Here is a 288,358-nt window from a genome sequence, read left to right on the forward strand (position 1 = left end):
GCGCTCATAGTAGGAATTGAACCCGGGTCTTTGGTGCTGTGAGGCAGCAGCTCTACCACTGCACCACTGTGTGTCGTTCCTTCTCCAGAGATGGGTGGATAGAATGCAAACAGGCCCTTTGGCCCATCTAGTCCATGCTGACTGTCAACCTACCCATTTACAGTAATCTATTCCAACTTCATTATTTCCATATTGTTATCAATCTCTCCCTCCTCCAGATTCTCCCGCTCGCTTACACAGAAGTGGCAATTTACAAAGACGTGCAGGTTTGTAGGTTAATTGGCTTGGTAAATGTAAAAATTGTTCCTAGTGGGTGTAGGATAGTGTTAATGTGCGGGGATCGCTGGTCGGCGCGGACCCGGTGGGACGAAGGGCCTGTTTCTGCGCTGTATCTCTAAAACGAAAAAAACTAAAAAAATAAAAAAAAATACAGCAACTAATTAACTTAACAACCCAGCATGTTTTGGGAATGTGGAGGGAAAATGGAGCATCGTGTGGTCAGAGAGAGAAAGCGTGCAAACTCCGCGCAGGCAGCACTGGTGGCAGGATTGAAGCCGGGTTTCTGGCACTGAGGGTCAGCAGCTCTCTGACTCTATGTCACTCTGCCACCACATGAAAGGAGGCCTTTTGGCCCATCGTGTCCTTGTAGACTCGTGGCAGAATCCCATTTCCCCACTAACGTTTCCATGTAATTTATCCTCTCTGCATTCTTATCAACTATATGTAATATGTCTTTGTGGTGGTGCAGCTGTCAGAGCTGTAGATTCATAGCATCAGAGACCCAAGTTCAATCTGGTTCTCGGGTGCTTTGCCCATTCTACCTGTGACTGCATAGGTTTCTCCGGGTGCTCTGATTTATAGACAATAGACAATAGGTGCAGGAGGAGGCCATTCGGCTCTTCGAGCCAGCACCACCATTCAATGTGATCATGGCTGATCATTCTCAATTAGTAGCCCGTTCCTGCCTTCTCCCCATTCCCCCTGACTCCGCTATCCTTAAGAGCTTTATCCAGCTCTCTCTGGAATGCATTCAGAGAATTGGCCTCCACTGCCTTCTGAGGCAGTGAATTCCACAGATTTACAACTCTCTGACTGAAAAAGTTTTTCCACATCTCCGTTCTAAATGGCCTACCCCTTATTCTTAAATTGTGGCCCCTGGTTCTTTACTCCCCCAACATTGGGAACATGTTTCCTGCCTCTAACGTGTCCAACCCCTTAATAATTTTATATGTTTCGATAAGATCCCCTCTCATCCTTCTAAATTCCAGTGTAAACAACCGTAGCCGCTCCAGTCTTTCAACATATGACAGTCCCGCCATCCCGGGGATTAACCTGGTGAACCTACGCTGCACGCCCTCAATAGCAAGAATATCCTTCCTCAAATTTGGAGACCAAAACTGCACACAGTACTCCAGGTGCGATCTCACTAGGGCCCTGCACAACTGCAGAAGGACCTCTTTGCTCCTATACTCAACTCCTCTTGTTATGAAGGCCAACATTCCATTGGCTTTCTTCACTGCCTGCTGTACCTGCATGCTTCCTTTCAGTGACCGATGCACTAGGACACCAAGATCTCGTTGTACGTCCCCTGTTCCTAACTTGACACCATTCAGATAATAATCTGATTTCCTCCTACATCGCAAAGATAGACAGGTTTGTAGCTTAATTGGCCTCTTTAAATTGCACCTAGCAGGAAGGGAGTGGTTGCAATGCCACGATACGACAAAATTTTATTCATCTCCGAAGGGAAATTGTTCTGCCGACAATCACAACACACAAGGTACATGAATACTTGAATTTAAAAGTGAAAACAAAAAGAAAAAGACGAGCGACTTTGGCTGGCTGCCATGGGCACAGCGCCTTCACTGGAACAAACGAATAAACAAAGCAGGCTTATCCCCTGGGCAGAGGATTCTAAACTAGAGTGCCCCCCAGTCCCCCACAGCGGGTCCCCCTGTCGCTCACGGCGGTCCCCCCATGCCAGTTCCCCATTGTCTGCCCCTTCCCCTCCCCCCCCCCCACGCTCATCGATCGCGAGGCCCCACTGCTGCCGATGAGGCTCCCGCTGCGGCGTGTCCCGCTGCCGAGGCTGCCATCGCCACCACCGCTGAGGCTCCTTCGGCCCAGACAGGCCTCGCCGCCCGGCTTCTCCGCAGTCCCCTGGAAGGCCTGTGGGGGTGAGTCGGGCCTACCGGGGCGCGTTCTGGTCTTCAGTCGTCGATCGGTGGGTGGATCGGGCAAATGCGGGACAACATAGAACTAGTGCGAACGGCTGAGCGATGGTCGGCGTGGACTTGGTGGGCCGCGGGGCCTGTTTCCACACTGTATCTCCAAACTAAACTCTTTCACAGATAGTGCCACTCGCCTACATACCAGGGTATTCACCTATCCACAGGCACGTCTTCCACCGGAGGAAACTCACTTGGTCAGAGGGGGAATAAATAGATAGCTCCTGAGATCAAGATTGAACCTGGGTTTCTGGCACACCGTAAAGTCATACAATCGGAATATGTGGACACAAAATGCTGGAGTAACTCAGCGGGCCAGGCAGCATCTCAGGAGAGAAAGAATGGGTGACGTTTCGGATCAGATGAAGAAGGGTCTCGACCCAAAACGTCGCCCATTCCTTCTCTCCCGAGATGCTGCCTGGCCCGCTGAGTTACTACAGCATTTTGTGTCTACCTTCAATTTGAACCAGCATCTGCAGTTATTTTCCTACACAATCGGAATATGATGTTCTGAAGGGTGTGTGATCTGGTCTTGCATGGATGCCAGCAAGCTCACAGGCTATTTTCCTGTCTGCCTTTGAAGCCAGTAGTTTGTTGCATTACTTGTGAGCACCTTGACAATGCTGGAGGAACTCAGCAGGTCAGACAGCTTCTGTGGAGGGAATGGCCAGGTGGTTCTTCAGGTCGAGACCCTTCTTCAGGCTTCCATCGCTTGTCCATACCCTCCACAGATGCTGTAGATCCTTGTGTCTCTTGAAGATGTGCACTGTGATGTTGTGGCCATCCTCATTTAGTCTTTAGAGACACAATACCGAAACACACTCGGGACAATTTACAAAATGTACCGAAGCCAATTAAACCTGCGTGTCTTTGGAGTGTTGGAGGAAACCGGAGATCCTGGAGAAAATCCACGCTGGTCACGGGGAGAACGTACAAACTCTGTACAGACAACACCCATGGTCAATAGACAATAGACAATAGATGCAGGAGTAGGCTATTCGGCCCTTCAAGCCTGCAATGCCATTCACCGTAGATCATCCACACTCAATACCCCGTTCCTGCCTTCTCCCCATATCCCTCGACTCCACTATCATTAAGAGCTCTTTCTAACTCTTCCTAGTCCTAGTCAGGATGGAACCTGGGTCTCTGGTGCTGTAAGGCAGCAACTCTACCGCTGCGCCACCGTGCCATTCCTCCCTCGTTGTCCCTGTACTTTCCCGAGAACAAAGATTAACTTTGACAGTCTAACCCAGGAAACGAATATCAGTGATAGGAAAAAAAACCTTTGACCAAGGATAGACCATTTGCTTTATAATGGTCGGGGAGGTGACAAGCTGTCAATATGCAGTTAATTATTGGCAGGAGAAATTTATGAGCAAATGTTTAAAGTATTCTTGTGACAAAAATGTTTTTTTCTTATCCTGGATAAGTTCAAAATTGGCCCCTTTACTGTTGTTTTTTAAAAAAAGTGATAAACCTTTATGACATTTGGGTTCTTTATCGTTAAAAACATCATGTGAAAGATTAACACTCCAGAGTTACACTACGCTGCCAAAATGAAGTTCTTTTCTTGAGAAAATGGAAAATATTTATTTAAAATGTAACCTGGACCATATCCATTGCAAAATCTGAAAACTGCAATGCATTGGGTGATGTCTTGGAGTTTGTCTTCATATGGTGAAGTGAAGTTTGTCTTCATATGGCCAGTGGACTGAACATTGAATTCTCTGGTTTTAAGTGACATCTTGGGCGGTCACAGTGGCGCAGCGGTTGAGTTGCTGCCTTACAGCGAATGCAGCGCCGGAGACCCCAGGTTCGATCCCGACTACGGGTGCTGTCTGTACGGAGTTTGTACGTTCTCCCCGTGACCTGCGTGGGTTTTCTCCGAGATCTTCGGTTTCCTCCCACACTCCAAAGACGTGCAGGTTTGTAGGTTAATTGGCTCAGTAAATGTAAAAATTGTCCCTAGTGTGTGTAGGATAGTGTTGGTTTGCGGGGATCGCTGGTCGGCGCGGACCTGGTGGGCCGAAGGGCCTGTTTCCGCGCTGTATCTCTAATCTAAACTAAGTGATATCTCTCCCTACCCACTCTCTCTTTCATGTGTCTCTGACCCCGCCCACCCCAATGTGCACCCATTTCTCCCACCAAGCCCCCCCTCCCCCCCCGTGACCCTTTAATCAAAATCCCTCCTTCTGGCTTTACATTTCACTCCTCTTCTCCCCTTATCTGACACCCTTTTGTCCACTTTTTACCTCTAACCTTTGTCACTTATTGCCCCCAACTGCAAATCAAACCCTCCTTGCCCATCTCCACCTAGAGCAGGAAGGATCTCCAGATGCTGGTTTACGTCAAAGATGGACACAAATTGCTGGAGTATCTCGGCGGGTCAGGCAGCATCTCTGGCGAGAAGGAAGTGGTGATGTTTCAGGTCGAGACTCTTCTTCAGACTGGGAGTCAAGATAGAGGGGAAACTACCCTCGAACTGAGACATCACCCATTCCTTCTCACCAGAGATGCTGCCTGTCCTGCCAGCATTTTGTGTCTATCTTCCACCTTTCGCTTGCCAAGCTCTGTCCTGTCCCAACCTCTCTTTCCCCGCTTTCTCCTCCCTACTACAATCAATCTGAAGAAGGGTCTGTAGAATCTGAGGGCGGCACGGTGGCGCAGCGGTAGAGTTGCTGCCTCACAGCGCCAGAGACCTGTGTTCAATCCTGACTACGGGCGCTGAGTTTGTACGTTCTCCCCGTGACCTGCGTGGGTTTTCTCCGGGATCTCCGGTTTCCTCCCACACTCCAAAGACGCACAGGCTTGTAGGTTGGTTGGCTTGATAAAGATTGTAAATGATCCTTAGTGTGTAGGATAGTGTTAGTGTGAGGGGCGATCGCTGGTGGGAGCGTACTCGAAGGGCCTGTTTCCGCGCTGTATCTGTAAACCGACCTAAAATATCAGTGGTTGGTGCTGCTCAACTCCATGAGAGAGATGTGACTCTCAATGATGTAGAAAGTAAGTCTCACAGATCATCTAAAGCCAGAATTGTCTACCTGTCACCACCGCCCCCTTGTTTTGTCTCTGTTGCACTTAATTGGCACAGTGTGGTCTTTTTAGGAAAAGGCTGCGTGACATCTCTCTAGATATTTTGAACTGGAATTTGCATTTGGGTGAACAAACATCCCAAGTGATTGTTCATCTGGGCGTGGGTCTTAATCTAAAGTAATTACAAGTGACAGACTTGCCTCAGCTTTTACGTCAGTATAAGTTGTGTGTTTAGTATTGCGCATAGACTGAAGGAACTGGAGATGCTGGTTTACCAAAAAAAAAAGATACAAAGTTCTGGAGTAACGTTGCGGGTCAGGCATTATCTCTGGAGAACATGGATAGGCAACGTTTCAGGTCGGGGTGAGACTCGTCCTTGATTATGATGCTGGCCTTGCTGAGGCAGCGTGAGGTGTAGATGGAGTCAATGGAAGGCAGGTTGGTTGGTGACGGTCTGGGCTGCGTCCACAATTCTCTGCAATTTCTTGCGGCCTTGGATGGAGCTGTTTCCAAACCGTGCTGCGATGCATCCCGATAAAATACTTTTCACGGCGAATCTGTAGAAGCACATCTGTGGAATGTGCATCATAAACCCTGTCCATAGAACATCCACCTGGAGTGAGTCTGGGGTGCACTGTAGGCCCGGACGCTGTAGGCCCGGACGCTGTAGGCCAGGGGGCATTGTAGGCCCGGACGCTGTAGGCCCGGATGCTGTCGGCCCGGGGGACATTGTAGGCCCGGACGCTGTAGGCCCGGACACTGTAGGCCCAGAAGCTGTAGGCCCGGGGGGCATTGTAGGCCCGGACACTGTAGGCCCCGGGGGCATTGTAGGCCCGGACACTATAGGCCCGGACGCTGTAGGCCCGGGGGACATTGTAGGCCCGGATGCTGTAGGCCCGGACGCTATAGGCCCGGAGGGCAGTGTAGGCCCGGAGGGCATTGTAGGCCCGGACACTGTAGGCCCGGACGCTGTAGGCCCGGGGGGCATTGTAGGCCCGGACACTGTAGGCCCAGGGGGCATTGTAGGCCCGGACACTGTAGGTCCCATCCACTGTCTCTACTGTGAGTGCACCAGCTGCAAAGGGTCACAATCCCTTAAGATCCCTCTGACAGCATCTCATAAACCAGCAAACTCTGGAGGTGACAGATGAATAACGTATGTGAACATCATCAGGCTTTAGCCCTTCTTCAAGTAAGTCACTGCCCCGAATTGAATAATTATCTCTGCTTTCAGTTTAGTTTATTGTCATATTTACCGAGGTACAGTGAAAGTTTTTGTTGCGTGCTCACCAGTCAGTGGAAAGACGATACATGATTACAATCAAGCCATCCACAGTGTACAGATACGTGATAAGGGAATAAGGTTTAGTGCAAGGGAAAGCCAGTAAAGTCTGATCAAAGATAGACCGAGGGTCTCCAGTGAGGTAGATAGTAGTTCAGCACTGCTCTCTGGTTGTGGTACAATGGTTCAGTTGCCTGATAACAGCTGGGAAGAAACTGTCCCTGAATCTGAGGTGTGCGTTTTCACATCTCTGTACCTTTTACCCGATGGGAGAGGGGAGGAGAAGGAGTGGCCAGGGTGCGACTGGTCCTTGATGATGCTGCTGGCCTTGCCGAGGCAGCGCGAGGTATAAATGGAGTCAATGGTAGGGAGGTTGGTTTGTGTGATGGTCTGGGCTGCTCTATTGCTTGACTGTTGGATCAAAAGCCACATGAGGTGGTGAGAAGGGCAAGAGTGACTAAAGAAGGTGGTGTTACTGAGGTAAGATCGTAAGGAGCTTCATAGGATAGACGTTGAGGTGTTTTCACTTGTGGGAGAGCCACAAGCAAGGGAACGTAGCGGCTGAATTGGTATTAGTTTATTATTGTCACGTGTACTGAGATACAAAGGGGAAAAGGTATCACAAATGCTGGAGTAACTCAGCGGGTCAGGCAGCATCTCTGGAGAGAAGGAATGGGTGACGTCTCGACCCGAAATGTCACCCATTCCTTCTCTCCAGAGATGCTGCCTGACCCGCTGAGTTACCCAGCATTTTGTGATACCTTCGATTTGTACCAGCATCTGCAGTTATTTTCCTACAAAGGGGAAAAGATTGTTTTGCCTGCCATCCAGGCAAATCATACTATACTATATGTGCCAGAGCTACTACACTCCAAACTCTCCCAGCTGACTGTGCCTGAACCCCTCTGTCAGTGGATCATCAACTTCCTGACAGACAGGAAGCAGCATGTGATGCTGGGAAAGCACATCTCGGACCCGCAGACCCTCAGCATAGGAGCACCGCAAGGCTGCGTACTCTCCCCTCTCCTTTACTCTCTCTACACCAACGACTGCACCTCCACAGACTCCTCTGTCGAGCTCCTCAAGTTTGCGGATGACACAACCCTGATTGGACTGATCCAGGATGGGTAGGAATCTGCCTACAGACAGGAAGTGACACAGCTGGCATCCTGGTGCCATCGCAACAACCTGGAGCTCAATGCTCTCAAGACAGTGGAACTAATTGTAGACTTTAGAAGAGCTCCCTCTCCCCTCCCCCCACTCACCATCAACAACAACACAGTCACATCTGTGGAGTCATTTAAGTTCCTTGGAACCATCATCTCCAGGGACATTAAATGGGCGGCCACCATCGACTCCACAGTCACAAAGGCCCAACAGAGGATGTACTTCCTGTGGCAACTGAGGAAACACAATCTGCCACAGGCAATGATGGTCCAATTCTATACTGCTATCATTGAGTCCGTCCTCACCTTCTCCATCATGGTCTGGTTTGGCTCAGCCACCAAGCACGACATCCGGAGGCTGTTGCAAATCATTCGATCAGCTGAGAAGGATGTTGGCTGCAACTTTCCCACCATTGCCGAACTGTGCACTGCAAGGGCCAGGAAGTGAGCGGGCAAGATCATCTCTGACCCCTCTCACCCTGGCCACAAACTCTTTGAAGCACTTCCCTCTGGAAGGCAACTCCGGACTGTCAAAGCAGCCACAGCCAGACATAAAAACAGCTTTTTTTCCACGAGCAGTAGCTCTACTCAACAACCAAAAGTCAGTAGCCTCCTTTTGCTCTGGTTTATTTCACTCACCGTAATGTTGTATTCTTAATGTTTTAATGTTTTATGCTTATTCTTAATTGTTGACTGTATGTTCGTGTTGTTACTTGTGAGCGGAGCACCAAGGCACATTCCTTGTATGTGCACATACTTGGCCAAAAAACTCATTCATCCATTCATTCATTCATTCATTCATTCATTCATCCATTCATTCATTCATTCATTCATTCATTCATTCATTCATTCATTCATTCATTCATTCAATCATTGGTCTGTGGGGCAGAAGCAGACTGAAACAATGGGTCTTCCAGGGCAGTCCTGTTTGTGGATTTTGGGAAGGAGATGGGAGTGGGCAGTACAGGGCTTGGGGACGGTAATGTTGGAGGCTGTGGAGAGAGATCGACAGAGGTTTGGAGATCAGTAATGGTCTGGCAGATGATGGCCTGGTGTTCAACTGTGAGGGTCATGGACACGGGGTTGGTATGAGATGGTGTCTGAGAGTGGGCGCCTGGCCTCGGCACGGAAGAGGCCAGCCCGCTAGACTACATCAGCATCTCTCTCCCTTGTCGATAGTTTCGTTTAGACATACAGCGTGGAATTGCTGTCAAGAATTTTTATCGTTCTTGTCAAGAATTCCAGCAACATAGAAAATAGGTGCAGGAGGAGGCCATTCGGCCCTTCGAGCCAGCACCGCCATTCATTGTGATCATGGCTGATCATCCACAATCGATAACCCGTGCCTGCCTTCACCCCATATCCCTTGATTCCACTTGCCCCTGGAGCTCTATCTAACTCTCTCTTAAATCCATCCAGTGATTTGGCCTCCACTGCCCTCTGTGGCAGAGAATTCCACAAATTCACAACTCTCTGGGTGAAAAAGTTCCTTCTCACCTCAGTTTTAAATGGCCTCCCCTTTATTCGAAGACTGTGGCCCCTGGTTCTGGACTCGCCCAACATTGGGAACACTTTTCCTGCATCTAGCTTGTCCAGTCCTTTTATAATTTTATATGTCTCTATAAGATCCCCTCTCATCCTTCTAAACTCCAGTGAATACAAGCCTAGTCTTTTCAATCTTTCCTCGTATGACAGTCCCGCCATCCCATGGACCAATCTCGTGAACCTATGCTGCACTACATGGATGAAGTTACCTTTTCATTTCAAATACTGATGTCCACACACGTTTCACAGACAAGCACAGATAGCATACTCCTATCATTTATCCATGATACCACTCCACCATGCCCCATATCCTCCCTGACCTGGTGTGTCCAGATATAATCTGAGTGCTCCACTTAAGGCTCTTAAACGTTGAATAGCTGCTGTTCCCCTCAGCTATTGCCTGATATTGAGGGTGTTTAGTTCAGTTTAGAGATACAGCGCGGAAACAGGCCCGGCCAGCGATCCCCGCACATTGACACTAAGTTACGCAATTTATTATTATACCACGCCAATTAACCTGTACATCTTGAGTGTGGGAGGAAGCCGGAGAAAACCCACGCAGGTCACGGGGAGAACATACAGGATGGAACCCGGGTCTCTGGCGTTGTAAGGCAGCAACTCTACCGCTGCGCCACCATGCCTCAATGTATAATAACAATGTTGGAATTGTTACTGAGTGTGTGTTCAGAGGAGGTGAGATTGGACTGGGCAAGGGGAGTGGAGAAGTCGAGACAGTTAATGTTGTTCCGGCAGTTGGAAATAAAAGTATCCGGAGAGGAGTGTGGGCCAGCAGGGGGAGTCCATGAGGAGGAGGAGGTGGAATGGTGGAGATGGGAGGAGGGGGCTTCACTGGGAGGTGAGGACGCCTTGCTAGAGAAGTAAGCCTGGAGTCGGAGGTGATGGATATAGAACACAATACCACGATGGGCACGGAACCTGTCGAGGCGCAGCTATAGGGGTACCAAGGTGAGGCCTCTACTGAGGACGGGCTGCTCTGCATTGGGCTGTGGGAGGTTGGGGCTGGATGGTGGGAACTTGACAGGGGCTTAGGGCTGCGGTCAGACCCAGAGTCTGAGGTGGGGGGAGGGAGGATGGGGGCTCAGAGGGGAGGGGGTGTGAGGGGGAGTTCAGGGATGAGGGGGAGGTATGAGAAGTGGCATGGTTGGCACAGGGGGAAGGGCAGCAGGGCATGATGGTGTCAGTGTTGGGGAGCCCCATTGTGTGGGGGTAGACCTCTGACTCACTGGGAGCTTCGTGCCCATGAAGGTTAATGCAGTCACAGGGCAGGTGGGTGGAGGAGGAAGGGTAGTGGGGGACTCTCGGAGTGATGAAGTGATGATCCACTCATTTCACTGAACTCGGTGGAAAACCGGCCTTGCCTGTGAACCGGTCGACATCCAGACAAAATGCATAATGGCTTGGTGCAGCAGAGGTGCGGCATGCTGGCACAGCGGTGGAGTCGCTGCCTCACAGCGCCAGAGACCCGCGTTCGATCCTGACCACGGGTGCTGTCTGTACGGAGTTTGTACATTCCCCCCGTGACCACGTTGGTTTTCTCCGGGTGCTCCGGTTTCCTCCCACACTCCAAAGACGTACAGGTTTGTTGGTTAATTGGCTTCTGTAAACATTGTAAATTGTCCCTGGTGTGTGTAGGATAGTGTTAGTGTGCGGGGATCGCTGGGCGATGCAGGCTCAGTGGGCCGAAGGGCCTGTTTCCCCGCTGTATCTCTAGAAACGAAAACTAAACATAAAATCAGTGTACAGTACATTTGTAAAAGACCAAAGCTTAATTAAATATTGATCTACAAATAAGGTTAACCAAAAAAGCTTTCAATGATCTCACCGGGATATCTCAAAACACTTCGCAGTCAGTGGATTTAGTTCAGCTTTAGTTTAGTTTGTAGATACAGCTCAGAGACGGGCCCTTCAGCCCACCGAGTCCGCACCATCCACCAATCCCCGTACACTAACACTATCCTACACACGAGGGACAATTGACAATCTTTACCGAAGACAATTAACGTACAAACCTGCACGTCTTTGGAGTGTGGGAGGAAACCAGAGCACCCGAGGAAAACCCACGCGGTCACGGGGAGAACGTACAAACTCTGTACAGACAGCACCCGTAGTCAGGATCCAACCCGAGTCTCTGGCGCTGTAGGGCAGCAACTCTGCTGCTACACCACCGTGTATTCACCGTGGGAATCATGGTGCCCACTTTACAGCCAGCAGGTTTGGACAGTCCAATGAAGACCTTGGATCGGTTTGGGGCTACTATGGAGCGATCCCCTGCTATTCTTCAACGGGCATCACGAGTCCCTTTACTTTGTCGTAGATACACAGGCAAAAGCACAGTTCCAATTCATCTGAAACTTCAGTTCTCCACTGACAGGTTGCCTAGGCTGCAACTCTTGCGTGTTATGGAAGGACTTTAACCTTCCAACTCGGCTCTGAGTCAGCAAGTGATAATGAGTTATTGCACACTACAAGCATCTACCTCTCACCTCGCAACTTGCCAACAAAGATTGAAGATAGAACTTGAGTATAAAGTGGTGAGACAAAGGCAACACAGTGGCACAGTGGTAGAGTTGTTGCCTTACAGCGCCCGAGACCCGGATTCCATCCTGACTACGGGGGCTGTCTGTACGGAGTTTGTACGTTCTCCCTGTGACCGCGTGGGTTTCCTCCGGGCGTTCCGGTTTCCTTCCACTCTCAAAAGGCGTACAGGTTTGTAGGTTAATTGGCTTCAGTAAAATTGTAAATTGTCCCTCGTGTGCAGGATAGGTCTAGTGTACGGGCGATCGCTGGTCGGCACGGACTCAGCGGGTAGAAGGGCCTGTTTCCACACTGTATCTCTGAAGTCTAAACTTTCCATTGCATGTGCACAGAAACATAATTAAATTTACAAATCTGAGTTTTGGATTAATTCTTTGCATGGCACCGTACAAAAATGGCAATTTTGGTCCTGGGTGTTTGGAACTATACAAGCAGTCCACGTGTTTGGTTCAGATTTGTGCCAGCCTATTCTGACCATTGTACCTAGTATTTTAAGATTGTCTTTGGAATCCTAATTTAACATATGTACTCAGGACTGTGATCAGCAACTGTTTCTATTTGAACTTAAGTTTATTTCAACAACAGGCTTCCTAAGAGAGTTAGATAGAGCTCTAGGGGCTAGCGGAATCAAGGGGTATGGGGAGAAGGCAGGCACAGGTTATTGATTGTGGATGATCACAATGAATGTGATCCAAGGGCCAGATGGCCTCCTCCTGCACCTATTTTCTATGTTTCTATGACAGTGCTAGTGTACAGGGTGATTGTCGGTCAGTGCGGACAAAGGGCCTATTTCCACGCTGTATCATGTCTAAAGTCTAACTCGGTGGGTCGGGCAGTATCTCTGGAGAAAAGGAATAGGTGACAATTTGGGTCAGGACATCGTGTCTCTCTAGTAGACTTCTATTATTCAGTTTTATCTTGGACAAGAGCAATAACCACTCTGTCCAGAATAATATTTGTCAACAAATTTAAAAGGTTAGTTCTTTGTGAGGAAAAATATGGACTGATGTATGATATAATTTTGTTAACCCGTTGTTAAACTGCAGCTCCTGTGGTCGGTGTTATTCCATTTGAACATTTTGGTTCCACATTTATTATGGAAACAGGAACAAGGATTTACATCTTGCTTCCCAATAATGTTGGTGGTGTATCTCGAACTTAGTCCTTCTGGCTCTTCAGCCTAGTTTCCTTTCCTCCAAACACCTTGTGGTTGCTTAAAGGCACAAAGTGGCTTTTCCAAACACCAGGTGATCAAAACGCCTGACACAGAGCAACACTACAAAGTCTGACCTGACTTGAGGGAAGCCACATCGCACCTATGTGTAAGGTCACAGTCATATAGCGTGGAAACAGACACCCTTCGTCCCAGCTTGCTCTCCACCTTGGTCTTCCTGAAGCCTAATTAATTACAATACAATAAGTTTACTCAAACATACCAAGCCTCTTTTAATAGAAATTGCGTACCATTTGCTGTCCCAGGTGTTTGCTGTCTCTCCATGTTCTTAAAGTCATGCAGCAGGAAAACAGGCCCTTCGGCCCAACTTGCCCACACCGACCAACACCAGTCCCACTTGCTTGCGTTTGGCCCGTTTCCCTCTAAACCTGTCCCATACATGTACCTGTCTAAATGTTCTGTAAACGCTACAAAAGTACTTGCCCAGTTGCTGTGTACCTGCCCAGCAAACATGTTTGGGCTGAAAGCTATTCTTGGTCTTAACCTCTTGCCTGATGCAACGCGAAGCATTCTATGATTTAAAGTGTACATTTTTGTTTCCTAGGTGAGGCTTCACAAGTAATGCATCATGGAAGTCAGTGTGTCAAATCTGCCTTGTGGGACCTATCTGGAAACGTGGGAGCAAGAACGTGAAGAGATGAATTTAGTGGGCGATGACAATCCTTTTGAAGGAAAGAATGGTTTGGAGGAGAGTCCAGATGCCTGGAAGCACGATGCTGAGGTACCAACGAGTCCCACTCAAGCAGAGAGCCAGCACAGTGGGAAATTGGTAAACGCTCAATCGTTGCCCACGTTGAAGATTTCTTTCAGCCCAGAACTGGAGGTTTCCCAAAGTCGTTGCTTCCAGTTTGACAGGCTGGCTCATGCCAGGGTCTCCTTGTCTCCCTCCCTCGGGAGAATGAGGAAAAAGATGTTGATGCATCAGTCGCTGCAGGGATTCAGTGAGTCGAGGAGCCCACTCGAGGACGATGAAGACCCCGCGCTCTGCCGTAACCCACCGGGTTCCAGACCAGCGAGTCCACTATCCAGTGGCCAAGGGCCGTCATGCAAGGAGACTGTCCCACAGCGGCAACAAGACTGCGCACAGAGCGTCAAAGGCCTTTTACCTCCAAGCCAGATAAACAGTGACTGTACACAGAGCACCCCTCAGACTGATGCAGGCAATCCTCTGTGGGCTCGGCGTCGAGGGGACTGTCACTTCCTGTTACTGGACAATCTCCAGCAGGTAAAACACACCGTTACCTTATGTTGTCAAACTTTGTTCCTCCAACTCCTTTAGTTTAGTTTAGGGTTGCCTCATGGAAACGGTCCCATCAGCCCACCGAGTCCATGCTGACCGTCGATCACCTGTTCACACTAGTTCTATATAAATATTGCCCCCTGACGTGTAGGGAGTGGATGAGAAAGTGGGACAACAAAGGCCAATTAACCTACAAACCCACACCTTCTAAGGGGCACTTCCTTCTGTTAAAAAAATTTTTATCAAAAAATTTATTCAATTATTAAAAATAATATTTACGATACCGTAAAACAAAACAGAACCCACCCACCATAATACAAGACAAACAAATATACTAAATAAACCACTATACAACTATGTTACACTCCTTGTCGAGGATGCATTCAACCCCCCCGCGGTGCCCAGCGGTCCCGGAAATCCTCCAGGGTGCCCGTGGACAGCGCGTGTAGTCCCTCTCTAACCCCACCCGGGCGCGGATGTAACCCCGGAAAAGGGGCAGGCAGCTGGCTCGGGCACGGGGGGGGCACTTCCCTTAGGGGTTGTTGGGAAATGTTCAGGGCTGTATGCTAGACTTACTTAAGGGCCTGTCCCGCTTAGGTGGTTTTAAGGCGACTGCCGGTGACTAGGCTGTCGCCGACAGTTCACCGGGGTGTCGCGGGCATGATCGTGAGGAGTCTCCAAAGAATCGTAGTGGATCTCAGCGCGTCGCTGAGAAATCAACCGGAGTGAAATTTCTCGGCGACAGCTGGCTTTCCCTCCAGGTATCGTAGCTTATTGCGGCCGCTGTCTGTCGCACGCTGTCCCCAGGTTTGCTGGGTTGTGGCAGATGCATTTAGAAGCACGTAATATTAAATTAAGTAAAGTCATTTGAAGATACCATAAAATACTTGTGTTTACCCAATGTATTTACCGTCAGGACATTTGACAGGTAGATTGGAGGTGACAGTTTGACGGTCAGGTAAGCGTGGGAATTTACGCGATGTTTACGGCCATCAGCGATTACTTTTAAAGTAAGCTCTCGACCCAGATATGCAACCCAGAAACCAGATATGCATCTCCCGTACATTTTCAAAGAATGCCCACACTCTGCACAAAAATCCATTTAACCATGTTTAAAATTAAATTTCTTAATACTGCTATTAGTAAACTGGAAGTCAATAATTCAAAGTTCAAAACTCTCAAGTAATTACAGACTTGTCAGTGATTTCAGCAAAAATTAGGACGTCGGAGAACCATTGATAAGCAAGGGAATTTCGCGATGTTTCCGAAGACGGTGTAATCTCTTAGCCAGGTGTTAATTTCACAAAAAAAGTAACTTGTATCGACCTGACTCGGCATTGTCATGGTCATTGTCGTGGGGTAAAAGAAAATTTCGGCGGTCTGCTACGACTTTGACAGTCCCCTAAAACATTGCCTAAGTGGGACAGGCCCTTAAACAAAATGCCTAAATCACTTGCAACAAAGCACAGATTTATTAATGCTGCACAGACCAGAGCTGTGGTGGGACCTTCCTAAAGATGTTGGTGGTACAGGAAAGTCGCCATTTTGTCTTGAGCAAGGATTACTGCCGTCACCACCTATTCAGGCACGGATGGAAACTGATCATCCAGAGTTATGTGTTCCCGGTACATATCTCTTCGCATTCATTCAGCAGTGGGAGATTGTAAACCCTTTATACAAGAGGATTTTAGCACAACTGTATGGAAGTCTTGCAGCAATAAAATCAAATGCAGGTGAGACCACATGTGGAAAATTGCATTCCAATCTGGTCTCCCTTGCAAAGGATGGGTGTACCTGTTACGTAGGGAGTGCAGTGGAAGCTCCCTCCATTGATTCCTGAGATGCAGGGATTGTCATCTGAGGATAGATTAGGGTACCTCACAGCACCAGAGATCCGGGTTCAATTCTGACCAGGGGTGCTGTCTGTACAGAATTTGTACGTTCTCCCCGCGACCTGCGTGGGTTTTCTCCGGGTGCTCCGGTTTCCTCCCATATTCCAAAGACGTGCTGGTTTGTAGGTTAATTGGCTTCGGTAAAATTGTAAATTGTCCCTGGTGGGCAGTATGTAGTGTGTGGGGATTGCTGGTCGGCACTGACTCGGTGGGCCGAAGGGCCTGTTTCCACGCTGTATCTCCAAACGTAACTCTACTCCCTAGTGAGAGGAGTGAGAGGGATCCCATTAAGATGTACCAAGTTCTTGTGTGGCTTGATAGGGCAGTTGCACGCAAGGGCAGGCTAAAGTTTTGTTAATTAAATTCTGAAAATGTAATTAACAACTAAAAGGTCACACAAATACAATTAATATATTCAATTAACAGTTAAACGTTCCATCAGTTTGAACTAATTTGATAATGTGGGCAGGGTAAATTGATAATATAGGTAGAGCTCTAGGGGCTAGTGGAATTAAGGGGTATGGGGAGAAGGCAGGCACGGGTTATTAATTGTGGACGATCAGCCATGATCACAATGAATGGCGTTGCTGGCTCGAAGGGCCGAATGGCCCCCTCCTGCATCTATTTTCTATGTTTCTATGTAAATGGCACAGCATAGATAGGGTAGACAGTCAGAACGTTTTTCCAGGCAGAATTGTCAAAGACGAGGGTGCATAACGTTAAGGTGAGAGGGGCAAGGTTTGAAGGAGATGTGTGGGATAAGGTTATTTTACACAGTGAGGTGAGTGCCTGGGGTGGTGGTGGAGGCAGATACTGGGGTTTAAGAGGCTTTTAGATAGGCACGTGGATGTACGGGGAATGGAGGGGAATCCGGATCACATGCAGGCCGAGGAGATTAGTTTAACATGGCATGCTTAGCACGGGCATTGTGGGCCAAAGGGCCTGTCGCCGTGCTGTTCTAACCCCTATGTTGAACATTGTCAATTTCTGGGAACCTGCCTATTTCTCTCGGAGACGTACGTCCCTGTCTGGGAATGAATGGAATGACTACGTCACACCTGCCTGAGCTTCAGTGAGCAGTTATCCCAGTGTGACTTCTGAGAAACTTTGTTAGCAGGAATTCCAACATCAGATTCAGGGCTATGATCCAACATTCAGCATGGCATGTTGGCACAGGGCCAGAGACCAGGGTGCGATCCCGACTACGGGTGCTGTCTGTACGGAGTTAGTACGTTCTCACCGTGACCTGCGTGGGTTTTCTCCGGGTGCTCCGGTTTCTTTCCACACTCCAAAGACGTGCAGGTTTGTGGGTTAATTGGCGTTGATAAAATTGTAAACCGTCCCTATTGTGTAGGATAGTGTTAGTGTGCGGGATGATCGCTGGTTGGCGTGGACTCGGTGAGATGAAGGGCCTGTTTCTGCGCTGGATCTCTAAAGTCTAAAGATCACAGATCAAGTGCTGCTTACCGGCTCTCAGTGACAACCGAGGCTGTTTGTCTTTCTCAGAGCAAAGAAACACAAAGTGCTGGAGGACTGCGACGGGTCAGGCAGCATCTGTGGAGGGAGTGGACGGACGGATCGCTCTCTGTTCATCTGTCCGTTCCCTCCCCAGATGCTGCCTGACCCGCTGAGTTCCTCCAGCACTTTGTGTTTTGCTCGGGATTCCAACATCTGCAGTTCCCAACCAAGGAAGTTGTGCTGCAGGGCTGTTGATGGTTTAGTTTAGAGATACTGCGCGGAAACAGGCCCTTCGGCCCACCGGGTCCACGCCGACCAGCGATTCCCCACACATTAACACTATCCTACACCACTAGGATTAGGGACAATTTTTACATTTACTAAGCTAATTAACCTACAAACCTGTACGTCTTTGGAGTGTGGGAGGAAACTGAAGATATCGGAGAAAACCCACGCAGGTCACGGGAAGAGAACGCACAAACTCCGTTACAAACAGACAGCGCCCGTAGTCGGGATGGAACCCTGGTCTCCGGCGCTGCATTCGCTGTAAGGCAGCAACTCTACCGCTGCGAATCCTAACACTTAGAATGGAGACGACGGTGGAAGGTTGCTGGGTGAATTCTCACAGCATGGGTCATTCACTAAACCACCTCCTGATAAACACTGTCATCCTGCTGACGTTGACTGTTTGTATCCGCTCCCCATCACCTTTCCCACGGCTAACAATGGACCCCATTGTGGGCTCCACTTGCCCTCGATCATCGTTGCTGGCTTTGATTTGTCCCTTTGTTCTTTGTACCTTTTCGTATCTCTCCTTTCCCTCTGCCCTGGCTCTCAGCCTGAAGGTGGGTCTCGACCTGAAACCTCACCCATTCCTTCTCTCCAGAGATGCTGCCTGACCCGCTGAGTTACTCCAGCATTTTGTGTGTCTCTTTGGTGTAAACCAACATCTGCAGATCCTTCCTACACAAGCTTACAAACAAGATGGTATTGCCTGAAACAGAACCTTCAGTTTTACTTTCCACAGCTTTGTATTTTCAGACTGCAGGGGTAATATTTACACAGTCTCTCCTCAACCAACGGTTATAATTTCCTAGAAGCTGGATAATCTTCTTGTGTGCTTATTTTAATCAGAGAGTGGGATCGATTTATACATCAGAGAGTGCCTCTCTGTGAAGTACCGAGTGAATGATGAAATGTATTTGTGCATCGGGATAATGTTTAACAAACTGTTGTTAACTGTAAGCCTAATTATGCAATGATTCTGGAATTGCGATCCCGAGTCATTGTAGACGGTGCGGGTTTTCAGTCTACACTCAATTAAACAAAAACAGGTCAACGAAGGGATTATATCCTCTTAACAGTCTTAACAGACTCTTAACATGTACATTGAAGAAAATAGAATCATAGAGTGTGGAATCAGGCCCTTCGGCCCAACCTGTCAACACCGGCAGCTACACTAGTCCCACCAGCCCGCGTTTGGCCCACATCCCTCCAAGCCTGTCCTATCCATGTAACTGTTTCTTAAATGTCCCTGCCTCAACTACCTCCTTTAGCATTTATTCACAAAATGCTGGAGTAACTCAGCAGGTCAGGCAGCATCTCGGGAGAGAAGGAATGGGTGACGTTTCGGGTCGAGACCCTTCCTCAGGCTCGACCCGAAACGTCACCCATTCCTTCTCTCCCGAGATGCTGCCTGACCTGCTGAGTTACTCCAGCATTTTGTGAATAAATACCTTCGATTTGTACCAGCATCTGCAGTTATTTTCTTATACCTCCTCTGGCAGCTCGTTCCATACACCCGCCACCCTTTGTGTGAAAAGGTTACCCCTCAGATTCCTATTAAATCCTTTCCCCGTCACCCTAAACCTATGCCCTTGGTCCTTGATTCACCAACTCTGAGCAAGAGACTCTTGTGTATCTACCCGTTCTATTCCTCTTGTGATTTTATATATGATTGGGGTACCTCCACAGATCACACCTCTGTCTCTTCGATCTAAACCTCCACTGATCCACCAGTGCGGACTCTGTCTGGAGAGGGAAACGGAGTTAATTGTTCAGATTGATGTTATTAAACAAGCATACTTAAGTTCAACTCAAAGTGCCTGAGGGACTCGGTGGGTCAGGCAGCATCTGTGGTGCGAACGGACAGACCGCGTTTCAGGTCAGGACACAAAACATCGCCTATCCATTCCCTCCACAGATGCTGCGTGACCCCTGAGTTCCTCCAGCACGTTTGTGTTTTGCTCAGGATTTCAGCATCTGCAGTTCCGTGAAGTGTGTCTCCAAGCACACTTGGGTTGCAGGGATGGATGAGGGGTGGAGAGAACAAAGCTGAAAGCCCATAAATAAATGGAAATCTAAGCCTGACGAGCAGCAGGTCATATTGCCTTTCAGCTTTTCTCTCTCCTCAGATGCTGCCCAACTTGCTGAGTATTTCCAGTACAGGTGGTCCTTTGTGTTATGGGGTGTGGGGGTGAGGAGAACTTTGTTTAGTTTAGAGATACAGTGCGGAACCGGGCCGTTCGGCCCACCAAGTCCGCGCTGACCAGCGATCTCCACACACTAACACTATCCTACACACACACTCGGGACAATTTACAATTATACCAAGCCAATTAACCTATAAACCTGTACCACCGTGGAGTGTGAGAGGAACCCAGAGAACCTGGAGAAAACCCACGCAGGTCACGGGGAGAACCTATGAACTCCGTACGGACAGCACCCTTAGTCAGGATGGAACCCGGGTCCCTGGCGCTGTGAGGCAGCAACTCTACCGCTGCACCACCGTGCCACACGGGTGTGGGATCATTGGCAAGACACAAGAAGCACTGGCCCACCACAGCAGAATAACCCAGGTGATCTACAAAATGTCCACTGCTCCAGTGTTCCTTGCTCAGGACTGACTTTGAGCCCCACCGTGGGGCTGTGGACTTACCATCGGAGCCTGTGATCCCTTGCCTGGGATCGACGCTCCAACCGCGGCCTGCGGACTCCAACATCGAGGAGCTCGCAGTCTCGGGTAGAGGCTGATGTCGGGAAGCTCCAAAGACGCAGAAGGTTCGACCAGCCCCGACTCGGGGTCCGATCACCCGACGTGGGGGAGCTGATATACCTCCCGATGTGGGAGCTTGATCGCCCCGATGCGGAGGGCCCGACTGCCGGCTATGGGAGCCAAGAGGACAAGGAAGGGAAGAGATTGATCTTTTTTTTTCATCTTCCATCACAGTGAGGAATGTGGAGGAGTCACTGTGGTGGATGTTCATGTTAAAATGTATTTTGTGTGTCCTGTTGCTTTTTATTGGTATGACTGTACGGCAAAACAAATTCCTCGTATGTTGCAAAACATACTGGGCTAATAAAGTATGATTATGAATATGAAATGGATGGAATGTGGTTAAGGGCTGTAATCTGTGGTGGAAGGGTAGTCACAGTCCAAGAAGAACTGTGTTGGTTTCTCTAACGTAGAGGAGACCACAATGCAAACATTGAATGCAGATTGGAAGAAGTGCAAGTGGATCGCTGCTTCACCCAGCAAGATTATCTGAGTTCATGTTTCATCGCAATGTAATGTGCGGCACACCAGAGTTGCTGCCTGAGGCCTGGTTCCATTCTGCCTGCAGGTGCAGCCTGTACGGAGTTTGTATGTTCTCCCTGTAACCGCATGGGTTTTCTCTCACACTCCAAAGACGCGCAGGTTTGTTGGTTAATTGGCTTTGGAAAAAATTGTCCCCAGTGTGTTAGTAGGATAGAGTTGGTGAACGGGGTGATCACTGGTCGGCCTGGGCTCGGTGGGCCGAAGGAACTGTTTCTGTGCTGTATCTCTAAACTAAACTAACAAAAACAATCACCTACAGGTTAAATGTTTCATCTCCTGCAGCTGGAAAGGAGACTGCAGTGAGGAGTAGTGGACAAAAATAAAAGCAGACCAAGGAGTCATAAAGGGAACAGTCCCTGCAAAATGGTGAAAGGGGAAGGAAGGGAAAAGTGTGTCCTGATGTGGAATTTCATTGACGTTGGTGGAAATGACGATGGATGATCCATTGAATATAAGAGGCTGGTGGGATGGAAGGTAATGACCCGAGGACTTCATCTGCAGAAGGGCCCAGACCCGAAACGCCATCTATCCACGTTCTCCAGTCATGCTGCCCTGACCCGCTGAGTTATTCCAACACTTCGTGTCTCCTTTGTTAACCAGCATCTGCAGTTCCTTGTCTCTAACCTTTCCTTGTCGAGGTAGAGAAAGGGTGAGTGCAGAGGCGTGGGAAATGCTTGAGATGCAGTCAAAGACTGTTAACTGTAGCAGTAGCTTTGGTTCAGTAAGAAGGAAGACATTTCAATGGGTGGCACGGTGGCGCAGCGGTAGAGTTGCTGCCTCACAGCGCCAGAGACCCCGGGTTCAATCCTGACCTCGGGTGCTGTCTGTACGGAGTTTGTACCTTCTCCCCGTGACCTGCGTGGGTTTTCTCTGAGTGCTCCGGTTTCCTCCCACACTCAAGACATGCAGGTCAGTAGGCTAATTGTAAATCATCCCCAGTGTGTAGGATAGCGCAAGTGTAACAAAGGCAGCCACTCTACTGCTGCACCACCATGCCGCCACTTTGTACCCTGACCATCTTTAATCAGACTTTAATGCACTTTATCTTGATCCTTATCTTGCATGAAACATTATTCCTTTTGTGCCGTATCTGTACACCATGGACGGCTCGATTGTAATTCTGTACGGTCTCCCGCTGACTCGTTAGCATGCAACAAAACAGATTTTCACCGTGACAATAATAAACAAATCTAAATCATGTTCTCCAGAGATGTTGCCTGACCCGTGAGGTTACTCCAGCACCTCGTGTCTTTTTTTCCGTATTTGGTCATTTCTCTGCTGCCGTTTGTTTGGGAAACAATCAGGTTACTTCAAAGTTTTACACGAGTTGGAACTGGAAATTCAAGAACTGCTTTGTAGGAAGGAACTGCAGATGCTGGTTTACACTGAAGATAGACACAAAATGCTGGAGTAACTCAGCGGGTCAGGCAGCATCTCTGGAGAAAAGGAATTGGTATTTATTCACAAAATGCTGGAGTAACTCAGCAGGTCAGGCAGCATTTCGGGAGAGAAGGAATGGGTGACGTTTCGGGTCGAGACCCTTCTTCAGACTGATGTCAGGGGGGCGGGACAAAGGAAGGATATAGGTGGAGACAGGAAGATAGAGGGAGATCTGGGAAGGAGGAGGGGAAGAGAGGGACAGAGGAACTATCTAAAGTAGGGTCAAGATGTGGTCGTAGAGTAGGAGGGCAGGAGAAATCACAGAGGGGGAGCAACGAGAGAGCAAAGGAATTGGTGATGTTTCGGGTCAAGACCCTTCTTCAGACGGGAACTGGAACAGTTGTCATGAGGTAATAACCAATATTAGCGTTTAATTGGCAATATTACTACATTATATACATTTATAAATTGGGAGAGAGGCCAAATATATTCTGAAGCAAGAAGATGGGGCGTAGGTGAAACAAGGCCGAGGCCTTCATGGGCAACCACGCCTTTGTCACTCAGTTCACCTTGACCTACTGTACATGAACTCCCGGTTGCCAAACACTTGACCTACTGTACATGAACTCCCGGTTGCCAAACACTTTAAGTCTCTTTCCCACTGATCTTTCTGTCCTGGGCCTCCTCCATTGTCAGAGTGAGGCCCAATGCAAATTGGATGAACAGCTCCTCGTATTTCGCTTGGGCAGCTTACAACCCAGCGGTATGATCCTGATTTCTCTAACTTCAAGTGACCCCTGCAGCCCCTCTCTCTCCGTCCCTCCCGCACCCCAGTCATCGTACTAGTTTCACTGTCGTCCTGTTGAGTTGTCACTCGTCATCACCCAGCCCACAGCCAACAACGGACCATTGTGGGCTCCACGTTTCCTTTATCATCGTTGCTTTTTACACATCTTTCATTCATTTGTTCCATGTACCTTCTATATCTCTCGTTCCCCACTCCCCTGACTCTCGGTCTGAAGCAGGGCCTCGACCCGAACCATCACCTATTCCTGTTGATCCTTGCTGCCTGACCCTCTGAGTTTCTGTGTCTGTCTTCGTAAACCAGGAGACGGTCTCTACATTCCTCTCGTAACCTGGCAGGACATGTTGCAAGAATAAAAAGCCACAGTTACTCATCATTGAGCTGCCACAGGACTGTGCAGGTGCTTTCCCGAGAGATTGACAACAGGATTGGAAACTCATCCCGTGCTGACTTGGTAAAGAGGAAGCAGTAACCAGGCAGCAAGTGGTCAGACATGGAACCTGCCTGTGGTCAATGAGTGAGCCACTGTGGAATGTCCCTTCACTGGCACAGTGTTGTGACCCCCTCAGGCTCCATGTCCCCCCAGGTGCTGGTGAGTAATCACTGCCGGGCTCCAGATAAGGCACCCAGCACGTCTTATTGACAATGATCTCAGTAGCTCCCTCTCTCCCCAATAACCGGCACGGTGGCGCAGCGGTAGAGTTGCTGTCTTACAGCGCTACAGACCCGGGTTCGATCCCGACCTGTGAAACACTCCCAGTGTAATCAAGCTGGGTACCTCAGTTCATTTCCTACTACTGAAGCAACAATGCTGTTTTCATGTTGATGATGTTGGGCCGCACTGTGGCGCAGCGGTAGAGTTGCTGCCTTACAGCACCAGAGACATAGAAACTAGGTGCAGGAGTAGGCCATTCGGCCCTTCGAGCCTGCACCGCCATTTTATATGATCATGGCTGATCATCCAGCTCAGTAACCTGTACCTGCCTTCTCTCCATACCCACTGATCCCTTTAGCCATAAGGGCCACATCTAACTCCCTCTTAAATATAGCCAATGAACTGGCCTCAACTACCTTCTGTGGCAGAGAATTCCACAGATTCACCACTCTCTGTGTGAAGAAATGTTTTCTCATCTCGGTCCTAAAAGACTTCCCCCTTATCCTTAAGCTGTCACCCCTGGTTCTGGACTTCCCAACATCGGGAACAATCTTCCCGCATCTAGCCTCTCCAACCCCTTAAGCATTTTATATGTTTCAATATGATCCCCCCTCAATCTTCTAAATTCCAGCGAGTATAAGCCTAGTCTATCCAGTCTTTCTTCATATGAAAGTCCTGCCATCCCAGGGATCAATCTGGTGAACCTTCTCTGTACTCCCTCTAAGGCAAGAACGTCTTTCCTCAGATTAGGAGACCAAAACTGTACACAATACCTGGGTTCGATCCTGACTTCGGGTGCTGTCTGTATAGAGTTTGTACATTCTCCCTGTGACCACGTGGGTTTTCACCGGGTCCCCCGGTTTCCTCCACATTTCAAAGACCTACAGGTTTGTAGGCTAATTAGTTTAGTTTAGAGATAAAGCACAGAAACAGGCCCTTCAGCCCACCGAGTCGTCGCCGACCAGCGAGCCCCGCACACTTACACTATCCTACACGCACGAGGGACTATTTACAATTTAACCCACAAACCTGTACATCTTTTGAATATGAATGTTGGCTTCGGTAAAATTGTAAATTGTCCCTAGTGTGTGGGATGATGTTAGTGTGCGGGGATCACTGGTCGGCACGACTCGGTGGGCCGAAGGGCCTGTTCCTGTGTTGTATCTCTAAAGTACTGAAGTCTAATTTTGGTATTTGCTGCACCCAAGGAACTGCAGATGTTGATTTACAAGAGAAATGACACAAAGTGCTGGAGTAACCCAGCGGGTCAGGCAGCATCTCTGGGGAGAAGTAATGGGAGATGTTTCGGGTCAAGACCTTTCTTCAGACTGATGTCAGGGGAGAGGGACGTACATAGATGAGGATGTGTACAGATAAGGAAGTGTTAGGTGTGAAAACAGGATAAAGGGGATGGAGATCAAGGAAAATGTTGAATAGATCATTGTTAGTTGGGAGAAGGTAACAGCAAAGCAAACAGAGATAAAATGTAGTCGGAGACAGTAAGACTGGTCGGAGAACTGGGAAGAGGGAGGAATGGGGAGAGAGAGAGGGAAAGCAAGGGTTACTTGAAGTTAGAGAAGTCAATGTTCATACCGCTGGGGTGTAAGCTGTCCAGGCAAAATATGAGGTGTTCCTCCAATTTGCACTGGGCCTCACTCTGACAATGGAGGAGGCCCAGGACAGAGAGGTCAGTGTGGGAATGGGGGGGGGAAGATAGTGCTTAGCAACTGTTTGTAAAACAGGAGATAGACTCCGCATTCCTTTTGTACCCTGACTTTCGTTTATCGGACTTTATTGCACTTTATCTTGCACTCACCATTATTCACTTTATCCAATATCTGTACACTGGATGGCTTGATTGTAATCACGTGTAGTCTTCCACTGACTGGACGGCACGCGACAAAATAGCTTTTCACTCTATCCTCGGCACGTGACAATAATAAGCTAAATTAAACATGTCATTTCATCGTTTATCTGTAGTTTGTTGGGTAACAATCAGGTGACTCCAAAGTTTTACACAAGTTGCAACAGGAAATTCGAGAACAGGAACAGTTGGCATGAACTTATAAACAATATTAGGGATAATTGACAATATTACAACATTATGTACATTTATAAAGTGGGAGAGAGGCCAAATATATTCTGAAGCAATTAAATAGGGCATAGGTGGAGTGAACAAGGTGTCTGAATATAACCTAAGTTCTAATTGAATCCCATTCTTTCTGCAACTCTTCTTTCTTTATTTCTAATATAATTTCTTGCATTCAATGTTATAGTAGAGATTGCTATGTAATCTGTCACACTGTAATGGCGACCTCCCACCAGTAGTAATGCTCTATTTCCTGCACGGATGGAAACAGTCTGAGCGAGCATGTCAAATTGGTTCTATTATAAGGGCGGTCACGGTGGCGCAGCAGTAGAGTAACTCAGCGGGTCAGGCAGTATCTCCGGAGGAAAAGGATAGGTGACGTTTCGGCTCGAGACCCTTTGGATTTTAAGTTTGGGGGGGGGGGGGGGGAAGCAGGTGAAGAGCTGGAGGAGTGAGGATTCTGTATTGCAGCTTTTGGGGCAGTGAGATGCAAATTCGTTGAAGATTGATTTCTGTTAACGGTAGGGTTGACAACTGTCCCATATTAGCCGGGGCATCCTGTATATTGGGCTAAATTAGTTTAAGGGACTGCCCTTGTCCTGTATTAGGCCCGGGGGGCACTGTAGGCCGAGACACTGTAGGCCCGGGGGCTGCTGTAGGCCCGGACACTGTAGGCCCAGGGGCTGCTGTAGGCCCGGACACTGTAGGCCCGGGGGCCGCTGTAGGCCCGGACAGTGTAGTCCCGGGGGCTGCTGTAGGCCCGGACAGTGTAGGCCCGGGGGCTACTGTAGGCCCGGACAGTGTATGCCCGGAGGCCCGGGCGCCGCGTAACGGAGGTTGCGTCGCAACCCGCCTCCTGGCCCAGGCGGCCGCCATTGGTGGAGCGGGAACTCATGACCGCTGGCTGGGTGAGGTCACCTTTTGTCCCTTATTTGGGAGTGAGAAAGTTGGCGACCCTAGTAACCGGAACGGCCTGAATGCAGGGGTCATTATTATGCGGTGACCGAGTCTCCACAGCTCTGGATGCTCAGACAGAACAGCTCATAGACCATAGAAGAGTACAGCACAGGAACAGGCCCTTCGGCCCACAATGTCTGTGCCAAACATAATGCCAAGTTTAAATAACTTCCTCTTCGTGCACATGTCTCTATCCCTCCATTCCCAGCATGTCCTCCTGAATGCCACTATCATGTCTACTTCCATCACCACCCCTGGCAGCGCGTTCCAAGCCCCCAGCACTTTGTGTAAAAAAAACTTTCCATTAGGACCATTGCCCCCTTTACCTGAACATTATGCTCTCTAGTCTTTGACATTTCCAACCCGGGAAAAAGTTTCTGACTGTCTCCCCTCTCTATAGCTAATATCCTCTAACTCTGGTAAAACACAAAATGCTCTCCAAAGCCTTGACATCACTTTAGGGCAGCACGGTGGCGCAGCGGTAGAGTTGCTGTCTTATAGCACTTTCAGCGCTCACACCCGGTTCGATCCCGACTACGGGTGCTGTCTGTATGGAGTTTGTACGTTCTCCCCGTGACCTGCGTGGGTTTTCTCTGAGATCTTCAGTTTCCTCCTACATTCCAAAGACGTACAGGTTTGTAGGTTAATTGGCTTGGTACAAATGTAAAAAATATCCCAAGTGCAGGATAGTGTTAGTGTGCAGGGATCGCTAGTCAGTGCGGACTCGGTGGGCCGAAGGGCCTATTTCCGCACTGTATCTCTAAACTAAACTTTCCTTCCTGTAATGGGGAAACCAGAACTACATACAATATCCCAAAATGTGGCCTAACCAAAGCCCTATAAAGCTGCATCTTGTCTTTGTGATGCTTGTACTCAATGCCCCGACTGATGAAGGCAAGCTTAACATATGCCGTCTCTACCACTCTATCTACATGTGTTGGGCTTAGAGCTAGGGTTGCCAACTATCTCACTCCTAAATAAGGGACAAGGTGATGTCACTGCCCCACGTGACCTCACCCAGCCAACGGCCACGTGCTCCTGCTCCACCAATGGCGGCCGCCCGGGCCGGGAGGCGGGTTGCTACGCAACCTCCGTTAGGCGGTGCCTGGGCCTCCGGACCTACCGCATCCGGGCCTACAGCATCCGGGCCTACAGTGTCCGGGCCTACAGTGTCTGGGCCTACAGCGTCTGGGCCTACAGCGTCCGGGCCTACAGCGCCCCCCCGGGCCTAATACAGGACAAGGGGGTCCAGTATGGGACAAACCAATTTAACCCAAAATACAGGATGTCCCGGCTAATGCGGGACAGTTGGCAACCCTACTTGGAGCCCAAGTTCAAATACATCCCATACAGTACGATATCATCAACATGCAAGAAAAACATTAAACCTGGTCTGAGATTTTGGGAGGAGCCAAAAATCAGAAAGTATTGTTGTGAGGGTTTTCAAATTGCACAATCTCAGTGACGAGGTTGCATTAATGTTTCCAATCAAGATGTGTACAACGCAATTCATAAAGTGTGGCATAAACAGGGAAACAATCAATGAATATGCCTCCCAAAAAACTGCAGGTGCTGGAAACCTGAAATAAAGTGCTGGAAACACTCAACAAGGCAGGCAGCATCTGCGGAATGAAAGAAAAGCTGGTGTTGCGTGTCTGGGATTCAGAAATGAGAAGGAAATGAGTCGGCTGAGGGAGTTGATAAAGTGGAGGAGGGGAATGGGTGGAATTAAGTTTCGTCTGATTTTAACAGCCGCCCTGCCAGACACAATCCCTTTGTTCCACCCTCCGTCCTCCCTCACATTCTCTGCTACCTGGACTAACTTGTTTCTCTTGTGCATGCTTTCTCTTCCTCTTGCCACATTTCTTGCCTGGCCCAATGCATGGGTCCAGCATTTACTGTTGTTTGAAACGTATGAAGCTCTTTGAGGCTGATCTATAGATCCCACTGTATATACACTGATCAGCCAAAACATTATGACCACATCAATCAGCCAAAACATTATGACCACCTGCCTAATGTGCTGGTATGTGTGCTCAGCACATACGCAGCAGGGTGCAATGCACTGTGTATTGTGACACATTCCTCCCGTAACCACCATTAACATTTTCTGTGACTTGTGCCACAGTCGACTTTCTGTCGGTTCGGACCAGACGGGATAGCCTTCGTTGCCCTCGCACATCGATGAGCCTTGGGCGCCCAACACCCTGTTTGTGGTTTGTCCCTCCTCGGACCACTGTCGGTCGGTACTCACCACTGCTGACCGGGAGCACCCTACAGCCTTGCCGTTTCAGAGATGCTCTGACCCAGTCGTCTGGCCATAACAATTTGGCCCTTGTCAAAGTCGCTCAGGTCTTTACTCCTGCCCATTTCTCCTGCATCCAACACATCAACTTCAAGAACTGACTGTTCACTTGCTGCCTAATATATCCCACCCCTTAACAGGTGCCATTGCAACAAGATAATTAATGTTATTCACTTCGCCTGTCAGTGGTCATAATGTTTTGGCTGATCGATGTAGACACAAAATGCTGGAGTAACTCGGCAAGACAGGCAGCATCTCTGGAGAGAAGGAGTGGGTGACGTTTCAGGTTAAGACCCTTCTTCAGACAAAATATATTTTGACGACCACCTTCATAGTCAAGGTTAGGCTTCAGTGGTGCAATGAAATGCTTTGGGAGATGCGGATGGTGACCTCTTGTGAGGGAGGACCTTTTAGTAGGCCAGTGAGGATCCAGTGATTTGGGCATTGCCCATTGCCTTTCAGGCAAGACTGGGAAGTGCAACAGTGTCATGGAAAATTGGAGAGTGAGGAAGAGTCATCATCTTGTTTAGTTTGGAGATACAGCGCGGAAACAGGCCTTTTCGGCCCACCGGGTCCGCGCCGCCCAGCGATCCCTGCACATTAACACTATCCTACACCCACTAGGGACAATTTTTACATTTACCAAGCCAATTAACCTACAAACCTGTACGTCTTTGGAGTGTGGGAGGAAACGGAGAAAACCCACGCAGGTCACGGGGAGAACGTACAAACTCCGCACAGACAGCACCCGTAGTTGGGATCTAACCCGGGTCTCCGGCGCTGCATTCGCTGTAAGGCAGCAACTCTACCGCTGCGCCACCGTGCCGCCCTTGATATGCGGAGGGTGGTGGGTGTATGGAGCGAGCTGCCCGGGGAGGTAGTGGAGGCAGGTACTCACTTTTAGTGAGTTTAAATGCTCACTTCCTACTCAGGAATGTGTAGGAAGGAACTGCGGATGCTGGTTTAAACTGAAGATAGACACAGAATGCTGGAGTAACTCAGCGGGGCGGGTAGCATCTCTGGAGAGAAGGAATGGGTGAAGTATCAGGTCGAGGAAGAAGGGTCTCGACCCGAAACGTCACCCATTCCTTCTCTCCTGAGATGCTGCCTGACCTGCTGAGTTACCCCTGCATTTTGTGTTTAAAACTCACTTAGAAAGGTAGATGGATTGGATAGGTAAGGCTTCACAGAGTGATACAGCGTGGAAACAGGCCTTTCGTCCTAACTTGCCCATGCCAAACAACATGCCCCACCTATACCAGTCCCACCTGCCCATTGGCCCATACCCCCCTAAACCTATCCTATCCATGTACCTATCCAAATGTTTCCTAAACGTTGTGATAGTACCTGTCTCAACTATTGTCTCTGGCAGCTCGTTCCATACACTCACCACCTTTGTGTAAAAATGCTTCTTATTAAATCTTTCCCCCCAACATAGTCCTCTGGTTTTCGATTTCCCCACTCTGGGTAAAAGACTCTGTGCATTTACCCAATCTATTCCCCTCATGATCTTGTACACCTCTATAAGAGGATTTTTCATCCTCCTGCACTCCAAGGAATAGAGTCCCAGCCTGCTCAACCTCACCCTCTAGTTCAGGCCCTCGAGTCCTGGCAACATCCTCATAACTCCTTTCTGTACCCTCAACAGCTGAGCGACATCTTTGCCATAACAGGGTGACCAAAACTGAACATAATACTCTAAGTGTGGCCACACCAATGTCTTGTACAACTGTAACATGACCACCACGTTTAGAAGGATGTGTGCCAAATGCAGGCAAATGAGACTAGCATAGATAGAGCGGCACAGTGGCACAGCGGTAGAGTTGCTGCCTTACAGCGAATGCAGCGCCGGAGACCCGGGTTCCATCCCGACTACGGGCGCCGTCTGTACGGAGTTTGTACGTTCTCCCCGTGACCTGCGTGGGTTTTCTCCGAGATCTTCGGTTTCCTCCCACATTCCAAAGACGTACAGGTATGTAGGTTAATTGACTGGGTAAATGTAAAAATTGTCCCAAGTGTGTGTAGGATAGTGTTAACGTGCAGGAATCGCTGGGCGGTGTGGACTCGGTGGGCCGAAGGGCCTGTTTCCGTGCTGTATCTCTAAATCTAAAAAAAAATCTAGATGGGGATATCTTAGGATGGATTGGGCAGAAGGGCCTGTTTCCATGCTGTGTGGCGATGAAACTAAAACTATTGACAAATGGTCAGTGGGAAACATTCTCCTGCAAACATGAGTAGGTTTGATCAACAGCATAAGGACCAGGTAGACCATCAGATTACTATGGGCATCTCCATATCTTAGTAATATATCGAAGATGAAATGCTGGAGTAACTCAGCGGGGCAGGCAGCATCTCTGGAGAGAAGGAATGGGTGATGATTAGTGGGAGACCCTTCTCCTCCTTTTGTTTACATACGATGCACCACAGCACGGTGGCACAGCGGTAGAGTTGCTGCCTGACAGCGCCAGAGACTCAGATTTGATCCCGACTATGCAATCTTTCACAGAAAACAGCAAACTGAGCGAGCTGTACGGAGTTTGTACGTTCTCCCCGTGACCTGCGTGGGTTTTCTCCAGGTGCTCTGTTCTCCCACACTCCGAAGACCTACAGGTTTGTAGGCTGATTGGCTTGATATAATTGTAAATTGTTCCGAGCGTGTAGGATAGTGTTAGTTTGTGAGGATCGCTGGTCGGCACGGACGCGGCGGGCCGAAGGGCCTGTTTCTGAGTTGTATCGCTAAACCTAAACTAAACTAAACTGGATTTGAAGATGTAATTATTTATCACAGCTCACTCAGTTTGCTGTTTTCTGTTCTCATCTGCTTGCTGCATCTCATGATTCTTTTTCTGTTCTTCCCCCCAGAACACCCAAGACTCAAAGCCTGAAAGGTAAGGACCACTAAAAGCAGCTGATCCAAGTCTGGTTTTTGTCCTGTGTAGGAAGGAACTGCAGGTGCTGGTTTAAACTGAAGATAGACACAAAATGCTGGAGTAACTCAGCGGGTCAGGCAGCATCTCTGGAGAGAAGGAATGGGTGATGTTTCGGTTCGAGACCCTTCTTCAGTCTGAGAGTCAGGGGAAATGGGAACGAGAGATATAGACGTGATGTAGAGAGATATAGAACAAATGAATGGGAGATTTGCAAAAAAGTAACGATAATAAAGAAAGCAGGCTGTTGTAATCTATGAGCTAGGTCATGGCAACTTATGTAGCTGTTAATTAGTAATCAGGAGTTAATTACAAATTGGGCTTTTACTCAAAGGAACAATCTGGTTATGAGATGGTATGATAGGGCGGCTTAACACAATGAAAGGGTCAGATAAGACACTATTGATGATATTGGCAAAATGCAGGCAATCTTGGGGGGTGGGGGGGAGAAGAGAGGGGGAAAGGGAGAGGGAGAGAGGGAGAGAGGGAGAGAGGGAGAGAGGGAGGGAGGGAGGGAGGGAGGGAGGGAGGGAGGGAGGGAGGGAGGGAGGGAGGGAGGGAGGGAGGGAGGGAGGGAGGGAGGGAGGGAGGGAGGGAGGGAGGGAGGGAGGGAGGGAGGGAGGGAGGGAGGGAGGGAGGGAGGGAGGGAGAGAGAGAGAGAGAGAGAGAGAGAGAGAGAGAGAGGAGAGAGCTAGCTAAACTTCTAAGCTAAAGTAAACTTTTAAGAAGGTTGGCACCATCCTGGGCACAGCAAAACATTATCATCCCATCCATACTGTGAACATTAATACCCTCCACCACTGACAGCGAGTTCCTATAGTCTGTACTATCCATAAAGTTACTTATCCAAGCACCTCCAAAACTCACCGTTGTTGCCATCAAGAAGAAGAGCAGAGGAATGTTGAGTGGGCCAAAGAATGGCGAATGGAGTTATAGTTCAGTTTTTAGTTTAGAGATACAGCACGGAAACAGGCCCTTTGACCCACTGAGTCCGCACCGGCCAACGATCCCCGTACATTAACACTATCCTGTTTGTCTTTGGAGCGTGGGAAGATCCCGGAGAAACGTGCAAACTCCGTACAGACAGCACTCGTAGTCGGGATGGGACCCCGGTCTCTGGCGCTGTAAGGCAGCAACTCTACCGCCGCGCCACCCAATTCTGACAAATCAAGGTGTTTCATTTTGAAAAGTTAAACCAGTGTAGGACTTTCACCGTGAACAGTGGGCTCCTGAACAGTGTTACAGAGCAGATGAACCTATGGTACCAGTGCACAGTTTGCTGAACGTGATGTGACAAGTGAGCAGAATGGTGAAGAGGATTTTTGGAACATTGGTCTTAATCGTTCGGCCTTTGAGTCTGGAGGTTGGAATGTTATGTTCCCAAGTTATAGGAGTAGAATTAGGCCATTTGGCCCATCAAGTCCACTCCGCCATCCAATAATGGCTGATCTCTGCCTCCTAATACCATTTTCCTACCTTCTCCCCATATTATCTCAATGGTGTCAGATTAGGTAAGGGGGAAGTGCAATACGACCTGGGTGTCCTTGTACACCAGTCACTGAAAGTAAGTGTGCAGGTGCAGCAGGCAGTGAAGAAAGCTAATGGCATGTTGGCCTTCATAACAAGAAGATTTGAGTACAGGAGTAAAGCGGTCCTTCTGTAGTTGTACAGGGACTTGGTGAGACCACATCTGGAGTATTGTGCGCAGTTTTGGTCTCCTAATTTGAGGAAGGGCATCCTTACTATTGAGGCAGTGCAGCGTAGGTTCACGAGGTTATTCCCCAGGATGGCGGGACTGTCATATGAGGAAAGATTGGAAAGACTGGGCTTGTATTCACTGAGTGAGACGTATAAAATTATAAAGGGAGTGGACAAGCTAGATGCAGGAAAAAATGTTCCCAATGTTGGGGGAGTCCAGAACCAGGGGCCACAGTCTAAGAATAAGGGGTAGGCCATTTAGAATGGAGATGGGGAAAAACTTTTTCAGTCAGAGAGTTGTAAATCTGTGGAATTCTCTGCCTCAGAAGGCAGTGGAGGCCAATTCTCTGGATGCTTTCAAGAGAGAGCTAGATAGAGCTCTTAATGATAGCGGAGTCAGGGGGTATGGGGAGAAGGCAGGAACGGGGTACTGATTGTGGATGATTAGCCATGATCACGGTGAATGGTGGTGCTGGCGCGATGGGCCGAATGGCCTACTCCTGCACCTATTGTCTATTGTCTATTGTAGTGGAGGTCAATTCTCTGTATGCATTTAAGGGAGAACTAGATAGAGCTCTTAAGGATAGCGGAGTCAGGTGGTATGGGAAGAAGGCAGGAATGGGGTACTGATTGAGAATGATCAGCCATGATCACATTGAATGGTGGTACTGGCTCGAAGGGCCGAATGGCCTACTCCTGCACCTATTGTCTATTGTCCATTTTCTACCGCTGTGCCTCCGTGCTGCCCTGTGTGTTGAGCTTTAGCACGTAGGAACGTCATTGTTCCGGTTCATATCTGGTGCCCCTGAGAAATAATCTCTCTTCACACACTAGATGTAATGTGATCATTGTGCCTGCAAGGGCTGTGTTTTGCTCTGTTTAGACAACGGAGTGAATGTCCAATTTAACACGTGTACTGCTTACAATTTCTAAAGCAAAGTACACTAAGGCAACAATCTCAAACAAGTGGAAGCATACCAAACATTTGATATCAGCTGACAGCCTATTATTTCTGAGCAATGATTGATTCGTGCCAACCTTGAGATAAAATATTCAAGGGACTGATTATTTCTACAACATCGTAGAAAACCCTTCTGTCAACATTAATTGGCCATGAGGCACCCCAGCAATTAATTGACTGACAAATAATTATCAAGTGGAGTTTGTAACCATTACAGTCACATGGCAACAGTAACAAAGGGCAGTGTTTACATATTCCCTCTGATTACATCTCAGCATTCCTTTTCCCCGCTTAAAAGGGCAACTATGTGGCACGGTGGCGCAGCGGTAACATATATAACATATAACAACTACAGCATGGAAACAGGCCTGTCCGGCCCTACCAGTCCACGCCGACCATTCTCCCTGACCTAGTCTCATCTACCTGCACTCAGACCATAACCCTCTAATCCCCTCCTATCCATATACCTATCCAATTTACTCTTAAATAATAAAATCGAGCCAGCCTCCACCACTTCCACCGGAAGCCCATTCCATACAGCCACAACCCTCTGAGTAAAGAAGTTCCCCCTCATGTTACCCCTAAACCTTTGTCCCTCAATTCTGAAGCTATGTCCCCTTGTTGGAATCTTCCCCACTCTCAAAGGGAAAAGCCTACCCACGTCAACTCTGTCCGTCCCTCTCATAATTTTAAAAACCTCTATCAAGTCCCCCCTCAACCTTCTACGCTCCAAAGAATAAAGACCCAACCTGTTCAACCTCTCTCTGTAGCCTAAGTGCTGAAACCCAGGCAACATTCTAGTAAATCTCCTCTGTACCCTCTCCATTTTGTCGACATCCTTCCTATAATTTGGCGACCAGAACTGCACACCATACTCCAGATTCGGCCTCACCAATGCCCTGTACAATTTCAACATTACATCCCAACTTCCATACTCGATGCTCTGATTTATAAAGGCAAGCATACCAAACGCCTTCTTCACCACCCTATCCACATGAGATTCCACCTTCAGGGAACAATGCACAGTTATTCCCAGATCCCTCTGTTCCACTGCATTCCTCAATTCCCTACCATTTACCCTGTACGTCCTATTTTGATTTGTCCTACCAAAATGCAGCACCTCACACTTATCAGCATTAAACTCCATCTGCCATCTTTCAGCCCACCCTTCCAAAAGGCCCAAGTCTCTCTGTAGACTTTGAAAATCTACCTCACTATCAACTACTCCACCTATCTTAGTATCATCTGCATATTTACTAATCCAATTTGCCACACCATCATCCAGATCATTAATGTAAATGACAAACAACAGTGGACCCAACACAGATCCTTGGGGCACTCCACTAGACACTGGCCTCCAACCTGACATACAATTGTCAACCGTTACCCTCTGGTATCTCCCATTCAGCCATTGTTGAATCCATCTTGCAACCTCACTATTAATACCCAACGATTTAACCTTCTTAATCAACCTTCCATGTGGAACCTTGTCAAATGCCTTACTGAAGTCCATATAGACAACATCCACAGCCTTGCCCTTATCAATTTCCCTGGTAACCTCTTCAAAAAATTCAAGAAGATTAGTCAAACATGACCTTCCAGGCACAAATCCATGTTGACTGTTTCTAATCAGGCCTTGATTATCCAAATAATTATATATATTGTCCCTAAGTATCTTTTCCATTAATTTTCCCACCACAGACGTCAAACTAATAGGTCTATAATTGCTAGGTTTACTTTTAGAACCTTTTTTAAACAAAGGCACAACATGCGCAATGCGCCAATCTTCCGGCACCATCCCTGTTTCTAATGACGTTTGAAATATTTCCGTCATAGCCCCTGCTATTTCTGCACTAACTTCCCTCAATGTCCTAGGGAATATCCTATCAGGACCTGGAGACTTATCCACTTTTATATTCTTCAAAAGTGTCCGTACCTCCTCTTCTTTAATCATCCTAATTTCCATCACTACTCTACTTGTTTCGCTTACCTCACATAATTCAATATCCTTCTCCTCGGTAAATACCGAAGAAAAGAAATTGTTTAATATCTCCCCCATTTCTTCCGGCTCAGCACATAGCTGTCCACTCTGACTCTCTAATGGACCAATTTACAGCGCCAGAGCTCCGGTTTCCTCCCACACTCCAAATTTCTAGGTTAATTGGCTTGGTATAATTTGTAAATTGTCCCTAGTGTGTGTAGGATGGTGCTAGTGTACGGGGATCGCTGGTCGGCAAGGACTCGGTGGGTCGAAGGGCTAGTTTCTGCGCTGTATCTCTATATTAAAACTAAAGCCGAAATACCTCCCAGATACTCCCCCCAACAACTAGAGACCAGTCCTGAGCTAATATCCACCTCAATGGAGACCCTCGCACTATCTTTAATTGGACTATACTGGACTTTGTCCCGCACTAAACATTATTCCCCTTATCGTGTATCTGTACACTGTGAATGGCTCAATTGTAATCGTGCATTGTCTTTCTGGTGACTGGTTAGTACGCAACAAAATCTTCTCACTGAACCTCGGTACACGTGACCATAAACTAAGCTCTAAATTCTAGTTTAGTTTAGTTTATTTTAGTTTAGATTAGTCTGGTGTGGTTTAGAGATACAAAGAATATTAGTGTACCTTGGTACTTGTAATAATAATAAAGACCATTGGAGCCTTGATTTCCAATAATGTGTGTTAATGCAGCTTTGGTGTGGTTCAGTTAGATCCTTCCTGTTCTGCCAAGAAGGGTCTCGACCCGAAACGTCGCCCATTCCTTCTCTCTCGTGATGCTGCCTGTCCCGCTGAGTTACTCCAGCATTTTGTGTCTACCTTTGATTTAAACCAGCATCTGCAGTTTTTGTTCGTACACACGCTGCCTGAGTTGCTGGGTTACTCCGGCTCGTTGGCGTATCTCCTCTACTGTAGTTGGCATGGCATTGGGTGGTAATACGCCATGTGGTGTGTGTTTGTCCACTGCAGGCACCCCTCCATCCGCAGAGACCGCTCCATGGTGGTTTGTTTACCCGGACTTGAGATCTTTCCAGGGGATTTACTCATCTCTAATGAAGCCGAACATCTTTACCGCACAGCATCCGCTCCCACTCTCAATACAGGTGAGCTGAGGGGCCAGGTGTCAACCATGGACCCGCACGCAGCAAAGCTCCGCGACCCTTCCCTTTTGAGGTGCGTCCTGTTTCAGAAACCTAGTGGTTGGATTATTCCATGGACCGAACACGGTGTCTGTTAGAAGATGCAAGTCACATTCATAAGTTGTCGAAGCAGAATTAGGCCATTTTGCCCATCAAGTCTACTCACCAATTCAATCATGGTTGATCTATCTTTCCCCCTAAACTACATTCTCCTGCCTTCTATATATATATATGTGTGTGTGTGTGCGTGTGTATATATATATATATATGTGTGTGTGTGTATATATATATATATATGTGTGTGTATATATATATGTGTGTGTGTGTGTGTATATATATATATGTGTGTGTGTATATATATATATATATGTGTGTGCATATATATACATGTGTGTGTGTGTGTATATATATGTATATATATATATACACACACACCGATCAGCCAAAACATTATGACCACCTGCCTAATATGTTGTTGGGCCTCCGTGTGCCGCCAAAAGTGAGCCGACCTGCCAAAGCATGGACTCTACAAGACCCCTGAAGGTGTCCTGTGGTATCTGGCATCAAAACATTAGCAGCAGATCCTTCAAGTCCTGTAACTTACAGGTGAGGTGGAGCCGCCGTGGATCGGACTTGTCGATCCAGCACATCCCACAGATGCTCAATCGGATTGAGATTTGGAGAATTTGGAGGCCAGGGCAACACTGAACACTTCGTGTTCCTCAAACCATTCCCCAACAATGTGTGCAGTGTGGCAGGGCGCATTATTCTGCTGAAAGAGGCCACTGCCATCAGGGAATACCATTGCCATGAAGGGGTGTACCTGGTCTACAACGATGTTTAGGTAGGTGACACGTGTCAAATTGACATCCACATGAATGGCCGGACCCAGGGTTTCCCAGCAGAACATTGCCCAGAGCATCACACTCCCCCCACCGGCTTGTCGTCTTCCCACAGTCGGTTTGGACCAGACGGGATAGCCTTCGTTGCCCTCGCGCATCGATGAGCCTTGGGCGTCCAACACCCTGTCGCCGGTTTGTGGTTTGTCCCTCCTCGGACCACTGTTGGTAGGTACTCACCACTGCTGACCGGGAGCACCCCACAAGCCTTGCCGTTTCAGAGATGCTCTGACCCAGTCGTCTGGCCATAACAATTTGGCCCTTGTCAAAGTCGCTCAGGTCTTTACTCCTGCCCATTTCTCCTGCATCCAACACATCAACTTCAAGAACAGACTGTTCACTTGCTGCCTAATATATCCCACCCCTTGACAGGTGCCATTGTAACATGATAATCAATGTTATTCACTTCGCCTGTCGGTGGTCATAATGTTTTGGCTGATCGGTGTATGTACACATGCACACTGAACTTTATCTGGGACAAGTGACAATAACTCCTGACTCTTAACCTGACTCTCCCCTAACAGGAATCTATCAATCTCCATCTGAAACATATCCATTGACTTGGCCTCCACAGCCTCCAACTATCAGATGAGGTTTCCAAATTCTAACACCATCCCATTTTTCTCTTTCAGAATCCAAAAGGTTGAAATGGCCCTTCACAAAGCGAGGACAGGTAATGGTTTATGCCTTCATTCTCTGGAGATTTCATGCGTAGGGAAAGTCAAGTCAAGTCAAGTCAAGTCAATTTTATTTGTATAGCACAGTTCAAAACAACCCACGTTGACCAAAGTGCTGTACATCAGTTCAGGTACTAAGAAACGAACATACAGTAGCACACAAACATAACAGCACATACATAAACAGTTCACAGCGCCCCCTCAGAGGGCCTCAAATGCTAGGGAGTAGAAATAGGTTTTGAGCCTGGACTTAAAGGAGTCGATGGAGGGGGCAGTTCTGATGGGGAGAGGGATGCTGTTCCACAGTCTAGGAGCTGCAACCGCAAAAGCGCGGTCACCCCTGAGCTCAAGCCTAGACCGCGGGATAGTCAGTAGCCCCAAGTCGGCCGACCTGAGGGACCTGGAGATAGAGTGGTGGGTTAGAAAATTTTTGATATGGGGGGGGGGGGGGGGGGGGCAAGCCCATTTAGGACTTTGTATGTGAATAGGAGGAGCTTGAAGTTGATTCTGTACTGTACTGGGAGCCAGTGGAGAGAGGCCAGAATCGGGGTGATGTGGTCCCTTTTACGGGCACCTGTCAGGAGTCTCGCTGTGGCGTTTTGGACCAATTGCAGGCGGGACAGGGATGATTGGCTGATCCCAGTGTATAGGGAGTTGCAGTAGTCTAGGCGGGAGGAGATGAATGTGTGGATGATTTTTTCAATGTCGTCAAATTGGAGGAATGGTTTGATTTTAGCTACGGTACGAAGCTGGAAGAAGCTGGCTTTTACCACAGCGTTGACTTGCTTGTCAAACTTTAATGCAGAGTCAAATATCGCGCCAAGGTTTTTGACATGCGGTTTGGCTAGGGAGGATAGGCTTCCAAGGCTGCCTGTTGTCGTTTTGACAAGGCTGCTTGTTGTCCTCAAGGCAGTGCATGAGGCTGATTAAAATTGACCGGTTGTTGGGTTTCAGGGGGAGATAAAGCTGTGTCATCCGCATAGCAGTGGAAAGAAAGGCCGTGCCTTTGAATGATTTGGCCGAGGGGGAGCATGTACAGAGAGAAGAGAATGGGGCCTAGGATGGAGCCTTGTAGAACTCCGCAGGAGAGGCTAGCTGGGGAAGAGGAATAATTGCCTCTGTTGATGGAGAAACTCCTATCTTTGAGGTACGAAGCGAACCAGCTCAGGACAGTGCCATCAATGCCAACCGCGTACCGGAAACGGTCAATAAGGATGGTGTGGTCCACTGTATCGAACGCTGCGCTGAGGTCGAGAAGGAGCAAGATTGCACAGTCGTCGGTGTCGGTGTCGATGGCGAGAAGCAGGTCGTTGTGTACCTTCAACAAGGCAGACTCTGTGCTGTGGTGGGCCCTGAAACCTGACTGGAAACTTTCCAGGATGGTATTTTGGTGTAGGTAAGGCAGTAGTTGATTTAGAATTGCCTTTTCAAGGACTTTTGACAGGAATGGCAGTTTGGAAATGGGTCTGTAGTTGCTAGGCAAGGTGGGGTCTAGGTTAGGTTTTTTCAGTAGGGGCTGGACCACCGCGTGCTTGAAACAGGTTGGAACAGTGCCAGTGGCCAGAGAACTGTTGATAATAGAGAGGATGCTGGGACCGGCTATTGCAATGACATCCTTCAGAAGGGCAGTGGGGACAGGATCAAGGGGGCAGGTTGCAGGTTTCATAGTGGAGACAAGCTTTGCAAGGGAGGATAGAGTGACGGGTTGGAAACAGTCCAATTTAGATGAACAGACCAGTGAGACAGCTAGGTCACGGGTGGGAGGGGAAATGTTCATTCTAATGTTCTCAACTTTGCTAGTGAAAAATGTAGAGAATTCTTCGCACTTAGCAGGGGACCCAACTAAGCTGGTACTGGGGGCGGGACATATGACAGAGGTAATAGTGTCCTTGGAATTATGAGAGTTTTTGGAGATAAGGTCAGAAAAGTATTGTTCCCTCGCAGACTTTACTGCTTCCTGGTATTTGAGAAGATTGTTTCTCAGAATTTCGAAGGAAATTTGAAGTGTATCACATTTCCACCTCCGTTCTGATTTTCTGCACTCCCTTCTTAGGGCTCTGGTGGTGTCGTTGAGTCAAGGCCGACCTTTGGGCTTAGGCTTTTTCACTTTAAGAGGAGCAACAGAATCCAGGATGGAAGTGCAAGTGATATTAAATAAAGAGATGAGATCCTCAGTGCTGAGATGGGGGGGGAGAAGCCTCAATAGTGCAGATGTTGGGGGCAGCTGTGAGAGCCTCGGAGAACTTACTGGCAGTGAGTGAGTTTATGTCGCGGGAGTAACGAACAGGGAGATGAGATTTGGCGGGAGAGAAAGGCAGAGATGCATCAAATATAATAGCACTGTGATCCGACAGACAAGCCTCAATAATATCAATATTGCAGATTGGGAAACCGGACGATAACACTAGGCCGAGTGTATGGCCTAGCTTGTGAGTGGGTCCAGTGGTAAGTAGAGTCAGATTGAAGGACTCAACCAGGTGCATACATTCACTCACAAGAGACTCAGTAGGACAGCAAACATGAATGTTAAAATCACCAAGAATCATGACCCGGTCAAATTTGGGCAAAATGTTAAAAGGTTAAAGTAGTGCAGATTGTACTGTGGAATGTGATACAGAGTGTGGTACAGGATGCGGATTGGATGATGGTGACAAACCTGACACAGACTGTGGTACATGTTGAACTAACAATGCTTGCACCCTAAAATGCTTGTGTCAAACGTCCCCAGAGAGCAATCATATGTACACCATCTTTCACGTGGGCAGGGACTGTTTTGTGTAGACGGGTTAGTACCTGTGTCAGGGGTTATGGGGAGAAGGCAGGAGAATGGGGTTAGGAGGGAGAGATAGATCAGCCATGACTGAATGGCGGAGTGGACTTGATGGACCGAATGGCCTAATTCTACTCCAGTCACATATGAATTTATGAAAACATGTGCAATCTAATCTGAATTTTATTCCTGTAATGATGAACTCCTGATGTAACTGTCTAGGAAGGAACTGCAGATGCTGGTTTTTACTGAAGTTGGACAAAAAGTTCTCGGGTAACTCAGCGGGGACAGACAGCATCTCCGGCGCAAAAGGATGGGTGACGTTTCGGGTCAGACCTTCTTCAGGTCTGAAGGAAGGTCCCGACCCGAAACATCACCCATCCTTTTACTCCAGAGATGCTGCCTTACCTGCTGAGTTACCCCAGAACCTTGTGTCTAACCCTGATGTTACTGGCTGTCTACTTGCATGCCAACACTCGGTTGCTGTGGACAAATGTTTCTTTCTTGCGATAAATACTAATATACAATTAATAGATATTTTCCTGTGGAACCAGTAATAATTAACATCACGGGTTATAGAAACATAGAAACATAGAAAATAGGTGCAGGAGTAGGCCATTCGGCCCTTCGAGCCTGCACCACCATTCAATATGATCATGGCTGATCATCCAACTCAGTATCCTGTACCTGCCTTCTCTCCATACCCCCTGATCCCTTTAGCCACAAGGGCCACATCTAACTCCCTCTTAAATATAGCCAATGAACTGGCCTCAACTACCTTCTGCGGCAGAGAATTCCACAGATTCACCACTCTGTGTGAAAAAAAACTTTCTCATCTCGGTCCTAAAAGTCTTCCCCCTTATCCTTAAACTGTGACCCCTTGTTCTGGACTTCCCCAACATCGGGAACAATCTTCCTGCATCTAGCCTGTCCAACCCCTTAAGAATTTTGTAAGTTTCTATAAGATCCCCCCTCAATCTTCCAAATTCCAGCGAGTACAAGCCGAGTCTATCCAGTCTTTCTTCATATTAACTGATGCTGGGGATTATCTGACCTTCCAATAGTGCTCTTCCTTCGATTTTTTCCACACTTTTGCACTAGCTTGATAGATATCATCGGGTTCTTTGGACATCTTTAGTCTAGTTTAGTTTAGAGATTCAGAGCGGAAACAGGCCCTTCGGCCCACCGGGTCCGCGCCGACCTGCGATCCCCGCACACTAACACTATCCTGCACACACTAGGGACATTTTACACTTATACCGAGCCAATTAACCAACAAACCTGTACGTCTTTGGAGTGTGGGAGGAAACTGAAGATCTTGGAGAAAATCCACGCAGGTCACGGGGAGAACGTACAAACTCCGTACAGACAGCACCCATAGTCGGGATCGAACCTGGGTCTCCGGCGCTGCATTCGCTGTAAGGCAGCAACTCTACCGCTGCGCCACCGTGCCGCCCTCTTTGTATGACCCAAGATGGGTGCTCCTAAACCTCTGGGACCATGATGGTTGAAGTATTTCTAGAGTCCTAGAGTCACACAGCATGGAAAACGGCCCTTCAGCCCAACTTGCCCGTGCTGACCAATGTGCCCCATCCTCATCAGTCCCACCTGTCCATGTTTGGCCCACGTGTCTCCAAACTTTTCCTGTCCATGTACCTGTCCAAATATTCTTTAATTGTTGCAATAATCCCTGCCTCAACTACCTCTTCTGGCAGCTTGTTCCATACACCCACCACCCTGTGTGTGTTTCCTGTTTCTGTTCCTTCTGACCCCTGATGACTTTCCACCCCCTTGCTTATCACAGTTCATGACCCAATGACTCTAAGCAGCGTAAAAGTCACAGTCCAGCCAATTCAACCCTTCACTCAGATGGAGTCAAACCACTTGCTCTGGGCACCATGTTTTAGGATAGATGTTGTCAAGCTGAAAGGGTGCAGAGAACATTTACGAGGATGTTGCCAGGACACAATGGCGCAGCGGTAGAGTTGCTGCCTTACAGCGAATGCAGCGCCGGAGACCCGGGTTCCATCCCGACTACGGGCGCTGTCTGTACGGAGTTTGTACGTTCTCCCCGTGATCTGCGTGGGTTTTCTCCGAGACCTTCGGTTTCCTCCCACACTCTTGAAGGTTCGTAGGTTAATTGGCTTGGTAAATGTAAAAAAAATTGTCTCTAGTGTGTGTAGGATAGGGTTAATGTGCGGGGCTCGCTGGTCGACTCGGACCCGGTGGGCCGAAGGGCCTGTTTCCGTGCTGTATCTCTAAACTAAACTAAGACACGAGGGCCTGAGCTATCGGGAGAGGTTGAGCAGACTGGGTCTCTATTCCCTCGAGCGCAGGAGGATGAGGGGTGATCGTATAGAGGTGTACAAAATCATGAGAGGAATAAATCGGGTAGACGCACACAGTCTCTTGTCCAGTGATGCTGCCTGACCCGCTGAGTTACTCCAGCATTTTGTGTCTACCTTCATTTTATGTTCTTGACTCCAGACTAAAGTGAAGCAAAAGCCATTAACCGAGCTGGAAAACCTTCTGGCATCGTTTGAGATCATGGAGCATGACGATCACGGCCTGCAACAGTACAAGGTACTTGTTCCATTGCCCAGTCGGTCTGAAGAAGGGTCTCGACCCGAAACGCCACCCATTCCTTCTCTCCCGAGATGCTGCCTGACCTGCTGAGTTACTCCTGCATTTTGTGTCTGCCTTCGATTTAAACCAGCATCTGCAGTGTTTTTTTTTCCTGCCCAGTCGGTCTCCTCTGATAAACCTCCTCTGCACCCTCTCCAAAGCCTACACGCTCTTCCTGCAAGGACTGCACGCGATGCTCCAACTGTGGCCTCCCCAAAGAGAGGATGGAGTGGTTAGCAGTTCATCTCTCCATCGTCAATCAATCAATCAATGCTTAATTGTCACATGTAACGAATCACACTGAAATCCCTTGCTTTGCATACCCAAGGTATGCAAAGAGTCTCCACATACAGAGCGGTCACGGTGGCGCAGCGGTAGAGTTGCTGCCTTGCAACGAATGCAGCGCCTGAGACCCGGGTTCGATCCTGACCACGGGTGCTGTCTGTACGGAGTTTGTACGTTCTCCCCGTGACCTGCGTGGGTTTTCTCCGAGATCTTCGGTTTCCTCCCACACTCCATAGACAATAGACAATAGGTGCAGGAGGAGGCCATTCGGCCCTTCGAGCCAGCACCGCCATTCAATGTGATCATGGCTGATCATTCTCAATCAGTACCCCGTTCCTGCCTTCTCCCCATACCCCCGGACTCTGCTGTCCTTAAGAGCTCTATCTAGCTCTCTCTTGAATGCATTCAGAGAATTGGCCTCCACTGCCTTTCTGAGGCAGAGAATTCCACAGATTTCCAACTCTCTGACTGAAAAGGTTTTTCCTCATCTCCGTTCTAAATGGCCTACCCCTTATTCTTAAACTGTGTCCCCTGGTTCTGGACTCCCCCAACATTGGGAACATGTTTCCTGCCTCTAACGTGTCCAACCCCTTAATAATCGTATATGTTTCGATAAGATCCCCTCTCATCCTTCTAAATTCCAGTGTATACAAGCCTAGTCGCTCCAGTCTTTCAACATATGACAGTCCCGCCATTCCGGGAATTAACCTAGTAAACCTACGCTGCACGCCCAACATAATGTTAGTGCGCGGGGATCGTTGGTCAGTGCGGAATCGGTGGGCCGAAGCACCCATGCGATCAAGGGGAGAACATGCAAACTCCATGCAGACAGCTTCCGTGGTCAGGATGGAACCCGGGTCTGTGGCGCTGTGGGGCAGCAACTCTACCGCTGCACCACCGTGCCGCCCTAAGTGTGAAATAGTGTATTTCACTCTTGATGCTTACAGTCACTGATTATAGGATTATAATCTACAGCAAGCTCTGCCTCAAACGGTCAGCCAGCATAGTCACGGACTCACACCACCCTGATCACACTTTCATTTCACAAGAAGGTAAAGGAGTCCATAACCCGCGACCTCCAGGTTCAGGAACAGCTTCCTCCCGACAACTATCCGGCTCTTGGACATTAGGGCGGTCACGGTGGCGCAGCGGTAGAGTTGCTGCCTTACAGCAAATGCAGCGCCGGAGTCCCGGGTTCGATCCCGACTACGGGTGCTGTCTGTGCGGAGTTTGTACGTTCTCCCCGTAACTTGCGTGGGTTTCCTCCGAGTTCTTTGGTTTCCCCCCACACTCAAAAGACGTAATTGGCTTGGTTAATTAATCAGGTTAATTAGCTTGGTAAATGTAAAGATCGTCCCTAGTTTGTGTAGGATGGTGTTAATGTGCGGGGATCGCTGGTCGGCGCGGACCCAGTGGGCCGAAGGGCCTGTTTCCGCGCTGTATGTTTAAACTAAACTAAACTAAATTACACAGTACTAACTAAACAATAAAGTGTGGACTGTCTTTGGTTGCACTTCGGGCTATCTTGCACTAGTATTGGGGTTAGTAATTGATTGATGTTTTTGTTTATTATGTTATCTATGAGTACTGTGTTTACAGGTCTGTTGTGAGGCTGCAAGTAAGAATCTCATTATTCCACAGCTCGTATATATAACAATTAAACCCTTTCAACTCTCAACTCTTGATCTTTAAAACCTTCTAGAGAAGTGAGTGCCATCACTCCCCTTTGCTCTCTGCAAAGATAAGTCTCCTTGATTTCTCTTCCGGAAGCTCTCCTTTACGGTCTTAACTCTTTTTTTTAGTTTTTAGTTTTAGTTTTAGAGACACAGCGCGGAAACTGGCCGTTCGGCCCACCGAGTCCGTGCCGCCCAGCGATTCCCGCACACTAACACTGTCCTACACACACTAGGGCCAATTTACAATTATACCGAGCCAATTAACCTTCAAACCTGTACGTCTTTGGAGTGTGGGAGGAAACCGGAGCACCTGGACAAAACCCACGCAGGTCACGGGGAGAGCATGCAAACTCCGTATAGACAGCACCCGTAGGCAGGATTGAACCCGGGTCTCTTGCCCTGTAAGGCAGCAACTCTACTGCTGCGCCACCGTGCCGCCCTGTTGATCAGCCTTGACCTGTAACCATCTCCCTTATGCCAGGGCAGAGGTCTTTCATTAACAGTATCTTTAACTGTATAGTTCATTCATTCATTCATTCATTCATAATCCTCCTTTTGCCCTTTCAGGACAAGAGCTGGCAAGAGGTCCTGAAGCATCAGAACCCAGAGAGCGGGTGTGGGCAGAAGGACAAGAAGCTGCAGGAGGCCATGTGGGAGATCTTCACCACGGAATGCACCTACTGCAGGGACCAGCTCCTGGTGATGGAGGAGGTGAGACCATCCATTGACTATCAGAAAACCTTTGATAAGGCCCCACGCAGGAGATTAGTGGGCAGAATTACAGCACATGGTATTGGGGGTAGGGTATTGACATGGATAGAGAATTGGTTGGCAGACAGGAAACAAAGAGTAGGAATTAACGGAATGGCAGGCAGTGGCGAGTGGAGTGCCGCAAGGCTCAGTGCTGGGGCCGCAACTATTTACAATATATATTAATGATTTGGATGATGGAATTAAAATTACACTAGCAAATTTGCAGATGGCACAAAGCTGGGTGGTAGTGTGAACTACGAAGAGGATGCTTGGAGGTTGCAGGGTGACTTGGACAGGTTGAGTGAGTGGGCAGATGCAGTATAATGTAGATAAATGTGAGGTTACCCACTTTAGTGGCAAGAACAAGGAGGCAGATTATTATCTCAATGGTGTCAGATTAGGAGAAAGGGAAGTGCAACGAGACCTGGGTGTCCTTGTACAACAGTCACTGAAAGTAAACATGCAGGTACAGCAGGCAGTGAAGAATGATAGTGGCATGTTGGCCTTCATAACAAGAGGATTTGAGTATAGGAGAAAATAAGTCCTTCTGCAGTTTTACAGGGCCCTAGTGAGACCACATTTGGAGTATTGTGTGTAGTTTTGGTCTTCTAATTTGAGGAAGGACTTCCTTGCTATTGAGGCAGTACAGCATAGGTTCACAAGGTTAATCCCCGGGATGGCGGGACTGTCATATGAGGAAAGATTGGAAAGACTGGGCTTGTATTCACTGGAATTTAGAAGGATAAGAGGGGATCTTATAGAAACATATATAATTATAAAAGGAGTGGACAAGCTAGATGCAGGAAAAATGTTCCCAATGTTGGGGGAGTCCAGAACTAGGGTCTGAGAATAAAGGTGAGGCCATTTAAAACTGAGATGAGAAAAAACTTTTTCACCCAGAGTTGTGAATTTGTGGAATTCTCTGCCACAGAGGGCAGTGGAGACCAATTCACTGGATAAATTCAAAGAGAGTTAGATAGAGCTCTAGGGGCTAGTGGAATCTAGGGATATTGGGAGAAGGCAGGCACGGGTTACTGATTGTGGATGATCAGCCATGAACACAATGAATGGCGGAGCTGGTTCGAAGGATCAAAGGGCCTCCTCCTGCACCTATTTTCTCTGTTTCCGCGTAACCTGTTGGGGGTATGAAGGTCACCAGTGCTTGCAGGAGGTCTCCTGCACTGAATCTGGGGGACATCAGTAATATTGGTACGTAGCCTTCATCAGTCAGGGTACTGAGTATTGGATCAGAGTGAGGCCCAACGCAAATTGGAGGAACAGCATCTCATATTTTGCTGGGTCAGCTTACAGCCCAGCGGTATGAATACTGACGTCTGTAACCTCAAGTAACCCTTGTTTTCCCTCTCTACAAACCTCCCTCATTGTAGTTCCACTGTCCTCCTGATTCAATGTTACTGATTATATGCCTCGTTGTCACCTTCCCCTCAGAAAACAATGATCCATTCTGCATTTTCCTTGAACTACGTCCCTTTTGATCTATTGTTTTCACGCCTTACCCTTCCATATCTCTAGACTCCCTCTCCCCCTGACTTTCAGTCTGAAGAAGGGTCAGGCAGCATCTCTGGCGAACATGGACAGGTGACGTTTAGGGTGGGGAACCTTCTTCAGACTCTGACAGAAAATCCCGGCCTCGCTGAGTTCCTCCAAGTGTTTGCTTTGTGTTTTGCTCGAGTGGAGAGTTGTCTGTGTCTGCTGCCATCCCATTTTCCCTTTTCCCTGTCGGAGGTTGAAATGGGACAAGCCCTTGTTTGGGCAGAGGAGGCAGTGAGGCTTCTTGACTGTTTCAACACCCCAACTTTCAGTGCCAATTATTCCAAGATGCCTGAGGTTGCCCCAGTCCTGTTCGTTTTGATCCCTGTGAGCTCCTTGGCTTGGGGACGTTCCATAATTCCACACTCATACAATGATTCAACAATACTTTATTGTCACGAGTACCTCGGTACAGGGAGATTCGAGGAATGGGTGGGTTAGCACATGATGAGCGTTTGACAGCACTGGGCCTGTACTCACTGGAGTTTAGAAGGCCTGGATAGAGTGGATGTGGAGAGGATGTTTAAACTGGTGGGAGTATCTCGGACCAGAGGTCATAGCTTCAGAATTAAAGGGCGCACTTTTTGAAAGGAGGTGAGGAGGAACTTCTTTAGTCAGAGGGTAGTTAATCTGTGGAACTCATTGCCACAGAAGTTTGTGGAGGCCAAGTAAATGGCCAAAGTAAATTTCTAAGGCAGAAATTGATAGATTTTTGATTAGTGCGGGTGTCAGGGGTTATGGGGAGAAGGCAGGAGAATGGGGTTGAGAGGGAAAGATAGATCAGCCATAATTGAATGGCAGAGTAGGCTTGATGGGCCGAATGGTCTAATTCTGCTTCTATCACTGATGAACATGCATTCCATCCTGGCTTTTATAAGTCACTCAAAATCTGTTTGTCTTTTCTAGGTTTTCCTGAACACTTTGATATTTCTGAAGAACGGGGGATGGCTTCTAGACGTTGACCCGTGGAGACTGTTTGCAAACTTAAACGAATTGTCCAAGGTAACGTGGACGTTTGGAATATAATAATAATCATGCAGAGAACGGTTCCATCAGCCCACTGAGACCCCACCAACCATCAGGCAGCCATTTATACTAATCCTGCACCAGTGCGATTATTATTCTCCCCTCATTTCTCGAGTCAGTGCAGAGACAAGAGGCTAAATGGACTCCTAGTAGGTAACAAATAGGGTGGCGCAGCGGTAGAGTTGCTGCCTCACAGCGCCAGAGACCCGGGTTCGATCTCGACTACGGGTGCTGTCTGTCGGGAGTTTGTACGTTCTCCCCGCAATCGCGTGGCTTTTCTCCGGGTGCTCCTGTTTCCTCCCACAGTCCAAAGACGTGCGGGTTTGTAGGTTAATTGGCTTTGGTAAAAATTGTAAATTGTCCCTAGTTTATAGGATAGTGTTAATGAACTGGGATCGCTGGTCGGCACGGACTCGGTGGGCCGAGGGTCCTGTTTCCGCGCTGTATCTCCAAACTAAAACTCGTCCTGCCCCCGGATGTGATTCCACACCGGCACATTTTAAGGGTCAATTACTGTAATGTGGGAGGAAATCAGTGCCCCGTCAGCGAGAAATGTGCAAACTCCGCACCTCAGGGTTGAATCTGGGCTAATGAAGCTGTGCTGCTTGATGGGGAGAACGTCTCGTAGAGGGATATACCTGTTACTAGCCAAGATTTATGTTGAAAGACTGGAGCGACTAGGCTTGTATACACTGGAATTTAGAAGGATGAGAGGGGATCTTATCGAAACGTATAAGATTATTAAGGGGTTGGACACGTTAGAGGCAGGAAGCATGTTCCCAATGTTGGGGGAGTCCAGAACAAGGGGCCACAGTTTAAGAATAAGGGGTAGGGCATTTAGAATGGAGATGAGGAAAAACTTTTTCAGTCAGAGAGTTGTGAATCTGTGGAATTCTCTGCCTCAGAAGGCAGTGGAGGCCAATTCTCTGAATGCATTCAAGAGAGAGCTAGATAGAGCTCTTAAGGATAGCGGAGTCAAGGGGTATGGGGAGAAGGCAGGAACGGGGTACTGATTGAGAATGATCAGCCATGATCACATTGAATGGTGTTGCTGGCTAGAAGTGCCGAATGGCCTCCTCCTGCACCTATTGTCTATTGTCTATTTGGCCGAATATCAATATGCCTGGTGGCTAGAATGGGTAGATGTTTCCATAGCAGTGCACCCGAGCACCCTACTCTGCAACATGTGTAGAGACCCACTACCTAGGTCACTTGGCCTCCTGCCTCTGTACCGACTCTTGGTTAGAACTACCCCAGGTAGGTTTGGTGGTAGGAATGAAGGCGTAGACTACTTTCTAAATGGGGAGAGGATTCGGAAATTGGAGCTGGATAGGTACTCGGGAGTGCTGGTGCAAGATTCCCAAAAGGTTCATCTGCAAGTCGAATCTGTAGTAAGGAAGGCCAATGCAATGCTAGCCTTTATTTTGAGAGGACTAGAATACAAAAACAGGGATGTAATGCTGAGGCTCTATAAGGCACTGGTCAGAATGCATTTGGAGTATTGTGAGCAGTTTTGGGTCCCATATCTGAGGAAGGATGTGCTGTCTCTGGAGAGGGTCCAGAGGAGGTTTACGAGAATGGTCCCAGGAATGAGTGGGTTAACTCATGATGAGTCTAGAGTTTAGAAGGATGAGGGGGGGGGGGGGGGGGGACCTCATTGAAACTTACCGAATAGTGAAAGGCCTGGATAGAGTGGATGTGGAGAGGATGTTTCCACTGGTGGGAGAGTCTAGGACCAGAGTCACAGAGTGATACAGTGTGGAAACAGGCCCTTCGGCCCAACTTGCCCACACCGGCCAACATGTCCCAGCTACACTAGTCCCACCTGCCTGCACTTGGTCCATATCCCGCCAAACCTGTCCTATCCATGTACCTGTCTGTTCTTAAACGTTGGGATTGTCCCAGCCTCAACTACCTCCTCTGGCAGCTTGTTCCATACACCCACCACCCTTTGTGTGAAAAAGTTACCCCACAGATTCCTATTAAATCTTTTCCCCTTCACCTTAAACTTATGTCCTCTGGTCCTCGATTCCTCTACTCTAGGCAAGAGACTCTGTGCATCTACCCGATCTATTCCTCTAATGATCTTATATACCTCTATAAGATCACCCTTCATCCTCCTGCACTCCAATGAATAGAGATCCAGCCTACTCAACCTCTCCCTGTAGTTCAGTCCTGACAACATCCTCATAAATCTTCTCTGAACCCTTTCAAGCTTGACAATATCTTTCCCATAACATGGTGCCCAGAACTGAACACAATACTCTAAATGCGGTCTCACCAACGTCTTATACAACTGCAACATGACCTCCTGACTTCTACACTCAATACCCTGACTGATGAAGGCCAATGTGCCATAAGCCTTTTTGACCACCTTACAACTCGACCTTCAAGGTACCATGCACCTGTACTCCTAGATCCCTCTGCTCTACAACACTACCCAGAGGCTACCATTTGCTGTGTAGGTCCTGCCCTTGTTCGACGTCCCAAAATGCAACACCTCACACTTCTCTGTATTAAATTCCATCAACCATTCCTCCGCCCACCTGGCCAATTGATCCAGATCCTGCTGTAATTGTTCACAACCATCTTCACTATCTGCAAAACCACTCACTTTTGTATCATCAGCAAACTTGCTAATCTTGCCCTGTATGTTCTCATCCAAATCATTGATGTAGATGACAAACAGTAACGGGCCCAGCACCGAACCCTGACGCACACCACTAGTCACAGGCCTCCAGTCCGAGAAGCAACCTTCCATCATCACCCTCTGCTTCCTTCCATGGAGCCGATTTGCTATCCATTCAGCTATCTCTCCTTGGATCCCATGCGATCTAGCCTTCTAGAGCAGCCGACCATGCGGAACCCTGTCGAATGCCTTACTGAAATCCATGTACACAACATCTACAGCTCTGCCCTCATCGACCTTTTTGGTTACGACTTTTAAAAATTCAATCAGATGTGTGAGACACAACCTCCCACGTACAAAACCATGCTGACTGTCCCTAATCAGCCCTTGCCCATCCAAATGCCTGTATAACCTACCCCTCAGAATACTCTCCAGTAACTTACCAACTACAGATGTTAAGCTCACCAGCCTATAATTCCCAGCATTTTCCCTGCAGCCCTTCTTGAAAAAAGGCACAACATTTGCTCCCCTCCAGTATTCCGGCACCTCTCCTGTATTTAAAGACGACTCGTAAATTTCAACCAGGACTCCCGCAATTTCCTCCCAATTTCCCACAATGTCCTCGGATATATCTGATATGACTAGAGGCCATAGTCTCAAAATTAAAGGGCATACCTTTAGGAAGGAGATTAAGGAGGAATCTCTTTAGCCAGAGGGTGGTGAATCTGTGGAATTCATTGCCACAGAAGGCTGTGGAGGCCAAGTCAGTGGATATTTTTGAGGCAGAGATTGACAGATTCTCGGTGTGTGAGAGGTTGTGGGGAGAAGGCAGGCAAAGGGGGTTGAGAGGGAAAGATAGATCGGCCATGATTGAATGGCGGAGTAGACCTGATGGGCCGAATGGCCTAATTCAGCTCCTATAACTTTGTAATTTATGAACCCGAACTTAACAACAACCTCGGAACAACAACTTCATCTCATGGATATTTGATGTAAGTTGTGCTAAAATGCTTTTGCCCTTCAACCCTAATCCAAAGAAGTGAGAATTGTCTCCATAAAGTTAATTATAGAGACATAAAGTCCATATAAATTATATAACTTACAAATGTGGAAACAAGCCCATCGACCCAACTTGCCCACACCGGCCAACATGTTCCACCTGCCTAAGTTTGGCCCATATCCCTCTGAACCTCCTCTATCCATGTACTTATCTACATGTTTCTTAAACGTTGCCATAGATCCTGCCTCAACTACCTCCTCCAACAGTTCGTTCCATACACCCAGCATCCTTTGTGTGAAAAAGTTACCCCTCAGGTTCCTATTAAATCTTTCCCACCTCACCTTAAACCTATGTCCTCTGGTTCTCGATTCTGGGCAAGAGTCTCTGTGTGTCTACCCGATCTATCTGTTCTCCAGAGATACTCCCAGAACTGCTGAGTTACTCCAGCACTTTGTGTCTTTTTTTGTAAACCAGTATCTGGTTCTTCCTTGTTTCTACTTCGAAGTGTGCATCTACCCGATCTATTCCTCTCATGATTTTATACACCTCTACAAGATCATCCCTCATCCTCCTGCGCTCCAAGGAATGGAGTCCAAGCCTGCCCAACCTCTCCCTGTAGCTCAGACCATCGAGTCCTGGCAACATCCTCGCAAATCTTCTCTGCGCCCTTTCCAGCTTGACAACATCTTTCCCACAACATGGTGCCCAGAACTGAACACAATACTCTAAATGCGGCCTCACCAACGTCTTATACAACTGCAACATGACCTCCTGACTTCTACACTCAATACTCTGACTGATGAAGGCCAATGTGCCAAAAGCCTTTTTGACCTCCATAAAAGAAACGTCAAGTTTAGTTGCCGCACCATCCCAGCTGCCAACAGCAGGACTCTACAGCCTGCAGGGTAATGACGTCTCTGTGCCCTTTCCAGCTTGCCGACATCTTTCCTATAACATTACTTGGAGAATGTGTTGTGTGCATCTAAAGTCTGCGCGTTATACTGGACATCTGGCGTTTCTGTGGCCTAATCCTCGGCATTGTTGTATCCCTCTAGGTGAGCTTGGACTTCCTGACCAATCTGCTGGACGCAGTTAAGAGCTCTTGGGACCTGCCGTCTCTAATTGCCGTGCTGTCAAAGGTACCTGATGCCAAATGTTGATCATCTCCGACCGTTAATGTTCAGGTGTGGCGGTCCCTGGTGGTGAGCCACGCGTGGTGCGAGCCCTCGACTCGGGGGGGGGGTCACGGGACGTGGAATGGGGAGGAGTGGTAGACCTGGAGTGGTTCCAGGGGGAGTTGGATTGGTTGGGGGTTTGGGGAGCTGTAAGGTGCTTGAGGAATAAAGAAGCTTCGCTCGCCCCGTGTCCCACTTCATTGGCTTTGCTTGGCACTCGTGTCCCGCATCACAGTGATGTCTAAATGCGCAACATTCAAAAAATAGATGTTGCTGAAGAGAGACGACCAGTTATTTGAGGGGTTTATTCACAAAATGCTGGAGTAACTCAGCAGGTCAGGCAGCATCCCAGGAAGGAACGGGCGACGTTTCGGGTCGAGACCCTTCTTCAGACTGATGTCAGGGGGGCGGGACAAAGGAAGGATACAGGTGGAGACAGGAAGACAGTGGGAGATCTAAAGCTCTTTTTAAAATAGTTAAATCAACCACCGAGGGTGGCACGGCTGGTAGAGTTGCTGCCTCATCGTGCAGCGGTAGAGTTGCTGCCTTACAGCGCCAGAGACCTGGGTTCCATCCTGACTACGGGAGCTGTCGGTGTGGACTTTGTACGTTCTCCCCGTGAGTTTTCTCCGGGTGCTCCGGTTTCCTCCCACACTCCAAAGATGTAAAGGTTTGTCGGCTAATTGACTTTGGTAAAAATTGTAAATTGTGCGTGCGCGTGTGTGTGTGTGTGTGTCTCTCTCTCTCTCTCTCTCTCTCTCACTGGTCAGCATGCATTCGGTGAGACAAAGGGCACTGTATCTCTAAACTAAACCAAACGTGCTTCTATGTGGAGTTTGCACGTTCTCCCTGCGACTGCATTGCTTTTCTCTGGGTGCTCAGGTCTCCTCCCACGTAATCAATGGTCAGCATGAACTCGATGGGCCAAAGGGCCAATTTCCATACTGTATCTTTCAATCATTCAATCACTCAATAACTTACTCCTGAGCAACATTTCTAATGTACCTGTCATGAGTCAGACAACAGCTGACACCATTTGTTCTTTAATGACCCTTTACATCGAGAGTAGAGTGCGTTCCACCACTTAAAGCTATCACTTGGAGTGCCGACTGAACACAGCATAGAGTCAGGGGCTTATGAACTGACAGCCTGTTCAGCCACAGCCCCGGGCTAAGCTGGAAGTAAAACGCTGGCTTTCACGAACAATTGAAATGCCAAACAAATGAGAGGCCTGGATAGAGTGGATGTGAAGACGATGTTTCCACTAGTGGGACGATTTAGTTTAGTTTAGTTTAGAGATACAGTGCGGAAACAGGCCCTTCGGCCCATCGGGTCCGCGCCGACCAGCGATCCCCGCACATTAACACCATCCTACACCCACTAGGGACAATTTTTACATTTACCAAGCCAATTAACCTACAAATTACACGTCTTTGGAGTGTGGGAAGAAACCGAAGATCTCGGAGAAAACCCACGCAGGTCACGGGGAGAACGTACAAACTCCGTACAGACGGCACCCTTAGTCGGGATCGAACCCGGGTCTCTGGCGCTGCATTCGCTGTAAGGCAGCAACTCTACCGCTGTGCCGCCCAATCTTGGACCAGAGGGTACAGCCTCAGAATAAAAGGACGTACCTTTAGAAAGATGATGAGGAGGAATTTGAATTTCTTGAGCCAGAGGGTGGTGAATCTGTGGAATTTATTGGCCAGGTCAATAGACAATAGACAATAGGTGCAGGAGTAGGCCATTCAGCCCTTCGAGCCAGCACCGCCATTCAATGCGATCATGGCTGATCACTCTCAATCAGTACCCCGTTCCTGCCTTCTCCCCATACCCCCTCACTCCGCTATCCTTAAGAGCTCTATCCAGCTCTCTCTTGAAAGCATCCAACGAACTGGCCTCCACTGCCTTCTGAGGCAGAGAATTCCACACCTTCACCACCCTCTGACTGAAAAAGTTCTTCCTCATCTCCGTTCTAAATGGCCTACCCCTTATTCTTAAACTGTGGCCCCTTGTTCTGGACTCCCCCAACATTGGGAACATGTTATCTGCCTCTAATGTGTCCAATCCCCTAATTATCTTATATGTTTCAATAAGATCCCCCCTCATCCTTCTAAATTCCAGTGTATACAAGCCCAATCGCTCCAGCCTTTCAACATACGACAGTCCCGCCATTCCGGGAATTAACCTAGTGAACCTACGCTGCACGCCCTCCTTAGCAAGAATATCCTTCCTCAAATTTGGAGACCAAAACTGCACACAGTACTCCAGGTGCGGTCTCACCAGGGCCCGGTACAACTGTAGAAGGACCTCTTTGCTCCTATACTCAACTCCTCTTGTTACGAAGGCTTCACTGCCTGCTGTACCTGCATGCTTCCTTTCATTGACTGATGCACTAGGACACCCAGATCTCGTTGAACTCCCCCTCCTCCTAACTTGACACCATTCAGATAATAATCTGCCTTTCTATTCTTACTTCCAAAGTGAATAACCTCACACTTATCTACATTAAACTGCATCTGCCATGTATCCGCCCACTCACACAACCTGTCCAAGTCACCCTGCAGCCTTATTGCATCTTCCTCACAATTCACACTTCCCCCCAACTTAGTATCATCTGCAAATTTGCTAATGGTACTTTTAATCCCTTCGTCTAAGTCATTAATGTATATCGTAAATAGCTGGGGTCCCAGCAGCGAACCTTGCGGTACCCCACTGGTCACTGCCTGCCATTCCGAAAGGTCAATGGATATTTTTAAAGCGGGGATTGACAGGGTCTTGATTAGTACGGGTGTCAAAGCTTACGGGGAGAAGGTAGGAAGAATAGGTCAGTCAGAGCTTACTTGATGGGCCGAATGGCCTAATTCTACTCTGTTTCATGATCTTATGATTTAAAAACCATTAATTTTTTTACTTTTTTTGAAACAAGTAAAAACATTAAAAAATATCTCAAACCAGAACATTTAAAAACATTTGAAGAAATTGACAATGAGACCTGAAGAGTTAGGTTTAGAGAGAGTGCAAACAGGTCCTTTGGCCCACTGAGTGGGCGATTGAACACTAGTTCTATCCTACACACTAGGGACAATTTACAGAAGCCAATTAACCTACAGGCTTACACGTCTTTGGAGTGTGGGAGGAAACCGGAGCACCCGGGGAAAACCCACACGGTCACGGGGAGAACGTACAAACTCCATAAAGACAGCACCCGTAGTCAGGATCAAACCCGGGTCTCTGGCACTGTAAAGGCATCTGTGCCACCACTGGTGATTGTGATTGATCGTGCTTCTACTGGTGAGCACTGAAGGTATTGAGGTCATCCATTAAGATGAGTCACTGCCAGAGATTGCCCCCAACGTCCACTTGTACCTGGACAGTAGCAGGTACAACATAACAAACATTTAGACAGGTTCATGAATAGGACAGGTTTGGAGGGATATGGACCAAACATAGACAGGTGGGACTAATGTAGATGGGACATGTTGGTCGGTGTGGGCAAGTTGGGCTGAAGGGCCTGTTTCCACACTCTGTGACTCAGCAGCCTGCAATGCTGTACAAGTCCTGACATAATCACTGGCTTCCACTTAATTGAACCGAGCCTCCAGCTTGTTTAGTTTAGTTTAGAGATACAGCGCGGAAACAGGCCCTTTCGGCCCACCGGGTCCGCGCCGACCAGCAATCCCCGCACATTAACCTACAAACCTGTACGTCTTTGGAGTGTGGGAGGAAACCGAAGATCTCGGAGATCACGGGAGTCTTTGGAGTGTGGGAGGAAACCGAAGATCACGGGGAGAACGTACAAACTCCATATAGACAGCACCCGTAGTCGGGATCGAACCCGGGTCTCCGGCGCTGCATTCGCTGTAAGGCAGCAACTCTACCGCTGCGCCACGGTGACGCCCTGTTGTGGAAGTTCATTACCAGCATCCTTGTGTAAAACCTTGCTTCCTTGTTTTGGTGGTGCTCACTCACAACTACGTGGGTCTAACCAGACCGATAATTCTGAGAATTCCTTTGAAACTGTGATGATTCACAGAACACCTTCCGCACTGGAACGCATGAATCTCTAGATTGATTGATAGACACAGCATGGAAATAGGCCCTTCGGCCCACCAGTTCTATGTTATCCCACCTCCGCATCCACTCCCACAATTTACCCACTCCCAGTTTACACAGGGCCAATTAACCTGCACACCCCCACGTCTTTGGGATGTGGGAGGAAACCGGAGCACCCGGTGGCAACCCACTTGGTCACGGGGAGAACGTGCGAACTCCACGCAGACAGCACCCGTGGTCGGGATCGAACCCGGGTCTCTGTCGCAGTGAGGCAGTGCCTCTAGCGGCACCATTGTGCTGATAATTAGGCAGCTCCATGAAGATTAGATTCATATGTTTGTATCAATGATTCTGTGGCAAGGGAGAGATTGTGTGATGTGATTTTTAAATTATTGTTGCCTTCAGTTTCAGGACTGCGTGTGCTATAGTCACCAGAAGTATTGCCTGAACTATTCTTCGACTTATCTCTACCTCAATAATCTGAAGACAAGAGACGACTTTGGAATCTTCCTTAAAGTACAGTATCTATTCCCACCCTCTAATGTGTCTATAGGGAGACCCAGTATTACCAAGTTTAAAATCTGCTATTAGATCACCTGCAATCAGATTTACTTTAGACTTAAGAGATACTAGCGTAAACCCACCGACTTCCGCCCGCACAGACCAGTGATCACCCTGAACACTAATATCTATCCCACACACACTGGGGACAATTTACAATCATTACCGAAGACAATTAACCTTCTAACCTGTATGTCTTTGGAGTGTGGGTGGAAACCGGAGCACCCGGAGAAAACCCACGCAGGTTTGGTTTCGTTTAGAGACACAGCGGGGAAACAGGCCCTTCGGCCCACCTTGTCCGCGCCGACCAGCGATCCCCGCACATTAACACTATCCTACACCCACTAGGGATAATTTTTACATTTACTCCAAGACAATTTACCTAGAAACCTTGTACGTCTTTGGAGTGTGGGAGGAAACCAGAGCACCCGGAGAAAACCCAAGCAGGTCATGGGGAGAACGTACAAACTCCGTACAGACAGCAGCCGTAGTGGGGACGGGGAGACCGTGAAACCTCCAGACAGACAGCACCCATAGTCAGGATGGAAACCCGGGTCTCTGGCACTGCGCCACCCGTGCTGTTGATGCACCTGTCCCCACTGTTCCCACAGCGCTCTCTCTCTCTCTCTCTCTCTCTCTCTCTCTCTCTCTCTCTCTCTCTCTCTCTCTCTCTCGCTCTCTCTCTGTGTTCTCTTTGCACGCAGCAGTGGTGCGAACAGAAGGGGCAGTGCAAGCGGCTGCAGCTGTCCGACCTGCTGATCTCGCCACTGCAGAGGCTGACCAGATACCCGCTCCTGCTGAGGAATCTCTGCAACAGATGCACGCAGGCGGATGTGAAGCAGGAGATCGAGGCCATCATAGAACGGGTGGACAACTCCATCTGTGAGTAGGACAAGAAACTGCAGGCGCCGGTTTAAACCGAAGGTGGACACAAGATGCTGGAGTAACTCAGCGGGTCAGGCGGCATCTCTGGGGAGAGAAGGAATGGGTGATGTTTCGGGACGAGACCCTTCTTCAGACCGATGTCAGGGGAGGGGGTGGGATCTCCCCCATTCCTTCTCTCCCGAGATGCTGCCTGACCTTCTGAGTTACTCCAGCATTTCGTGTCTTAGTACACAGTCCTATCCTATGCACAGTGCTCTAACTGAGTAGAAACATACCAGTTTAGTTTAGAGATACAGCACGGAAATACGAGTCGGCACGCCGACACAGCGATCCCCGCACGCCAGCACGACCCCACACACACACACACACACACACTGGGGACAATTAACAAATACACCACAGTCACTTGTATGATCAGCCACGATCGAGGTGAATGGCGGTGCTGGCTCGAAGGGCCGAGTGGCCTCCACCTGCACCTATTGTCTATTGTCTAATTAACCTACAAACCTGTACGTCTTTGGAGTGTGGGAGGATACAAGATCCCAGAGAAAACCCACGTGGGTCACGGGGAGAAGGTACAAACTCCGCACTTACAACGCCTCTGGTCAGGATGGAACCCGGGTCCCTGGCGCTGTAAGGCAGCAACTCTACCGCTGGGCCACCGTGATGCCAACTCCTCCCTTCCAATACACAATGGCCGTAGACAAAGTCTAACCTATTGGAAGTTTCTTCACTCCAGCCATACAGATATTTGCCATCCCTTTAGTTGTATTTTGCTTGGGCAGCTGACAACCCAGCGTATGAATTTGATTTCTCTAATTTCAAGTTACCCTTGCATTCCCTCCCTCCCCCTCCCCCTCCCCCTCCCCTCCCCCCCCCCCCTCCCCCCCCCCTCCCCCCCCTCCCCCCCAGGCATCCTACTAGTTCCACTGTTCGCATCCTTGTATCCCTTCGTTATCACCTCTTCCCCAGCCAGCAATGGACCGTTGTGGGCTCCACCCTTCCTTGGTCATCTGTTGCCGGCCCTGCTTTGTTCTGGCCTTTTCCTACATTTTCCAGTTCCCTCCCCTTCTACTTTCAGTCCTAAGAAGGGTCTCGACCCGAAACGTCACCCATCCTTTTCCTTCAGAGATGCTGCCTGACCCGCTGAGTTGCTCCTGCACTTTGTGTCTACCTTTACACTCATAGTCATGGTCATACAGTATGGAAACAGGCCCTTCAGCCCAACTTGCCCACACCGACCAACATGTCCCATCTACACGCGTCCCACCGGCCTGCACTTGGTCCAAATCCCTCTAAAACCTGTCTTATCCAAGTAACTGTCTAAATGTTTCATCAACACTGCGATAGTCCCTGCCTCAACTATTTCCTCTGGCAGCTCGTTCCACACACCCACCACCCTTTGTGTGAAAAGGTTAACCCTAGGGTTCCTCTTAACATGGTGCCCAATACTGAACACAATACTCTAAATGCGGTCTCACCAATGTCTTATACAAGTGCAGTACGATCTCAAAACTTCTATACTCAATACTCTGTCTGATGAAGGCCAATGTGCCAAAAGCCATTTTGACCGCTGTACCAAGCCTTTTTGACTACCTGTGATGCTGCTTTCAACAAACTATGTACTTGCACTCCTAGATCTCTCTGCTCTACAACACTCCCCAGAGTCCTGTGTAGGTCCTGCCCTTGTTAGACTTTCCAAACTGCAACGCCTCACATTTCTCTGTATTAAATTCGGTCAAACATTCGTTTTATTTTCGTGGCTGATAAACCACCATATTGCCACAAGGAACAGCAGGTGCCGTCTGATCTAGAATGGGTTAAAATTCAGTCGCTATGAGTAGCTTAAGCAACTCTCCTGCGCCCTGTGTTCAATGTGAACAATCACGTTTTCGTTTAGTTTAGAGACACAGCACAGAAGCCGGCCCTCCTACCCCCTGAGTCTGCACCGCCCAGCGATCCCCGCACACTACCACTATCCTGTACGCACTGGGGGCAGTTTACATTTACACCAAACCAATTAACCTATAAATTACACGCCTTTGGAGTGTGGGAAGAAACCGAAGATCTCACATCTCCGCGCGGTCACGGGGAGAAGGTACAAACTCCGTACTGACAGCACCCGTAGTCGGGATGGAACCTGAGTCTCCGGTGCTGCAAGCGCTGTAAGGCAGCAACTCTACCGCCGCGCCACCGTGCCACCACTCCTGCTGATCGATTATTTTTGTATGACATCAGGTGATCTGGAAGGGAAGGTGAAATGTCTGGAGCGGATTCAGAAGTTTCAGCAGCTCCAGGAGATCATCGTTTGGCCCCCAGTCTGGGAGAGAAACAAGAAAGCCTTTGTACCTGAGGTGGGTCTACTGCTTAGGAACAAACTGCAGATGCTGGTATAAATCAAAGGTGGACACAAAATGCTGGAGTAACTCAGCAGGTCAGGCAGCGTCTCAGGGGGAGAAGGAGTGGGTGACTTTTCGGGACGAGACCCTTCTTCAGACTGATGTCAGGGGAGGGGGCGGGACAAGTCCCTCTGGCGCTGTGACGCAGCAACCCTACCACTGTGCGGACACGTGGGGGACCGAGGAGAGGGAGGGGGAGCTGTGGAGAGATGATCGTGGAGAGGGAGGGGGCGTGCTTCGGCCCACCGATTCCGCGCTGACCAACGATCCCCGCACACTAACATTATGTTGGGCGTGCAGCGTAGGTTCACTAGGTTAATTTCCGGAATGGCGGGACTGTCATATGTTGAAAGACTGGAGCGACTAGGCTTGTATACACTGGAATTTAGAAGGATGAGAGGGGATCTTATTGAAACATATAAGATTATTAAGGGGTTGGACACGCTAGAGGCAGGAAACATGTTCCCAATGTTGGGGGAGTCCAGAACCAGGGGCCACCGTTTAAGAATAAGGGGTAGGCCATTTAGAACGGAGATGAAGAAAAACTTTTTCAGTCAGAGAGTTGCAAATCTGTGGAATTCTCTGCCTCAGAAGGCAGTGGAGGCCAATTCTCTGGATGCTTTCAAGAGAGAGCTAGATAGAGCTCTTAAAGATAGCGGAGTCAGGGGGTATGGGGAGAAGGCAGGAACGGGGTACTGATTATAAATGATCAGCCATGATCACATTAAATGGCGGCGCTGGCTCGAAGGGCCGAATGGCCTCCTCCTGCACCTATTGTCTATTATCTTCAGTTTCTTCCCACACACCAAAGACGTACAGGTTTGTAGGTTAATTGGCTTGGTCAATGTAACAATTGTCCCTAGCGGGTGTAGGATAGTGTTAATGTGCGGGGATCACTGGTTGGCACGGACCCGGTGGGCCGAAGGGCCTGTTTCTCTAAACTAAATCTATACTATCCATTAACACCCATTTTTTAAAGCAAGAAGGGATAAAGAATGGGTGTGAATGGAAAAACATCAGAGATGTATGTGAGGCTGGAAGATATCACCATGTCGGTAAAGCCAGTGTCCGTCCACAGGCCTTTGAACAAAGGCCGATAGGTAACGATCGAGTAAAATGTGTGTGCAGTGTGGATTATAGTACGGCTAATATCAATAGACTGGGTCACTGGCCGAAGATGCAATGGGCAATTCTCTGCATCATAACAAGATGTGGGGGGGAGAGCTGAAAGCAATGTCCTGCATCAGTGAAGCACAGTCCACGCCCTTCTGAAAGGGCGGTGTGACTTGGGCCAAGGATCCCACTTGTGCTGGAGTTGCCCTGTGCTGTGAGCTGCAAAGATCACTCTGCCCTTGGCTCCAACACTGAAGCTCAGTGTGACCTCAGGGGGCACGTGGTACCTCTGCGGGTCGGTGACGCAGCGGCAGAGTGGACGATCAATGGTCAGCGTGGACTCGGTTTCCCCCTCCCCCCGGTGTAGTTTTGAAAAGTATCATTTGATCCCATTCATCGTTTCAGTGAAAGTAGAGTTGCTGCCTCACAGCGCCAGAGACCCGGGTTCCATCCTGACTACGCGCGCGGTCTGTACGGAGTTTACACGTTCTCCCTGTGACCTGTGTGGGTTTTGCCCTGGAAAGAAACATAGAAACATAGACAATAGGTGCAGGAGGAGGCCATTCGGCCCATCGAGCCAGTACCGCCATTCAATGTGATCATGGCTGATCATCCACAATCAGTACCCCGTTCCTGCCTTCTCTCCGTATCCCCTGATTCCGCTAGCCCTAAGAGCTCTATCTGGTTTCTCCGGTTTCCTCCCACAATCCAAAGATGTGCAGGTTTGCAGGTTAATTGGCTTTGGATTAAAAAAAATGTGAATTGTCCCTCGTGTAGAGGATAGTGTTGGTGTACGGGGAGACCACTGGCCTCTCATGGTCTCACGTGGTGATCGGTGTCAGGATCCCTCTCCCTGTAACACAGCTCGATGAAAGAGCTTGTGGAGTCGGAGACTAAGAGGGACTATCTAGAGTGGCGCTGGGGTAGAGCTGCCGCCTCACAGTGCTGGAGACCCGGGTTCCATCCTGACCACTGGTGCTGTCTGTGTGGAGTTTGCACGTTCGCCTTGTTTTTTCTCGAGCGTTCCGGTTTATTCCCACATCCCAGAGACGTGCGGGTTTGTAGGTTAATTCGCCTCTAAATTGTCCCCTCGTATACAAGGTAGATTCAAAAGCTCAGCTTATGCGGCATGGTGGCGCAGTGGTAAAGTTGCTGCCTGACAGCACCAGAGGCTCTGGTTCGATCCCGACTACGGGTGCTGTCTGTGCGGAGTTTGTACGTTCTCCCCGTGACCTGCTTGGGTTTTCTCCAGGTGCTCTGGTTTTCTCCAACATTCCAAAGACGTACAGGTTTGTAGATTGGTTGGCTTCAGTAAAAATGGTAAATTGTCCCTGGTACGTGTGGGATAGTGCGAGTGTACGGGAATCGCTGATCGTCACGAAATCGGTGGACCGAAGAGTCTGTTTCCACGTTGTATCTCTCAACTAAAGTAAATAACACGTAAGAAGGAACTGCAGATGTCGGTTGAGACCGAAGATAGACACAAAACGCTGGAGTAACTCAGCGGGTCAGACAACATCTCTGGAGAAAAGGATGTGGGTGGCAGGGGATGTGGGGAGAAGGCAGGAGAATGGGGTTTGGAGGGAGTGATAGATCAATGGTGGGGTAGACTTGATGGGCCGAATGGGATGAATTCTGCTCCTATCACTTATGACCTTATGACCTTAGGAATAGGTGACATTTCGGGTCGAGACCCTTCAGGTCTGAAGAAGGATCTCGACTCGAAGCGTCACCTATTCCTTTCACTCCAGAGCTGCTGTTTAAAGTAGATAACAGTCTGATTTTAATGCAGAGTCTTCGCCACCTGCTGAAAGATAACAGTGCTGATAATCTGCTCTCGCCTGCCAACAGACAGCTCTTATATGAAGGAAGGCTCACTCTGGTGGGTAAGTGGCTCTTATTCCAGCTTGGAAATATCGTCATGTTCGTGTCAAAGATGTGAATTAAACTGCTTCTAATTAATACTTTTTTTTTACACAGGGGCCACAAAATTACTGGACGTACATTTGTTTCTTTTTGACGATTTACTCCTTATCACCAAGATTAAACATGTTAAAAAGGTAATGTACTACTCGCATGTAAAAACAGGAAATTGATTCAACGTTTTCAGTTTTAGTTTTGGAGATATAGTTTGGAAACAGGCCCTTCGGCCCACCGAGTCCGTGCCAACCAGCCATCACCCGTACACACTTTGTTGGCTCCACCCGCCCACTGTTTAGTTTAAACCCACCCGTGTAGCACTAGCAAACCTGCCTGCCAGAATGTCGGTCCCACTCCAATTAAGGTGCAACCCGTCCCTTTTGTACAGGTCACCCCTGCCCCAGAAGAGATTCCAGTGATCTAGAAATCTAAATCCCTGCCCCCTGCACCAACTCCTCAGCCACACATTCACATCCCCTATCTCCCTGTTCCTGCCCTCATTAGCACGAGGTACTGGCAACAACCCAGAGATAACCACCCTAGAAGTGCTGTTTTTCATCCTCCTGCCTAGTTCTCTACACTCACGTTGCAGATTCTCCTTCCTCTTACCCACGTCGTTTGTGCCCACGTGCACAACTGCTCCCCTTCCCTCTCGAGGATGTTCTGAGGTCGGTCTGAGACGTCTTGGACCTTGGCACCAGGGAGGCAACACACTATCCTCGAGTCTCGCCCGCTGCCACAGAATCTCCTGCCCGCACCTCGGACAATGGAGTCACCCACCACTGTGGCTCTGCCCTACGTCGGTCTCACCGGTCGAGTTCTCAGCGCCGGGATTCAGGGACAATTTCTTCTCAGCCGTTACCAGGCAACTGAACCGTCCTCTCATCAGCTAGAATGCGGCCCTGACCTCAAAGAGGCCTTTGAACTGTCTCTAGTCAGACTTTATCGCACTTCAATGTTACATCGTTGACCTCTATGTTGTATGCTTTGCCCTTCACCTTGGCACTGTGGGCCGCTTGATTGTATTTGTGTATAGACTTTTTGTTGACTGGATAGCATGCAGTATCATGAGAGGAATAGATCGGGTAGATGCACAGAGTCTTTTATCCAGAGTAGGGGAATCGAGGACCAGAGGACAAAGGTTCAAGGTGAAGGGGAAAAGATTTAATAGGAATCCGAGGGGTAACTTTATCACACAGAGGGTGGTGGGTGTGTGGAACAAGCTGCCAGAGGAGGTAATGGCGGCTGGGACTATCCCATCGTTTAAGAAACAGTTGGATAGGTAAACATAGAAACATAGAAAATAGGTGCAGGAGTAGGCCAATCGGCCCTTCGAGCCTGCACCGCCATTCAATATGATCATGGCTGATCATCCAACTCAGTATCCTGTACCTGCCTTCTCTCCATACCCCCTGATCCCTTTAGCCACAAGGGCCACATCTAACTCCCTCTTAAATATAGCTAATGAACTGGCCTCAACTACCCTCTGTGGCAGAGAATTCCACAAATTCACCACTCTCTGTGTGAAAAAAAACTTTCTCATCTCGGTCCTAAAAGACTTCCCCCTTATCCTTAAACTGTGACCCCTTGTTCTGGACTTCCCCAACATCGGGAACAATCTTCCTGCATCTAGCCTGTCCAAAGCAAAGAGTGGGGATAAATGGGTCCCTTTCGGAATGGCAGGCAGTGACCAGTGGGGTACCGCAAGGTTCGGTGCTGGGACCCCAGCTATTTACGATATACATTAATGACTTAGACGAAGGGATTAAAAGTACCATTAGCAAATTTGCAGATGATACTAAGCTGGGGGGTAGTGTGAATTGTGAGGAAGATGCAATAAGGCTGCAGGGTGAATTGGACAGGTTGTGTGAGTGGGCGGATACATGGTAGATGCAGTTTAATGTAGATAAGTGTGAGGTTATTCACTTTGGAAGTAAGAATAGAAAGGCAGGTTATTATCTGAATGGTGTCAAGTTAGGAGGAGGGGGAGTTCAACGAGATCTGGGTGTCCTAGTGCATCAGTCAATGAAAGGAAGCATGCAGGTACAGCAGGCAGTGAAGAAAACCAATGGAATGTTGGCCTTCATAACAAGAGGAGTTGAGTATAGGAGCAAAGAGGTCCTTCTACAGTTGTACCGGGCCCTGGTGAGACCGCATCTGGAGTACTGTGTGTAGTTTTGCTCTCCAAATTTGAGGAAGGATATTCTTGCTATGGAGGGCGTGCAGCGTAGGTTCACTAGGTTAATTCCCGGAATGGCGGGACTGTCGTATGTTGAAAGGCTGGAGCGATTGGGCTTGTATACACTGAAACATATAAGATAATTAGGGGATTGGACACATTAGAGGCAGGAAACATGTTCCCAATGTTGGGGGAGTCCAGAACAAGGGGCCACAGTTTAAGAATAAGGGGTAGGCCATTTAGAACGGAGATGAGGAAGAACCTTTTCAGTCAGAGAGTGGTGAAGGTGTGGAATTCTCTGCCTCAGAAGGCAGTGGAGGCCAGTTCGTTGGATGCTTTCAAGAGAGAGCTGGATAGAGCTCTTAAGGATAGCGGAGTGAGGGGGTATGGGGAGAAGGCAGGAACGGGGTACTGATTGAGAGTGATCAGCCATGATCGCATTGAATGGCGGTGCTGGCTCGAAGGGCTGAATGGCCTACTCCTGCACCTATTGTCTATTGTCTATTGTCAACCCCTTAAGAATTTTGTAAGTTTCTATAAGATCCCACCTCAATCTTCTAAATTCCAGCTAGTACAAGCCGAGTCTATCCAGTCTTTCTTCATATGAAAGTCCTGCCATCCCAGGAATCAATCTGGTGAACCTTCTCTGTACTCCCTCTATGGCAAGAATGTCTTTCCTCAGATTAGGAGACAAAAACTGTACGCACTGTACATGGCTAGGACAGATTTGGAGGGACATGGACCAAGCGCAGGCAGGTGGGACTAGTGTAGATGGGACATGTTGGCCGGTGTGGGCGAGTTGGGCCGAAGGGCCTGTTTCCACACTGCATCACTCTCTGTCTCTCTAAAAGCTCTTCATTGTATCTTGGTGCAGGTGGCAAGAGTCAAAACTAAACTGATGTTTTGTTCTCGCAGCAGAAAGCAGCCGTGGACAGTGGGCCGAGAAACTCTTCACCCATTCCTGAGCTGCAAGCTGTGGGCAGGGATGGAGTGGTGTGTAGTGTGCTGGAACAACCCATCCCACTGGATAGACTGACACTGAAGAACATCGACCCCTTCCATTCAGCCGGTACTGACTGTGGTTTCAGCCCCCCCCCTGTTTGAGGGCACTACACCAAGCCCATCGTGTCTGTTAAGAGTGATTGCAACATGGAACAGACCGAGTCGGCCCGACCAGCGATCCCCACACACTCACACTATCCTACACCCACCATAGACGATTTACAATTTTACCAATTAACCTATAAACCCGCATATCTTTGGAGTGTTTGTGGAAACCAGAGCACCCGGAGAAAACTCATTCGGTCACGGGGAGAACGTACAAACTGTACAGACAGCACCCGTAATCAGGATCGAACCCGGGTCTCTGGCGCTGTGAGGCGGCAATTCTACCGCTAGGCCGCCCACTTGTATCTCTTTTTTTCTTTGTTTGCTTCCACCTTCTACCCACGTGCCTCTGTCTCCCAACTCCACTCCTCAATCTACCCGTCAACCAAAGATCATAGAGCAGAGCAAGATAGACCACTCGATCCTAAAAACCGTAGTACGTCACGGTGCCATTGGTGGAGTGGGAGCACGTGGCCGCTGGCTGGGTGAGGTCACGTGGGGCGCGGGGCGGTGACGTCACCCTTTGTCCCTTATTTGGGGGTGAGGAAGTTGGCAACGCTAGTCGGGACCCTTCTTGAACCATAATGTTGTTTGTTGGTGTGTCTCCTCTCTCCACTTGGATGACCTTGTGGTCTTGTTGCCTGCAGGCTCTGGATTACGCGACGCGTTTCTCATCATACATCAAAACCGCTATCAGCAGTGCATAGGGGTCTTCACACTTCAAACACACTCTGAGTCGGCCAAGGTAAAATCAACATTCACCCAGAGAGTATAAGGAAATAACTGCAGATGCTGGTACAAATCGAAGGTATTTTTTCACAAAATGCTGGAGTAACTCAGCAGGTCAGGCAGCATCACGGGAGAGAAGGAATGGGCGATGTTTCGGGTCGAGACCCTTCTTCAGACTGAAGAATGGTCTCGACCCGAAACGTCGCCCATTCCTTCACCCAGAGAGTTGTACATCTGTGGAGTTCTCCGCCTCAGAAGGTAGTGGAGGCCAATTCCCTGGATGCTTTGAAGAGAGAGCTAAATGGAGCTCTTAATGATAGTGGAGTCAGGGGGTATGGGGAGAGGGCAGGAACGGGGTACTGATTGAGAATGATCAGCCATGATCACATTGATTGGCGGTGCTGGCTCGAAGGGCCGTATTGCCTCCTCCTGCACCTATTGTCTATTGCCTATTGTTTACTGTCTATTGTCTATTGTCTAACAGTGAACACAACTAAGTTGTAACGTGGGAGACATCAAACTGCAGGAACTGTGGTGACTGGTAGATTTGAAAGCCCGGGGGCTTCCAGGCTTTTGCAAGGGCCCTATCGCACATTGAATGAAAGAGGAGGGGGCGGGTTGGGGGGGGCTGTACAATATAGGCTAAGTAGGAGCAATGTAAAGTTCCCCGAGAACAGAGGGCTTGAGGAGGCCAATTCACTGGATGAATTTAAAAGAGAGTTAGATAGAGCTCTAGGGGCTAGTGGAATCAAGGGATATGGGGAGAAGGCAGGCACAGGTTACTGATTGGGGACGATCAGCCATGATCACAATGAATGGCGGTGCTGGCTCGAAGGGCCAAATGGCCTCCTCCTGCACCTATTGTCTATGTTTCCATGAAGCGACTGAGGTAGGGGGGGATGAGGCTTGGAGTCATAGTCATACAGTGTGGAAACTGGCCTTTGGCCCAACTTGCCCACACCAACCAACATGTCCCATCTGCACTAGTCCCACCTGCCTGCGTTTGGCTCTAAACCTGTCCTATCCATGTCCTGTCTAAATGTTTCTTAAACGTTGCGATAGTTCCAGCCTCAACTACCTCCTCTGGCAGCTCGTTCCATACACCCACCACCCTTTGTGTGAAAAAGTTACCCCTCAGGTTCCTATTAAATCTTTCCCCCCTCACCTTAAACCTTTGTGTCCTCTGGTCCTCGATTCCCCTACTCTGGGCAAGAGACTGTGTGTCCACCAGATCTAATCCCCTCATGACTTTGTGCACATCTATAAGATCAGCCCTCATCCTCCTGCGCTCCAAGGAATAGAGTCCCAGCCTGCTCAACCTCTCCCTGTAGCTCAGGCCCTCGAGTCCTTGCAACATCCTGGTAAATCTTCCCTGCACCCTTTCCAGCTTGCCAACATGCTTGGACTTGAAACATGATCTGGAGCTTTGGAGGCAGAGGGGAGGAAGACCTGATGGAAATATATTAAATTACTAGAGGCGTGGATGGGCAGACAGTCAGAACCTTTCTCCCCAGGGCTGCAATGTCAAAGTGTAGCGGGCATAGCTACAAGGTGAGGGGGGAATGAGACCTGCGGGGTAAGTGGTCTTTGGCTTCACGCAGGGTTGTGGTGGGGGCCATGAACGTGCTGCCAGGGTTGGCGCTGGAGTGATGTTTAAGGGGCTTTTGGATAGGCACATGGATATGCAGGGTATCACAAAATGCTGGAGTAACTCAGCAGGTCAGGCAGCATCTCAGGAGAGAAGGAATGGGTGACGTTTCGGGTCAAGACCCTTCTTCAGACTGATGTCGGGGTGGCGGGACAAAGGAAGGATATAGGTGGAGACAGTGGGAGAACTGGGAAGGGGGAGGGGAAGAGAGGGACAGAGGAACTATCTAAAGTTGGAGAAGTCAATGTTCATACCGCTGGGCTGCAAGCTGCCCAAGCGAAATATGAGGTGCTGTTCCTCCAATTTGCGGTGGGCCTCACTATGACACTGGAGGAGGCCCATGACAGAAAGGTCAGACTGGGAGTGGGAGGGGGAGTTGAAGTGCTCAGCCACCGGGAGATCAGGTTGGTTAAGGCGGACTGAGCGAAGGTGTTGAGCGAAACGATTGCCGAGCAGGGAATGCAGGGAATGGATGTGCATGGAATGGAGGGATATGGATCACGTGCAGGCAGAGGAGATTAGTTGAACCTGGCGTCATGTTCAATGTGGACCTTGTGAGCTGAAGGGCCTGTTCCTGTGCTGTACCGTGCTGTTTCACGATCAGTCTTGCAGGCAATGTGGAGGAGTGAGTGGGGGGGGAGGGGCTGATGGATGACTGGGACCAGCGATCCCGGTACACTGGAACCATCCTACACATTAGCGACCATCTACAAATTTTACTGAGGCCAATTAACCTGCAAACCAGTAAGTCTCTGGAGTATGGAAGGAAACAGGGACATCCGAGGAAAACCCACGTGGTCACAGTGAAAACGTACAAACTCTGTGCAGGCAGCACCCGTAGTCAAGATCGACACGGGTGTCTGGCAGCAACTCTATCGCTGCGCCACCATGCCACCCTGCAATCTGCACTAGGAATGGCCAGGATAAACTGAATTCCAGATTTGATCCTGACTACAGGTGCTGTCTGTTCGAGTTTGTACGTTCTCCCAGTACCCGGGCGGGTTTTTTTTTCCGTGTTTTTCCTCACAGATTCCAAGACGTGCAGGTTTGTAGGTTAATTGGCTTCGGTAAATTGTCCCTGCTGTATAGGATAGAACTAGTGTACAGGTGATCGTCTCTCCGTGCAGACTCGGTGGGCCCAAAGTGCCCGTTTCCGCGCTGTATCTCTCAGCTAAATTAAACTAAGACCAAGGATAGTTTACAGACCAGAGGAGGGGACAGTTGTATGATTGAGTTTGATTTGCTTGTCCATAACTAGACCTTGAGTCTGGGGTCAGGATTTCCTTTCTCCATTGTCCATAGGGTTGCCAACTTCCTCACTTCCAAATACGGGACAAGGCACCGTCAGCGCCCCGCGCCCCACGTGACCTCACCCGTGGAGCGGGAGCACGTGGCCGCTGGCTGGGCGAGGTCACGTGGGGCGCGGGGCGGTGACGTCACCCTTTGTCCCTTATTTGGGAGTGAGGAAGTTGGCAACCCTACTAATACGGGACAAGGGCGGTTCCGTACGGGACAAACTAATTTAGCCCAAAGTACGGGATGTCCCGGCTAATACGGGACAGTTGGCCACCCTAATTGTCCACCATTTTCTTCCTGCAGTAGGAGGTTACACTGAGCACTCCGGGCGAATGTGGCATTAGTGTCTTTGGTAGAAGGGGCCAGTGTTGTAATGGTACTGAGGAGCGCACTAAACCAACTGGAACACTTCTTCTCTTTCAGAAAACATGGATGTCACACATCGAGGCAGCATCCGCCGCGTACATTGACATTATCGACCCTCCTCACCCACCCTTCCGATCAGCCGTGAAGGAATCTTCAGAAATCTAACTCTTGCTAACACTTGTCCCAGTTCAGCGCATTTTGGAGAGAAAAAAATATCTACCTCTTGCATTCAATTTTGCAAATACTTCTGGTTTTTAATAAACGTGTCAATGCTTTTTAAATCTTTGTTACTTGTTTAATATTCTGCAAATACGGGGCGGCACGGTGGTGCAGCGGTAGAGTTGCTGCCTCACAACGCCAGAGACCCCGGCTCGATCCTGACTACGGGTGCTGTCTGCACGGAGTTTGTACGTTCTCCCCGTGACCGGGTGGGTTTTCTCTGGGAGCTCCGGTTTCCTCCCACACTCCAGAGACGTACGGGTTTGTAGGTTAATTTGGCTTCGGTAAAAATTGTGAATTGTCCCTAGTGTGTAGGATAGTGTTAGTGTGCGGGGATCGCTGGTCGGCCTGGACTCGGTGGGCTGAAGGGCCTGTTTCCGTGCTGCATCTCCAAAGTAAACTGAAATAAGAGCACACTATAATACTAAACTAAATTGCACTTTCCTGCATACGATGCTAATCTGTGGCTCTACATCTGACCAATGCTGAGCACACATTGACCATTGTGCAGGGCAAGGAGGTCGCCTGTTTGTCTCTCTGCCAAATGGCTCAGCTGTAGGCACTGAACGTGGAAGAGACAGACTATGACACAGTGGCAGATACTGGGAGAGCGGGAGTCTAGGACCAGAGGCCACAGCCTCAGAATAAAAGATGAGGCCAACAATGCGAGCAACAGGTTGGCCAGAGTTATGCCTGCGTCAGGGGGCATTATCTGTAAAGAGTGGTTGGACAGACTAGCATGGTTTCCTGTGGAACACTGGACGTTGAGAGGGCACCTGATGGAAGTGTATAAAATGATGAGAGGGATGAACAGAGGCATGAACCTTGATGGTGATGGTGAGGCCGAGTCCAGTCGTTGTCCTGGTAGCTCCACGGAGACTGTAGGTTTTTTAAACTTGTATGTTAATTTTAATAGTACGAACACACTCGCACTAATAACGTACGACCGGAAAACTCTCGTAAAACTAAATTTAGCGTAGCCGAAGACTTATTGGACACTACTACCATGCCCAACTTCTACCAACACATCACGTGTGTCACCAGGGGGGAAAGAACTTTGGACCACTGCTACACGCCGTTCAGGAAAGGCTACAAGGCCGTTTCTCTCCCTCCTTTTGGAAAATCTGACCACGCTGCCATTTTCCTGCTGCCGGACTATAAACAACGGATAGTACGGGAAGCGACAGTGACAAGGGACGTAAAGCGGTGGGCTGACCATTCAGAGGCCATGCTGCAAGATGCACTGGGCGATGTCGACTGGAATATGTTCCAAGCAAGTTCCAGAGACGTCAGTGAGTTTGCGGAAGCGGTTACGGACTTCATTGCCACAATAGCCGATACTATCATCCCCACGGTAAGGGTCAGTATCTTCCCTAACCACAAACCCTGGGTGGACAGGTCTATTCGCGTGGCCTTGAATGCTCGCACCACTGCTTACAACTCTGGCCTGGCATCCGGCAACATGGACGACTACAAGGGAGAGTCCTACCGACTGCGAAAGGCAGTGAAGGATGCAAAAAGGAGGTACAGGGACAGGATGGAGACGCAGATGGAGCAGCAGGACACCAGATGCCTTTGGCAGGGGCTACGGACTATAACTAGCTACAGGTCCAGCACACCCTCAACCGGAAGTGCCGGCACCTCCTTAGCTGATGACTTGAACTCCTTCTACGCACGGTTCGAGACGGGTAACATCACCCCTAGCTCGCCGTCTAAAAACAGCACCGAGGGGGCGCCGGCTAGCGAGGCTGGAGGGGGATCCACCGCCGGGGATGTGCACACATTCTCGGTGTCCGAGCATGACGTGAGGAGGGCTCTGACGCGTGTGAACACGAGGAAAGCTGGAGGCCCAGATGGTATATCTGGGCGAGTACTAAAGTCTTGTGCCACTCAGCTTGCTCCAGTGCTCACCACAATATTCAACCTCTCCTTGGCCAAGTCCGTGGTCCCTGCATGCTTCAAAAGATCCATCATTGTACCGGTGCCAAAGAATGCCTCTCCAGCGTGTTTAAATGACTACCGACCGGTGGCCCTCACCTCGGTTGTCATGAAATGCTTTGAGAGGCTGATCAAGAAGCACATCTGTGCCCTCCTTCCTCGCAACATGGACCCACTACAGTTCGCATATCGTCCGAACAAGTCCACGGATGATGCGGTCTCCCAGGTTCTACACACCGCTCTCTCTCATCTGGACAGCCAGGGGGGCTATGTGAGGATGCTGTTCATTGACTTTAGTTCAGCATTCAACACAATAGTCCCCACCAGACTGGCTGAGAAGGTGCTGGAACTGGGGCTTAGTACCCCTCTGTGTGCCTGGGTCCTGGACTTTCTCACCGCCAGGCCCCGAGTGGTCAGGATGGGGGAACACACATCTAGCTCCCTCACCCTGAACATAGGATCCCCCCAGGGTTGCGTCCTTAGCCCCCTACTGTACTCCCTGTACACACATGACTGTGGGGCCAGGTTCAGCTCAAACTCCATCATCAAGTTTGCTGATGACACTGTGGTGGTGGGCCGGATCTCCAACAACGATGAGAAGGCCTACCGGGAGGAGGTGGCTGATCTGGCACTCTGGTGTCAGGACAATAGCCTCCTCTTGAATGTCACAAAAACTAAGGAGCTGATTGTGGACTTTAGAAGGGCTCAACATCTGAGGACGTACACGCCACTGGAGATAAATGGGTCTGCTGTGGATAGGGTGAGCAGCTTTAAATACCTGGGAGTCCGCATCACAGAGGATCTGACGTGGGCAACGCACATTGCCGCACTGGTGGGTAAGGCAAAGCAGCGCCTTTACCACCTTAGACAGCTGAGGAAATTCAGAGTCTCTGAGAATCCTTCAGTGCTTCTACTCTGGGGCTGTAGAGAGCATCTTGTCCGGCAACATTACAGTCTGGTTTGGGAACAGCTCTGCCCAGGACAGGAAGGCCCAGCAGAGAGTAGTACGTTCAGCAGAACGCACCATGGGAACTATACTCGCCCCCCTGCAGGACCTATACATCCGGAGGTGCAGATCCAGAGCAAGCAAGATTATGGGGGACCCCTGCCACCCCAGCAACGGACTGTTCCAGCTGCTACGGTCAGGCAAACGCCTCCGCTGTCACGCTGTGAAAACGGAGAGGATGAGACGGAGTTTCTTCCCACAGGCCATCAGGACTGTTAAATCTTATATCACCAGGGACTAATTTACTGTATTAATTTATTTTTTGTGTTGTTGTGTCTTTTAAAAAATAATAATTCTATTCTGTTTTGTAGTTTAGCACAATCCGCAGGCGTTGCCACTTTCATTTAACTGCACATCTTGTATGTGTATGTGTGACAAATAAACTTGACTTGACTTGAACAGGGTAGACAGCCATCCCTTGCCCAGGATGGGAGTATCAAACACTAGAGGACACAGCTTTAAAGGTGAGAGGGAATAGTTTATAGGAGACGTGAGGGCCAAGCTTTTTCATTACACACAGAGGGTGTTGAGTGCCTGGACCGCACTGACAGTGTAGTGGCAGAGACAGAAACGATGAGGGTTGCCAACTATCTCACTCCTAAATACGGGACAAGGTGACATCACCGCCCCGCGCCCCACGTGACCTCACCCAGCCAGCGGCCACGTGCTCCCGCTCCACCAACGGCGGCCGCCCGGGCTGGGACGCGGGTTGCTATGCAACCTCCGTTAGGCGAACACACCCGCGGGCCGCTGTCGGCCGGGACAGTGTCGGCTAACTGAGTGTGTTGGCCGGACGGAGGTTGTGTAGCAACCCGCCTCCCAGCCCATGGGCCAACTGCAGCCCGTGGGCCTAATATGGGACAAGGGCGCTCCGGTACGGGACAAACCAACTTAACCCAAATATGGGATGTCACGGCTAATACGGGACAGTTGGCAACCGTAGATACGATGGTGGCATTTAAGAGTTTTGGAAAAGCACATGGATACGCAGTGAATGTGGGGGTGTGGATCACGTGCAGGCAGGTATGGGTTGGTCTCGCCATCATGGTCAGCACAGACATTGTGGGCTGAAGGGCCTCTGTTTCTCTGTTGGATGATCTACCAATAGGCCCTTCGGCCCACAATGTCTGTGCTGAACATAATGCCAAGCTAAACTAATCTCCTCTGCCTGTATGCAATCCACATCCCTCCATTTCCTGCATATCCATGTGCCTGTCTAAAAGCCTCAAACACCACTATCGTATAATAAGGGCATAAGTGATAGAAGAATTAGGCCATTCGGCCCATCATGTCTACTCTGCCATTCTACCATGGCTGATCTATCTCTCCCTCCTAACCCCCTGCTCCTGCCTTCTCCCCACTTCTCCAACCTCTGACACCACTTGCCTCCATCACCACCCCTTGTGTAAAATAACTTGTCCCTGCACATCTATATACTAAAACTCGTTTGTTTGTTTGTTTGTTCCTGAACTACAGGCAAAGCGGGACACGATAGCGCGACAATTTTAGGCCCATCTTACTCACCGTCGTCCCTTTGGTGCAAATGGAAGAAGTTTCATTGAAATCAATGTTATATTTTTAAAGTTAATCCCATTTTAAAGTTTAAATTTATCTCCAAGGGAGGGAGGAGGGGGAAGGGAGGGAGAGGGATAAGGGGGATGGAGTGGGGGGGGGGTGGAAGGGGGTAAGGAGTGGGGGGGAGGAGGAGGGGAGGGAAAGGCGGGTGGGGGGGTGGAGGGAGGGGGTTGGGGGGAGAGGGGAGTGGGAGGGAGTGGAGGGAGGGGTGGGAGAGGGGAGGAGTGGAGGGGAGTAGAGGGAGGGGGTGGGAGGGGCGAGAGGGGAAACATAGAAAATAGGTGCAGGAGCAGGCCATTCGGCCCTTCGAGCCTGCACCGCCATTCAATATGATCATGGATGATCATCCAACTCAGTATCCTGTACCTGCCTTCTCTCCATACCCCCTGATCCCTTTAGCCACAAGGGCCACATCTAACTCCCTCTTAAATATAGCCAATGAACTGGCCGCAACTACCTTCTGTGGCAGAGAATTCCACAGACTCACCACTCTGTGTGAAGAAATGTTTTCTCATCTCGGTCCTAAAAGACTTCCCCCTTATCCTTAAGCTGTGACCCCTGGTTCTGGACTTCCCCAACATCGGGAACAATCTTCCCGCATCTAGCCTCTCCAACCCCTTAAGAATTTTATATGTTTCAATAAGATCCCCCCTCAGTCTTCTAAATTCCAGCGAGTATAAGCCTAGTCTATCCAGTCTTTCTTCATATGAAAGTCCTGCCATTCCAGGGATCAATCTGGTGAACCTTCTCTGTACTCCCTCTAAGGCTAGAATGTCTTTCCTCAGATTAGGAGACCAAAACTGTACACAATACTCCAGGTGTGGTCTCACCAATGCCCTGTACAACTGCAGCAGAACCTCCCTGCTCCTATACTCAAATCCTCTTGCTATGAATGCCAACATACCATTCGCTTTCTTCACTGCCTGCTGCACCTGCACGCTTGCTTTCAATGACTGGTGCACCACAACACCCAGGTCACGTTGCATCTCCCCTTTTCCCAATCGGTCACCATTCAGGTAATACTCTGCTTTCCTGTTCTTGCCGCTAAAGTGGATAACCTCACATTTATCCACATTATATTGCATCTGCCATGCATTTGCCCACTCTCCTAATCTATCCAAGTCACTCTGCAGCCTCCTAGCATCCTCCTCGCAGCTAACACTGCCACCCAGCTTCGTGTCATCCGCAAACTTAGAGATATTGCATTCAATTCCCTCGTCCAAATCATTAATATATATTGTAAATAACTGGGGTCCCAGCACTGAGCCTTGCGGTACCCCACTAGTCACTGCCTGCCATTCCGAAAAGGACCCGTTTATTCCTACTCTTTGCTTCCTGTCCGCCAACCAATTCTCTATCCACCTCAACACTGAACCCTCAATACCGTGTGCTTTTTTTGTACCCCAATCTCCTATGTGGGACCTTGTCGAAGGCCTTCTGAAAGTCCAGATATAACACATCGACTGGTTCTCCCTTATCCACTCTACTAGTTACATCCTCGAAAAATTCTATAAGATTCGTCAGGCATGATTTGCCTTTTGTAAATCCATGCTGACTTTGTCCGATGATTTCACCACTTTCCAAATGTGATGCTATCACATCTTTAATAACTGACTCTAGCATTTTCCCCACTACCGATGTTAGGCTAACTGGTCTATAATTCCCCGTTTTCTCTCTCCCTCCCTTTTTAAAAAGTGGGGTAACATTAGCTACCCTCCAATCCTCAGGAACTACTCCAGAATCTAAAGAGTTTTGAAAAATTATCACTAATGCATCCACTATTTCTGAGGCTACTTCCTTAAGCACTCTGGGATGCAGCCTATCTGGTCCTGGGGATTTATTGGCCTTTAATCCATTTCATTTACCTAACACCACTTCCCGACTAACCTGGATTACCCTCAGTTCCTCCATCTCGTTAGACCCCCGGTCCCCTGCTATTTCCGGCAGATTGGTTATGTCTTCCTTAGTGAAGACAGAACCAAAGTAGTTGTTCAATTGGTCTGCCATCTCCTTGTTCCCCATGATCAATTCACCTGTTTCCGACTGCAAGGGACCTACATTTGCCTTAACTAATCTTTTTCTCTTCAGGGGAGGGGGGGGAGAAGGGGTAGGGGGGGGGAGAGGAGGGGGAGGGGAGTAGAGGGAGGGGGTGGGAGGGGGTAGAGGGGAAGGGGAGGGAGGGGGGGAGTGGTGGGAGGGGGGAGAAGAGGGGGGGGGGTAGTGTGGGGGGGGGGGGGAGAGGGGAGGGGAGAGGGTGCTGTACCAATGGTGCAGAGGCTTGGGCCCAACGGGACCACTTGGTCTCGTCTCCTTGAAACGTTGCCTTTTTCACCTTAGAGCTGTACATTTAGTCATTGACATTTCCACCCCGGGGTAAAGGTCTGACCGCATGAATCTTGTCTTTGAAGCTTCACTCCTTTTCAGGAATATACAGCATTGCGTTTGAGTTTTAATTGAGTTTATTGTCACGTGTACCGAGGTACAGTGCAAAGCTTTTGTTGTGTGCTATCCAGTCAACGGAAAGACAATACATGATTACAGTCGAGCCGTCCACAGTGTAGATACATGATAAAGGGAATACCATGAGTAGGGGTGAAGGGATGTGCCCACGGTGGACTTCTGAATGTAATATTATGGGAGCTTGTTCAGATACAGGGATGACCATAAATCTGGCATTCGTAAACTTGGGAGGGCCTGTATTTAAATTAATTTTCACAATCAACTATCATTGATTGCCTGCAGATGGAGTCAGAGTTGTACAGCATGGAACAGGCCCTTCGGCCCAACTCGTACATGCTGACCAAGATGCCAAACTTACCAGCACTTGGCCCATACCCTTCCAAACATTTCCTATCCATGTACCTGTCCAAGTGTCTTCTAAATGTTTTCATTGTGCCCGCCTCTACTACCTCCTCTGGCAGCTGGTCCCATGTACCCACCACCCTTCATGTGGAACAAATTGCACCTCAGGTCTCTTTCTTCAATATTTCCCTTCTCACCATTGGCTTTGCCTTCCCTATCCTAGGGAAAAGACCATGTCTGTTCATGTTATCAATGATGAGGTGGAGGCAGGTTCCATTGAGTTAAGGAATTGGATAAAATGTGTAGGAAAGGAACTGCAGATGCTGGTTTCAACCGAAGGTAGACACAAAAAGCTGTAGTTACCTAGGGGGCCAGGCAGCATCTCTGGAGAAAAGGAATGGGTGACGTTTCGGGTCGAGACCTTTCTTCATTGGATGCATTTATATTGAAGAAACACATTGCGTTACAAGGCTCTGGAGCAAGGGCCAGGGTGTGGAGCGAGTGAGTTGTTCTGGCAGCGAGCTAGCAGGTGTACGGGCAGAGTGGCCTCCTCCTGCCTGTGAGGATTCTATGCTCTGTTGAATTGAGGGCTAACGCCAAAATAGGTGACCAGCCAGCAGCCAGAGACTTCGTTTAGCTTAGATCGAAGATACACAAAAAGCTGGAGTAACTCAGGCAGCATCTCTAGAGAGAAGACATGGGTGAGGTTCTGGGTCGAGACCCTTTTTCAGACCTGTTTAATTTAGTTTAGAGATACAGCACGAGAACAGGCCATTCGGCCCACCGCATCGACCCGTGATCCCAGCACATTATCACTATCCTACACACACGAGGGACAATTTACAATTTTTTACCGAAGCCAATTAACCTACAAACCTGTACGTCTTTGGAGTGTGGGAGGAAACAAGAGATCCCGGAGAAAACCCACGCAGGTCACGGGGAAAACGTACAAACTCCGTACAGACAGCACCTGTCGTCAGGATGGACCCGGGTCTCTGGCGCTGTGAGGCAGCAACTCTACCGCTGCGCCTGGACCGCTTGTAAAATTCACCTACTTCATGATCGCCATCATAAATGGAAACTTGCCACCACAGCCACCTCTGGCCTCTTGCAACTCCAGACCACAACCAACCACTGGAATATTGGCACCTCTGAAGTCATGTGAAACTGGACATGAAGCAACATGCCAAACTGCAACAACAGGAGCCAGAATGAGCAACAAATGCCAACTCAACCATTTCCCAATCTCCGCAAGCCTTTCCCAGTCTTTCACCAAATACAGGCGCTCCTCAACTTACGATGGGGTTACATTCCGATAAACCCATCGTAAACTGAAGATATCGTACGTGGAAATGCATTGAATACACCTGATCACGTGGATGGAAGCTAGCCGCGGCTCACCATCGTTGCCCAGTGTTTGTACCATCGTACGGTCGAAATATCGTAAGTGGAAGCATCGTTAGTCGGGGAGCACCTGTAATTTTTCCTTCCCCCAAATTGCAGCCACATCACTGCCTCCCCCTTAACATATAACAATAACATATAACAACTACAGCATGGAAACAGGCCTGTCCGGCCCTACCAGTCCACGCCGACCATTCTCCCTGACCTAGTCTCATCTACCTGCACTCAGACCATAACCCTCCAATCCCCTCCTATCCATATACCTATCCAATTTACTCTTAAATAATAAAATCGAGCCAGCCTCCACCACTTCCACCGGAAGCCCATTCCATACAGCCACAACCCTCTGAGTAAAGAAGTTCCCCCTCATGTTACCCCTAAACCTTTGTCCCTCAATTCTGAAGCTATGTCCCCTTGTTGGAATCTTCCCCACTCTCAAAGGGAAAAGCCTACCCACGTCAACTCTGTCCGTCCCTCTCAAAATTTTAAAAACCTCTATCAAGTCCCCCCTCAACCTTCTACGCTCCAAAGAATAAAGACCCAACCTGTTCAACCTCTCTCTGTAGCCTAAGTGCTGAAACCCAGGCAACATTCTAGTAAATCTCCTCTGTACCCTCTCCATTTTGTCGACATCCTTCCTATAATTTGGCGACCAGAACTGCACACCATACTCCAGATTCGGCCTCACCAATGCCCTGTACAATTTCAACATTACATCCCAACTTCTATACTCGATGCTCTGATTTATAAAGGCAAGCATACCAAACGCCTTCTTCACCACCCTATCCACATGAGATTCCACCTTCAGGGAACAATGCACAGTTATTCCCAGATCCCTCTGTTCCACTGCATTCCTCAATTCCCTACCATTTACCCTGTACGTCCTATTTTGATTTGTCCTACCAAAATGCAGCACCTCACACTTATCAGCATTAAACTCCATCTGCCATCTTTCAGCCCACCCTTCCAAAAGGCTCAAGTCTCTCTGTAGACTTTGAAAATCTACCTCACTATCAACTACTCCACCTATCTTAGTATCATCTGCATATTTACTAATCCAATTTGCCACACCATCATCCAGATCATTAATGTAAATGACAAACAACAGTGGACCCAACACAGATCCTTGGGGCACTCCACTAGACACTGGCCTCCAACCTGACATACAATTGTCAACCGTTACCCTCTGGTATCTCCCATTCAGCCATTGTTGAATCCATCTTGCAACCTCACTATTAATACCCAACGATTTAACCTTCTTAATCAACCTTCCATGTGGAACCTTGTCAAATGCCTTACTGAAGTCCATATAGACAACATCCACAGCCTTGCCCTTATCAATTTCCCTGGTAACCTCTTCAAAAAATTCAAGAAGATTAGTCAAACATGACCTTCCAGGCACAAATCCATGTTGACTGTTTCTAATCAGGCCTTCTCAAAGGCGTGAGCGTGGATGTTTGGATAAAACATGTGTGGATTTTATCTTGCACTAAGTTATTCCCATTATCATGTATCTGTACACTGTGGACGGCTCGAATGCAATCATGTACAGTCTTTCTGCTGACTGGTTAGCACACAAATAAAAACTTATCACTGTACCTCTGTTCACGTGACAATAAACTAAACTGAACCACTCAATCCAAGCCACAGAAGCTTTGCATGAAAACAGCTTCCATAACATCTGTAAATATGTTGGAAAGATCACAGGTGCATGAAAGGAGGGAGGAGAGGGGGAGGGAGGGAGAAGGAGAGGGGGAGAGAGGGAGAGAGGGAGGGAGGGAGAGAGGGAGAGAGGGAGAGAGAGAAAGAGAGAGGGTTTTAGATGCTTTGTATCATAAAACAACCACAGATGCCATTTTACTAAACAATAAATTTAATTGTGAAGTGGCACCGTTCAAATTAACAGTTGTACTATAAACAGATTACATGATCTTCATCCAGTAGTGAGAATTAAACCTTTGAATTATCTATACACAGGTTCACATGATAGTACGGAAGTTAATACAATTTTTGTACACAATTGCCTATTATTCACATCATTTCGTTTAAAACAAAAAGCCTGAAAGCAAGTAGTTTCTGTGACAGGCGTTTCATACAGACATCGAACCTCAGACTGGCAGCTCCTTGCCCGTTCACCCATCCAGTGTCGGTGTGACGACATTACTCCGCTATCAACAGAAGAGTTTTGTAACAGAGGGCAGGGATGGCTGGACCAGAGTTGGTGCCACATTTGTGCACAGCAACATGACCAACTCCTCCCGCGGCTGAGTCTCGTCAAGTTAGCAGAGGTTTATATTTGGCAAGGTGCACCGATCAAAGCCCGGTAAAATAACGCCCCTTTTAAATGGTTGGCAATGGGGGTGCAAATGTGTTTGTACAAGGAAAAGAAATATGATGTAACTGTGCACACTGATATATGATTGCGGTAAGGGAACTATAAAGCAGGCAGCATTCGGATAATGTTATTAAATACTCAGTAAAATGGAGAAACAAGGAACTGCAGATGCTGGGTTACAAATAAAAGTGTTGGGAGTATCTCAGCTGGTCAGGCAGGGTTTCTTGGAAACAGACAGGTGGCGTCTTGGGTCAGGACCCGTCAGAATTTGAAAAAGGCTCCCGACCGCAAATGTCACCCATCCACGTTCTCCAGAGATGCTCAAGAAGCAGCTGCAGGTTCTGGTTTACACTGAGGATGGACACAAAGTGCTGGAGAGGCACAGCGGAACAGGCAGCATCTCTGGAGAGAAGAGAAGAACGGGTGACGCCCTGACCCAAAACGCCACCCATTCCTTCTCTCCAGAGGTGCTGCACTCCAGCATTTTGTGTCTATCTCTGGAGATGCTGCCTGACCTGCTGAGTTACCCCAGCACTTTGGAAATAGTCTTTTCAAATATTCAGCGTCATTCTCAAGAGGAAAATCCCAGGGAAAGCAGCGCATGTTCCGGTTTCAGGCAGAGTTTAATACTGTAACGCAAAGACAAGGATTGGACTTGTGACAGGTGAGAGTGCGGTGAAGAGGAGGGTTGGGGTGTGGGAGGGAGGAGGGAGGGAGGGAGGGGTGGCTCAGCAGCAGCTGGGAGCTCGTGTAGGACCCCACACTGACTGCTGAGAGCAGGGGCTGGCTGGTAATGTTTAGCCGTGGACCACCCAGGAAATCGGAGGCACCAAGAAGCCCACCCCAGCCCGTGAGGTGAAATCCGAGACAGATCAGCAAGAGTTCACCTTGCAACCTGACCTGAGGACCATGGTGACCAGTAGAAACAAAATGGCCACCTTCCCCATCACTCATGTACATGGAACAGATGGATCACCGACAGAAGCGATAAGAGAGAGCTCGTGGCAAAGGAGAGCTGGAACTACTCAGAACCGTTCAACATCAGGTGTACAGAGAAACTAGTGAGCAAACACCCAGCTCCAATCACTCCATAAAAAGGCCCGGGGAAGGGGGGGGGGGGGGAACAGTTAACATTTACTAGATATCGGCTCCTCCCCGCACGATGGGAGCAGCCGAGGGTTTCTCATCATCACCAGCTTCCAGAGGAACCCAGTGGGAAGTCAGAAAGCAGGGAGCCAAAGCAGGGACATTGCCCCAAGCTCTATGAGTGCCGACAGGGTAGCCCCAGCTTCCCAGACGGTTTTACACCAGATCTCAGTGCAACGCAGAACCTCACTATGTTTACGGACACGGCCTGGCTGTGTGGTTTCTGGCAAAATGATCGGATTATACCTGAACTTAGATGATCAACTTTCCCGTTACAGGACGGTCACCCCGTTAAATCAGGCGGGATCTACAAGGTGTGGACCCCACCAATGCCTCCCACTTCCATCTGCCCAAGCTGGGGGGGCATGAACCATGAGCCGGTGGGTGGGGAAGGTTCCGGCCCAGGGTGGATCACACCTTCTGCACACATCCTTGGTCGGGGATACAAAAAGCGAGCGAGCGCGGACGCAAGGGGAGGGAGGGGGGGGGGGGTATGGGCTTGCCGTCTGCCGGCCTCTCATCCCTGCAGCTCGCCGAAACACTTGTTGCACACTCGCACCGGCTTCTTCGACGAGGGGGTTAAGGCATTCTGGCCAGAGCATTCGGCACAGAAAATGTTCCCGCAGTTTCTGCAGTGGTGCTGCAAGGGGAAAGAAAGGGAGCACTCAGTAAATCACAGCACCCACATCTGCTCCATTCACCTTTTTAATGTAGTTTAGTTTAGAGATACAGTGCGGAAACAGGCCCTTCGGCCCACCGAGTCCGCACCGACCAGCCATCCCTGCACACTAGCACACTCCTGCACGCACTAGGGACAATGGGCAGCACGGTGACGCAGAGGTAGAGTTGCTGCCTCACAGCGCCGGAGACCCGGGTTCCATCCTGACCACGGGCGCTGTCTGTATGGAGTTTGTACGTTCTCCCCGTGACCTGCGTGGGTTTTCTCCAAGATCTTCGTTTCCTCCCACACTCCAAGACGTACAGGTTTGTAGGCTTGGTATGAATGTAAAATTGTCGTAGTGTGTGGGATCGTGCTGGGGTGTGGGGATCGCTGGTCGGCGCTGACCCGGTGGGCAGAAGGGCCTGTTTTCGCGTTGTATCTCGAAACTAAACTCAAACATTTACATTTTTACCAAAGCCAATTAACCTACAAACCTGTAGGTCTTTGGAGTGCGGGGGGAAACCGGAGCACCCGGAGAAGACCCACGCAGGTCACGGGGAGAGCGTACAAACTCCGTGCAGACAGCCAGGATCAAATCCAGGTGTCTGGTGCTGAGGCAGCAAGTCTATCACTGCACCAGCACCATGGGTGCTGTCTGTACGGAGTTTGTACGTTCTCCCCCTGACCTGCGTGGGTTTTCTCCGGGTGCTCCGGTTTCCTCTCACACTCCACAGACCCACACGATTGTAGGTTAATTGGCTTGGTAAGATTGTAAATTGACCCTAGTGTGTGTGGGTCGGCGTGGACCCGGTGGGCCGAAGGGCCTGTTTCTGCGCTGTATCTCTAAACTAAACACCAACGAGGTCGCCGACGAGAGCCACAAGCACAAGGGGGGAGGAGTGGGTTTAAGATTTGAAACAGCAAGCGCTTGCTTACCTTTCTGATAGTGACTGAGAACCCTTTTCCACAGGACATACAATTCAACACTTCGGTATCTTCAGTCCACTTCCTATTCAGTGCTTGCGTGTGCTTGATCTGCCCCAAAACAAGAAAACCGTTATCGTATCATACAGTCATAGTGTGTGGAAACAGACAGTCTGGGTTCAAAGCCCATCACCACCGCTGTGTGTGTGGGGTTGTACATTCTCCCTGTGGCAGTGTGGGTTTCTACTGACGTCCCAAAGCCGTGCGGGTTGATTAGTTAATGGGCCACTGTGAATTGCGCTGGTGTGAAGTCAGTGTGGACCCTTGAGGTGGGGTGATGGTGGGGCAAGGGGAACTGGGGCAGGGAAGGATTGGTGCTCGACTGTAGTGTGAACAGGAGGTGGTGTCTCCGTGCTGGGTGACGGTGGGGCTCGAGGTGGCTGCCATGCCTCGTTGGCCAAGGTTCAAGCCACGCCCAGCAGTGTGCAGCTCAATGCAGGGAGCTGCACATCATACTCCTGCTGCTGGTGGGGAGCCGATGGTGATGCTGTGGGCATGCAGCGGTAGAGTTGCTGCCTTAGAGCGCCAGCCACTCTGCTTCGATCCTGACTACGGGTACTGGTGACAGCTTTACACCAGGCCCATCATGTCTGGCGAGTGATTGATCAACTTCCGTAAGCTGAACTCTGTTTCACCTACCTCGCTCTCATCCTCCCTCTCTGAAATAATGTCCGCCTCTCCCTTCGTTGACCTCCACAGCCCCTCTGACCTCACTGACTACTACAACCACTCTCTCCTCCTGCCTCGACCAGCTTGCACCTATAAAAACCAAAACAGTTTCCTTCACCCACTCTGCTCCCTGGTTTACCCCTAAACTCTGCGTGATGAAAACTCATGCCCGCCAACTTGAAAGACTCCGCAACAAAACAGGTCTCACAATTCACTCCCAAGCCTACAAAGACCACATGCAGCACTACAAAGATGCCCTCTCCCGTGCCCACTCCACCTACTACTCTCAAATAATTCACTCTGGCTCCGGAAACCCAAAAACACTCTTCTCTACAATAAACAAACTCCTCAGCCCCCTGGACACCATCTCCCAATCATTCACAGTTGACAAATGCACCACTTTCCTTTCATTCTTCCAAAGCAAAATAGACAACATCTACAGCACCTTAACCACCAACACACCTGCTCCCCCTCAAACCAACTGCCCCCCCTTATCCTGTCAGCCCCTGCCTCAGTTCTCCCCAATCTCCACCACCGACCTCTCTGACCTCTTCACAGGAATAAAAACTGCCACCTGCTCTCTGGACCCCATCCCCTCCAGCTTTGTCAAGGCCTGCCTTCCTGCTCTCTCTCCACTTATCACTGCAACAATAAACTCCTCCCTGTCCACTGGCATCGTCCCGCCATCCCTCAAAATCGCTGCTGTCACCCCCATTCTGAAAAAACCTGGTCTAAACCCTGACACCCCAAACAACTTCAGACCAATCTCCAACCTACCCTTTCTGTCCAAAGTTTTGGAACGTGCTGTAGCTTCCCAACTCAAATACCACCTCTCTACCAATAACCTGTATGAAACTTTCCAATCCGGATTCCGCTCAAACCACTGTACTGAAACTGCGCTCCTCAAAATCACAAACGACATTCTCCTCTCCTCCGACGCTGGCAACCTCAACATCCGCATCCTACTTGACCTCAGCGCCGCTTTTGACACCATAAATCACTCCATTCTCCTCACCCGACTTGAAACCTCCCTTAACATCACCGGCACAGCCCTATCCTGGTTCAAATCTTACCTCTCTGACAGGCACCAGTTCATCTCCATTAACAACTGTAAATCCCCCACCGCTCCCCTCCCCCAAGGTGTCCCCCAAGGCTCAGTCCTTGGCCCCCTCCTCTTCATCCTCTACCTGTTCCCCCTTGGTCAATTAATCCGCCGTCATGGTCTCAACTTCCACTGCTTCGCCGATGATATCCAGCTCCTCATCTCCACCAAGTCAATCTCCCCCACCACACACTCTACACTGACAAACTGCATCACTGAAATAAAATCTTGGCTTCAATCAAATTTCCTCAAACTCAATTGCAACAAATCTGAAATCATCATCATTGGTCCAAAAACGCTCACCAAATCCACCCAAAACTTCATCCTCAACATTGATGGTCTCCCAGTATCCACCTCACCTCACATTCGGAATCTTGGAATCATCTTTGATCAAACCCTCTCCTTCGACAAACACATCAAACACATCACAAAGACAGCCTTCTTCCACCTCAAAAACATTGCCCGTCTCCGTCCATCCCTCTCCTCCACAGCTGCAGAAACCCTCATCCACGCCTTCATCACCTCCCGTCTGGACTACTGCAACAGCCTCCTCTATGGCGCACCCTCAAAAATCATCAGTAAACTTCAAAACATTAAAAACTCCGCTGCCCGTCTACTCACCCACACCCCGATCCGTGACCATATCACCCCCGTCCTTTATAAACTCCACTGGCTTCCCATCCCCCAGAGAATCCAGTACAAAATCCTCCTCATAACCTACAAAGCCCTCCATAACCTGGCCCCATCCTACCTGACCGACCTCCTCCACAGGCACACTCCCACCTGCACCATCCGCTCTGCTGCTGCCAATCTCCTATCCCCCCACATCCGGACCAAACTCAGATCCTGGGGGGACAGGGCTTTCTCCATCGTTGCTCCCACCCTATGGAACTCACTACCCCAAAACGTTAGAGACTCCTCCACACTCACCACATTCAAAACATCGCTGAAGTCTCACCTGTTCAGTACTGCCTTCAACCACTGAAGGTCACCTCACCTTCTGTCTCCTTTCTCTGTTCGTTTACTTATTTACTTATTTATCTATTTATTCATTTCCCTATGTTCTCTAAATCTCTGTAAAGCGTCTTTGAGTATATGAAAAGCGCTATATAAATAAAATACATTATTATTATTATTATTATTGGTTGAAAGATGCAACATGGAACAGGTCCACGCCAACCATCCATCACTATGGTGGAGCAGCGGGAGAGCTCGAGCCGAGACCCGGGTTCCATCCCGACTACGGGTGCAGTCTGCACAGAGTTTGCACGTTCTTCATGTGACATTGTGGGTTCCCCCTGGATGCTCCAGTTTACTCAAACATTCCAAGACCTATGGGTTTGCAGGATAATTGGCATTGGTTAAAAAATTGTAAATTGTCCCTGCTGTGTGGAGGATAGTGTTAGCGTGCGGGGATCGCTGGTCGGCGCGGACTCGGTGGCCCAAAGGGCCTGTTGCCACGCTGTATCTCTAAACTAAACTGCAATATTATATTTGGAATCAACAGTTAAACCCTCTACTGACCATTAGATACAAGAAGCCAAACCAAAACAAGGCAAGAGTTGCCCTCAGATTGGAGGACAGCTTGGATTGGTGTTGGGCCAGAGAGGGATGGGGTTAACATACGTGCTCACAGGATGAACATGCAAACTCCACATAGACAGCAGCAGAGGTCAGGATTGAACCTGAATCACTGGTGCTGGGAAGCAGTGGCTCTACCAGCTGTGCAACTTTATTCCATGGAGATTGCCCCAAGTTTCTCCATCCAGCAGTTCAACTGAAATCCCTCGCAGTCCCTTTAAACTGGTCCCGAAAATCTTTCCTGGCCCAACCAATATTCTGCACAGGTTCATCGTGATCTCTCTTCATTTATAGAAACCACAATCCCATTTACTAGAGTCATACAGCCTAATCAGGCCCTCTGCCCAACGTGCCCACATGGACCAACATGTCCCATCTATACTAGTCCCACCTACCTGCGCTTGGCCCATATCCCTCTAAACCTGTCCTACCAATGTATAGGAGAAAAAAACTGCAGATGCTGGTTTAAATTGAAGGGAGACACAAAATGCTGGAGTAACTCAGCGGGTCAGGCAGCATCTCTGGAGAAAAGGAATGGGTGACGTTTCGGGTCGAGAGCCTTCTTCACTCTGAAGAAGGGTCTCGACCCGAAACGTCACCCATTCCTTCCCTCCTGAGATGCTGCCTGACCCGCTGAGTTACTCCACCATTTTGTGTCTCCCATCCTACCAATGTACCTGTCTAAATGTTGCTTAAACGTTGCGTTAGTCCCTGCTTCAACTACCTCCCCCAGCAGCTCGTTCCATACACCCACCATCCTTTATGTGAAAAAGTCACCTCTCAGGCTCCTAATTAATCTTTCCTCTCCCTCACCTTAAACTTATGTCCTCTGGTCTACCCGATCTATTCCTCTCATGATTTCGTACACATTCCTCAAGAGGTCCTGCCCCTTTTAACATTGTGTACCTCCCTCTGATTCTGCACATGCTTTACAATCGACCCATTTGGGGCATCACGGTGGCACAGCGGTAGAGTTGCTGCCTTACAGCGAATGCAGCGCCAGAGACCCGGGTTCCATCCCGACTACGGGTGCTGTCTGTACGGAGTTTGTACGTTCTCCCGTGACCTGCGTGGGTTTTCTCTGAGATCTTCGTTTTCCCCCCACACTCCAAAGACGTACAGATTCATTGGCTTGGTAAATGTGTTTTTTTTAATTGTCCCTAGTGGGTGTAGGATAGTGTTAGTGTGCGGGGATCGCTGGGCGGCGCGGACCCGGTATCACTAAAGTAAACTAAAAATTAGCCCCTATCGTCCCGTCATTCTTTCTGCAAGGGGTGTGGGTCAACTGCAGCCAGACCGGTCTCACGGTGCTTCTCACGCCACGGCACCTGGTTACCTGCACCCACGGCACCTGGTTACCTGCAGCCACACTGCCTGGTTACCTGCAGCCACACTGCCCGGTTACCTGCACCCACACTGCCCGGTTACCTGCAGCCACACTGCCCGGTTACCTGCAGCACCTGGTTATCTGCAGCCACACTGCCTGGTTACCTGCAGTCACGGCACCTGGTTACCTGCCGCCACACTGCCTGGTTACCTGCACCCACACCACCTGGTTACCTGCACCCACACTGCCTGGTTACCTGCAGCCACACTGCCTGGTTACCTGCAGCCACACTGCCTGGTTACCTGCAGCCACACTGCCTGGTTACCTGCACCCACACCACCTGGTTACCTGCACCCACACTGCCTGGTTACCTGCACCCACACTGCCTGGTTACCTGCAGCCACACTGCCTGGTTACCTGCAGCCACACTGCCTGGTTACCTGCACCCACACCACCTGGTTACCTGCAGCGCCTGATTCTCCCGGCCCAGCTCCTGCATGGCTGCCGTCGTGTCATCCAGCTTCCGCCTCAGGTCCATCACCTTCCCCAGTAGCTTCTCCATCTCACCTTCGCTGCCGAGGCACCTGATCGACAAGGGGCAAGAGGTGAGAATGGGCACAAGTGACAAGACGGAGACAGACAGCAAAGTGTGCCTGACCACAGGCCTCACAACACAAAAAACGTCAAATAGTGAAAGGCCCGGATAGAGTGGATGTGGAGAGGATGTTTCCACCAGTGGGAGAGTGCAGCCTCTGAATTAAAGGACTTTCCTTTAGGAAGATGAGGAGGAATTTCTTTAGTCAGAGGGTGGTGAATCTGTGGAACTCATTGCCCCAGATGGCTGTGGAGGCCAAGTCAATGGATATTTTTAAGGCAGAGATGGATAGATTCTTGATTAGTACGGGTCTCAGTGGTTATGGGGAGAAGGCAGGAAAATGGGGTTAGGAGGGAGAGATAGATCAGCCATGATTGAATGGCAGAGTAGACTTGATTAGCTTAATGGCCTAATTCTGCTCCTATCACTTCTGACAAAAGCTTTTCATTGTACATCAGTATACGTGACAATAAACTGAACTGTAACTGTCACTGGACCCGGGTGTAACTAAGGATGCACTTCCTCTCCCCACAGGCTCAGTGGCTCCCAGCTGAGCACTGCTTGCCCTCTGCCACAACTGGGATAGAGGGCGACCCATGCCAACTGGCACCAGGGTGCTGGCAAACCCAATGGTTTAGGTTTGCCTCACCTCATGTATTCAATCATGAGATGCAAATGTCGCTGCCAATGCCACAATTTATCAGATGCCCCTGAACGGAGGATGCAGTTAAATACATTATAAAGCCATAGTCACAGGTGGACAACACAGAGAAGGACCATTTGCCCCATCACATCCATGCCGTCCTTCGATGCCTTGCCTATTGACCTGCCTGCCTAAATGCCTCTTAAACATAGCGCTAGTATCTGATTCCAATACCACTTCTGGCAGCGAGCGGCAGATATAGACCACTCTCTGTACAATATTTACCCCCCAGATGCCATTTAGAATTCTCTCCTCTATTCCTTGGTCGCAGGAGGATGAGGGGTGATCATATAGAGGTGTACAAAATCATGAGAGGAATAGATCGGGTAGATCGGGCATGGTAGAGTCTCTTGCCCAGAGTAAGGGGAATCGAGGACCAGAGGGCATGGGTTTAACAGGAATCCGAGGGGGTAACCTCTTCACACGAAGTGTGGAAGGTGAATGGAACGAGCTGCCGGAGGAGGTAGTTGAGGCTGGGACTATCGCAGCTTGTTTTTGCTGAGGTGGGAATTGAGCTTGTGAATCTGGACCGATGGTGGTCTATCCACTCTGCCACCTACACGGTCTTTACACCAGAGATAGACACAAACAGCTGGAGCCACTCTGGAGAGAAGGAATAGGCAGGCGGTGTGTCGGGTCGAGACCCGTCTTTCTGCTGACGGCCACACCTGCCCCCTGCGCCCCAGTGGCAGTGCTCCGCGCAGCGTGCAGCCAGCCGCGCAGTGGCCGCACGTCAGCGCACACTCACCTCTCCAGCAGTGCTCCGTGCAGCGTGCAGCCAGCCGCGCAGTGGCCGCACGTCAGCGCACACTCACCTCTCCAGCAGGGCTCGCCTCTCCTCCTGGTTGTGCTGCACTGTGGCTTCCAGGACGGCGATCTCGCCGCGGAGATCGTCCGTCTGCTTCTCCAGCTCGCTCACCCGCCGCTGGCTGCTCTGCCACTCCTTCTTCAGAGTGGCCACGTTCTCGTTCAGCGCCGTGATCTGCATGCTCAGCTTCAGCTCAGCCTCCTCGTGCATCTTGCGCTGGCCCTCCCTCTCCTTCACCTCCAGCTGCTGCATCGGGGCAGTGGGAAGAGCAGCTCAGACACGTCGCAGTACAACAGACCACACTCACCATCAACAGTCCTCGCCCACCGCGACACACCTCAATCTCAAACCGCCACCACCACCAAGTGGACAACAAATCCTCTGCAAAACCTTCGTTCACCACGTCACAGCGCCGGAGACCCGGGTTCAATCCCGACTACGGGTGCTGTCTGTACGGAGTTTGTACCGCGTGGGCTTTCTCCGATATGTTCAGTTTCCTCCCACACTCCAAAGGCGCACAGGTTTATAGGTTAATTGACTTGATAAATGTAAAAATTGTCCCTAGTGGGGTTGGATCGCTGGTCGGCGCGGACCCGGTGGGCCGAAAGGACCTGTTTCCGCGCTGTATATTTAAACTAATCTAAACTAAAACTAAAACCTCACAGCACAAGAATGCACAGGCAAACAGATCAAGCCAAACTGATGGAGTCACCAGGCAGACAGGAGAATGATTCCATTTTAACGGCAGATTTAAAGCATTGAAGCTGATAAATACTGCATGCTGTGTGTACGCAAGGGTTCATCTCAGTCGTTATTGTACTCCAGCCAACTCTAACCATCAGCTCCCTCGAAATTTACCCCTCTCATGTCCTCCAATTCTCCCACTGCCTCTCCAAGTCTGACTGTTTTTCTACTGCTGTGTATTTGTCTTACTAATGAGGACAAACTATCAATTTCAGGCAATTGCCCAGCTCTTTTGCACTTCCCATCACTGAATGGCAATGGGCGACACAGTGGCGTAACGCAAGGGGTTGGGGAGAGGCTGCTATCTCAAGAGAGGGAAGGACACAGCAGTGTCCCACAGGATTAGGATGAAGATCACAGCACCTTCTAAAATATACCAATGATTATGGCCACACAGTGGCGCAGCAGTAGAGTTGCTGCCTTACAGCGCCAGAGACCCGAGTTCAATCCTGACTACGGATGCTGTCTATGTGGAGTTTGTACGTTCTCCCTGTGACCACGTGGGCTTTCTCAGGTTTCCTCCAGCACTCCAGAGACGTACAGGTTTATAGGCCAATTGGCTTCTGTGAATTGTAAATTGTCCCTGGTGTGTAAAATAGTGCTAGTGTACGGGGTGATCGCTGGTCGGCGATGACTCAGTGGGCCGAAGGGCCTGTTTTGGCGATGTATTTCTAAACTCTAAAGTAAAGAACAACTGTTAAAAGCGAGTGGTGAGAGGAAAGTGGTTTTGCCGGACACAGTAACACAGGAACGTTGGCCATTTGGGTTTAATAATGTGATGGGACCTGGAGCCTATCTATGTAGGGGTGTCATGGGAGCTGGAGCCTATCTATGTAGGGGTGTCCAACTCTTTTGTTTTTGCCCTTTTTACAAATACTTTATTCCAAAACAAAAACAAGCATACAGAGTAGTAACGCGATCAAATCAAAGGCTGCCTATATCGGCAGTTTACAAACATCAAATCAATATATCACCAACTCTATCAATAATACCCTCGACCAGCGCTCACGGAAGGCCTCCAGAGTCCCCATGGACACCGCGTGTTCCCTCTGCATGGGCACGCGAGCACGGACATAGGGAGTGTGTGTCGCCTGTGGATGGCCTGTCCTGTCCTGTCCTGTCTTGGCCTGGCCTGTCCTGTCCTGTCCTGTCCTGTCCTGTCTTGGCCTGGCCTGTCCTGTCCAGTCTTGGCCTGGCCTGGCCTGGCCTGTCCTGTCCTGTCTTGGTCTGGCCTGGCATGGCCTGTCCTGGCCTGGCCTATCCTGTCCTGTCCTGTCCTGTCTTGGCCTGTCCTGTCCTGGCCTGTCCTGGCCTGTTCTGTCCTGTCCTGGCCTGTCCCGTCATGTCTTGGCCTGTCCTGTCCTGTCCTGTCCTGTCCTGGCCTGTCCTGTCCTGTCCTGTCCTGGCCTATCCTGTCCTGGCCTGGCCTGTCCTATCCTGTCCTGTCCTGTCCTGGCCTGTCCTATCCTGTCCTGTCCTGTCCTGTCCTGTCCTATCCTGTCCTGGCCTGGCCTGTCCTATCCTATCCTGTCCTGTCCTGTCCTGGCCTGTCCTATCCTGTCCTGGCCTGGCCTGTCCTGGCCTGTCCTGTCCTGGCCTGTCCTATCCTGTCATGTCTTGGCCTGGCCTGTCCGGTCCGGTCCTGTCCTGTCCTGTCCTGTCCTGTCCTGTCCTGTCCTGTCCTGTCCTGTCCTGTCCTGTCCTGTCCTATCCTGTCCTGTCCTGGCGTGTCCTATCCTGTCCTGGCCTGTCCTATCCTGTCATGTCTTGGCCTGGCCTGTCCTGTCCTGTCCTGTCCTGGCCTGTCCTGTCCTGTCCTGGCCTGTCCTGTCCTGTCCTGTCCTGTCCTGTCCTGTCCTGTCCTGTCCTGTCCTATCCTGTCCTGGCGTGTCCTATCCTGTCCTGGCCTGTCCTATCCTGTCATGTCTTGGCCTGGCCTGTCCTGTCCTGTCCTGGCCTGTCCTGTCCTGTCCTGTCCTATCCTGTCCTATCCTGTCCTGTCCTGTGCTCGCAACCTTCACACAGTTGCACTCAAGCCCACCTCAGTCTTCCCAGATGGCTTCTCTCTGACCACCCCTTTCTCAGCTCCCCCTCACTCACCCATTTTGCTGAATACTTCCAACGTCTCAGTGTGTAGGAAGGGGAACTGCGGATGGCGGTTTACACCGAAGAAAGACACAAAATGCTGGAGCAATTCCTTATGCTAAGTCTGAAGAAGGGTCTCGACCTGAAACGCCACCCGTTCCTTCTCTCCAGAGATGCTACCTGTCCTGCTGAGTTACTCCAGCACGTTGTGTCAGTCTTCCAAAGTCTCAACTTGGTAGATCCTCTCTCCCTCCCTCCTGAATTAATTCAAACCCTCCCAGATGAGAGAGAGATGAGAAATGAGTCATGGTACTAAAGCAGCTGACAAAAAGGGTACGAACCAGTTTGGTGTCGGAGTCTGCGTGGTGCATCTTCAGGTCATGCTGGGCCTTGTCAACCTTGATCTTAGTGAGCTGGTGGCTGGCTTTCTCCTGCTCCAGCATGGACCTGGTGCTGTCCGCCTTGGCCTGGAGCTCCAGCTTCTGCTGGATCAGCAGCTGCTTGGCCTCTCTCAGCCCCGTCAACTCCTGCGGGCAACACGGACACCGTCAGCCCTCCAAACCTGCACTCACCCGGCCTCACTCCACACGCGCCGCCTGCCTTCACAGAGGAGCAAGCACCGCACAGGGACAAAACCGTTCACAGTCTGACTGAAGCAAGAGGTTTAAAGGATGAACTTGAGGTTGGGAGAGGGGAGAACGACAGGTTTAGGGTGGAGGGCTGGAGTGTGTGTTAGGAGTGAACAGTTTCCCACTCACCTGGTACTGGAGGAGCCTTTCCACTAATCTGATCATGGAGTCACAGTGTTGAAACAGGCCCTTCAGCACAACTTGCCCACACCGACCAACATGTCCCATCTACGCTAGTCCCACCTGCCTGCATGTGGCCCATATCCCTCTAAACGTCCTAGGCCTGTCCTACTTGTCTAATTGTTTTTTAAATGTTGTGCTGGTCCCTGCCTCGACTACCTCCTCCAGTAGTTCATTCCAAACACCCACCGCCCTCTGCATGAAAAAATCACCCTTCAGATTCCTATCAATTCTTTCCACCTTAAACCTATGCCCTCTGGTTCTCGTTTCTCCAACTCTGGGCAAGAGACTCTGTGCGTCTGTCTGATCTATTCCTCTAATGTATAATCTGTAAAAGATCACCCCTCATCCTCCCGCGCTCCAGGGAATAGAGTCCTAGCCTGCTTAACCAATCTCTATGGGTCAAATCCTCAAGTCCTGGCACCATCCTTGTAAATCTTCTCTGCACCCATTCCAACTTAGCAACATCTTTCCTATGACATGGTGCCCAGAACTGAACACATTACTCTAAATGCAGCCTCTCCAACATCTTCTATTACTGCAACATTACCTCCCAGTTTCTATACTCAATGCTCTGACTGCTGAAGGACAATGTGCCAAAAGACATTTTGACTACCCCATTGAACGGTGTCGTTATTTAAGTGAGAAAGGGGGTGTAATAATGGAGCATTGTGGTGGCTCAAAACTAGCCCCATGTTTATGGGTGGTTTGGACAAGGGAATGTAAATCAACACATGCAGACAGTAAAACAGGAAGAATAGTGCAGCTGAGATAGCGGTGGGGGGGGAGGGGGGAGAAGGCTGGAAGAGAGATGAGGGGTGGTTACGGTGGCGCAGCGGTAGAGTTGCTGCCTTACAGCGAATGCAGCGCCGGAGACTCAGGTTCGATCCTGACTACGGGCGCCGTCTGTACGGAGTTTGTACGTTCTCCCCGTGGGTTTTCTCCGAGATCTTCGGTTTCCTCCCACACTCCAAAGACGTACAGGTACGTAGGTTAATTGACTGGGTAATATGTAAAAAAATTGTCCCTAGTGTGTGGAGGATAGTGTTAATGTGCGGGGATCGCTGGGCGGCGCGGACTCGGTGGGCCGAAGGGCCTGTTTCCGCGCTGTATCTCTAAATCTAAAAAAATCTAAATCTAAAGTCTGGTAACAGGTGGACACGGGGGATGGGGAGCAGATTCATAGTTGCCTCGGTCCACAGTTGCACGGTGTTCAAGTGTTCGATGGTTACTGGGGAGAAGCTGTCCTTGAACCTGGCAGTATCATGGTTTCTCAGGCTCTTTGTACCTTCTTCCCGAATGTACGTGATGTTTCTATTAAATACAACAATGGCCACCACACCTGGGCGTTCCTGATGAGTACGGGTTTTCATTGGTTGTGGGGAGGGAGGCAGGAGAACGGGGTTAAGAGGGAGAGGTAGATCAGCCAACATTGACTGGTGGCGGAAAAAAACTGCAGATGCTGGTTAAAATCGAAGGTGGACACAAAATGCTGGAGTAACTCAGCGGGCCAGGCAGCATCTCGTGAGAGAAGGAATGGGTGACGTTTCGGGTGGAGAAGTAGACTTGATGGGCCTGATTCTGCTCCTGGAAGGTATGAAGTGGTGAAATGCATTCCAGCTCACCTCAGTTCATTCATTGAGTTGCTGAAAGGAAGGTTGATAAGCCGCCCAGTGTGTGGTGGTAAGTGCGTCCGGGATTCTACGCGTTGCCCACCTGCACGAGGGCTGCAACTCCTCAACTCACCTTCTCGTAGCCTTGCTTCTTGGTGCGTGCCTCCTCCGTAAGTCTGTTCACCTGCTGCTCCAGAGACGCCCTGACTCCTTGCAGCTCCTCCATTTGCACTTTCTCTTTTGCTAATGCCTCTTCTTTCAAAGCCTATTGAAGTTTGGAAGAGGGGGTGTTTGGGGTGAGGGTGAAGATAAAGCCACACTTAATCGAAAACCTTGGAAGTTCAGACAAGACCCCAAAGTTCCAACTACTTGAAAACAACTTTTGACACGAAATCTCTCAAATAAAATTTTGCTGCAGCTTCTGAATTATAAAATCCATTGACACTAATTTTAAATTCAAATGTGAGACATTAAAATCTGAAAATCGTTCACAAAAATAACTGCTTGCAAGCCTCATATTTTAAAAGACTCCCACCATTCATGTGCAGAGGGATGGACTTTAGATATTAGAGATATAACAAGGAAACATGCCCTTTGATCCACTGAGACCACACTGACCAGCGATCCCCAAACACTAACACTGTCCTACACACTAGGGATCATTTTATAATGTCAATTAACCTACAAACCTGTACGTCTTTGGAGTGTGGGAAGAAATCGGAGCTCCAAGTACCAAGGTTTGATCCCAAACTACTTGGAATTTGCACGCTTTCTCTGTCACCACTGGGTGCTCTGGTTTCTTCCCAACATCCCAAAGAAGTGCTGGTCATTTCATTAGTTACGCAAATGGAGTACAGGTTTGTGGCCAAAGGATCAGAGGCGACTTCATGTTCATAGGTCAGAGGAGCAGAATTAGGCCATTCGGCCCATCGAGTCGACTCTGGCATTCAATCATGGCTGATCGATCTCTCCCTCTCAACCCCATTCTCCTGCCTTCACCCCACAACCCCTGACACCCGCTCAAACCAAACATCGACAGCTTTCTGGTGGCACCGACAGCGATGGCAGCGCTGTCTAGTCTGGTTGTCTTTTCGTCTTTTTTGGTACTTTTAGTGTGTTTTTAAAAGTATGTGTTAATGTTCTCTTGTTTGCTTTATGTGGGGGAGGGAGGGGGGTCGGAGGAAACTGTTTTTCAATCTCTTACCCTGCCGGAGTTGCGATTGTTTTCCGGATTGTATCTCCGATCGCTCTGAGGCCTAACATCGTGGAGCTGGCGGCCTTGCTCGGGACTGACTTTGAGCACCACCGCGGGGCCGTGGACTTACCATCGGAGCCTGAGATCCCTTGCCTGGGATCGACGCTCCAACCGCGGCCTGCGGATTTCAACATCGAGGAGCTCACAGTCTCGGGAAGAGGCTGATGTCGGGAAACTCCAAACCGCAGGAGGTTCGACCAGCCCCGACTCGGGAGTCTGATCGCCCGGCACGGGGGAGCTGAGATCCCCCCGATGCGGCGGGCTCGACCGCCCGTTGTGGGAGCCAAGATCGCCCCAACAACGGAAGGTTCGAGTGCACCAACCACGGGAGGACAAAGAAGGGAAGGAGATTTAACTTTTTTCCCTTTCCATCACAGTGAGGAATGTGGGGGAGTCGCTGTGGTGGATGTTCATGTTAAAAATTTATTTGTGTGTATTGTTGCTCTTTATTGGTACGACTGTATGGCAATCTGAATTTCACTGTACCTTAATTTGTACACGTGACAATAAACAAACCTTGAAACCTTAATCAAGAATCTGTCGATCTCCGCCTTAAAAATATCCATTGACTTGGCCTCCACAGCTGTCTGTGGCAAGGAAATCCACAGATTCACCACCCTCTGACTAAAGAAATTCATCCTCATTTCCCGTCCAAAGGTGCGTCCTTTTATTTGGACGCTGTGCCCTCCGATCCTAGACTCTGGACCAAGTTGTTGGGTATGCGTGAAAGAATAAGGTGGCGAAATAGAGGGAAGTGAGGAGAGGGGGAATAGTATGGGTGGGAATGCTGTGCTGAGGATGGGGCATGAAACCAATGGTCTAAATTGTCTCCTTCTGTGTTGTAGACAGGGAGAGAGAGAGATGCACAAAAAACAGGCCCTTCAGCCCACCGAGTGCACACCAACCATTAACTACCCGTTTACACCAATCCCACATTAATCCCATTTATTTTCATTTTCCCCACAATTCCATTAAGTCCTCCTCCAATTCCATCACTCACCCAATTCAGTTTAGTTTATCGTTGCATGTACCGAGGTGCAGTGACAAGCCCCACACACTGGGGGCAATGAACCTACTGACCTGCACATCTTTGGGATGTGGGAGGAAACCGGAGCACCCAGTGGGAACCCACTTGGTCACGGGGAGAACGTGCAAACTCCACGCAGACAGCACCCGAGGTCAGGATGTAAACTGGTTCGCTGGAGCTGAGAGCCGGTGGCTCTAGCATCTGCACCACTGTGCTGTTGTGGTGAATCCCAGGATTGATGGAAAGCTGCCGCAAGGTGATCTACTTACGGAATAAAAACCATCAAATCCCAGGAATATTTGTTGGAATCAGGAAGAGGGATAGGGAAATAGGGAAGAGGAAGAACATCCAAATTGTGGCGCAGTGGTAGAGTTGTTGCCTCACAGCACCGGAGACCCGGGTTCGATCCTGACTACGGGCGCCGTCTGCACAGAGTTTGTACATTCTCCCCGTGACCTACGTAGGTTTTCTCCGGGTGCTCCGGTTTTCTTCCACACTACCAAGACGTGTGGGTTTGTAGATTATTTGGCTTTGGTAAAAATTCTAAACTTGTCCCTAGTGTGTGTAGGATAGTGTTAATGTGCGGGGATCGCTGGTCGGCGCGGACTCGGTGGGTCTGTTTCCGCACTGTGTCTCTAAAGTTTAAATCTATGCCGTTCATTGTGGAATGATAAATCATTCACAAAGCAGGCCTTGACTCCGGGATGAGCCGGAGCCAGTTACCTTTTCTTTCTCCACCTGCAGCAGCCGGCTCTTTGCCTCCTTTCTCTCTGTGTCACTGTTGGCCAAGGTGGTCTCCAGCGAGGCTTTGGCTTGCTTCAGCTCCTGCACCATCTGATGGCTGCTGCCTGCCTGGTTCCTGCTGCTCACTAGCTCCTCCTCGGCCAGCATCAACTTCTCCTCCTTTGCCTGCGGGACAAGACGTTCCCATTACTTCTCCCGCCAACAGCCCTGAACGTACTGTAGCCGGGAATCAACCAGCTTTGTTTTCACCAGAAGGTAGACACAAAATGCTGGAGTAACTCAGCGGGTCAGGCAGCATCTCGGGAGAGAAGGAATGGGTGACGTTTCGGGTCGAGACCCTTCTTCAGCGTGAAGTGTTTTCACTTGTACCAGGATGGCAGAGTGCACAGCGGGTAGAGCTTTAGAGATACAGAGACCGCATGGATACGGGCCATTCGGCCCACCGAGTCCGTGCCGACCAGCGATCCCTGCACACTAACGCCATCCTACACACACTAGGGACAATTTCATATTTCTACCAAGCCAATTAACCTACAAATCTGTACGTCTTGGAGTGTGGGAGGAAACAAATGATCTCGGAGAAAACCCACGCAGGTCACGGGGAGAACATACAAACTCTGTACAGACAGCGCCCGTAGTCAGGATGGAACCCGGGTCTCTGGTGCTGTGAGGCAACAACTCTGCCGCTGTGCCATCGTGTCGTCCAGCAGCGCCAGATCCCTGTTTTTGTGTGCAGTTTGCACATGCTCCCCGTTCACCACAGGTGCCCTGTACTCTACCTACGGTGCAAGAACGTGCATGTCAGTAGTTAACGAGACTACTGTAAAATTGCCCCTTGTGTGCAGAATGGTGGAATCAGGGAGTTGAAGGGAATGGACGGGGGAGCATAAAATGGGGTTTGAGTAGGATTAGTGCGTGGACACTGGGTGGTCAGTGTGGACGTGGGGTCAAGGGGCCTGTGCTTGTGCCTCGATAAAATTGTTTCTACACAGGACTATTCAGGAGCTGAAGTTGACAATGCAGCCTTCAAATCATCAATTTGATTGGACAATAGACAATAGGTGCAAGAGGAGGCCATTCGGCCCTTCGAGCCGCTGCCTCACAGCACCAGAGACCCAGGTTCAATCCCGGCTACAGGTGCCGTCTGTACGGAGTTTGTACGTTCTCCCCGTGACCTGCATGGGTTTTCTCCAAGAACTTAGGATTCCTCCCACACTCCAAAGATGTACAGGCTTGTAGATTAATTGGCTTGGGTTTGTATACTTGGTATAATTGTAAATAGTCCCTCGTGTGTGTAGGATAGTGTTAGTGCGCGGGGATCGCTGGTCGGTGTGGACTCAGTGGGCCGAAGGGCCTGTTTCCGCGCTGTACCTCTAAACTAAACCTCCTTCTCTCCAGAGGTGCTGCCTGCCCCGCTGCGCTACTCTAGCATTCTGTGTCTGTCTTCGTTTTAAGCCAGCATCTGCAGCTGCTCCCTTTACCTTCAGGTCGTGTCTGGTTGAGGAGAGTTCTGACTCTTTGCCATACATGTCTGACTGCAGCTTCGCCAGGCTGGCTTGAGCTCCCTGGTATTCCTTCTGCAGTTCCGTCAGGGTCCCTTTACTGGCAGCCAGCTGCTCGCTCAGTGCTGCCACCTCCTGCTGCAGTTTGGGTAGTGCGTCGGCCTGCAGAGAGAACAAGTCTGTGAGATCACAGTCACTAAACACTGGAGTAACTCAGCGGGCCAGGCAGCATCTCTGGAGAAAAGGAATAGATGACGTTTCGTGTTGCGACCCTTCATTATCCACATAGGTAACTGGACTTATCACACGCCGATAGACACCAGGCCTAAAGCAGTAACCAGCCGCCACTACTCACTGGTTAACCCTGTCAGATCAGCATATGGACAGCCCTGGAGCGCAGATTTAAGAGACACAAGTTCGCAAATGATGCCAAGATTGGTGGGATAGTGAATTAGTGAACCAGCTTGTCGAAGGTAACAACACGATTGAAATCAACTGGTCAAGGAGCAGCACAGTAACACAGCAGAGTTGCTGACTCGGGTTCCATCCTGACTACGGGTGCTGTCTGTACGGAGTTTGTACGTTCTCCCCGTGACTGCGTGGGTTTTCTCCGGGTGCTGGGGTTTCCTCCCAAACTCCAAATATATGCTGGTTTGTAGGTTAATTTGCTTCTGTCAATTGTAAATTGTCGCTAGTGTGTAGGATAGTGCTAGTGTGCATGGTTACCGCTGGTCGGCACGGACTCGGTGAGCCCAAGGGTCTATTTCTGCGCTGTATCTCTAAAGTGGGCAAGATGGAATTGAACTCTGACAAGTGCGGAGTAAATTTTGAGAAGATAAATCAGGGCAGGACATACAGTGAATGAACACAGGGATGGTTGCTTAACAATAGACCTTGGGGTGCAAGTACATGGTTCCCTCAAAGGGGCGACACAGAGTGCTGATTGCAAAGAGCTTGACTTCATCGGCTGAGGCACTGATAATGGATGTTGGAAGGTAGACACAAAGTGCTGGAGTAACTCAGCGGATCAGGCAGCATCTCTGGAGAGAAGGAATGGGTGACGTTTCGGGTCAAGACCCTTCCTCAGACTGATGTCAGGGGAGGGGGTGGGGGGCGGGTCCAAGGGCCAGTTTCCAAGCAGTACAACTCTATGAAACTATGATACACAGACTCCAGAATTGAATCACAGGAGGAGATTGAGCAATCAGGCCACTGCGGCAGATTGGTGAGCTCGGGAGTTGACAGGGTGGGGAGAGAGAAACCAGTCCAGCTGGTCAGAGCGCCTTGGATGGGGGGTGCGGTCTATACACGAGAGCGGCGAGACTAGAACACTTGACTTCTTGCAGAAGGAAGAACATTGGGATGCTTGTCCCATGAGTGTGCCTGATGCACCCTCAATTGTTGGTGTCAAATCCGAGGCTTCGTTTTGATAAAAACTGAAGTCATAAGGGATACGAGGGAATGGCAATAGCGTTAGGTCACAGATCAGCCCCGATGGCAGGAGGGGGGTGGACAGGGAGGGGCGGCCGGCCGGGGGATATCTCTGGTGGGGTAAAGCTGGGGTGACCAGAGGGACATATTATTACTAGGTTAATTCCCGGAATGGCGGGACTGTCGTATGTTGAAAGACTGGAGCGGCTAGGCTTGTATACACTGGAATTTAGAAGGATGAGAGGGGATCTTATCAAAACGTATAAGATTATTAAGGGGTTGGACACGTTAGAGGCAGGAAACATGTTCCCAATGTTGGGGGAGTCCAGAACCAGGGGCCACAGTTTAAGAATAAGGGGTAGGCCATTTAGAACGGAGATGAGGAAAAACCTTTTCAGTCAGAGAGTTGTGAATCTGTGGAACTCACTGCCTCAGAAGGCAGTGGAGGCCAAGTCTCTGAATGCATTCAAGAGAGAGCTAGATAGAGCTCTTAAGGATAGCGGAGTCAGGGGGTATGGGGAGAAGGCTGGAACAGGGTACTGATTGAGAATGATCAGCCATGATCACATTGAATGGCGGTGCTGGCTCGAAGGGCCGAATGGCCTCCTCCTGCACCTATTGTCTATTGTCTATTATCAATCAGATTATCTGGTGAATGAGTGGATGAGAGCAGTTAGAGGTGAGAACACACATGAGAATGTAGAAGCGGCAGATTGTAAAGCAGGAAGACGTGTCTGGCAGGTTAGAGAGAGCACATCCTCCATCCCCAGAGGGAACATTGAGAATAATGAGCCCGGCTTTTCACAGCCATGCTGACAATCAGCAGTTTGTGCTGAAGACAGGGATGCAGTTTTAAATATTCATCGTGACTTCCTTGCTCTTGTATTTTTTAAGTTTAAGTTTAGAGATACAGCGCAGAAACGGGACCTCTGGCCCATGAGTCCGCACCGACCAGCGATCCCCACACACTAGTACTATTCTGCACATACCAGTGACAATTTATGATTATAGCAAGTCAATTAACCTACAAACCTGAACATCTTTGGAGTGTGGGAGGAAACCGGAGCTCCCGGAGAAAACCCACGTGGTCACAGGGAGAACGTACAAACTCCGTACAGACAGCAGCCGTAGTCAGGATGGAACCCATGTATCTGTCACTGTGAGGCAGTAACTCTACCGCTACAACACCGTGCTGCCCACAAGACTTCCTTGCTCTTGTACTCCATTATTTCACAAACCCAAGACCGGGTAGATGTTTCCAACCACTTTCAACAAACTGCATTGCCTCAGCTCATCTCGACAATCACTGTCAAACAACATTGGAACAGGCCATTCTGCCCATCACATACATGCCGACCCATCCACGTACACCCATCCACATTGGTCGTCTATTTATCCACGAGAGCTCGCACTCTTGTACAAGCCTTTTACCTGTAATAATTCCAATCCCCTCCTGGGTAACCTTCCACTGACTCTTCCTAGTTTAGTTTAGTTTATTGTCACGTGTACCGAGGTACAGTGAAAAGCTTTTGTTGCGTGCTAACCAGTCACAATACTGTCCATATCAACTTATTCCAAATCCCAATGCGAATGACCAACACTGAATGATAACGGTGGTGCAGCGGTAGAGTTGCTACCTTACAGTGAATGCAGCGCCGGAGACCCGGGTTCCATCCCAACTAAGGCCGCTGTCTGTACGGAGTTTGTACAATCTCCCCGTGACCTACGTGGGTTTTCTCCGAGATCTCAAGTACAATAGGTAAGATTCAGAGTGCAAACAAACCTCTGGGATATTCTTGAACCATTAGATGCCCTTCCCACCACAAATGCTGTCTGACCTGCTAAGATCATTCCGGAACTTTTTGTTCCCACTTAAGATTTCCAGCATCCAGTTCCCTTTCCTACAGCTGCCAAACATGGAACTCTTGTAAAAAAAAGTCCCAAAACCTTTTGGGGTGGCACGGTGGCGCAGCGGTAGAGTTGCTGCCTCACAGCGCCAGAGATCCAGGTTCGATTCTGACTATGGGTGCTGTCTGTACGGAGTTTGCTTGTTCTCCCCGTGACCTGCGTGAAGGTTTGTAGGTTAATTGTCTTTGGTGAAAATTGTAAATGGTCTATCAATGTGTAGGGCAGCGCTAGTGCGTAGCGATCGCTGGTCGGTGCAGACTCGGTGAGCAGAAGAGCCTGTTTCCGCGCTGTTATTTATTTCACAAAATGCTGGAGTAACTCAGCAGGTCAGGCAACATCTTGGAGAGATGGAATGGGTGACGTTTTGGGTCGAGACCCTTCTTCAGACTGATGTCAAGGGGGCGGGACAAAGGAAGGATATAGGTGGAGACAGGAAGATAGAGGGAGAACTAGGAAGGGGGAGGGGAAGAGAGGGACAGAGGAACTATCTAAAGTTGGAGAAGTCAATGTTCATACCACTGGGCTGCAAGCTGCCCAAGTGAAATATGAGGTGCTGTTCCTCCAATTTGCAGTGGGCCTCACTATGGCACTGGAGGAGGCCCATGACAGAAAGGTCAGACTGGGAATGGGAGGGGGAGTTGAAGTGCTCGGCCACCGGGAGATCAGGTTGATTAAGGCGGACTAAGCGAAGGTGTTGAGCGAAACGATCGCCGAACCTGCGTTTTGCCGATATAAAGAAGTTGACAAAGAAGAGCAGCGGATGCAAAAGATGAGGTTGGAGGAGGTGCAGGTGAACCTCTGTCCCACCTGGAAAGACTGTTTGGGTCCTTGGATGGAGTCGAGGGGGGGAGGTAAAGGGGCAGGTGTTGCATCTCCTGCGGTTGCAGGGGAAAGTGCCCGGGGATGGGGTAGTTTGGGTAGGAAGGGACGAGTGGACCAGGGAGTTACGGAGGGAACGGTCTCTGCGGAACGCAGAAAGGGGAAGGGGGGGGGGGTTCCGCTCTGTATCTCTACAGTCAATCGCTCTTAAAAAATGCTGGAAAAACTCAACAGGTCCAGCTGCATCTGCGGGCAGAGAAACCACGTCAACGCTTCAGGCCAAAGACCTTTCATCAAAAGCGGAAAAAGACACAAATGGCAGGGTGGGGGGTGGATGGTGGGAGGATGTCTCTGATGAGGTAAAGCTGGGGTGACCATGGGGATAAACTATCAATCTGATTACCTGATCAATGAGTGAACCACTCCAGCATACTATTCCCATTCCTATTGTTTCCCAAACATGGAACTCTTGCTGAGAAGAAGTCCTAAAATCTGGTACCTTGTGGGAAAGCTCCTTCGTCAAGTCTTTCAGCTGGGCCTCGTACTGCTCCTTCTGCCGCTCCCGGAACTCCAGCGACTCCTTCAGCTTGGCCTGCAGCTGCTGCTCGGCTCTCTGCCTCTCGCTCAGCTGTCCCTGAAGCCGGGACACCTGGGCAGCCAGTCCATCCACACTCGCCTTCAACTGCTGCTCGGCCCAAGACAAGAACAGTCAGCAACTCCTCACACTCACTCAGCTTAAGTTTCAGTTCACTTTATTGTCACGTGTCCCGAGGTACAGTGAAAGGCCCTTGTTGCGTGCTATCCAGTCAGCGGAAAGACACTACATGATTACAATCGAAGGTATTTATTCACAAAATGCTGGAGTAACTCAGCAGGTCAGGCAGCATCTCAGGAGAGAAGGAATAGGTGACGTTTCGGATCTCGAAGTTATATGATTACAATCGAGCCATTTACAGCGTACAGATAAGGGAGTATCGTTTAGTACAAGGTAAGTGAATAATTAAAGTAAGAAATGGTGCTGTAGAAATAGAGATTTAAGAACATGAAGCGATTGTAATACCAGTTTGTGGATCTGCTTCTCTGGCTAGCACGCAAATAGTCGCCTGGGTTGGGCGCCATCTTGCCTCCTTCCCCAACTACGGGTGCTGTTTCTACGGAGTTTGTACGTTCTCCCCGTGACTGCTTGGGTTTTCACCGGGTGCTCCGGATTCCTCCCGCCCTCCAAAGATGTGCAGGTTTGTAGGTTAATTGGCTTCAGTAATGAGTGTAAATTGTCCCTGGTGTATAGGATACTGTCTCATGGGTGGTGAAACGGTAGAATTGCTGCCTTGTAGCGCCAGAGACCCGGATGCGATCCTGTCTGTACGGGTGCTTGTCTGTACGGAGTTTGTATGTTCTTCCTGTGGCCTGCGTGGGTTTTCTCCAAGATCTTCGGTTTCCTCCCACACTCCAAAGGCATTCAGGTTTGGAGGTTAATTTTCTTGGTTATAAATGTAAATTGTCCCGAGTGTAGAATCGTATTAGTGTGTGGGGATCGCTGGTCAGCACGGACTCGGGGCGTGGGGCCTGTTTTTGTGCTCATCTCTAAACTAAACTAAACACACCACTGTGTCATGCGCACCACACTCCAACTGCAGCATCACCAAAGTCCTTTAAAGCTGCACCATGACTTCCTGACTCTTATATTCAAAGCCTCTAGCAATGAAGGCAAGATGGTTGCGTGATGGTTGGCATGGGATAGAATCAATAGAATCAACCAGCACCCATCCTGTGTTTCTAAACGATAAACAAGAGGCAAATACCAGACAAATGTCGATGCATCAGTGGGGAATAGGACCATCAGGGGTAGATTTTTTTTTTAGATTTAGAGATACAGCGCGGAAACAGGCCCTTCGGCCCACCGGGTCCGCGCCGCCCAGCGATCCCCGCACATTAACACTATCCTACACACACTAGGGACAATTTTTTAACATTTGCCCAGCCAATTAACCTACATACACGTCTTTGGAGTGTGGGAGGAAACCGAAGATCTCGGAGAAAACCCACGCAGGTCACGGGGAGAACGTACAAACTCCGTACAGACGGCACCCGTAGTCAGGATCGAACCTGAGTCTCCGGCGCTGCATTCGCTGTAAGGCAGCAACTCGACCGCTGCGCCACCGTGCCGCCTATACTGGCCAATCCCATGTCTAATAGGGCCGCACAGCGGTGAAGCTGCTGCCTTACAGCGCCAGAGACCCGGGTTCGATCCTGTATGGATGCTGTCTGGATGGAGTTTGTACGTTCTCCCCGTGACTGCGTGGGTTTTCTCCAGGCGCTCCGGTTTCGTCCCACACTCCAAAGATGTACAGGTTTGTAGGTACATTGGTTTCAATAAAATTGTAAATTGTCCCTAGTGTGTGGGATAGTATTAGTGTGCGGGGATTGCTGGTCAGAAGGGCCTGTTTCCGCACTGTATCTCTGAACTAAACTGAACCGACCTGGTCTAGTTTTTTTTGTTTCCCTGTTTAGCCAACGCAGCCCATTTCTGCCACTGAAGGGCTCTCCTGTTAGATGTTAGTCCCAGGTAAGGCAGTCATGAATAGTGTCCTCTCTCGGACAAGTGTTGGTAAGTTGGCAAAGACCCAGCAGCACCTGTGCAATGCAGCCTTGCTCACCTTTTTCTGCTGCACCAAGGTCTTCAGCTCGTTCACCTCGTTGGTCGCATTCTCAAGCTTCCTCTGCAGCTCCTGTTTGACTTGCTCGTGCAATCTTTCCTAAACGGACAGCAATGGGGAGAAATATTTTTCCAAACGGTGGTTCAGTCTGCCCGGAAACACCACCAGCGGCGAGGGAGAATCTGCCCCCGCATGTTCCAGCCACACTGAGCTATTAAAGTGGACGGTAAAGGTACACTGGAAAGGAATATCAACTACAGTGGCACATCCAAAAGAGCCACTGCCTCACAGCGCCGGAGACCCAGTCATAGCACCAGTGCTGTCTCTGCGGAGTTCACAGGTTCTCTCTGTGACTGTGTGGGTTTCATAAGTTCATAAGTGATAGGAGCAGAATTAGGAAATTTGGCCCATCGTCTACTCCGCCATTCTATCATGGTTGATCTATCGTTCCCTCTTAACCCCATTCTGCTGCCTTCTCCCCATAACCCAACACCCATACTAATCAATAATCCATCTCTGCTGTAAAAATATCCATTAACGGCCCCCACAGCCATCTGTGGCAATGAATTCCACAGATTCACCACCCTCTGACTAAGGAAATTCCCTCCTCATCTCCTTCCTAAAGGAAGAATTAACGCCCCTTTAATTCTGAGGCTGGGACCTCTGGTCCTTGACTCTCCCACCAGTGGAAACATCCTCTCCACATCCACTCTATCCAGGCCTTTCACTATTCAGTGATTCTCAATAAGGTTCCCCCTCGTCCTCTGCTTCCTTCCCACATCCCAAAGCAGTGTGGGTAAATAGGCTATTCTGCTGCTGTAAATTGTCCCTGGAGTGTAGGCAAGGCTGGAGAAATAGAAACTACCACCTTCAAATGTAGTGAAATATTGTCTCTCTGTCTCTCTCTCTGAACGAACAATTCTTAATGAACAATTAATGGAAACAGCCTAAAACACCCAGAGCAGTCGCTGGAAACAGCCTCACTCACCCTGAACACAGTCGATACAAACAGCCTCACTCACCCTGAACACAGTCAATACAAACAGCCTCACTCACCCTGAACACAGTCCATATAAACAGCCTCACTCACCCTGAACAGCCGATACAAACAGCCTCACTCACAATGAACACAGTCGATACAAACAGCCTCACTCACCCTGAACAGCCGAATCAAACAGCCTCACCCACCCTGAACACAGTCGATACAAACAGCCTCACTCACCCTCAACACAGTCCATACAAACAGCCTCACCCACCCTGAACACCTCACTGGGGTAGGAGCTGCTTTACGTCCTTGTCGTCCACCCTGGGTAGTTCTACGGAACTGGCAACATTTGCAGCAAAGCGTCAACTACAGCACTCTGAAGCACCAATTGCCACTTTTGATTGTTGTAGTTGACATACGGAAGAAGAAGCAGCAGCCTCACTCTCCCTGAACACAGTCGCTGTAAGCAGCCTCACTCTCCCTGAACAGACGAAGGAAGCGGCCTCACTTGCATCTAATGGCTCCTGACGTGAAGTGCGGTGTGAAACTGGGTGGGTGCCCTGCTCACAGTTGCTAGTTACAACCTCCCTCTCCCTTACTTTGCCCAACAAAGACCAGTTCAGTTGGGCTTCTGCATTCACCGGGGGATCTTCAACTGCAGTTGCCCGTGGAGTCAGGGGTTCTGAAGATAAGCACGCTGCCTAACGCAGCAGGATCCACCGCACCACCTCCCATGATAAACTAGGCTCGGTAATATCAGCAGCAAACATGCACTGCGACTTGGCCTGGATACAACACAGTTAACAGTAATAAAGGAAGAAAAATGAAACATCCGAAATTTTAAAGCAAGGTTTGAACCCCTGCTCAAAGCTTGGTGACCGTGACTTGAAATCCAGAGGTCTCGACTAATAATCTTGAAACTCAGAATTCAGAGTATAGAAGTTGGGAGGTCATGTTGCAGTTGTATAAGATGTTGGTGAGGCCGCATTTAGAGTATTGTGCTCAGTTTTGGGCACCATGTTATAGATAAGATGTTGTCATGCTGGAAAGGGTAAAGAAAAGATTTACGAGGATGTTGCCGGGACTCGAGGACGTGAGCTATGGGGAGAGGTTGAGCAGGCTAGGACTATTCCTTGGAGCGCAGGAGCATGAGGGGTGATCTTACAGAGGTGTACAAAATCATGAGAGGAATAGATTGGTTAGACGCACAGTCTCCTGCCCAGAGTAGGGGAATTGAAAACCAGAGGACATCGGTTTAAGTTCAACAGTTCAACAGAGCTTTATTTGTCATTCGGTACCAAGGTGAGGGGGGAAAGATTTAATAGGAACTTTCTTCACGCATGTATGGAATAAGCTGCTGGAGGTGGTAGTTGAAGCAGGTACTATCGCAATGTTTAAGAAACATTTGGACAGGTACATGCATAAGACAGATCTAGACGGATATGGGCCAAATGCAGGCAGGTGGGACCAGTGTAGATGGGACATGTTTAGCCGAAGGGCCTGTTTCCATGCTGTAAGACTCTATGACTCTAATTAAGATAGCTTCAAAAAAGTCTGGGGAATCTGAATTTATTGTTTTGAAACATCTGAGAATAAAACTAGTGATATCAGTGGAACTGACCAGAATCCATTGGACTGCCATGAATCTGCTGGGTTCAACAGGAAAGGAAACTTGCAGACTGAGTACGGATTCCAACCCGAAACGTTGCCAATCCATACCCTTCAGATGCTGCCTGACCCACTGAATTACTCCGGCACTTTGTGTTTTACTCAAGGCAACCTGCAGTCTTTGTAGGATTGGCCCCCACTTGACTCCAGAATCACAGTAACATTAAACATTAAAATGGCTCGATTGTAATCACGCATTGCCTTTCCGTTGACTGGATAGCACGCAACAAAAGCTTTTCACTGTACCTCGGTACACGTGACAATAAACTAAATTAAACTGAACTGAAACCAATTAAATGCTCAAATACCCTCTAAAATACCAATAGACAATAGGTGCAGGAGTAGGCCATTCGGCCCTTCGAGCCAGCACCGCCATTCCCTGTGACTTTCCACCATCATCACAAGGGTGGGTCACAATAGTCGATAAAAGGGATATTTTCTTACAGGGCCTGATGCGGCCATTTTGCCCAACATGTCCATGCAGGTTCAAAGAGCAATCCTATTCCCAACTAGTTCTCCTTACGACCTCCCGCCTTACAATTTGATCACCCACCCGTACTGCGGTCAGATACCTCCCGGCCCGACATCTTTGGGATGTGGGCAGAAACAGGTGGAGTGACAGGGAGAATGTGCAACTGGCAGAGGCAGCAGCAGAGGTCAGGATTGAAGCCGGGTCTCTGGAGGTGTGAAGCTGCTGCTCCACTGCCCGCCCTTGCCAGTAATCCCCAGGACAGATATCTTTCAGCAGCTGACCTATCTGCAACCACTGGAAGCTAACACATACAAGTTCAGTTTAGTTTATTGTCACGTGTACCGAGGTACAGTGAAAAGCAGTTGTTGCGTGCTAACCAGTCAGCGGAAAGACTATACGTGATTATAACCGTGCCATCCACAGTGTGTAAACACATGATAAAGGGAATAACGTGAATAATGTTGAGTGCAAGATAAAGTCCAGCAAAGTTCGATCAGGGATCGTCCAAGGGTCTACAATGAGGTAGATAGTAGTTTAGGATAGTTGTGGTAGGATGTGGCAGTTGCCTGATAACAGCTGGGAAGAAACTGTTCCTGAATCTGGAGGTGTGCACTTTCACACTTCTGTACCTCTTGCCTGATTGGAGAGGGGAGGAGTTACAGTTACAGTTTACTTTAATGTCACGTGTACCGAGCTACAGTGAAAAGCTTTTGTTGCGTGCTAACCAGTCAGCGGAAAGACAATACATGATTACAATCCAGCCCTTTACAGTGTGTAGATACATGATAAGGGAATAACGATTAGTGCAAGGTAAAGCCAGAGAAGAGGGAGTGGGACTGGTCCTTGATGATGCTGCTGGCCTTGCCGAGGCAGCGCGAGGTGTAAATGGAGTCAATGGAAGGGAGGTTGGTTTGTGTGATGGTCTGGGCTGTGTCCACAATTCTCTGCGATTTCTTGCAGTCTCGAATGGAGTTGTTCCCAAACCAAACTGTGATGCTTCCCGATAAAATGTTTTCTACTCACCTTCTCGCCAGCAGTGGTTCTCATCAGATGCCGATCTCTCTCCAGTTCTACTCGCGACTCCTCCAGAGCCTTGGAGAGACCCTTCTTAGTGTCGGCCAGCTCCTTGGACACAGCCTCCTTGTGCAGTGCGAGGGCCTCCAGCTCCCCCTGCATCCTGCTCTGGGTCTGGGACCGGTGCTTCACGTCCACTGCCAGCCGCTCCTTCTCACTATCGGACTCCAGCGCCTGCTGCCGAACCTTGTCCAGCGCCTCCGACTTCTCCTCCAGCTCCTTCTTTACGCCGCAGAGACTGGAAATAAGGGAGAACCAGTTTAAACAACATGCAGATGGCTGATCTGAAGGACGATCGTGACGGCTTATGCTCTGAGCACATCGTGCCACTCGCTCAGATCTTTCACATCTCAGCCCATTCAATGTGCATTTCAAACTCCCGATAAAATTCAGCTCATATGGAAGGGCACGAGTACAGATCCGGAATAGGCCAGGCATCAAGGAGTGGGGGAACAATTGTGTCGGAAGGAACTGCAGGCGCTGAGTAACACAGAAGATGGATACAAAATGCTGGAGTAACTCAGCAGGTCAGGCAGCATCTCTGGAGAAAAGGAAGAGGTGACTTTTTGGGTCGAGATGTTTGTAGAAGGGTCTCAGCCCAAAATGTCACCTGTTCCTTTTCTCCAGAGATGCTGCCTGACCTGCTGAGTTACTCCAGCACATTGTGTCTATCATTGGGGGAGCCTTTTACTGCCGGGACAGCGCAAGTCCTGGTAACCCTGGCCCTGCTGTGTGAATGGGACCTGGGGCATGTGCAAAGGAGGTAATCTGTGCTGCAGGGGGGGGGGGGGGGGGAAGAGAAAGAAAGAGAGAAAGAGAGAGGGGGAGAGAGAGAGATAGAGATAGAGATAGGGAGGGAGGGAGGGAGGGAGGGAGGGAGGGAGGGAGGGAGGGAGGGAGGGAGGGAGGGAGGGAGGGAGGGAGGGAGGGAGGGAGGGAGGGAGGGAGGGAGGGAGGGAGGGAGGGAGGGAGGGAGGGAGGGAGGGAGGGAGAGGGAGAGACATATCTTAGTCCAATACCAAGGAGGTGCAAAACAATAGGGGAGCATGGTCATGTACACATGTACACGGACAGCTCCCTGTCCACCCACTGTCTTGCGCCCCACTAAACCCCACCTCGTATGGAGTAGTGTGTCCATTATTCAGCATCACACATCGGGATGCCACACAGGGCGCCGTGACCTACAGGCCGAACGGTAGAGCCGGTGGTTCGCAGCCTGCAGGGGGAACCTTCGAGCCGGCCCACGCTCGGAGGACCCAACGACCGCGACCTGTAGGGGGAGCCCACCGAGCTACCGCTGCCCGAAGACCAGAGACCGGGAGGTTGGAGCCGGCGACGACGGCAAGCAGCGAGGCCGGTGGGAGAGGAGAGGGAACCGTGGTCTGGCCCACCGCACCCTCCAGGCCAGCTGCGGGAGGCTCCCTCCAGGGAACAAAGGCGGACGGGCGAGGAGAGGGACGAAGGGTTCACTGGTCGACCCACACGACCACGGAAGGCGATGGCATCCGGCAGCAGCCTGGGCCTCGCCTGGATCGGCCACCACTCATAACAACTGGAGTCTGGACTGGCCTTGGACAACAGCAGCAAACATGGTGACTCTTGCATGCGGGCTCAGAGGACTATTCCCGTACAACTGCTAATCGGTGATACTCCACTGGGCTGCTTGAAAGAAAAGAATTTCACTGTGCATTTGCACCTCACACATGGCAATAAAGCACCATTGAATTATTGATGGGATGGATGTTTGCGGCTTGGAGAACACACAGAGGACATTTACTAAGGATGGGACAGTTACGTGGACAGATTAGAGAAGCAGCGTTGCTGTTTCTCTCACTTATTCAAAGATAATTTGATTGGAGATCGTCTTTTACCCAGAGTAGGGGAATCAAGAACCAGAAGACAGGTTTAAGGGGAGAGGGTAAACATTTTAAAGGACAATGTTTTCCACTTAAGAGGACGGTGGGTGTATGAAACGAGTTGTACGTCCGTGACTCTAATTAGCTTTGATAAGGATGCTCAAAATGATTCATATTGAGAATAGTCGACAATCATAAAATATATATATTTTAAAACACGCCAACTATGGTCCGGAATGCATTACCCGATAGAGGCAGATTTTCAGGAGGAATTGAATACATAATTGAAAGGACTTGCAGGGAAAATGATGAAGGAGACAGGTTTCACAGAGCTAGTGTAGACACAACAGGATTAATAGCTTGCTTTTGTGCTGTAACATTGACTGTCAAGGGACCGACCGCAGCAGTTGAGAGTAATTTCAATGCTTACACTGTCTGCTGTGCCTGCAGCTGCAGGCTGAGTTCTTTGATCTGGCTGTCCTGGGCACTCTGCTGTTTGTGGAGCTGCTTCTGGTCATCTTGGGCTCGCTCCTCACTCTGCTCCGCCTTCGCAACGTCAGACTCCAACTTCTGCAAGAGAAACCACATCACAGCATCGCGTCTGCACCAGCCCCTCCTCACACCGTTTGCTCCCTGGGCCCACCCACGCCACCCCGAGATGTGTAGGAAGCAACTGCAGATCACTCTGAAGGAGGGGCTCGACCCGAGACCTCACCCATTCCTTCTCTCCAGAGATGCTGCCTGTCCCGCTGAGTTACTCCAGCATTTTGTGTCTACCTCCGATTTAAACCAGCATCTGCAGTTCTTTCCTACACAAAGGAACTGCAGATGCTGGTTTAAACTGAAGATAGTCACCAAAAAACTGCAGTAACTCAGCAGGTCAGACAGCATCTCTGGAGTGAAGGAATAGGTGATGTTTCGGGTTGAGACTTGAAACGTCACCTATTCCTTTACTCCAGAGATGCTGTCTGAGTTACTCCAGCTTTTTGTGTCTATCTACACAACCCCGATCCCAACTCAGCAACAGATCACATCGTGAACCACATTTGTGGGTTATTGTGCCTTACAGTCTTTTTCTTGTCACTGTCTTGTACAATATGTGTGATTCATGAATAATTTATGGCTTTGTGTGTTGTCTGAGTCTATGTGCCTGTGATGCTTCTGCAAGGAAGATTAGCATTGACCGTGTACAACAACAATCATCCAACTGAGAAAAGCCCTAGGGGTTACTGTAGATGGAAGTTGGATTTCAATGAAAAAAATGAGCAAAATTAGAATTGAAATCCCAATTCTCCTTTCTCACACTTGGTTATTAAAGACACATCACACATGGCTGCTCATTACCAATGCTGACGTTCAGAGTACATTTCATTGTTTGTTCACTACCAACCTTAATCTGAGATTCCAGCTCTTCTATTCTCTGCTCAGACTGGAGCTGCTTCTCCTTGAATTCTCTCAGGTTGCTGTCCAGTTGACTGCAGTGATCCGATTTCTCGTTAAGTTTTGATGCAACCTCATCCAACTGAGCCTTGGCCTTGGTCAACTCCTGGAGAAATAAAACACGTCCGTTAGGTAGCGGCTCAGCTGATGGACAACACCAACTTTTATTCTCTTCAACTTGGGCGGCACGGTGGCGCAACGGTAGAGTTGCCGCCTTACAACGTCAGAGACCTGGGTTCGATCCTGACTACGGATGCTTTCTGTACAGAGTTTGTACGTTCACCTGCGTGGGTTTTCTCTGAGATCTTCGGTCCCCTCCCACACTCCAAAAATCTACAGGTTTGTAGGTTAATTGGCTTGTTATAAATATATAATTGCACCCAGTGTGTATGGGATAGGTTAATGTGCGAGGATCGTTGGTCAGTATGGACTCGGCGGGCCAAAAGATCTGTTTCCGCGCTGTATCTCTAAACTAAAGTCAACTAAGTAAAACATTAAGGTATCAGCAAGCTTAGTCCTCAAATGACCATACAAAAACCAACGACCTAAGGCTTGAAGATAGACACAAAGTGCTGTAATAACTCAGGGGGACAGGCAGCATCTCTGGATAGAAGGAATGGGCAACGTTTTGGGTCGAGACCCTTCTTCAGACTCTTTGGATGGGTATGGAAGAAGGAGCGGTGGCAAGGAAAGTTTAGGAAGGTAGTTCCAGGGGAACCAACATCAAAGGATCTCCAAAAATTGGAGATGACGAAGGTCAGAATTGGCAGTGCAGAGAGCTGGTATTTTGGGAAATGGGAAGATAGAGGAAGGGATTTGAAAACAAAAATCGGAGTTATAAATTGAGACACGAGACTGTAGATGGAACAAAATAATTCCAAATAGCTGGATGCGGAGGCGGACGGGGCGGAATGATAGGGTAATGATTCAATGATACTTTATTTGTCCCACGTATCAAGGTACAGTGACATTCATTTTTGTGTACAGTTCAGTACTGTACAAGTATCACTACACACAAGCACTTAGGCACATCTTAGATAAGCATCTCAGATACAGTTCAAGTGCATACAGGTGCATTTGTCGAACATTTCCAATGTTCTATAGATTCAGGATCAGTTCCTGTGGATTGGAGGGTAGCTAATGTTATCCCATTTTTTAAGAAAGGAGGGAGAGAGAAAACGGGAAATTATAGACCAGTTAGTCTGACATCAGTGGTGGGGAAGATGCTGGAGTCAATTACAAAAGATGAAATTGCGGAGCATTTGGATAGCAGTAACAGGATCGTTCCGAGTCAGCATGGATTTACGAAGGCTTGATTAATCTTCTGGAATTTTTGGGGGATGTAACTAGGAAAATTGACAGGGGAGAGCCGGTGGATGTAGTGTACCTTGACTTTCAGAAAACCTTCGACAAGGTCCCACATAGGAGATTAGTGGGCAAAATTAGAGCACATGGTATTGGGGGTAGAGTACTGACATGGATAGAAAATTGGTTGGCAGACAGAAAGAAAAGAGTGGGGATAAATGGGTCCCTTTCAGAATGGCAGGCAGTGACTAGTGGGGTACCGCAAGGCTCGGTGCTGGGACCGCAGCTATTTACAATATACATTAATGACTTGGATGAAGGGATTAAAAGTACCATTAGCAAATTTGCAGATGATACAAAGCTGGGTGGCAGTGTGAACTGTGAGGAAGATGCTATGAGGTTGCAAGGTGACTTGGACAGGTTGTGTGAGTGGGCGGATGCATGGCAGATGCAGTTTAATGTGGATAAGTGTGAGGTTATCCACTTTGGTGGTAAGAATAGGAAGGCAGATTATTATCTGAATGGTGTCAAGTTAGGAAAAGGGGACATACAACGAGATCTGGGTGTCCTAGTGCATCAGTCACTGAAAGGAAGCATGTAGGTACAGCAGGCAGTGAAGAAAGCCAATGGAATGTTGGCCTTCATAACAAGAGGAGTTGAGTGTAGGAGCAAAGAGGTCCTTCTGCAGTTGTACAGGGCCCTAGTGAGACCGCACCTGGAGTACTGTGTGCAGTTTTGATCTCCAAATTTGAGGAAGGATATTCTTGCTATTGAGGGCATGCAGCGTAGGTTCACTAGGTTAATTCCCGGAATGGCGGGACTGTCATATGTTGAAAGACTGGAGCGACTAGGCTTGTATACACTGGAATTTAGAAGGATGAGAGGGGATCTTATCGAAACATATAAGATTATTAAGGGTTGGACACGTTAGAGGCAGGAAACATGTTCCCAATGTTGGGGGAGTCCAGAACCAGGAGCCACAGTTTAAGAATAAGGGGTAGGCCATTTAGAACGGAGATGAGGAAAAACATTTTCAGTCAGAGAGTTGTAAATCTGTGGAATTCTCTGCCTCAGAAGGCAGTGGAGGCCAATTCTCTGAATGCATTCAAGAGAGAGCTAGATAGAGTTCTTACGTCACCCATTCCTTCTCTCCCGAGATGCTGCCTGACCTGCTGAGTTACTCCAGCATTTTGTGAATAAATACCTTCGATATGTACCAGCATCTGCAGTTATCTTCTTATACTTAAGGATAGAGGAGTCAGGGGGTATGGGGAGAAGGCAGGAACGGGGTACTGATTGAGAATGATTAGCCATGATCACATTGAATGGTGGTGCTGGCTCAAAGGGCCGAATGTCCTACTCCTGCACCTATTGTCTATTGAGCCACCGTGCCACCACTGATTTCATGCTAAAGTCCGTTTTATGGATTATATCAATTAGGACAGCCAGGGGAGCATTAGAATGGCCAGTGAACGCGACACAAATGCTTTTGTCTGCAATAAGCTAAGGCAAGGGCAGGCACAGGCGTTGTTCGAACTGGAAGCAGGCAAGCCTTACGTTATGCAGTCAAGCGGTCAGCTTGAATGGGCTGCTAATTCAGACATTGAATGTTCAAACATCACTCATATAATTTGTGAATGTCAAGATATTTATAAAAATCAATAAACTGCGATAAAAATCTACTGGGTCACTGACATCCATTACAGAACGCACTCTCCCATCCAACATCGTCACAGCAACATGGTTAGCTAACGGATTTTAAAAATACACTCAGCTGGTAAGTAGGAATGTGGACAGCTAATGCCAGCCCTTCCTCTAGGCAGCGATTAACCACGGGCTGAAGGGCCGCTTTCCGCACTGTATCTCTGTATAGGCAAGGCATAGAAGGAAATGGTCTGAACACAGACAAATGGGATTAGTGCACAAGGGCAAAAAGGTCAGGCAGGGTGATAGACACAAAATGCTGGAGTAACTCAGCGGGTCAGGCAGCATCACTAGGGAAAAGGAATAGATGACGTATCGACTCAGACTCAGGGAGGGGGACACAGGAGGTATGGGAAGATACAGAACAAAGCAGAGCCTGCATTGATCTCTCAGGAAAGGTGGGGCCCACAATGAATGAGGATGAGGTGGGCTGTAGGGCCCAAGTGCTTTATGGCTCTACGACATTGCTAGTGTTTACACCACTCACTTCACACTTAGTTTTGAAGCAAAGAATATCATTCATTCATTTGCAACGTATCCATCTTACAAATTTTCTGTATATATGTTGAATTGTATATGTGGGTACAGAATTTTCAACATAAGGAACTATCATGAACCCATTATATTGTAGTAACACTCTTCTGCATTCATGGTGATGCTGCAGGCAGGAACTCAGAGATCGATTTGACACAGGTCGCTTACAATAGAATAGGGATAATGAGGATGCAGAGTAGGAAAACAAACGGCAGAACACAGGACTCTGAGGGCAAGGCAAGATGGGTACCTGCTCTTTATCCTGCAGGGCGTGCTTGGCAGTTTCCAAGTGGTTTTCCAAGTCCGCTCGCTGTGTGGTTTTGGATGCTTGAGCAGACAGCAGCAGCTCTGTTTTCCCTTTCACCTGAAGTATTTAAGCAAATAAGCAGCGGTCAGTGTCTAGAATGGCTCGGTTAACCACGGAGAAGAGATCTCAGATACTAGTTGGAACCACATTGACCTAAACCTCTCATTTACAGGTGCTCTCCGCTTTACGATGCTTTGACTTACGATACTTCGACTTTGCGATGGTGCAAACGGCAGCGACCCGTAGCGAGCCGCCGTGATCACACGTATTCAATGCATTTCGACTTGCGGTATTTTCGGTTTGCGATGAGTTTCTCGGAACGCCACCCCATCGTAAGCTGAGGAGCACCTGTACTCCACTACAACTGAAATCTATTGTCTTCAAATTTTCAGTTCAGCACCCACACCTTCAGGTTGTCACTTTTGTAAAACACACGTTCATTTTACTGCAGCCTTAGTTCAAAAATAAGTTGAAGCAATTAATTTGCTTTCTCCAAAACAAATCAACAATTAGCAAGTATTAAAAGGGGAGTAAATGTGTAGATTTGCACCATTCACCTTTCAGGCTGTGGTGCGTTCCCCGACTAGTCTGGCCCTGTCTTTTACAACAATATTCCCCACCCACAAATGACAACCACAAGCCACTTGTGGGAGAAACAAGCTATTGGACGTTCACAAGTACACCGCAGAATTGCTCACTTAAAGGCGTGCTGGTGCAAGGACGTTTACTTTTGCCACTAGACAAGTAAGAATAGGGAAATGCAGCAAAAGTAGATATGAAAAAAACTGCAGCTGCTGGTTAAAATTGAAGGTAGACACAAAATGCTGGTGGAGTAACTCATCGGGTCAGGCAGCATCTCGGGAGAGAAGGAATGGGTGACATTTCGAGTCGAGACCCTTCTTCAGTCTGATGCCAGGGGAGGGGGCGGGACTTGTCCTGCCCCCCTGACATCAGTCTGAAGAAGGGTCTCAACCCGAAACCTCACCCATTCCATCTCTCCCGAGATGCTGCCTGATCCGCTGAGTTACTCCACCATTTTGTGTCTACCTTCAATTTTAACCAGCAGCTGCAGTTTTTTTCATATCTACTTTTGCTGCATTTCCCTATTCTTACTTGAGGGGTGGTTCAGATTCCCACTGCATGAACCTGACTATTTTCTCGTCGATGACTATTAAACACATTACTTTAGGTGACCAAAATGTACATGAAAAAATGTTTTTTAAAATGAATCAGTACTACTGAGACCCAAAAGCTGTTCTGTTGGTATCACTGACATGAATAATTAAACAGTGCTTTAAATAAATTGACATCGCAATTATACTCAATAGTGTAACTGTTTAAAATATGAAATCTATGTACAATCCCCATTATAAATATAAACATTTATGTTTTTAATGGAATCTGTCGACGACAGGCCATCAATTATACTCTTATACCCACAGTGACACGAGGGATAAACTTTTAATTATAGCCATACAAGTTTATATCGTGAGCTATAATAAATGTGTACATGAAACATTGTTGAATTAGAAGCTGCTTTAATTAGGTTCTGAATTACGTTTTGATTTCAATAAGCTTAAATGTGTAGGAAGGAACTGCAGATGCCGGTTTACACCGAAGATGGATCAGTGGTGAGTTGAAGGCCTTAACCGTGCGCACTGGGCAACACTCTGAGAGAACCCAAAGTGTTTCCGCAATGTCCAGGCCTTCAATAATCCGACTTGTTTGATAGACTCACCACTGATCAACGAGCTGTGTTATTGAATGATTGTATGAGCCAGGCCTACAGCCAACACACATACTGGGTACCTGCAGGTCAAGTTGGATCATCTTCTCCTTGGTGTCACTGAGCTGAGTGGTGAGTTGAGCGATGGTGGTTTCCAGTGAGTGCGCTCGGTCTTCAGCAAGGTGCAGGTGGGATTTCTGCTCTTGCATTTGCTTGTGCAAGTTCTCCTGTGCTTGGTTGTGGCTCTCTGTTTGATTTTTCAGCTTCTCGGTTAACTGAGCAACCTAAAAATAATTCACCACAAAGGACAGTCACCACACACGGAACTAACACCCTAACGCCTTGACACTGTTGGCATCTGCGCCTGGGGCTGGCCAATCCGGCCATTCGTGGGTCATGGCGCCAATGCCTGCCTCGTTTCCGGGGTTACATCCGTGCCCGTGTGCCCTTCGAAAAGGAACATGCGTTGTCCACGGGCACCCTGGAGGATTTCCGGGACCCCTGGGCACTGTGGGCGGTTAAAAGTGTCCTGGATCAGGATTGCAATCAGTTATTTAATACTTAGTATTAAGAATATTTGGTATGTTTTGTGTTGGGTGATGGGTGTGTTCTTACTGTTTGTTTTGTAAATATTATTATTGTTAATATTTGAGTACATTTATCATTGTAAAAAATAATCCTCAGCCTTTGGCGGTTGGCAAGCTGCTGTTGGGGAGCAATGGACTGTTGAAGCAGAGCTGATTGTGCAGCTCATGCTGGTGAGAGCTTTTGGAGATTGGAAACCAGTGGGGCACAGTAGTGCAGTTGGTAAAGCTGCTGCCACACAGTGCTAGAGACCAGCATGCCATCCTGACCTCGGGTGCCGTCTGTCTGACGTTTGCACATTCTCCCTGGGTGGGTTTCCATCGGGTGCTCCGGTTTCCTCCCACATACCCAAAGACTTAGAAACATAGAAAATAGGTGCTGGAGTAGGCCATTCGGCCCTTCGAGCCTGCACCGCCATTCAATATGATCATGGCTGATCATCCAACTCAGTATCCTGTACCTGCCTTCTCTCCATACCCCCTGATCCCTTTAGCCACAAGGGCCACATCTAACTCCCTCTTAAATATAGCCAATGAACTGGCCTCAACTACCTTCTGTGGCAGAGAATTCCACAGATTCACCACTCTGTGTGAAAAAAAACGTTCTCATCTCGGTCCTAAAAGACTTCCCCCTTATCCTTAAACTGTGACCCCTTGTTCTGGACTTCCCCAACATCGGGAACAATCTTCCTGCATCTAGCCTGTCCAGCCCCTTAAGAATTTTGTAAGTTTCTATAAGATCCCCCCTCAATCTTCTAAATTCCAGCGAGTACAAGCCGAGTCTATCCAGTCTTTCTTCATATGAAAGTCCTGCCATCCCAGGAATCAGTCTGGTGAACCTTCTCTGTACTCCCTCTATGGCAAGAATGTCTTTCCTCAGATTAGGAGACCAAAACTGTACGCAATACTCCAGGTGTAGTCTCACCAATGCCCTGTACAACTGCAGCAGAACCTCCCTGCTCCTATACTCAAATCCCCTCGCTATGAATGCCAACATACCATTCGCTTTCTTCACTGCCTGCTGCACCTGCATGCCTACTTTCAATGACTGGTGTACCACGACACCCAGGTCACGTTGCATCTCCCCTTTTCCTAATCGGCCACCATTCAGATAATAGTTTGCTTTGCCCACTCACCTAACCTATCCAAGTCACCTTGCAGCCTCCTAGCATCCTCCTCACAGTTAACACTGCCCCCCAGCTTCGTGTCATCCGCAAACTTGGAGATGTTGCATTCAATTCCCTCGTCCAAATCATTCATATATATTGTAAATAGCTGGGGTCCCAGCACTGAGCCTTGCGGTACCCCACTAGTCACTGCCTGCCATTCTTAAAAGGACCCGTTTATTCCTACTCTTTGCTTCCTGTCTGCCAGTCAGTTCTCTATCCACATCAATACTGAACCCACAATACCGTGTGCTTTAAGTTTGCATACTAATCTCTTACGTGGGACCTTGTCGAAAGCCTTCTGGAAGTCCAGATATAACACATCCACTGGTTCTCCCTTATCCACTCTACTAGTTACATCCTCGAAAAATTCTATAAGATTCATCAGATATGATTTACCTTTCATAAATCCATGCTGACTTTGTCCAATGATTTCACCACTTTCCAATTGTGCTGCTATCCCATCTTTAATAACTGACTCTAGCATTTTCCCCACTACCGATGTTAGACTAACTGGTCTGTAATTCCCCGTTTTCTCTCTCCCTCCCTTTTTGAAAAGTGGGGTTACATTAGCTACCCTCCAATCCTCAGGAACTACTCCAGAATCTAAAGAGTTTTGAAAAATTATCACTAATGCATCCACTATTTCTGGGGCTACCTCCTTAAGCACTCTAGGATGCAGGCTATCTGGCCCTGGGGATTTATCGGCCTTTAATCCATTCAATTCACCTAACACCACTTCCCGACTAACCTGGATTTCACTCAGTTCCTCCATCTCATTTGACCCCCGGTCCCCTGCTATTTCCGGCAGATTACTTATGTCTTCCTTAGTGAAGACAGAACCAAAGTAGTTATTCAATTGGTCTGCCATGTCCTTGTTCCCCATGATCAATTCACCTGTTTCTGACTGCAAGGGACCTACATTTGTTTTAACTAATCTTTTTCTCTTCACATATCTATAAAAGCTTTTGCAGTCAGTTTTTATGTGCAGGTTTGTAGGTTAATTGGCATCTTTAAAATTGTCCCTTCTGTGGATGCGAAAGTGGAATACTATGGAACAAGAGTGAACATAGAGAACATAGAATAATAGGTCATTTGGCCCTTCGAGTAAGCACCGCCATTCTATACAATCATGGCTGATTGTTTAAAATCAGTACCCCATTCCTGCTTTTTCCCCATATCCCTTGATTCCTTTAGCCCTAAGAGCTAAATCTAACAGACACAAAATGCTGGAGTAACTCAGCAGTCAGGCAGCATCTCTGGAGAGAAGGAATTCCTTCTCTCCAAAGATGCTGCCTGACCCGCTGAGTTACTCCAGCATTTTGTGTCTACCTTCAATTTAAACTAGCATCTGCAGTTCTTTCCTACACAGCTAAATCTAACTCTCTCTTGAAAACATCCAGTGAATTTGCCTCCACTGCCCTCTGTGGCAGAGAATTCCACAGATTCACAACTCTCTGGGTGAAAAAGTTTTTTCTCACCTCAGTCCTAAATGGCCTACCTCTAATTCTTAAACTGTGGCCCCTGGTTCTGGACTCCCCGCAACATCGGCAACATCTTTCCTGCATCTAGCCTGTCCAATTCTTTAAGAATTTTATATGTTTCTATAAGATCCCCTCTCATCCTTCTAAATTCCAGTGAATACAAGTCCAGTCGACCCATTCTTTCATCATATGTCAGTCTCACCATTCCGGGAACTAACCTAGTGAACCTACTCTGCACTCCCTCAATAGCAAGAATGTCCTTCCTCAAATTAGGAGACCAAAATTGCACACTATACTCCAGGTGTGGTCTCACCAGGGCCCTGCACAACTGCAGTAGGACCACCTTGCTCCTCAACTCATATCCTCTCGCAATGAAGGCCAACATGCCATTAACTTTCTTCACTGTCTGCTGTACCTGCATGCTTACTTTCAGTGATTGATGTACAAGGACATCCAGGTCTTGTTGCATCTCCCCTTTCCCTAATCTGACACCATTCAGATAATAATCTGCCTTCCTGTTCTTGCCACCAAAGTGGATAACCTCACATTTATCCACATTATACTGCATCTGCCATGCATCTGTCCACTCACCCAACCTATCCAAGTCACCCTGCAGACTCATAGTATCCTCTATGCAGCTCACACTGCCACCCAGCTTTGTGTCTTCCACAAACTCGGAGATGTTACATTTAATTCCCTCGTCTAAATCGTTAATATATATTGTAAATAACTGGGGTCCCAGCACCGAGCCTTGCGGCACTCCACTCTCCACTGCCTGCCACTCTGAAAAGAAACTGTTAATTCCTACTCTTTGCTTCCTGTCTGCCAACCAGTTCTCTATCCATGTCAATACCCTACCCCCAATACCATGTGCTCTAATATTGCACACTAATCTCGTGTAGGACCTTGTTAAAGGCTTTCTGAAAGTCCAGGTACACTACATCCTCTGGCTCTCCCTTGTCCATTTTCCAAGTTACATCCTCAAAAAATTCCAGAAGATTAGTCAAGCATGATTTCCCCTTCATAAATCCATGCTGATTTAGACCGATCCTGTCACTGCTTTCCAAATGCGCTGCGATAACATCTTTAATAATCGACTCCAGCATCTTCCCCATTACCGATGTATGGCTAACTGGTCTATAATTCCCTGTTTTCTCTCTCCCTCCTTTCTTAAAAAGTGGAGTTACATTGGCTACCCTCCATTCCACAGGAACTGATCCAGAATGGAGAGAACATTGGACAATGAACGTGTGACCAGTGGTCGGTGTGTACTCGGTGGGCCCGATGTCCTATTTCTATGTTGCATCTCTAAAACTAAAACCAAAAATCATTGGCAGCATGGGGATAAAAGTTTGTTTTGTAAATGAAATCGCCTCGGCACACATCCTTTTACAGTGAAAGAGCTTTTTTATTGAAAACTGTAGGTACTTGTAATTAAAATGAAACCATCAATGAAAGTAGGTATCGTGCTGGATATCTCAGCTGAAGAGCAAGCAGTGAAAACTGATGTTAAAGGAGAAAGTAATTAAATTCCGATGTACGGAGCTACATTTCAACTTTCAGGCTGCAGAGCATGACCTGAGAGCTATGCCTTCTTCAGACTTAGATTTTAGAGATACAGGCCCTTCGGCCCATCGGGTCCGCGTGGACCAACAGTGCTAGGTACACTAGCACTTTCCTACACACCAGGGATCATTTACAATTTCACCAAAGCCAATTAACCTACAAACCTGTACATCTCTGGAGTGTGGGAGGAAACCGGAGTACCTGGAGAAAACCCATGCGCTCACGGGGAGAACGTGCAAACTCCGTACAGACAGCACTCGTAGTCAGGATGGAACCCGGGACTCTGGCGCTGTGAGGCAGTAACTCTACCTGGAAACTGTACCTTTGGCCTACCTGGAAATATGGGTCTACGCATGTACAAACATCAGAAGGAAAACTAAGTTGTGTACCTGATCTTGCAAAGCATGGTTCTTCTCCTGGAGTTGATTCAGGACACCCACATCACCTTTGCCATCTTGGATTTTGACAAACAGGTCCTCCCGCTCTGTTTCCAGGTGGACAATGCTGTCCTTGCTCTTCTGCAGCAGAGCCTCCAGATTCTGGATCTTCTGGTCTTTATCCCCGATCTGCCGAAGCACTTGCTCCAGATCATTCTGCAGTAGAGGAGACACACGGAACTGCAGGTGCTGGTTCATTACAAAAAAACACAATGCCCTGGAGTAACTCAGTGGGTCAGGCAGCATCTCGGGAGAACATGGATAGACAATGTTTTGGGTCAGGATCCTTCTACAGACTGATTGTAGTTGAGGAGGGTGGGGAGGGTGGAAGGTGGAAAAGAGACAGAGCCGGGCAAGAGATGGATGGACACAAAATGCTGGAGTAACTCAGCGGGACAGGCAACGTCTCTGGAGAGAAGGAATGGGTGACGTTTTCCTTCTCTCCAGAGATGCTGCCTGTCCCGCTGAGTTACTGCAGCTTTTTGTGTCTATCTTCGGTTTAAACCAGCATCTGCCGTTCCTTCCTACACAGGTGATAGATGGATACAGTTGAGGCGGGTTTGATTGGCACTGGGGTGGACAAAGGCCAGAGATGTAAAGGAGACAAGAGGGTGCGAGATAAGTCCTTGAATAGTAAGGGTGTCAGGGGTTATGGGGAGAAGGCGGGAGAATGGGGTTCAGAGGGAGAGATGGATCAGTCATCATTGAATGGCCGAGTAGACTCGATGGGCCGAATGGCCTAATTCTGTTCCTATCACTTAATGACATGATAAGGAGAGAAGAGGAGTGAAATGTGAAGGCAGAGGGAGGGAGATGGATGGAAGGGGACAGGGAGAAAGACAACGTGAGGGATGAAAAGGAGCCAAAAAGGGTATAAGCTAAGGAGAGAAGAGGAATGAAATGTGAAGCCAGAAGGAGAGATGTAGATAGAAAGTGACGGGGAATGGTAGGGGAAGTGGAGGAAAGACAAAGGCTAGAGATGGGAAAAAAGTCAAAGATGAAGCGGATTTCAACTATTAATTGTATCTAATTCGAGTGTTTAAAGTGGACACTGGATTCCTTGCCACTGCACGAATTGTGTTTTGCAGGGACTAACTCATCGTTTAAGAAACATTTAGACAAGTACATGGATAGTAGACACAAAATGCTGGAGTAACTCAACGGCAACTTCTTCAGTCTGAAGAAGGGCCTCGACCCGAAATGTCACCCATTCCTTCTCTCCAGAGGTGCTGCCTGACCCGCTGAGTTACTCCAGCATTTTGTGTCTACCACAGGTTTAAACCAGTATCGGCAGTTCTTTCTTACACAAGTAAATGGATAGGATAGGCTTGTGGGGATATGGAGCAAACGCAGGCAGGTGAGATTGGTGTAGATGCAGCACATTGGTCGGCCTGGTCACGTTGGGCCGAAGGGCCTGTTTCCATGCTGTATGGCTCTATGACTGCGACACCCTTTTCAAAACCTAATCAGCTGGATATCTCAGATTTACTAAAAATTCCATACTTCCCAACCACACTGGCTTTCTTATGATTTATTAAATCTATTTTGTGCACACCTGACTACATTTCTACAGATCACCGGGCAAAGCTTGTAGGAAGGCTAAGATAGAAAGACTGACATAACACTTATCAAATCCTCTTTACAACCCAAGGCACTTTAAGCCCAGTGATGTACTTTTGAATTGAAGTTGTTATTCAGGGAATATGAAAGTGAAGATTAGAGTCATAGAGTCAGAGCATTTTGCCACAAAGATTGCAGTACTTGATGTGATGCTGAAGGTCAGCCTGGGATGGGCAGTGGCCGCTGGCTTTGTTTGCCCGTTCACATGGCAAACCATCACATACCCTCCTATCCCTTGTGTCAACCCTGTGAAATGACTGCACTAGTACGTACCTGCGTTTCCCGCAGCTGGGAAGTGGTGTTCTGCTGGCTAGTCTGCATCTCCTGGTGCTGTTGCTTTTGTTTGTCCAGTTGATGTTGGACTTCAGTCAGGGCAGCTCCACTCTCTTTCACCTTGAAGCAAGGCCAAAGCAGAAATCAGTAGTCAATAGACAATAGACAATAGGTGCAGGAGTAGGCCATTCAGCCCTTCGAGCCAGCACCGCCATTCAATGCGATCATGGCTGATCACTCTCAATCAGTACCCCGTTCCTGCCTTCTCCCCATACCCCCTCACTCCGCTATCCTTAAGAGCTCTATCCAGCTCTCTCTTGAAAGCATCCAACAAACTGGCCTCCACTGCCTTCTGAGGCAGAGAATTCCACAGATTCACAACTCTCTGACTGAAAAAGTTCTTCCTCATCTCCGTTCTAAATGGCCTACCCCTTATTCTTAAACTGTGGCCCCTTGTTCTGGACTCCCCCAACATTGGGAACATGTTTCCTGCCTCTAATGTGTCCAATCCCCTAATTATCTTATATGTTTCAATAAGATCCCCTCTCATCCTTCAAAATTCCAGTGTATACAAGCCCAATCGCTCCAGCCTTTCAACATACGACAGTCCCGCCATTCCGGGAATTAACCTAGTGAGTCATAGAGAAAGCCAATGTGGAAACAGGCCCTTCGGCCCCACTTACCCACATGACCAACATGTCCCATCTACACTAGTCCCACCTGCCTGCGTTTGGCTCATATCCCTCTAAACCTTGTCCTATCCATGTACCTGTCTAATTGTTTCTTAAATATTGCGATAGTCCCTGCCTCAACTACCTGCTCCAGCAGGACGGTCCATAGACTCACCACCCGTTGCGTGAAAAAAGGTCCTATTAAATCTTGCCCCCCTCACCTTAAACCTATGTCCTCTGGTTCTCGAATCCCCTACTTTGGGAAGGAGACTCTGTGCATCTACCCAATGTATTCCTCTCATGATTTTGTACACCTCTATAAGATCACCCGTCATCTTCCTGCGATCCAAGCAGTAAAGTCCTAGCCTGCTCAGCCTCTCCCTGTAACTCAGGCCCTCGAGTCCTGGCAACAACCTCGGAAATCTGCTACCTTTGCACAGTGATTAGTACCCACTGCGTCATGACTCAAGAGACCCGGGTTCAACCCTGACCTCTGGTGCTGTCTGTGCAGTGTGCACATGCTCCTTACGACTGAGTGAGTTTCATCCGGGTGCTCCAGTTTGCTCCACTATTCCAAAGAAGTGCACGCATATAAGTTAAAATGGCCTGTAAATTGCCCCTCGTGTGAAGTGGGTGACAGGGTATTTGGGGAGGGGGCGGTGATGGAAGAATCGATTGAAAAGGGATTAGCATAGATAGGTGCTTGGTGGTTAGCGTGGGTGGAAGCACACAACAATCCCATAAACTTCAATGTCATCACCCCATACCTCAAATTGCCCTCACTGTTTAGGCAAGGCCCTCTACAGAAGAGCCAAATAAATGGTGTGTGTAAGAATATAACTGCAGATGCTGGACCCAAAACGTCACCCATTCCTTCTCTCCTGAGATGCTGCCTGAGCTGCTGAGTTACTCCAGCATTTTGTGAATAAATAAATGGTTTGTTCAGTTGTGGTAGAACATCGTGGCGGCACAGTGGTGCAGCGGTTGGGCTGCTGCCTTACAGTGGCAGAGACCTGGGTCCGATCCAGACTACAGGTGCTGTCTGTATGGAGTTTGTACGTTCTCCCTGTGATCACGTGGGTTTTCTCCGGGTGCTCCGGTTTCCCCCCACACTCCAATGGCGTCAAGGTTTGGAGGTTAATTTGACTTCTGTAAAAATTCTAAATTGTCCCTTGTGTGTTCGGATAGTGCTAGAGTACGGGGATTGGTGGTTGGCACGGAGTCGTGGGCCGAAGAGCCTGCTTCCGCACTGTATCTCTAAACTAAACTAAACTAAAACCAAATGGTTTGTTTGGTCGAGGTAGAACATTTGTATTTTGGTGATTCAAAGAGAAATCTGAATTGTGATGCAAGCAGAAAACATTTTGTTGACCAGGATAGGGGTTAATGAAGTGGAATTTAACTTGCCATTTTTCCCCTCAAGGCAGAGTTGATCGTAAATATTGCCTGGGGGACCTGGGAAAATGGGTCTTGAGATGGCTGGTAGAGTGCAGTTCCATATTTCGACTGAAAGTGGCGCCATGGTATTGTGCCAAGTGTCACCCAGCCAAGTCCACACCAGCTTTTTGCTGTGTCATGCACCCCTCATAGACAGAGACATAGACAATAGGTGCAGGAGGAGGCCATTTGGCCCTTCGAGCCAGCACCGCCATTCATTGTGATCATGGCTGATCATCCACAATCAGTAACCTGTGCCTGCCTTCTCCCCGTATCCCTTGATTCCACTAGCCCCTAGAGCTCTATTTAACTCTCTTTTAAATTCATCCAGTGAATTGGCCTCCACTGCCCTCTGTGGCAGAGAATTCCACAAATTCACAACCCTCTGGGTGAAAAAGTTTTTTCTCACCTCAGTTTTAAATGGCCTCCCCTTTATTCTTAGACTGTGGGCCCTGGTTCTGGACTCCCCCAACATTGGGAACATTTTTCCTGCATCTAGCTTGTCCAGTCCTTTGATAATTTTATACGTCTCTATAAGATCCCCTCTCATCCTTCTAAATTCCAGTGAATACAAGCCCAGTCTTTCCAATCTTTCCTCATATGACAGTCCCTCCATCCAGGGGATTAACCTCGTGAACCTACGCTGCACTGCCTCAATAGCAAGGATGGCCTTCCTCAAATTAGGAGACCTTCCAGCCCTCATCCCAAGGAGCTTGCATACTAAAGGGTTAAACGCCAACATTGGGAGTTAAAATCTGAGATGTTGCCTGATCGTGAGCAGAGGTGGGTGTGCCGCTTGTAACAAACAGAGTAGTCCATGAGTCAGGGATCACACCCTTTTCCTGACTCTACAGCTTCGCCATCCACTGTGTGCCACGGTGCTGATAACATCAATGGTTTACACTCTGTATTACCTCAACAATGCTTTTATAAGGCAAACTGAATGACCTGTGACGAATCCCATTCAGAGATAGACACACAAAAACTGGAGTAACTCAACGGGTCAGGCAACATTTCTGGCGAAAAGGAAAAGGTGACGTTTGGGAAGAAACCCTTCTTCAGAATGAAATGTCACCTATTTCCTTCTCTCCAGAGATGCTGCCCGACCCACTGAGTTACTCCAGCATTTTGTGCCTACTTTTGGTGTAAATTCAGCATCTGCAGTTCCTTCCTGCACATTAATCACATTCAGTCTGAGGAAGGGTCTCGACCCGAAACGTCACCCATTCCTTCTCTCCTGAGATGCTGCCTGACCTGCTGAGTTACTCCAGCATTTTGTGAATTAATCACATTCAGATGGCCAAATGAAATGAAGGGAAACACAGGCAGCACAGTGGCGCTGCGGTTTCACATTGCCAGAGACCTGGCTTCAATCCTGACCTTGGGTGCTGTCTGTGTGGAGTTTGCACGATTTTGCTGTGACAGCGTGGAAATGTTCCTGGGTGCTCCAAAGATGTGCAGGTTGGTAGGTTCATTGGTTGCTGTGCTGCAAATTGTCCCTAGTGTGTAGTTGAGTGGTGGAATCTGGAGGGAGTTGATGGTAATGTGCAGAGAAGAAATAGGATCAATGTAGGATTAGTGGTAACGGTTGGGGTGGATTTGGTGACTGAAGGGCCTGTCTTCATGCTCATCTCTCACTGACTCCACGACAAATAAACTGTAAAAGACAACCCAGATCTATATCTTACCTGCTCCTCGGTGCGAGAGAGTTTGAGCTGCAGGTCAGCCACTTGCTGCTCCTTGTCCTTCAACTTCTCGCCAGACAGTTGCCTCTGCTCTTTCAACCGTCCCTGTATCTCCCCAAGCTGCCGTTCTGTCTCCAGAAGCTTTGCATGGAGCTATTGGAAGAACAACTTTCATGAACAATCTGAAGTACAGCTTTCCCGACACGCCTCGACATTCCCTTCGGGGCAGCACGGTGGCACAGCGGTACAGTTGCTGCGTTACAGAGCCAGAGACCCGGGTTCAATCCTGACCACGGGTGCTGTCGGTACGGAGTTTGTACGTTCTCCCCGTGACCATGACTGGGTGCTTTGGTTTCCTCCCACACTCCAAAGGTGAATTGTAGGTTAATTGGCTTCGATGAAGATTGTAAATTGTCCCTTGTGTGTAGGATAGTGTTCGTGTACGGGGATCGCTGGTCAGCACGGACTTGATGGGCCGAAGAGCCTGTTTCCACGCTTTATCTCTAAACTAAAGACTTGGAAGATGTGTTCCCAATCCAAAATGTCACCTATCCATTCACCTCAGATGCTGCTTGACCTATTAAGTAACTCCAGTGCCTTTTTTGGTAAACCACCTTCAGCAGTTCCTTGTTTCTACATTCAACTTAAGAAACTTTGCAATATTCCTGTCAAAATGGTGGATGGGAAAAGTGGGTCGGGTGGAGTTTTAGGTTTGCCTCCAATTGATGTCTCCAACTCAATATCTTGTCCAAAGCACTTTGAGAAGTGGTTTCTTTCACCCTACAAGTTTTTGTCAAACTCAATTCCATTTGTTTGAAAGCAAAATTTGTTTGAAACCAGTGAAATTGGACAAAAATGTTTTCCCAAAAATATTATTTGCTGTACTTGAGTGGAAAGTTGCTGCAGTTTGATTGAATGAGCATAACATGAGTTTAATCCTAAAATGCACATCAGAGTTATCCCATACCTGAGAATAACACAGTTTAAAGTTACTGGGAATAACTTTAATCAAAAACATTTTCTATTTGTATTAATATACAGCAGTTCTTTAATGAATCTACAAAAAAACATTGAAACTTTGTTGCACTATGGCAGATACAGTGGGCAGTATTTTAGATGGTTGTCAAAGGTTTCAGAAGAGTCTTGATCGATTGGCCTGGTGGGCTGAGGAATAGTTGATGGAATTCAATACAGAGAAATGTGAAGTGTTGCGTTTTGGGAAGACTAACATGGGCAGGACCTACACAGTGAATGGTAGGGCTCTGGATGTCTGGTAGAGCAGAGAGATCTAGGAGTGCAGGTACATAGTTCGTTGAAAGTGGCACCACAGGTAGATAGGATGGTCCAAGTACTGATTATAGAAGTTGGGAGGTCATGTTGCAGTTGTGCAAGACGTTGAAGAGGTTGTATTTAGAGTATTGCATTCAGCTCTGAGCACCACGTTATAGGAAAGATTTTGTCAAGTTGGAACGGGTGCAGAGAAGATTTACAAGGATATTGCCGGAACTCGAGTGCCTGAGCTAAAGGACGATGAGGGGTGATCTTCTCAAGGTGTCCAAAACCATGAGGTGAATAGACCAGGTAGATGCACAGAGTCTCTTGCCCAGAGTGGGGGAAATTGAGAACCAGAGGACATAGGTTTAAGGTGAGGGGTGAAAGATTTAATAGGATCCTGAGGGGTAACTTTTTCACTTGAGGGTGGTGGTGTATGGAATGAGCAGCCGGAGGAGGTAGTTGATGCAGGTATTATCGCAACATTTAAGAAACATTTGGACAGATACATGGATAGGACAGGTTTAGAGGGATATGGGCCAAACACAGGCAGGTGGGACTATTGTAGATGGGACATGTTGGTCGGTGTGGGCATGTTGGGCTGAAGGGCTTGTTTCCACGCTGTATGACACTGTGACGTCTATTAATATCTCCATGACCAAAAATTCAGCTTACTTTATAAAACCAAAAAGCCTGCCAATGAAAGCAGTCATCAAAATTCCCAAAAGGTGCTTAATACCTTGGGGTCAGAACTGGTGAAAAAGGTGTGACCATCTTGTGGTGCTACATTTTTAAAACCAACAGAAGATGGTGGGAACTCAAGTTGGGCTGAGAAAACTCCAGAGTTACCAATAGAAGAGCTCCGGTCATTATTTTCAGTGGCTATGCCAGCGAGTTCCAGGAAGGGTGATGGAATAGGTAATATGGAAAGAATATAGGAGTCCTCTGCTTCTTATCAGCGAGGCAGGTCACGGAGCTGCAGAGCACAGTATCTATCGGCCCATTCGCTCCCCCTTGTCCACGCGGACCAAGTTGGCATACTGGGCTAATCCCATTTGCCTGCATTTGGTCCATAGAGACCTCTAAACACTTCCTATCCATACATCTGTGGTTTAAATCGAGACACAAAGTAACTCAGCGGGACAGGCAGCATCTCTGGAGAGAAGGAATGGGTGACGAAAAAGGGTCGAGACCCTTTTTCAGACTCCATAGATCTGTGCAAATGTCTTTCAAAAGTCATAACTGGTTATGTGTTTTTAAATTCACAGGGAGTGCAAGTTGGATTCACTAATTGGTCTGATGCGGTTACAAATCAATAGCAATTCTCAAACGATGTCTCGTGCTCCAAGTGCTGGAGTAACTCAGCGGTTCAGGTAGCATCAGATTCTAGCACCTGCAGTTCCTTGTGTTTCCAGTGCCTTGTATACACCTGTCTCAAACGGACCTGGTGTATTCTATAGCACCTTTCACATCCCAAGCACTTTACCACCAACCAAGTATTTTTGAATTTTAGCCACTGCTGTAATTCAGTAAATGTAGCAGATTATTTATCCTGGATCCCATGAAGCCATCTCATCAGGTTTGGCAAACACTTTGACAGAATACTCAGTTAAATGGCCTCTTGTGCTCATTATATTACAGATGGCTAAAGTCACTGAGGTGAATTGCAAATATAGCTGATGTGTTGATTTTAAGCAAGGATTAATATTTCCCCAATATTAATCTTCAATTTCTCTTAACTTAATTAAAACCCTATCGTACCCCCTCAACCTGTGTAGGAAGGAATGGAAAGTACTAATGGCATAAACCAGCATCTGCAGTTCCTTCCTACACATTTTGTCTGCTCCACTGCGAAATCTCCACAAAGCAAACCTACTTTGAAGAGGTTCTGCTCCTCTCTCCGACGCGAGTTCTTTGAGAGCCTCTGTCACTGCTCCCCCGAACCCCTGCATTCCCTCTCTCACCGCGCCTCCACCCTAGTCGTCTCACCAATTCCACTGTTCGCATCCCTGTATCCCTCTCGTTGTCACCTCTTCTCCAGATAATTGCCACTTTCACTGTGAAAGTGAGGCAAATCAAATGGGTGAATTGTGTGTGGGTGGAGTGTAACTGAATTTGGGGCAGGTCCAAGGGCTGGACTTACTCATGTCTCTGACACCACCATTATTCATACGTTCATTAGTTAGAGGAGCAGAATTAGGCCATTCGGCCCATCAAGTCTACTCCACCATTCAATCATGACTGATCTATGTTTCCCTCTCAACCCCATTCCCCTGCCTTCTCCCCATAACCCCTGACACCCGTACTAATCAAGAATTTGCCAATCTCCACCTTAAAAATATCTATTGACTTGGCCTCCACAGCTTTCTGTGCCAACGAATTCCGCAGATTCACCACCTTCCAACTATAATAATGCCTCCTCATCTCCTTTCCAAAGATACGTCCTTTTATTCTGAAGTTATGTCCTCTGGTCCTACACTTGAATTAGTACGGGTGTCCGGGGTTATGGGGAGAAGGCGGGAGAATGGGGTTAGGAGGGATAGACGGATCAGCCATGGTGGAGTAGATTTGATGGGCCGATTGGTCTAATTCTGCTCCTATCACTCTCCCACCAGTAGAACCACCCTCACAGGGATCGAGCAGGATGGCACTTGTCTCTGTGGCTTTCCTGGGCTCACCTGATTGATCTCACCCTGCAGTTGAGCACTATGCTGCTCCTTCTCCTCCCTCTGCTGCTGGGTCTGTTTGAACTCAGCCCGGAGTTGTTGATACTTGTTTTCCATCTCGGACAGCTCTCCCTTCAGCTTGTGGCCGGACTCGCTGCTCTGACTCAGCTCCGCGTGCGCTCTGTGCATCAGTATCTCGGCAGAGGACAGCTTCATCTGCAGCTGTTTGAGATCCAGCTCCTTCTCCTGCAGCGAGGTCTCCAGACCCTTCTTACTCAGCACCTCGTCGCTCAGGCTGTCTTGCAGCTCCTGAAATCCAACTCCTCTCTTGGATAGATTTTCAGAGAGTTTCTAAAATGACACAACATATGTTTCAGTAAGGTACAATGTTTAACACAAAATCCATCTGGGTAAGGCAGTGTAATAGTGACGCTGCAGGGTTGGTCGTACAGAAGACAGACACAAAATGCTGGAGTAACTCAGCAGGACAGGCAGCATCTCTGGATAGAAGGAATGGGTGACGTTTCAGGTCAAGACCCTTCTTTAATACAGATAACTATCTATATATGTTACTAAAACTCTCAACGTATATATATATATGTATATGTTCCTGAAATACAGCCAAAAAGGTACACGTTCCTGCGGTGTGCAGTATCAAGTTTCGTTCAAATTGTTGCGCTATCGTGTACCGTTTTAGCTGTATTTCGGACACATACACCATAAAATAAACATCGCCATTTTGATCAAATACTTCCGTGTTCACTGTTGTCATTAAACGCGTGCTCCGTTGAATGGTGACTCCTGAGGTAAATGCTCAAATTTTCTTCAAGTTATAGTTTGACCACTCAATAATATTAAAATTGTGTGTCTTTTTTTCATCAACCGCTGTCACAAGGGGAACCCAAAGGGTCTACGGGTCGTCTAGTTGCTTTTTAAAAGCCTGAAAATCTGAATTTAAAGAATCCATTGTTTTGGATCTACAGATCTGTAGTCATCGGCAATAACGGCCACCACTCCCTCCGCCATGGTCCGTTGTAACGAGAGTTTACTGTAAATGGACCAGAGAAGAGGGAGTGGTGGCCATTATTGCTGATGACTGCAGATGATGACTAATACATAAAAGGGCACAAAATGCTGGAGTAATTCAGCGGGTCAGGATCTCTGGAGAACACGGATAGGTGACTGTAGATTAGTGTAATGGTGTCACTCATGTTATGTGTCATGCTTTTGTAGTTACGCCCCTTTAGCTTTTGAGTGACCACTGCTTGTGTGATTCGGGTTAGTGTAAGTGGAACATGCAGGCGTGAGGTCGTGCTTACTATGTAGTTAATAAAGTATTTGGATCATTATCCAGGTGTAAGGCTTCTGTTATTATACGGTCAGCACAACATGGTGTCAGAAGTGGGATACGAACCCACGCCTCCGATGGGAAGCGTGGGTTTGTATCCCACTTCTGACACCACGCCTGTGGAATCACCTGTTCTCTCTCCGGATAAGAAGAATGGAGATGGTCTCTATCGTACACTCGTTTTTGCAGACCGGTTGTGAAGTATCCGGACTATGTTTAACTTTGCTCCCACAATTGTCACCGATTGTTATACATGACGTGCTTAGTTTACGGGTCTGTATCGTTGTTGATTTATTTAAGAGGGGGGGTGTAGATTAGTGTAATGGTGTCACTCATGTTATGTGTTACTTTTGTAGTTACACCCCTTTAGTTTTTGAGTGACCACTGCTTGTGTGATTGGGGTTAGTGTAAGTGGAATGTGCAGGCGTGAGGTCGTGCTTACTATGTAGTTAATAAAGTCTTTGGATCATTATCCAGGTCTAAGGCTTCTGTTATTATACGGTCAGCACAACAGTGACATCAGGCCCCTTCCTCAGACTGATCCAGCCAGCTGAGTTACTCCAGCATGTTGTGTCATTTCACTTTAAAACTAAGCACAGTTACAGTGGAGCTTCTTCTCCTCTCACCTGCGGTCACTTCCAAGGTGAAGTATGTCGGTGACTCCGGCCGAGGTGGTGGAGGGGGGATGAGGAGGAGGGGCGGAAAGAGGCCGACCGGACAGAGCGATAAGAGAAGCACGCTCGATACACAAAGTGGGTTTGATGAGTGATTTATTTATAGGTACTTGGATCATAAGGGAATCAGGGGACATGTGATTATTCCAGGAAGGTAGCACTGAGGATAGATTGGTCGCAATTTTATCGAGTGGCCGCGGAAGTGTGAGGGGCTGAATACTCCCACCTAATATTGGTTTATTATTTATTATTGTCACGTGTATTGAGATACAGTGAAAAATTGTTTTGCACAGTGGCGCAGCGGTAGAGTTGCTGCTTTGTAGCGCCAAAGACCCGGGTTCAATCCTGACTAAGGGTACTGTCTGTACGTTCTCCCTGTGACCGCGTGTGTTTTCCGTGGGTACTCGTTTCCTCCCATACTGCAAAGATGTCCAGGGTTAATTGGCTTTGGTAAAAATCGTAAATTTTCCTGGTGTATAGGATAGTGCTCGTGCACGGGATGATTGCTGGTCAGCAGGACTCACTGGGCCGAAGGGCCTGTTTCCGCGCTGTATCTCTAAACAAAACTAAACATACCCTGCAGATAAATTATAACACACGAGTACAACAGGTCGTGTAAAAGAGAAAATTAATGGAGTTCAGAATATAGGGTTATGACTACAGAGAAAATGCAGGTTAAAAAAAGCACAAGTGCCAAAACAAGGTAGATCAGAAGATCAGGGATTCATCCTTAGCTGTAGGAACAAAACTGCAGATGCTGGTATAAATCGAAGGTAGACACAAAATGCTGGAGTAACTCAGCGGGTCAGGCAGCATCTCGGGAGCGAAGGAATGGGTGACGTTTCGGGTCGAGACCCTTCTTCAGACTGATGTCAGGGGAGGAGGCGGAGTGCACAGGAGGGTCTCGACCCGAAACGTCACCCATTCCTTCTCTGCCTGACCCACTGACTTACTCCAGCATTTTGGGTCTACATTCATCCTTAGCATGTGAGTTCAGTCAAGACTCTGACAACTACATAGAAGCTGCTGTTGATTCTGGTGATAGGCACTTTCAAGCTTTTGTATTTTCTGCCTGACAGGAGAGGGGAGAATAGAAAACAACCGGGGGTAGTGAATGTTTCTCGATTATGTTGGCTGCTCTGCTGGTGTAGATGTGGTTGATGACGGTGGTGGGTGAGTGAGTGGGTGGGTGGGCGGTAGGAAGGTAGAGGCACTGGGTTTACGTGAGGCACTTGGTAGTGTCCACGATTCTGCAGTAACTTGTGTCTCGGGAAGAGCAATTGATCACGTTAATATTATGTTTGCAAGTAACACGCCCCGGCTTCTGCAGCCAGGGTCTCACACACCTGGTTTTGCTGCCTCATCGTGTCACACTCCTTCTGGACCGTCTGAATCTCCTCACAACGCCTGGCGTTTTCCTGAAGAACTTTAGCGTGCTCCGCCTTCAACTCCACCATGGAGACCTTGAACCCAAAAACAGGCGTGAGTTACAGCCCAGAGTTTTGCAAAACACAAAATGAAACATTCAATTAGAATGTGAACAAAAAGGCTACTCTTTTCAATGATCCAAGTACAGTCCATTCAGCGCTTGCGACGGAGGTGTTCAATTTAAACAGTTTGGTCTGCTCCATAACTTCATCTACATACCCTGCTTTCACAATTCTTACCCAACAGAGATTCCTCAGTCCAAGCTCAGATTCTTTTAAACATCTCCCTTTATCGTGCAGAGGTCCAGATTTTCGCAGCCCTGTGCACGATGAAATGCTTCCTGCCTTCGCCCTTGAGCGTGGTCTGCTCTCAGTTTCAGTCATGCCCGTTTGCAGAGATGCACCACCCATCTCCTGCCATCACCCCAGCCCCCCTCAATGACAAACCATCAAAAACAGTACCTCGACATTTTTTAAATAGATATACAGCGCAGAAACAGGCCCTTCGGCCCACCGAGTCCGCACCGACCAGCAATCCCCGCACATTAACATTATCCTACATACACTAGGGACAATTGACACTGGAATGACACGTCTATACCAAGCCAATTAACCTACAAATCTGTACATCTTGAGTGTGGGGAGAAACCGAAGATCTCGGAGAAAACCAACGCAGGTCACGGGGAGAACGTACAAACTCCGTACGGACAGCACCCGTAGTCGGGATCGAACCCGGGTGTCCGGCGCGGCATTCGCTGTAAGGCAGCAACTCTACCGCTGCGCCCCGGTCAGGATTGAATTTAGCTATACCCTAACAATTTTATCAACATCTTTAGTTCAGAAAAACATTTATAAAATCATCCTGTGGTCTTTGCTGCTTTGCAATTCCTTTCCTTTGCTTGGACAGTGTCCCCTCAAGAGGATGTTTGGTTTAGTCTAGAGATACAGCGTGGAAACAGGTCCTTCGGCCCATCGAGTCCACGCAGACCATCCATCCCCGCTATCCTGCACACACTAGGGACAATTTTCACAATTATACCAAGCTAATCAACCTACAAACCTGTACGTCTTTAGAGTGTGGGAGGAAACTGAAAATCACAGAAAAAACCCACGCAGGTCACGGGGAGAACGTACAAACGCCGTACACTCAGCGCCCGTAGTCAGGATGGAACCCGGGTCTCTGACGCTGTGAGGCAGCGACTCTGCTGCTGTGCCACCGTGCCGCCCAAGGAGAGAAAGAAATGGAGGTCTGCTCCTGCAGTGGCCGAATAGTACTTGTACCCCAGGCAACACTAATTAAACAGATCGGATCATCATCATATTGCCACGAGCTACACCAGGCCTTGTGCATCATATAAATGAAAGGTCCTTCTCATCCCCAGGCATCATTAGTCAATCCACAATGAACACCGTTTTTAATCTGGTCCCCTGCAGCACAGAAGCAGAAGCTGTCCAGTAATCCCACTGCCGTTTCGGCAATGCTCGACACAAAGACACGTTGTTCACTGGAATCAAGCGGACTTTCCTGATCATGAGGACAACCTCCGTGGGCTTTGTACGGAGGATTAAGGAGTGATCTAATTAAACCGAAGTTGCCAAGGATAATATAACAGATTTTCTTCAGTGTTCAGAGAAGCTAATTCCTCCATTGGGAAGGCCAGAATGTATGCAGCATAAACTTACAACGAGAGCTCTGCCCGTGCTGAGGTCAGGTCAGGATGGACCTCCTAGTTTAGTCTAGTTTAGAGATACTGCGTGGAAACAGGCCCTTCGCCATCGTGACCGCACCAACCAGTGATCCCCGCACATTAACACCATCTTACACGCACCGGGGACAATTTTAAAAAAAATTATCAAGCCAATTAGCATCTTTGGCGTGTGGGAGGTAAGTGCTGTAAGGCAGCAACTCTACCGCTGCACCACCGTGCTTCCCCAGAGGAGATTTCTTCACAGAGGAAATATAGTCAGAATCAAACAGTGCCGTTTGGCCCATCAATAAATGCCGACCAATTTGCCCATCTATAATAAACCCATCTCCCTTCATAAGCAGCATATGCCTTGCCTATTCAAGTTTTGTCTAAATGCCTCTGATTGTATTTGATTCCACCTAAGATAGACATAAAAAGTTGGAGTAACTCAGTGGGTATTTAATGTTTCTGCAACATTTTATGTTCACCGCCATACAGCTTGTGTAGTCTTCACATAGGCACTATTGGCACTGTTTAATATGGCTATTAAATCTTGACATTCAATGCTTTTAAGACAGTGGAATTGATCGTAGACTTTAGGAGAGCTCCCCCTCCCTCCCCCCCACTCACCATCAACAACACCACAGTCACATCTGTGGAGTCATTTAAGTTCCTTGGAACCATCATCTCCAGGGACCTTAAATGGGGGGCCACCATCAACTCCACAGTCAAAAAGGCCCAACAGAGGATGTATTTCCTGCGGCAACTGAAGAAACACAATCTGCCACAGGCACTGATGGTCCAGTTTTATACTGCCATCATTGAGTCCGTCCTCACCTTCTCCATCATGGTCTGGTTTGGCTCAGCCGCCAAGCACGACATCCGGAGGCTGCAATGCATCGTTCAATCAGCTGAGAAGGTTGTTGGCTGCAACCTTCCCCCCATTGACGAACTGAACACTGCAAGGGCCAGGAAGCGAGCGGGCAAGGTCATCTCTGACCCCTCTCACCCTGGCCACAAACTCTTTGAAGCACTTCCCTCTGGAAGGCGACTCCGGACTGTCAAAGCAGCCACAGCCAGACATAAAAACAGCTTTTTTCAACCAGCAGTAGCTCTACTCAACAACTAAAAGTCTGTAGCCTCCTTTTGCTCCGGTATTTTATTTCATTCTTCACATGTGTAAATTATAATTTTTTATTCTTAATTGTTTACTGTATGTTGTGTTGTTACTTGCGAGCAAAACACCAAGGCACATTCCTTGTATGTGTACATACCTGGCTAATAAAACTTATTCAATTCAATTCAATTTAGGGCAGCACAATGGCACAGTGGTAGAGTTGCTGCCTAACAGCACGCGAGACCCAGGTTCCATCCTGACTACCGGTGCTGTCCATACAAATTGTCTGCGTTTGTATGTACTCCCCATGACCTGCGTGGGTTTTCTCCGGGATCTCTGGTTTCCTCCCACACTCCAAAGACGTGCAATTTAACTGGCTTCTGTAAATTGCTCCTAGTGTGTCGGATGTGAATCTAGGATAACGTAGAACTAGTGAACGGGTGATCAATGGTCGAGGTGGACTCAGTGGACTGAAGAGCCTTTTCCATGCTGTGCCTCGAAACTCTAAAATTACAGGATCATGTAAGTGGCATCTTAAGTCTGCGCCCAATCCACCCCCAATCCAAATTACAGACTAGGTATTAGCCATTAAATATGGTCATTAAATCTTGATATTTAGGGCAGCACAGTGCCACAGCTAGTAGAGCTGCTGCCTCACAGCGCCAGAGACCCAGGTTCAATCCTGACCTCAGGTGCTGTGTGGAGTTTGCCCGTTCTCTTTGTGACTGTGTGGGTTTTTCCACTTGTGCTTCAGTTTCCTGCCACATCCCAAAAGGATTTTAGGTTCATTGAGCTCTGTATAATATCCCCAGCGTGTAAGGAGTGAATGAGAAAATGGGAAAACACAGAACCGGTGTGAGCGGGTGATCAATGGTCAACATGGACTCAGTGGGCCAAAGGTGTAGGAAAGAACTGCAGATGCTGGTTTAAATCGAAGGTAGACACAAAATGCTGGAGTAACTCAGCGGGTCAGGCAGCATTTCGGGAGATAAGGAATGGGTGACGTTTCAGGTCGAGACCCTTCTTCAGACTGATGTCAGGGGGGCGGGACAAGGAAGGATATAGGTGGAGACAGGAAGACAGTGGAAGATCTGGGAAGGGGGAGGGGAAGAGAGGGACAGAGAAACTATCTACAGTTGGAGAAGTCGATGTTCATACCACTGGGCTGCAAGGTGCCCAGGCGAAATATGAGGTGCTGTTTCTCCAATTTCCGGTGGGACTCACTGTGGCACTGGAGGAGGCCCATGACAGAAAGGTCAGACTGGGAATGGGAGGGGGAGTTGAAGGGCTCAGCCACCGGGAGATCAGTTTGGCCAATGCGGACTGAGCGCAGGTGTTGAGCGAAGCGATCGCCGAGCCTGCGTTTGGTTTCGCCGATGTAAATAAGTAAATAAGCACTTCAACTCCCACTCCCATTCCCAGTCTGACCTTTCTGTCATGGGCCTCCTCCAGTGCCATAGTGAGGCCCACCAGAAATTGGAGGAACAGCACCTCATATTTTGCCTGGGCAGCTTGCAGCCCAGCGGTATGAACATCATCTTCTCCAACTTTAGATAGCTCCTCTGTCCCTCTCTTCCCCTCCCCCTTCCCAGATCTCCCACTGTCTTCCTATCTCCACCAATATCCTTTCCTTGTCCCGCCCCCCTGACATCAGTCTGAAGAAGGGTCTCGACCCGAAACGTCACCCATTCCTTCTCTCCTGAGATGCTGCCTGACCCGCTGAGTTACTCCAGCACTTTGTGAATAAATACCTTCGATTTGTACCAGCATCTGCAGTTATTTTCTTACACTATATATCCATGACTGATCACTTCACTGGGCATCAAGCTTCCTGGCATCAGGTGACTTAACGTTACAGACTCTTGAAGGATCAGAAACAGGGTAAACACTTGGGGGAACCGGCATCTCACGACGGCATTACCATTAGCCTCATGCTGATATAACATAATCTGTGGCCTCAATAACAATGATTGCTACCAGGGAATGATAGAACACCCCATTGCTTTCATGAAGTGATAGAAACTTTAAACAGATTAACTGTGAAGAAGCAACAACCATCGGGAAGCTAGTGAACTTAACACAAATATGCAGCCGTGGTTTTGAATATCGCAGAAGGCTTTGCTCAAGAAGAGTAGTGTGAAGATTTACCTCAAATGCAAGATTCTCCAGATGGGAAGCAACAAGAAAAACACAGTGAGAGATGGCAGCATGGAAGATGGAGAGAAATTAAGCATCACTTTACAAACACAAAACTACCTGGATGAAGCGTCAATAATTAAGCCTTTCGTTTACTCATATTTACGTGAATAATGGAAACTGGAAACAAGGCAAAGTGTCAGGCAGGGGTAGGGACAGCAACACTAGGCACTGACTGCCAGGTAACACACTCGGGGGCAATGGCAATTGTAGCCAACGCTGCTAATGCACAGTTCCAGCAATACAGGTTCCATTGGGTGCTGCCTGTATAGTTTGCATGTTCTCCCTGTGACTAGAGGGTCTGCCCCCAATTTCATCTTGTGTTGCTAAAGAGATATCGATAGGTTCAATGACTAATGTAAATTTCCCCTAAGGGCACACAGAGAGACAGTAAAAATCAGGGGGAGCAAATGGGCAGTGTGATTGTGCGCAGTTTCAGCTACCCCCATTACAGGAGGTGTGTGGAGGCTTTGGAGAGGGTGCAGAAAGGGTTTACTAGAATGCTGTCTGGATTGCAGGGTATTAGCTACAAGGAGGGGCGAGGCAAACTTGGGATTGTTGCCTCTGGAAGCTTTGATAGGGTAGAGTCAGAAACGTTTTCTCCCAGGGTCGAAATATCCAAGACGAGAGAGCATAGATTTACGGTCAGACGGGCAAAGTTTCAAAGATTGGTGGGAGCCTGGGATGCACTGCCAGGAGTGGCTGAGGAGACTTATACGATAATGGCTTCTAAGATGTTTTGAAATAAACACATGGATATGCAGGGAATACAGGGACATGGATCATACAAGGGGTGATCTGATAGAGGTGTACTAAATCATGAGAGGTATAGACGCACAGTGGTTCTTCGCAGGAATCGAGAACCAGAGGACAGAGCTTTAACGTAAAGGGGAACAGACAATAGAAATCAGAGGGTTAACTTTTTCACTAAGGGTGGTGGGTGTACGGAATGAGCTGCCAGAGGAGGTAGTTGAGGCATGGACTATTGCAACATTGAAGAAACAATGAAACGGGTAGATGGGTAGGACAGGTTTCAAGGGATATGGGCCAAACGCAGGCAGGTGGGATTAGTGTAGATGGGACATGTTGGCCGGTGTGGGCAAGTTGAGCCGAAGGGCCTGTTTCCACACTGTATGACTCTATGCACAAGTAGAGATTAGTTAAACTTGACATCATGTTCAGCATGGACACTGTGGATCCTGTGCTCTATTGTTCTATGATCTAAGAGAGAAAAGAGAGGTCAGACCAATAAGTGGGATCATGATGGGAACGCTGTGAGACGGCACCGATCGTTGGAGCCGAATGGTCTCCTTCTGTGTCACAACAGCGTATGAGAAATCTTTAAATCAGTAGCTAGCAATATTGAATAGTTACATAGGATTCTTGCCCGACACGTTGAATTAAAGTGCCCAGCCACAATGAATACGCAGACAGACAGAGACAGACACGTGCTACTCATGACACCTGATGGAGGAGCAAAATAAATAATGCTTATCTACGAGATTCTCAGCTCACGTACTTGTACTGATGAGGCTGCACAACGTACTGTGGCTTGCATTCGTATGGTCTGGGTAACTAGTGTACTATAGCTGACAATTCATTGTACATTTAATTCAATTCAATGATACTTTATTGCCACATGCACCCAGATACAGTGGAATTCTTTGATTCTGCATATAATCCGGTAAAATCAGATAGGAGGTCTCACTAGGCAGTGCACAAAGTCACCACGTCTCTGGCACTGGCAAAGTTCAGAAAACAGTCTTATCTTCTTGCAGCATCGAACTAGGCCTGCCCCCACATGTGACTGCTAGCGGCCCCACACTGGCTCCCCCTTAGTTCTTGGCGGCCCCCCACCAGATTCCCCCCTTTGTTCTCCACAGCGCCCAGACAGACCCCCTCCCCCTCCCTTTGTTCTCAACACCACCCACCAAATGCCCCCTTTGTTCTCCACGGCCCTCCCACCAGACCTCTCCCCCATGTTCTCACCAGCCCACGCCTGATCCCCTCCCTTTGTTCTCGGCTGCTCCCACCAGACCCCCCCCCCCCCATGTTCTCACCAGCCCACGCCTGATCACCCCCTCTTTGTTCTCGGCTGCTCCCCACCACCAGATCCCCCCTTTGTTTTCGACGCCCCCTGGCGGGTCCCCCTACTTCCTCGGCGGCCCCCCCACGTCGGATCCCAAATGATTTGTTGTGCAATTCCCCCTTAACGTGCCTGTAAAGGAACAGCAAGTAATATTCTCATCGCTCTGGTCCCCGGTGCACATGACAATGAAACATCTTTGTCCCAAGGTAACCCATTTCATTTGGTTGCGAGCTGTAATGATGTGTTATGCACTCACTGAGGTATTGCGCGACTGGAATTGCTGATCCACAGGGAAAGAGCAAGGTAGTGGCCTGAATTGATCGGGAACCAGAGAACCACTTAAAAGTTACTTTGGAAATTGACTAGGCAGGGGAAAAACAGCTGCCTTCGGGGGAAAAAAAGTCTAGGCAAAAAAAAACTGTTTCCATAGACTGCACTAAGATCACAGCTGTTAGTTTCACCGCAGGGCGACCATTGAAATTGACTAGCAAAGGCTTCTATTGACATTTGTGCATTGACAATGTTGCACGCAACCTTCAGTATTCTTAGGTAGCAGTAACAAAGGTAACAGAAGGCAGACACAAAATGCTGGAGTAACTCAGCGGGTCAGGCAGTATCACGGGAGAGAAGGAATGGGTGATGTTTCGGGTCGAGACCCTTCTTCAGACTGATGTCAGGGGAGGGGGCGAGCCCGACGGCAGATGCGAGGAGCAAGGTGGGTGAACCGGGATAATGCCTTCAACGCCTTCAATGTCGGCTGCAGGAGGTGCCCCCGGGACACAGACATGGCCGGGCGAGGAGAGGGACGTTAGTTCGCGGGAACTGCTCCAGTACATCGAACGCGCGGGCTGAAAGGACTTTGGAAATGGCACTAACAAATAGCAGCACCTGCATGTGTAAATATATGCAAAAAGTATTTCACTGTCCTGTTGTACTTGTTTGTGGCAATTAAAGCACCATTGAATTGCCAGTATTTCCAACAGCTTCCTTGCCCTGTTGGTTATTTGCCGTTGGACTGCACCCAATCAGGAGACAAGGCTACGTAATGGGGATGCCCGCGATCTTACCTCCGTTGCCCCAAACTCCACCTTCAGTCGCTCATTTTCATCTTTCAGGTTATCCGAGCGTTCCTCTTGTTCCAGGCTCATCTTATCCATGAGGGTCTGGACTTGCACCAGTTCCTTCTTCAGAACCATCACATCCTCAATTCCCGGCCGCTGCAGCTGTGATCCAACACGGCCACAATTAGGCTTCCAATCGGAGCAACAATATGATCTCCTGGAGAGACTCAGCAGGACACAATCGGAGCTACAATATGATCTCCTGGAGTGACTCAGCAGGACAGGCAGCATCTCTCCAGAGAAGGAATGGGTGACCTTTCAGGTCTCCAGAGATGCTGCCTGTCCCGCTGAGTTACTCCAGCATTTTGCGTCTATCTTCGGTGTAAACCAGAATCTGCAATTCCTTCCTACACAATATGATCTCCTACTTCAATAGTACAAAAAGTACTTGTTAAACTCTAGGATTCACAACTACTTGGCCAAAGAATGGACTTTGTGGGTCATAAAGCCTATGTTTTATAGTAGATGTTCTTGGGATGTCTAATTTACTTCTGATAGTGTCACTGTAGTTAAACTACCAAGTACTAATTCAAATACATTAAGTAAATTAAATAGTAAAAAATAAAATACTACATGTCCACCACCTATTTTCTGGCAACGGGTGGTCCAGTTTAATCCGGACAAACTCACGAGAGCGCACTTGAAATCCCCCCACGGGAGTCCCTCCCCGAAGTGTGGCACCTCGGCCTCATGGGTCTCCACCTCATGGGGACTTCCGCGGCCAATCGAATGTGCCCCTTGTGGCCGGGACTCTGGAACTCCGGCCTGGCCAGTGCCGGCAGATCCGTTCCCACTGCCCACTTCCACAGACGACTCTGTGGGCCGCTATTCCACCCCCACCCCTGCTTGGTCCTGCAAAACAGATTATCCACAATGGCTCTGAAACCATGGGTGCCAAAAAATGGGTGGTGGACCTGCAGCGTCAAAGCAACTAAATTATAATTAAAAATTATACTAATTGCAGTCCCTCAGTGGAGGGAATCAGTCCTCACCCAGTCCGTCTGCACAATTCCAGACCCACATTCGATCTTAACTGCCTCTAAAATGGTCAAGCAAGCCACTCATCATGCTTCATGAAAACAAGCTGCTGGGGAACCAAACCGGAGTGGGCAAAGTGGACCCAATGTTGCCTCGGTGGCCGGAATTAAAGGGCAATGATTGACTAGAGTCATTGTGACCAGAAGAGTATTGATCACAGTGCCCCACAACGTTTGGCACTCAGCCTTTTAGTTTCTTAAGTCTTGGTTCTTGGTCCTCCAAAATATTCCAAATGGAATTTAAACTGGAGGTGGTTACATACTTAGTAACTTACGTTCTTAGTTACATACGTTAACGATTTAGACACTAATGCGGGAGTCACGGTGAAGTTTGCAGTTGATACAAAATTTGTTTGCATAGTGGAAGCTCTGGATCGCAGGAAGATATCTTTACTTTACTTTGGAGATGCGGCGCGGAAACAGGACCTTCAGCCCACCAAGTACGCGCTGGCCAGCGAACCCCGTACACTAGCCTACACACACTGGGGACAATTTTGCAGCTTTCCAAAGCCAATTAATCTACAAACCTGTACATCTTTGGAGTGTGGAAGAAAACTGGAGCACACGGAGAAAACCCACGCGCTCACAGGAAGAGCATATAATCTCCGTACAGACAGCACCCGGAATCAGGATCGAGTCCGGGTCTGTGGCGCTGTAAGCAGCAACTGTACCATGCCACTATGGTGGTCCAGTACGTAGGGAAGAAAAGTGGTCATTTAGTTTAAGTCTGGAGGCGAGGTTGTGTAGTGGGGAGATACAACACGATGAGGGAAATCACAGTGATGGGAGGATGCTGAGCAGTGTGGAGGAACAAAAGAACCGTGCTGCCTACACCCAGGCCCCAGAAGGTAACAGCATCGATTGCCAAGGTGATTACAATGTTGGGGGAGTCCAGAACAAGGGGCCACAGTTTAAGAATAAGGGGTAGGCCATTTAGAACGGAGATGAGGAAAAACTTTTTCAGTCAGAGAGTTGTGAATCTGTGGAATTCTCTGCCTCAGAAGGCAGTGGAGACCAATTCTCTGAATGCATTCAAGAGAGAGCTAGATAGAGCTCTTAAGGATAGCGGAGTCAGGGGGTATGGGGAGAAGGCAGGAACGGGGTACTGATTGAGAATTATCAGCCATGATCACATTGAATGGCGGTGCTGGCTCGAAGGGCCGAATGGCCTCCTACTGCACCTATTGTCTATTGTCTACAAGTCATGTGGAACATTTTCCTTTATTGGCAAAGGCACAGACTATGAGCAGGCAGGTTATGCTAAAACTCTACACTGCAATCATCGGGCTACCAGTCCATATCATGATGTTGCTGGAGTCGTGATTGCACTGGTGAGGGTGGAGAGATTTACATAGAGGTGGCTTAGGATGGAAAAGCATAACAATGGGGACAGATTGGATAAATTAGGCTTTTCTTTGAAACAGTGGAGGAACAATTGAGGTCAACAACATGCAAGCACAAGCAACTGCAGATGCTGGTTTACAAAAAAAGACAAAGTGCTGGAGTAATTCAGCCGGTCAGGCAACATCTTGGGGGACTAAGTGCTGGAGAAACCAGAGATTCACAGCATTTTGTGTCAATCTTCGCTATAAACCAGCATTTGCAGTTCCTTCCTTCACATTATGAGCCTACATTGAAAAAATATGGACCCAATTTCACTTAGCTGAGATGGTCAAAAAGCAGGGGCCACAGACACAAAATAATTAGTCCAAGGATTAACAAGGAGTCAAGGGAAGATATGTTTACTCAGAGGGCGGTACGAGTTCGGAAATCCCAGGCTGGGAGACTTGTAGAAGCAGAAACCCGTGGCACATTAAAACAATACCTGAATCTGTAGTTGAGAGGCTGGGCTTCAGAACTAGCGATGGAAGGTGGAATTAGAGGAAGTAGCTCTTTTTTGATCAGTAAAAACACAACGGGCTGAATGACCCTAACGCGTCATTCATTTTCTTCAAAACTACGCAGTGATTCAAAATTAGGGACAGACATTGCTGGAGAAACTCAGCGGGTCAGGCAGCGTCTGTGGGGAACATGGAAAGGCAACATTTCGGGCCAAGACCCTTCTTCAAACAGATATTATCCCAGACTTAAAACCACCTACTAAAGATGTTTAGGTAGACACAAAATGCTGGAGTAACTCAGCGGGTCAGGCAGCATCTCTGGACAAAAGGAATTGCAGTAATTTCAGGTCAAAACCCTTTTTCAAAGACCTTTGTTGCTCTCCTTTAACCAATTCCAGATCTTTGTCGCTGTCCACTTCCCACATTCATTTGCTTTGACCCTGATATATCCTTCCCCGTGAAAGACTGTAATGCTGGGCAAGTGGAGGTGACATGCAGGAGGTGGAAGAAGGTGACACCAAGGTCAAGCATGAAAGCCAAGTACTAGGCTAGTCCTGAATGCTCTCAGAAAAGGTCAATCACACTGTGGAAGAGGATAAATCCCCAAGGGTTATTTCATTGTTGGGACTGACAAATGATGAAAGAATGTATCAACTGGACTTATATTCACTGGAATTTAGACGGATGAGAGGGGATCTTATAGAAACATTTAAAATTCTTAAGGGATTGGACAGGCTAGATACAGGAATTTTTTTCCCAATGCATTCAAGAGAGAGCTGGATAGAGCTCTTAAGGATAGCGGAGTCAGGGGGTATGGGGAGAAGGCAGGAACGGGGTACATTGAGAATGATCAGCCATGATCACATTGAATGGCAGTGCTGGCTCGATGGGCCGAATGGCCTCCTCCTGCACCTATTGTCTATTGTCTATAATGTTGGGGAAGTCCAGAACCAGCAGTCACAGGTTAAGAATAAGGGGTAGGCCATTTAGGACTGAGATGAGGAAAAACTTTTTCCGCCAGAGGGTTGTGAATCTGTGGAATTCTCTGCCGCAGAAGGCAGTGGAGGCCAATTCACTGGATGTTTTCAAGAGAGAGTTAGATTTAGCTGTTAGGGCTAAAGGAATCAAGGGATATGGGGAGAAAGCAGGTACAGGGTACTGATTCTGGATGATCAGCCATGATCATAACGAATGGCTCAAAGGGTTGAATGGCCTACTCCTGCACCTATTCCCTAAGGAATATAATTTGTTGAGAGGAAACTTGCATACCAGTTCACTTCGGAGTTCGTCAGCCATGCCCTTCTCCTTTTCCAGTTCCTCCTTCAAAGATTTCAGAGTCATCTCTGCATGAACACTGTGGCTTTTCTCATCGTCAAATTTTGCTTTAATATCTGTTGGAGAATTATGAATATTGTGAATAAAAATGTCACTAATATCATGAATTATGAATGTTAGCTCATATAGAATGTCTGATTGTTTACAAAGGGGAAGATTTTTTTTAAATATCAGTGCTGCCCCCCAGAAGTCAACTGTGACTCAATGAGAAGCAATGTTCTCACCTTTGAGTCAGAGACTGTGGATTCAAGTTTATTTGAGTTTAGTTTATTGTCACCTGTACCGAGGTACAGTGAAAAGCTTTTGCTGCATGCTTAACCAGTCAGTGGAAAGACAATACATGTTTACAATTGAGCCATCCATAGTGTACAGATACATGATAAGGGGAATAATGTGAATAACGTTTAGTGCAAGATAAAGTCCAGTAAAGTCCGATCAAAGATAGTCCGAGGGTTTCCAATTAGGTAGATAGTAGCCCAGGACTGCGCTCTAGTTGTTGGTAGGATGGTTCAGTTGCCTGATAACAGACCCAACCCAAGACCTTTAACCAGCAGCAAGGGGGTGCTACATTCTCACAGGCAAAGTCTCAGGCGAAAGAAAGTTTAAACCGTGCTTCCCTCTGTCCACCTGGGTGGTTATAAGAGATGTAAAGTTGAGTAAAAGCACAGTGGGTCACAAGGAGGCTTTTGAATCTTCATCAAAAGCAAATTAGCTGCGGCTTAACTAACGACACCACAGAAAATGAACCTCACCAGGGACGTCATTAACTAGCGCACCGAGAGGTCTCAGCTTGTCTGATCTGTAACCTATTTCCAGAGGAAGGGAGCTCACACTCACCGACTAATTCCGCTGCAAAAGTGGCAGCTTTCTGCTCGAGCAAGTCTTTCATCTGTGTGATTTTCATGTTCTCTGCCTGGGAATCTTCTAATCGGCTCTGCAGCTGTGAAATCTCTAAAGGAGCAGGACGAAAACGCCACTATTTAAGCAGTTAATTCTGTTTCATGCCTACTGCTCTGGATGTCATCTCATTCTATTAGAAAACACCCGGCATGTTTTAAAGAGAAGTTACCTGGCGGAATCGGAGATGTTACCTCATCCGACTGAGATGCCTAAAAAGAAATGAAAATGAGTTTAACTGTATTAAATATTTAATGACATGAATTAAGTGCTCTGAAGAGTGAGGCTGGTTGTGGCTTTGGATAAATCTATGCACTCAGAACTTTAAAGTCAAGCAAATGTTCTCTGAAAGAAGCCACTAATTAGCCATGGGTGACATTTTACCCACACACTAACTTTAGTAGAAAGCACACACCCAGTTACACGATAAAGACGATTGCATTTCTCGTGAATTTTTACTGAGTAAACATCTTCTGTCGTACGATCAAGAGGCAGTTCTAGTGATTAAAAAAGACTCCCACACTCTGCAATTACCTGAACAAGCAAATGCACAGAAGGCTAAAAGTTGATGCGCATACATTGTGTAAATAAAAATATTGAGATGGTGAAATTATAGGGCCAAAAGTCACATCTATTATTCAATTTTAGTCAATAATCAGAAATCCAATAGGTATATCTGGAATCCTACGTGGGTCGTACCTGCCATCTGGATTAGTGCTGTAAATGAGTAATATTAAATACTAGCAACTGAAATTTATTTCACATCAAAATGCCGGTCAGAGTTAAAGTATTAAAGTAGGGCGGCACAGTGGTGCAGCGGTAGAGTTGCTGCCTCACAGCGCCAGACACCCGGGTTCCATCCTGACCACGGGTGCTGTCTGGACAGAGTTTGTACGTTCTCCCTGTGACTGCGTGGGTTTCCTCCGGGTGCTCCAATTTCCTCCCACACTTCAAAGACGTACAGGTTGTTAGGTTAATTAGCTTCTGTAAATTGGTCCTAGTGTGTAGGGTAGTGCTAGTGTATGGGGTGACTGCTGGTCAGCACCGACTCAGTGGGCCGAAGGGCCTGTTTCCATGCTGTATCTTTAAAGTCCAAAGTAAAATGTGTGAAAAATGCTGAAGCTGCTACTGTATAGGAGTTAGTTCCGTTTAGTTCGGTTTACAGGCCCTTTGGGCCACCGAGTCCGAGCCGACCAGCGATCCCCACACACTAACACTACACTACATTCATTAGGGACAATATAATTTTTTTAACGAAGCCAATTAACCTACAAACCTGTGCGTCTTTGGAGATGGGAGGAAACCGGAGAATCCGGAGAAAACCCACGCAGCTCACGTGGAGAACGTACAGATTCTGTACGGATAACACCCGCGGTCATGATCCAACCTGGGCCTCTGGCACTATAAGGCAACTCTACCGCTGTGCCACCACACCTTCTTAGTTCACTAAATTTCAAACCTGCTTGAAAACCAGCTTCTTTGGTTGGTTGCCTTACAAGCTCCAAGAACTGCGAGGAACTATGCTTTCTAATCCCTTTCCAAGGCTTCCTTGTTAACAGTAACATTGCCTCAACTGCTTTCAGGAGTTTCATTCCATGTGGATCTTTATGATTAGCAAACGTACATGCCATCTCCAGCCAACACAAAGAACTTTGTGCTATCCCAGTGTCACAGCACAAACTTCAGGCAGAAAGCAAACCAATGCTGGTCACAATCATGGGATACAAGCCAAAGCACATCTTGGGTCTTCTGCAACAGTTGGGATTCCTTTGGAACATGGAACAAGTCAGCACAGGTGCAGGCCCTTCGGCCACAATGACCGTGCCAAACATGATGCCAAGTCAGACTAATCTCCACTGCCTGCATGTGATCTATATCCCATAAGTGTTGTCATTATTTTAAATGATTTTACTTCTAGATGTATTGCTGTTCTTTAAATACCATCTCAGCAGAGCAGGGAACTTGCTTTAGTTTAGTTTCGAGACTCAGTGTGAAAGCAGCCCTTTGACCCACCAAGTCCGTGCCAACCAGCGATCCCCATACACTAGCTCTATCATACACACCAGGGACAATTTACTATTTTTTCCGAAGCCAATTAACCTGTAGACCTGTACCTCTTTGGAGTGTGGGAGGAAACCAGAGCGCCCGGTGAAATCCCACGCGGTCACGGGGAAGCAATCAAACTCCGCACAGACAGCACCCATAGTTAGGATCGAACCCGGGACTCTGGCGCTGTAAGGCAGTAACTCCACTGCTGTGTCACTGTGCCACTCTAACTTGCTTTATTTAACCTCATCACCAAAACTCAAGATGCTGTAGATTGATAAATTTTCTGTTTGTGTCAATGCATTACGTTTTTATTCATGGCAACATTCAGAGCATCAAAGCTCAGCAGAAGGGCATTCAGCCAATTATGCCTGCGTCAGCCCTTTGATTAGACTGCCTGATTACCTCTCCTCCCCTGCTGCTGCCGTCCAGTAGACCTGCAAATGTTTCCACTTCAACTATTTATACATTTCTATTTTGGAAGTTATTTACACTGCCCTTTTCAGGCAGCACATTTTGGATCATTTCAACTTAATACCTACCCAAAGACAATTCTCCCACTTTTGTCAACTATTTTAAAATCAACAGTTAGTTGCCTTGTTGCTTATAATTCTGTTGCTGGAAACTCTTACTCACTACCCACTTTATAATGGCTGCATGGTTATTAACAGCTTAATTAAATCTTCTCCACTTCGAGAAAACTATCAGCTACTTCAGACTCGACACAAGAAAAATCCACAGGTTTCATCTCTGCAAATCTCCTCTGCACTCTCCACAAGAGCTCAGAACTACATAACAACGCTGAGAACTATATTCTGCACTCTGTATCTTCCCCTTTGTTCCACCGGCTGTACCTGAGTTTAAACTGATTGTATCTCTGTGTGGTATATCTGATCTGTTTGGATAGCATGCAAAACAGAGCATATCACTGAACCTCAATACATGTGACAAAAATAAACCTAAACCCAAATGTTTGGATCTTTCCCAAAGTGAGGTGACCTGATGGGATGTAATAGTCCAACTAAAGTTATAAAATATTAACACAATGTTCATGCTTTTACACTCTCTGCCTGTTCGATAAAATAAGAATTTAAATAATGAAAACAGCATCTAACCGAATATACATCCCTGGATCTCCCAGTTCCTAAGTTTAGTTGGGTTTATAGATACAGTGCAGAAACAGGCCCATCAGCCCACTGAGTCCGCAACGATCAGTGATCCCCACACACTAACACTATTCTACACACACTAGGGACATTTAACCTATTTGTTCTACATCTCTCTACATCACGTAGTATAAGAAAATAACTACAGATGCTGGTACGAATCGAAGGTATTTATTCACAAAATGCTGGAGTAACTCAGCAGGTCAGGCAGCATCTCAGGAGAGAAGGAATGGGTGACGTTTCGGGTCGAGTCTGAAGAGTCTGATCAGTCTGAGGAAGAGTCTCGACCCGAAACGGGCGGGCGGCACAGTAGCGCAGCGGTAGAGTTGCTGCTTTACAGCGAATGCAGCGCCGGAGACTCAGGTTCGATCCTGACTACGGGTGCTGTACTGTAAGGAGTTTGTACCTTCTCCCCGTGACCTGCGTGGGTTTTCTCCGAGATCTTCGGTTTCCTCCCACACTCCAAAGACGTACAGGTATGTAGGTTAATTGACTGGGTAAATGTAAAAATTGTCCCTAGTGGGTGTAGGATAGTGTTAGTGTGCGGGGATCGCTGGGCGGCGCGGACTTGGTGGGCCGAAAAGGCCTGTTTCCGCGCTGTATCTGAAATATGAATATGAAATATGAAACGTCACCCATTCCTTCTCTCCCGAGATGCTGCCTGACCTGCTGAGTTACTCCAGCATTTTGTGAATAAATACCTTCTCTCTACATCACCGTCTATATCTCTCGTTTTCCTTTCCCCTTACTCTCAATCTGAAGAAGGGTCTCGACCCGAAACGTCACCTATTCCTTCTCTCCAGAGATGCTGCCTGACCCGCTGAGTTACTCCAGCTTTTTGTGTCTAACCTACCAACCTGTGCGTCTTTGGAGTATGGGAGGAAACCAGAGCATGTGGAAAAACCTACGCAGTCACAGGGAGAACGTATAAACTCCATGCAGACAGCACCCACCCAGGACTCTGACGCTGTAAGGCAGCAACTCCACCGTTGCACCATCATGCCGCCTAGACCATTCTGTTCCTCAATATGAACCAATATGGAGACACAGTCCGTCTGAAGAAGGGTCCTGACTCGAAACATGACCTATCCATGTCATCCAGAGATTCTGCCTGATCTGCTGAGTTACTAACATAGATGTTGGTGCTGCTGCCACGTGGCTAAATGGGGAAAAAAGTTACACCAATTTAATCCAGGCACTTGAGCTCCAACCCAGCTAAGTATTTGAAATGAATTACTTGCTTCAGCTGTCCTTGCACTTTGTCCAGTTCTTTTTTCAGCTCCTTTGAGAACCAGCGTTCTTCCTGCAGAGACAAGACACCAGTGATTTATTTTGCATTTATTTTGAGAGGGTTATAATACAAAAACAGGGATGTTATGCTGAGGCTTTATAACTCACTGGTCAGACTGCATTTGGAGTATTGTGAGCAGTTTTGGGGCCCCATATCTGAGGGATGTGCTGGCGTTGCAGAGGGTCCAGAGGGTGCAGAATGATTCCAGGAATGAGTGGGTTAACATATGATGAACGTTTGAAGGCACTGGGCCTGTAGTCACTGGAGTTTAGATGGATGAGGGGGGACCTCATTGAAACTTACTGAACAGTGAAAGGATAGAGTGGATATGGGGAGGATGTTTCCACTAGTGGGAGAGTCTAGGACCAGAGAGCACAGCCTCAGAATAAAATGAAGGTACCTTTAGAAAGGAAAGGAGGAATTTCTTCAGTCAGGGTGGTGAATCCATGGAATTCATTGCCACAGAAGGATGTGGAGGCCGTCAATGGATATTTTTAAGGCCGAGATTGACAGATTCTTGATTAGTACGGGTGTCAGGGGTTATGGGGAAGGAAAGATAAATCAGCCTTGATTGAATGGCAGACTAGACTTGATGGGCTGAATGGCCTAATTCTGCTCCAATGACTTATGAACAGCAATCTTTTCAGCAGGGCAACAAGGATGTGCAACAGAAGGTGGACATGGAAAGTGTTGAACATTCTCACCTTTAAGGAGGCCTTAAGGTCTTGTAGCTCTTGCTGATGGTAGGCAATATCATCTCTGCACGGAGAAAGAATATAACGGTCAGAGATCAGCTCGTCTCGCAGCATCATACAAGCGTGGAAACACACCGTTTGGTCCACCATGCCCAAATCAACAAGTGGACTGCTGTCCACGCCCCATCACCCAGCACATGGCCTGTGGCCTTCCTTGCTCGTCTAAACACCAGTTAAATGCTGTCAGAAACACTGCTTCCATCACTCTCACAGGCAATGTATTACAGCTACTCACCACTCTTCATGTGAGAAAGGTCCCCACAGATCCCCTGTTAAACTCTCCCTCCTCACCATAAATCTATGTCCTTCGGTTTTATCTACCTCTAATATAGGAATAAGTTTCTTGCAGTCTATCCTATCCATGCCCCTCATAATCTTAAATACAACAATCATGTTCCCTCTTAACCTTCTGCATTCCAGAGAGAACAGGTCTACGAGAAGTTTTACGAGAGGTGGTTTACGAGAATGATCCCAGGAATGATTGGGTCAAGGTATGATGAGCGATGGTCGGCACTGGGCCTGCACTCGCTGGAGTTTAGTAGGATATGGGGGGGCCGCCACAGATAGTGAAAGGCCTGGAAAGAGTGGATGTGGAGACGATGTTTCCACAAGTGGGAGAGGCCAGAGCCTCAGAATAAAAGGACGTACCTTTAGAAAGGAGATGGGGAGGAATTTATTTAGTCAGAGGGTGGTGAATCTGTGGAACTCATTGCGACAGATGGCTGTGGAGGCCAAGTCAATGGGATATTGACAGATTCTTGATTAGTATGGGTGTTGGGGGTTAAGGGGAGAAGGCAGGAGAATGGGGTTGAAGGGGGAAGATAGATCAGCCATAGCCTCAGAATAACAGGATGTATCTTCAGAAAGGAGATGGGGATTCATTTATTTCGTCAGAGGGTGGTAAATCTATGGAATTCATTGTCACAGAAGGTTGTGGAGGCCAAGTCAAAGGGTATATTTAAGGTGGAGATTGACAGGTTCTTGATTAGTACGGGTGTCAAGGGTCATGGGGAGAAGGCAGGAGAATGGGGTTGTCAGGGAAAGACAGAACGGTCATGATTGAATCGAAGAGTAGCCTAATGGCCTAATTCAGTCCTACAATGGATGAATTTATGAGCCTGGGTTGCAATTTACAAGACTCTGAACCAAGTGCTGCAAAGTGGGATTAACTTAATCAGTTCTCTTTTGGCGAGCATAAACAAAATGCGCCAACTAGCCTCCTTCTAGACCGCAAACCTCAATGATTCTATTTGTTCTTCTAGTTCCTTTTCCTCCCCACCAGTTTCTTCCCTACCAACTAGCCCCCATCCTCAGGGATCCCAACCATCATTGTTTATTTTATCTTGTGGAGATACTTGCATCTAAACGTTGTACCCACAGGCAATTGGAAGTCTTTGGGTATAGCCTGGCAAGTGCATATTCAAGCATTGCCTTGTGCCACTGATCAACACAAAGGATAAATCTCCAAGCACAATATTTATTCTCAACATGAACAGATTTCACTGAGCTCTGCATAGCTGAAGGCAGATAACGCAGCTTTCAAAAGTCCCCTTGATTGTGGGATGACAACATATCTCGGCAGAACTCGTGTGCAGTCCGTTTGAAAAATGAAGCCATTGTGTGCAGAGACTGGCAGGGAAGAACTCTCGAGCGTGATCGAGTTTAAGAAAAGAAGCCATTCTATCCAACAGCCCTTGCAGCACTGCAAGCTGCTGCCTGATATAACAGCGAATGACTGCGTACCAAGACTGATTAATAGATCACACATCTTGGTAAAGGCCTGCTTAGATTTCCTCGATTCAGGCACTCACAGGCAATTATCTGTGCAGAGCTAAGTTAGGAAACAACGGACCTACTAACATTCATACGGCCACCTTTCAAAATAGCAGGCCATCGAGTTTTTGCAAACCAGCAAGATCACATTCAAAGTCTAATTACTGAGAGAACACAGCAACTGAATTACACAAAGGCGGCGAGCAGGGATCGCTGGTCGGTCGGCGTGGACTCGGTGGGCTGAAGGGCCGGTTTCATGCTGCATCTCTAAACTAAGCTAAACAAAGCAGTATTCCACAAAAGGCAACAAGCAACAAGATTTTCTGCAGATGCTAGTGTAAACCGAAGACAGACACAAAAAGCTGGATTAACTCAGTGGGTCAAGCAGTATATCTGGAGAAAAGGAATAGATGACGTTTTGGATCTGAAGGAGGGTCTCGACCTGAAACATCACCTATTTCTTTCCTCCAGAGATGCTGCCGGTCTCGCTGAGTTAGTTTAGCTCTTTGTGTCTGTCTAAGATTTTCTGTTTCCTGTGACTTCATGAAGAAATTTGTTCACCACTGATTTTTCAAGGCTCTGGAACCAAGGATGGCAGAAAATTGGAGGTGGACCTGTACACATTGAGTGTGACTCTATGGAGAAGCTCCCTGCCCTGCTTGGCAATAGTGCCAAAGGATCTTGTACATTCACTCACACTAAGCCTCCAAGTCACTCTAGATTCTATACTCTAGCCTCTGCACATACAGACCCAACACCTCTGAGGCAGGAGCCTCAGGGAATAATCAGGGACTAAAAGAGCCCAAGTAGGAAATCATCTTCTCACAGCTCAACAACCACCCTTATGAATGGTGGGGATGCATCCTAAAACCGACACACCTTCCAGGATCTATACAATCACCTTCCGTGAAAAAAACACCAACTATAAACACCGATTAATTAAGAGTATAGACTTTGGAAAAAGCTTTCCCTGGATTTACCAGACTCAAATTTACTCAAACAACTCAAAGTGACCAAACTATGGTACATGGTCTCGACAGCGCAGACAAAATTCAACTGCGAAGAATTTTGCAAACATCTTTGTGTTAATGGGTGTCAGTCACGGTGACGCAGCGGTAGAGTTGCTGTCTTACAGCACCAGAGATTCGGGTTCGATCATTACTACGGGTGCCTGTGTGCAGGATGGTGTTAGTGTGAGGGGATCGCTGGGCCGAAGGGCCTGTTTCCGCGTAACACCACTAAACGAAACAAATGTACGTTCTCTCATCCTAAGCCAAGCATGCTCCTTAATAAAACTGGCACGTCATATTTGTAGTTCTGCTATTAAATGATAGTTGCATTACTAAGAAATCGTGTGGTACAGAATATCGGGTGGTAAAAACAATTATGTCAATGGGGGGAAAAAGCATTTCAGGCTCGCATTCCTCCCCCCCCCCCCCCCCCCCACAGGATTATCAAGTCTTTTTAATAGCTCAAAAATTCTTTTTGTTTACTGCAAGCTAGAATAGCTTAAATGCAACTGCAAGTCACACTGTTTAATGTAGTATCATCACACAAGTGTCAATATCAGCGACTGCTTGTCAATTTTAGTAGCCACTTGCGGCGGCTAAAAGACAATGGTGTGCAATTCCTGCGGGGAGGATACAGAGAAACTATTTTATTTTCCCCGGACTGTTGTGTTTATGTAAGACAGCTTTTTTTCTGCTTGACAACTTCCAATGTAACTTTAAATGGTTCTCTGGTTCCCAATCATAATACTGTTATAACCAATTCGGCCCATGTAATACAAATAGCATTCCCAGTGGGCCATCGGTACAGTTGCTGCCTCACAGTGCCAGAGACCCAGGTTACGGTTACGATTATCCGATTACGATAATCCCAGAATCCCGATTACGGTGCTGCCTGTACGAAGTTTGTACTTTCTCCCTGTGACCTGCGTGGGATCTCTCCTGGAGTTCCGGTTTCTTCTCATATTCCAAAGACGTACAGGTTTGTTGGCTAATTGGCTTGGTAAAAATTGTAAATTGCCCCTTTAGGATAGTGCTAGTGTGTGGATATGGCTGGTCAGCGCGGACTCGATGGGCTGAAGAGCCTGTTTCCGCACTGTATCTCTGTACTAAACTAAACTATTGCATTAATCGTGTTACATTCAATTTGTGGTACAAAAATATGTTATATAAGAATTATCTAAATTTCACATAGTATTTTGAACCCCATGATGTTATAACTGAAGAATTAAACCAACATGCCTCGCATCAGCTGAAACCCCGAAAATGACAACAAAAAAACAATTTATTGAGACAACCCGTTCGGTAACTAAACCAACCTTCTCAAACTTCTTTGTTCTTCCCCGGGACCAGAATCATTGCCTGGGTCGTGAAACACCTCGTAGTGCTTGAAGAGCTCCTCTGCTGAAGCATGAGACTTCATACACAGCGGGCAAATAAAACCCTGTGAAGTCAAAGGGGGGACAGGATACATTAGGAGTTTCGCACACACCCCTGTGTGTCATGACTGGGAATAGGAAGCAAAGAAACAGACCTCACAGCACAAGAATGCACAGGCAAACAGATCAAGCCAAGCTGATGGAGTCACCAGGCACACAGGAGAATGATTCCACTTTAACAGCAGATTTAAAGCATTGAGTGTTACAGAAGCAGACAAATACTGCATGCTGTGTGTACACAAAGGTTCATCTCAGTCGTTATTGTACTCCAGCCAACTCTAACCATCAGCTCCCTCGAAATTTACCCCTCTCATGTCCTTTTATTTCCAGGCCAAAGGTCTTCTTGGGAGAAAAAAAAGTCCTGGCATCCTCCAATTCTCCCACTGCCTCTCCAAGTCTGACTGTTTTTCTACTGCTGTGTATTTGTCTTACTAATGAGGACAAACTATCAATTTCAGGCAATTGCCCAGCTCTTTTGCACTTCCCATCACTGAATGGCAATGGGCGACACAGTGGCGTAACGCAAGGGGTTGGGGAGAGGCTGCTATCTCAAGAGAGGGAAGGACACAGCAGTGTCCCACAGGATTAGGATGAAGATCACAGCACCTTGTAAAATATACCAATGATTATGGCCACACAGTGGCGCAGCAGTAGAGTTGCTGCCTTACAGCGCCAGAGACCCGAGTTCAATCCTGACTACGGATGCTGTCTGTGTGGAGTTTGTACGTTCTCCCTGTGACCACGTGGGCTTTCTCAGGTTTCCTCCAGCACTCCAGAGACGTACAGATTTATAGGCTAATTGGCTTCAATGAATTGTAAATTGTCCCTGGTGTGTAAAATAGTGCTAGTGTACGGGGTGATCGCTGGCCGGCGATGACTCAGTGGACTGAAGGGTCTGTTTTTCCATGCTGTATCTCTAAAATTTAAAAAACAAAATGTATACCAAGCCCATCAATGCAAACACTGAGTCCTTTCTACTGATAACCACCGGGTGGCGCCAGCAATGGCTGCCTCGCCAACTGTCTGTCTGTCCTTTCCTTCTTAGTGATTTAATAGTATGTGTTAAATGTATGTTTTTAGTGTTCTTTAGCTTGTTTTATGTGGGGGTGGGTTTGGGGGAAACCTTTTCTAAACTCTTACCTTGACAGAGTTGCGATTATTTTCCGTATCGTATCTCCGTCCGCACTGCGGCCTAACATCGAGGAGTTGGCGGCCTTTGCTAGAGACCGATTTCGAGAGCTCCACCGCGGGGGTGCCTACAGGACTTTAACATCGCGGAGCCCGCGATCCCTTTGTCGGGGATCAACCTCGGAGCTCCAACTGTGGGAGCTTGCGTCAGAGACCGACTTCGGGAACCCCAAGCCGTGGGAGTTTTGACTGCCCCGAACACGGGAATTTCTATCGCCCCGACGCGGGAGCTTCGACCGCCGGCTGCAGGAGCTTTGATCGCCCCAACGGATGGTTCGGCTGCACCAACCGCGGGAAAATAAAGAGGAGGAAGATTGGACTTTTTTGCCTTCCATCACAGTGAGGAACGTGGGGAATCCGCTGTGGTGGATGTTTATGTTAACTTTTATGTCATTGTGTGTCTTGTTGCTTTTTTTCCCATATGGCTTTATGGTAATTCGCATATCACTGTACCTTAATTAGTACATGTGACAAAAGATCTTTGAAACCTTTGATGCAAGTACTCTCAAAAGCATCTACTCTCTGGAGCAGTAGGATCCACACTCCCAGGCCGCTGTGAATGAGTTATGTTTCCCCCATTCCAATAGATTTTCCTACTGTCACCATTCATTCCTTTTTGAATAGCCCCCTATAGTTAGCTAGTTTCTCCACAACCATAGACCTCTTTCATCATGCTCAGGGAATCTACACACCATTCTGTCATTTCTCACGGAAATTAATCTCATCTTGTTCAACATTTATACATCTGCACTTTGAAATTATGTATAAACCTTTTTGCATCGTTTCTATTTACTGCTAGTCAATGGCAAATCCACTACAAAAGCACAACATAAATTCCAGGAGAGTAACAATTGTACTAAACCACCCCTGCACCAGTCTGGCAATGTTCAGACAAATATTATACCCATCTACTATTGAGAGGGGTTACCAATTCAGCCAGGCTTCAAGTCGATAACACTATTGATAAGGTAGATGGGCTGGGGTGTCCCTATTTCGAACAATTGTACAGAGCCCTAGTGAGACCGCACCTGGAGTATTGTGTGCAGTTTTGGTCTCCAAATTTGAGGAAGGATATTCTTGCTATTGAGGGCGTGCAGCGTAGGTTCACTAGGTTAATTCCCGGAATGGCGGGACTGTCGTAGGTTGAAAGACTGAATGCGACTAGGCTTGTATACACTGGAATTTAGACGGATGAGAGGGGATCTTATTGAAACATATATGATTATTAAGCGATTGGACACGTTAGAGGCAGGAAACATGGTCCCAATGTTGGGGGAGTCCAGAACAAGGGGCCACAGTTTAAGAATAAGGGGTAGGCCATTTAGAACGGAGATGAGGAAAAGCTTTTTCAGTCAGAGAGTTGTAAATCTGTGGAATTCTCTGCCTCAGAAGGCAGTGGAGGCCAATTCTCTGGATGCTTCCAAGAGAGAGCTAGATAGAGCTCTTAAAGACAGCGGAGTCAGGTGGTATTGGGAGAGGGCAGGAACGGGGTACTGATTGTCAATGATCAGCCATAATCACATTGAATGGCGGTGCTGGCTCGAAGTGCCGAATGGCCTACTCCTGCACCTATTGTCTATTGTCTAATTTATTTTCCAACAATGGAATTCTGGCTCAAACAAAAAATAGTCCTGCGTCACACACCATTCCTGCAAACTATAATTCTTCCCAATGTGAGACAAATGACACGTTGAATTCTGCTTCATTTTCAGTTTAACTGATCAAGACTGAAAGCTGGTGGATTTCAGTGGCAGTTCTACTGGTTTTCACATCATTATTTTAAATACATGTCATTTTTATCAAACGCACACTGACACATGAAGGCAGTTTCTTTAATACTTAATGAAGCTTCAAATCTTGAGGTCATAAAACTGCATTATCTTCACTACCTTGCCCTCTCAGCTCTGCACTGACCGACTTCTTAATCATGGTGACCTCAACTTCCTTTTGATAACCTTCACAAAACTTGACTTAATTCAATGTCCAAACGTGTAGCTTTCTAAAGCCTCTCTAACCAAGTCCCTGAATCCACCTTCACCTATATCCCCCTCGTCCTCTTAACACCCATCCAACTTTGGTGCAAATCAATTTCAATCCACGGTCTGAGGAAGGGCCTCAACCCGAAACGTCACCCATTCCTTCTCTCCAGGGATGCTGCCTGTCCCGCTGAGTTACTTCAGCATTTTATATCTATCTTTGGTGTAAACCAGCATCTGTAGTTCCTTCCTACATGATCTGATTTTCAATTGTTGACCCACCTGCCAGAGATTATCACTCCATCTGCTCTGACAAAGCCCTCATCTTTTGCTTGGGTCACCTCTAAACCTCCTGTGTTTCAAGGACAACAGTCCCAGCCTTTTCAACCTCTCTCTATATAACTGTAGTCTCTCATCCTTGGCAACATCCTGGGAGTGACATGCTCTATGCCTTCATACTGACACACACCTCCAGATTCAGGGACAGTTTCTCCCCAGCTGTAATCAGGCGACTGAACCATCCTACCAACAACTGCAGAGTAGTCCTGAGCTACTATCTATCTACTTTGAGACCTTCAAACTATCTTTGGTCGGATTTTACTGGACATTATCCTGCACGAAACCTTATTCATGCACCTGTACACTGTGAATGGCTCAACTGTAATCATGTATTGTCTTTCCGCTGGCTGGTTAGCTCGCAGCAAAAGCTTTCCATTGTGCCTTGGTACACGTGACAATAAACTAAACTCAACTTTCCATCTTTTCTGAAATGTGGGGCTCAGAATTGTCCACAATATTCCAACTGAGGCCTAACAAATGAGCTATAATATTCTTCTCTCAATCTATTAGTTTTTTCATGAAAAACCCAAGTAACCAGGTGCTCCTTTGAACCAATTTATTGAGTGGATTTTGAGGACTGGCGTGTATTCTGAATGAGTTCATTGTCAGTTGTGAAGGCTTCGTTGGTGAGTGTGGCTGGCAATACCTGTCCAGACGTGGCTCACACAGGAACAGTGGGAGCATAAACACTGTGGCAGGCACTGGTACTGAGCTCAGCATTCTCAAGCTCTGGTGAATCGGACCCGATGGCTGCCTTCAAAGTTGATACAGGCTGCTTAGGTCAAAGCACACCAGCCTCTTCTGTCTGGGCACAGGATTCCCACCCGCTTGCAGGAATGCCAACGTAGATAGGCATTGATCGAGTGGATGTGGAGAGGACGTTTCCACTGGTGGGAGTGTCTAGGACCAGAGGTCACAGCCTCAGTATTAAAGGGCGCTCTTCTAGAAAGAAGGTGGTGCGGAACTTCTTTAGTCAGAGGGTAGTTATTCTGTGGAACTCATTGCCACAGAGGGCTGTGGAGGCCAAGTCAGTGGATATTTTTTATGGCAGAGACAGACAAATTCTTGATTAGAACGGGTGTCAAGGGTTATGGGGAGAAGGCAGGAAAATGGGATTAGGAGGCAGAGATCAGCCATAATTGAATGGCAGACTCGATGGGCCAAATGGCCTAATACTACTATAACGTGAACTATAGATAGACACAGAATGCGGGATTAATTCAGCGGGGCAGGCAGCATCTCCGGATAAAAGGAATGGGTGACGTTTCGGATCGAGTCCCTTCTTCAAACTGAGAGTCATGGGAGAGGGAGACAGAGATATGGAAGGGTAAGGTGTGAAAACGAGATATCAAAGGGAACGAGGTTCAAGGAAAATGTAGAATAGATAAATGTAGACAGGTTTGAGGCTATCTTTGATACAATCCTTGCATTGCCTGCTTGGATGTTCCTGGTTCCGGTAGCCCTGTGCAAGAACTCTGTAACTCCGGAGTTGGCGTGGCATATGGGATCTTTCCACACGGATTTTGTGGCCTGTCCAGCACAACTACGGGCGGCATGGTGGCGCAGCAGTAGAGTTGCTGCCTTACAGCGAATGCAGCGCCGGAGACCCAGGTTTGATCCCGACTATGGGTGCTGTCTGTACGGAGTTTGTACGTTCTCCCCGTGACCTGCGTGGGCTTTCTCCGAGATCTTCGGTTTCCTCCCACGCTCCAAAGACATACAGGTATGTAGGTTAATTGGCTTGGTAAATGTAAAAATTGTCCTTTGAGGGTATAGGATAGTGTTAATGTGTGGGGATTGCTGGTCGGCGCGGACCCGGTGGGCCGACAGGGCCTGTTTCTGTGCTATATCTCTACACTAAACTAAACTAAACTAAAACTGTGGCCTCATGATCATGGCCTCCATGCTGACCACACCAGGCTCATCCAGAACATGCATGTTTGGCACTTTGTCCTGCTGTTTGATGCCCGTGAGTGACCTCAGGGATCTCCTGGGGAAACACTCAAGCCCATTGAAGAGTTGCCTGCAAAGCATCGATATATCACAGCCAGACTAAAGGCTTGTCGATACGACTGCTTCGTACACTTTGATCTTGGTTGACTGCTTGACGATTCTGTGGACTTCAAGGACTGAGATACTCTCCTCTACACAATCGTGCCATTTACAGTGCACTTTGAAGAGCTCAATTCACAAAGTACCTTTGTTTCAAGATGTCAGCAATAAAATGTCACTCTAAGCTACACGTGAACGTACAAGTGAATGTGACCAAAAGCTTGCAAAAGAGAAAGGATTGAAAGAGTGGATTCAAAGAAGAGGTTGAAGTCAAGCAATTTATGGAAACAATTCCAGGGAGATGAAGGTTTGACTGCCCATTTTGGAGCAATTAACTTCAGGTCCGGGAGTGTTCTTTAGGGCGGCACAGTGGCGCAGCGGTAGAGTTGCTGCCTTACTGCGCCAGTTATGGGACCCAGGTTCGATCCTAACTGCGGGTGCTGGCTGTACAGAGCTTGTATGTTCTCCCCATGACCGCGCGGGTTTTCTCCGGGTGCTCCGGTTTCTTCCTACACTCCAAAGACATACAGGTTTGTAGGTTAATTGGCTTCAGTAAAAATTGTAAAATTGCCCCTAGTGTGTAAGATAGTGCTAATATGTGGGGTGATGGGAGTGATTTGGAGTGTGGGAGTAAACCGAAGAACCTGGGGAAAACCCACATGGTTACATGAAGAACTTACAAACTCCATACGGACAGCACCTATAGTCAGGATCAAGTCCGGGTCACTGGTGCTGTAAGGCAGCAACCCCGCTGCTTAAATGTTATGAGAACACATGTCGCCACCTTCTCCTCAGGCAGAGCGCATTGTAACCATTCTCTGTGGAAAAAATGTGTCCCTCAGATCTTGTGTTGGACATCCCTCCATGGGAGAAAGATTTGTCCTCCCTACCCTTATTATCCTCCGCATTATTTTGTATATTTCTGTCGGGTTATCCCTTAGTCTTCTCCGCTCCATTTAAAACAAACACAGGTTATCCAATCTCTCCTGACAAATGCAATGCTCCAATCCAGGCAACATCCTCGTGATTCTCCTCGGCATTCTCTCTCCAGCACAATTACAGTTATCCTGCAGTGGTGGCCAGAACTACACACGATGCCCCGAGTTGCAAAGAGACATCCTTACTCTTATAATCTCTGCCATGGCTGTTGAAGGCAAGCTTCCTTCTTCACCACTCTATCTACCAATGTCACCGCTGCAGGGATCTATGGACTTGCACCCCGCGGTCCTCTGTTCATTAATACTCCTGAAAGCCCTCGCATTTACAAATCCCACCCTTATTTGACCTTGAAAAATGCACCATTTCACACTGCCAGGATTGAATTCTACTTGTCATCACCCTGCTCAACGTTCCATCTTAGTCTAAAATAATCCTCCTTGCTATCTGCAACATGACAAATTTGCCTGTCATCTGCAAACTTATTTATCATACCTCCTACATTAACATTTAAGTTCTTACTGTACATCACAAACTTCAAGGTCCCAACATCGATCCTGTGGTATCCCTCTGATCACAAACCTCCAATCAAACAATCCTCCGTCACCTCATGTCAAGCCAGTTTTGTTTCCAATTTGCCAGTTTGCCTTGGATCCTGAAAGCTTCAACTTTCTGAATCAGCCGACCATGCAGGACGTTGTCAAAGGCCTCATTGCAGTCCATTTACAGTTGAAAATAGTAGCACTTGGTAGTACTGGATGCTGGCAGGTGGTGTGAAATTCAACGTAGGGTGAAATAGGATACCTGGCTTGTGAACGGTTTGTTTCACTGTTGGACAGATTCCAGGAACAGTGGTTGTGAAATAGAGTTTGCAACGGGAAGAAAGCTTTTGCCATTTCCAATACCTATCAGGGGGTCATTTCAGATCATCTCTAACTTCCTGATTTTTAAACTATAAGCTCCATCTTTCAAGCTTTTAATCATGTCATCATCCTTTCTGTGTCACCCTGAAGCATAATATCCTCACCACTTTGGGCGACACGATGGCACAGCGCCAGAGACCCGGGTTGGATCCTGACTACGGGTGCTGTCTGTACGGAGTTTGTACCTTCTCCCAGTCACCTGCGTGGGTTTTCTCCGGGGACTCCGGTTTCCTCACACACACCAAAGACGTACAGGTTTGTAGGTTAATTGGTTTGGTATAATTGTGTGTAGGTTAGAGTAAGCGTGCAGGGATCGCTGGTCGATGCGAACTCGATCGGCCGAAGGGCCTGTTTCCCTGCTGTATCTCCAAACTAAACTAACCACACATTCACCAGGGAAAGATGCACTCAAGGAACTAATTCTTCCAGCTTCCATTTACAAACTCCTCAATGGCCAAAGTTGAGAGGCTGCCATGCAGGTGATAATGGAAGCAAAGCCATGTACTATTGTATTAAACACAATGGTAGAGCACAATCCTCAAATGAAAAAACCCACTTTCCCTTCAGAACATGACGCAACCAGTAGTGAAGTGAAGGCTGTGCAACAGTAAGATAAGCTCAATGTATGGCCATGCTGACATAAAACGTGTTCTACGGTAAAGAGAAAGGCTAGCCCAATGATAACGCAAGGGGGGGAAAAAAAACAAAAGTCAAGACACCTTTCACGTAAGAATGATTAGCCACCACCACTTCACGCATCCACCCAGAGAGAGTTCAAACAAAAAGCAACCCACACTAATGGCCGCTTCTGGATTAAGTTGCTCCTGTTTCGCCCTGTCTGCCACAGTGTGCTCGTTCTGGTCATGCTCAAACAGCTGAGTTGGCGTTAGAAACGATTGCATACAGATGGGACAGATGAACCCCTGGAAAAAGTGTTAACTTTCAGAATTATAAGGTATTACGAGCACGATCAAGCACAAAAACTCCTGTGACCATGAAAGCAAGACAACTGCACACACAGAAACGTGGAGAGTAATTCAACATGCAGGACAATTGAATTGAAGGCTCTTCGAAGTTCCCGCGTGTGCTTAAAGGAAGCGTATTTTCATTGTCAGTGTTCGAAGAAAGAAGCAGCACATCTTTTATCTGCAGTCCGCACTATAACTCAGTTCAGTCAATTTTGAGACTAAATTAACAATATGTTAATCTGACGATAATCCACTGCGGTGCACAATTCTATTAAATGGACTGCAGCAGCAAATCAAATCTTCAAGTGCAATGCAATTTCATGAACAATAGGCATTAATTCTCAATTATAGTCTGCTCCTTGTTCCATACTTTGCAGGGGGTATTGAGGCAAGTGTACATTGTGTTCAGGCAAGTGGATGTATTTTTTTCTGGTAAACTTGAAACACTCCTTCAAAGTCATTAATAGAAACTCTGAGGTAAAATAACGTGCACGCCTTAAAACAATTGGATAGATTCAGTATTGCGATATATTTTTCCCTGGCAGGTGCATGCAAGGCCATACCGAGATTCAAGGTTAGCAGAGAGGGAAATCAGGACACACATTTTCCATTAAAAGGTGGAGAAATTAGAAACTGTTTAACAATAAAAGGCTGTACGTTCAGTGCGTCAACAGCAAATTTCTAGTCTAGATTTTGGGTGGGTAAGGATATCAAAGAATATGGAGGAACAGCAGGAAAATGGAGTCAAGCTATAGATCAGCCATAATCCTACAGAACAGTGGAACAGATGGGATGATTGCTTACCTACTCCCGTGTTGAATGTGTAAAGACTGTCAATTAACTTTAGGGTAAAACACATTCTAAAAGGACGATAAAGATGGGAGATAGACACAAAAAGCTGGAATGACTCATCGGGTCAGACAGCATCTCTGGGGAAAAGGAATAGGTGATGTTTTGGGTCGAGACCCTTCTTCAGACTGAGAATCAGGGGTCAGGGCAACGAGAGATAGGGAGATGGGTCTCCCTTTCCAATTGATATCACTTAAAACCAATCTCATCGCCAGGTGCCTCAGATCCTCTGGGATAATAAATGAAATGTGATCAGTTTGTGACTTGGTTTATCTTCCTCTCATTCCTTTCTCTTCAACACCACACCACGTTTTGTTTGACCGAAGCTGCTGTTTCCTGTGATAGAGCAAAATTATTGTTGTTTCCTTTTTGTTGTAAAGCTCATTTCCAGCTGGAATTCTACGTTGGAAGGAACTGCAAATGCTGGTTAGTTCAAAGATCGAAACAAGGTGCTGGAGTAACTCAGCGGGTCAGGCAGCATTCTGCGAATCTGAAGAAGGGTTCTGACCTTAAACGCCACCCGTCCCTTTTCTCCAGAGATGCTGCCTGACCCGCTGAGTTACTCCAGCACTCTGTATCCATGTTCTCCAGAGATGCTGCCTGACCCGCCGAGTTACTCCAGCACTCTGTGTCCAGCTGGAGTTACCTGCTGCTGCTCGCCTTTATTCAATTTTCTCTTCAGATTCAAAATCAAACAGATCTTATCATAAACTCTCACTTCAAATACATGCACGTTTCTCAAGCTTGGCTTTTGAAAGTCCACGTGTCACAGCCTCAGGAACTTTGTTACAATCCAATCTGTCTGACGTTGGCAATGCCCTTGATTTTCCATCTTCCTGTCGGTTTGGTTATGATTGCCGATTCCAGTACTAATCTTCCCCACTCCTGCAGTTGATGTTCTGAGCCATATACTAGAAGTGCTCAGTTATTGCACATTTATACCTGTATTATTTCAGGTTTATTACTGTCACATGTACTGAGGTACAGTGAAAAGCTTTGGTTTTGTATGCTATCCAAACATTTCAGATACAAGCATAGATGCAATGTTCAAAGTCAAGTACAATAGATGGAGCGAAGGGGAAGATACAGAGTGTAGAATATAGTTCTCAGCATTGTAGCGCTTCAGTTCCTATGAAAGTCCAAAGTTCTCAATGGAGTAGAGGGGAATGGAACAGTATCCTAGCTTGTGCAAGGACTGCTCACAAACCTGATAGGAGGGGAAGAAGTTGCTCCAGTCTGGTTTCAAGCTTCTGTACCTTCTGCCGGATGGGAGCACGGTGGGACGAGTCTTTGATTATGTCGGCTGCTTTTCCAGGGCAGCGTGAAGTGTAGATGGAGTCAATGGTGGGGAGTCTGGTCTGTGTGAGGGACTCGATGGCATCCATAATTCTCTGCAATTCCTTGCAGTCTTGGGCAGAGCTGTTCTCAAAGCTCGCTGTGATGAAACCTGACAGTATGCTTTCTATGGTTATTATTGTTAAGCTGCTGTTAAAATTTTTACTTTGCTGGAGGTAATTCTGATTCTATAAGAGCCAGCTCTTTATTACAAGACTGTCAGATCTCACAACTGTCAAGTTATTTGATCAACATGTTCAGCAAACTGCTGGTTGGTAACAATTCTACTTCTGTCTGACCCTTTGCCAGAAGCTCTTCATCTGGTCTTTGAAGTAACCACAGTTAATTCCAGCAACTGAAGTCCCTAAGATTTTGGCATTGATGGAGATGATCTTTCCTTGCTGCTGGCACATTAAATGAACGAAGCATCTGAGCAAGCCCGCGTGTTCACATCCTCCCAGAGTGGCACTGCTGCCCCTCCATTCTTTGAGATGGCAGCGCATTGTCAACCAAGGGCGATTTGTCAACTTCCACAGGTTCCCGCATAGGAACAGGACAAGGCCCTCCTCTGTTTGTTCTGCACTTCCAGATACTGCCGTTTGGATTATTTTGACAAACGGTTGCTCCTCTGCAACATTCTGTTCATTACGCCAGCACTCCGTTTTACCATTCTTAGTCTCATTTCAATTTGTCTATACAGTGAACCCTCATTATAATGGACCATAGTGGGGATGGGGGGAGGAATGGTGTCCGTTATTGCCGATTGTCCGCTATCCAGAGTTGTCCAGAGAGTTGAGAATTCTCTGCCACAGAAGGCAGTGTAGGCCAATTCACTGGATGGTTTCAAGAGAGAGTTAGATCTAGCTCTTAGGACCAAAGAAATTAAGGGATATGGGGGAAAAAGCAGGAATGGAGTACTGATTTTAGATGATCAGCCATGATCACATTGAATGGCGGTGCTGGCTCAAAGGGTCGAATGGCCTACTTCTGCACCTATTTTTCTATGTTTCTATGTTTTTATAACCAAGTAATCCAAGGGGTGGTTTTGGAAGGTCGGCGAAGATCCTCAAAACCAGTGCTTGTGGCAGAAACAGGAGAGAACAGAGGAGGCAGAGTGGCAGCGGTAGAGTTGTTGCCTTAAAGTGCCAGAGACTCGGGATCCATCCCGAAAACGGGTGCTGTCTGTATGGAGTTTGCACGTTCTCCCCGCGACCTGTGTGGGTTTTCTCCAGGTGCTCCGGTTTCCTCCCACACTCCATAGACATACAGGTTTGTAGATTAATTGGCTTCTGTAAATTGTCCCTAGGTGAAGGATAGAACGAGTATATGGGGTGAGCGTTGGTTGGCACGGACTGGGTGGGCCAAAGGGCCTGTTTCCATGCTGTATCTCTAAACTACGACATTAAAGAAGGTCAATGCAATCGGATTGAGTTTAGTTTGGAGATATAGCACGGGAAAGGGCTCTACCAGCTGTGCCAATGTGTCGCCCCAAACCTGGCCGAACCTCCTGGCTCCTCAAGCCCCAGAGAGATCCCAGAATGAACGCAGTTTCTCTTCACTTCCTGCGCCAGGGAGAGAGGCCACCCGCCAACTTTAACATTAAAAGACGATCAGCCAACGTTCATCAAGCTGGAAGCTAGCCTAAAATATTTATTGTTTGCAAACGTGAACATTCAGGACGGGAGATGGTCCCGTCAGTCGTGAGGAGGGAATCCTTTCGACCCATCTTTATCGTGTCTCCCCACCCTCCCAGTACCAATCCGTTCACTGGTCTCGGTCTGTGGCACCTCTCCATTCCTCCTGACCGGATTACTGCTATTCTGCTGGTGGAGGTTGACCATCAGACTCACTGTCATTCTCCATTTTATGAGGTTGGTTAACTATTTTCAATCCTGATCTCTAAACTAATCTAAATCACAACTGTAAGCTAACCTGGGTTCAGCTGCTTCTCTCACAGCAGTTGTAAGACTGGGATAATTGATTCTCTAGCAGATTAAATCCAGCGAGCTGTCATGAATTAGGGCGGCATGGTGGCGTAGCGGTAGAGCTACTGCCTTATAGCGCCAGAGACCCGGGTTCCATCCCGACTACAGGTGCTGTCTATACGAAGTTTGTATGTTCTCCCCGTGACCTGCAAGGGTTTTCTCCGAGATCTTTGGTTTCCTCGTACACTCCAAAGACGTACAGGTTTGTAGGTTAATTGGCTTGGTGTAAGTGTAAAAATTGTTCCTAATGAGTGTAGGATAGTGATAGTGTGCGGGGATCGCTGGTCGGTGCGAACTCGGTGGGCCGAAGGGCCTGTTTCTGCGCTGTGTCTCTAAACTAAACTAAACAATTGCGGCTTGAAACTCATCTAATATTTCTGTACTCTTACATTTTGCAATATCACATTTCACAAATGCCTGCTGATTATATCTATCCTTTGCAGATTCACACTGCAGGTCACCAACGCTGCATTGAGATCACTTTCAATGTCAACACGAGAGTAAGTTAGAGTTTGAGATGGAAGAGCTTAAGGAGGAAATTATGCCTAATAAAAGCTTGGCAGTGGAGGCACGGTTACCAGCGGCGATGTGATTAAAATTGGGAACGACAAACTGGAGGCGTGCAAGCCTACTAAAGTGAGAAAGGAGCAATCAGGGAGGGATGGAAATTCAAGAATAAGAATTTTAAAACTTAGCGTTTTGTTTAATGTAGTGCAAGTCTGTATACCGAGTGTGGTTTTGAATGCCCAAGTCTATGTTAGTCATCCATCTATCCTATATATTCCTGTTTTCATCTAGCTTCAATTTTAGCAGCTTAATCTCGAGAATACAATGTGTCATCTTAAATTAATCCCTTTAGAAGATGTATTGCAGAAAAGCAACAATCATTAGAACGGATTTGAAAAATAAAGAAGATGGGCACAAAGTGCTGGATTGACTCAGCGGGTCAGGCAGCATTTCTGGAGAGAAAGAATGGGGTGACGTTTCAGGTCGGGACTTTCTTCAGACTGAAGGTAGAGGGGAGGGACCCTTTAAAAATAAAGGATGTACTTAGAATCACATACCTCAGAACCACCTTCATTGTTGACTTCTACAGCCGGTGCTGCCGTTACTGAGGTATCTGCATCAGAACCCGTAGAAGCAAGGGATGTCTGCAAGAGAAGGAAAAGGATTCAGGCCAAGGTCAACCAGGACTGGAGGTGCCCTGTACCCAAATCACCATAAAGAATCACACAGATCCAAAACTTTCTCATGACGAAAGTTGCCTCTTCTTGAGTTGAGTTTATTTTGTTGTCACGTGTACTGAGGTACAGTGAAAAGCTTCTGCTCCCTGCTGACCAGTCAGCAGAAAGACAATACATGATTACAATCAAGCCGTGAGTGCTGATGCAGGACAAAGGGAATAATGTGAATAACGTTTAGTGCAAGATAAAGCCAGTAAAGTCCGATCAAATAGTCTGAGGATCTCCAATGAGATAGATAATACTTCAGGACTGTTCTCCAGTTGTTGGTACGATGGTTCAGTTGCCTGATAACAGCTGGGAAGAAACTGTCCCTGAATCTAGAGGTGTGTTTTCACACTTTGTTTACCCGATGGGAGAGAGGAGAGGGAGTGGCCGGGGAGCGATTCGTTCTTCAGACGTTCTGATCTCGAGGCACCATCAGGGACGCAAGTATTATCTCAACCCCAATGATAAAAAGATGACTAGCTTCACTTTTTTAATGATTCAATGATACTTTATTGTCACATGTGGTTAGATACGGTGAAATGCTTTGTTTTGCGTAAAACGCGGTAAGACCGTACGGCAGACCTCACCGATGCAGTACACGAGTTGCCACGCTTCTGGCGCCTGAAAAGTTACAAAACTTCACCGAACAGTCCTTTCTCACTGCATCCACTAGGGATACCTGCACCTCAGCTCGAGTCTCCTGGAATTATGAATCTTAATCTGGTTGGCTCACTTTCTCACTTCTGATGAAAGGGTGTGGACTTAAAACGTTGACTATTTCTCTTTTCCCGAATGCAGCCGAGCCTACTTGGAGTTTGCAGCATTTTTTGTTTTTTAATTTCCTATTCCCAGCATCTGTAGTTCACTGACGTCTAGTCTGAAACAGGAAGCTTATTGCAACAACTCATCCAAAGTGCAGCGTACTATCTCCATCAGTCTCCACTTGAAAACAGGATACTCGATTAAAAAAATCACTTGGATAACGAACAAACAAAAACAAATTCTCTTTCTATCGTCTTTATCAAGATGATGCACACAATGATCTTTGGAATGCGTGGAAACCCAGCACCCAATTTCCGCAGAGCAAAATCCCTGAGAGAGTAATGTGGTGAATGGCATAAATATTGAAGGGGCAATGTTCACATCAATATGTTTTGTTATGTGTAGAAAGGAATTGCAGATGCTGGTATATACTGAAGCTAGACAAAAAGTGCTGGAGTAACTCAGCGGGTCAGGCAGCATCTCTGGAGAAAAAGGATAGGTGAATTTTCGGGTTGGGACCCTTCTTCATGATCATGATGATGTTTATGGTTTGTGATGTTCTTTGTGGAATAAATATTGGCCTGGGGATCAGAGAGGACTCCCTTCTTCTATAGACAATGTTGTCAAATTTCTTCCTTCCACCCAAGTGGGCAAGTAGTGCCCAGGTTCAATGGCTCATCCAAAGAGCAGCACCCATCAGTTCAGAATATCAAGACTCTAGCTAGTTATGGACATATGGCCTGGAGTTTGTAAATACAAACCTTTAACTGCCACACATGAACTGACCCCCTCATCAGAAGGGCATGCTAAGTTTTAGCAGGAAGATTTTAAGAATCAATTTTTAGTTTGAAAAATTGGCTTACCAACTAGTTTATCTGAACGAACTGTATAACCAAGTGAAAACTTAATTTATTGTTCTTAAATACACGACGGCAAAGAATATCAGTTATTTTAAAGTTACGGAAATAATTTTAATCTTTCCCACAAAATTCAGCAGTCCACAAAAATCTTTACTGTCAAATTAAGCAAATCTTTTCACGATGCAACACAGTAGCATTGTGGTCAAAACCACCAGCAAGCCAGCTGATATAGAGACACAAGTGTGGGTCCGACCAGCTTCAGAAAAAAGGATCGCCTTAATTGACAGGATTCTTTCTCTCAGAGCATCGGAAATCTTTGGACTCATTTTGGGCGGTACGGTGGCGCAGCAGTAGAGTTGCTGCCTTACCGTGCCTGAGACCCGGGTTCCATCCTGACCTGTACGGAGTTTGTGACCTGCGTGGGTTTTCTCCAGGTGTCCTGGTTTCCTCCCGCACTGCAAAGACCTACAGGTTTGTAGCTTAATTGGCTTCGATAAAATGGCAAATTTTCCCGTGTGTAGGACAGCATTAGTACACGGGGTAATCACTGGTCTGCGTGGACTCAGTGCGCCAAATGGTCTGTTCCCGCTCTGTATCTCTAAAGTCTTTCCCCATGTGGGATGTTGAATATATTCAAAAGAGAGGTTGACAGAAAGTTAAGGGAAGGAAAGTCTCCAATGAGCCTTTCCAGTGACTCTTGAACAGATGCTCAGAAGCCAACGATGTATTCCCAATCTATCACAACGTAACCCTTGTATTTGCTATCCGCACTTTCTCTGTAACCGTAACACTACATTCTGTACTCTGAAGGGAGCAATTTGGACGATGTACACAAACATTTTGTGTCTACCTTCGATTTAAACTAGCATCTGCAGTTCTTTCCTACACAAAATTATGATGGGCACAGATAGGGGACATAGTAGGAAACATTTCCCCATAGCTGGAGCGCATAGATTTAAGGTGAGGCATCTGAGGAACTTTTTCACCCAGAGGGTGGTTGGACTCTGGAACACGCTGCTTGAGGGTGAAAGTGCCCCTCTCAGAATGTTTAATAAGTATCTAGGATTCACTGAGGCATAGACAGTTCTGTGCCAAGTATTGGGAAATGTGATTCATATAAATAGATGCTTGGTTGGCAGGATAGATGGTGCTGGTAGATTAAATGTCGCTTAGGTACGTTAAAAGGTGTTGATGGGCATGTATGAGAGAATAAGTGCAGTGATATAAGGAAAGGAATAATGGGATTGCTCTACTGAGGGAAGGAACAGACTAGATGGATCAGAAAATGGACATAAAAAGCTGGAGCAACTCAGCGGGTCAGGCAGTATTTCTGGGGAAAAGGAATAGGCGATGTTTCGGGTTCAGACCCTACTTCAGACCTGAAACGTCACCCATTCCTTTTCTCCAGAGATACTGCCTGACCCGCTGACCAGCTTTTTGTGTCTATTTTCGATGTAAATCAGCATCTGCAGTTCCTTCCTACACAAACTAAATGGGTCAAATGGCCCTTTGGCGTTATAAGTACGCTTTTTAAAGTTATGCTGTAATAGAACTATTATCAGTCATTTTTGACCTCAAAACATCTGGACAAACATAAAGTCGCAACTATTTCACTAACGGCCTCCAGCAAATGAATCACACACCCTTATCCAATCCGTCAATATAACCAGAGGACATCGACCGATGATGAAGGGAAGGAAGTTTAGAGGGGAACTAATAAAGAATCTGTTCCATCCAGAGCTTTTGTAATCTGGAACATACCGCCCAAAGGGGTGATGGTTGACTTTTAATTGCCATCTCAAAAAGGTCAAGCAAATCATCAAGGGAAAGGACAATAAATACTGACTTTTTCAACAACAGTCACATCCAATAAAGGAATAAAAATATAGATTAAAAGGTTGAGAGACCATTTGCATGCATCTAACTTAATTTTAACCTTCAATCATTAAAAAGTTATTATTTCAAACAACATATTGAAATGTCAAGAATATTTAACTGTATAGCCAGTAGCTTTAAGGTAAGAGGAGCATGGTTTAAAGGAGATGTATGGGGCAATAATCATTATTTATTTATGTTTTAATTAATCTGATTATTTTTATTATTACAACTATTATCTATCTATCTATTCTATATATTACAAAAACTTTTGGTTTGTTTGTGTGTACATGTTTATGTGTATACCATGCCCTATACACAGCCAAAACGGTACACGTTAGCGCGACAACTTTAGGCCCACCATTGTCCTGGGGAGCCTTTAAAACAGGTTTCATTCAAATTGGTGTGATATTTTTAAAGTTAGAGAGATTTTAAAGTTTAACAATGACCTTTTAAACTGATTCCATTGTGATCTTCAGCCTGTGTCGTCACAATGGGACCCGCATGAGTGCCAGCCAATGAGGGAGGGGGGGTCAGGGAGTCACGGCCAATAAACTGACTTTAACCAATGCGCTCCCCCCCCCCCCCCCCGAGGACCAGCGGGAAGACCGTGGCCCGTCCCAGCATGCCTCGCACCTGACCTTCCTCCCATGGTGCAGCACGGCGCCAGAGAAGGCAAAAGAAGATGGCCGCTGGCAGGACCGCCACTCTCCTGCTGCTGGCCACCGCTATGGCTGCCTGGGGCCCGGATGAGTCGCCCCCTCTCCCCTTTCCTCTCCCCCCTCGCCTGCACCCGGCCCCGGGGAAGATTCCAAACAGGAGACAGATGATCGCCGTCCCCATTCTTCATTTCCCTCAGTCACCTCCAGCGCCCGCTTCAACCGACAGTGTCGTCGAGTCCCCGCTCCCACCCGGGCCCAATCCCCTGGACCATCACCGAACTACAACCCCCAGCGGGCAGCTCCCGCCTCTCCTCCAGCACCCGCTTCGACCCCTCCAACGAAAGTGGCGGCTGCTCTGCTTCTTCGTCTCTCGCTCCTCCATTATGTGCACGCTGCCCGCTGGGAGGTGTTGTCCCATCTCCCCCCCCCCCCGCCCCAGCGCACCGAACAATCACTGGACTACAACCCGGGGATGGAGATGGAGTGGGTGAGATAAGGGGTTGGGTGGAGGGGGTGAGGGTCCTAGACCAATACAGGAGAGGTTTTGGGTCCATGGCTCGCTCTGGCTGCAACACTGGCACCATGGGGCCCGAGGTGAGTGGCACGCTCTCCCCTTCCCTGTCCCCCCTCTACGAGGGATGGGCCCAAAGGGTCCACTTGGTCTAGTTATAACTAAAGTGGCGGCACGGTGGCGCAGCGGTTGAGTTGCTGCCTCACTGCGCCAGAGACCTGGGTTCCATCGTGACTACAAACATTGTTGTGTAAGAAAATAACTGCAGATGCTGGTACAAATCGAAGGTATTTATTTCACAAAATGCTGGAGTAACTCAGCAGGTCAGGCAGCATTTCAGAAGAGAAGGAATGGGTTTGTACGTTTGTACAGAGTTTGTACGTTCTCCCTGTGACCTGCGTGGGTTTTCTCCGGGTGCTCCGGTTTCCTCCCACACTCCAAAGACGTAAGGTTTGTTGGTTATTTGGCTTGGTAACATTGTAAAATTGTCCCGAGTGTGTGAAGGGCAGTGAACTGAACTTATTCATCGTGTCATGTCCTGCTTGGGGAAAATGCCAATTTTCCAATTATGATCACATTTGTTTTAATTGATCTATAAATGTCACTCTACACTCTTACCAAAAGATTTTTTCCCCATAATTTATCACAGATTGACACTCCAAGAGGGTAGAGCACCAGAGTGTTGCAGATTTGACACTAATCCAAGTTCCCATCTGCACTCCTGCATTAGCAGAAGATTGCAAGGTACTGCTAGAGTGAAAAACAGATAAACTCTGGCCAAGACACTGGAGATTACCACCATGTCCTTCTGTAAATAGCACCAGGCACAGCTTTGGTTCCTCTGCTGTGTTTCTGAAGCACAGCACTTCCCAGCTCGTGTGCCAGCTTAGATTGCACATTCGAATCTCTGGACTGGAATTTAAACCCATGGATATGCTGAGCTGTAGTTGATGCGAAGAAAGTCACGAGCACCATGTAGTAGTTCAGCAAATGCAAGTGAAACCTGAAGCAACAGTTGTGAACTGAAGCAGGCACTGATGTATCCAAATGATTTAGGAGATGATATCAAGGAATGGTAGGAGGAATAATGGAGTCCACAGCAGATGAACATTTGTCGGCACTGGGCCTGTACTCACTGGAGTTTAGTAGGATGAGGGGGGACTTCATAGAAACTTACCGAATAATAGAAGGCTTGGATAGAGTGGATGTGGAGAGGCTGTTTCCACTAGTGGGAGAGTCTAGGACCAGAGGTAATAGCCTCAGAATAAAAGGATGTGCCTTTAGAAAGGAGATGAGAAGGAATTTTTTTAGTCAGAGGGTGGTGAATCTGTGGAATTAATTGCCACAGACAGTGGTGGAGCCCAAGTCAATGGATATATTTAAGGCGGAGATTGACAGATTCTTGATTAGTACGGTGTCAGGGGTCATGGGGCGAAGGCAGGAGAATGGGGTTGAGGGGGAAAAATAGATCAGCCATGATTGAATGGCGGAGCAGACTTGATGGGCCTAATGGCCTAATTCTACTTCTAGAACTTGAACTTCTGAACAGATCAATGTAATGATGTTCACACAGGAGATGGCAACAACGTTGACAATGCCAATAACTTACTGAACGGAGAAGAAAGTTAAAAATCAACGACAAATATGGATCTAAAGTCACATATGGGCAAAACTGGGTAAGAATGGCAGATCCTCGCGTCCTTGGGATGTTTGAAGATCCCGGAGGAAAGCCGCACAGTCATAAGGAGAAGGTGCAAACTCCACACAGACAGCACCCAAGGTCAGGAATGAACCCGGGACTCCGACGCTGAGAAACTTATGACATGTCCCATAACCTTACCATTGGTGACAGAATAGACACAAAAGATTTATCTGATTTTAACACATTGCCTTTCAGTCTTGCCCTATCAGAGATTTTGTTTTATTGTAACCATCCCTTCCCATGTCCCACACTAACTTTTTCTCCCCTTTCTCAGTTCTAGAGGAAATCTCTAACGTAAAACATTTACTGGGTCTCTTTCCACAGGTGCTGCCTGACCTGCTGAACATTTCTATTTTTTTAAATTTAAGTGAACCTACTTCCACAGGGAGTAGACAAAATGTGTTGGAAGGAACTGCAGATGCTGGTTTACACTGAAGATAGACATAACATGCTGGAGTAACTCAACAGGTCAGGCAGCATTTCGAGAAAAGGAATAGGGGATGTTTTGGGTCAAAACCTTTGTTCAGACTGAGAATCAGGGGGGAGGGAAACTTGAGGTAGGAGAAGTCCTTCCCCCACCCAAGCCGGTTCCACTGTTTTCATGTATCATGTATCCATATATGTTTCATGTATCCATATATCCCTTTGTTACCAACTCTTCCACAGTCAACAATGGACCATTGTGGGCTCAACCTTTCTTATCGCAACATATAAGATTATTAAGGGGTTGGACACGTTAGAGGCAGGAAACATGTTCCCAATGTTGGGGGAGTCCAGAACAAGGGGCCACAGTTTAAGAATAAGGGGTAGGCCATTTAGAACTGAGATGAGGAAAAACTTTTTCAGTCAGACTTGTGAATCTGTGGGATTCTCTGCCTCAGAAGGCTGTGGAGGCCAATTCTCTGAATGCATTCAAGAGAGAGCTAGATAGAGCTCTTAAGGATAGCAGAGTCAGGGGGTATGGGGAGAAGGCAGGAACGGGGTACTGATTGAGAATGATCAGCCGTGATCACATTGAATGGCCGTGCTGGCTCGAAGGGCCGAATGGCCTCCTCCTGCACCTATTGTCTATTGTCTATTGGTCATCGGTGCCGGCTCTGATTTGTTTTGAACCTTTTCATACCTCTAGTTTCTCTCTCCCCTGACTCTCAGTCTGAAGAAGGGTTTCGAACTGAAAAATCACTTGTTCCTCCATAAATGCTGCCTGACCCGCTGAGTTATTCCTGCATGTTGTGTCTATTCACAGGGAGTACTTGGGACAAACAGGAAGCTTTAAGGAGAAGCTGGCTTCGCACGATTGAGCTCGGGGATGGGTTTGAAGTGAGGTGGGCGGGCAAGTAGCTCACATGTTCCAGAAGCACCAGCATTGACATAATTAGCCTATTTCTGTGCAACTTTGAACTAATCTGCCTTGGGCTACAATCGCCAATTAGCCGCACAAACAGTAGGCGAGTCCAAACAAGATGCTTCAAATTAACATTTTAGATCATTGCCAATGACAATCTGGTGTCAGGACAACACAGATCCACAAAAATCACGATCAGTCACTGATTGCGTTTAGCAGACGCCATTGCTGTTATAGAATTATAGAGTATTACAGCGTGGAAACAGGCCCATTGGACCAACTTGCCCACACCGGCCAACATTCCCCACCTATACTCGTCACACCTGCCTGCGTATGGCCCATATCCCTCTAAACCTATCCTATCATATCCATGTACCAGTCTAAATGTTTCTTAAACGTTGCGATAGTACCTGCCTCAACTATCTCCTCTGGCAGCTCGTTCCATACACCTGTCACCTTTTGTGTGAAATAGTTACCCCTCAGGTTCCTATTAAATCTTTTCTCCCTCACCTAAAACCTCTGTCCTCTGGTTGTCGATTCCCCTACCATGGACAAGAGACTCTGTGTGTTTAACCGATCTATTCCTCTCATGATTTTGTACATCTCTATAAGATCACCAATCACCATTCTGAAATGTTAACCATTACTCTCCCCATAGGTGCTGCCTAACCTGTTGTTCTTTTCCAGCATCGTTTCTTCTTGATTTCATGTGTCTAGACTCTGCTATATTGAACTTCTCAATGGTTTAGTTTAGTTTAGTTTGGAGATACAGGTCCACCGAGTCTGCACTGACCAGCGATCCCTGCACACTAACACTACCCTACACACACTAGGGACAATTTACAAGTTTACCGAAGCCAATTAACCTACAAACCTGTATGTCTTTGGAGTGTGGGAGGAAATCGGAGATCCCGGAGAAAACCCACGCAGGTCATGGTGAGAACATTCAAACTCTGTACAGACAGCACCCGTAGTCAGGATTGAACCTGGGTCTCTGGAGCTGTAAGGCAGCAACTGTACCGCTGCGCCACCTAGTTGTTAAAGCCTCCCTTTAATCATGCTCCGAGACACACCACATCAGCGAGTGAGGGCAACCCGAGATGCAGTCCACCTGACCACTCCGTCCAACACTACAACAACCCCAGGACAGTTAATTTACTGCCCACCCCTTCTACAATCTCAAAATTAAATGTCTCACATTCCTGCAGCAGTGCTGGGTCACTGGAATGTGAAGCAGAGCACCACGTGTGTGAGCAGTGACAGGCACCCTCCCTCCTGTCATAGAGGCAGGGGTCATACAGTGTGTGGTGCAATCTCAGGCCAGTGTGCAGGACTCCCGGAGAAGGGAAAGAGAATCGCACTGCAGAGAATTGTGGACGCAGCCCAGACTATAAACCAACACAAGCCAATCTCCCTTCCATTGACTCCGTTTACACCTCACGCTGCCTTTGCAATGCCGAGTCGCACCCTGGCCACTCCCTCTTCTCCCCTCTCCCTTCAGGCAAGAGGTATAGAAGTGAGAAAACGCACACCAGATTCAGGGACAGTTTCTTCCCAGCTGTTATCAGGAAACTGAACCACCCTACCAACAACTAAAGATCAGTTCTGAGCTACTATCTACCTCAGTGGAGACCCTCGGACTATCTTTGATCAGACTTTACTGGACGTTATTCATGTTATTCCCTTTGTCATGTATCTGTACACTGTGGATGGCTCGATTGCAATCTTGTATTGTCTTTCCGCTGACTGGGTAGCATGCAGCAAAAGCTAAACTCAAACTTAAAGGAGGCAGAGAGGGGCATTGTTAGCCTCAGTTTAAAAGGGTTTTAGTGGACCTGTGTATACAGCATCAAAAATATCAATGCATTCAACAAAATACCAGTCACTGATGTTGCTGAGCCTACAATTGCATCCACACTAACCTACACATGATACCGAAGGGTTAAACTTGTGAATCACTAGTAACAAGCCACAGAGACAATCTTTGCACTTCCCTTCTTTCCAACGTATCTCACTTCCTTGCCAAACCTCAGCCCACTATTCCAAGCTGCCCAACGTTTACTTTCCATTCCCTGAACCCTAAAACAGTGCCAGATATGAGCTGCGCAAGATCAGTATGAAGTCAAAGTAAAAGGATTACAGCTTTAAAAATAAAACACTTGCAGGCCTGAGCTATAGGGAGAGGTTGAGCAGGCTGGGACTCTCTTCCTTGGAGCACAGGAGGATGAGGGGTGATCTTATAGAGGTGTACAAAATCATGAGAGGAATAGATCGCGTAAACGCACAGACTCTTACCCAAAGAAGGTGAATCAAGAACCAGAGGACATAGGTTTATGGTGAAAGGGAAAAGTTTTAATAGGAATCTGAAGGGTAATATTTTACACAAAGGATGGTGGATATATGGAATGAGCTGCCAAAGGAAGTAGTTGAGGCAGGTACTATCACAAAGTTTAAGGAACATTTAGACATGTACATGGATAGGGTTGTCGTGGCTATCCCTCGAGGGGATAGGTTTAGAGGGATATGGGCTAAAGTTAGACAGGTTAGACAGGACTAGTGTAGATAAGGATGTTGGTTGCCGTGGGCAAATTGGGCCGAAGGGCGTGGTTCCACGCTGTATGACTCTTGACTCTAATACTACTCTATCCAGTGAAGGAAAAGAACTTACACTTGCATCAAGATTCTAACAAGGCAAAATATTCCCAGGATATATTCATGACATTATTTTAAAGAAAACAGTGCAAAAATGACCCAAGCCTTTATAAGTTTATAAGTGGTAGGATCAGAATTAGACCATTCAAGCCATCAAGTCTGCTCCGCCATTCAATCATGGCTGATCTATCTTTCCCTCTCAACCCCATTCTCCCGCCTTCTCCCCATAAACCTGGACACCCGCACTAATCAAGAATCTATCAGCCTCTGCCTTAATAATATCCGTTGGCCTCCACAGCTTTCTGTGGCAATGAATTCCACAGATTCACACTCTGACTAACAAAATTCTATATTGAAAACCAAAAACGGTTAAACTTTGGCATTTTCAGAGAACACCTTAACATGAGAAAAGTAGAAAGGTGCAGAGTTGAGGGCCTAGACAGCTGAATAAATTATTAAAAGGAACGATTAAAACCAGGGATGTATAAAAGAGTAGAAATGGAAGGGCAGAGAAGTGTGGGCGGATAGTGGCAGGGTGAGATCAGGGAGAGCTCTCAAACCAGGTCGGATTAAGCCAAAGGGCCTGCTTTTATGCTGTATATGACAAATAATGCAATTTTAAAACCAAGGTGTGACTGAACCAGAAACCAGGATAGATCAACAAGAACAGTGATGAGCAAATGAGAGATAGGACACAAACAACAGAGTCTTGGGTCAGCTCAACTTGGAGGGCATTGGAGTTACCAAAATGAGTGGCTATTCAAAGCAAACACAGGGGTTTCAGCACAAGGTGAGCTGACAGGACAGAGGCAAGCAATGTTAGAAGTCGTGATGAGTTAGAGACATGGTTGCAAGATCAGCTCAGGGTCACCGTGAATTAGAGTTCCAGAGAGAAGAAAATCATTGAAAGAATGGCAAAAGAATGGCTGTATTTCTAAACTAAACCAAAACATTTTCAAGTCAAGATGGTGTGTGCCAGAGCAAGGCAGCATGAATCTCGTCTCTCCCTGGGTCAGAAGCCATGCCTCACCTCCCAGCAGGGGCCAGAATAACTCCTGCCCACGCCAGGTACGTGTCAAAGTATATTTGGCTTCTGCGGGTGGGGAAAGAAAGAAGTGAGCGGGGAGGTGACAGGAGTGAATGGCTGGGGATAGGATGTAAATCGTTCAAAACAAATTAGCCCTCTCCCTGAAAGGTGCTAACTACGCCTGGGTATCACTCCAACTGGAATATTGCTCAGAACCCACACCAACATTCCAGGGAACGTGGGACTACATCCCACGTCCCAGCAGTTTGAGATTTTGAATAAAGTTTAAAGTAAAAAGCTGGAAATTAATAGTTATTAATAGAGTGTTACAGCGTGGAAACAGACCCTTCGGCCCAACTTGCCCACATCTACACTAGTCCCACTTGCCTGCATTTGGCACATCTCCCTCTAAACCAGTCCTATCCATGTACCTGTCTAAATGTTTCTTAAATGCTGTAATAGTCCTTGCCTCAACTATTTCCTCTGGCAGCTCGTTCCATACATCCACCACCCTTTGTGTGGAAAAAGTTACCCCTCAGATTCCTATTAAATCTTTACCCCCTCACCTTAAACGTGGTTCTCGATTCCCCTACTCTGAGCAAGAGGCTCTGTGCGTCTACCCGATCTATTCCTTCCATGATTTTATACACCTCTATAAGATCACCCCTGATCCTCCTGCGCTCCAAAGAATAGCCTGCTCAACCTCTCCCTGTAGCTCAGGCCCTCGAGTCCTGGTAATATCCTCGTAAATCGTCTCTGCACCCTTTCCAGCTTGACAACATTTTTTCTCTAAGATGGTGCCCAAAAGCGAACACAATACTCTAAATGCGGCCTCACCAACATCTTATACAACTTCAACATGACCTCCCAACATCTACACTCAATACTCTGACTGATGAAGGCCAAGGTGCCAAAAGCCTTTTTGACCACCCTATAATGCCACTTTCACCAAACTATGTACCTGTACTCCTAGTTCCTTCTGCTATACAACACCCCCACACTGTTCACTGTTGCCATCAGTTTAAATGGTTAGAGCCCATGGGTTACAGAGCACCAAATCTTGCTTGGTTCTAGGAGACAGCGGATGATGGTAGAGGACTGTTTTAACGAATGGAAGTCTGTGACTAGTGGCATATTACAGGTGCCTACGCTTAGCGCTTGTTATACATGTTAATAATTTGGACTGGGAACAATCAGATAACAGGTAAGTTTGCAGATGGCAGTAAAATATCATAGATTGTAAAGAAGATTATCTAGAATTACAACAGGATCCTGATCAGTTGGTAAAGTGGGCCAATGAATGGTAAATTTAATTCAGATAAGTGTGAGGTGTACATTTTGGGAAGTTAAACCAGGGTAAGAATGGTTGGGCCCTGAAGTGTTGTGGAGCAGAGGGATCCAGGGGTACAAGTACATTGTTCCCTAAAAGTGGCGTCACAGGTGGATAGTGGTAAAGGCGGCATTTGGCCATCAGTCAGGGCATGGGGTATGGATGTTAGGATGTCATTTTGTAGTTGTACATTTGTGGAGCTGCACAGACTGTTTGGTTTTGGTCATCCTTATATATAGAAAAGACGTCTGGAAGCTGGAAAGAGTATAGAGAAGATTTACAATGATGGTATAACGTGCTGAAGTAATTCTGCGGGTCAGGCAGCATCCCTGGAGAAGGTGGGTAATCCATGTTCTCCCGAGATGCTGCCTAACCCGCGTAAGTTACTTCATACTTTTTGTCTTTTAAAAAAAATAAACCAGGATCTGCAGTTCCTTGCTTATAGATTTACAATGATGTTGCCAGGACTTGAGGGACTCGAGAGAAAGGTTGGGCAGGCTTGAACTTTATTTCCTAAAGCAAAGGTGACTGAGGGGTGGTCGTAGATGTGTATAAGATATGAGGGTGAATTCACGCTGTCTTTTTCCACAGGGTAGAGGAAATCAAGACGGGGGAGGGGGGGGGAGATTTAATAAGAACCTGAGTGCCTACCTTTTCCACAGAGGGTAGTATATATATAAATGGAACTATCTGCCATAAAAAGTGATTGAGACTGGTGCAATGCAAACATTTAAAAACACATTTGGACAGGTGCATGGATAGGAATGATTTTCATATTATTTTATTTATTATATATTTCATATTTCAGATACAGCGCGGAAACAGGCCTTTTCGGCCCACCAAGTCCGCACCGCCCAGTGATCCCCGCACACTAACACTATCCTACACACACTAGGGACAATTTTTACATATACCCAGTCAATTGACCTACATACCTGTACGTCTTTGGAGTTTTTTTAAGGGTTATTTGTCAAATGCAGGCAAATGGGATTAGTTTAGATGGCAGTCAAATTGTGTAGGAAGAAACTGCAGACGCTCGTCTGAAAAAAGATCTCGACTCGAAATGTCACCTATTCCTTTTCTCCAGAGATGTTGCCTGACCCGCTGAGTTACTCTAGCATTTTGTGGCTATCTTCAGCTGAGATGGACGCCTTGGTCGGCATGGACAAGCTAGGCCGAAGGCCTGTTTCCGTGCTGTGTGATTCCATGACATGGAAATTGGTGGGTTTGTTGATAGTGAGGATAGTTGTGGGCTACAGGATGATGTTGATCAGATGGGTAGAGCAAATGGCAGGCGGAATGTAATCCGGAGAAGCAAGAGGTGAAGCACTTTTGAGAGGCCTGATATGGGAGAAGAATATATGATACATATATGCTATGCCTCAGCTAATGAAGATAAAAGCCGAAACGTTATGATACAACTTAATAAAACATTGGTTAGGCCACAGACGAACAGGTCCCCACACTAGACAAAGGGCAATAATTGCACAGAATGGGAGGTTCTGGTCCAAGTGCTGGTAAATCGGATTAGCACAGATTGGTACTTAATGGTCAGCATGGACATTGTGTGAAGGAAGAACCTGCAGATGCTGGTTTACACCAAAGATAGACACAAAAAGCTGGAGTAACTCAGTGGGTCAGGCAGCATCTCTGGAGAAAAGGAACAGGTGACGTTTTGGGTCGAAACCCTTCTTTGGACTGCATTTCAGGTCAAGACCCTTCTTCAGTCTGAAGAAAGGTCTTGACACGAAACATCACCTTTTCCTTTTCTCCAGAGATGCTGCCTGACCAGCCTTTTGTGTCTAGCAAGGGCATGGTGGCTGAAGGGGCTGTTTTTATGATGTACAACTCTAAAATACACCTCCCCCCACCTACCTCCCTAACCAACTTTCAAGAAAGGAAACCTGCTAGCCTCAGTCAATCTGGCTAATGCAACTCTAGTACCACCCTTACATGGAGACACAAAGAACTGCAGGTGCTGCAATCTTGAGTAAAACACAAAACGCTGGAGTAACTCAGCAGGTCATGCAGCTTCTGTAGAGGGAATGGATCGGTGAGATTTCACACGGGACCCTTCTGCAGAATGATTACCCTTACGTGACTGTCTCATCCCCTCTCTCCTAGATGCTGCCTGACCTGCTGAGTTACTCCAGCATTTTGTGATACCCTCACATGACTGATATCCAACAAGCCACATCGCCTGGATTGGTTTGGAGGGATATGGGCCAAACTCTACGACTCAAAGACTCTTCAGGATGGGCAATATATCACAGCCATGCCCAGACCATGAGATTATTTATTTAGATCTGAGCGCCAAGGAGTAGAGCAGCACAGGGTCATGCCCTTTTACTTGAATGGTGCATGCAGCCAAGCATGGGAACCCAGTTCCGTTTATATTGGTGTTGTGATATTGTCTTTGTCCTGTGGTGTTTGGGCGAACCTGTAATTTTCCAGCATGATCAATCCCTTCAATTCTTGTCATATCTGTTCTGTTTAACTTTCATATTTGTCATAGCGGAATGAACAGGAGGCACATGGGCTTCTTATCTGCTCTGGCAATCATCCCGATTGTGGCTGATCTTCTACACCACTGCCATCTTCCTGTATTATTCCCATCTTCCTTTAATATGCAATAAAACTCCCCACGTGATAAAGAATTCTAAAGATCGACCGCCCATCGACTGAGGAAACTTCCTATTTGAGATTTAACCTGCTGACAATGCATTCTGAGATGGGGGGGTGAGCCTGGGGGAAGATGGCAGGGAGATGGAGAGGGGCAGAGTCGGGGAGATGTGAGGATTGTGGGGAAAGGGCTGGGGGTTGTTGGGGTGGGAGGGCTGGGGGTTGTTGGGGTGGGGGGGCTGGGGGTTGTTGGGGTGGGGGGGCTGGGGGTTGTTGGGGTGGGGGGCTGGAGGGAGGGTGGGGGGTTACGGGGGACTGGGGAGATTGTGTGGGGAGGGATGGGAGGATTGTGGGGGGAGGGATGGGGGGATTGTGGGGGGAGGGATGGGGGATTGTGGGGGGAGGGATGGGGGATTGTGGGGGGAGGGATGGGAGGATTGTGGGGGGAGGGATGGGGGGATTGTGGGGGAGGGATGGGGGGATTGTGGGGGAGGGATGGGGGATTGTGGGGGGAGGGATGGGAGGATTGTGGGGAAAGGGTTGGGGATTGTTGGTGTGGGGGGCTGGAGGGAGGGTGGAGGGTTACAGTGGAATGGGGGGAGAGATGTGGGGGGTTAAGGAGAGGTGCGGGTGGGAGGATTGTGGGGAAAGGGTTGGGGATTGTTGGTGTGGGGGGCTGGAGGGAGGGTGGAGGGTTACAGTGGAATGGGGGGAGAGATGTGGGGGGTTAAGGAGAGGTGCGGGTGAGGGGAGAAGGGAGTTTGAGGTGAGGTGGGGGGATGGGGTGGGGGTAATGGGAGGAGGGAGGTTCAGGGGGAGGGGGGTTGGGTTGGGGGAGGATGGGGGATTTGGGGACGGTGTTGGGGTGCTCGAGTAGGGTAGGATTTGGGGTGGGAGTAAGGGAAACAGTGGGGAGGGCGAAGGGGGTTTGGGGTGGGGGCTGGTAGGGTTGGGGTGTGTGTTGGCGGAGAAGGTGGGGCGAGAGGATTGGGGGGAGGAGGAGAGCCGGGCGGGGACCAGAGTCCGGGCTGAGCCTGTTTGTACCGGGCGGGTGGGCGGGGGACGCGCTCCGGGCCGGTCGCCGCCCACCCAAGCAAGGCAAGGGCGGCGGGATCCGGGCCGCGTTCCAGCCTCCCGCACCAGGCCTGGGCTCGGGGCTCGGCTGACGGCCGCTCCCTCCCTCCGTGCCCTCCCCTCCGCTCGCTCCCTCCCTCCCTCCCTCCCCACCCCACCTACCCTCTGCAGGAGCCGGCGGAACATGGCAGCGGCCTGGGCGCTGACGGGCGGCAGACGCGGCGCTGGCTCGGCGGCGGCGAGGGGGGCGAGGACGGGAGGGACGGGCGGGAGGGCGGCGGCGAAGGCGGGCGGGAGGGAGGGAGGGAGGGCGGCGCTGCCTGGCTCCGTGCGTCGCGGGGACGCCCGGAGGGAGGAGCCTGGTGCCGGCGGACGGCACCTGACGTTAACCAGGCATCGCCTGTCAGGCCCGGGCTCCGACCCCCGACCCCCGACCCACGGCGCCGCCACGCGGGTGGTCCTCCCAGGTGGTCCTCCCACCGAGCCAGGCTTCCCATTAGGTCAATCCTCCCAGGTCAGTCTTCCCATCAGGTCAGTCCTCCCAGGTGGTCCACCCATCAGGTCAGTCCTCCGGGCCGGTCCTCCCATCAGGTCAGTCCTCCCAGGTGGTCCACCCATCAGGTCAGTCCTCCGGGCCGGTCCTCCCATCAGGTCAGTCCTCCCAGGTGGTCCACCCATCAGGTCAGTCCTCCCAGGTGGTCCACCCATCAGGTCAGTCCTCCGGGCCGGTCCTCCCTCCCTCCCTCGCCGAGCTCCCAGCCGGTCCTCCCTCCAGGACAATATTCCCACCGGGATCTCGGCTGCTGTGTGTGGAGTCTGCACGTTCTCCCAGTGACCGCGTGGGTTTTCTCCGGGTGCTCCGGCTTCAAAGACGTACAGGTTTGTGGGTTAGTTGGCCCTCTGTACATTTGGCTCGGCGGGAGGGTGCCTAGGGAGTGGATGAGAAAGACGGATAACACAGAACTAGTATGAAGAGTTGAGGCGAGTCGAGAGAGACCCTTCTTCAGATTGGGGTCCGCCCCAAAACATCTCCTATTCCTCTCTCCAGAGATGCTGCCTGGCCCACTGAGTTACTCCGGCTTTTTGTGTCTATCCACAGTTGAAACCTTCCTACACATAGAACTAATATGAATATGTGATCGATGGTCGGTGCGGACCTAGTGGGCCAAAGGGCCTGTTTCCGTGCGTATTTCTAAACTAAATGGGACTAGCATAGATGGGGTATCTTGGTCGGTATGGACCAGTTGGGTTGAGGAAGGGCTTGTTACCGTACAGTATAACTATTATCAGGGAACTGATGGCTGTGTACAGCTGAGACAGAGGAGGAACTGAGGTCTGGGGCAGATCAGTCATGGTCATATTGAAACTCAGGACAGGCCTGAGTGACTTGGTAGCCTACTCTTACTCCTATTTACTTCTGTCCAATAATACAATGCTCCCTGCAGTTGTATAGGGCCCTGGTAAGACCACATCTGGAGTATTGTGTACAGTTTTGGTCTCCTAATTTGAGGAAGGACATCCTTGTAATTGAGGCAGTGCAACGTAGGTTCACGAGATTGATCCCTAGGATGGCGGGACTGTCATATGAGGAAAGATTGAAAAGACAAGGCTTGTATTCACTGAAGTTTAGAAGGATGAGAGGGGATCTTATAGAGACATAAAATTATAAAAAGGACTGGACAAGCTAGATGCAGCAAAAATGTTCCCAATACTGGGGGAGTCCAGAACCAGGGACCACAGTCTTAGACTAAAGGGGAGGCCATTTAAAACTGAGGTGAGAAGGAACTTTTTCACCCAGAGAGTTGTGATTTTGTGGAATTCTCTGCCACAGAGGGCAGTGGAGGCCAAATCACTGGATAGATTTAAGAGAAAGTTAGATGGAGCTCTAGGGTTTAGTGGAATCAAGGGATATGGGGAGAAAGCAGGCATGGGTTACTGATTGTGGATGATCAGCCATGATCACAATGAATGGCGGTGCTGGCTCGAAGGGCCGAATGGCCTCCTCCTGCACCTATTTTCTAGGTTTTTATATTTCTATGACTATTGGTATGAATTCTCTAATCCATTCACTGCAGTGGAACTTCAACCCATCACCTTCTCATGCAGTAGCAAGACAACCATTAGGCAAATGCAACTATGGCTCCTGTAGTGCCACAGGGTCAGCTAGTGTCTGAGCTTGTCCCTGAGCGGGGCACGTCTGGTCACACGCTGGCTAAACTCCCTTCGCCTTGAAAAGGGTTACCTAGACATGCCCCCCCTCTCAGCTTCCGAGAGCCATTGGGCAGGAAAGTGGTTTAAAACAATATTTCCAATTATCAACTATCATTGTATAATTTCCTACTCATTCTGAAAATAAATTTGGGATGGCGCGGTGGCGCAGCGGTAGAGTTGCTACCTTACAGCGCCAGAGGCCCGGGTTCGATCCTGACTACAGGTGCTGTCTTTACAGAGATTGTACATTGCCCCTGTGACCACGTGGGTTTTCTCCGGATGCTGCGGTTTTCTCCCACATTCCAAAGACATACAGGTTTGTAGGTTAATTGGCTTCTGTAAATTGTCCCAAGTGTGTAGGATAGTGCTAGTGTAAGGGGTGATCGCTGGACAGTGTGGACTCGGTGAGCCCTTTTTCCCAATGAATCTCTAAGGTCTAAAGAATTAACTAAATTGTTTAGGCCTGAATAAAACAAAATATCTCGGCCATTCCTGACAGAAGTTTCTCACTAAACTGGTGAAATTTGGCATTTTGTCTGTTGTTCATATTTGCAGAAGAGCGCTCCATCAGTACATGGTGAATGAAAATGAGATTCCAAACAAGCTATCTACAGGAGTTAACTGTTAACCAGTTAATCCATGACCCCAAAACACAGAGCCACATAAAAGCCTTGCAATTTTTTTTAAAAAGATATTAAAACAAGTTCATTTAGTTTTATTACTCTTCAAGTTTTGAAAAGCAGAAGATACCAAATACAAACACCTTTCCATACATGATAAGTTCTGAACATGCTAACATTCTCAGCAAAACGTAAAGCGCTGGAGAGTCCCAAAACGTCATCTGTCCATTCCCCCCACAGGTGCTGTCTAACCCGCTGACTTCCTCCAGCACTTTGCATTTTGCCCAAGATTGCAGAACCTGCAGCTTCATGTGTCTCCAAGATTCTCAGCAAGTCGGGCAGCATCTGAGGAAGGAGAAACTATTCAAAGCTTTAGGTATGTGATATTACATCAGAATTATTGCCCACAGAGTTGACTCACGCCAGGGGACACTCAAGAGTCACAAACCCACTCACACATCCGGGTGTGTCTGTCGTGGTATAAGCAGACCAAAGGTTAACGATCGCCAGCCAGTATGAATATTAAGGCCATAGGTTCAACACTTGGTTCAAACAAATTAGTAGCACCCCACTGAGTCATCCAAGGATGATGTTGAACAACATATTAATCATAACGTGGGTGTTTTGAAATTCGAATGTGGTAAATTATTCCAAATAATAAATTAAAAAATGGTTGTAGACATTAGCAAACAGCCTGTGATCTCAGCACTCGTAATCACTGACGTGGACTGTGAACTTTAATCGTTTTTTATGTTTGATGGTAAAACTCCAGCTCGTAAAGCAGGGAGTGTCTTTTGATTATCCTGACTGCTCTACTTCCTTGGTTTCAAAAGATGGGATATGTTTGCTGAGTAAACGCAGGCATACAGAGTAGATTTACCCGTATTGTGTAAGTGCACACATTGCCTTTGTCTGAAAGTCCGTGCGTGTTGATTAAAGGTGTTGCCTCATCGGTTGCTGATCAGCGATCTCTCGTGGACGGCACTGATCTGTGGATAACAACCTACTGATCTGGAATGGATGTGCCAAGACCGTGTGCTGAGGAAATGTAGGGAACCGATGGATAATCAGAACAGTTTGATGTAGATGCAAGGAGCTGCAGATGCTGGTTAACCAAAAAAGACACAAAGTGCTGTGCGGCACGGTGGCGCAGCAGTAGAGTTGCTGCCTTACAGCTCCAGAGGCCCGGGTTCAATTCTGACTACGGGTGCTGTCTGTACGGAGTTTGTACATTCTCCCCGTGACCTGCGTGGTTTTTTTCTGGGATCTCCGATTTCCTCCCACACTCCAAAGACGTACAGGTTTGTTAGTTCATTGGCTTAGTATAATTGTAAATAATCCCTTAGTGTGTGTAGAATAGTGTTAGTGTGTGGGGATCGCTGGTCACGCGGACTCCGTGGGCAAAAGGGCTTGTTTCCGTGCTGTATCTCTAAAATTGAACTAAACTAAACTCGATGTAGTCAGGTGACATTTCTGGGAGCAATCTTTAAAAAACTTTCATTAGTGATAGGAGCAGAATTAGGCCATTCAGCTCATCAAGTCTACTCCGCCATTCAATCATGGCTGATCGTCTTTCCTTCTCAACCCAATTCTCCTGCCTTCTCCCCATAACCCCTGACACCATTACTGATAGGCAGTGATGCTGCCTGACCCGATGAGTTACTCCAGCACTTTTTTTATAATCAAGCAGTTGAAGGATTGTTTCAGCTTCACGTTCATTTTACAGCCATTCCAGAAGATGGTTGCGGATAAAATAGCTGGTAAACAATAAATTAAGTGGAAGAAAAGATACAGACTGCATCAAGAGCAGCTATTTCATTTAGGCTTTAGAAATACAGCGTGGAAATAGGCCTTTCAGCCCACCAAGTCCGCGCCGACCAGCGATCACCCCGTACACTCACTATCCTACACACTCAGGACAATTTACAGAAGCCAATTAACCTGCAGGCTTGTACATCTTTGGAGTGTGGGAGTAAACTGAGGTGAGAAGGAACTTTTTCACCCAGAGAGTTGTGAATTTGTGGAGGGCAGTGGAGGCCACTGGATGGATTTAAGAGAGAGTTAGATAGAGCTCTAGGGGCTAGCGGAATCAAGGGATATGGGGAGAAGGCAAGCATGGGTTACTGATTGTGGATGATCAGCCATGATCACAATGAATGGCGGTGCCAGCTCGAAGGGTCGAATGGCCTCCACCTGCACCTATTTTCTACATTTCTAAACCCGAGCACCCAGAGAAAACCCATGTGGTCACGGGGAGAACGTACAAACTCCGTACAGACAGCACCCGTAGTCAGGCTCAAACCCGGATCTCTGGAAGCTGTAAGGCAGCAGCTCTACTGCCGTGCCCCTCTGCCGCCCTATTATATTTATACAATACTTTAAATGGTTTTAATGTTCCAAGGCTCATGACAATGAGCCATTAGAAGATGCTAGAGCAGTGACCAAAAGCTGCGTTATAGAGGTAGACTGCAGCAGCTTCTTGAAGAAAGGTCTACTCGTCTCAGTATCAATGGGACATTAACAACGCAAACGGTCAAGTACTGCCTCGCTGATCCCAGGATAGGTCTGGAGCCAGAAACAAGAGTCAAGAGTGTTTTATTATCATACTAGACCGTGAACGTGTTGGGCCCAAAACACTCCTGCACTGGTGCAGCACACTCTCCTCCCCCCTCCCTCCCTCCTTCCTCCCTCCCCCCTTCCCCTCCCCTCTTCCCTTCCCCCTCCCCACTCCATCCCCCTCAACCCCCCTTATCCTCCCCCCCCCCTCTCTCCACCCCCCTCCCTCTCTAGGAGATAGATTTAACTTTAAAATGTGAATAACTTTAAAAATATAACACCGATTTCAATGATACCTCTTCCATTAGGGACGACGGTGAGTAAGGAGGGCCTAAAATTGTCACGCTATCTTATTCCGTTGTGGCTGTAGTTCAGGAACAAACAAACAAACAAATGTGTTTTAGTATATAGATGTCCCAGATAGAACAATGAAATTCTTACTTGCTGCAGCACAACAGAATATGTAAGCATAGTGCACTGTAAACAATATGATGAACGAGAGAGAAAAAAAAGTTCAGTGTGTATATATATACACATACAAGTACACATAGAAGGTATCACAAAATGCTGGAGTAACTCAGCAGGTCAGGCAGTATCTTTGAGAGAAGGAATGGGTGGCGTTTCGGGTCGAATGGAATGGGTGACGTCACCCATTCCTTCTCTGCAAGATGCTGCCTGACCTGCTGAGTTACTCCAGCATTTTGTGATACCTTCGATTTGTACCAGCATCTGCAGTTATTTTCCTACAAGTGCACATGTATATATTGTATATACATATATACATATACACATACACACATATACATATACATATATCCACATACGTACACGCAAAAAACAAACAATAGTAGTGCAATAATAATAATTGTCTATTGTAGTTTAGAGCTTATTTGAGGTTGTAGTGTTAAATAGCCTGATGGCTTTAGGGAAGAAGCTGTTCCTGAATCTGGACGTCACAGTTCTTAGGTTCCTGTACCTTCTTCCCGATGGCAGGGGTGAAATGAGAGTGTGGCCAGGATGGTCACAATGGTCACCCAACTAATTAATTGACATAAATTTCTGCTCATCCTTCATTGCTGTAGGATCGGGCATCATAGAACCTGGAGCACGTGGAAAGATTAGGGGAGGTGGGGGTGGCTTCAGGGATGGAGGGGTATGGGACCCCTTAACAATCTGTTCAAGAAAGACGTGAGGTCGTAGGTATGAGTGTGTTTGTTCACCACATACCTGAGGAGCTGCATGGTCCCTCCAGAAATGGTCACCTTGACATTCCTGGGCGCACTCTTGCCCGGGATGGAGCCGAGTGGTTTCAGTGCATATGTGAGAGACCGCTGGTGTGTTTTTGGCTGATGTTGTTGAGAGATGGCAAGTAAACAAGAAAAAAAGCGGGGAAGGAGCAGGGATATATTCCTGAAGGACACCGGGTCTTGGGGACAGTGGCCCGTGAACTTATTTCCCAGCTACGTGGGAGAGCATGGAGCCACCAACCTGGACAACACGAGAGGGAAGATAGACACACAAAATGCTGGAGTAACTTAGCCTGTCAGGCAGCATCTCTGGAGAAAAGGAATAGGTGACGTTTCAGGTTGAGACCCTTCTTCAGATTGAGAGTCAGAGGGTTGGGAAACTAGAGGTATAAAAAAGTTCAGAACAAATCAGAGCCGGCACCGATGGCCAAGGAAAGGAGGAGCCCACAATGGTCCATTGTTGGCTGTGGACGAGGAGATAACAAAGGGATATATGGGAGGAGATTGAAGGCAGATGCTGCGATGTAAGATGCTGGAATGGGCCAAGTGCTGGAGGATGTGATTAATGTGGATGGGTATCCACTGGCCAGTGGGGTGGTGGGCCAAATGGCCGGTTTCCATGCCGTATGATCCTATGACTTTGTGAAGAGTTGGTCGTGGAGACGGGACGCAGTACCAGTGTGGCTTTTCAACCCAATAGGAAGGATCCAACCTTGGAGTTAGTTTAGTTAATTTAGTTTATTGTTATGTGTATCGAGGTACAGTGAAAAGCTTTTGTTGTGCGTAAACCAGTCAGCACAAAGAAAACACATGATTACAATTGAGCCATTCACAATGTACAGATACATCATAAAGGGAATAATGTGGATCTGCTGTTGGGGTAGAGATTGAAAAGGTGGTGCGATTGTAATGCGTGATTACAGATCCACTTCTGTGACCAGCATACAAAGAGTCGCCTGGCTTGGGTGCCATCTGGAGTTCCAGGAATGATGGATTTTGAGATCCTACCACAAAGTTAAGGCCTTGTTTTAATGACAATCCATGAGCTCCTGATAGTTGTTAATGGAAATGACAATGGAGTTTCAGGAGACACTCTTATAAAGTCACTGGACCAAATGGACCTGTTGGGCCCAAACCTCTCCTGCATTGGTGCAGCACCCTGTCCTCCCCCACTCCCCTCTCTCCTCAACCCCCCCCCCCCTTCCATCTCCCTTCTACCCCACTCCCCCCTCCCCTCCCCCCTCCTTTTAAACTTTAAAATGTGAATAACTTAAAAAATATAAGACCGATTTCAATAAAACTACTTGCATTATCACTAAAGTGACAATGGTGAGTAAGGTGGGCCTAAAATTATCACGCTATCGTGTACCGATTTTGCTGAAGTTCAGTCACAAACAAGATAACAAATGAGCATTTTAGCATATAGATAATGCACAGAAATTGGCCCATTTCTTCCTTGCCGACCAAGATGTCTGTCTGTCAACGTGCAAGATTGTTGCATATTCCTGTAGAACAAGGAATTGCAGATTCTGTTTCACAAAAAATGAAAATTACACAAGAGTTTTGGAATAGCTCAGCAAATCTGAAGAAGGGTCTTGACCCGAAACGTCACCCATTGAGTCTGAAGAAGGGTCTCAACCTAAAACATCACCCATTCCTTCTCTCCAGAGATGCTGCCTGAGTTATTCCAGCTTTTTGTGTCTATCTTAAGTAGGGTTGCCAACTGTCCTGTATTAGCCGGGACATCTCATATTTTGGGCTATATTGGTTTGTCTTGTACGGGACCGCCCTTGTCCCGTATTAGGGGCGCTGTAGGCCTGGATGCTGTAGGTCCAGACAGTGTAGGTCCGGACAGTGTAGGCCCGGAGGCCCGGGCGCCGCCTAACGGAGGTTGCATAGCAACCCGCCTCCCGGCCCGGGCAGCCGCCTTTGGTGGAGCGGGAACACGTGGCCGCTGGCTGGGTGAGGTCACGTGGGGCGCGGGGCGGTGACGTCACCTTGTCCTTATTTGGGAGTGAGATAGTTGGCAACCCTAAGCTTAAGTCGGACAGCATCCCTGGAGAACATGGATCGGTGATATTTTGGGTCAGGACCCTTCCTCAAACTAATTGTGGAGGGGTGGGGAAGAACACTCGAAGAGAGGAGGGGCAGGGCAAAGCCAGGCAAGTAATAGGCGATCACAGGCTAGGAGGGTTTTTGTTAGGCAGATGGTCCCATTTTCCTATGTTTGGCCCATCTCCCTCTAAACCTTTCCTAACCATCTGCCTGTCCAAATGTATTTTAAACATTGGAATTGCACTCACCCCTAGGTGAAATTAGAAACAAAATCCTGGTAAAATCCCCACTCATGTGGAAACGTGTGGCACACGGGATTATAATAAAATATCTTTGTTAACTACATTTTTAGGCCAAAAATATAGGTCGCACTTACTGCCTTTGGCCAGAGGGGGCACCCAGAGTCAACACTGATCACATGATTCAAATAAAATTTACTAAAGTTCTTCTTTCACTCTGTCTTCCTCATTGAATTCCTTTTGGACAACTGTATTTTCCAGAGTTGGGGATATGTTTTTCCCCCCATCTAATAATATATAATAATAATAATTTTATTTGTCATATGTAGGTTGGCACAGGGTCAATGATACAATGAAATGTATTTGACGAGACAACGGGTCACCTCAGCAGTAATATTCCAAGGATAAATAAGATTAAAATGACATTAGTAAGGTAAAAAGGCAATATTAAAAATAATCAACATATATGATGTGAAATGTGTTTATGAGTTCAGAAGCCTGATGGCCTGATGGTAGAAACTGTTCTTAAATCTGGTGGTACGCGCAGCCATACTCCTGTATCGTCTGCCTGACGGTAACAAGGAGAACAGCCTGCATGCTGGGTGGCTGTGGTCCTTGATGATGCTGCGTGCCTTCCGCAAGGGGGGAAGGGGAGGGAGAGAGAGAGAGAGAGAGATGTGCTGCTGTAAAACTGAACCCTCCATATACCGAGGCAAGTATAGGTTTTTTCCTCTCTTGCCAATAAATCTGATTTGCAACTAAACAGAAGAGTGAGCCTTTTTCTGTTCTCCTAGTCAGATCCTTGAACCTGTTCCCTTGTAACACTGACCCACTGAGTAACTCCAGCACTTTGTGTCTTTTTTGTTGGAAACCAGCATCTGCAGTTCGCTGTTTCAGCATCTGCGGAGGAAACTCATGAGAGGAATAGATCAGATAAATGCCCAGAGTAGGGAAATCGAGAACTAGAGAACAGAGGTTTAAGTCGAGGGGGGAAAGATTTAATAGGAAACCGAGGGGTAACGTTTTTACACAAAGGGTGGCAGGTGTATGGAATGAGCTGCCAGAGGAGGTAGTTGAGGCAGGTGCTATTACAACGTTTAAAAAAAGCATTTGGACAAGTACATGGATAGGTCAGGTTTAGAGGGATATGGGCCAAACGCAGGCAGGTGCGTCATGTTGGTCGATGTGAGAAAGTTGGGCCGAAGGGACTGTTTCCATGCTGTATGGCTCTATGAGCTGGTCAGTGAGGAGAGGCCGGACAGACACACACACCCTGGGGAACCAACATGGCTGCCCCGTGCCACAGATACAGTGAACCCTCGTCCACAGTATAACCTGCCCACCTCCCTCTCGCACCTCGGAAGGCCTGCTGTGAAGCAAGCACACACACGCACACAAGCACACACACACACACCAGCAATGTATTCCAGAGACTCACTCCCCTCTGTGAGAGGAGAGAACACCAAGTTCATCTTCCTGTTCCAACATAACATGGAGGCATCGAAGATAGACACAAAATAGACAATAGACAATAGGTGCAGGAGTAGGCCATTCGACACCTCGAGCCAGCACCACCATTCAATGTGATCATGGCTGATCATTCTCAATCAGTACCCCGTTCCTGCCTTCTCCCCATACCCCCTGACTCTGCTATCTTTAAGAGCTCTATCTAGTTCTCTCTTGAATGCATTCAGAGAATTGGCCTCCACTGCCTTCTGAGGCAGAGAATTCCACAGATTCACAACTCTCTGACTGAAAAAGTTTTTCCTCATCTCCGTTCTAAATGGCCTACCCCTTATTCTTAAACTGTGGCCCCTGGTTCTGGACTCCCCCAACATTGGGAACATGTTTCCTGCCTCTAACGTGTCCAACCCCTTAATAATCTTATGTGTTTCGATAAGATCCCCTCTCATCCTTCTAAATTCCAGTGTATACACGCCTAGTCACTCCAGTCTTTCAACATATGACAGTCCCGCCATTCCGGGAATAAACCTAGTAAACCTACGCTGCACGCCCTCAATAGCAAGAATATCCTTCCTCAAATTTGGAGACCAAAACTGCACACAGTACTCCAGATGCGGTCTCACTAGGGCCCTGTACAACTGCAGAAGACCCTCTTTGCTCCTATACTCAACTCCCCTTGTTATGAAGGCCAACATTCCATTGGCTTTCTTCACTGCCTGCTGTACCTGCATGCTTCCTTTCAGTGACTGATGCACTAGGACACCCAGATCTCGTTGTACTTCCCCTTTTCCTAACTTGACACCATTCAGATAATAATCTGCCTTCTTATTCTTACCACCAAAACGCTGAGGTTTAGTTTCGTTTATTGTCATTTCTACAGTGAAAAGATTTTGTTGCGTGCTAACCAGTCAGCGGAAAGACAACACATGATTACAAGAGAACCATTCACAGTTTACAGATAAAAATGTAAAAGTTTGGAGCAATTGTAATATGTGATTGTGGATCTGCTTCTGTGGCTAGCACGCACATGGTCGCCTGGGTTGGGCACCATCATTGCCTTTTGTCACAATATAGACAGTTGAACTGTAAATCTGCTGGTATATCACGTATTCTGCTTCACTCAAACCTAACTCCATTTCATACCAAGCACAAAAGGCCGGAGTAACTCAGTGGGTCAGGCAGCATCCCTGGAGAAAAGGAATAGGTGACGTTTCGGGTCGACAACCTCCTTCAGACTGAAGACCCGAAACGTCACCTATTTCTTTTCTCCAGGGATGCTGCCTGACCCGCTGAGTTAGTACAGCACTTTGTGTCTATCTTTGGTGTAATCCAGAATCAGCAGTTTCTTCCTATACATCACACAATGTGTAGGAAAGAACTGCAGATGCTGATTTAAATCGAAGATAGACACAAAATGCTGGAGTAACTCAGCGGGATAGGCAGCATCTCTGGAGAGAAGTGATATCAGGGGAGTGAGTGGGACAGAGATAGAATGTAGTCGGAGACAGTAAGACTGGTGGAAGAACTGGGAAGGGGAGGGGATGGAGAGAGAGGGAAAGCAAGGGCTATTTGAAGTTAGAGAAGTCAATGTTCATACCGCTGGGGTGTAAGCTGCCCAAGCGAAATTTGAGGTGCTGTTCCTCCAATTTGTGCTGGGCCTCACTCTGACAATGGAGGAGGCCCAGGACATAACGGTCAGATTGGGAATGGGAGGGGGAGTTAAAGTGCTGAGCCACTGGGAGATCAGTTAGGTTCAGGCGGTCTGAGTGGAGGTGTCCAGCGAACCGATCGCCGAGCCTGCACTTGGTCTTTCCGATGTACAGGAGTCCACACCTGGAACAGCGGATACAGTAGATAAGGTTGGAGGAGGTGCAGGTGAACCTCTGCCTCACCTGAAAAGACTGTCGGGGTCCTTGGACGGAGTCGAGGTGGGAGGTAAAGGAACAGATGTTGCATCTCCTGTGGTTGCAGGGGAAAGTACCTGGGGAGGGGGTGGTTTGGGTGGGAAGGGACGAGTGGACCAGGGGGTTGCAGGGGGAACGGTCTCTGTGGAAAGCAGAAAGGGGTGGAGATGGGAAGATGTGGCCAGTAGTGGGGTCCCGTTGGAGGTGGCGTTAATGTCAGAGAAATATATGCTGTATGCAACGGCTGATGGGGTGGAAGGTGAGGACAAGGGGGATTCTCTGTCCTTGTTACGATTAGGGGGAGGGGGTGCAAGAGCGGAGCTGTGGGATATTGAGAAGACCCTAGTGAGGGCCTCATCTATAATGGAAGAGGGGAACCCCCGTTCCCTAAATAATGAGGACATCTCCGATGCCCCTGTGTGAAACACTTCATCCTGGGCGCAGATGCGGCATAGACGGAGGAATTGGGAGTAGGGGATAGAGTCTTTACAGGAGACAGGGTGGGAAGAAGTGTTGTCTAGATAGCTGTGGGAGTCAAAGGTTCAAAGGTCTGTTTATTGTCACGTGTACCAATTAAGGTACAGTGAAACTCGAAGTATCATACAGCCATACTAAAACAGCAACAAAGCACACAACTACATAATAGTTAACATAACCATCCATCACAACGGCTCCCCACATTCCTCTGTGATGGAAGGCAATAAAGTCGAATCCTCTTCCCCTTTATTCTCCCGCGGTCGGGGCAGTCGAACCATCCACAGTCAGGGTGATCAAAGCTCCCGCAGCCGGCGGTCGAAGCTCCCGTGTCTGGGCGATCAAAGCTCCCGCGTCTGGGCGATCAAATCTCATGCATCGGGGCGGTCTATGCCCCCGCCATCGGGGCTGTTGAAGCTCCTGGGGCTTGGAGCTTCTGACGTTGGTCTCTAACCAGAGTCCGCGAGCTCCCCAATGTGAAAATCCGCAGGCTGCCGCGGTTGGAGCTCTCGAAGTCGATCCCTGACAGGGACCGCCAGCTCCACGATGTTAAGTCCACAGGCTCCCGCGGTTGGAGCTCTCCAAGGTCGATCCCTGACAGGGACCGCCAGCTCCACGATGTTAAGTCCACAGGCTCCCGCGGTTGGAGCTTTCCAAGGTCGATCCCCGACAGGGGTCGCCAGCTCCACGATGTTAAGTCTGCAGGCTGCCGCGGTTGCAGCTCTCGAAGTCGATCTCCAGCAAGAGGCTGTCAACTCCTTGATGTTAGGCCGCTGTGTGGACGGAGATACGATACGGAAAGGAAAATCGCAACTCCGTCGAGGTAAGAGATTTAAAAAAGTTTCCCCACCACCCCCCACATAAAACAAGCTAAAGAACACTAAAACATACATTCACCACAAACTATAAGACAACACAGAAGGCAAGGACGAGACAGACTGTTGGCGAGGCAGCCATTGGGTTTAGTGGGTTTATAATAGATGTCGGTCAATAGTCTGTCTCCTGTGATGGAGACGGTGAGATCAAGAGACGGCAGGGAGATGTCAGAGATGGTCCAAGTGAATTTGAGTGCAGGATGGAAATTAGTAGTAAAGTTAATGAAGTTAGTGAGTTCTGCATGGGTGCAGGAGGTAGTACCGATGCAGTCGTCTATGTAGCGGTAGAATTTGGGGACAAGGCCAGTGTATGCCTGTAGCAGGGATTGCTCGACGTGCCCGACAAAGAGGCAGGCATAGCTGGGGCCCATGCGAGTGCCCATAGCTACGCCTTGGACTTGGAGGAAGTGGGAGTTGTTAAGGGTAAGGACCAACTCTGCTAAGCGGAGGAGAGTGTAAGTAGAGGGAAATTGGCTGGTTCTGCGGTTGAGGGGAAAAACGGAGGGCTTTAAGGCCTTCCTGGTGGGGGATGGAGGTGTAGAGTGACTGAACATCCATAGTAAAGATGAGGGAGTGGGGGCCTGGAAAACGGAAGTCATTGGGGAGACGAAGGGCCTGTGAGGTGTCTTGGACACAGGTCGGGAGGGAATGGGCCAGGGGGGATAGGATGGAGTCGAGGTACGTGGAAATTGTACACACACACACACACACACACACACACATATATATATAGATATAGATATATGTAACGTGTGTGTATATTTGTAGATCTATGTGCAATGTTGCACTGTTGAGTCATCACCCTAACAAGACCTGGTGATATTTATCACAAACATCAGAGGTTCCAGCACGGATCCTTGCAGAATACCAGTTCTGAACCCAGATGACCAAGCCACTTTTATTGATATTGGGAGGTTAAGGCAGCAAGCTCTGTCGTTGGTGCACTTGCACTTGGAACGCTGCACCAGGGGGAATGGGAATGATTCTGTCTCGCTTTGTTTGCCGTCAGCCCCGTCACCGATCTGTAACCTTGAAGGGTCATCTGCAGAGTCTTGATACTTCACTGAAGTGAGGCAGCATGGAGCTCCTGTCAGCCCTGGCCTGCCCGCCCACCAGTGCTGACGCCACAGCCACGCTGCCAAGGCTTCACGTGCTCTCTCACCGCATCGCTACACGATACACTCGGAAAACATTCCACCTGTCAACGGGACATCAGTGGAGGATTTACCGAAGCGCGGGCAAAGGATGTTATGAATTCCACTCTAATTTTAGTTTAGTTTAGTTTAGAGATACAGAGCAGAAACAGGCCCTTCAGCCCACCGAGTCCGCGCCGACCAGTGATCCCCGCACACCAACTGTATCCTACGCACACTAGGGACAATTTGCATTCATACCAAGCCAATTAACCTACAAACCTGTGAGTCTTTGGAGTGTGGGAGGCAACCGAAGCACCCGGAGAAAACCCACGTGGTCACAGGGAGAAGGTACAAACTCTGTACAGACAGCACCCGTAGTCAGGATCGAACCCGGGTCTCTGGCGCTGTAAGGCAGTAGCTCTACTGCTGTGCCACCGTGCCACTCTCTTATCTCGCAGAAAGATCTACTTGTCACTTTTGAGCGTTTAATTGCGGGAGCGTGCAGAACTATCTAATGCACACGGTAGCAGGAAGGATTATAGCATCAACTGTGCAACTAAAGTGCACTGTTTCCTTGCAGCTGCTGGCAATAACTTCAAGATCCACTGTGTTGCAATCTTTGCTATTGATTTCAACAACTGTAAATGCTACCACCAGTTGCTGTTAATAGGATTGCGAAGTGTAGGTAATGTTTTGTAGCACAAATACAACATGAGATAAACTGTGTATATTTTGGACTACAGATTAGCTGCCCTCAGATCCTCGTAACTATAGTTACAAGGCTTCCGCAGAACCCCCTAACGCCACATTGCCACAAGATAATAGCAAGAACACTTCGAAGATGAACCCATTGCCAGTTTGTCCCAAGGTGTTGACCGTCACTACAAGAATGGAATTTCTTGCTTTCATTGCGAATCTGCAAGATCTGCAAGACCCGGGTTCGATCCTGCCCACGGGTACTGTCTGTACGGAGTTTGAACGTTCTCCCCGTGACCTGCGAGGAATTTCTCCCGGTGCTCTAGGTAACTCAAGCACTCCAAAGACGTACAGCTTCGTAGGTTATAAAGATAATTATCGTTATTTTAAAGATAATTATCGTTATTTTATTTTTAATGAATGCTTATTTATCTTTGCTATCCACTTTGCTGCTGTAACCCTGCAAATTTCCCCATTGTTTGACGAATAAAGGATTATTATTATTATTATTATTATTAATTGGCTTCGTAAAAATGGTAAATTGTCCCTGGTGTGTGTAGGATAGTGTTAGTGCGTGGGGATCGCTGGTCAACACGGACTTGGTGGGCCGAAGGGCCTGTTTCTGTGCTGGATCTCTAATCCAAACTGAACTAGAATATCTGCGTCACTGGTTGTGTTTCTACAAACTCTGCTCTAAAACACCAGCAATTTCCTTGGATTCAAGGACGGTTTCACTCAGTCCTCTGGTAACGTGACAGTGACTTCGGGAATTTGTGGGCTTTAGGTTTACTACTAGACCAAGTGGACCCGTTGGGCCCAAACCTCTCCTGCATTGGTGCAGCACCCTCTCCGTCTCCCCCCCTCTCCCCTCCTCCCGCTCTTCCTCCCCTGCCTCCTCTCCCCCTCCCCCGCTCATTTGCCCATGCAAACCAAGATGCCCCATCTACACTGGACCCACCTGCCTGCGTTTGACCCATATCCCTCTAAACCTGTCCTATCCATGTACGTGTCCAAATATCTGTTAAATGTTGTTATAGGACCTGCCTCAACTACCTCCTCTGGCAGTTCGTTCCATACGCCCACCAACCTCTGAGTGGAAAATTTGCCCTTCAGGTTCCAGTTAAATCTTTCCCCACTCATCCTAAACCTATGTCGTCAAGTTCTTGATATCCACCGGGAGGCGCCGTTCAATGGCTGCCTCGCCAACAGTCTGTCTCGTCCCTTCTCTCTTTGTTGTTTTATAGTCTGTAGTTAAATGTTGTTTTAACGTATCTTTCGTTTTGTATTATGTGGGGGGGGGGGGGGTGGGGGGAACTTTTTTTACCTCTTTCCTCGACGGAGATACAACTTTTTCCGTGTCGTATCTCTGTCCGCGCTGCAGCCTAACATCATGGAGCTGGCGGCGAGGGGATCGACCTTGGGAGCTCCAACCGCGGGAGCCTGCGGACTTAACATCGTGGAGCTCGCGGGCCCTGGACCGGCTTCGGGAGCTCCAAGCCGCGGGGGCTTCGACCGCCCCGATCATGGGAGCTTAGATCGCCCCAATCGCGGGAGCTTCGATCGTCCCGATTGCGGATGGTTCGACTCCCCCGACTGTGGGAGGAAAGGGAGGAAAGAAGAGAGGCCGGCACGGTGGCGCAGCGGTAAAGTTGCTGCCTTACAGCATTTGCAGCACCGGAGACCCGGGTTCCATCCCGACTACGGGTGCTGTCTGTACGGAGTCTACATCTTCTCCCCGTGACCGCGTGGGTTTTCTCCGAGATCTTCGGTTTCCTCCCACACTCCAAAGACGTGCAGGTTTGTAGGTTAATTGGCTTGGTAAATGTAAAAATTGTCCCTAGTGTGTGTAGGATTGTGTTAGTGTGCGGGGATCGCTGGTCGGCGCGGACTCGGTGGGCCGAAGGGCCTGTTTCCGTGCTGTATCTCTAAACTAAACTAAGATAAGACTTTATTGCCTTCCACCACAGTGAGCAATGTGGAGGAGCCGCTGTGATGGATGTTTGTGTTAAATTTTTACGTGGTTGCGTGTTTTGGTGCTTTTTCGGTATGTCTGTACGACAAACCAAATTCCTCGTATGATTTACATACTTGTTTTGTTCTCATACTTGGCTAATAAAATCAATGACTGTGCAACTGCAATGACCCTATTCTGGTCGGGTAACAGACTGTGCATCTATTCCCCTTATCATCTTATACACCCAGTATAGAGGAATTGCATGGCCCCTGACCCGGTCTGTTGCCAAGCAACGCCTTCTGGAGGACAAGCGGTGTACTGGAGGCAAGCACTTACCATGGCTGCCAGCACAGTGGCACCGTCTCCGGTCCCAGCAGACGTTGAATTGTCACCGTTTCCTGCCAGAACTCTGAAGCCAAAATCGGCACTAAACTTGCAACACCTCAGCCCCAACCAAACATCTTTACGAATGGCACCACGTAATTACAGTGCTTAATCACATCAGGCTGCTTAACTTCATCCCAATAAACTTAGTCCAGCTATGTTGAAGATGATATTTAAGTTTAAGATGTGTAGGAAAATAACTGCAGATGCTGGTTCAAATTGAAGTCTGAAGAAGGGTCTCGACCCGAAACGTCACCCATTCCTTCTCTCCTGAGATGCTGCCTGACCCGCTGAGTTACTCCAGCATTTTGTGTCTACCTTTAAGTTTAAGATGCTCTTTTGATGACAGATGATAAGCCAGATACCAGCTGCAGAACTCACAAATCACTGCTCCTTGGGGCTTGTAATAACAAGGAACTGCAGATGCCGGTTTATACCAGAGAAAGACACATATGCCAGAATAATTCAGCAGGTCAGGTCGTATCCCTGAAGAATGTGGATAGGCGACGTATCGGGTTGGAACCCTTCTTCAGGCTGATCTGAAGAAGGTTCCCGGCTCAAAACATCACCTGTCAAATGTTCTCCCGGTGACTGCCTGACCTGCTGAGTTACTCCAGCACATTGTGTCTTTCCTTAGGGCTTAATGAAAAAGAGTGCACTTGTATTTTACAGTCCCTTTTTCTTGCTTTGGTACACAGGAGACCAATTGCAGTGGCTCTGGTTACATTTCAAAAGCCTTTAAGGTTATAGATACCAGTGGTGGAGGGATTTAAATCAGCTCACTTAAAATGCTGGAATTGGAAGACAATGGAGGCAGGGAGTGTAGCCAGGCTGGATGAAGTTAAGGTGGGAAGGATGGCCAAGGGTTTGGCCTGACAAAATGTTAGAACGGAATCACAGAGTGGGAGCAATGAGAGAGGGTGTTGCTGAACTCTCGTCCGAGAGAGGAGGAGAACTTCTTCAGAGTGACACACCGTTCACTTGGAAAGATCAAAATGAAATAAGATTTGAAAGATGGTATGCAGAAATGCGTAGTTGTATCCCATTAGAAAAAGCAACGTATAATCTGAGAAATGGATATGACTTCTTCTTGAAGGTGTGGAACCCATTCATTTTAAAGCTAGGATTAAGAATTGGAAATATTTAAATTCAGGATTGTTTTGATACCTTTAAGAAGAATTTAATAAGAAATTACCCGGTAGTGTCTCCTTCTGGACTCCAGGTTTCTTTCTTTCTCTCTTTCTTTTTCTTTTTCTTTTTCCTTCTTTTTAACTGGGGGGTGGGGGGAAGGGGGGGTGTGGGAGGGGAGATAATACAGAACAATACGTGTATAATCGAATTTATAATGTAGTTATTATTGCTTACTATGAAATGTAAAATGTATGAGTTCTGTTAAAACTTAAATAAAATAAAAAAATTTAAATTAAAAAAAGTGACACACCGTGAGGAGATTTTGCAGTGGAACGGACAAAACATGTTAGAAAGAAGTGCAGATGCTGGTTTAACTCGAAGGTAGACGAAATGCTGGAGTAACTCAGCGTGTTGCGTGTGTTACGAGTGTATTGCGGAAGCTGCCTTGTACTCCAGAAGGCTTGAGCGACTCCGTGCGTCACGCCCTTTGACCTTATGACCAACCGTACAATCCCCCTACAACATGATCCGATACACCTGAATAAGATCAGCCCTCAGCCTTGTGCTCCAGTAATAGTCCTAGCCTGCCCAACCTCTCCCTGGAGCTCAGGGCCTCATGTCCTGGCAATATTCGCGTAAATCTTCTCTGCACCCTTTCTAGTTTAACAACATCCTTCGTTTAGAAGGGTGACCAAACGTGAATACGATTTTCCAAATGTGGTCTCACCCACATCTTGTACTTGATGTAGAATTTGTGCTAAAAACACAAAGTGCTGGAATAACTCAGCGAGTCAGACAGCATCAGTGGGGAACATGCAGAGGAGACGATTCACATCAGGTCCCTTCTTCAGACTGATTGGTAGTCCCTTGAAGAAGGGTCCCAACCCAAGACGTCACCTGCCCATGTTCTCTACAAATGCTGCCTGGCCCACTGAGTGACTGCAGCACTTTGTGTTTATGTTGCTCAAGGTTCTAGCATTGTAGAGTTACCCGGCAAGCAGGTCCGGCTCACCGCTGCGGAATGACCACAGGGGACCCGCCCACCAGAGGACCGAGGATTGCCCGCTGCGGACAGACGATGGAGGAACCCGTCGGCCGGACAGAGTAACTGCCCACCACGGACCCGCCCGCCGTGAACCGATGACAGAGTACCCGCCCGGTAGGCCCATCTTGCCCACCGCGGACTCCGAACCGGCCCCCAACCATTGGCGTCGATGGGAACCGCGCCGTCAATGAGCGAGGTGGAGTATCGAGAGCGAGGAGTACCGTGGAGAACGAAGGGAGACCCGGGAGGGTGGGGGGGGTTCCACAAACCGGGTGAGGGTGGGGGATGCACTGAGAACCGGGTGAGAGGGGTGCACTGAAAATCGCATAAGGGGGGTGCACTGAGAACCGGGTGGGGGGTGCACTGAGAACTAGGTGAGAGGGGTGCACTGAGAACCGGGTCGGGGAGGTGCACTGAGAACTGGGTCAGGGGGGGTGCACTGAGAACTGGGGGAGGGGGTGCACTGAGAACTGGGTTGGGGGGTGCACTGAGAACCGGGTGAGGGGTGCACTGAGAACCGGGTCAGGGGCAGGTGCACTGACAACTGGTCAGGGTGGAGGCCGTTGCCACATGTGGCGGCAGGCAGTAGATGGGACAGTTCGGTAAGGGTCTCGACCCAAAACGTCACCCATTCCTTCTCTCCAGAGATGCTGCCTGTCCCGCTGAGTTACTCCAGCATTTTGTGTCTGTCTTTGTTGTAAACCGGCATCTGCAGTTCCGTTCTACACACTGTTTTAACTTTGTCGGTGCCAGATACGTGGCAACACTTGTGTACTGCCCAGGCTGTGCGCAAAACAAATCTTTTCACTGCACCTAGGTACCTGTGACAGTAAATTATCATTCATTCATAAGATCATAAGTGATAGGAGTAGAATTAGTCCATTCGGCCCATCAAGTCTACTCCGCCATTCAATCATGGCTGATCTATCTCTCCTTCCTAACCCCATTCTCCCCATAACCCCTGACACCCATACAAATCAAGATTCTATCTATCTCTGCCTTAAATATATCCACTATCGGCCTCCACAGGCTTCTGTGGCAAAGAATTCCACAGATTCACAGCCCTCTGACTAAAGAAATTTCTCCTCATCTTCCTACGAGATCTTCGGTTTCCTCCCACACTCCAAAGACGTACAGGTATGTAGGTTAATTGGCTGGGTAAATGTAAAAATTGTCCCTAGTGGGGTGTAGGATAGTGTTAATGTACGGGGATCGCTGGGCGGCACGGACTTGGTGGGCCGAAAAGGCCTGTTTCCGGCTGTATATATATGATATGATATGATATGATAAAAGAATGTCTTGTAGCGACCATAGGGATTGGTCCTGTGAGTCGAACCCTCGGATTGGCCAGCAAGGTCACATGGTGGTGCGACCATAGGGATTGGTCCTGAGAGTCGAACCCGCTGATTGGCCAGCAAGGTCAGGTGGTGGTTTTGGGGCCCAAAAACCAGGCAGTGGGAAGAGAACTTCGATGTGAACAGTTTGAGTTAATGGTTGTCTGTAATCTCGTTTGTTATCCTTTGTAATTGAATATTGCTGCTGCAATAAACTTCTTTAACAAAGTACAAGCCTCCAGACTCGCCATATTGGTGACCCCGACGTGATCTAGCCAATCATCTCCCATGGAGGGACAAGACGCCCCTTCTTTGGTTCTAACGCCCGGCGTACCGCAGCTAAACGCGGTCAGCGTTCATCTTCCTCCGTTTTGGGCGCATCAACCACAACTTTGGTTTGCCCATGCTGAAGCTCAGTTCCACCTGAGAAACATCTCGGTGGACGAGACAAAGTATTATTACCTGGTCAGCGCTCTACCGCCTGAGACGTCCGCGCGGGTGATGCAGTTCATCACCTCCCCTCCTGCAGACGGCAAGTACGAGGCGCTGAAGGTACTCTTGCTTCGAACCTTCGGATTCAGTAGGCATGATCGAGCTGAGAGGCTTATGCACCTGCCGGATCTCGGAGATCGGCTGCCATCCGCCCTCATGGCCGAAATGTTGGCGCTGGCAGGTGAGCACAAGGATTGCCTCATGTTCGAGCAGGCATTCCGAGAGCAACTTCCAGAAGATGTTAGGCTTATGCTCACGGATTGTTCTTTTAAGGACCCCGTGGCATATGCGGAGAAAGCCGATGCGTTCATGGTGTCCAAATCGAAAAAACACAGTTCGATCAACAGGGTCTCGGCACCATTAGGCAGCCCACAGCGGCACCAAGATGGCGCCGCGACTCCCGCCATTTCTTCAAAACCCCGCCAAAAAGATCCGCACAAGCGCGGCTGGTGTTATTATCATCTGCGATGGGGTGGAGAAGCCCACAACTGCTGCTCACCTTGCACCTTCTCGGGAAATGCCTCGGCTGATCGTACATAGAGGCGGTTGTGATTGGCCAGAACCGACGCCTCTACGTCCGAGATCGATTCACGGACACAGAATTCTTGGTCGACACGGGAGCCATAGTCAGCATCGTGCCGCCGACCGACCTCGAAGCCCGATCGGGTAAGAAAGGGCCTACCCTCATCGCGGTTAACGGTAGCCCCATCCGCACGTATGGTACACGGGCAATGTCTCTGGCTTTCGGCACCCGCACGTACGAATGGTCGTTTATCGTCGCGGAAGTCGGTCAGGCGATCCTGGGCGCAGATTTCCTCTGGGCCTTTTCGCTAGTTCCCGATGTCCGAGGTAAAGGCCTTCGACCCTCCGCTAGCAGCGATGAGCCCGCTGCTCCACCGCCGGCCACCCCGCCCAGCCAGACTGTCCAGGCCGTTGTCGCAGCCTCCGACCCGTATGCTGCGGTCCTGGCTGAGTTTCCGGAGCTGCTCGTTCAGCGTTTCGACGCCCCTTCTGCCCGGCACGGTGTTGTCCATCACATTCCCACAGAGGTGCCCCCGTTTTCGCGCAAACTGAAGGTAGCGCGTGCAGAATTCCGGAAGATGGAACAGCCCGTGGGCCTCTCCGTTGCATATGGTCTCCAAAGCATCTGGGGGGTGGAGACCATGTGGAGATTACCGACGCCTTAACGCCATCACCACGGCAGACCGCTACCCCATACCGCACATCCAGGACTTCTCGTCTGGGCTGGAAGGTGCCATGGTATTCTCCAAAATTGATTTGGTGCAGGGCTACCACCAGATTCCTGTGCGTCCGGAAGACATACCAAAGACTGCCACGATCACTCAGTTCGGGTTGTTCGAATGGTTGCGTATACCTTTCGGTTTGAAGAACGCGGCACAGGCTTTCCAGCGGCTTATGGACCATGTTGGTCGGGATTTGTCTTTTGTTTTCATTTATATGGATGATATCCTGGTCGCCAGTCGCTCGGAGCAGGAACACCTGGCCCGTTTGCGGACCGTGTTCCGGCGGCTTCAAGACCACGGGCTCATCATCCACCCCTCCAAGTGTCAATTTGGCCTCAACTCTATTGATTTCTTAGGACACCGGATCACCCCTGCCGGCGCCACCCCTTTGCCCGAAAAAGTGGAGGCTGTCCGTGCCTTCCCGCGACCCACCACAGTAAAAGGGTTGCAGGAGTTCGTGGGCTTGGTGAATTTCTACCATAGGTTCGTACCGGCAGCAGCACGGGTCATACGTCCGCTCTTCCAGTGTCTCGCGGGCAAACTTGTCGAGTTGGAGTGGTCCGTAGCCGCTGAGACGGCCTTTGAGGCAGCTAAAGTGGCTCTGGCAGACGCCACCATGCTCGTCCACCCAAGCGCCTCCGCCCCCACGGCCCTGACGGTCGATGCGTCGGACGTGGCGGTGGGAGGGGTTTTGGAACAGCAGGTGGATGGCAGTTGGCAGCCCTTGGCGTGTTTCAGCCAACAGCTTAATCCGGCTGAGCTGAAGTATAGCGCTTTTGACCGAGAGCTTCTGGCTCTCTATTTAGCTGTCCGCCACTTTAGGTATTTTCTAGAAGGCCGCCCATTTGTGGCCTTTACGGACCATAAACCATTGACTTTTGCTTTTTCGAAAGTGTCCGACCCATGGTCGGCCCGCCAGCAGCGGCACCTGACTGCCATCTCAGTGTTTACTACCGATGTCCGACACGTCGCGGGTAAGCTTAATGCCGTTGCTGATGCCCTGTCCCGGCCAGCCATTTCCCCAATTTCAGCGGTGGAAGGCGAGGTGGATTTCCAGGAGTTTGCGGAGGCACAGCGCCTGGCAGACACTGCCTCAGCATACCAGTCCACCACTTCGGGGTTAAAGTTGGCCCAAGTGGCTTGCGGGCCTGCGGGTACAAAAGTCTGGTGTGATGTTTCCCTTCCCCGCCCTAGGCCGGTGGTGCCGGCCGCCCTTCAGCGCCGGGTGTTTGATGCCATTCATGGGCTGGCGCACCCGTCCATTCGCTCCACCTCTGCCTTAGTGGCCGCTAGATTTGTGTGGCATGGCCTGCGGAAACAAGTAGCTGCTTGGGCCCGTTCCTGTGTTCCCTGCCAGACCGCTAAAGTTCACCGGCATGTCCAACCTCCGTTGCTGGAGTTTGCGGTCCCTGCGGTCCGTTTTTTTCATATTCACGTTGATTTAGTTGGGCCTTTACCTTCCTCCAGGGGCTACACTCACCTACTCACGGTGGTTGACCGATTTACCCGTTGGCCGGAGGCCTTCCCGCTGTCCAACACCTCCGCCGCCTCTTGCGCCCGGGCCCTGTCCTTTTGGGCATCCGGCTCGTCATAATCCTTTAATTCTGAGGCTAGGACTTCTAGTCTTAGACTCTCCCACTAGTGGAAACATCCTCTCCACATCCGCTCTATCCAAGCCGCTCACTTTTCTGTATGTTTCAATCAAAGATACTAGAGGAGCAAGATGAACCACTCCATTGAAATCGCCTCTACTGAAGTGTAGGACGCAAAGGAGAGTAACGTCTGCCATTTTAGTAAGCAAAACCCGCCGTCCGTTATGCCTCTCGCAGTGTAATCAGTGTTTTGGGGGAACAGTACGTGAGATGATACCATTAAAATGCAGAATATATCTCATCTATCAATTCACAGGTTTTTGTTATTTTTCTTTTAAAATGTCTCTGCAAGTTTCTGCCTACTAAAATGGCGCTGTGACATACTAGTTTTTCGGGTCGAGTGGTCTATCTTGTTCCTCTAGTATCTTTGGTTTCAATGAGGTCCCCCCCTCATTCTTCCAAACTCCAGCGAGTACAGGCCCAGTGCCGACAAACGCTCATCATAGGTTCACCTACTTATTCCTGGGATTATTGTTGTAAACCTCCTCTGGGCACTCTCCAGAGCCAGCACGTCCATCCTCAGATATCATTCACCTGCAGTTCCTACCGTCTGGACAATCTGTGCTGATGTGCAGTCAGTTAGAAGGTCCTGGGATGTCTGCTGGCAAACATCTATTTGGAGCAAAGGCAACTTGGCATGGCGTACACTTGGCACTTGTTAGACACGCCAGCTCGCTCAAGTATGTACACCATTCATTCCCCTTTGATGCAGTGTCACTGACTTGTTTCAGGCCCGTGTGAGGTGCCATGTGATTCCTTCTCACAATCCATTCCCCCTTTGCCAGGTGAGTGGTAGAAAGAAAGGAGCGAGCAGGTGTAAGACACCAAGTGCACAGTCACGTCCCCAGAGAATTAGTGTATGGAGCACAGCCAAGTCTCTTCAAAACCTGCGGTTGAAACAAAGCTCAGAATTAAAATGAGCAATGAAACGAGATGGCAGGAGACCTCAGGAGGACAAAGGCAGGATGGGACAATGGGCAGAGACGTTGCAAATAACTTGGAATGGTCAATCTTGGGCAGAAAGACTTAGGGAGAACAAAATGAACTATAGTAAACAGCACGAGGGGTATTACGGAAATAAATAGGAGTGTATGTACATATGTCTTTGAAGGTGGCACACCAGTTCGAGGAAGGGTCTCGACCCGAAAAGTCGCCCATTCCTTCTCTCCTGAGATGCTGCCTGACCTGCTGAGTTACTCCAGCATTTTGTGAATAAACACCAGTTCAACAAAGCTTTTGATTGTAAATGGTGGGGGATCATTGGCTTTATTAACTGGGGGGAAATAGCACAGGGGCACAAAAGAGTGGAGGCTTTGTTAAACTTTCCCTCAACACTGATCATGTCTCGGCTGTTGTGTTGTGTTCAACTCTTAGCGCAGCCTCACTTATGTAGTCCCTGGAGAGGGTGGGATTGAGGTTTAGTGCACAGGATGAGAGATTGGAGGGACTGGGGTTGTGGCCGAAAGGTGTTAGAAGGCCAATGTGCTAATGGCAAGAGAGTGAGAATGTTGGACAACTCTATGGTAGGGGGTACACAAACTGATGTACTGTATAAGGCTGTCCATGTTCCTGTCCAAATGTTTCTTAGAAAGTTGCGATAGTCCCTGCCCCAAGTACCTCCTCCAGCAGCTCGTTCCACACACCCACCACCCTTTGTGTGAAAACGTTACCCCTCAGATCCCTATTAAATCTTTCCCCCCTCACCTTAAACCTGTGTCCTCTGGTTCTCGATTCCCCTACTCTGGGCAAGGGAATCTGTGCGTCTACCCGATCTATTCCTTGATCACCTCGATAAGATCGGCCCCCATGCTCCTGCGCTTCAAGGAACAGAGTCCCAGCCTGCTCAACCTCTCCCTGTAGCTCAGGCCCTCGAGTCCTGGCCACATCCTGGTAAGTGCTGCACTTTTCCAATTGTTCAGTTCATAATGCTGTCATCCATTTGCTCCTTGTCTGAACCTTTTCCCTTCATATCTGACAATCTCATCTACCGTGCCAGTCTGGAGACCAATCCCCTCTCTCCCACTTTGCCGCTTTGTCTAGTGAAAGCAGAATTGGTATTGCTACTAGTTTATCATGTTTTACGCATACTGAGATAGTGAAAAAACCTGTTCCCTGTGCCATCCACAACCCATGACCTCCACTTTCCGAGCCCCCCCTCCCTGATCTTTACTGTGGACGTTCAGTCACTCTACACCTCCATCCCCCACCAGGAAGGCCTTAAAGCCCTCCGCTTTTTCTTTGACTCAGAACCATCCAATTTCCCTCTACTTACACTCTCCTCCGCCTGGTGGAGCTGGTCCTCACCCTCAACAACTTCTCCTTCCACTCCCCCCACTTCCACCAAGTCCAAGGCGTAGCTATGGGCACCCGCATGGGCCCCAGCTATGCCTGCCTCTTTGCAGGCTACGTTGAACAATCCCTGTTCCAGCCGTACACTGGCCCTATCCCTGAACTCTATCTCCGCTACATTGACGACTGTATTGGTGCTACCTGCTGCACCCATGCAGAACTCATGGACTTTATTAACCACCACCAATTTCCATCCTGCACTCAAATTCACTTGGACCACCTCTGACACCTCCCTCCCCTTTCTTGATCTCACAGTTTCCATCACAGGACATGGACTTTTGACTGACGTCTATTATAAACCCACTGACTCCCATAACCACCTGGACTACCCACCCTGCTTCCTGCAAAGACTTTATCCCCTACTCCCAATTCTTCCGTCTATGCCACATCTGTGCCCAAGATGAGGTGTTCCATACCAGGTCATCGGAGATGTCCTCATTCTTTAGGGAACGGCGGTTCCCCTCTTCCATCATAGATGAGGGGAACCTCACTAGTTGCCACAGGGACAGAGTACCCCTAGTCCTTACCTTTCAACCCATAAGCCATCACATACAACACATAATCCTCTGACATTTTTGCCACATCGAACGGGATCCCATCACTAGATACATCTTCCCATCTCCACCCCTTTCCATCTTCCACAGAGACCATTCCCTCTGCAACTCCCTGGTTAACTCATCCCTTCCCACCCAAACCACCCCTTCCCCAGGTACCTTTCCCTGCAACCGCAGAAGATGCAGCACCTGTCCTTATACCCCCCCCCTCGACTCTGTACAGGGACCTCGACATTCCTTTCAGGTTAGGCAGAGGTTCACTTGCACCTCCAACCTCATCTACTGTATCCGTTGTTCAAGGTGTGGACTCTTGTACATCGACAAAATCAAACATAGACTGGGCGATCGTTTCGCTGAACATCTTTGCTCAGTCCGCCTGGGCCTACCTGATCTTTAATTTCCCTTCCCATTCCCACACTGACCTTTCTGTTCTGGGACTCCTCCATTGTCAAAGTGTGGCCAAATGCAATTTGGAGGAACAGCACCTCATATTTCTCTTGGCAGCTTACAATCCAACGGTCTGAACATTGATTTCTCTAACTTCAAGTAACCCTTGTATCCCCTCTCTCCGTCCCTCCCCCACCCACTAGTACTAGTTTCAAAGTCATCTTGTTGAATCTCATTGTCTGCAACTCGTTTTCACCTAGCCCATAGCTAACAATGGCCTATTTCCTGTCATCTTTACTTTTTTGCATAACTTTCATTCATTTGTTTTATAACACCATCTATATTTCTCGTTTCCCTTTCCCCTGATTCTCAGTCTGAAGAAAGGTCTCGACCTGAAACGTCACCTATTCCTTTTCTCCAGAGATGCTGCCTGTCCAGCTTTTTGTGTCCATCATCTACAGTTCCTTCCTGCACAAATCATATACACAAATATAACAAGTGCAAAGGAGAAAGGGCACAGAATGCAACATTCAGGTGAGAGGAAGTGCAAGAGCCACAGGGAAGTAGATTGGAAGATTAAGAAATTGATCGCTAGCATAGAAGAGGTCCGTTAAAGAGTATGATAACGGCAGGGAAAAGTTGTTCTTGAATCTGGTCCTAGGCTTTCAAATATTTGTGTCTTCTGCCTGTGGGAGAGGGGAGAAGAGAGAAAGATTGAAGTGTAAGGGGTCTTTGATTATAATAATCAATTGCAACATTTGATTAGTAACTTCACAACAGATTTGGATGAACACTGGTTTTTGCGGGGAAAGGGAAAATGTCAGTTGGCCAATGAAGAGTGATGTGTGAATGATCTGCATGTTGCCACATCCCAATTCCAGTCCTGCTTTGACCCATTAGGGCCACAACATCCCATACCAACTCCTGGACCTCTGAAGATAGACATCAAATGCTGGAGTAACTCAAGTCACTGGAGTAACAGCATCTCCGGAGAGAAATGTAGAAACATAGAATATAGGTGCAGGAGGAGGCCATTCGGCCCTTCGAGCCAGCACCGCTGATCATCCACAATCAGTAACTCGTGCCTGCCTTCTCCCCATATCCCTTGATTCTGCTAGCCCCCAGAGCTCTAGTCCTCAGGAAGGAATGGGTGACGTTTCTGGTCAAGACCCTTCTTCAGACTGAGTCAGGGGAGAGGGAAACTAGAGATATGGAAGGTACAAAGAACTTGTAAGGTGCAAAAAGGACAGATCGAAGCAGATGGTGATCAAGGGAAAGGAGATGGTTTGTTGTTGGCTGAGGGGAAAGGTGAGAACGATGCACACAAACAGGAGGACATTGACACTAATCGGAGAACTCGGGCGGGGGAGGGATGGAGAGAGAGGGAAAGCAAGGGTTACTTGAAGTTGGAGAAGTCAATATTCATACTGCTGGGTTGTTAGCTGCCCAAGCGTAATGCGAGGTGGTGTTCCTCCAATTTGCGTTGAGCCTCACTCTGACACATCTTGGGCAAATGCATGGCAGATGCAATATAATGTGGATAAATGTGAGGTTATCCACTTTGGCGGCAAGAACAGGAAAGCAGAGTATTACCTGAATGGTGACCGATTGGGAGAAGGGGAGATGCAACGTGACCTGGGTGTCATGGTGCACCAGTCATTGAAAGCAAGCATGCAGGTGCAGCAGGCAGTGAAGAAAGCGAATGGTATGTTGGCATTCATAGCAAGAGGATTTGAGTTTAGGAGCAGGGAGGTTCTGCTGCAGTTGTACAGGGCCTTGGTGAGACCGCACCTGGAGTATTGTGTGCAGTTTTGGTCTCCTAACCTGAGGAAAGACGTTCTTGCCTTAGAGGGAGTACAGAGAAGGTTCACCAGATTGATCCCTGGGATGGCGGGACTTACATATGAGGAAAGACTAGATAGACTGGGCTTGTACTCGCTGGAATTTAGAAGACTGAGGGGGGATCTTATAGAAACATATAAAATTCTTAAGGGGTTGGAGAGGCTAGATGCGGGAAGATTGTTCCCGATGTTGGGGGAGTCCAGAACCAGGGGTCACAGCTTAAGGATAAGGGGGAAGTCTTTTAGGACCGAGATGAGAAAACATTTCTTCACACAGAGAGTGGTGAGTCTGTGGAATTCTCTGCCACAGAAGGTAGTTGAGGCCAGTTCATTGGCTATATTTAAGAGGGAGTTAGATGTGGCCCTTTTTGCTAAAGGGATCAGGGGGTATGGAGAGAAGGCAGGTACAGGTTACTGAGCTGGATGATCAGCCATGATCATATTGAATGGCGGTGCAGGCTCGAGGGGCCGAATGGCCTACTCCTGCACCTATTTTCTATGTTTCTATGTTTCTATCTTATCCACCTCTACAGATGCACCCCATTGGATTGCATCACAGCTTGGTTTGGCAACAGCCCTATTCAAGACCACAAGACTTTGCAGAGAGTTGTGAATACCGCTCGGTTCATCACACAACCCTGCTCCCCTCCTGTCAACTTCATCTATGTTACACACTGGCTCAGAAAACAGCCAACATGACCAACTATTTACACGCCAGTCATTCTAACATCCCCCCTCTGGGGCAGTGGGTACAAAGGCTTGAATACACATACCACCACCTAAAGGAACAGCTTCTTCCCCACGGCTATCAGAACCACCATACGGACCTTCTCCTAAGCAAAGGGTGTCGTCTCGATCTTCCAACCTACCTTATTGCCACTCATGCACTTTTTAAAAATCTGCACTTTACCTGCAACTGTAACGGGATCACATTATATTCTACACTCTGGTATTTTTCTCTTTACACACCTCTATGGCTTGATTGTACGCGTGTGTGGGATGGTGCGCTTTGACTGGATAGCACTCAAAGTTTTGCACTGCATCTCGGTACACGTGAGATTACTAAAGCTATGCCCTCCCACCCTGAAACAACTTGGCATCAGTCAGAGGAGCAGCGCTCATCTTCTGCCCAGGCATGTTGCAGCCTTTGGGAATAAACAGTGATTCGACAATATCAGATAACCTGCTGTTCCTGTTCAACTGGTGCCACGAGAGGAGTGAATGAGAAGCAATCAGAATAGAGACCAGATGCCAGGAGATCCTGCTGGCACAGTCAGGGCATGTCCACCAGAGGGCAGCGATAGGAATTGTACGAGCAAAACACAAAGTACTGGAGGAACTCAGCGGATTTAGGTTTATTATTGTCACGGGTTAGGGCACAGCGGTAGAGTTGCTGCCTCACAGCACCAGAGACCCATGCTTGATCCTGACTACGGGTGCTGTCTGTATGGAGTTTGTACGTTCTCCCCGGGTGCTCCAGTTTCCTCCCACTCTCCAAAGACGTACAGGTTTGTAAGTTAATTTCCTTGGTAAAATTGTAAACCGTCCCTAGTGTGTGTAGGATAGTGTTAGTGTGCGGGCATCGCTGGTCGGCACGGACTCGGTGGGCCGAATGGCCAGTCTCCGTGCTGTATCTCTAAACTAAACTAAGCACAGTGAAAAGCTGTGTTTTGCATGCTACCCAATTAGATCAGATAACACTATATACATGAATACAATCAAGACAAGCTCAAGTACAATAGGTAGAGCAAAGGGGAAGATACAGAGTGCAGAATATAGTTCTCAGCGTTGTAGCGCATCAGTTCCACAGACAGAGTCCATTGTCTGCAATGGGGTAGAGTTGAATCGGACAGTGCCCTAGCTTATGGAAGGACTCAAGTCAAGTCAATTTTATTTGTCACATACACATACACGATGTGCAGTGAAATGAAAGTGGCAATGCCTGCGGATTGTGCAAAAAAACTTACAATTACAGCACATAAATTGAAATTAATACAGAAAAGAAAATTTAGTCCCAGATGTTATAATAGTTAACAGTCCTGATGGCCTGTGGGAAGAAACTCCGTCTCATCCTCTCTGTTTTCACAGCGTGACAGCAGAGGCATTTGCCTGACTGTAGCAGCTGGAACAGTCCGTTACTGGGGTGGCAGGGGTCCCTCATAATCTTGCTTGCTCTTGATCTGCACCTCCTGATGTAGAGGTCCTGCAGGGGAGTCGAGTGTAGTTCCCATGGTGCGTTCTGCTGAACGCATTACTCCCTGCAGGGCCTTCCTGTCCTGGGCAGAGCTGTTCCCAAACCAGACTGTGATGTTGCCGGACAGGATGGTCTGAAGAAGGGTCTCGACCTGAAACGTCACCCATTCCTTCTCTCCTGAGATGCTGCCTGACCTGCTGAGTTACTCCAGCATTTTGTGAATAATTGCCGGACAGGAAGCCCCAGAGTAGAAGCATTGAAGGATCCTCAGACACTCTGAATTTCCAGCTGTCTGAGGTGGTGGACTCCCAGGTATTTAAAGCTGCTCACCCTATCCACAGTAGACCCATTTATCTCCAGGAGCGTGTATGTCCTTGGATGTTGAGCCCTTCTAAAGTCCACAATCAGCTCCTTAGTTTTTGTGACATTCAAGAGGAGGCTATTGTCCTGACACCAGAGTGCCAGATCAGCCACCTCCTCCCGGTAGGCCTTCTCATCGTTGTCGGAGATCCGGCCCACCACCACAGTGTCATCAGCAAACTTGATGATGGAGTTTGAGCTGAACCTGGCCACACAGTCATGTGTGTACAGGGAGTACAGTAGGGGGCTAAGGATGCAACCCTGGGGGGATCCTGTGTTCAGGGTGAGGGAGCTAGATGTGTGTTCCCCCATCCTGACCACTTGGGGCCTGGTGGTGAGAAAGTCCAGGACCCAGGCACACAGAGGGGTGCTAAGCCCCAGTTCCAGCAGCTTCTCAACCAGTCTGGTGGGGACTATTGTGTTGAATGCTGAACTAAAGTCAATGAACAGCATCCTCACATAGCCCCCCTGGCTGTCCAGATGAGAGAGAGCGGTGTGCAGAACCTGGGAGACCGCATCAACCGTGGACCTGTTCGGACGGTATGCGAACTGTAGTGGGTCCATGTTGCGAGGAAGGGGGGCACAGATGTGGTTCTTGATCAGCCTCTCGAAGTATTTCATGACAACCGAGGTGAGGGCCACCGGTCGGTAGTCATTTAAACACGCTGGAGAGGCATTCTTTGGCACCGGTACAATAATGGATCTTTTGAAGCATGCAGGGACCACGGACTTGGCCAAGGAGAGGTTGAATATTGTGGTGAGCACTGGAGCAAGCTGAGTGGCACAAGACTTTAGTACTCGCCCAGATATACCATCTGGGCCTCCAGCTTTCCTCGTGTTCACACGCGTCAGAGCCCTCCTCACGTCATGCTCGGACACCAAGAATGTGTGCACATCCTGATAACAGAGGGGAAGAAGCTGTCCCTGAGTCTGGTGTGGGCGCTTTCAAGCTTCTGTACCTTCTGCCGGACGGGAGCGGGGAGAAGAAGGCAGCATCCGCGGAGAGAATCTACGGACAGACAAGGTTATGGGTCTAGACCTTTCTTCAGACTTGGGTGAAATGGAGAGCCGAAGTGTGCGTTGAAAAAAAAATGAGGATAGGATTAATGAGAAACACCAGCAGCAGCAACTCAAATCAAACATTAGGAGGCTTTTAGATCGGCACGTGGTTATGCAAGGAATGGAGGGGTATCGATGATTCCACGATACTTTAATGTCACATGTACCTGGGAACAGTAAAACTCTTTGTTTTTGCATGAAACTCACAAGTAAGCAAAGAATCGCCAAGTATCAAGTTTTCAAGAGAGAGTTAGATTTAGCTCGGGGCTAAAGGAATCAAGGGATATGGGGAAAAGGCCGGAGCAGGGCACTGATTTTAGATGATCAGCCATGATGATATTGAATGGCGGTGCTGGCTCGAAGGGCCGAATGGGCTTCCCCTGCGCCTATTTTTCTGTGTTTCTCTCTGGCGCTGTCAGAGTTACAAAGTACTCATTGTGGTCCGTATGGATCATGTGCAGGCAGATGAGATTGGTTTATCTTGGCATCATGTTCAGGGCGGACTCTGAGGGTGGAAGGGCCTGTTCCTGTGCTGTACTGTTCAATGTTCTCTGTTAAAGCAGTAGTGAAATGCCGCAAAAGATAACTGGTCTGTCAGGGTGGGTGGGACAGAGCACACAAACATAACAATGTGTCTATCGCTGTAAGGAAAAATTGTGAAAAGGAAAAAAAGGAAGTGTTTTTAACTGAATTCTAACACCATTCGTATGTAGACACAAAATGCTGGAGTAACTCAGCGGGACAGGCAGCATCTCTGGATTGAAGGAATGGCCGATGTTTCAGGTCGAGACCCTACTTCGCACTCGACCCGAAACGTCACCCGTTCCTTCTATCCAGAGATGTTGCCTGTCCCGTTGAGTTACTCCAGCATTTTGTGTCTATCTTAGGTGTAAACCAGCACCTGCAGTATGTCCTACACCATTCGTATGTCATGGGATGATTGAATTGGTGGAATGGTGATGAGATGGTGGAAATAGGAGTATAAGAGCATCCGGTCCCTCAGCAATAAAAGCCACATTCTGAATGATTTCATCCTGGAAAATAAACTGGACTTCCTCTGTCTGACAGAAACCTGGCAACAACCTCTGGACTACCTCCCACTCAACCTCACTACACCCAACGGATACTCCTACATCAATAAACCACGCTCGGAAGGCCGAGGTGGTGGGATTGCCGTAATTCACCGACAGGACTTCAAGATCAGCCTCATCTCCATCTCATCTGCTCCTTCATTTGAACACCTGGCTTTCAAACTCTCTGGCCACACACAATTAGTCATGGCAGTTGTCTACCGCCCTCCCAAACCACACCCATCATTCCTTTCTGACTTCTCTGACTTTCTGACCCAGTTCTGTTCTCTCTCCCCCTCAATCCTCCTCCTCGGTGATTTCAACATCCATATGGACTCCACTGACTCCACAATAACCGCTGACTTCACTGAAATACTCAACTGCTTTAACCTCACTCAACACGTCAATTTTCCCACCCATAACCGTGGGCACATTCTGGACCTTGTCTGCTCCACTGGACTAAATCTACATCACCTCTCTGGCTCCGACCCCACCCTCTCTGATCACTTAGCCATCACCATGTCTTGTCAACATTCCCACCCCAGCTCCAAGGCAAAAACGCAAAATCAACTTCCGTAAGCTGAACTCTGTTTCACCTACCTCGCTCTCATCCTCCCTCTCTGAAATAATGTCCGCCTCTCCCTTCGTTGACCTCCACAGCCCCTCTGACCTCACTGACTACTACAACCACACTCTCTCCTCCTGCCTCGACCAGCTTGCACCTATAAAAACCAAAACAGTTTCCTTCACCCACTCTGCTCCCTGGTTTACCCCTGAACTCCGCATGATGAAAACTCATGCCCGCCAACTTGAAAGACTCCGCAACAAACAGGTCTCACAATTCACTCCCAAGCCTACAAAGACCACCTGCAGCACTACAAAGATGCCCTCTCCCGCGCCTACTCCACCTACTACTCTCAAATAATTCACTCTGGCTACGGAAACCCCAAAACACTCTTCTCTACAATAAACAAACTCCTCAGCCTCCTGGACACCATCTCCCAATCATTCACAGTTGACAAATGCACCACTTTCCTTTCATTCTTCCAAAGCAAAATAGACAACATCTACAGCACCTTAACCACCAACGCACCTGCTCCCCCTCAAACCACCTGCCCCCCCTTATCCTGTCAACCCCTGCCTCAGTTCTCCCCAGTCTCCACCACCGACCTCTCTGACCTCTTCACAGGAATAAAAACTGCCACCTGCTCTCTGGACCCCATCCCCTCCAGCTTTGTCAAGGCCTGCCTTCCTGCTCTCTCTCCACTTATCACTGCAACAATAAACTCCTCCCTGTCCACTGGCATCGTCCCGCCATCCCTCAAAATCGCTGCTGTCACCCCCATTCTGAAAAAACCTGGTCTCAACCCTGACACCCCAAACAACTTCAGACCAATCTCCAACCTACCCTTTCTGTCCAAAGTTTTGGAACATGCTGTAGCTTCCCAACTCAAATACCACCTCTCTACCAATAACCTGTATGAAACTTTCCAATCCAGATTCCGCTCCAACCACTGTACTGAAACTGCGCTCCTCAAAATCACAAACGACATTCTCCTCTCCTCCGACGCTGGCAACCTCAACATCCTCATCCTACTTGACCTCAGCGCCGCCTTTGACACCATAAATCACTCCATTCTCCTCACCCGACTTGAAACCTCCTTTAACATCACCGGCACAGCCCTATCCTGGTTCAAATCTTACCTCTCTGACAGGCACCAGTTCATCTCCATTAACAACTGTAAATCCCCCACCTCTCCCCTCCCCCAAGGTGTCCCCCAAGGCTCAGTCCTTGGCCCCCTCCTCTTCATCCTCTACCTGTTCCCCCTTGGTCAATTAATCCGCCGTCATGGTCTCAACTTCCACTGCTTCGCCGATGATATCCAGCTCCTCATCTCCACCAAGTCAATCTCCCCCACCACACACTCTACACTGACAAACTGCATCACTGAAATAAAATCTTGGCTTCAATCAAATTTCCTCAAACTCAATTGCAACAAATCTGAAATCATCATCATTGGTCCAAAAATGCTCACCAAATCCACCCAAAACTTCATCCTCAATATTGATGATCTCCCAGTATCCACCTCCCCTCACATCCGGAATCTTGGAATCATCTTTGATCAAACCCTCTCCTTCGACAAACACATCACAAAGACAGCCTTCTTCCACCTCAAAAACATTGCCCGTCTCCGTCCATCCCTCTCCTCCACAGCTGCAGAAACCCTCATCCACGCCTTCATCACCTCCCGTCTGGACTACTGCAACAGCCTCCTTTATGGCGCACCCTCAAAAATCATCAGTAACCTTCAATACATTCAAAACTCCGTTGCCCGTCTACTCACCCACACCCCGATCCGTGACCATATCACCCCCGTCCTTTACAAACTCCACTGGCTCCTCATCCCCCAGAGAATCCAGTACAAAATCCTCCTCATGACCTACAAAGCCCTCCATAACCTGGCCCCATCCTACCTGACCGACCTCCTCCACAGGCACACTCCCACCTGCACCCTCCGCTCTGCTGCTGCCAATCTCCTATCCCCCCACATCCGGACCAAACTCAGATCCTGGGGGGACAGGGCTTTCTCCATCGCTGCTCCCACCCTATGGAACTCACTACCCCAAACCGTCAGAGACTCCTCCACACTCACCACATTCAAAACATCACTGAAGTCTCACCTGTTCAGTACTGCCTTCAACCACTGAAGGTCACCTCACCTTCTGTCTCCTTTCTCTGTTCGTTTACTTATTTACTTATTTATCTATTTATTCACTTCCCTATGTTCTCTAAATCCCTGTAAAGCGTCTTTGAGTATATGAAAAGCGCTATATAAATGTAATGCATTATTATTATAAAGACATGCTTGACCAAGGCTGAGAAAGGAATATTCCTGGGCACTTGAGATTTCACAAGAGATGGACAGAATGGAAAATGTGCTCAGAAACTCCATCGGGAGGGACTGAGGTTACAACCTTGGTTTGGAAAAGCAGGCTATGGCTTCAGTTTGGGAGGAGATAAGAAAGAGCAAGAGAAAGATACCCATGCTGTAAGAGCCTGTATCACCTCCTAAACAGTAGGTGTATTGTAGGACAAGGAGGTACTAAACAGTAGGTGTATTGTAGGACAAGGAGGTACTAAACAGTAGGTGTACTGTAGGACAAGGAGGTACCAAACAGTAGATGTACTGTAGGACAAGGTGGTACCAAACAGTAGGTGTACTGTAGGACAAGGAGGTACCAAACAAGAGGTGTACCGTAGGACAAGGAGGTACCAAACAGTAGGTGTACTGTAGGACAAGGAGGTACCAAACAGTAGGTGTACTGTAGGACAAGGAGGTACCAAACAGTAGGTGTACTGTAGGACAAGGAGGTACCAAACAGGAGGTGTACTGTAGGACAAGGAAGAAATCAAGAAATTATGTAGCCGAGAAGAATGAACTATCATAATCATGGGTGGTTACAAATTGGCAAATATTGTCTTGAGGCCCATTTCATGGAGTATGTTCAGGAGTATGTTCTTCAAACAACACTGCGTGGAGGCAGAGTGGTAATCTTATAGAGGTGTATAAAACCATGAGGGGGCTAGACAGACATTATTCCCAGGGGAGTGGGAATATTGAATTAGGGTCAGAGTAGGGGTGCCAACTATCTCACTTCCAAATACGGGACAAGGTGACGTCACCGCCCCACGCCCCACGTGACCTCACCCAGCCAGCGGCCACGTGCTCGCGCTCCACTAATGGCGTCCGCCCAGGCCGGGAGGCGGGTTGCTACGCAGCCTCCGTTAGGCGGCGCCCGGGACTCCGGACTTAGACTGTCCGGTGCTTAAATGTCAGAAACCTAGTGTCGGGACCTAAACTGTCGGGGCCTACAGCATCAGGGCTTACAGCATCAGGGCCTACAGCATCGGGGCCTACAGCATCCGGGCCTACAGCATCCGGGCCTACAGCATCCGGGCCTACAGCATCGGGGTCTACAGTGCTCCCCGGGCTAATACTGGACAAGGGCGGTCCGGTACGGGACAAACCAATTTAGCCCAAAATACGGGATGTCCTGGCTAATACGGGACAGTTGGCAACCCTCGGTCAGAGGGAAAACATTTAATAGGAAACTGAGATGCAACTTTTTCACACAGAGGGTGGTCATTATCTGGAACGAGCTGCCAAAGGAGATCCATAGTTGAGGTAGGTACTAAAAAGACATTTGGATGGGGACAGAAAAGGTTTAGAGAGATATGGGCCAAAGGCAGGCAGATGGGACCAGGTTAGATGGGGGCATCATGGTCGCTATGGGAGAGTTGGGCCGAAGGGCCTGATTCCATGCTGTATGACTCTGTGACTCTATTACAGGAGAGCAGGCTATTTTAGATCTGAAGTCAGAATTAAAGAATGATCTCAGAGTAAATGATCCTCCAGAGAGGTAGGATCGTGACATGATAGAGTTTCACAGTTGGCTTGAGAATAAGAAGTCACGGTCTGAAGTTAGTGGTGCAAGGTGAAAGCAGACAATCACAAAACTGCTGGTCAGCATGGACTCAGTGGGCTGAAGGGCCTGTTTCCGCACTGTATCTCTAAATAATATAATAATAATATTCATTTATTGTCATTGCAACGAGTACAACGAAATTAAAAAATAGCCAATCCTGACGGTGCGTACAAACATATATGCAATAAATGCAAAAACAAATAAATACAATTATATTAAGTACAAAAGATTTTTTAACAGTGTTGCCTAGTGCAGAAGGTAGTGTTCAGTTCTCAAATGGAAAGAAAACATGAACATTGAAGCATTGGAAGTGACAGCAGGAGCAGGGTGCTAGTACCTTTATTGTAGTTTAGTTTAGTTTAGTTTAGAGATACAGCACGGAAACAGGCCCTTCAGCCCAGCGAGTCCAGGCTGACCAGTGATCCCCGCACACTAACACTATCCACACACACTAGGGACAAATTACAATTTTACCAAGCCAATTAACCTACAAACCTGCACGTCTTTAGAGTGTGGGAGGAAACCGGAGCACCCGGAGAAAACCCACGCGGTCACAGGGAGAACGTACAAACTCTGTACAGACAAGCACCTGTACTCGGGATGGAACCCGGGTCTCTGGCGCTGTGAGGCAGCAACTCTACCACTGCGCCACCGTGCCACACGCCGTACCTGTCCGCCATTTAGATCAGAATCACGGACGATCTGATTGTAACCAGAAAAACACAACAAAGGGACAATTCAAAAAGACGAAAAATACATAAGAGCGAATAGGAAAATATATAACGACAAATATATAACGACAGATAGAAAGATTTTAAACCAATATATTAAAAGAAAGTTGCTAAATTAAACATCGTTCTTTTGGAAAAAGAGTGGAGAATTGGAAATGGGAAATCAGCAGAGACGAAGAACAGATATTTTGTTTCTGCCTTGACAATGGAAGACATTAAAGACATAACAATAAAAGAAGAAAATTCGAGAACGGACGGAAACTTACAACACACACCATATATCATAGAATATGAACAAAGGATAGAATCTAGAACATAAAACATAGAACAATCCAGCACAGGCCACTGTGGACACCATGCATCTTAGTTTTCTGGAGCAGTCTTTCATGTGGGGTTTTAGAAAGGGCCCAGTGGAAACCTGCAACGTAACGATCCCATTCTTGAAAGAAGGGCAACGGCAGGAAACTGGAGCCAGCTACTGCAGTCACTCGAAAAACGATGCAAGCCAACTCAAAAATTGTAATACAATGTAGAAAAGTCAACGTCGTCTTTTGGAAGGGAAATCATGTTTCACAAATTTATTGCGATTCAAGTGATAGGAGCAGAATTAGGCCATTCGGCCCATCAAGTCTACTCCGCCGTTCAATCATGACTGATCTATCGCTCCCTCCCAACCCCATTCTCCTGCCTTCCGTAACTCCTGACACCCGTACTAATCAAGAATCTACCTACCTCTAGTGTAGGAAAAAAACTGCAGATGCTGGTTGAAATCGAAGGTAGACACAAAATGCTGGAGTAACTCAGCGGGTCAGGCAGCATCTCGGGAGGGAAGGAATGGATGACGTTTCGGGACGAGACCCTTCTTCAGACTGATGTCAGGGGAGGGGGCGGGACAAGTGTGTGCGTGTGTATGTGCGTGTGTATACAGTATGTAGTTTTACACACTGGACTTTATTTCACTCCTTTGTTGGAGTAACTCAGCAGGTCAGGCAGCATCTAGGAGAGAGGGAATGGGTGACGTTTCGGGTCAAGACCCTTCTTCAGACTGATGTCAGGGGGGGCGGGACAAAGAAAGGATATAGGTGGAGACAGGAAGACGGGGAGAACTGGGTAGGGGGAGGGGAAGAGAGGGACAGAGGAACTATCTAAAGTTGGAGAAGTCAATGTTCATACCGCTGGGCTGCAAGCTGTCCAAGCGAAATATGAGGTGCTGTTGAAAGGTATAGACCATGCTCGCATTCATAGGATAGGACACTGAGTATAAAAGCAACACAACCACTAATTGCTGGAGGATCTCACTGCATCTTTTTTTAATTTGGAGATACAGCACGAAAACCGGCCCTTCGGCCCACTGAGTCCGCACAGACCAGCGATCCCAGCAGACTAACACCATCCTACACACACTAGGGACTATTTACAAATTTACCATGCCGATTAAACAAACCTATATGTCTTTGGAGTGTGGGAGGAAACCAGAACTCCAGGAAGAAACCCATGCAGGTTACGGGGAGAACGTACCAACTCCGTACAGACAGCACCCGTAGTCAGGATGGAACCCGGGTCTCTGGCGCTGTGAGGCAGCAACTCTACCGCTGGGCCACCGTGCCGTCCCGTGGAAGAAATAGACACGTTTTTTAATTGGGGCCCCTCTTCAGTGTAAACCAACCCAAAATATTGTTTATCTATTTCCCTCCACAGATGCTGCCTGATCTATTGAACTCCCACCATCTTGGTTTCCGTACAAGATTCCAGCATCCGCAGATTCTTGTGTCTCTACAGAATGTAAGAGTTGGGAATATAAATGTTGGAATTTTACAAAACAATGGTTAAGCTACGTTTGGAGTATTATGTGCAGTTCTCATTGAGTCAGAGAGTGATACAGTGTGGAAACAGGCCATTCGGCCCACCTTGCCCACGCCAACCAACATGTCCCATCTACACTAGTCCCACCTGCTTGCATTTGGCCCATATCCCTCCAAACCTGTCCTATCCATGTATCTGTCTAAATGTTTCTTAAACGTTTCGCTAGTACCTACCTCAACTACCTCCTCTGGCAGCTCGTTCCATACACCCACCACCTTCTGTGTAAAACAATTACCCCTCGGGATCCTATTAAATCTTTCCCCCTTCACCTTAAACCTATGTCCTCTGGTCCTCGATTCCCCTACTGTGGGCAAGAGACTATGCGTTTACCCAGTCTATTCTTCTCATGATTTTGTAGGGGCTCATGTTATGGACCTCCCCGTGGTGAGCCCTGTCAACTGACCCCAGTCAGGCGAACGACAACAAACAGAGACAGCAGAAGCAGAAAAAACAGCTTGCAGCCCAAATGCAACCTCAGTCGCTGCAGCTTGGCGCCAACCCGGAGCATGCGCCCTTCTTCGGGCGGGCACCTACGGATGTGGAATTGGATGGCATCACCCTGCTGCAGCTGAGTGTGGAAGGCCTCACCAAGGCAAAGACCACCATCATTGAACATCTGCTACGGACCCACAAAGTTACTGCAATCCTGCTCCAAGAGACCCACAAAAGTGACAGCTCCCATCTGAAGATCCCTGCTTATACCCTGGCCGCCTACACCCAGAGCCACACCCACGGGATTGCCACTTTTGTAATGAACACAGCAAAATGGAAAGCGATTGCAACGTCCCCTCCTGACTCCGACGTGGAATGGGCGGTAACGCAAGTCGAAGGTGTCACTGCCATCAATGTATACAAGCCACCTTCTACCAGGCTTCACAAAGACTCCATCCCCGCCTTTGGTTCGCCCTGCATGTACGCTGGAGACTTTAATTGCCACAGCACCACCTGGGGCTACCGTTCAGCTAACCTAGATGGCGCTGCACTAGAAGATTGGGCCTCAGCTACTGCCGTTCAACTCCTGTATGACCCAAAACAACTGGACAGCTTCCGCTCTGGCAGGTGGAATAACACTACCAACCCTGACTTGGCTTTTGCAAACCTGAATGGACCATCGCCACACCACCCTGGATCACTTCACAAAATCACAACATCGTCCATCTCTGATTATTCCGGACAACCCCATCAAGCCAGTCCCAACCAAACCTGCGGAGAGGTGGGATTTCCACAAGGCCAGGTGGGACCAGTTCACAAGCCTGGTGGACCTCTGGATGGACAGCCTTCCCACCCCCACCCCTACCAACCTGGACAATGCCTACTCAGCCCTCTGCAAACTCCTCATCCCCACCCTCACCCTCACCCCCACCCCCACCCCCATCCCCACCCCCACCCCCACCAACCCGGACAATGCCTACTCAGCCCTCTGCAAACTCCTCATCCCCACCCCCACCCTCACCCCCACCCCCATCCCCACCCCCACCCCCACCCCCACCAACCTGGACAATGCCTACTCAACCCTCTGCAAACTCCTCATCCCCACCCCCACCCCCACCAACCCGGACAATGCCTACTCAGCCCTCTGCAAACTCCTCATCCCCACCCCCACCCCCACCAACCTGGACAATGCCTACTCAACCCTCTGCAAACTCCTCATCCCCACCCCCACCCCCACCAACCCGGACAATGCCTACTCAGCCCTCTGCAAACTCCTCATCCCCACCCCCACCCTCACCCCCACCCCCATCCCCACCCCCACCCCCACCAACCCGGACAATACCTACTCAGCCCTCTGCAAACTCCTCATCAGTGCAGCAAAGAGTTCCATTCCTCGCGGCTATCATCGCCGGTACATCCCCACATGGGACGAAGAGTGTGACGCATGCTACCACGCATTCCTGTACGCTGAACCTGGCAAAGAGGCTGCCTCCAAGGCTGTGGAACTGACAAACTGCCTTGACAAGAAGCTCAGAGAGCGGTGGGAAGAGACAGTCCAAGGAATCGGCTTCACACACTCTAGTACGGTGGGGTGGAAGACCTTCAATCGCCTCACCGGTCGAAGTACCCGCCCAAAGCATTGCCCTGTCACGGCCAACTCCATCGCCACCAGCTCCTGGTCAATGGCCACTCCAAAGGCGCAGACAAGAACCACACTCGTTCTGTCAAACAGGAATCCACTAATCTTTGGAAAGCTCCAGGCACTGATGGGCACCTGTCAGCACCCTTTTCCTCTGCAGAACTTTCTTCTGTCATCTCTCAACTGAAATATGGAAAAGCTCAGGGTCCTGATAACATCCCCCCAGAATTCCTGAAACACTGCGGTCCTAAATGCCTGGCCTGGCTCCGTGAGTTTTACTCCTCTTGCCTCATTGGTCAGTCCATTCCGTAGATCTGGTGGAAAGCCACCGTCATTGCGCTACCAAAACCAAACAAGCCTGCAGACGACCCAAGGAATTATCGGCCCATCTCACTCCTGTGTCCCGTACAAGCTCCTCGAATGGCTTCTCCTGGCCCGGCTCGATCCAATCTTGACCCTCAACTACCCGCTGAACAAGCCAGATTTCGGCGTGGACGCTGCACCACCCACCAAATAGTCAAGCTGACCAATGACATCGAAGACAGTTTGGAAAAGGGTGACAAGGCGGGCATCATACTGGTGGGCCTCACCGCCGCCTTTGATACTGTGTGGCACCAGGGCCTGATCTGGTGGGCCCCACCGCCGCCTTTGATACTGTGTGGCACCAGGGCCTGATCTGGTGGGCCCCACCGCCGCCTTTGATACTGTGTGGCACCAGGGCCTGATCTTGAAGCTGCTCCGAACCATCCCTGACCGTCATTTAATGCGCCTCCTTGCCAACATGCTTGCCAACCGCAGTTTTGTACTCAAGACCAGCAACGGACAATCTAGCCGACTGCGACGCCTAAGAAACGGAGTCCCCCAAGGCTCGGTACTGGCCCCCATGCTCTTCCACCTCTATATCAGCGATCTGCCACGCACGACCTCGCGCCAGTATGGATACGCAGATGACTTGGCCCTACTGCACTCGGACAAGAGCTGGTCAAATGTGGAGGATGTGCTCTCGGCGGATATGGAACTTGTCACAGGCTACCTGAAGACCTGGAGACTAAAACTGAGTGTGGCAAAAACCACCACAACGGCCTTTCACCTGAACACCAAGGAAGCTCAACACCAGCTAACCGTCACCCTCAATGGGTCACCCCCACCCTACAACCCATTTCCTACATACCTCGGGGTGAAACTAGATCGGCAGCTGACCTACAAGCAATACCTGGAAGCTCTCCGTGCTAAAGTCTCGGCACGGAACAACCTCCTGCGTTGCTTGGCCGGATCGTCATGGTCAGGACATCTACTCTTGGAACCAGTGCTCTTTCACTCGTGTACAGCGCCGCTGAGTACGCCGCCCCAGCATGGTGCCGCAGCGCTCATACCAGCAAGCTAGACGCCACCCTCAACGACACCATGTGGATTATCATTGGCTGCCTACGCCCTACTCCCACGGATCTCCTGCCGGTGCTCGCAGGTATCGCACCCGCCAAGCTTCGCAGAGAGTTCTTCACTCATAGGCTGGTGTGCAAGGCCACATCGGACGCCAAACATCCTTTGCACCACCTCGCTAGTTTCTGCCTACTATAATGGCAGCATGACATACCACGGTTTTTAGGGTTGAGTGGTCTATCTTGCTCTGCTCTATTATCTTTGATTCTAATATATCCAGTTACCTCATTTTACCACAGTTTAGTTTATTATCACGTGTACCGAGGTTCAGTGAAAAGCTTTTGTTGCGCGCTATCCAATCAGCGGAAAGACTACACATGATTACAATCGAGGCAGTTACAGTGTACAGATGCATGATAAGGGAATAATGTTTAGTGCAAGGTAAAGCCAGCAAAGTCTGATCAAGGATAGTCCAGCACTGCTCTCTGGGTGTGGTAGGATGATTCAGTTGCCTGAAAACAGCTGAGAAGTATCCATTCTTTTCTCATTGGAGATAGACACAAAAATCTGGAGTAGCTCAACGGGTCAGACTGCATCTCTGGAGATGAAAAATAGGTGACGTTTCGGGTCGAGACACTTCAGCATTTGCAGTTCCTTCCTACACTTTTCTCATTGGTGTGACCTTCCAGTCAGTGCTATACATGTGGGCGGGTGAAGGGGTGTTGGTGTGAATATGGGAAAAATAAAATGGGACAAGTGAAGGATTAGTCTAAATGGATGGTCAATGATCAGCAGGGTCTTAATGGGCCAAAGAGCCTATTTTCCTGCTGCATGACTCTGACTTTATTATATGAACACAGGTACATAGAAACATCCAACAGGTGCAGGAGGAGGCCATTTGGCCCTTCGAGCCAGCACTACCATTCATTGTGATCATGGCTGATCATCCACAATCAGTAACCCGCGCCTGCCTTCTCCCCATATCCCTTGATTCCACTAGCCCCTAGAGCTCTATCTAACTCTCTTTTAAATTCATCCCGTGAATTGGCCTCCACTGCCCTCTATGGCAGAGAATTCCACAAATTCATAACTCTCTGGGTGAAAACGTTTTTTCTCATCTCAGTTTTAAATGGCCTCCCCTTTATTCATGATACACAGTTAGGGACAGTTCTATGTGATATGGGTCAGACATGGCAAATGGCACTAGCTCAGATGGGCATTTGGTCAGCAAGGACGAGTTGGGTTGAAGGGCCTGTTTCCGCCCTGTTTGACTTGATGACTGATGCTTTTCTTTCTCTTTTATGCACTCTTTGGACCACAGTCCCGCCCTCCTCCATTCCTCAGTCTTCATCTCCAGGGCAGGATCCTACCAGTGTCTTCTAGGACCTTGATCATGATTACTTTTTTACATATCTTTCATTAATTTGTTCGATATTTCTCTGTATCACCGTCTATATCTCTCATTTCCCTTTCCCCTGACTCTCAGTCTGAAGAAGGGTCTCGACCCTAAACGTCACCTATTCCTTTTCTCCAGTGATGCTGCCTGGCCCGCTGAGTTACTCCAGCTTTTTGTGTCTGCCTCCTTGTGCAGTCTGGGTGGGTCTGCTTTTGTTCAATAGCCAATTACTATACATAGCAAAATATGATTGGTGCTAATTCAACGTCGTAAATATGTTTTGAACTGAACATTAATTTGATAAAATATGTAGGAAAGAGCTGCAGATGCTGGTTTAAATCGAAGGTCGACACAAAATGCTGGAGTGACTGAGCGGGACAGGCTGAGAGAGCTTTCTCTGAAGAGAAGGAATGGGTGACGTTTCAGGACGAGACCCTTCTTCAGACTGATTAATTTTATAAAGTTGCAATGAAATAGGGTTTGGACTGTGTTTTGTCCAGAGTTGGCATTAAGTGAAGAAAAATAATTGATGCACATCTCCAGAGGCGGAGAAATATTTATCCAGGAATTTGGCAACACTGAATCTTTTCAAATGTCTTAGTTTAGTTTAGTTTAGTTTACTTTAGAGATACAGCGCGGAAACAAGCACTTCGGCCCACCGAATGTGCGCCGACCAGCAATCCCCACACACATACACTATCCGACACACACTCGGGACAATTAACAATTATAACAAGCCAATTAACCTACAAACATGTACGTCTGGAGTGTGGGTGGAAACCGAAGCACCTGGAGAAACCCACGCTGGTCATGTGGAGAACGTACAAACTCTGTACAGACAGCACCCAAAGTCAGAATCGAACCCGGATCTTTGGCGTTGTAGGGCCCCGTGCCCTGTGCCACCATGTCCTTAAATTCACCACAAAATAAAGACATACAGCGTGGAAACAGGCCCTTCAGTCCATCGAGTCCAAACCAACCATCGGGCATTTATTTTTGCAGCAATCTACGTTACTTTCTCCTCATTACCATCAACTTCAATCTCTCCCCCTCACCTATTCCAGCAGCAATCTACAGCAGTTAATTAACCTGACCAACCAATACATGCATAGGGAGGAGAATGGAGAACCCAATGAAAACCCACGTAGTCACATGGTACGGTTGCCAACTGTCCCGTATTAGCCGGGACATCCCATATATTGGGCTAAATTGGTTTGTCCCATACGGGACCGTCTTTGTCCCGTATTAGACCCTGTAGGCCCGGACAGTGTAGGCCCGGACACTGTAGGCCCGGGGGCTGCTGTAGGCCCGGACACTGTAGGCCCGGACAGTGTAGAACCGACACTGTAGGCCCGGGGGCTGCCTGACGGAGGCTGCGTACCAACCCGCCTCCCGGCCCGGGCGGCCGCCATTGGTGGAGCGAGAGCACGTGGCCGCTGGCTGGGTGAGGTCACCTTTTGTCCCTTCTTTGGGAGTGAGAAAGTTGTCAACCCTATCACAGGGAGAACATGCAAACTCCACACGGGCAGCACCTGATGTCAGGATCGATCCTGGGTCAATGGGGTTTGAGCAGTGACTCCCCCAGGTGCACCACTGTGCTGCCAGTTGAAGTGTAATTCTAAAACTGTACTCAGTTCCAAAACTCGGTGAGAAGAGTGAGAGTTTTGGGGAGAGTTGGTTGAGGGTAAATGTTCAATGGTTCGATGGTGCTTTGTTTTTTCGCACATGCAACACACTGAAATGTATTTTGCATGTTTACACAAGCAGGCGCTGCCATGTTTTGGCGCCATTTCCAAAGTGCAAAGTCTCAGTCTACTGGAGCAACCCCGATCCAGGAAAGCCCCGGGTGACGCACGGCCTTCCCCCGTCACCTTCGACAGGATCAGTGTGGATAAATAAATTCAGTGTCCACACTTAGTTGTTAGTTACTCGACGGTTGCCTGATTTTATTCTCTTATGAGGGAGCGTCTCACAGAGGACCAGCATCTGTATGAGTCTCGCCTGACTTGGTTACATTCAGTCAGTCTTTATAGGCAGAGACAAACAACCTTTCCGCGTGACACATACTCCGCCTATCTTGTGACGAACAACCTTTCAACTTGTTTTCCTAAGCTGAGTTTCGTTTCTCCAGAAGTCGTTAGCCACTTCCAGAGAAGGCAGTTGTAGTCTTCCCTGTGGCTTGCAGCTTTAGCTAAATCAACCGTACTATCTCCGTATGTCTGGCTTACAAGAAGAAGTGTCTCATCGGTGTTTTTTCTGTAAGCCATGCAACATATTTTTACTCACAATCAGCCCACGAACCGATGTCCCTCTCCTCGCCCGGCCTTGAAGGCGCTGGAGGCATTACCCCAGTTCACCCTCCTACCGGCCCTTGCTCCTCACGCCCGGTCTCCAGCGCCCCCCCCCCCCTCCTGGTACCGCGGTCCGCCGAGCCTTTGGGTCCCCCGGGCGGCACGGTGGCGCAGCGGTAGAGTTGCTGCCTCACAGCGCCAGAGACCCGGGTTCAACCCTGACCACGGGTGCTGTCTATATGGAGTTTGTCCGTTCTCCCCGTGACCTGCGTGGGTTTTCTCCGGATGCTCCCACACTCCAAAGGTTTGTAGGTTAATTGGCTTGGTATAAATGTAAATTGTCCCTAGTGTGTGTAGAATATTGTTAGTGTGTGGGGATCGCAGGTTGGCACAGACTCGGTGGGCCTGGGTCTGTGGGCCTGTTTCCGTGCTGTATCTCTAAAACTAAAACGTTGATTATAAAACGAAAGACCATTGTATTTTCACTGAAAGTCCCCTAGACTGTCCAGAAACAACTGAGAGAACACCATAGTCGTATACCATAGTCTCTCGACTCTGGACTCTCGAGTGGTAGATCAGATAAGGTATAACCATATAACCATATAACAATTACAGCACGGAAACAGGCCCGTTCAGCCCTACCAGTCCACGCCGACCACTTAAGGTACTTAAATTTCTCATAAAGGAACCAACAATCTTGCTCAAAGTTTGCTGATGAACATTGGAGAAGAAGGTTGGTTTATTAGTAGGAAAACAAAAACTGCAGATGCTGGTTTAAATTGAAGGGAGACGCAAAATGCTGGAGTAACTCAACGGGTCAGGCAGTATCTCGGGAGAGAAGGAATGGCCGGCCTTTTGGGACGAGACCCTTCTTCAGACTGATGTCAGGGGAGGGGGCGGGACTTGTCCCCTGACATCAGACTGAAAAAGGGTCTCGTCTTGAAACGTCACCAATTCCTTCTCTCCCGAGATGCTGCCTGACCCGCTGAGTTACTCCAGCATTTTGGCTCCACCGTTGATTAATTCGTGATCTTCTGAAGCACTCAGCAAATGCTGACTAAACTGGTCGCTCAAATTATCAGCAACATTCACAGACTAGCAATTTATCCACCAACGTGATTGATGAGGTTATTAAAGAGAGTGGTCAGCAACTTCTCCTGCAGATTGCTCTTTGGCTTATTTCCATCCCGACAGAAAATTGTCATTTTGGCAAAAGGGTTTATTTTTGGCATGGGTTTTTAATTGCATATTCAAATAGGGGCATGAAATGTCTTCATTTCTCGTACAGACATAGCTGCAGCAAAACCGCTTGTATTCGCAGTCCTCTGACTGAGATGTGAGGTGATGCTATTGTCCATATCTATCTCACTCTGCTACCCATGGCTACTGAATCTCTTCATGATACTACATGATGATACTACATGATGATGCTCCACGATGATACTCCATGGTAATACTACATGATGATACTATGCGATGATACTACATGATAATACTCCTTGGTAATACTACATGTTGATACTGCATGATAATACTGCATGATGATACTACTACATAATACTACATAATACTACATGGTCATACTACATAGTCATACCACATAATGATATTACATGATAATACTGCATGATGATACTACTACATAATACTACGTAATACTATATGGTCATACTACATAATGATATTACATGATAATACTACAAGATGATACTACTACATGGTAATATTACATTATGATATCACCTGATGATACTACATAACGATACTACATGATAATGCTCCATGGTATTACTACATGATACTGCATGATTACACTACTTTATGATATTACATAATGACACTACATGGTAATACTACATGATAATACTACATGATTATACTACACGGTAATACTACATGGTAATACTACATGATTATACTACATGGTAATACTACATGGTAATACTACATGAAGATACTACATGATAATACTGAGTGGTGGTACTACATAATAATACTACATGATGATTCTGCATGATGATACTACATGATGATACTACATAATGATACTACATGATGATACTACATGATGATACTACATGATGATCCTACATGGTAAAATGGTTCAATAGCACTTTCTTGTCACATGTGCCTGGCTACAGTGAAATTCATTTTTTACATACAGTTCAGTGAAAATCTTCCTAGTTTTAAACACAATCATACTTAAGTACTTGATTGTGGAATAGTGGCTTACACTGAGACTGCACACAACAGTCACCATGTTTCTGGCGCCATTTTGTATCGTTGACAACCTCAGTGATTCTACCTGTGGCAGTGCCAGAGTATTAAGTGCTGGGGTATTATTGAGACTTTCCATAGTCCAGACTGAATAAGCAGTTCAATTCTGGGTCAAAATGAATAAATATCCAGTGTCAAAATTACAATGTTCTGTCGGTATTTGACTGTACGAAAGAATAACTAACCAAGGCTGGAGAAGGAGCATTGGGATGACCCTGTAATTGCCATTTGGATTGCACTGATGAACATTGTGTAGGAGGGAACAGCAGATGCCGGTTTGAACCGAAGATAGATACAAAAGGTTGGAGTAACTCAGCGGGTCAGGCAGCATCTCTGGAGAGAAGGAATAGGTGGCGTTTCGGATCTAAGCCTTTCTTCAGACTGAGAGTTGGGGGAAAGGAAAACAAGAGATATAGAGAGATATAGAACAAATGAATGAAAAATATGCAAAAAAGTAACGATGATCAAGGAATAGGTCCATTGTTGGTTGTGGACTAGGTGTAAACGGGTTATACAGACAGTGAAACTCACCAGGACGACAGTCTAGAGTGGGGGAGGGAGAGAGAAGGGATGGGATGCAGGGGTGACTTGAAGTTAGAGAAGTCAATGTTCATACCGCTGGGGTGTAAGCTACCCAGGCAAAATATGAGGTGCTGTTCCTCCAATTTGCGCTGGGCCTCACTCTGACAGTGGAGGAGGCCCAGGACAGAAAGGTCGGTGTGAGAATGGGAGGGGGAGTTAAAGTGTGTGTCAACCGTAGGGGTTTCCAACTTCCTCACTCCCAAATAAGCGACAAAGGTGACGTCACGTGACCTCACCCAGCCAGCGGCCACGTGCTCCCGCTCCACCAATGGCGGCCGCCCGGGCCGGGAGGTGGGTTGCTACCTAACCTCCGTTAGGCGGCGCCCGGGTCTCCGAACCTACACTGTCCGGGCCTACAGCAGCCCGCAGGCCTACAGTGTCCGAGTCAACAGTGTCCGGGCCTACAGCGCGCCCCGGGCCTAATACAGGACAAGGGCGGTCACGTTTGGGACAAACCAATTTAGCCCAATATAGGGGATGTCCCGGCTAATACGGGACAGTTGGCAACCCTAGTGATCCGGGAGATCGCGTTTGCCAAGGCGGACTGAGTGGAGGTGGTGAACAATTTGTTTTTCTGTTAATGTGGCCGTAATTGTTCATTATTTGTAGAGTGCATCTGCAGGTGACTGATCCCCAAACCTCTGCCCTTATCAACAACCTTCAGTGAGGGGACACTTGCACCTGCTTGCCTGTTTGCATTTCAGATTACGTTTGATCAACCTGCACAGCGTAATTTATCGATGTCAATGAACCCGTACGTATTAGGCTAACAATTGAATGCATCAAACAACCACGTTCCAATTAAAGATTAAAATGTCTTCATCCAAACTATAAGTTGCAGAAAATGGCTATAAAACTTGCAAAAGTGAGGTTTTGGAAAGATGTTTGAGAGCATTGATGTTTTCTCATTGATCTTATTTCTTTGCCAATAATTGATGGTGGGCATAAGCCATTGTTTGTTTCTGGATTGTAATTTAAAAGATGCAGATATCTCAGGGCACTTATCTAATCTTTTTGATACCAAAAATTGTTCAGCAATCATTTGTTGGAATGTCCTTAACAGGGGAACAATACATGTTTGGCCTTGGTTCAATGCTTGAGATTCCTTTTAAGTAAATGTTATCAAATATTTTTTCCCACAGCATCATATGTAGTCAAAGCTCCTATCAGAAGCACTTCAATCACATGCATGGCATAAACAATAGTGAATAGAAAAGTCTGAGGAAGGGTCTCAACCCAAAACATCACCCATTCCTTCTATCCGGAGATGCTGTCTGTCCCACTGAGTTACTCCAGCACTTTGTGTCTATCTCCAGTGAATAATTCGAATAAGTTTGAGTTGACTTGATTCTAAACCTGTTAGATCAGATTCACAGTGAATCGCAGGGCTTTGGAGAGTGTTGTAGAGCAGAGGGATCTGGGAGTGCAGTTACATAGTTCCTTGAAAGTGGTGTCAAGGGTAGATAGAGTGGCCAAGAAGGCTTTTGGAACATTGGCCTTCATCAATCATGGTATTGGGTATTAAGTATAGACATTGGGACGTTATGTGGCAGTTGTACAAGACATTGGTGAGGCCGCCTTTGGAGTATTGTGATCAGTTTTGGTCACCGTGCTATAGGAAGGATGTTGTTAAATTGGAAAGAGTGCAGAGAAGATTTATAAGGATGTTAGAAACATAGAAAATAGGTGCAGGAGGAGGCCATTTGGCCCTTTGAGCCAGCACCGCCATTCATTTGGATCATGGCTGATCATCCACAATCAGTAACCCGTGCCTGCCTTCTCCCCATATCCCTTGGTTCCGCTAGCTCCCAAGAGCTCTATCTAACTCTTTTTAAAATTCAACCAGTGAATTTATGCCTCCACTGCCCTCTGTGGCAGAGAATTCTACAAATTCACAACTCTCTGGGTGAAAAAGTTTCTTCTCACCTCAGTTTTAAATGGCCTCCCCTTTATTCTTAGACTGTGGGGATAAATGGGTCCCTTTCGGAATGGCAGGCAGTGACCAGTGGGGTACCGCAAGGTTCGGTGCTGGGACCCCAGCTATTTACGATATACATTAATGACTTAGACGAAGGGATTAAAAGTACCATTAGCAAATTTGCAGATGATACTAAGCTGGGGGGTAGTGTGAATTGTGAGGAAGATGCAATAAGGCTGCAGGGTGACTTGGACAGGTTGTGTGAGTGGGCGGATACATGGCAGATGCAGTTTAATGTAGATAAGTGTGAGGTTATTCACTTTGGAAGTAAGAATAGAAAGGCAGATTATTATCTGAATGGTGTCAAGTTAGGAGGAGGGGGAGTTCAACGAGATCTGGGTGTCCTAGTGCATCAGTCAATGAAAGGAAGCATGCAGGTACAGCAGGCAGTGAAGAAAGCCAATGGAATGTTGGCCTTCGTAACAAGAAGAGTTGAGTATAGGAGCAAAGAGGTCCTTCTACAGTTGTACCGGGCCCTGGTGAGACCGCACCTGGAGTACTGTGTGCAGTTTTGGTCTCCAAATTTGAGGAAGGATATTCTTGCTATGGAGGGCGTGCAGCGTAGGTTCACTAGGTTAATTCCCGGAATGGCGGTAATGTCGTATGTTGAAAGGCTGGAGCGATTGGGCTTGTATACACTGGAATTTAGAAGGATGAGGGGGGATCTTATTGAAACATATAAGATAATTAGGGGATTGGACACATTAGAGGCAGGAAACATGTTCCCAATGTTGGGGGAGTCCAGAACAAGGGGCCACAGTTTAAGAATAAGGGGTAGGCCATTTAGAACGGAGATGAGGAAGAACTTTTTCAGTCAGAGAGTGGTGAAGGTGTGGAATTCTCTGCCTCAGGAGGCAGTGGAGGCCAGTTCCTTGGATGCTTTCAAGAGAGAGCTGGATATAGCTCTTAAGGATAGGGGAGTGAGGGGGTATGGGGAGAAGGCAGGAACGGGGTACTGATTGAGAGTGATCAGCCATGATCGCATTGAATGGCGGTGCTGGCTCGAAGGGCTGAATGGCCTACTCCTGCACCTATTGTCTATTGTCTATTGCCCCTGGTTCTGGACTCCCCCAACATTGGGAACATTTTTCCAGAAAGAAGGGAAAAGAAATAAACTGAGAATAAGAAATGATGGGTCCCTTAAATGTGTATATTTTAATGCTAGGAGCATTGTAAGAAAGGTGGATGAGCTTAGAGCCTGGATTGACATCTGGAAGTATGATGTTGTGGCGATCAGTGAAACATGGTTGCAGGAGGGTTGCGATTGGCAATTAAATATTCCAGGATTTCATTGTTTCAGATGTGATAGAATCGGAGGGGCAAGAGGTGGGGGTGTTGCATTGCTTGTCAGGGAGGATATCACAGCGGTGCTTTGGCAGGACAGACTAGAAGGCTCGATTAAGGAGGCTGTTTGGGTGGAACTCAGAAATGAGAAAGGTTTAGCAACACTTATAGGGGTGTATTATAGACCGCCAAATAGGGAACGAGAATTGGAAGAGCAAATATGTAAGGAGATAGCAGATATTAGTAGTAAGCACAGAGTGGTGATTGTGGGTGATTTCAATTTTCCGTATATAGACTGGGAATCACATTCTGTTAAAGGGCTGGATGGTTTGGAGTTTGTAAAATGTGTGCAGGATAGTTTTTTGCAGCAATACGTAGAGGTGCCTACCAGAGAAGGGGCAGTGTTGGACCTCCTGTTAGGAAATGAGATGGGTCAGGTGACGGAGGTATGTGTTGAGGAGCACTTTGGGTCTAGTGATCATAATGCCATTAGTTTCAATATCATTATGGAGAAGGTCAAATCTGGACCAAGGGTTGAGATTTTGGATTGGAGAAAGGCTAATTTTGAGGAGATGAGAAAGGATTTAAAAGGAGTGAAATGGAAATTGTTGTTTTATGAAAAGGATATAATAGAGAAATGGAGGATATTTAAAGGTGAAATTTTGAGAATACAGAGTCTTTATGTCCCTGTTCGGTGGAAAGGAAAGAATAATAATTTGAAAGAGCCGTGGTTTTCCAGGGAAATTGGACACATGGTTCGGAAAAAGAGGGAGATATACAATAAATATAAGCGGCAGGGAGTAAATGAGGTTCTTGAGGAATATAAAGAATGTAAAAGGAATCTTAAAAAGGAAATTAGAAAAGCGAAAAAAAGATATGAGGCTGCTTTGGCAAGTAATGTAAAAGTAAACCCCAAGGGGTTCTACAGATATGTCAATAGCAAAAGTATAGTGAGGGATAAAATTGGTCCATTAGTGAGTCAGAGTGGACAGCTATGTGCTGAGCCGGAAGAAATGGGGGAGATATTAAACAATTTATTTTCTTCGGTATTTACCGAGGAGAAGGATATTGAATTATGTGAGGTAAGCGAAACAAGTAGAGTAGTGATGGAAATTAGGAGGATTAAAGAAGAGGAGGTACGGACACTTTTGAAGAATATAAAAGTGGATAAGTCTCCAGGTCCTGATAGGATATTCCCTAGGACATTGAGGGAAGTTAGTGCAGAAATAGCAGGGGCTATGACGGAAATATTTCAAACGTCATTAGAAACAGGGATGGTGCCGGAAGATTGGCGCATTGCGCATGTTGTGCCTTTGTTTGAAAAAGGTTCTAAAAGTAAACCTAGCAATTATAGACCTATTAGTTTGACGTCTGTGGTGGGAAAATTAATGGAAAAGATACTTAGGGACAATATATATAATTATTTGGATAATCAAGGCCTGATTAGAAACAGTCAACATGGATTTGTGCCTGGAAGGTCATGTTTGACTAATCTTCTTGAATTTTTTGAAGAGGTTACCAGGGAAATTGATAAGGGCAAGGCTGTGGATGTTGTCTATATGGACTTCAGTAAGGCATTTGACAAGGTTCCACATGGAAGGTTGATTAAGAAGGTTAACTCGTTGGGTATTAATAGTGAGGTTGCAAGATGGATTCAACAATGGCTGAATGGGAGATACCAGAGGGTAACGGTTGACAATTGTATGTCAGGTTGGAGGCCAGTGTCTAGTGGAGTGCCCCAAGGATCTGTGTTGGGTCCACTGTTGTTTGTCATTTACATTAATGATCTGGATGATGGTGTGGCAAATTGGATTAGTAAATATGCAGATGATACTAAGATAGGTGGAGTAGTTGATAGTGAGGTAGATTTTCAAAGTCTACAGAGAGACTTGGGCCTTTTGGAAGGGTGGGCTGAAAGATGGCAGATGGAGTTTAATGCTGATAAGTGTGAGGTGCTGCATTTTGGTAGGACAAATCAAAATAGGACGTACAGGGTAAATGGTAGGGAATTGAGGAATGCAGTGGAACAGAGGGATCTGGGAATAACTGTGCATTGTTCCCTGAAGGTGGAATCTCATGTGGATAGGGTGGTGAAGAAGGCGTTTGGTATGCTTGCCTTTATAAATCAGAGCATTGAGTATAGAAGTTGGGATGTAATGTTGAAATTGTACAGGGCATTTGTGAGGCCGAATCTGGAGTATGGTGTGCAGTTCTGGTCGCCAAATTATAGGAAGGATGTCGACAAAATGGAGAGGATACAGAGGAGATTTACTAGAATGTTGCCTGGGTTTCAGCACTTAGGCTACAGAGAGAGGTTGAACAGGTTGGGTCTTTATTCTTTGGAGCGTAGAAGGTTGAGGGGGGACTTGATAGAGGTTTTTAAAATTTTGAGAGGGACGGACAGAGTTGACATGGGTAGGCTTTTCCCTTTGAGAGTGGGGAAGATTCCAACAAGGGGACATAGCTTCAGAATTGAGGGACAAAGGTTTAGGGGTAACATGAGGGGGAACTTCTTTACTCAGAGGGTTGTGGCTGTATGGAATGGGCTTCCGGTGGAAGTGGTGGAGGCTGGCTCGATTTTATTATTTAAGAGTAAATTGGATAGGTATATGGATAAGAGGGGATTAGAGGGTTATGGTCTGAGTGCAGGTAGATGAGACTAGGTCAGGGAGAATGGTCGGCGTGGACTGGTAGGGCCGGACAGGCCTGTTTCCATGCTGTAGTTGTTATATGTTATATGTTAATGTTGCCAGGACTTCAGAGCTTGATCTATAGGGAGAGGTTGGGCAGGTAAGGACTTTATTCCTTGGAGCACAGGAAGATGAAGGGTGATCTTATCGAGGTGGAGAAGATCACAAGGGGAATAGATGCACTGTCTTTTACCCAAAGTAAGGGAATCAGGAACCAGAGGGCATAGGTTTAAATTGAGAGAAAGATTTAATAACCTGAGGGGCAACCTTTTCACGCAGAGGGTAGTGGGTATATGGAATGAGCTCCCAAAGGAAGTAGTTGAGGCAGGTACTATAACAAATTGAAAACATTTGGACAGGTACATTGATAGGAAAGGTTCAGTTGGATAGGGGCCAAACACAGGCTGATGGGACTAGTGTAGACGGGTCATCTTGGCCAGCATGGGTAAGTTTGGTCGAAGAGCCTGTTTCTGTGTTGTATGACACTCTATTCCTCTAGGAGCAATAGAAATAGGAATCACCAAGAGATAATAAAAGCTTGTTAGGAGTTATAATCCATCTCTTTATATTTTTGATTCAACACATTTTAAGCATCTTCAGTTCTTAAAGGACCCCTTCTGAATACTGCACAGTGCAAAGAATCCACATGTAATTGGAAAGGATCAAAAGTACTTTGTTGGTGTTCTGGTTAGTTTCTTTTATTTCAAAAACAAACTTTATTCAGAAAAAATATGTACGAGACATATATAAAAAAACAGTGCAAGACTTTCTTTACTTCATAGTTAGTTTAGTTAGTATTGTTTGGAGGTACAGTGAAAAGCTTTTGTTGCGTACTAAGCCTGGTAGCAGAGGAAGAAGCCGTTCCTGAGTCTGGTAGGAAAATAACTGCAGATGCTGGTACAAATCGACGGTATCACAAAATGCTAGAGTAACTCAGCAGGTCAGGCAGCATCTCAGAAGAGAAGGAATGGGTGACGTTTCGGGTCGAGACCCTTCTTCAGACTGATGTCAGTGGGGGGGCGGGACAGAGAAAGGATATAGTTGGGAGGGGAAGAGAGGGACAGAGGAGCTATCTAAAGTTAGAGAAGTCAAGTCAAGTCAAGTCAATTTTATTTGTATAGCACATTTAAAAACAACCCACGTTGACCAAAGTGCTGTACATCTGATTAGGTACTAAGGGGAAAAAATGAAACATACAGTAGCACGCAAACATAACAGCACATACAAAACAGTTGTGTGGTATGAATATTGAGAAGTCAATGTTCATACCACACAGCAGTATGAAGGGCAGCTTACAGCCCAGTGGTATGAACATTGACTTCTCTAACTTTAGATACCTCCTCTGTCCTTCTCTTCCCCTTCCCCATCCCAGTTCTCCCACTGTCTTCCTGTCTCCAACTATATCTTTTCTCTGTCTCCCCCCCTCCCCCGACATCAGTCTGAAGAATGGCCTTGACCCGAAACGTCACCCATTCCTTCTCCAGAGATGCTGCCTGTCCCGCTGAGTTACTCCAGCATTTTGTGATACCTTCCTGAGTCTGGTGGTGCGCGCTTTCAATTTCTGTACCTGCCGCCAGACAGGAGCGGGGAGAATCAGTGTAGGAGTAGGCCATTCGGCCCTTTGAGCCAGCACCGCCATTCAATATGATCATGGCTGATCATCTAAAATCAGGTCATCGGAGATGTCCTCATTCTTTAGGAAACAGGGGTTCCCCTCTTCCATTATAGATGAGGCTCTCACTAGGGTCTCCTCGATATCCCGCAGCTCAGCTCTTGCTCCCCCTCCCCCTCCCATTCGTAACAAGGACAGTCCCCCTTGTCCTCACCTTCCACCCCATCAGCCATCGCATGTAGCATATAATCCTCCAACATTTTCGCCACCTCCAATGGGATCCCACTACTGGCCACATCTTCCCATCTCCACCCCTTTCTGCTTTCCGCAGAGACTGTTCCCTCCGTAACTCCCTGGTCAACTCGTCCCTTCCCACCCAAACCACCCCCTCCCCAGGTATTTCCCCAGCAACCGCACGAGATGCAACACCTGTCCCTTTACCTCCCCCCTTGACAACATCCAACGACCCCGACAGTCTTTCCAGGTGAGGCAGAGGTTCACCTGCACCTCCTCCAACCTCATCTACTGTATCCGATGTTCCAGGTGTCAACTTCTCTACATCGCTCAACACCTTTGCTCAGTCCGCCTTAACCAACCTGATCTCCCGGTTGCTCAGCACTTTAATTCTCCCTCCCATTCCCAATCTGACCTTTCTGTCCTGGGCCTCCTCCATTGTCAGAGTGAGGCCCAGCGCAAATTGGAGGAACAGCACCTCATATTTCGCTTGGGCAGCTTACACCCCAGCGGTATGAACATTGACTTCTCTAACTTCAAATAGCCCTTGCTTTCCCTCTCTCTCCATCCCCTCCCCTTCCCAGTTCTCCCACCAGTCTTACTGTCTCCAACTACATTCGCTCTCTGTCCCGCCCTCTCCCCTGACATCTGTCTGAAGAAGGGTCTCGACCCGAAATGTCACCCATTCCTTCTCTCCCAAGATGCTGCCTGTCCTGCTGAGTAACTCCAGCATTTTGTGTCAACCTTCGATTTAAACCAGCATCTGCAGTTCTTTCCTACACATCTAGCTTCGTTCCTGCTTGCTCCCCATATCCCTTGATGCCGTTAGCCCTAAGAGCTATATCTAACTCTCTTATTGAAAACACTCTTGATGAATAACTGCAGTCTGACAGCCCCGCAGGAGAAGGGAATGCGAGGGTAAAAGGTGAATCAGGAGGGAGGAGGAGGAAGTGTTCTGTTAGTGAAGGATGAGATCATCGCTGTGGCGAGAATGGTTTGGAAATCAAGTTGTAGATCCAGTTTGGACTGAAATAATAAAGGGCGGCACGGTAGCGCAGGTGTAAAGTTGCGGCCTTGCAGCACCGGAGACCCGGGTCCCGGGTTCGATCCCGACTGCGGGTGCTGTCTGTACGGAGTTTGTACGTTCTCCCCGTGACCTGCCTGGGTTTTCTCCGAGATCTCCGGTTTCCTCCCGCACTCCAAAGACGTACAGGTATGTAGGTTAATTGGCTTGGTATAATTGTAAATTGTCTCGAGTGTGTGTAGTATAGCGTTAGTGTGCGAGGATCGCTGGTCAGCGCGGACTCCGTGGACCGAAGGGCCTGTTTCCACGCTGTATCTCTAAACTAAACTAAAATAGTTAGCTTGGGAAGGAAGTCAGTGGTGGACAAGTAGCCCTTGACTAACCACTTATTAGCCCTTGACTAACCACTGACTAGCCCTTGACTAACCACTGACTAGCCCTTGACTAACCACTGACTAGCCCTTGACTAACCACTGACTAGCCCTTGACTAACCACTGACTAGCCCTTGACTAACCACTGACTAGCCTTTGACTAACCACTGACTAGCCCTTGACTAACCACTGACTAGCCCTTGACTAACCACTGACTAGTCCTTGACTAACCACTGACTAGCCCTTGACTAACCACTGACTAGCCCTTGACTAACCACTTACTAGCCCTTGACTAACCACTGACTAGCACTTGAGGTTGACCTCAGTCACTGGTATCGCTTGATAATTGCAACACTGCAGAACCAAGCAGAGTAAAACTGCAATGTTTTAGTTTCTTTCATTTTAGTTTAGTTTATTGTCACGTTTAGTTTCGTTTAGTTTAGAGATACGGGGCTGAGACAGGCCCTTCATCCCACCTAGTCCGCGCCGACCAGCGATCCCCGCATGCTAACACTATCCTCCACACTGGGGACAACTGACAATTTTTACCGAAGCCAATTAACCCACAAACCTGTCTGTCTTTGGAGTGCGGGAGGAAACTGGAGCTACTGAGGAAAACCCACGCAGGTCACGAGCAGAACGTGCAAACTCCATACAGTCAGCACCTGGGTCTCTGGCGCTGTAAGGCAGCAACTCTACCGCCGTGCACCCTTAGTAAAACTCCATTGTGCAGGCTCAAAATGCTGGAGTAACTCAGCGGGTCAGGCAGCATCTCCAGAGAAAAGGTATAGATAACGTTTCGGGCTGAGACCCTTCTTCAGACTGAGTCAGGGGAGAGGGAAACTAGAGAACAAATCAGAGCCAGCACCGATGACCAAGGAAAGATGGGGCCCACAATGGTCCATTGTTGGCTATAGAAGAGGTGATAACGAAGGGATATGAACAGAGAAACTAGCAGGACGACTAGGGTGGGGGAGGGACGGAGAGAGTGGGGAATCCAAGGGTTGCTTGCAATTAGAGAAATCAATATTCGAAGGCTTGGTTGTAAGCCGCCCAATATGAGGTGCTTCACTCCAAATGGTTCCATTTTCGTTTGCAAACATTTGCCAACATTGGCAAATCTCCAATGTTTTAGTTTGAGTTAGTTTAGCTTTAGTTTAGTTCATTATCAGAGGTACAGTGAAAACCCTTTTTGTTGCGTGCCAACCAGTCAGCAAAAAGACAATACATGATGACAATCGAGCTATCTGCAGTGTACAGATACATGATACAGGGAATAACGTTTAGTGCAAGGTAAAGTCCAGTAAAGTCCAAGTAAGGATAGTCCAAGGGTCTCCAGTCAGGTAGATACTAGTTCAGGACCACTCTCTAATCGTTAGTAGGATGGTTCAGTTGCCTAGTAACTGCTGGGAAGAAACTGTCCCTGAATCTGGAGGCGTGCGTTTTCACACTTACCAATTATCAGCATTTCCGAATAGATAGATGGAATATTGGAGTTTTACCATAGAATTATTGGAAACTTTTCAAGAAAAGCACTGAAGGACTTTAATCTTTACTTTGAGTTAGATCGAGCTCGAGGGGCTAGCGGAATCAAGGGATATGGGTAGGCATGGGTTACTGATTGTGGATGATCAGCCATGATCACAATGAATGGTGGTGTTGGCTTGAAGGGCCAAATGGCCTCCTCCTGCACCTATTTTCTATGTTTTTATGTTTACTTGACAGGACAACTCAACTTGCAAAGATATCCTTGAGGAGCACACTTTCTTTGAACGCTATAATTTATCGGACGGGCTATTTTAGATCTTGCCCTGTGTAAAGAGACAGAATGAACTAATGATCTCATAGTGAAGGCTCTCTGGGGAGGAATGATTACAACACGAAGAGACTTCATGTGTAGGAAGGAACTGCAGATGCTGGTTTATACCGAAGATAGACACAAAATGCTGGAGTACCTCAACGAGTCAGGCAGCATCTCTGGAGAAAAAGGATGGGTGACATTTCGTGTCGGGATTCTGAGGAATTTCGACACGAAACTTCACCCGTTCTTTTTCTCCAGAGATGCTGCCTGACCCACTGAGTTACTCCAGCACTTTGTGTCCATCAAAAAGTTCCTTCTCACCTCAGTTTTAAATGGCCTCCCCTTTATTCTAAGACTGTGGCCCCTGGTTCTGGACTCCCCCAACATTGGGAACATTTTTCCTGCATCTAGTTTGTCCAGTCCTTTTATAATTTTATACGTCTCTATAAGATCCCCTCTCATCCTTCTAAACTCCAGTGAATACAAGCCCAGTCTTTCCAAATCTTTCCTCATATGACAGTCCCTCCATCCCAGGGATCAATCTCGTGAACCTACGCTGCACTACCTCAATTACAAGGATGTCCTTCCTCAAATTAGGAGACCAAAACTGTACGCACATACTCCAGATGTGGTCTTAGCAGGGCCCTATACAACTGCAGAAGAAGCTCTTTACTCCTGTACTGAAATCCTCTCGTTATGAAGACGTACACGTTTGTAGGTTAACTGGCTTGGTATAAATGTAAAATTGTCCCTAGTGTGTGTAGGATGGTGTTAATGTGCGGGGATCGCTGGGCGGCACGGACTGGTGGGCCGAAGGGCCTGTTTCCGCGCTGTAGCTCTAACCTAATCTAAACCAAATTAGATGGAGGCCAGAAGATTAGGAACATTTTAGAAATCTGCTAAGTATAATTTAAATTACAATAATAATGGGCGGCAGGAATAGGTGATGTTTCAGGTTGGAACAGCTTCCCCGGACTCTGGCAAGGGGGTGATCGCATTGGGCAAGGCGACTGAGCGAAGGTGTTCAGGGAAACGATCAACCAGTCTGCGCTTGGTCTTGCCGATATATAGGAGCCCACACCAAGAGCAATGGATACAGTAGATGAGGTTGGAGGAGGTGCAGGTGAACCTCTGCCTCACCTGATATATAGTTGATCTCAGGACCGTCTCACAAGCTTCTCCGTGGACTGTCACCTTGTCGCGGTGGAGAAGCTTGTGTGGTCGAGAGATCCTGAGAGCGATGCCGTCTGGAGCTACGCTCCTGGTGGGGTCACCCATGGCGGTAAGGTCGAGGGGGAGGTCCCTGACAAAGAGCAATCCAACCAAGACCTCAACGGTGGAACAGGCGGAGGATGATGGCTGACTTTAGTGGAGCGTCACAACGGCTGGGAAGGCGGACGGATGAAGGCTGCAGCAGAAAAGGGTCCCCGGTCGTCTTGGACTCCACGCCACTGGATCCTGACCCAGATCTGTCAAGGACCGTGTGGTGGCTGTCTGTGCACCAGTCTCCCCACGTTAAACAAAGTCACGCATAGGTGTCCGGCCCTATGAAGAGGACAGTCACACTTGCTTACAGTGACCGCAGACATTGGAACTGATGTGATGTGATGTGATGGAACAGTGCTGAGGACTATATTCTGCACTCTGTATCTTCCCCTGTGCTCTATCTATTGTACTTGAGTTTGACTTGATTTGTACTCATGAATGGGGTTATCTGATCTGACTGGATGGCATGCAAAACAAAGCTTTTTACTGTACCTCGGTAATAATAATAATAATAATGGTGGCACGGTAGCGCAGCGGTAGAGTTGCTGCTTTACAGCGAATGCAGCGCCGGAGACTCAGGTTCGATCCTGACTACGGGTACTGCACTGTAAGGAGTTTGTACGTTCTCCCCGTGACCTGCGTGGGTTTTCTCCGAGATCTTCGGTTTCCTCCCACACTCCAAAGACGTACAGGTATGTAGGTTAATTGGCTGGGTAAATGTAAAAATTGTCCCTAGTGGGTGTAGGATAGTGTTAATGTACGGGGATCGCTGGGCGGCACGGACTTGGTGGGCCGAAAAGGCCTGTTTCCGGCTGTATATATATGATGATATGAATGCATTACATTTATATAGCGCTTTTCAAACACTCAAAGACGCTTTACAGGGATTACTAGAACATAGAGAAGTGAATAAATAGATAAATAAGTAAACGAACAGAAAAAGGAGACAGAAGGTGAGGTGACGGTCAGTGGTTGAAGGCAGTGACAATAATAAAAGCTAATCCTAAAGCAGCTTCATTAACCCGCTAGCCTCCTATAACACGTAGAAACAAGGAACTGTGGATGCTGCTTTACCAAGGAAAGACACAAAGTGCTGGAGTAACTCAGTGGATCAGGCAGCATCACTGTAGAACACAGACAAGTGACGTTTCGGGATAGAATCCTTCTTCAGACCTGTCGGAAGATGTCCGACCTGAAACGTCACCTATCCATGTTCTCCAGAGATGCTGCCTGACCCGCTGAGTTATTCCAGCACTCTGTGAAACGTCACCTATCCATGTCCTCCAGAGATGCTGCCTGACCCACTGAGTTACTCCACCACTCTGTGAAACGTCACCTATCCATGTTCTCCAGAGATGCTGCCTGACCCGCTGAGTTACTCCAGCACTCTGTGTCTTTCCTCTCTTCCTCTCTTCCTATAACAGTTACTCCATCTCAGGTATAATGTGTAGGAAGGAACTGCAGATGCTGGTTTACACCAAAGATAGACACAAAATGCAGGAGTAACTCAGCGGGTCAGGCAGCATCTCCGGATAGAAGGAATGGGTGTCGTTTCGGGTAGAAACCCTTCTTCAGGCCCAAGTCTGAAGAAGGGTCTTGACATGAAACGTCACCCATTCCTTCTACCGGGAGATGCTGCCTGACCCGCTGAGTTACTCCTGCATTTTGTGTCTACTCCATCTCTGGCATTTTTAATCACAAAATGTCCCTTTAATTCCTATTGCCTACAGAGCTCCAATGAACATTGTGGCCCATACCACAACCGATCCTGGGAGAAAATTACTCCCATCTGTGAAATGACCCTTGTAAAAGCTTTGTTGCATAATCTCAATGGCAATGTTAACCCCTCCTGCGATAAAGACACTAATAATGTGCACCCCAGGCAAAATCTCATAAAACCTCTGTACAATTATAGCAAGATCTTGTACTTTATCTCCCTCTGCAATAAAGGTCAACATACCATTGGCCTTAACTAATTACCAGTGCTGTGCACTAGAGTTTTGTGATTCATATACAAGCATACCCATAGCTCTGAGTACCAACATTAACAGGCCAGCAGCATAATCAAGGACCAGTCTCACCCCGGTCACTCCCTCTTCTCCCCTCTCCCATCAGGCAAGAGGTACAGAAGTGTGAAAACGCACACCTCCAGATTCAGTTACAGTTTCTTCCCAGCTGTTATCAGGCAACTTAACCATTCCACCACAACCAGAGAGCAGTGCTGAGCTACTATCTACCTCAATGGAGACCCTCGGACTATCTTTGATCAGACTTTACCAGACTTTATTCTGCACTAAATGTCATTCACGTTATTCCTTTTATCGTGTGAATGGCTCATCCTTCTGTATTGTCTTTCCGCTGATAGTTAACAGGCAACTAAAGCTTTTCACTGTACCTCTGCACACATGACAATAAACTAAACTCAAACTCAAACCTGCTGACCACTTACTGACTTGATCTGCGTCAATGCCTTTGCAATCTCTTCATCTTCCTTCAAGCTCACTTTCCTTTTAGCTCTGCATCTTATCGAAACGTATAAGATTATTAAGGGGTTGGACACGTTGGAGGCAGGAAACATGTTCCCAATGTTGGGGGAGTCCAGAACAAGGGGCCACAGTTTAAGAATAAGGGGTAGGCCATTTAGAACTGAGATGAGGAAGAACTTTTCCAGCCAGAGAGTTGTGAATCTGTGGAATTCTCTGCCTCAGAAGGCAGTGGAGGCCAATTCTCTGAATGCATTCAAGAGACAGCTAGATAGAGCTCTTAAGGATAGCGGAGTCAGGGGGTATGGGGAGAAGGCAGGAACGGGGTACTGATTGAGAATGATCAGCCATGATCACATTGAATGGCGGTGCTGGCTCGAAGGGCCGAATGGCCTCCTCCTGCACCTATTGTCTATTGCATCACCAATGGATGTGGATACTGGTGACTCATCACTGGTCCCATCCAAACCCATCAGTGTAGGCCGCAAATAGTTGGGGTGCAAGCATTAAACCAGGGGAGCCCTAATATGTAGGACATGTGGGGGCTAGTGGAATCAAGGGATATGGGGAGAAGGCAGGCACGGGTTACCGAATGTGGACGATCAACCATGATCACATTGAATGGCGGTGCTGGCTCAAAGGGCCGAATGGCCTCCTCCTGCACCTATTTTCTAAGTTTCTATGTTTCTATGTACAGTCTGTTGTGGAAAGATATGGGCAGCACGGTGGCGCAGCGGTAGAGTTGCTGCCTTACAGCGCCAGAGTCCCACGTTCGATCCTGACTACAGGTGCTGTCTGTACGGAGTTTGTACGTTCTCCCCATGACCTGCGTGGGTTTTCTCCAGGGTCTTTAGTTTCCTCACACAACCCAAAGACGCACAGGTTTGCAGGTTATTTGGCATGGTAAATTGTAAATAGTCCCTAGTGTGTGTAGGATAGTGTAAGTGTGCAGGGGATCGCGGGTCGGTGCGGACTCGGTGGGCCGAAGGGCCCGTTTCTGTGCTGTATCTCTAAAGTAAATATAGAAGAGCAGTGGCAGGATAGAAATATAGAAGAGCAGTGGCAGGAATAGGCCATTCAGCCCTTCTGGCCTACCTCAGGATATATATATATATATATATATCTCTCTCTCTCTCCCTCTCTCCCTCCCTCCCTCCCTCCCTCCCTCCCTCCCTCCCTCCCCCCCTCCCTCCCTCCCTCCCTCCCTCCCTCCCTCCCTCCCTCCCTCCCCTCCCTCCCTCTCTCCCTCTCCCCCTCTCCCCCTCTCCCTCTCTCCCTCCCTCCCTCTCTCTCTCTCCCTCCCTCCCTCTCTCCCTCTCTCTCCCTCCCTCTCTCTCTCCCTCCCCCTCTCCCCCTCTACCCCTCTCTCTCTCTCCCTCTCCCTCTCTCCCCCTCCCTCTCCCTCTCTCCCTCTCTCCTTCTCCCCCTCTCCCTCTCTCTCCCTCTCCCCCTCTCCCCCTCCCCCTCTCTCTCTCTCTCTCTCTCTCTCTCTCTCTCTCTCTCGTCTAGATATCTATTTATCTTCTGAATCTCCACTGCCTTCTGTGGCATTGAATGCTGCAGTTTCACCCGTCTCCATGTGAGGAGATTCCTCCTCGTCTCAGTCCTAATGTTTCACCTGGTGTCTGAGACTGTGACCCGTGGCTTGAAGCCTTTTGGTCAGTGGATTCAAGTCAAGTGTTGCCAGCGTTTATTTGTCGTATGCACCAAGTACGGAACAATGACACCCTTACCTGCTGCAGCCTTACAGGCCCATTCATGCAACAACTAAAGAGATACGTCTAAGATAAACAATGAGACAATAAATGATCGGTTACGCTGGGTAACCCGATCATGACAGGGATGGCATGGTGGCGCAGAGGTAGAGTTGCTGCCACACAGCGCCAGACACCCGGGTTCGATTTGATTACCGTTGCTGTCTGTACGGAGTTTGTACGTTCTCCCCGTGACCTGCGTGGGTTTTCCCCGGGAGCTCCAGTTTCCTCCCACACTCCAAAGACGTACGGGTTTGTAGGTGAATTGGCTTGGGTGAAATTGTAAATTGTCCCCAGTGTCTAGGATAGGTCTAGTTCACTTGTCGGCCTGGACTCAGTGGGCCGAAGGACTAATTTCCGTGCTGTATCTCTAAAAGTCTAAAGTCGACAATCCAATATCATAATTAGTGCAACCATATGCACAGAGTGCAGCCGATGCAAACTCCAGAGTAGTTTGGTGCTGAGGTAGGGCTGTGGTAAGAGGTGTGCCTTGCGGTTCAAGTGCCTGATAGTTGGTGTGAAGAAGCTCTTGAATCTGGAAGTCACAGTCTTCAGGCTCCAGTATTTGCTCCCCCCCCCCCCCCCCCCCCCCCCGATGCAGGAGCTGGATCGCCCCGACGAGGAAGGCCCACCGCCAGCTACGGGAGTCAAGATCGTCCCGTCAACGGAAGGTTCAAGGCCCCCGACCGCTGGAGGACAAAGAAGGGAAGAGATTGAACTTTTTTTCATCTTCCATCACAGTGAGGAATGTGGAGGAGTCACTGTGGTGGATGTTCATGTTAGAATGTATTGTGTGTGTCCCGTTGCTTTTTTTACTGTTATGACTGTATGGCAAATGAAATTCCTCGAATGTTGCAAAACATACTAGGCTAACAAAGTATTATTGTGATTGTGAGCGATTTTTAGATTTAGTTTCTGTTTTCTCTGGTCACGTGTACGAGATACAGTGGAAAGCCTCGTGTTGCGGGCTATTAATCAAATCAGATTACACTGTACATGAATACGATCTAGCCATGCACTTCAACAAGTGGAGTGAAGAGAAAGATACCAGAGTGGGGAATGTAGTTTCTCAGCATTGTAGTTTATTTTGATCTAAACAGATAAGATACAGAAGACACGATAAGATTCTAGAGATACAGTGTGGAAACAGGCCCTTCTGCCCATCGAGTCTGTGCCGACCATTGTTGCCTGTAAACTAGTTCTGCCCTACACCGGGGATCATTTACAAATGCCAATTAACTTACAAAAAAATGTAGGACGAAACTGCAGATGCTAGTTTCCATTGGGGGAAAAGGAATAGGTGACGTTTCGGGTCGAGACCCTTCTTCAGACTGAGAGTCAGGGGTGAGGGAAACGAGACATATAGACGGTGATATAGAGACATAAAGAACAAATGAATGAAAGATATGCAAAAAAAGTGAGGATGATAAAGGAAACAGGCCATTGTTAGCTGTGGGCTAGGTGAAAACGAGTTACAGACAATGAGACTCAACAAGACCACTTTGAAACTCGTACGTTTTTCCCCCTTTTCTCCCCCCTCTGCCCTGTGCCCCACCCATTTCTTCTACTATCCCGTCCCCCATTCCACTTCCCCTGTTTCCTTCCACCTTTATCCCTTCCTCTCGCTTCACATCTCACTCCTTTCCTTATCTTACACCCTTTGTCCACCCATCTGCCGACCAAACCACCCTCACCTTCATCATCAGATCTTAAAATTATAAGTGATAGGAGCAGAATGAGGCCATTCGCCCCACCAAGTCTACTCCACCATTCAATCATGGCTGATCTATCTTTCCCTCTCAACCCCATTCTCCTGCCTTCTCCCCATAACCCCTGACACCCGCACTAATCTGCCAACCTGCACCTTAATATATCCACTGACTTGGCCTCCACAGCCTTCTGTGGCAATGAGTTCCACAGATTCACCACCTTCTGACTGAAGACTGACTGACACCCTCCTCATCTCCGTTCTAAAGGGACGTCCTTTTATTCTGAGGTCGTGACCTCTGGTCCTAGACTCTCCCACTGGTTTATGAGACTCTAGTTTAAACATAGAAAATTGGTGCAGGAGGAAGCCATTCGGCCCTTCGAGCCAGCACTGCCATTCATTGCAATCATGGCTGATCACCCACAATCAGTAACCCGTGCCTGCCTTCTCCCCATATCCCTTGATTCCACTAGCCCCTAGAGCTCTATCTAACTCTCTTTTAAATTCATCCAGTAAATTGGCCTCCACTGCCCTATGTGGCAGAGAATTCCACAAATTCACAACTTTCTGGGTGAAAAAGTTTTTTCTCATCTCAGTTTTAAATGTCCTCCCCTTTATTCTTAGACTGTGGCCCCTGGTTCTGGTTTCCCCCAACATTCGGATAAATTTTCCTGCATCTAGCTTGTCCAGTCTTTTTATAATTTTATATGTTTCTATGGAAACATTCTCCCAGCGTCCACTCTATCCAGACCTTTCATTATTCGGTAAGTTTCAATGAGGTCCCCCATCATCCTTCTAAACTCCAGTGCCGTCAAACGTTAACCCATAGGTCAATCCATTCATTCCTGGGGTCATTCTCATGAACATCCTCTGGACCCTCTCCAATGCCAGCACATCCTTCCTCAGATATGGGGTCCAAAACAAATGAATGAATGAATGAATGAATAAATGAATGAATGAATGAATGAATGAATGAATGAATGAATGAATGAATGAATAAGTTTATTGGCCAAGTATGTGCACATACAAGGAATGTGCCTTGGTGCTCCGCTCACAAATGACAACACAAACTTACAGTTAACAATTAAGAATAAAGCATAACCACATCAAAACAATAAGGATACAACATTACAGTCTAAACATGTGGGTGAAAATAAACCAGAGCAAAAAAGAGACTCCAGACTTTGGTTATTGAGTAGAACTACCACTCGTGAGAAAAAGCTGTTTTGATGTCTGGCTGTGGCTGCTTTGACTGCTCACAATACTCGAAATGTGGTCTGACCGGTTCCTTATCAGTTCTCGGCATTCCATCCCTGTTTTTGTATACTAGCCCTCTCCATGTAAATGCCAGCTTGAGCTCCCGGCTAGCCCCACAACACCACATCAATACTCACCACTCACATAAAACTTTTCTAAGTTCCCTGTTATCACGAAAGGAATCCAGCATTTTCCTGGCAACTGATTCATCCTAACTGGTCTGTAGTTCCTTCCTCCCTCTCTCTTTTTTATGATTGGCTGTTTGCTAATTAACCAGCGCTGTTCTGGAAATGAATGAATGAAGACAGGTCCTGACCATCACATCGACTATCACTGAGCAGCTCTGTTACAACTTCAGGGGCAGTGGTTGAGTTGCTGCCTGACAGCACCATAAACCCGCGTTGGATCCTGACTACGGGTGCTGTCCGTACGCAATTTGTACGTTCTCCCCGTGCCTGCGTGGGCTTCCCAGGGCCATGGTTTGGATTTTGAATTGCCACCCTGTAAAGTTGAGCTAATAGGACTTGGTATTACAATCCCTACTGTAATCGGCACCTTCTGAATCTCTTGAGTGGGGGTAGGGGTAAAGACCTCATTGGGGTCATCAGGTGGGCACCCTCCTTCCTTGGTGTTTCGTTGATGGGCCCACGACACCTCCAGAGGGCTCAACAGCGATACTTGGCGTCCCAGGTGCGCTCCCCTCCGTTTTTACCCCTGTTGCTGGTCATTTTGTAAATGACACATCGCGTTGACTGGTCAAAGAGCCTGAATTAAATGTATGGAAGTGCACAGTAATAATACTAATCGTGCACGGTGGCGTAGCGGTAGAGCTGCTGTCTTACTGCGCCAGAGACCCAGGGTTGTTCCTAACTGTGGGTGCTGCCTGCACGGAGTTTTCACGTTCTCCCCGAGACCTGTGTGGGTTTTCCCCGGGCGCTCCGGTTTCCTCCCACACTTCAAAGACATACATGTTTGTAGGTGAATCGGCTTTGGTAAAGGCCCCACAGCAGAAGTGTCCACGTGGTGGGGCTGGAAACTGCAAGTGTCCTGAGCTAATTCTGCCACCACCATCGTCTACTGTACAAGTGAGGCTCCCACTGATTGTCGCCGGAAGCTTGCGCCCTTTTCAGGACGGATGATGACAGTGATGCAACATTTGAAACATGGACGATGGACACGAAAGAAGAAGGCGGCTTCGGTAAAGATAGGAAATTGTCCGTCGTGTGTGTAGGAGCTTGCTTGTGTACATGGATCGCCGGTCGACACGGACTCGGTGGGCTGAAGGGCCTGTTTCCGTGCTGTATCTCTAAACTAATCTAAACTAAACTAAACCTCACCGCCTCTCCCTGTGAAATGTGCTTGTCACTGTTGTCTTGCTTCAAGCTTCACCATATTAGCTGACCTGGTGACCCAGGCTGCAAGAAACTAGGGACCATAATTATCAGATATTTATATTAATTATCTTTTGATCCCTGGTCTTTGTCTGACCATCAGAAAAAAAACCCTCACCTGCATCTAACCTATTGCTTGCCAGGCTTTGTATAGTTCCTCTTCTCCCCCACCCCCCCTTGTTAATCAGTCTGAAGAAGGGTCCCGACCCGAAACATTGCCCATCCAAGTTTTCCAGAGATGTTGCCTGACACACTGAGTTTAGTTTAGTTTAGTTTAGTTTAGAGATACTGCGTGGAAACAGGCCCTTCGGCCCACAGAGTCTACACCGACCAGTGATCCCCGCACATTAACACTACCCGAGGGACACTTTTACATTTATACCAAGCTAATTAACCTACGAACCCACGCGACTTGGAGAGAGATCGGGAGCAGGAGGAGAGCGGGAGGAAACCGAAGATCTCGGAGAAAACCCACGCAGGTCACGGGGTGTACGTACAAACTTCGTACAGACAGCACCCGTAGTCAGGATGGAACCCGGGTCACTGGCGATGTAAGCGCTGAAAGGCAGCAACTCTACCGCGGCCCCCCCACTTTGTGTCTTTATTTGTCCGTAATACAAGGTGGTTCGTAAGATTTTGTTTTGGGAAGGCCCATGGTTGGGATATTCTGGAGAGTGACTTCATTCTCATCGATGTTAATAATCTTCCCAGTGCATGGATATCGGAGAGAGTTTTACAGCTTAACGCACGAGTTAGTTAAGACCCACAGTACATTCAGTGTTAACACGGCCTTAGAAAATCAACGGTGTAATCTGGTCAGTTGATCTAACAAAGATAGCACTTGGCAAACACTAAAGTTAGTCAGCAATTTGTTTGTGTGCAGTCACTGGGTTGGTTGTTCATTGTTTGAAAAAAATATTCTTTATCCCTTGAGCTAAGTTAAAGTGAAGCCGTGTTTCAAAGCCGTGTACAGTATCTCAGGTTTCATAACTGATGGTGAATTAGATGCAGTAGATGTAGAGGCAGGCATTGGTTTGATAGGTAAACATAGAAAATAGGTGCAGGAGGAGGCCATTCGGCCCTTCGAGCCAGCACCGCCATTCAATATGATCATGGCGATCATCCACAATCAGTACCCCATTCCTGCTTTTTCCCCATATTCCTTGATTCCGTTAGCCCTAAGAGCTAAATCTAACTTTCTCTTGAATACATCCCGTGAATTGGCCTCCACTGCCCTCTGTGGCAGAGAATTCCACAGATTCACAACTCTTTGGGTGGAAATGTTTTTCCTCATCTCACTCCTAAATGGCCTACCCCTTATTCTTAAACTGTGGCCCCTGGTTCTAGACTCCCCCAACATCGGGAACATTTTTTCCTGCATCTAGCCTGTCCAATCCCTTCGGAATTTTATATGTTTCTATAAGATCCCCTCTCGTCCTATTAAATCCCAGTGAATATGGGGTATTCCTGTGAACACGAGATTTGGGATGTTATTAATTTGGAATGAGACGTCAAGTTGAGAATTCCCTTCCATAGTTTATCAGAGTGTTCTGCACAGCAAGTCAATTGAGGAGAATGCATAGGGTGGGACTGCATTGAATTTATTGCAAAACAAAAAGACACTAAGTGCTGGAGTAACTCAGCCGATCTCTGGAGAAAATAGATGGGTGACGTTTCGGGTCGGGACCCTTCTTCAGACTGATTGTGGTAGGGGAGGAGGTGAAACCTGGAAGAGAGCCTGGGAAGTGATAGGTGGATACAGGTGGAGCAGGTTTTGGACAGACATGATGGTTGGACAGAGGCCAGGGATGAAAAGACAAAGACAGCAAGATAAGGGTGGAAGAGGGACAGATTGTGAAGTCAGAGGATGGAATATAAGAAGGGGGAGGGGAAGTGAGGAAGGGCCGTGAGTCCGGGTGAGGCCGCGGAGAGAACAGAGGGGGAAGACGAAGAAGAAGAAAAATATATTATTTTAATTCACTGTGATTTGCTACGTTACTCTTTTCTGTAACTCTCTTTTATTGCTAGCATTTGTAAATGGTTCTCGGGGAATAAACCTGGTCGGTAGTTTAGCTTCTTGTGATGTTATCCAGTGTGACTGATACTAATTATCATCTGAATTGGGATGAGTGCAGAGCAGGAAGTTTATATGCAATCCCCACAAACAATTGCCGGCCTGTTATCTATCTGGGTCATTCTTTGGCAGATTGCATTAGTGGCAGCACGGTGGCGCAGCGGTAGAGTTGCTGCCTCACAGCGCCAGGGACCCGGGTTCCATCCTGACCACGGGTGCTGCCTGAACGGATTTTGTATGTTCTCCCCGTGACCTGCGTGGGCTTCCTCCCGCATTCCAAAGACGTATGGGTTTGTAGGTTAATTGGTTTGGTATAAATGTAAATTGTACGTTCTCCCTGTGACCTGCGTGGGTTTTCTCCGAGATCTTCGGTTTCCTCCCACACTCCAAAGACGTGCAGGTATGTAGGTTAATTGACTGGGTAAATGTAAAAATTGTCCCTAGTGTGTGTAGGATAGTGTTAATGTAGGATAGTGTTAAGGGCGGCACGGTGGCGCAGCGGTAGAGTTGCTGCCTTACAGCGAATGCAGCGCCGGAGACTCAGGTTCGATCCTGACTACAGGCGCCGTCTGTACCGAGTTTGTACGTTCTCCCTGTGACCTGCGTGGGTTTTCACCGAGATCTTCGGTTTCCTCCCACACTCCAAAGACGTACAGGTATGTAGGTTAATTGACTGGGTAAAATGTAAAAATTGTCCCTAGTGTGTGTAGGATAGTGTTAATGTGCGGAGATCGCTGGGCGACGCGGACCCGGTGGGCCGAAGGGCCTGTTTCCGTGCTGTATCTCTAAATCTAAATCTAAAAATCTAAAATGTGCGGGGGTCGCTGGTCGGCAAGGACTCGGTGTTTCCGCGCTACATCACTAAACTAAACTAAACTAAACAAGCTGTCTTATTATAGGATTGCCGATGGAAGATGATATCAGTGCGTGGGTGAGAAAGGACATGTGGGGAAGCCTGATTCATAATGTAAAGGAAGCACAAAGTAACCCAAAGGAACAGAATCTCAGGCCAGGCGTGTAACACAAAGGGCTGGGCCGATTAACAGGTCAGTGTTAAAATCTTGCCTCTGAGTCAGAGGTTATGAATTTATTTAAGTTACAAGCAATGTACAGGTATGTAGGTTAATTGGCTGGGTAAATAAAAATTGTCCCTAGTGGGTGTAGGATAGTGTTAATGTACGGGGATCGCTGGGCGGCACGGACTTGGAGGGCCGAAAAGGCCTGTTTCCGGCTGTATATATATGATATGATATGATATTATGGCGAGTCCGAAACTTGTTGGTTGTAGACGAAGTTTATTGCAGCCGCAATACACGAATACAGAGTTAAACAACAAGGTACAGGACAACCAATACAAACTTACTGTCTTCCTTGAAGACTTCGCCGAACTACTAAAACGGGCGCCAAACGCGCACATGACATCGCTGGCCAATCAGCGATGTCGCTCCCTGGACCAATCCCCATGGTCGCGTTCCCACGTGACCTCGCTGGCCAATCCGAGGGTTCGACGACCTGGACCATTCTCTATGGTCGCTACATGACCCCCCCCAGAACCCGAGGTGCGGAACCTAGCAGGGAGCCGGATTTCGCGACCGTAACGAGTACGGAGAGGGACAGCCGGAACCACAGGAGCCGGAGGTTCCGGACTTGGTGGAACGGCCGGAATGAGAGGTTCTGGAGGAACTACCGGCACGGGGGGTCCTGGAGGAACTGCCGGAACGGGGGGTCCTGGAGGAACTGCCGGAACGGGGGTTTCCGGACTGGGCGGAACTAACGGAGGTCGGCCTCTCCTAGGGGTTTGACCGACCAGGACTGGTTGATCCGGGTCCAAATGGGCCGGTTTGAGCCGGGACACCGAGACGAGTTCACTCTTGCCGCCCATGTCTAAGGTGAAAGTAGCCGTCCCCTTACGTAAAACCCGGAACGGCCCTTGATAGACCCTCTGCAACGGGGCGCGATGGGCATCTTTACGCAGAAAAACAAACTCACAGTCCTTCAGGGAAGACGGTTCATGTACCATGGGACACCCGTGACGTGAAGTCGGCACTGGAGCCAGGGAGCCCACCCGTTCCCGGAGAGATGCTAACGCTGATGGGACTGTAGGGAGCAGGTCTGAAGGGTCCGGAAACAGATCTCCGGGTACTCGAAGTGTCGAGCCATATACTAGCTCTGCGGACGACGCACCGAGATCTGGCTTAGGAGCAGTCCGGATGCCTAAAAGAACCCAAGGGAGTTGGTCTACCCAGTCCGGGCCTTCAAGCCTTGCACTGAGGGACGCCTTAAGTTGGCGGTGGAACCTTTCTACGAGTCCATTTGCCTGGGGGTGATATGCAGTTGTGGGTTGTAACTTGGACCCGTACAGTTCCGCCAGCGCGGCCCAGAGGGACGAAGTGAACTGTGGCCCTCTGTCAGTTGTAATAACTGCCGGGACCCCGAAACGAGCTACCCAATGAAGGGCCAAAGTCCTAGCACAAGACGCTGACGAGATATCAAACAATGGGAAAGCCTCTGGCCACCGGGTGAACCGATCCACCACCGTGAGGAGGTGGGTGTAGCCCCGGGAGGAAGGCAAAGGCCCGACCAAATCCACGTGGATGTGGAAAAAACGAAAAGCCGGGACCTCGAAATCCTGTACGGGGGGCTGGACGTGGCGCTGGACTTTAGCGGTCTGACAGGGCACGCAGGAACGTGCCCACCCCGCTACCTGTTTCCGCAGGCCATGCCAGACAAACCTCGCTGCTACCAAGGCAGAGGTGGAGCGGATGGACGGGTGCGCCAGCCCATGAATGGCATCGAAAACCCGGCGCTGAAGGGAGGGCGGTACTACCGGCCTGGGACGAGGAAGAGAAACATCGCACCAGACTTTCGTGCCCTCCGACCCACAAGCTACCTGGGCCAACTTCAATCCCGAAGTGGTGGACCGGTAAGCCGAAACGGTATCCGCCAGAAGCTGTGCCTCCGCAAGCTCCTGGGGATCCACTTCGCAATCCACCGCCGAAATAGGGGGAAAAGCAGGTCTAGACAGGGCGTCAGCAACGGCATTAAGCTTACCCGCGACATGACGGACATCTGTGGTAAATTCGGAGATAGCAGTTAGATGCCGCTGCTGGCGGGCCGACCATGGGTCAGACAATTTCAAAAAAGCAAATGTTAATGGCTTGTGGTCCGTAAATGCCACAAATGGGCGGCCCTCGAGGAAGTACCTGAAATGACGGACAGCTAAATAGAGAGCTAGAAGCTCTCGGTCAAACGCGCTATATTTCATCTCGGCCGAATTTAGTTGCCGGCTGAAAAACGCTAAAGGCTGCCAACGGCCACCGACCTGCTGCTCCAGAACCCCGCCCACCGCCACGTCAGAGGCGTCAACCGTCAGGGCCGTGGGGGCGGAGGGGCTCGGATGGACCAACATGGTGGCGTCTGCCAAGGCTGCCTTAGCTGCTGTAAAAGCCGACTCTGCAGTCGGGGACCACAACAACTCTACCGGATTCCCCGCAAGGCATTGGAAAAGCGGGCGCAGGACTCGCGCCGCTGCCGGAACAAATCTATGGTAGAAATTAACCATGCCTACGAACTCCTGCAGCCCTTTTACGGTGGTGGGCCTGGGAAAAGCCCGGATAGCCTCTACCTTCTCGGGCAAAGGGGCGGCGCCGGCAAGAGTAATTCTGTGCCCTAGAAAATCGAGAGCAGGCAGGCCGAATTGACATTTGGAGGGTTGGATAATGAGCCCGTGGTCTTGGAGCCGCTGGAACACGGTCCGCAAATGGACCTGGTGTTCCTGCACTGAGGGGCTGGCGACCAGGATGTCGTCCAAATAAATAAACAAAAAGGGTAAACCCCGGCCCACGCGGTCCATCAGTCGCTGGAAAGCCTGTGCCACGTTCTTTAAACCGAAAGGCATACGCAACCATTCAAACAACCCGAACGGAGTAATAGTTGCAGTTTTCTGTATGTCCTCCGGTCGCACCGGAATCTGATGGTATCCTCGCACCAAATCGATTTTGGAAAACACCACCGCTCCTTCCAGCCCAGATGAAAAGTCCTGTAGGTGCGGTATGGGGTAGCGATCAGCCGTGGTGACAGCATTGAGACGCCGATAATCGCCACATGGCCTCCACCCCCCAGATGCCTTGGAGACCATGTGTAACGGCGAGGCCCACGGGCTGTCAGACTAACGGACAATTCCCATTTCCTCCATCTTCCTGAACTCCGCCCTTGCCACCACCAGTTTGTCTGGCGGTAGTCTCCTGGCCCGAGCGAAAACGGGAGGGCCTTCGGTGCGGATGTGATGGACCACACCGTGCTTAGCCGAAGGTGCGTCAAAACGTTGGACGAGCAGCTCTGGGAACTCTGCCAGAATCGCAGCATACGAGTCGGGGGCCGCGACGACGGCCTGGACAGTAGGGCTGGGCGAGGAGGCGATTGTCGGAGCGACGTGCTCATCTTCGGCAGAGGGTCGGAGGTCGTTACCGCGGACATCAGGAACCAGTGAAAAAGCCCAGAGAAAATCTGCACCCAGGATCGCTTGTTTGACGTCGGCTATGATGAATGGCCATTCGTACGTGCGGAGGCCTAACACAAGGGACATCTTCCGTGTACCGAAAGTGCGAATTGGGCTGCCATTAACCGCGATGAGGGTGGGACCTGTCTTACCCGATCTGGTTTCGAGGTCGGTCGGCGGCACTATGCTGACGATGGCTCCCGTGTCTACCAAAAATTCTGTGTCCGTGAATCGATCATGGACATAGAGGCGCCGGTTCTGGCCAATCGTAACTGCCCCTATGTACGATCGGCCGAGGCATTTCCCGCGAAGGTACAAGGCAAACGACAGTTGCGGGATTCGTTACCCCATCGTAGGTGATAATAGCACCAGCCGCGCTTGTGCGGATCTTTTTGGCGGGCTTTCGAAGAATTGGCGGGAGACGTGGCGCCATCTTGCCGTCGCTGTGGCGTGGTCACCGATGTCGAGACTTTGTTGATTGAACCACTTGCCTTGTTTTTTGCCGCTATGAGCGCGTCCGCTTTCGCTGCATATGCTTCGGGGTCCTTAAAAGAACAATCCGTGAGCAGCAGTCGGACATCCTCGGGAAGTTTCTCGCGGAATGCCTGTTCAAACATCGGGCAATCCGTATGCTCACCGGCTAGCATCATCATTTCGGCCATGAGGACGGAAGGCAGTTGGTCTCCAAGATCCGGTAGGTGCAGAAGTTTTGCCGCACCACCATGCTTATTAAACCCGAAGGTTCGCAGTAATACTTTCTTCATGGCCTCGTACTTGTCTTCCGCAGGTGAATTTACGATGAACCGCATCACGCGCTTGGTTGTGTCCGGCGATAGAGCGCTGACGAGGTAGAAGTACTTTGTGGATTCGTCCGACACCTTCTTTATATGGAATTGAGCCTCGGCGTGGATAAACCAAGCTTGCGGTGCGTACGTCCAAAATAACGGAAGATGGACGCCCGCCGCGCTTGACTCCGGTGTGCCCTGCTCGGTCATCGTCAACGAGGCGTCGGGTTCCTGCTCAGTCGGTGATCGTCCAGATCACGTCGGGGTCACCAATATGGCGAGTCCGAAACTTGTTGGTTGTAGACGAAGTTTATTGCAGCCGCAATACACGAATACAGAGTTAAACAACAAGGTACAGGACAACCAATACAAACTTACTGTCTTCCTTGAAGACTTCGCCGAACTACTAAAACGGGCGCCAAACGCGCACATGACATCGCTGGCCAATCAGCGATGTCGCTCCCTGGACCAATCCCCATGGTCGCGTTCCCACGTGACCTCGCTGGCCAATCCGAGGGTTCGACGACCTGGACCATTCTCTATGGTCGCTACAATATGATAATAGCACATACCTGAACGTGGCTAATTCTTGGCAGATTGTTCCAATTTTTTAGGCGTTACCAGGGAGTCCAAGATTTACCTCCCATTTCTCGTGACTCAAGAAGATTTCCTGAACCCATCAATGCTGACTGCGGGCGCTGTCTGTACGGAAGTTGTACGTTCTCCCTGTGACCTCACTGGGTTTTCTCCGGGATCGCGAGTTTCCTCCCACACTCCAAAGACATGCAGGTTTGTAGGTTTTTTGGCTTGGTATAATTATAAATTGTCCCTGGTGTGTGTAGGATAGTGTTAGTGTGTGGGGATTGCTGGTCGGCGCGGACTCGGTGGGCCGAAGGGCCTGTTTCCATGCTGTATCTCTAAACTAAACTAAACTAAACTAAACATAGAAATGTAGAAGAGCAGTGGCAGGAATAGGCCATTCAGCCCTTCTGGCCTACTTCAGCAATCGTCCATCTCAATGAATGAATGAATGAATGAATGAATGAATGAATGAATGAATGAATAAGTTTATTGGCCAAGTATGTGCATATACAAGGAATGTGCCTTGGTGCTCCGCTCACAGGTGACAACACAAAAGTACAGTTAACAATTAAGAATAAAGCATAACCACATCAAAACAATAGCAATAAGGATGCTCTCTCTCTCTCTCCCTCTCTCCCTCTCTCTGTGTGTCTCTCTCTCTCTCTGTCTCTCTCTCTCTCTCTCTCTCTCTCTCTCTCTCTCTCTCTCTCTCTCTCTCTCTGTCTCTCTCTCTCTCCCTCTCTCTCTCTCTCTCTCTCTCTCTCTCTCTCTCTCTCACACTCTCTCTCTCTCTCTCTCTCTCTTGTGTCCAGATATCTATTTATCTTCTGAATCTCCACTGCCTTCTGTGGCATTGAATGCTTCAGTTTCACCCGTCTCCATGTGAAGAGATTTCTCCTCGTCTCAGTCCTAATGTTTCACCTGGTGTCTGAGACTGTGACCCGTGGCTTGAAGCCTTTTGGTGAGTGGATTCAAGTCAAGCGTTGCCAGCGTTTATTTGTCGTATGCACCAAGTACGGAACAATGACACCCTTACCTGCTGCAGCTTTACAGGCCCATTAAGAGCAACAACAGGACAAATAAATCTCTGTCTTTGCCACTGGACCCTCGTCTTTCTGACCCACACGCCTCAATCTGTGAGGATACGCCTCAATCTCTGAGGATAAGTGACAACACCTCCTCCACAATAAGTCTCCACACTGGTGTTGCACAAGGATGTGTTCTCAGTCCCGTGCTCTGCTCTGTGTATGTTTCTATGTTTCTATGTGTACACTCACGGTAGAACAGACATCTTCAGCTGTAATTCCATCTACAACTTTGCAAATGACACCACTGTGATGGGCCGAATCATGAACAATGAGGAGATGGATTACAGGAGCGAGATACACCGATCAGCCAAAACATTATGACCACCTGCCTAATATGCTGTTGGTCCTCCGTGTGCAGCCCCATACGCAGCAGGGTGCGATGCACTGTGTATTGTGACGCATTCCTCCCTTGATCACCATTAACATTTTCTGTGACCTGTGCCACAGTCGACCTTCTGTCGGTTCGGACCAGACGGGATAGCCTTCGTTGCCCTCGCGCATCGATGAGCCTTGGGCGCCCAACACCCTGTCTGTCGCCGGTTTGTGGTTTGTCCCTCCTCGGACCACTGTCGGTAGGTACTCACCACTGCTGACCGGGAGCACCCCACAAGCCTTGCCATTTCAGAGATGCTCTGACCCAGTCGTCTGGCCATAACAATTTGACCCTTGTCAAAGTCGCTCAGGTCTTTACTCCTGCCCATTTCTCCTGCATCCAACACATCAACTTCAAGAACTGACTGTTCACTTGCTGCCTGATATATCCCACCCCTTGACAGGTGCCATTGTAACAAGATAACCAATGTTATTCACTTCGCCTGGCAGTGGTCATAATGTTTTGGCTGATCGATGAACTTAGTGAAATGGAATTACACTGGAATTTAGAAGGATGAGAGGAGATCTTATTGAAACGTATAAGATTATTAAGGGGTTGGACACGTTAGAGGCAGGAAACATGTTCCCAATGTTGGGAGGAGTCCAGAACAAGGGGCCACAGTTTAAGAATAAGGGGTAGGACATTTAGAACGGAGATGAGGAAAAACCTTTTCAGTCAGAGAGTTGTGAATCTGTGGAATTCTCTGCCTCAGAAGGCAGTGGAGTCCAATTCTCTGAATGCATTCAAGAGAGAGGTGGATAGAGCTCTTAAGGATAGCGGAGTCAGGGGGTATGGGGAGAAGGCAGGAACGGGGTACTGATAGAGAATGATCAGCCGTGATCACATTGAATGGCGGTGCTGGCTCGAAGGGCCGAATGGCCTCCTCCTGCACCTATTATCTATTGTCTATTGGTGTCAGGACAATAACCTCTCCCTGAGCGTCAGTTGTAGGTGCTGGTTGTGGACTTCAGGAAGCGTTGTGGAGTACTTGCTCCTAACAGCATCAATGCGGTGGAAGTGGGAATGGTTGAGAGCTTCATGTTCCCTGGCATGAATATTACCGATGATCAGTGGTGGACCAGCCGTACTGATCCAACATCCAGGATGAAGCATCAATACCTCTGCTTTCCTTCTGGAACTGTGGAAATTCAGCATGTCAGCAATGACTCTTGCAATCTTCTGCAGATGCACCATAGAAAGCAAGCCTTTTGGTTTGAGAACAGCTCTGCCCAAGACCGCAAGAATCTGCAGAGGATTGTGGATTAAGGTATTCACTGAGTAAGTTTGTTTCCAAACCTGTTGTGCTGCCACAGGTAAGAATTTCATTGGTCCATTTCGGGACATAAAACACTCTTTATTTGACTCGGAAGAGATGAAAGGCAAAGGTGGGTGAATGAAATGGAACACAGACCTTCATCATCGGCGGTCACTGGGAGCGAGTGTGACTGTCCTCTCCATAGGGTCGGACACCTGTGCGTGACTTTGTGTAACGTGGGGAGACTGTTGCACAGACAGCCACCACACGGTCCTTGACAGATCTGGGTCAGGATCCAGTGGCGTGGAGTCCAAGACGACTGGGGACCCTTTTCTGCTGCCGGCTTTCACCCGCCTTCCCAGCCGTTGTGACGCTCCACTAAAGGAACACAGATCGACTGTAATCTAATTGAATGTTGAAACGAGTTCAAGAGAACGAATGGCCTCCTGCTGTTCCTGATATAATTGTGGACCATAAAACAAAGTGATTGCCGTGGAGCATGAGGATACATGTCCTTTTATTTACACAATGGCTATTTCAACTAGAACAAAATGCACTTTCAGGAAGCATGCTACAAATCAGAAAGTGTACTTAGTGGCAGAATAAAACCACTGACTGTGATTGTAAGAGATTCCTCGCCCTCCTTATGTATTACTTTAAAAATATTTGATAGGGTGAATGCAGATATAATATGCTCAGGAAGGAACTGCAGATGCTGGTTTAAACCGAAGATTAGACACAACAATCTGGAGTAACTCAGCGGGACAGGCAGCATCTCTGGGGAGAAGGAACGGGTGACGTTTTGGGTCAAAAGAAGTCTGAAGAAGGGTCTCGATCCAAAAAGTCACCCATTCCTTCTCTCCTGAGATGCTGCCTGTCCCGCTGAGTTACTCCAGCATTTTGCAGACAGACTATCTCCCCTTGAGGGAAATTGGACATGGGGGTCATAGAGTCTTGGAGTCATAGATTGATACAGTGTGGAAACAGGCCCTTCGACCCAACTCGCCCATACCAGCCAACAATGTCCCCGCTACATGAGTTCCACTTGCCTGCATTGGTCCATATCCCTCCAAATCTGTCCTATCCATGTACCTGTCTAACTGTTTCTTAAACGATGGGATAGTCCCAGCTTCAACTACTTCCTCTGGCAGCTTGTTCCATACACCCACCACACACTTTGTATGAAAAAGTTACCCCTCGGATTCTTATTAAATCTTTTCCTCTTCATCTTGAACCTATGTCCTCTGGTCCTCGATTCCCCTACTCTGGGCAAGAGACTCTGTGCATCTACCCGATCTATTCCTCTCATCATTTTGTATACCTCTATAAGATCTCCCCTCATCCTCCTGCACTCCATGGAATAGAGACCCAGCCTGCTCAACCTCTCCCTATAGCTCACACCGTCTAGTCCTGGCAACATCCTCGTAAATCTTTTCTGAACCCTTTCAAGCTTGACAATATCTTTCGTGCAACATGGTGCCCTGAACTGATCACAATATTCTAAATGCGGTCTCACCAATTTCTTATACAACTGCAACATGACCTCCCAACTTCTATACTCAATACTCTGACTGATGAAGGCCAAAGTGCCAAAAGCCTTTTTGACCACCTTATCTACCTGCGACTCGACCTTCAAGGAACCATGCACCTGTACTCCTAGATCCCTCTGCTCTACAAAACTACCCAGAGGCCTACCATTTGCTGTGTAGGTCCTGCCCTTGTTCGACGTCCCAAAATGCAACACCTCACACTTCTCTGTATTAAATTCCATCAAACATTCCTCCGCCCACCTGGCCAATCGATCCAGATCCTGCTGCAATCATTCACAACCATCTTCACCATCTGCAAAACCACCCACTTTTGTATCATCAGCAAACTTGCTAATCTTGCCCTGTATATCATATCATCATATCATATATATACAGCCGGAAACAGGCCTTTTCGGCCCTCCATGTCCGTGCCGCCCAGTGATCCCCGTACATTAACACTATCCTACACCCACTAGGGACAATTTTTACATTTACCCAGCCAATTAACCTACATACCTGTACGTCTTTGGAGTGTGGGAGGAAACCGAAGATCTCGGAGAAAACCCACGCAGGTCACGGGGAGAACGTACAAACTCCTTACAGTGCAGCACCCGTAGTCAGGATCGAACCTGAGTCTCAGGCGCTGCATTCGCTGTAAAGCAGCAACTCTACCGCTGCGCTACCGTGCCGCGTGCTGTATGTTTTCATCCAAATCATTGATGTAGATAACAAACAGTAACGGGCCCAGCACCGAACCCTGACGCACACCACCAGTCACAGGCCTCCAGTCTGAGAAGCAACCTTTCACCATCACCCTCTGCTTCCTTCCATGGAACCAATTTGCTATCCAATCAGCTATCTCTCCTTGGATCCCATGCGATCTAACCTTCTAGAGCAGCCTACCATGCGGAACCTTGTCGAATGCCTTACTGAAGTCCATGTACACAACATCTATAGCTCTGCCCTCATCAACCTTTTTGGTCACGTCCTCAAAAAACTCAATCAGATTTGTGAGACACGACCTCCAACGTACAAAACCATGCTGACTGTCCCTAATCAGCCCTTGCCCATCCAAACGCCTGTATAGCCTATCCCTCAGAATACTCTCCAGTAACTTTCCAACTACAGATGTTAAGCTCACCAGCCTATAGTTCCCAGCATTTTCCCTGCAGCCCTTCTTGAAAAGAGGCACAACATTTGCCACCCTCCAGTCTTCCGGCACCTCTCCTGTATTTAAGGACGACTCGTAAATTTCAACCAGGGCTCCCGCAATTTCCTCTCTAGTTTCCCGTAATGTCCTCGGATATATCTGATCAGGCCCTGGAGATCTGTCTACCTTCACACACGACAGTACCTTCAGAACTTCTTTGACAGTAACACTGACTGCTCTCGTGACACTCCCAGTGACTGCTCCAAGTTCCTCCGTCCTCCTGTCTTTCCCCTCAGTAAATACAGAGCAGAAATACTCATTGAGGACCTTGCCCATCTCCTGTGGCTCCACACAGAGGTGACCGCTTTGATTCCTGAGAGGTCTCACTCTCTCTCTCTCTCTCTCTCTAATTACCCTTTTCCCCCTTATGCATTTATAAAATCTTTTGGGATTGTCCTTAATGCTGCCCGCCAGAGCTATCTGCTGGCCCCTTTGTGCCCTTCTGATTTCCTTTTTTAGTTTACTCCTTCGCTCCCGAAGCTCCCCCAGGGATGCACTTGATCCCAGCTGCCGATACCTGTCCCTTGCATCCTTCTTGTTTTTGGCCAACGCCACAATTTCCCTCGTCAGCCAAGCTTCCTTACGTTTGCCTGCTTTGCCTTCTACTCTAACGGGGACATACACATCCTGAGCTTTCTTCAGTACACTTTTAAAAACATCCCACTTGGCCGATGTTCCTTTCCCATCTAATAACCTGCTCCAGTCAACTTGAGAGAGACCTTCTCTCATTCCCTCAAAGTTGGCCTTACCCAGTTGAGCATTTTAACACATGGACCCCCATTAATGGAGGTTTACAGTATGGAAACAGTCTCTTCAACCCAACCCATCCATGCCGACCAACGTACCTTCCTGAACTAGTCCCATTTACTTCCCTTTGGCCCATTTAATTCTGAACCTTTCCTATCCATGTATCTGTCCAAATGACTTTTAAATATTGTTATTGTACCTGCCTCAACTACATCCTCTGGCAGCCCGTTCCATATACCTACAACCCTCTGTATGAAAATGTTGCCTCTCAGATTCCTATCAAATCATAGTCATAGAGTCATATAGTGCAGAAACAGACCATTTGGCCCAACTTGCCCATGTCGACCAACATGCCCCATCTACACATGTCCAGCCTGCCTGCATTGGTCTATCCATGTACCTGTCTAAATGTTTCTTAAACTTTGTGATGGTCCCTGCATCAACTACCTCCTTCAGCAGCTCGTTCCATACACCCACCACCCTTTGTGTGTTTTTGGGGTTGGGTGGTTTGAGTGCCTGTTTGATGCTTTTATTGTTGGACTGTGTTTTTGGGGGTTTTGGGGTTGTATAATTTGAATGCCTGTTTAGCGCTTTTATTGTTGGACTGTGTTTTTGGGGGGTTTTGGGGTTGTGTGATTTGAATGCCTATTTAATGCTTTTATTGTTGGACTGTGTTTTGGGGGTTTTTGGGGTTGGGTAATTTGGGTGCCTGTTTAGTGCTTTTATTGTTGGACTGTGGTTTTGGGGTTTTTTTGGGGGTGTAATTTTGATGCTTATTTAATGCTTTTGTTGTTGGACTGTGGGTGATTGAATTAACATTTTGTTCAAGATGGCCGCGCCGTTGTGTCTGGCTGCCTGCCACTGTATGTTTCTTTTTTTTTTTTTCCTGGTCAGATGTGCAGCACTTTGGTCAACGTGGGTTGTTTTTAAATGTGCTATACAAATAAATTGACTTGACTTGACTTGACTTTGTCTAAAAACGTTACCCCTCAGGCTCCTATTAAATCTTTCCCCCCTCACCTTAAACCTATGTTCTCTGGTTCTCAATTCCCCTACTCTGGGCAAGAGACTCTGTGCGTCTACCCAATCTATTCCTCTCATGATTTTGTACACCTTCATAAGATCACCCAGCATCCTCCTGTACTCCAAAGAATAGAGTCCCAGCCTGCTCAACCTCTCCCTGTAGCTCAGACCCTCGGGTCCTGGCAACATCCTCGTAAATCTTCTCTGCACTTTCCAGCTTGACAACATCTTTCCTATAACATGGTGACTAAAATCAAATGGTTCTGGTTCAGATTATCTCTCTAAAACTCCAACCTGCCAAGAACCCTGAGTTTCTCAAATGTGTTTAGAGATGCAGCGCGGAAACAGGCCCTTCGGCCCATTGGGTCCGCGCCAACCAGCGATCCCCGCACATTAACACTATCCTATACCCACTGGGGACAATTTTTACATTTCAAGTCAAGTCAAATTTATTTGTCACATACACATACTCGATGTGCAGTGAAATGAAAGTGGCAATGCCTGCGGGTTGTGCACAAAAATAATTACAGTTACAGCATATAAATAAAGTTAATAAGTTACTAAACATAGCACAAAAAGTGTCGACAAAAATTTAGTCTCTGGGGTTATAAAAGTTGACAGTCCTGATGGCCTGTGGGAAGAAGCTCCGTCTCATCCTCTCCGTTTTCACAGCGTGACAGCGGAGGCGTTTGCCTGATCGTAGCATCTGGAACAGTCCGTTACTGGGGTGGCAGGGGTCCCTCATGATCTTGCTTGCTCTGGATCTGCACCTCCTGATGTATAGGTCCTGCAGGGGGACGAGTGTAGTTCCCATGGTGCGTTCTGCCGAACGCACTACTCTCTGCAGGGCTATCCTGTCCTGGGCAGAGCTGTTCCCAAACCAGACTGTAATGTTGCCGGACAGGATGCTCTCTACAGCCCCAGAGTAGAAGCAATGAAGGATCCTCAGCGACACTCTGAATTTCCTCAGTTGTCTAAGGTGGTAAAGGCGCTGCTTAGCCTTACCCACCAGTGCGGCAATGTGCGTTGCCCACGTCAGATCCTCTGCGATGCGGACTACCAAGTATTTGAAACTGCTCACCCTAACCACAATAGACCCATTTATCTCGAGTGGCGTGTACGTCCTTGGATGTTTAGCCCTTCTGAAGTCCACAATCAGCTCCTTTGTTTTAGTGACATTCAAGAGGAGGCTATTGTCCTGACACCAGAGTGCCAGATCAGCCACCTCCTCCCGGTAGGCCTTCTCATCGTTGTCGGAGATCCGGCCCACCACCACAGTGTCATCAGCAAACTTGATGATGGAGTTTGAGCTGAACCTGGCCACACAGTCATGTGTGTACAGGGAGTACAGTAGGGGGCTAAGGACGCAGCCCTGGGGGGATCCTATGTTCAGGGTGAGGGAGCTAGATTTACCAAACCAATTAACCTACAAACCTGTACGTCTTTGGAGTGTGGGAGGAAACCGAAGATCTCGGAGAAAACCCACGCAGGTCACGGGGAGAACGTACAAACTCCGTACAGACAGCACCCGTAGTCGGGATCGAACCCGGGTCTCTGGCGCTGCATTTGCTGTAAGGCAGCAACTCTACTGCTGCACCACCGTGACCGCCCTAATGTGGGTGTCTGGCATCATGCACATCCCCTGGCTTTTTCTTCTCCATCCTCTGCTACAGAATTTCCCCCTTAAAACTCCCAACTTCCGTGTACCCCTCCCATCTCCATTAAGATACTGCTTAAAGCCCGCTCCTGGCCAAAGCCTCGATCCTCAGCATGGCACCCATATTTCTGTCATCACACAAATGTGAAGTGCTTTGGAGATCTTCATTAAAGGCACAAAAATAAATATTTGTCATTATTGTTAACATATTTTAATTGAAGAAGTATTCTGCAAACATGGGGTGCTACAATATGAAGCAAAGCACAAAGTGCTGGAGTAACAACAGGTCAGGCAGCATCTGCGGAGGGAATAGACCGGCAGCCTTTCAGGTTCGAACCCTTCTTCAGACTGATTCACTGATTCAGTCTGAAGATCAGTTTGAAGAGGGTGCGACCAGAAATGTTGCCAATCCATTCCCCCTGTCCATTTGCTTATCCATTCCCTATCCATTCCCCCCCCCCCCCCCCCCCCCCCAGAAGCTGCCTGACCCGTTGAGTTATTCCAACATTTTGTGTTCCACTCAAGATTCCAGGTACACATGGCAATAAACTAAACTCAGAAACTCAGCATCTGCAGTTCCTTGCGTCTCTCAGCTACAATATTATTTGGGACAGTTATATTTAATGTTGTCGATAAGCAGAGTCAAGCAGTTATATTTTGAACAGTAGAGTCATGGAGTCATATCGCAGGTAAACAGGCCCTTCAGCCCAACCCTACCCTGCCGACCAAGACGCCCCATCTAAGCTAATCTTGTTTACCCGCGTTTGGTTCCTATACCTCTAAACCTTTCCTATCCATGATGAGAGCAGGCGTGGCAGACAACTCTAACAATTTGCCTTTGTATTGTGATCTTAGAAGATCATTCGACTTCTAAAAACAAACGTTTCCATGAAGATTGAGGCAGAGAGCCAGAGACCTTGAACCGAGTAAAGGGCACAGCTCAAGTGGTCACTTTGGTCCCTCTTCTTACCGAGCTACGGCATGAGGTATATTAGCGTCTTCATTTTAACAACATAACATGACAGCAAAGAACAGCATCAAGATGAATTGTGTGGAGATTAGTAATATAATTCAGAGACTGCACCAAAAATTGACAGAGCGAAATTAAAGTGCTTATATCAACTAAAGCATGAGATATTTGTCTACGGGAGTAGTCTTTGTTCGCTAATTGGCTTGGTAAAATTGTAAAATGTCCGCAGTGTGTAACGGATAGTGTCGGTGTGCGGGGATCGCTGGTCGGTGCAGACTCGGTGGGCCGAAGGGCCTGTTTCCGCGCTGTGTCTCTAAACTAAAAACTAACCTCAACTCCATTACAAAACATATTATATTCGTTACCTTACATCTCTATTCTTTTCTTGTCATTTGCTTCCTACAATAAATTTCCACACGTGCACTTACGATGGAAACTGCCTCGGCAAAGGCTGAGCCTGTTTAATGACTGTGGAATGTCAGGGATCAATTCAGATGTTTGTGAGTGACAGTGATACAATTTGTCGGATGAGTGTGTGTGTGCAATGGGAGATGGAGCAAAGGCAGGTATTACAATGCAGTGCGTATCAATCATGACTTGCCCTAACAATAGAGCGGGCTGGAAGGCTGAGTGCACCATAACTGCTCCTAACACCCATCTATCCACTGCCCTCTCCCACCACACAGAGCCCTGTCACACTTCAATGACAGCAGCATGCGTCATTCAACGGCCATGGGCACACACTTGACAACGCTTATTTTCCATCGCAGGGCTAGGGTGCTCTGGCAATCGCAGGGTGGATTTCCACACACACCGTCTTCAGAAGTTCATAAGTTCATAAGTTATACCCACCAAGTTTAAGAATGCCATTGTACAGTTGTTGCTACATGTGTCATAAGTTCATAAGTACATAAGTTAAAGGAGCAGAATTAGGCCATTCAGCCCATCAAGTCTATTCCGCCATTCAACCATGGCTGATCTATCTCTCCCCCCTAACCCCATTGTCCTGCCTTCTCCCCATAACCCCTGACACCCGTACTAATCAAGAATCTATCTACCTCTGCCTTAAAAATATCCATTGACAGTTTCCACAGCCTTCTATTGCAATGAATTCCACAAATTCACCATCTTCAGTCTAAAGAAATTCCTCTTCATCTCCATTCTAAAGGCACATCCTTTAATTCTGAGGCTGTGGCCTCTGCTCCTAGACTCTCCCACTAGTGGAAACATCCTCTCCACATCCACTCGATCCAGGCCGCTCACTATTTGGTAAGTTTCAACGAGGTCCAACCCTCATCCTTCTACACTCCAGTGCCGTCAAATGTCAATGAAACACTCTTGATTCTCTCTCTTGAATCTTTCTCCAGCGTTCCGAATAATCTCATGGAGAAGAAATTCACAGAGCCTCATCAAACACTGAAATCCAGATCAACGGCAGGAAGATAGGTTGAGAGGTAGGGTTAGGGTCAGCAGATTTCCAAGCAGCACAGTTGTGCAGTTGGTAGAGCCACCGCCTCACAGCTCCAGCGACCTGGGTTAAATGGTGTGTTGCTGTGTGTGTGGAGTTTGCACGTTCACCGTGTGGGTCACACCCTGTACACCTTGGGTGCTCCAGTTTCTTCCCATATCCCAAAGATATGCGGCTTGGTAGGTTACGTGTCGGATGTAAATCGCCTCTCGTGTCGGATGAGTGATGGAATCTGGGGACATTAAATGGAACGTCGTCGAGTCACAGAGTGATACAGCGTGAAAACAGGCCCATTGGCCCAGGCCCATTGGCCCAACCCGCCCACACCGGTCAACATGCCCCTTCTACACTAGTCCCACTTGCCTGCATTTGTTCCATATCTCTCTGAACCTACCCTATCCATGTACCTGTCTAAATGTTTCTTCAACGTTGCGATAGTCCCTGCCTCATCTACCTTCTCCTTCCGTTCACCCACCACCCTTTGTGTAAAACAGTTGCCTCTCAGGCTCCCAATAAATCGTTCCCCCCTCACCTTAAACCTGTAACCCCTGGTTCTTCATTCCCCTCTGCTGGGTAAAAGACTCTGTGCGCCTACCCGATCTATTCCTCTTATGATCTTATACACCTCTACACGATCACCCCTCATCCTCTTGCGCTCCAAGAAATAAAGTTCCAGCCTGCTCAACCTCTCCCTGTAGGCCAGGCTCTCGAGTCCTGGCAACATCTTCATAAATCTTCTCTGCACCCTTTCCAGTTTGACAACGTCTTCCCGAAAACAAGATGACCTGGACTGAATACAGTGTTCTAAATACGGCCTCGCCAATGTCTTATACAACTGTAACATGACCTCCCAACTTCGATACTCAATACTGGTGAAGGCCAATGTGCCAAAAGCCTTCTTGACCACCCAATCTACCTGTGACGCCTCTCTCCAGGAACATGGGGAAAATAAAATTAGAGTAGGATTAGCGTAAGTGGGTGCTTTTTCCATTGTTGGCATATATGACAATTGAACACCACTCTAGACACTCTTGAAAGCAAAGTTTATCAGTAGGAGAAATTTCTTTAGTCAGAGGCTGGTGAATCTGTGGAATTATTTGCCACAGACGGCTGTGGAGGCCAAGTCAGTGGATATTTTTAAGGCCGAGATAGATAGATTTTTGATTAGTGCGGGTGTCAGAGGTTATGGGGAGAAGGCAGGAGAATGGGGTTTGGAGGGAGAGATAGATCAGCCATGATTGAATGGCGGGATAGACTTGATGGGCCGAACGGCCTAATTCTACTCCTGTCACTTATGACCTTATGATCTGTATTGTTGCCAGCACAGTTCGTGG

At 48.1% G+C, this 288,358-nt stretch overlaps 2 protein-coding genes and 1 long non-coding RNA gene across 12 annotated transcripts in view; 2 read left to right on the forward strand and 1 right to left on the reverse strand.

The window, feature by feature from the left end:
• The window catches only part of plekhg7 (pleckstrin homology domain containing, family G (with RhoGef domain) member 7), a 79,406-nt gene extending 5,666 nt beyond the window's left edge, over positions 1-73,740 (forward strand). Inside the window, exons 2-17 of one of the 3 annotated variants that reach the window (XM_078420197.1) lie at positions 13,589-14,269; positions 32,286-32,311; positions 37,981-38,114; positions 39,682-39,722; positions 44,984-45,079; positions 47,650-47,793; positions 50,293-50,388; positions 55,097-55,180; positions 59,678-59,788; positions 60,541-60,715; positions 62,957-63,072; positions 66,023-66,116; positions 66,211-66,290; positions 69,245-69,398; positions 70,084-70,181; positions 73,533-73,740. In XM_078420197.1, coding sequence (XP_078276323.1) covers positions 13,613-14,269; positions 32,286-32,311; positions 37,981-38,114; positions 39,682-39,722; positions 44,984-45,079; positions 47,650-47,793; positions 50,293-50,388; positions 55,097-55,180; positions 59,678-59,788; positions 60,541-60,715; positions 62,957-63,072; positions 66,023-66,116; positions 66,211-66,290; positions 69,245-69,398; positions 70,084-70,181; positions 73,533-73,640 — 2,214 coding nt within the window. In that variant the 5' untranslated portion in view covers positions 13,589-13,612 and the 3' untranslated portion in view covers positions 73,641-73,740. The remainder of the gene's footprint in view (positions 1-13,588; positions 14,270-32,285; positions 32,312-37,980; positions 38,115-39,681; positions 39,723-44,983; positions 45,080-47,649; positions 47,794-50,292; positions 50,389-55,096; positions 55,181-59,677; positions 59,789-60,540; positions 60,716-62,956; positions 63,073-66,022; positions 66,117-66,210; positions 66,291-69,244; positions 69,399-70,083; positions 70,182-73,532) is intronic. The other 2 variants (XM_078420198.1, XM_078420199.1) reach the window with 2 other exon arrangements.
• Positions 73,741-84,310: 10,570 nt separating this feature from the next.
• Positions 84,311-195,745, reverse strand: eea1 (early endosome antigen 1). 8 transcript variants are annotated; one of them, XM_078420025.1, is made up of 30 exons: positions 195,468-195,745; positions 178,719-178,805; positions 173,312-173,440; positions 164,984-165,108; positions 160,834-160,888; positions 160,076-160,141; positions 155,799-155,838; positions 155,567-155,680; positions 154,664-154,785; positions 150,463-150,618; positions 142,225-142,341; positions 138,869-139,207; positions 134,922-135,071; positions 131,126-131,245; positions 129,185-129,388; positions 124,079-124,279; positions 122,213-122,326; positions 118,370-118,525; positions 117,410-117,549; positions 115,073-115,361; positions 110,925-111,023; positions 108,767-108,952; positions 104,089-104,271; positions 102,587-102,772; positions 99,715-99,846; positions 97,501-97,686; positions 94,338-94,576; positions 92,688-92,808; positions 87,498-87,596; positions 84,311-86,540 (listed from the first exon to the last, which is right to left on the reverse strand). In XM_078420025.1, exons 1-30 carry the CDS (start codon positions 195,489-195,491, stop codon positions 86,418-86,420), a joined length of 4,302 nt encoding a protein of 1,433 aa, XP_078276151.1. In that variant the 5' UTR covers positions 195,492-195,745; the 3' UTR covers positions 84,311-86,417. The 8 variants fall into 8 exon arrangements, with proteins under 8 accessions (XP_078276151.1, XP_078276148.1, XP_078276147.1 ...); XM_078420022.1 differs by lacking the exon at positions 195,468-195,745 and adding an exon at positions 194,050-194,151 and having other exon boundaries at positions 102,602-102,772; XM_078420021.1 differs by lacking the exon at positions 195,468-195,745 and adding an exon at positions 194,050-194,151.
• On the forward strand, positions 195,670-215,375 carry LOC144605005 (uncharacterized). Its single transcript, XR_013548801.1, has 3 exons — positions 195,670-196,184; positions 198,377-198,512; positions 215,221-215,375. It is a non-coding gene; the product is annotated as an uncharacterized LOC144605005 (long non-coding RNA).
• The last annotated feature ends 72,983 nt before the right edge of the window (positions 215,376-288,358 follow it).

This window comes from Rhinoraja longicauda, chromosome 23, assembly GCF_053455715.1.
Source record: "Rhinoraja longicauda isolate Sanriku21f chromosome 23, sRhiLon1.1, whole genome shotgun sequence".
In the NCBI taxonomy this organism is placed as follows: Eukaryota; Metazoa; Chordata; class Chondrichthyes; order Rajiformes; family Arhynchobatidae; genus Rhinoraja; species Rhinoraja longicauda.

Bases quoted from the DNA above. Each gene is read 5' to 3' on its own strand.
- eea1 (XM_078420021.1), bottom strand. From the start codon at position 194,091: ATGACAAGAATTGAAGGGATTGATCATGCTGGAAAATTACAG. The intron at 173,441-178,718 runs GTATGTGATTCT...CACTTTTTCCAG, and splicing joins ACAATGAAGGTGGTTCTGAG to GGGTTCATCTGTCCCATCTG. The intron at 99,847-102,586 runs GTAACTGGCTCC...AAACTTCAATAG, and splicing joins TGCAGGTGGAGAAAGAAAAG to GCTTTGAAAGAAGAGGCATT.